The sequence below is a fragment of the Ustilago hordei genome (genome assembly GCF_900519145.1).
Source record: "Ustilago hordei strain Uho2 genome assembly, contig: UHO2_contig_11, whole genome shotgun sequence".
Lineage (NCBI taxonomy): Eukaryota > Fungi > Basidiomycota > Ustilaginomycetes > Ustilaginales > Ustilaginaceae > Ustilago > Ustilago hordei.
In genome coordinates, this window is record NW_024545272.1 from 235,761 (window position 1) to 460,242 (window position 224,482).

The window sequence follows — 224,482 nt, forward strand, 5'->3', positions numbered from 1 at the left end:
GCAGATTCCACGGAGATCGGTAGTAAGGATGTCTGTACAATGATTCACATGCGAGAGGGACCGAGCTCAGTGACAAGCGGTCGGTTACCACTCAGGGGCCCACAGGACAGGAGTAGAAGAGAACTGTCACCGGTCAGAGGAAGGAGAGTGTCAGGGGTCTCGCGCCTGAAACCCAGGTCGGTCTGTCGAGATACTCGGTGACTATCAAACTGTGCGACAGCTATTGTCTCAGTATTGGTGACTATCAAGTTGCACAGTGACAGCAGGTGGCATTTGTTGTATATACTATCGTAGGTTTCGGCTGACCTCTGTGGACACTCCGTTCAGGGGTAGCTCGGCACGATCAATATCAATGTTATGATGACACCAAGGTCTGGTGTGAGTGTTGATGATGATGACGTTGATGACGTTGGTGATAAGGTTGGTGGGTGTTGATGATAATGAGGTTGATGGTGTTGGTGATAAGGTTGGTGGTGTCAACACGAGTGTCCAGTGTGTTGACTTGATGCTTGAAGTGATCCCTGGACTGCAGTGGACTACTGCCTTTGGTTTTTTCTTGATCTGGACTGCTAACCTGCTATGGGTGCCTTCGGACATCAGGTAGTGGTGATACAACACACACACTACAATGAGGAGCAACCTTGATAGATTGCTGCTATGCTGACTGAAACTAATATATACTTATGCTGAAGTGATAACTAGTTATGGTGAGTAGAGTGGATGAGGATCCACTCGACCTATGATGATGAGAAAGCATGGTTATATACCTCTTCATAGCATCGCCAGCGATGCTGCTCCTGCTCTCTCTCCAGAGAGTACCTTCTTCATCGAGTACTGCTCAGGGGCCTCTCCTGCTTGGCACCCCTGTGCCTCTTGAGTGGTGTCGACTCCTTTGACACTGCTCCTCTTCCTCAGGACCTGCCTGCTAGTGTCCTATACACTGCTCCTTCTCCTTTGACCAGTGACAGTTCCTTTGACTCTTGTCTCTCGAGCCCCTGAGTGGTAACCATCTGAGCTTGGTCCTCTTCGTGGCTGTGCCTGCTCCTTGAGCTTGGTCCTCCTCGTGGCTGTGCCTGGCCCTCCTCGCATGTGGCTCGTGTCCTCCTTTGCATGTGAGTCTGTAGGAGTCCATGGTCTCCATGGAGACTGCACTACGACCATGCTCTCTGCTGGTATCGACTAGATCTTCGATACCTGTGCTCCTTCCATATGAACCAGTGACCCTCCTGCTTCTTGAGCATCCAGGCCCATGACAGAGAGCTGTGTAAAGGACACCGGCGAAAGGGACATGAAGAAGAGGAGCAGTGTCAATGAAGTTGACACAGCTCAGGTAAGACAGGAGGGACAAGGTCTGATATGGAGGAGGTGCCTCCTTGGAGACACCTGTACAATACTTGACAAAGAGGGTACTCTCTGGAGAGAGAGAGAGCAGGAGCAGTGTCGCTGGCGATGCTGCGAAGAGATATATAGGCATACCTTCTTGTCATGAATGGTCGAGTGGATCCATCCACTCTACACTCATCAAGCAACTAGTATTACTTCAAGCAATAAGTATTGATTAGTTCACAGTCAGCATAGTAGTAATCAACAGATTGCTCCTCATTGAAGTGCATGTGTTGTATCACCATTTCCTGACATCCGAAGGTGGTTTGTAGCAACCAGCAGTCCAGATAACCATAGAACTGAAGGCAGATGTCCACTGTGGCCTGGGGATCACTTCAAGCATTAGTCGACACACTGGACACTCATGTTGGCATCAACAATCCATACTCACACCAGACCATTGGTGTCAATATCAAGCTCACTTAGAGTCATATTATAGTTTGATTGTGCCGAGCTACCTCTGGATGGAGTGTCCACAGCGGTTAGTCGAAATCTGTCATAATGATAATACAACTACAGATTCTAACAAGAAAGGTGACAGAGAAGGCTCTGTCACATATTTCACTAAGAATCGAAATACCATTAGCACTGTTGCATAATTCAACAGAATCGGTGATAGTACAGATACTACTACTGATCTCAGGTTTCAGGTGCGCGACTGCTGACATTAGAGTGGATCGTTCAAGCAGCACCCCACGATCACGATGACAGACCAAGGCCTCAACGATAAGCTCAACCGGCTTCTAGCACTATTAGAAGCCCAACTCGAGCTCACCAGGCAAGGCCAACAAGAAGAGCGACTTCACTGTGCTCACCTAAGCAGAGAAGAGATGATTGAGTTCTCGCAATCAGAAGATCAAGCAGGAGGAGATGAATCCATGCTAGGAGACCCTCAGACTCCTACACCAGCATCATGACCAAGATGATTGGTCTCGTTTGCTGCCATAGATGAGCAAGACGATGTTAATTACGAAAAGTATGCATTGCCCACTGGGCCAAGGTACTACAAACCCAGGGAGGATCCATATAGTAGGACTAGGATGGAACCTTATGCCCCATACTTGGAGGAGGATACTAGTGTATTGGCGGACCTCTCTCAATCAAAGCCAATCGCCACACCCTTTCCTAAGTTTAACCTGCGAGATGTGGAGATATTCATTCTCGAAGCCGAAGCCTGGTTTAAGTTTAACCAGGTATATGAGCAAACAAGAATGATCAACCACATGGGCTCTCAATTGGAAGGGAATGCATGGGAGTGGTGGACCTCCAAGCTCCAAATTGACAGGGCACGGGAAGGAAGGTTATTCAATGACTGGCACTACTTTACAGAGCGGCTGTCGGAACAATTCAATCCCTGGAACACTAGAATGGAAGCCTACAACAAGCTGTTGGCTCTCAAACTCACTAGCAATGCACCCGGTGCTGCCACATGCCATGTGGAATGTTTCAGAGACCTGGAAGGACAAGTCAATCTGGATGATAACGAACTCATCATTGACTTGTTCAGAGGCAGTCTCACATGTAGTCTGCAAGAAAAGTTTGAGTGTAACCTGCCTGCAAAGAGGTGGGGATGGTACTGAGAGGTCGAAGATATCGACCGACAGAGGATGCTGCTACAGCAGTCCTCTGCTAGGCACCCAAGCACTGCCCCTCCATGATTGAACCCGGGAATCCAACCAATGCCACCTGCTCCGAGTTCACTCCCCATTCAGCAACCAGCACAAAGAAACTTCACTCATATGCCAGCACCAATAATGGCAGGAAGCCCGAGCAGACCAACCAATCAGCTGCTACCTCAGCAGTATGTACCAGGCCCGAAACAAGGAGGCCCCACAATACCAGGCAATAGCACTTGCCATATCTGCAAAGGCATTGGACATTGGGCCAGAGACTGTCCAAGCAAGAAGGCAGATCCTCTGGGACCACGACCTCTGGGCCCAAGAGTCATGGTAACCACAGAAGATCCCTTTGAAGAAGGGGCCACCGACTCAGGGGATGGGCATACAGGCAGCACTGAAATGAGTGACCCTGATGACCTAGACTTCAGTCATTACCAAGTTCCTAATGACACTAATCATGAGGAGCCACAAGATGACGATGACAAGGGAAATGACAGTGGGGCGATGCACTGATGGCATGCATGGCCCTACAAACCTCCTCGCCATCGTTGTGTATATATCAAGATTGCCAAATATGTTTCTCCACCAGCAAAGGAAAAGCAGTATTAGAGCTCACAGGAATGGTCCAAGACCATCCTGCTCATATACTCACTGACACCAGCGCTGGCTTGTCCATAGTTTCAGATTCCTTTATCAGTAAGTACCTAATACCCACTAAACCCTCAAAAACAAGATCGATTCATGGTGTCACCAGACACCAGCTCGTTATCAATAGTGCCACGACCATACAGGTGGTTATTGGTGAGCACAACCTAGGTGTAGTCAAAGTATCGGTAGCTGATACTGCTGACTACAACCTTATATTGGGATTCACCGAGCTCAGAAGGCTCAAGCCCACCATATGATGGGACACAGGCCAACTAGAGTTCAAGTCCCAGGACCAAAAACGACCCCCTGAAGCTGCTGCAACTAGGGGCTTACAATCAAAAGCATCAAAATTGGTCATAGTAGTGGGACTGTCACAGAATTCGATGAAAGCCACCATAACAGGTGAGCAAAAACAGGAACTTGCCATAAGAGTTAGCTTATCACCGATTTCAACGAAATCTGTGGCAACAGGCTCCAACAAAGAAAAAATGGCATGACCAACCATGCATGGAAATGAGTTCGTCTCAGCAAAGCGCTTACTTCAGGCAGCTTTAGAGGACGGACCCATAGGGTTCATGTTATTGGAAGTACCACCCTCATCACTCCTGGCCTTCGGTTTTGTTCCTACTGGTGCCAACAAAGGAGTAGAGATGGAGGTTGAGATCAAGAAGAAGGCGATGGCAGCAGATATACCAAAGCCGTACCAACACCTTTGTGATGTGTTTGACGAGGTGGAGGCAGACAGGCTTCCCCAGCATACTGAACATGATCTCCACCTTGAACTAATAGAAGGAAGTTGACTGCCTCAAGGCCCATTGTATCTCAAGGGGCCTAAAGAAATGTCTGAATTGAGGAAGTATCTGGATGAGAACCTTGCGAAGGGATTCATATGACCATCGAAGAGTCCAGCAAGGTCACCTGTGCTATTCGTACCTAAGAAAGACAGAGGTCTCAGGCTTTGTGTGGACTATCGGGGACTCAATGAGATTACTGTCAAGAACAGGGCTCCATTGCCCCTCATCAAGGAGCAACTGTTCCTGCTCTGGAAGGTGAAGATCTATTCCAAGCTAGATCTCCAAGCAGCATACAACCTCATTCGCATTGCAAAAGGAGATGAATGGAAAACAGCATTTGGTACACAATTGGGACTATATGAGTACCTTGTGATGCCATTCGGGCTAGCAAATGCACCAGCTCATTTCCAATCGTTCATCAATGTCATCTTCCGAGACATTATCGGTGTATATGTTGTTGTATACTTGGACGACTTCCTCATCTTCAGTGACATGGAGGAAGCACACATATGACATGTCACTGAAGTTCTCACCCATTTGAGAAACAATCAGCTGTTTGCTAAACTGTCGAAGTGTGAGTTCCACACCATGACAGTAGAGTTTCTAGGGTATATCATCAAACCCACAGGGGTAGAGATGGATCCTGAGAAAGTACGGACAGCCAAGGAGTGGCCAATGCCAGAATCAATCCATGATATCCAAAGATTCCTTGGCTTTGCCAACTTCTATAGGTGATTCATTGCTCACTTCACTCGAATCGCCAAGCCATTAACATCACTGGTGAAACCAACAGAATGTTTCAAGAAGTTTGAGTTGCCAGAAGAAGCTCAACAAGCTTTCCACAAACTCATCCAAGCGTTCATGACAGCTGGAGTACTACAACACTTCAATTACCACCTTCCTACAAGGCTGGAAACAGATGCAAGCAACTTTGCCATCGCTGGAGTGCTCAAACAAGAGCATGAAGGATGCTGGCACCTGGTAGCATTTTATTCAAGGAAGATGTTGTTGGCTGAGAAAAACTACGAGATCCATGACAAGGAGCTCCTAGCAGTGGTTGCCTGCCTCACTCAGTGGTGACACATGCTAGCAGGACTTCCAAGTCAGTTAGTCATTCTCACAGATCACGAAGTGCTCAAGTACTTCAAGTCGCAACATCATATCACTGGCAGACAAGCATGATGGGTGGTATTGTTAGCAGATTTTGACTTTGTGCTACAATATCGACCAGGAGACAAGGGTGGCGAACCTGATGCTCTCACCAGACGAGCTGATATGCAGCCAGTCAGTAAAGAGCAGGAGCATAACATTTGACAGCTATTGCCCCCCCAGGTGTTTGAACAGGTCGAAAACAAAATTGCAGCAAGAAGCGAGTTGCAGCAGATCCCAGCTGAAAATGTAATAGCAAGCATGGTATTACCGATTTCAGTGGAATTGGTTCTAATTGCATGCTCAGGCAACAATTCCGTATTAGTAGCTCCTGCCCTCATGATGGAGTCTATATCCATGAAAGGAATCAAAGATCTGGCAAGAATCTTCCAGCCTCTGGATCCCAAGCTTCAGGAGATTCATCTAAGGAAGCCATTCGAGATCAGGGATGACTTATGGTATAGTGGCAGACAGTTGGTTATCCCCAAGGTAACAATGCCAGGGAAGACCAATGACTGTCATTCACGAAGCACCAAAGAAGTTGATGGGCAATCATTGTCTGTAGAACATTTGTGATTCATGGTCATGTCTCAATGTCATGATGGCGTCACAGCTGGACATGTGGGATGAGATGCTACCATTAAGTTGGCCCAACGACACTATTGGTGGCCAAACATGTCAGCCTGGATTGCTGATTATGTCGCAAGTTGCCAAGTGTGTGCCAGATATAAGGCTCCTTGCCATTGCCCATATGGCTTGCTGCAGCCACTTGCTACCCCAGACAGGCCATGGGGCTCTATATCCTTGGACTTCATTGAAGGATTACCACCCTCAAAGGGATACGATTCAATCCTGGTCATTGTTGACAGATTGACCAAGTTTGCTATTCTGGCCCCTACATACAAAACAGTCACAGCAAAACAGACTGCTGTGCTGCTATGGGGATATCTGGTTAGACACTTCAGTTATCCAGATCACATGGTCTCGGACTGAGGCAGGCAGTTTATCTCAGGAGCATGGAAAGCATTTGCCAATCAAATGGGTATGAAACATTCGCTCAGCACTGCTTATCATCCTCAAACAGATGGGCAAACAGAAAGGGTCAACCAAGTAGTAGAGCAGTACCTTCGTATGTACTGCAACTATGAACAGAATGACTGGGCTAGCCTGCTCGACACTGCAGCATTTGTGTACAACAATACCATGCACAATAGCATCGGTGTGTCACCGTTTCTCACATGTTATGGATGGAACCTGAAAGCCCATCCTGACATTCCTCAACACCTAGGAGTGAACAACCCTGAAAATTCTGAATACTTGCTTGATGGTAAGGAGCACTGCAAGTATCTTCAGGAACAGATCAGGGAGGCACAGCGTCATACTGTCAATCATTATAACTGGAGACACAAGGACATAGAATTCAAGGTTGGCAACATGGTCTACATCAATCGCAAGAATTGGAAGACCAGGCGACCCACACCAAAGCTGGACACCAGGTTCACAGGACCTTACCTGGTACAAGAAAGGGTGGGCCAACAAGCCTATAGAATCACATTGCCTGCAACCCTCAGAGTTCATGATGTGTTCCATGTGTCCTTGCTCGAACCAGCAAGGAATAGTTCTATTCCTCAACAATCGACACAACCAATTGTACCATTGCTACCAGACGAGGATCTGGACTTCGAAGTTGAAGCCATTGTCAGCAAGCATTCACACAACAGGGCGACAGAATACAAGGTGCTTTGGAGGGGGTACCCAGAGGAGGCTGCCTCTTGGGAACCATTGTTGAATCTCAACTGTCCTGACCTCATCTGGGAGTATGAGGTTTTGGCAGGGGGATGAGGCTAAACAAGCACAAGGAGAAGGAGAAATCGGTAAGAAGGGTGTTAGAACCGATTTGAGTGAAAAATGTGAGAATAGAGGTGCTATTATGAATTACACGGAAATCTGTTGCAGTACTGGTGGTATGGCAGATTTCAGGGAGAGGACCCGAAATACTACTCTCACCATATGAGAAGTGTTTCAAGAGCATGGTACTCAACAGCCAGGCTCATAAGCAACAACACAAGAGTCAGGCCACAGACTCATTTTAGGATCAAGAAGAAGCAACATTGCAGAAGGAGACATGTTGCTACATGTCGACATATGAAGAAGGAGCAGGAGGAGGAGCAAGGGAGGACCAGATCACTAGCTCCTCCTTGGTAGGAGCCACCCACTCGTGAAGGAAGTCTGGAGGACCACCAGACTCCATCACAGACTCGTGAGGCTGATGCTCTGAGTACAGTTGGTCATGATGCTTGACATATAACTGGAGCATGCATAGGATGGAACTTACCAGCTCAGGCCGACGAAAGTGCCAAATGACCTGCATGGCGGTCACCCAGCCATGGGTCATCACTGAATCGGTGGTTCATTCCTCAGAATGAACCAAGCCCAGACCATACCCATCTGCCACGGTCAGATGGGCCCATTCTGCTTGGTGGGAACTGTGGGGCTGGAGCGATGGAGTCCCATCACCAGTGTAATCTATACCCGGATGAGCAGGGATATTGCACTCACAATGTCCCAACCCAGCCAGGTAGCAGTGCACGCAGGCATGAGGAATCCTAGTTTGCTCACCAAATGGATTGGTGAATGCAGAGGTGAAACAACTAAGAAAGAGAGGGCTAGAAAGGTCAGTAGCCATCAAGAATCAAACAGGAAGATCAGGAAATACTACTTACAGTATGCCCAGATTAAAGCAGCGACGACACTGCCAACTCGGCCAAGGCATGCAACCTTCCATGAGGCGAAGCATTACCAGTCGATGGAGACGCTTTGCTGCCAATGACCTGACAGGCACATCCCAGTCACATGGATAGTGTCCATCTGCGACCTGCATCAAGAGGTTGGCCATGACGAACCCTTCAGCCCAACCAGCAATCTCCCGATTAGAAGGGAGATGTCGATCTGGAGGAGGAGGGGGTGGCATTTGATGCCCAACCCAATGAGGAGGAGGAGTTAGAGGTTGGACCTCTGGCTGATAGACTGGGGTTCCAGCTCTAGAAACAGCTAGGACCACATCAATTACTTCGTCGGCAGTAGGAGGAGGAGTTGGGGACCTAGCCAACTCAGCCTCCCAGGTGGCCTGCCATTCAGGAGTGGTCCTATCCACTGCAGCAAGTCTCGCATCCACCTCATAAAGGTCGATAGCAGGAGAAGCGGGGGAATAGTCATTCCCCACGAGGTTGGGAATGATGGGAGCAATGAAAGGGGAGGGAAGGGGGCTGGGGACAATGATGTCATCATCCATCCCCAAGAAAAGGGGCTCCAGTGGCGAACGAACCACTGGAAGAGCAAGGGGGTCAGCCACCTGGGCTGAGACCATGGGAGCAGGAGGATTCGCCTCTGTGGCAGGATCCTCGTGGGGGTGTAGCTGTAATACCACCTGACGACAACGAGAGGATGTCGTCGCCACCTCAGCAGGAGGCACAACGATGGCAGTCTTGGAACGAGTGAGATATGGTGACATGGGGAATGGGATTGGATGGTGAAGAGTTGGTGGTATGCTCCAAACATGGCACAGGATATGCCTCGACAGAGCTCAGCTCTTAAGAGGGGGGTAATGTCATGGGCCTGGGTGTGCAGAATGAGGAAAGACCGAAGTTCATATGAAGGTAGCACAGGAATCGTGGAATCGGGTAGATCGTAGGAGCTGCGACAGAGTTCACTGAGATCAGCAATAGAATCTGCTCTATGGCAGACCACAGTGAAATCGGCACGAGCATCGTCAATATCATGAATCCCACCAGAATCTGCAGCAAGCGAAATCATGTGGCAGATTCTGCAGAGATCAGTAGTAAGGATGTCCATACAATGATTCACACGTGAGAGGGACCAAGCTCAGTGACAAGCAGTTGGTTACCACTCAGGGGCCCACAGGACAGGAGTAGAAGAGAACTGTCACCAGTCAGAGGAAGGAGAGCTGTGTAAAGGACACTGGCGAAAGGGACATGAAGAAGAGGAGCAGTGTCAATGAAGTTGACACAGCTCAGGAAAGACAGGAGGGACAAGGCTTGAAACAGAGAAGGTGCCTCCTTGGAGATCCCTGTGCAGTACTCGATGAGGAGGGTACCCTCTGGAGAGAGGGAGCAGGAGCAGTGTCACTGGCGACGCTGCGAAGAGGTATATAGTCCTACCTCCTCGTCACAAATGGTCGAGTGGATCCTCATCCACTCTACTCTCATCAAACGAACTAGTATTACTTCAAGCAATAAGTATTGATTAGTTCACAGTCAGCATAGTAGTAATCAACAGATTGCTCCTCATTGAAGTGCATGTGTTGTATCACCATTTCCTGACATCCAAAGGTGGTTTGTAGCAACCAGCGGTCCAGATAACCATAGAACTGAAGGCAGATGTCCACTGTGGCCTGGGGATCACTTCAAGCGTTAGTTGACACACTGGACACTCATGTTGGCATCAACAATCCATACTCACACCAGACCATTGGTGTCAATATCAAGCTCACTTAGAGTCATATTATAGTTTGATTGTGCCGAGCTACCTCTGGATGGAGTGTCCACAGCAGTTAGTCAAAATCTGTCATAACGATAATACAACTACAGATTCTAACGAGAAAGGTGACAGAGAAGGCTCTGTCACATATTTCACTAAGAATCGAAATACCATTAGTGCTGTCGCATAATTTGACAGAATCGGTGATAGTACAGATACTACTACTGATCTCAGGTTTCAGGTGCGCGACCGCTGACAAAGGTGTCATGAGAGCAGAATTGGGTCGCCATCATCATCCAAGTTGTCGATGTCAGTGCTGCAGGAGTGCTGCACTCTGTCAGTGTTTTGGATGACCTCTGCAGGTATAGAGAGCTCAAGAGTGCAGACAATGTCATTGAGAATTACTTGCTTGTTGCTGTAGCACACCATGGCTGGAAGGAGGAAGGGAGTTGGAGAGGGAGCATGGAGAGGGGGGATGGAGAGGGGGGATGGCAGCAAGAGCAATGCCAAAAGGTTGCAGAGTGGAGTGGTGGTAGTAATGGAAGAGGTGTGAGAGTGAAATTTTTTGTTTAAATGCTTTTGAGCTCATTATGTGACTGTGCTGCACATCATTTTTATTCACCTCATACTTGCACTCTACAGAAAAACACTCAGAAATGACTTTGCATTGAGACCAGATGATAGTACATGTAATGCTACAAGACAGGAAGATTGAATGAAGAGTCCATGTTGTTGTTGTTGCTGGTGTTCTGATGAGCATCCTGTTCGATGCTGGCCTGAGAAGCAAGGAGGTGCACCATCTCCAACACCATTTCACAATCACATGTGCGAACATGTTCATCATGCTCTTTCTCCTCCCTCTTGTGATGCAGGTGCATCTCCTTGTGCTTGGTATGCTCAGCCTCCAGTATTTTCTCACATCTGGTGCATTCCTGTTCAAGCTGCAGGTGGATCTGAAGGGTATCAATGGAAGAACGATAGAAAGCTTCAGCAAGTGTGTCACACTTGTGATCAAGGGCACCTTGCTTGCACTTGGTGCTGGGAGAGAGCTGGGCTGAAGATTGAGAAGAGGTGGAATCAGAGACATCCAAACCACCAGCAGTGGAGGAAGGTGGTCGAGCCTGCAAAGGTGGAGGTGAAGGTGTGTTAAAGATGTCATCATCACCAGCACCAGCAAAGGATGCACCAGAAGTGGATGCAACAGCAGCTGGGGGGTTGGTGGGTTCGATCAAGTCAAGAATAGGAGGCAAACCATGGCCATGAGCACTGTGATCATACAGCTCGCTGCCACAAATATCCATGGGTATGTCAGCTGAGCCATTTGAAGGCATGTCAGGCTCATCATTGCTGGTGAAGTTGAGACTGAGAGTTGTGATAAGTGCTGTGGGATCAGCATTGAATCGGCCATTCATCATCTCATGCATCCTTTCAAACCAAGCATACTTTGTTGACAGGGCAATGTGAGATACATAGGACTGTTTAAAATCAAAAGTATGAATCAGCATCCAAGCATACTATTGCAAGCAATGAAGATCACCAAAACTTACTGGGTTGGATGCATCCATGTCCTCCAGCAGTGTACCAGCTCCAGTGAGTGAAAGCTTCTTCTTCTCCCTGTAGTATGTCTCTAGCAGCCACCTCAGCTTGGACTTGATGCGATTGGGATTGACAGATGTGCCTGGAAAAATCATCTTGGAGATATCCCAAAAAATGGGATGTTTGCAAAGTTTGAGGGCTGGATTGCTCTCAGCTGATTCTTGAGATGGCAGCAGAGTGTGCTGGTAGGAGTCATTGTTGTAGTGGATCGTGACAAGGTGAAGAACATTGGCACCCGACCATGTCAAGTTCTTCTTGCCTGTGGCAGATCTAGAGGCTCGAGTTGGACAGGAAGTGTGGATGTCAGGAGCACTTGTAGAACCAGATTGAGACAGCACAGGCACACTTTCAGTCTGAGTTGCAGAGCTTGTAGGTGTAGTGGACTGGCATAACAACTCTGCAGAGATGTCATGAGAATCATCAGTGGAGGAGGTCATGTTGAATGAGTGCAAGGAAGAGGGAGTGAGCAAAAGTGCGATGAGAGTGAGGAAAGGAGAGAAGATGTGGAGTGATAAAAAAACCGCATTTTTGCAAATGCGCCTCCTGAGCTGTGTTTTTGAAAATGCGGTTTTTTTTTTCCCCTTTGCAGAGCTTATGTAAGCTTTTGCGTTTTTTTGAAAAATGCGCTCTTGAAAAAACCTGGGTTTTTAAAAACGCAAAAACTTTGATACCCCCTTTTGTTCGATTTCAGCTCCGATCTGTTCTGCCCGATCACCTGTTTTTAGGGTCGTGCTGGATCGTTCTCTTTAGCACTCAATTGGCCTTGTTTTGCTCTTTACTCCTTCTCATCTTCCCATCTTCCCATCTTCCCATCTTCCCATCTTCCCATCTTCCCATCTTCCCACCTTCCCACCATCATCTTCTCTTTTGGCAAGTGTCGCTTCAAGATCGACCTTGTCAATCTTCCTTTCCTCTTCGGGCATGGCAGCTTCACAATCCTGCTCTTCCTGCGGCTTATCATTCCCCCGCAACCACTTCGTAAGCCTGCGCAAGGGGGCGAAGAAAAACTGCAACGCTGGTTAATCATGACAGACATAGGCAGAGTTGCCGCTCCTTGGTGGGAGCGCTCACTCCCACCCTGGGTTGACCGGCCGGACATTTCAAGCTTCTATGAGATGGTCGCCGCCCTCAAGGGTTACAAATACAATCAGCGGGCTGCTGCTGTAGTTTCGCAGCACGACGATGTTCTCGTCCAACTCTGTCTTCTTGTCGACGCCATCGGCCTTGACCGCAAATCTGCCAGCAAGTTTGTCCGCCTTTTCAAGCTGGTTCACAGTATGGATGAGTTTAAGAACCGGGTTGTCGAAGGCGACCGAGAAGTTGCAACATCCATTGCAAACATTCTCGATGTTTATGAGGACTCGGCACGGATTGTGAAGATTCGCAAATCTCTCATCCCTGTTAGGAAACGCACCCTGACTGAAGCCTAGCGAGCTGGCTACCAGCTCCTACAATCTTTTGAGCGGGCCCGCTCATCACAGCTTGACTCGTACGCCGCTGAGGAGAAGTTGCTCATCGAGTAGCTCAAGGCCCTCCGCAGCGAGAGGGATTAGTTCAGTCGACATTAGTCTATCGTTATTGCAGCCTGGGCAAAGGTAAAGAGGGCTCGGGATATTAACCTCTCTCGTATCGAGAGGGCTCTCGTACAAGTGTAAAAAAAAAAAAAAAAAAAAAAAAAAAAAAAAAAAACAACAACATATGACCGCCCACTTACATCCTAATACCTCTGCCAACTTGGCTCACCGTCGTCAGTCATTGTTGAGGAATGCACAAGCGAGGAGCGGTAGAGCAGATATCGTTGTTATTAGCAGACGACTAAGTACAAAGCAATGCCAATGTATGCTTGCGTCTTGTCGCAATAGGGGTAGAGCGGGTTGTTGACGTGGATTTGAGTTAGCCTTGGTGCGTGGTGATGCGTGGTGATGGTGAGCCAAGTTGGCGAATATGTTAGAGTGTGAGTACAAGGTCATGTGATTTCACTTCCTATTCCTATTATGTCACCAGGCAAGATTACACGACTTGATTCCACGCAGGCACGCACCGGTCATCAAGAGAAATATATGCTTCTCATTGCCTTGAACCTTGGTGCTCTTGCTAACATCGCAATTGCTAACATCGCAATTGATATCCGTCTCGCTGTTCTTTGCTTGTATCTGTGCAGGATAGGAATAATCTAACGAATGCGCTTGGATCTCAACCTAGCCAGATGCATTGCCTGTTCCTGAGCCTTTCGTTGAGCGTTTTCGTCAACTTTCTCTACGGCTTCAGTCCAAGGTAGCAGCTGTGCTGGTTGGTCGGTTTGAGTAGTGCTGGGCTTGGAAGCAGTAGGCGAAGTTAGATCGATCAGACTGCGAAGTTTGTTCTTCAATGTATCACCACCGAGGCCAGTAATGAGGTCTCGAATTTTGTGGGCAGAATTTTTGCTCTGCCACTGTGTCCATAACATCTGCTTCTGGTTATTGGTCAAGCCACCAACTTGACCCCTCTCTCCACCTGGGTATTCTCCTGAAGTAGGCCAAGGCAAATGCGAGTCCTCGCTTGCGTTTGCATCCCAGAAGGTCTTACTGCCGTGTCCTGCGCTAGCCCACTTGCCGTTTTGCGGGACCAACAAAGGATGCGCCTCTGTGGTAAATACGTACTCATCCAACGAGATGAGCTCGGGAGGCGAGAAGAGCAGGTAGTAATACTTGAACGTTTCTGCAAACGTAAAGCTTTCCATACTGTCCATCCAAGTAGCCGGAGAAGTGTTGACGTCGTAGATAGCACTGAAACCAGCATCGGTCATGCAGTGGGTTACCCAGGAAGCAAACATCTGCCATCCACGTTCTTGCCATATCGGATCACCGGTGATTCTCCACATGTAAAACACGGATTCGATGGTTTCGGGTCGATTGAGGTAGCTGGTGGCAACACTTCGAACGCCGACGATCGGGTTACCGCGCGGCTTGCCTCGTCTCGAAGTGCCATCAGAGAGATTGACGAGGTCAAAGCGATCATCGTCGTCGTTCTCGTAGAAGATGAGATTCTCGGGGCCAATGCCAGTAGCTGAGCTGTTGTAGGCCCACCAGCAAGTGCCTGTGATCCCCTTGGCGAGATCGATATCTTGTGCACGTTCAGCCATGATGCGCGAGCCCAAAGCGAGCATGCCACCACTGAAGCATGCAAGATGCTCCAACTTGGCCATATATCTCGAATTGGTGATCTCACCAATGGTCATCAAGCTGACGCCTGGCACCGTGTCGATGCGCGTGATGAGCAACTTCTTAGCCCCCTCGATAGCTTCCGAGTACATTCTGCTGTACTGCGAGAGACGTCCACCGAGCAAGTGGTGCTCCTTGATGAGGTACTCGTAGTACGAATCAGCCATGCCGCCAAACGAGACAGTACCGTAAGAAGTGTCGCTTTCAGGATAGATCTGAGTGCGGAAGAGCGACTCCATGCGAGCAGCAGCGGTCATGTTTCGATCGAGCCAGTCGGTGCTACGCTGGACACGGTCAAAGTAGGTTCTGTTGCCGGTCACTTGCCAGAGCCTCGTGAACTCAAGCAGTAGACTGCCGGCTTCGGCGAGAATGACGCTGCTCTGTGACTGTGGCGACTTGTATGGGTGATTGGCAGGCTCGACCATTCGGATCCTTCCTACGGGCACACCAGTGACAGTGTCAAAGGCGGGCAAAATGAGCTGCGCCAACTCTTCTGCTCGGTCACGCATGAGAACATCGCCGCTAAGATCATAAGCCGAGATGAAGCCGCCGAGGTAGCGGATAGCAGTCTCGAAAACGGGAATGCGACCGTCTGCTGTGCCATATGCGCTTCTTCCACCACCAATGAGCCTAAAGTCAATGTCCCGCACATGCTGCCTTGCCAAGTCATACTGCTTTGGCATGCCCATAACCAGGAGAGTGTCGAGCGCATCTACAATGCTTGCACCCCAGCCGTTAAATGGATCTTGTGCAGACTTGGAAACGGGTCGAAGCTCGTCATGTCCCCAGGCATACTTCTTGTATCCTTCCCAGGCGTGGATGAATGCGTTGCGGACCATCTTTTGGCGATGTGCAACGAGTTGATCGCGTGCTGGATCGTTTCGACGCCCCGAATGCTTGGTAGGGTCTTGGAAAGCGTACTGCACTTTGGGCATTGTCTGTGATGGTTTGGCAAGGTCATCGATTGGAGGTTTCCATGCGTTCCATGGTGCATGTCTCCAATCGGATTCCTGAGGTTGCTTCTGTGGTTCTTCAGCATCGCTGGGTTCTGTGGTGGAATGGTCGTTCCAGACACGTGTCTGCCAGATCTCTGGTGTGATGGTGGGTGCCTTGAGTGGCCAGGGTGGTGGTTGATGGAGAGGCTCTCGATTCAACAAAGATTCGAGATAGGTGGGTAGCTCGCCGCGATGAGGGTTGGTGTCCTTGTAAAGAGAAGCTTGGGAGGGCAGACTGCCGATGAAGTTGACTTCGCTCAAAGCTGGTGGGAATGAGTAGGGACCGAGAGGCTCTACGTGGCCAGCTGTTAGTGGGTCGCCGCCTGATGAGGGGAACCAGGAGTCGGGCGATTCAGAGGAAGGACCAAACCATTTGGGTGGTTTGAGCGATGGCCAACCATGGGCTTTGAGTTTCTTGACTGGTTCCATATCCATCAGGATGGGTGCCACGAACAAGATCTGGACTGAAACAACCATGGCGACGAGCAGCAAGATGACAAACATCTTGTGCTTTGCAATCCATGATATCAAGTAGGACGAGGTGGATGGTGCTACCTGCCGTGCGTTGAGAGGCAGGTAGGAAGCGGTGGGAGTGCTGCCGAACATGGTGTGCTGTTTTGGTGTGTGAGCAGGAAGAGAGGTGGCTGATCCTGATTCTGGTTGTTGAGTGCGGCGCTGTATGGCTGCTTTTCGCAGACGAAGTTCGGAAGAAGGGAGGGTGGTGTCGGGACCAGCTAGATTCAAAGAGGCGACTGTATGCAGCCAAGTGTCGAGCGAGGATGTGAGAAGAGACGTTGAGGAGCTAGCGGTGCGATGATCCAGAGGATGGTCCGAAGATGTCGCTGACACGGTCTCATGCAACACTGGTGACGATGAAGATGTTGCGACGACGGAAGTAGACGCTGTGCCTTGCGTGTGGGTCAAGTCGCCACCTGAAGAGATATCTCTTGGCGGTGGGTGGACTCGACCTGTTTGTGTGGAGTCTACGGTGTGGCAAGGCGGGACGGAGGCAACTGGAGGTGGGGATCCGGAGCGAGGACGGGGTGAAGAAGAGGGCGACGAAGAGGCGGGAAGAGAATGGGTATCGAGGAAGGAAAGAGAGGCCTGTTCTTGTCCGTATGCAAGGTTGCTATCTTGCAAGGTCATCAAGGCGAGGTAAAGATGATGGAAGAGAAGAGCCAAGCTTATGAAGAGGTCCGTGTCCAAGGGATGATAGATGCAAAGCAGCCCGAGATTGGCGAGTGCAACATGAAATAAAAGTCTCTTGGCCGCTGGCAGTGTGTGGGAGCGCTCGGAGGTGGTAACTTCCAGGGTCTAACATCCTAACTCGCACTTTTCCCCGACCAGAGCACCGACATCAAGCGCCCTGTTGGCGCGACCGAGAGAGGGGCAAAGTTTGTGGGAAGGTACGCCGCTTAGATATGAGGTATGCCAAGCGGTGCGTTGACATGGAAACGGTTGTGAAAGTGGGTGCCGCTCGACAGACGGTCTAGAACTATGTGGGAAAGGATACACGACTCACCTGGAAACAACACAGCGAGTGTCAGCGGCGGCGTTGGAGTATATATATATATATATATATATATATATACTCATGTTTTGTAGCCTCCATTCTTTCGTTTGTAGCGGTGTTTCTACTTTCAACTGCTGGCTCGCACAAGACGCTCTGCATGTTGGTCGTCATCAAATGTCCTCGCCAACAAACACTGACAGATTCAACGAGAGAGTATATGTCGAGTCAACTGGGATTGAGGAGACACTGAAGCACTAGAATACAAGGGACTGGAGCGACAAGCAAGCTGCTCGACCTGGGTGAAGCCGAGGCTATCAAAGCAAAGATACGCATGAATGAGAAACCGTGGACAAGGTCAAGAAAATAGACCTGAGAAGCAAAGAGAATGGTAGCGACGCTGACCTTTGGTCAACGTACCGTGTGGGTATATGTCGAGTGACAAAAGTCAAACAAGAGAGGCGGCTGCGAGTGTGGATTTAGAACAAGTGCTGCTGTGAGTGGGCGTGATTGTGTGGGTGGGGATGACCGTGGACGTGGTGGTGAACGTGGCCAGCTGCTGCGTAGGCATTGGTGTGCTGCTGCTCGTGACCCTGTTGGGCGCCGGCATTGTTGTTGTTGTTGTGCACATCCCGCTGAGCAAACATGAAGCTGTTGGAAGGCAATGTTTCAGAATGTTTGTACTGCACATTCCACCAGTTGCTTGGGTCAGCAGCTGCTGTGTGCCAGTCCAAGTCGTGTGTAGCTGGCTGGTGCGACTGTGTCGCTGGTCCAGTCGCTGCTGCCTGGCTCAGTGCAGGCTCGGAGGTGTTAAAGATTGTTGAAGCAGCACCGTGCTCATTGTGACGACCAGCAGATTCAGGGTGTGAAGCCTGAAGACCGAACCAATGATCGATCCTCTCACGGTTCAACAACTCGCGGTCAGGCAAGCTGGATGAGCCGTTCTCGGACCATTGCGATGCTGGGGTCGGTCGTGCTGTCGCCGTGGCCCATGCATCGATCGAGCCGGCGAGCGAGGAGCAGTGATCGCCAGTGGGCGATGCGTCAATGCCACGGGCAAAGTCGAAGGCGGCGACCGACATGCCGTCCGAAGAGGCGCTGTCAAGCGACATGGTCAGCGAAGGGTCAGTCGGGTGTGCAACGACACCATGGAAGCTTACTTCGTCTGATGCGTGACTGCTAGCTGCCATGAGGTGAGAAGACCAGACGAGTGGGTCGACCTCTGCTGTCGAGCGTTGAGCAAGGTTGTTGGTTTGAGCCTCGGACATCCATTTGGAAAGTAGCATCGACTGGCAGTTGTCATCGTCCATCGACTCACGCAGCAAGCCGCCAGCCAGTGTCTCGATGGCCTCCTTGCACTTGGCGCCGATTGGGGTGATGTGACCCATATCGACGAGCAAGCGTATACAAGTCTGGAGGAGGTTGACCCACTCGCGGGCCTCTTGGTTGGTAGGCTCATCGAGCAACGAGACGAGCGGCACAAGGGCACTCTGAGTGAGAAAGTAGATCGCATGCCAAGCCATAGCCTGGTTGTGAGGATGCGAGTGCCAGAAGCAAGAGATAGAGCGGATGTTGTTGCTCGCCATCCTTCGGCAGAGTGCGATGGCCTGCTTGACGGCAGGACGCAGTGCGGGTCGTGGCGCACCACGGCTGCCAGCAGCTGCAGCGGCAACAGCGTTGGAGAGCAAAAAGGGTCGGAACATGACCATGCGGAAGTTATTGCACCTCCATCGAAGTCGTGCGGTAGCAACAGAGAACGAGGCTGGGCGTGGGCCAGTGTAGCCATCGTCCATGTAGTTTGGCAGGTGATCGACAAACTCTTCGGTCTTGAGGTCAAAGGCACGCACTTCCTCGATGGAAGGGTTGGGACCCTTGATCAGCCTCGCCTGCAAGGGCATGCTGATCTCCGAGGCGAACTTGGCATGTACAGCAAGCGTCGAGCTCATCGTAGCTTGCGAGACTTGGGCGGGCAGCTGGTCCAAGGTGGGCGACATGGCCGTCTCGTCGACGTTGAGAGGTGGAGCTACATCAGCGTTGATGCTGAGCAAAGCATTAGGACGTGCCATGCTGACGCATGTGTCGGCCTCCATGGTAAAGAGTGTATACCACAAGCGGCGACCAAACTCCTTATCAAAGGCAGGCATATCGCGAGCCTGCAAGGCAGCTTCCGAGTGAAGGCCCATGGAGATGGCCATGCGAAGCGCACTGCCAAGCACCATCCAAGCGCTGGAAAAGTGGTTCTTCTTCTGGCAGTAGTTGGCCATCAAGGTCAATGCCTGGACCGAGATGATCTCGGCCTTGTCAAACAGGACGGCGTTGAAAAGACGGTTGGCACGCGAGTAGAAGAGTGTGTCGACGTCGGCTTCGTCTGCCGATACCCTGCGCTCAAAGGCGCCGAGGGCAAACACCATGTTGACCAGCATAGGCCAGGCGGGAGATTGAGGAGGGCAGACAGTACCCTGAAGCTGGGCACGGAAAGTTGCAGGGTGGATGATGGGGTAGAAGGGAAGATGGAACTCGAAGAAGGACTCGAGGAGCTCGGCAGCGAAGCGCTGGCTCTCCGAGTGCCAGGTAGCAAAGTCGACGTTGTTAGGCAAGGTGGAATTCTGAAGCTGCATGGCGGATGAGGACGAGGCGGAAGCACTGGCAAGAGCCTCGCAAGAGACATGGATGGCGCCAGGCTTGTCAGCGGCGCTTGGACCGGTCTGGTGACCAGCAAGGTTAGCGCTGGCGCCTGCCTTTCTGCCAAGACTCAGCTGAGAGGCGATCTGGAGAGCAGCGTTGCAGCTGGTGAGGCTGACAAAGTTGCCGCCACCAAGCGCATCGCTTTCCTTTTTGGCGTCAGCAAGGGGCATAGCGGCGTGCATTTCATCGGCGTGCATGTCATGGGCGGCGTTGTTGTTGTTGTTGTTGTTGTTGTTGTTGTTGTTGTTGTTGTTGTTGTTGTTGTCGTTGTTGTCGTCGTCGTTGTCGTCGTCGTCGTCAAGAAAGCGATTGGTGGAGGAGCGAGGACGCTTCTTGGATGGCCAAGGGGAAGGTTTGGCAAAACGAGATGGATGAGAGTCGTGCTCGCCTGTCAAGGAACGGTTGTGCATGAGGGGCTGGGCGTGTCGAGGAGAAAGGGAGTTGGGTGCTGCTGGTTTGTCGGAGATGGACTTGTTGTGAGTGGTGTTGGTGACGGGCTTGGCCTCTGTTGTCTCAAGTTGAGCAATCTTGCGCTTGGCATCCTCAAGCTGAGCCTCGAGCGAGCTGACATATTGACGAGTGATGGGGGAGCGTTTGGGAGGGTCGACATAGGCACAGGACTTTGTACGGCTGTGGGTGATGCAACGACCGCAGAAGGGCAAGCCTCCGTCGCAGCGCATCTTACGTGACTTGCACTCTGTACAAGCGCGGGCGACTTTGGAACGACCATCGCTGGTGCCTGGCTTTCCGAGCTCGCTAGGGTGGATGTTGTCAAAGCCAGAGTTGCTGTAGGGAAGGAAGGCGAACTGGCCGGGCTGAGGTTCGTTGGGGTTGATGTGGACGGGGCCGTGGGCGTAGCTGGGCTGATTGTCCCCCTTGATAAAACCCATCTTGGCGAAAGATGCGGGCGGTGGTGGTGGTGAAGAGATAGAGTCAAGATCTGCTGGTTTGAGAGGGATGAGGAGAGAGAGAGAGAGAGAGAGAGAGAGAAACACACGCACACGCTTAGAATTGTCTGCTCGTCGCTATCGTGAGCGTGACGCTTGCTTCTCTCTCTCTCTCTCTCTCTCTCTCTCTAACTGGCAAAAATGACTGCAATCGTGCCTGTCGTCTGTCAGAGAGGGCAAGGAAAGATAGCGAAAGGCACAATTGCGATCGTTCGGGAGCAGTGGAGCAAGAGAAGGCGGGAGGGCGTTAGAGCAAGTGCCTCAGCTATCGAACCGGTCCAGAGAATGCCAACCAGCCCGGCGGAGAAGCGGAGAGGAAAGGGACAGCGGCACAGTCAAGCCGTCACAAGATGAGGAGGCAGAGCAGTGTCCGACGATAACAAAAGGCAACGCTGAGAAACCTTGGCAGTTGAGGGAAGAGCAAAGATAGTGAGATACGAGCGAGAGAGAGAGAGAGCAAGAGAGAGAGAGGGAGAGAGAGAGGGAGAGGGAGAGAGAGGGAGAGGGAGAGAGGGATGAGGGGAAATTGGCCAAGGCAATGGCCAATGAGCGAGTGGAGAGCGAGATAAAGTGAGAGGAACAAGAGAAGCGTCGCCGCAGGGTCTCGTTTGTAGTGCGTTGCTAGTGCAGCTCCCGAAAGGGGCAGAACAAGGAGAGCAACCACCAACACACCGGTTCCTTTTCCTCCTCTATGAGCACCAAGAAAGAAAAAAAAGGAAAAGGGCAAGGCACAACAACAGCAACAGCATTGTATTGCAAACTTGGATAATGGCGGAAGAGCAGAGGAGGAACAGAGGGCAGGCTCATTAAACCGCGAGGAACCGACTATGAGAAACAGAAATGAAATAAAATAAAATAAAATAAAATAGAAAAATAAAATAAAAAATAGAGCTTTTGATACTATAACTTCAACAGTTTATTCAAGTCGAAATACAAAACATTGGACTTCAACAACGCTAACTTATCTCTGGGAGGCAAAGAGGCGAAGCGAAGCAAAGCGAAGCAAAGCGAAGCAAAGCGAAGCAAAGCGAAGCAAAGCGAAGCAAAGCACGCAAGCGGTGCAGCCAAAGCGCCATTTCATTACTAGTCTTTGCAAAATTCCAGCACGGAAAGAAAGCCGATAACAGAGCCCTTCTCGCCTGGAAAAGGACAAGAAAAGCGCAATTGACTCGTCGCCATGTCGTCCGAAGGCCGTATCGCTTGTCATGCTGCACTAAACCAGCCAAGCGTGCGGCCAGTGATAAATTTGCGCAGGAAGCATGCCTTATCTCGAATAGCAACCAACGCCTCACTTGAGCTCCATTTATGCGGGGAAACGATGGATCGATGGTGTGCAATCGGTTTTAATGGACGCCAAGGCCCGAGTTCGAGGCAAACATACCTTTCTTGACAAAGCCGTGCCTATCGCACCCTTGGTCTTGGTCAGCAGAAAAGGTGCAATTTTCTAGCTGCCCTGTGAAATGTTTTTCGCCAAGGTCTAACATCTTTCCATCTAAGACTCGAATCTAACATTTGTAATGTCCATCATCTCCACTCATCTTGCCACACCTGATACTTTTCGCATTTTCTCCCTGCTAGCCTCATCGCTGAAGATGCTCAACCAGACAAAGTGGGCAGTTGACATTCCAGACATGCTCTGTTACAGATGAGATTCTTTGCTTCGATTGCGTGTGCGAATGCTGTGCGGGTAGTGCGGGTATAACTACATGCGTGTGTGTGTGTGTGTGTGTGTGTGTGTGTGTGTGAGAGAGAGAGTGACAAAAGACTCTTCCTATACGACGCTATTTGCACCCCTTAACTTCAGGCGATCTTTGACCACAAAGATCGATGGCAGGCCCACATCTCCTCTTGGCCATACTCAATTCATAGGCTCCCACGCCAAGTGACTTACACAAATCAGCAAAAGCCTCCCATTTTTCCGCATATCCTTCCTCCGCCAACACAATATCTGCATCTTCTGCATCTCTGCCCCCGACACTTCTCGCCTTCTCATGATCAACGAGACCCAATCTGCAAGCTACTTCTTCCAACAACGTTTCGTCAGGCATATGACTTCGTTCTGTGCTGCTAATCAACTCGCGAATCGAATCGGCAGTCGAGGGGTTAGTGATGCAACCGATGCGTTGCAATGCCGTTTGACAACGAGGTGTCTCCAGTGCCTTCTGCAACTCGCGGGCACGCGAAATGGAAGCGTTGGAAGAGATGGGGAACACTATACTTGGTGATCGCGGGCTTCTTTGGCCACTCTTACCGCCAGCGCTGGGTGGAGGGGAGAGATGCGAGGTGCAAGCTTCAAGCGGGCTCAACGGTGTAGCTGGAGAGAGGCGCGTCTCTTTGCCTCGAGCTGCTCCAGCTTCCATCATCTTGACATCCTCTGAGGCTAAAGGTGCAGCAACGCGAGAGAGCAACTTTGGAAATGGGTAGCCCTGCTGCTGATCCCCCCCAGCAAGGTGGCTTGAACAAGATGCAAACGAAGCACGTGGAGTGATACCACCTCCCCATGTAGCTGGGCCAGCTTTGGGTGTAGGATCGCCCTTAACAATGTCCGCAGTAGTTGCTGACTTGCTCATCTTGCCCTCATCGCCATGGCCATGGCCAGCAAGCGACAGCTCGAGTCGAGGCACACGTTCTTCCGAGCTTCGTCTGTGATTGCGACCGCCCGTAGCGCCATCAAAACCAGCAATGTCAGAGCCGGCGATGCTGCTTGAGGGTGAGCTATCCAGCGCATTGCTGTGAATTGAAAAGACGCTCTCGCTAGCCCGACGACCATGTCGAGCCCGTTCGTATTCTTGTGCTAGCGAGACAAAGCCACCAGGTCGACGGTGCACGGCGGGTGGCGAACGATAAGAGTAAGGCTCACCACCGCGTGGGCGAGTGACATCACGTCGAGCAAAGCTTGATCGCCAGACGCTTTGAGTGCAAGGCGTCGAGTCGTGACTCTGGCCTCGGAAGTTGGCGCCCGACTTGGCGAGCGAGAAGCCACCACCAAGAGCCAAGCCACTACCAGAAGCTCCACTAGCCTTGTTGCGACTCTCGAGCTCCTGCATGTGTTTCGGCTGCTCAAACTGAGCCTTCTGCTGCTCTTCGGTGTTGGTGGGCGAAGCCTTGCGTGAGATCTTGGCTTCGGCCGTGTCAGTGGTTTTCCAAGTGGGCTTGGGCAGCTCGGCGCCACTGGACCCCTTGCGCTTACGAGTAGCCGAATCGGTCGACTTGCCTGCGTCAGAGCAACCATCATCAGCGTCAAAGTAATGGCGCTCACTGGGCGAAGGTGAGATCGACAGACCCATGGTGGCACGGAAGGCGGCAATCGACTCGGAAAGATCGCGGGAACCACAGCTTCCAGAAGGGTGACGAGTTCGACCGTCAGGAAGCAGACCAGGGATCGGAGGCGAAGTGGAGCCAGTGCTGCCGAGGCTGCCTACACGGATACGGCCAATGGAGGGTCTTTGAGCCTTGGCATCCATGAGCGAGGCCGAACTTGGGTCAAGCAACGAGGAGCCAGCACAATCTCCGTGTAGACCCAAGCCACCAGTAGTAGGAGCAGCGGGAGCTGAAGCAGCAGTAGTATCCTTCAGGCTGATACGGCGGGTATGCTCAGCGAGTCGATCAGCCTCTACCTTTGCATGCTCAGCGCGAAGCTGCTCGAGATGCTCCGAAGGAGACTTGAGCTCAGCAAAGGAGCGAGCAAAGCTCTCTGCACGTCGACGAGGCTTCGAGTCCGAGCTTCGAGCACAAACACTGTGACCAGCCTCGCTGACACCACGCCGGCGATGCGAGACTAAAGACTTGGGCGAGGCAGAAGCGCCCATGTCAAAGTCAGAGCTGCGTCGGTGGTTGTGGTGATGATGATGTTGCTGCTGCTGATGTTGCTGCTGTTGCTGCTGTTGCTGCTGCTGCTGCTCCTGTTGTGGGTGAGTGATGTTGTTGTGCTTGATCATAGTGCTGAGTCGACGATGCTTGGAGAAGGAGGTCGAAGTATCGGGCGAGGGAGAGACTACAGGACTCATTGGTGCGAGGCTAGCAGGAGACATGGCGCCAGTGGCAAGAGGAGAGCTAGATGACTCCCTTTGTCCTGCAGCGCTGAGAGTATCCGAGGCGGTAGAAGTACGTCGAGAAGCGGCAGGGCTCGACGAGCTGAGTGCCGAGATGCGCAGACCTGCAAACTTGCCCGACTGGGATCGCCTTCTGAGGGCAGAGGGAGGGTTTGCGTCAGTGCTTGAACAAGGCTCCTCCATGATGTCTTCGAGTGAGCCGGTCATGGCCGAATCTTCGCCGCCGCTGGCCGACATGGGGAACAAGTCGCCGTTGAAGGAAGCTTGACTGCCGAGGGGATCGGAAGAACGACGAGCGGCGAAATCGGGTGCAAGGAAGCTGGGAGATGGCGATGGAGAGGCTGCCTCATGTAGCGTCGAGTTTTGCAGCTTGCCCGCTGGCTGCTCCGAGTAGGACTGGGGCAGCTCTTCGAGAGGCTCGACACTGACCGAAAGAGATTCTTGGTCGCGCGCGGCACCTTGGTCGTCTTGACTCGAGACGGCAGACGAGAGGGGGCTGTCATTGTCGCAAGCAGGGTCGGAGTATTGAGATGAAAGTGCCCAGCTGTCGAAACGGGAAGAGCTTGGCTGGCCGAGAGATCGCAATGTGAGACCTTCAGCACCCAAGCATCGTGCAAGCTGAGCCCAGAGTTCGGGAGAACGCTCCATGACCAAGGACTCCAGACGCACCAGCCAGTCCTCATCGTCGAGCAATGGTCGGTCAAGCTCGATCAAGAGCTCGAGCATCTCGTCCCAACGCTCATCCTGACCACGAAGCAGAGGACGATCTGGGTTGCCACCAAAGACACGGCAAAGTCTGTACATGAGAGCCTCGTTGGCCTTGGTGTCGAAAATGAGCTCCTTGACCTCGCTTGGTCGATCCAAGAAAGGAAGCAAGATGCCGTGGTCCGAGAGAGTATGAACGTTGACGCTCGAGTCAAAGCCGGTCGGAAGAGCCTTGGAAGCGGATCGGAGGCTGGTAAAGGAGGCTGCGAAGCGTGATGGGTGTGATGCTGTTGAGGGGTTGTGTTTGTGGTGAATGGGTGCATGTGCGTTGATGGGGTGCTGAGCATGGCCCTTGAGGATGGTGAGCGCACAGCTGTTACCATATTGTGGTGATAACGAGGTGGATGAGGAGAAGGGCGAGTAGAGGCCGTGTTGGGCCGAAGACTTTGGAGAGTGGCCGCTCATGATGGAACGTGGATGATGTTGTGGTGCGGGAACAGGCAAGGGGATGGCCATGGTTGACAAGGTTGTTGTTGTTCAACTCGTACTTCTTTGTTGCTTGTAAGGCGGGGCTCTATCTCTATGGGGCTGGTTTGGTATGGTGGTCTAGACTTTGGTCTTGAGGGAAGGAGGGGGGGGGAAGGGGGATTGGAAAGCAAGACAATAAAGGGCTTTCAGGGTCTTGGCTTTTTGAGTTGAGTTTGACTTTGTTGAAAGCAGCCGCAAAAAGGGCTGTGTAGAAAGGAAGCAGAACAGAGAGAGGAGAAGAAGAAGTAGCCTTTGTTGAGTGAAAACAGTGAGCTGATGCTAGTGCTAGTGTTTTACCGAAGAAAAGCTCTTTGTCTTGTTCTCTCAAGCCGCGTTTGCCGAGCGGGAAAAGGGAAAAGGGAAAAGGGAAAAGGGAAAAGGGAAAGGACGGGAGGGTGCAAAGAGCCCAGAGGAACCGAGTTGAAAGAGATGACTGAGGAAATGCTGAATGGACGATGCTTGGCGGCGTCAATAGGAGGATGCGCCTCTTGTTGCTTTGCTTGCTAGCCAAGATCGGATATAGGGAAACAAGCTCGAAGGACCTTGGCTGGTTTTGTTGATGCGAGCGCAAGGAGCGAACAAAAGGAGAAAGCTGCGGGATGATATCAAGCTCCAGGAGGGGAAATGGACACTGATCAGGAGCGGAAGGAGATAGAGGGTCGGTCGTAAGAGGATCTAAAAGGGTGCCTGCACTGGATAGAGCTGAAGCAGCTGAAGCAGCTGACTGGTAATTGGTTTGGCGCGGGGGTGTGGGATGTAGCAAAAGGAGAGATGAGTGAGGAGGGGGGTTGCTATGATGTTGCCAAGCGTATTGCTGAGTGAGGTTAGTGAGGTTAGTGAGGTAGAAGGAGGAGTAGAAAGAACAAGTGCTGAGCGAGATGAGCTGTAATTATACAAATCATCCGCAAGACTAGCCGAATGTATTCCCGAACACCAGCGAGAATAACACAGAAAGCGGTCACTAACAGGCACAAGTCAAGGCAGAAACACACACTCTCTCTCCCTCTCTCTTTGAGTTAGGTGGGCGCAAAGTGGGATGCAGTGTCCCCCCTTTTCTTGTATCACAGGACGCTATGCCGGCAGAATCGCATGGAAACGGCAGGAAGCTTGGCTGCATTGCTATGGTCACAGTGCAGGAAAAGCTGGGGTGAAGTAGGCCTTGCCTCTTAGTCATCATTGAAACCTTTCTCATTGTCCCAGCTCTTTCCCAGTCAGTCGCTTACTCACTCGCACACAGTCACTTTTGTCCACCACGATCTGCTCCCACATTCTTTGCCTTGAGAGCAGGTGGCCTCACGATCGAGCTTCAAAGCTAACTACACAGTCACCAGACAATAGCCTATCATCATATCCAAGCGAGCGCCTGGCTCCTCTTGCTTCTATGCTCTCTCTCTTGGTGCGGGCCATGATCCTTACCATCGCAACACTCAAGCTCGTCCCAAGACACTGTTAAATTCTGTAAACCCCCCCCCCTTTCACCGCTGCTAAATTCAGCTCTTTCGGACGAGAAGAGCAAAAAGGGTCCCCTACATGCGCGCATATTCTTGTTGAAGAGTCAAGGCGTTTGGCTCCCCATACTGGCGATCGGGGAGAGTGTGAGTACAATGTCACTGCTGCTAAAAGACAGAAAGATATATATACTCCATTGACTAAAGCAATGTGGCGAGAGCCTAGTGCTCTCTGTGAGATATATATACATCTGGATGGTACATGCCAAATGTGCCTGGATCCTCCTTCATGACGATGCTTGACAACGAGCAGGACCATGTTGGATCCGTTCTCTGATCAGATCGGCTTCGCCCGATCCCTCCTGTATCGTCTCATGTTACCTCACATCATCATATTGGCTTGCTAAATTTCAACATTGTTTGGCTCTCAACACAGTGCAGGCTCAAGGTCGTATCAAGCTGCGAATCAGCCCCTACTTATCAACGCTGGAGCTTGGTGGAGAGATGGTTTTGCTAACCAGCGCTGCAATTACAGCAGAGCAGGGCAAAGGGTTATGTGCCTTGTGAGGATCTAAGGCTCGTGTCACTGAGTAAAGTCAAGGCATTGATGCCTTAGAAGGGGCGATGAGATGAGATTGCGACTGTTGTGCCATCGCATTGCAACAATTGTGCCATGAAAAACTGTCACATGTCCTCTCGCTTTCTGCTTTGTTCGAGCAGCTGCTTAGGTAACCTTCTTACGCTCGTCAACCGAGAGTCCGCCTGGACCCATGTTAACAAGCAGCAAGAGTCCTCCTACAATCGAAAGCGTCTGGAAAAAGTCGTATCGCAAAAAGTCGCGCGAAGGGTGGGCCGAGTGCACCGTCCAGAAGTTGTTGACAAACAGGTTGAAGATGCTAAGGATCATAACCAAGAAGCTAGCACTCCAGCGAGCCTTGAAGCCGACAACAACCATGATGCAGGCACCCAAGCCAAGCATCGAGACAACGACACGTGCCAACGTCCACTCGCCCTGAATGATAAAGCCAATGAACAGGAAGATGAGCAGCACACGGCCAGCAAGCTGGAAGTAGATCTTCCGGTCGGTCTCGCTAAGACTCGGAAGTCCAGCAAAGATGTTCTTCTTGGTCGAAAGGCTGTCCGAAAGAACCATCAAGAGACCACCGACGACCGAAAGGTTGCGAAGGAAGAAGTTGAGATCGAAAATCAGGCCGTATCCGAATCCTTGGACGACGACGACAGCGAACAATGCGCCCACCGAGATCTCCGGGTATTTGCGCATAATCACTGCCGCCGAGGCAGCACACATGACCTATTCAAGAGCGAAAAGCACAGGAGAGGTGTCAGCATGATCCAATCTGGTCTTATGAGCTGACTATTCGATCTGATGAGCTGACTATTCGATCTGATGAGCTGACTATTCGATCTGATGAGCTGACTATTCGATCCGATGAGCTGACTCTTGCGACTGGAGCTGTGACAGCGCTTGCTGCTATTAGACCTATTGCGACAACTTACAACAACGTTAGCCAGGAGGAAGATATGGCTGATGCCCCAAGGGAAACCACGATGACGTTGCAAATAGTACTTTTGATCCGTCCACTGCGTCATGATTCGGAGCGCATCTTCGAGGAAAGTGACGACGATCAAGAAGCGACCAAGCGCAGGAAGATGCGGCTTGATGGGCTGCGTGTACTGGTCGATCAGATCTTCGACCTTGGAAGTGTATTCGCGCACCTTGTCCAGCGACGATTCGGCTTGCGAAGCAGAGCTCGTGGACGCGTAGGCAGACGAGCCGTAAGATGCCATCGTTCAATAGTGAGATTTTCTGTGTGAGGATGAGAGGGGGTAACGTAGCAAGACGAGGATGCAGGAGGATAGGAAGCCCAAGTTTTGTGTCTCTTGAATGCCATGTCTGTGTGCGTCAGATTAAGAGCCAAAGACCGTCTTTCCTCTTCTAGCTAGCAGCGCAGAAGAAAAAAGCAACAAAAAAAAAGGGAACAAAAAAGGACAAGGCAGAAGAGCTGACTGACTTGGCTTGCTTGCTCGCTCGCTGTCTGTCTGTCTCTCTGGCAAATCAACCAACGCAAACGACGCCCAAAAACTTGGTCAGTGCCCTTGGCCTTTGCTGTTTGGCCCTGTTTGGCTCTGTTTGGCCCCCTTTTTTGATTTTTTTTGCCACACACTTGGACCACCTTTCGATCTCATCATCAGCACGGATCGATCAGTCCTGACAGAAGAAAACCTCATACAACCAGGAGCTCAATGTCAACTCTGTCATCCGGGATGGTGCGTGCTGGACGCAAGGGAGACAGAATGGCGACGCTTCTGTGTTGAAGATTACGATCCAGTGACGACGCTAAGAGGTGACGCAAAGACGACGAGATCGGAGATCGGGGATAACCGATCCTGTTAAGGATCGGGTACAACCAAGTCCCGCTCGTTGTCAGGCTGGGTCATTAACTATAGAGACTCCCACATTCGGCATGTGCCACACTTTTGTATATATATCGAGCAGGGAGCGCTAGGCTCTCGCCATGTTCCCTGAGTCAATTTAGTATATGTTTCTGCCTTAAAAGAGTAGTGACATCCTACTTAGACTATCCCCGATCACCAGTATCGGGACCCAAACGACGTCAAACTTTTAACATTCTGATGCTTCTGACGCTTCTGACACTTCTGACGCTCTGACGCTGATTTCATTGTGAAAAACATATACATTTGTTTTGAGATGAAGGAGCACCTCCTCTGTCCTTTCCGATGTGTTCTCTCTTTTAGCCGACAGTCTTCTGAATAACGTAGTTCACGTACATGTCAAATTCACGTAGGTCTCGGATTGGAAGTGGCCAGGGGATTTGGGAGTTTCTGGACTCAAAATTGCTGAAACAGCCAAGTCCCCCTCTCAATTTCGAAATTTTGAGGCAGCAGCTCCAGTCAATTTTTGTTCAACACACACACACACACAACAAGCAGGCCAGTCCACCATAGATGTGGTCCTTCACTATATCAAAGCACAACAACAACACTTGAATTGCAATGCAACATAGGATCACATGAAGGGCAGCATGGGTGGAAGGAAGGGTGGCATTGGCTGCCACCTGGGCAGTGGGGGCTTGACAGGTAAGGTACTTGAACTAGCAAAAGGCAGAGGTGGGGGTACCATTGACATAGACTCATAACTCTTGAAAGCAGGCTTGATCAATTGCATGCTGGCCAAAGAGAAGGTCCATGAACTTACCTACCTTCTTCATCCAAATGTGTCCTTGTTGGTGATTGCTTGCCAGACATGCCTGCTGTTCTTCTTGATCCCAATCCATGATGGCATACATCTGTGCTAACATCTTCTTTGCTTCCTCTGGAGTAGAAGGAGTTGTTGGAGTCTCCTCAACTGCAGGAGCTGAAGATGGAGGCATTGATTCTTGATGGTAGCTGGGCATGCACCATAGAACCTTCTCTGGGTGGAGCTTTGAGTTGATCCCAACATCTCTAAAGGCTTGTGATGCTAAGGTGCTTGTAATTGTCATGGGGCTGGATGCGCAAGAAGCAGGAAGATCCATCAACTCATATGAAGGGAGCACAGGAATCAAGGAATCGGGCAGATCATAGGATTTGCAGCAGAGTTCACTGAGATTGGTAGTAGAGACAGCTCTATTACAGATCTCACCTAGATCGGTGCAAGCCAAGTTGATATCACAAATTCTGCCAAAATCTGCAGCAAGCATGATCATATGGCAGATTCCATGGAGATCAGTGGCAAAGACAGTCATACAGCAAACTTCACATGCAAAGGAGGACCAAGCATTGCCAAGAAGGGGACCGAGCTCAGAAGCATGCAGCTGGTTACCACTCAGGGGGTCACAAGACAAAGACCAGGAGAACCATCACTGGTGGGAGGAAGAAGAGCTGTGACAAGGACACCAGCAAACAGGTTATGAGGAGGAAGAGCAGTGTTGAGGGAATCAACACCTAGTTCAAAGAAGGACAGATAGGAGGGATGAGGAGGAGGGGCAGTGTTGCAGGTGATGCTGCAGGCATGGTATATAACCATGCCCCTCATTGCAACAAGTGAGTGGATTGCCATCCACTCTACACCATATCAACTAGTTAATACTTCAAGCATAAGTACATATTAGTTTCAGTCAGCATAGTTGCAATCAAGTAGAATGCCTCTCATTGTAGCATGTGTGTTGTATCACTGCTCACTGATGTCCAAAGGTGGTTCATAGCAACCAGCAGTCCAGATTCAAGATAGAACTGAAGGCAGTAGTCCACTGTGGTCCAGGGATCACCTCAAGCAATAGTCAACACACTGGACACTTGTGTCAATGCCACCAAGCATTCATACTCACACCAGACTTTGGTGTCAGTACAGTTCATATCATTATTGATTGTGCCAAGCTACCTCTGGACAGAGTGTCCACAGTGGTCAGTCGAAATCTGCAATAGCACAACCCCAATCACAGATTCAAGTGAGTAAAGTCATAAGGACATCACTATGGCATAACTCAATGAGAATCGTAATACTACATATACAATCACATATCTCAACAGGATCTGTAATAGAAGTGGTCTTACTACAGATCTCAGGTTTCAGGTGCATGACCTCTGACAGTAATGACCTGTCATGATTTGCTGTACATGTCGATGAAATCCTTCTTACTGATTGAAAGATTTGCTCTAGCAAACTTGTCAACCTCCTTGGTGAAGGCTTGCTGCAAAGGTCCAAATATCACGACATCAAGTGGCTGTAGGAGGTGTGTGTCACAGAATCAGCATATGAAGTGTGCACCAAATTGATCTGTGGCAATCATCAGGAATTGACGATCTAATCAGGTTGGTAGTGCATATTATTTGCAAGATCAACCAAGCTCTGGGATCCTGGTTAATCTCACAAGGATCAATCAGAATCAGCCTGATCAGCATGTCTCAGCAAGTCAGCTGTCATGAGCAAGCATTCAGAGATTCAGGAAGGAGGATACTGGCATTAGAAGGAGAAGCATACAGGAGATAACCACATGCAGGAGCAGGGACCAAGCTCAGCATCATGCAGATGGTTACCACTCAAGGGGTACATGCATACAGCCACATAGGACCAAGCACAGGGGCAACCACATGATCAAGGGGCTTGGCAACAGGGCCCAACATGTGGTTAAGGGATTCACAAGATAAGGTTGAGAAGATGGTCACTGGTGAAGAGAGAAGGAGCTGTGTCAAGAAGACTGGGGATTGTCTATGAGGAGGAGGAGCTGTGTCAAAGGGGTCATCACACATCACCAGGCAAAGAAGAGCATGAAGGTGAAGGGGCAGTGTCACACAAACCAATACACTGTGTGAGCAGTAGAGGTGTGTCAGGGGTCTCACGCCTGAAACCCAGGTCGGTCTGTCGAGATACTCGGTGACTATCAAACTGTGTGACAGCTATTGTCTCGGTATCAGTCTCGATGAGCTTGTCGCTCGGTGACTATCAAGTTGCACAATGGGTGGCGTTTGTGTATATACTATCATAGGTTTCGGCTGACCTCTGTGGACACTCCATTCAGGGGTAGCTTGGCATGATCAATATCAATGCATAGATTATGATGACACCAAGGTCTGGTGTGAGTGTTGATGATGATGAAGTTGATGACATTGGTGATAAGGTTGGTGGGTGTTGATGATAATGAGGTTGGTGGTGTTGGTGATAAGGTTGGTGGCATCAACATGAGTGTCCAGTGTGTTGACTGATGCTTGAGGTGATCCCTGGACCACAGTGGACTACTGCCTTCGGTTCTATCTTGATCTGGACTGCTAACCTGCTATGGGTGCCTTCAGACGTCAGGTAGTGGTGATACAACACACACACTACGATGAGGAGCAACCTTGATAGATTGCTGCTATGCTGACTGAAACTAATATATACTTATGCTGAAGTGATAACTAGTTATGATGGTTGTGTAGAGTGGATGAGGATCCACTCGACCTTTGATGATGAGAAAGCATGGTTATATACCTCTTCACAGCATTGCCAGCGATGCTGCTCCTGCTCTCTCTCCAGAGAGTACCTTCTTCATCAAGTACTGTTCAGGGGGCCTCTCCTGCTTGCTTGGCACCCCTGTGCCTCTTGAGCTGTGTCGACTCCTTTGACACTGCTCCTCCTCCTTGCTATCCTGCTGCTTGTTTGGCACCCCTGTGCCTCTTGAGCTGTGTCGACTCCTTTGACACTGCTCCTCCTCCTTGCTATCCTGCTGCTTGTTTGGCACCCCTGTGCCTCCTGAGTGGTGTCGACTCCTTCGACACTGCTCCTCCTCCTTGTTATCCTGCTTGCTTGGCACCCTGTACACTGCTCCTTCTCCTTTGACTGGTGATGGTTCCTTTGACTCTTGTCTCTCGAGCCCCCTGAGTGGTAACCATCTGCATGCTCCTTGAGCTTGGTCCTCTTCGTGGCTGTGCCTGGCCCTCCTTGCATATGGGCTCAGTCCTCCTTTGCATGTGAGTCCATAGGAGTCCATGGTCTCCATGGAGACTGCACTATGGCCATGCTCTCTACTGGTATCGACTAGATCTTCGATACCTGTGCTCCTTCCATATGAACCAGTGACCCTCCTGCTTCTCGAGCATTCAGGCCCATGACAAGGTGCAGCATCAAAGGGATTGATGCCAGCAAGAGAGAGTGTGTCAAAAGGAGGCAAAGGCCTCTCAGGAGGAGCAGGAGAGGTGTCACAAGTGACACCAAGCGAATGCATAAATACTCTCATTCTACCATAGCATATGAGTGGATCCTTATCCACTCTACTCTATACTTTACTTACTCTTTACTTGACTCATAGTTATGTATCATTGCAATAGCAGAGCTTTGCAATGACACCTCAAACATGTGTGTTGTATCACCATTAGGCATCAACTGTAGGTGGTGTTCCTCAACACCTGCAGTCCAGTTCCTTACTGTAGGCAGTGGTGTTCCTCAACACCTGCAGTCCAGTTCCTTACTGTAGGCAGTGTTGCTTGGCATCTGCAGTCCAGTCAGTTATTGTAGGTGGTGTCCAACACTTGTGGTCCAGTAACTCCCATCCTCTGTAGGTGATAGGCATATCACAGTCCAGACAATGTTAGAGAGCATTAGCAACAGTACTACAAACACTTGTACTGTAAAGGAGAGTGTATCACTCTCTCTCCAGAGAATAACAGACATGCTGTGCAACCTCTGAATGGAGTGTTCAAGGCAGTCAGCCAAGACCTACCAGTACGAAGCTGTCTGGTTACTTTTAGTTGAAACAAACTGAGTAGATCTTACTCAATTGATCTCACCAAAACCAATCAGAAACACCCAACCTGGTTTCAGGTGCGTGACCACTTACAGTGTGTTGCATGGGGAGGAAGGCAGAGACAGACAATGCAGGAGTCCCATGCTTGCTGAATGAACTCAGCTGTGATGTGGGAGCCATGACCATCAAGGATAAGCAGCCAATACTTTCCTTGAGCCCTTTTCTTGGTGTGCTTGTCAAAGCAGTCCTTGAGCCAGTGTAGTGCAAGCTCATTGTTGGTCCAGCCATTCTGGCTTGTTGCAAAGACCCAGTCCTTAGCTGCAGTGTGATTGCAGTACCAGCCCTGCATGTGGTTCTTGCCCTGAAAGATAACCATAGGTGGTGGCTTTGTCCCTCATGCACCAATGCACTCAATCACTGTGATAGTCTCCTGATTGCCTGGCTGTGACCTGAAGTGCTGATTCTTCCCATTCTCCCTGGGTACAATGATGTATCAGCATTGACTTTGTCCAATGAGAAACCCAGTCTCATCCATGTTGAAGATGTTTTTGGGTAGGATCCTATACTTGGCAATAGTCTTCTCCAAGACATCAAAATATGCTTCAACAACTGATGGATCACTAGTGGCCTGTACCCTTGCAGCATCCATCTTGCAAGAGTAGTAGCTTCTGAGTTCTGTATGTCACTGCTTGAAAGCAGACATCCAATTAGGTCCAAGAGTAGCATCATTGTTGTTGGTCCTCTGCCTGAGAAGTTGTTCAGCCAACTGTCTGAGATTCTGTGGTGTTACTGGGAAACCATAGTGAGCCTGCTTCTGTATATGTTGGACTAAGAGATCTTTGGCCTCTGGTGGTATAGCCTGCAGATGTTGAAAGGCAGCAGTGCAGCTCTTGTGCCCTTTGCTGCAATCCCAGAGAGTGTTGTAAGGGACATTGTGATGCTCAGTGGCAGCCTTCAAGTCTTTGAATTGACCCTTCTGGAATGCACTAACAGCTTCCTGGATCTCATGCTCCTTCTGGTCCCTGTCAGTCTGCAGCTGGGCTTTTGCAACCCTCTTCCTAGGTGAGATGTTGACCATTGATGTCAAAGTGGTGTATGTTGAGCAGTGCTGACAAGAAAGGAGTGTATGGAGATGAGATCAAGACAAGTTCAAGATGAGAAAAGAAAAGTGTGAGAATCATAGTGGAGCTGCTGCCTCAAAATTTCAAGATTGAGAGGGGGACTTGGCTGTTTCAGCAATTTTGAGTCCAGAAACTCCCAAGTTCCCCAGCCACTTCCAATCCGAGACCTACGTGAATTTGACATGTACAGTCCCTGTCCAAAGTTTGGGGACAGGGTCCAATAGACAATAAATCAACCATCTGATAGCATACCTTCCATCTGCTTGGAGGAGTGATCTCTCATAAGTGTCAGACTGAGCAAAACACACAGTGAGCAAGCTCAGAAGAAGGGCTTTCGATTGCAGTGAGTCTCAGAGCCAACTAATACTTGAGCAGACCTCCATGCTTAGTAAACACTTGCTCCACATGATGCTCCATCAACTTGATCACAGGTTTGATATGTTCAAGTGTGATCTGGGTGTTCCACACTTCCTCTGCAGCTCTGGCAAGCTCATCCCAGGTTTTTGGAACCAGCAAACACTTACCAAGCAAGTTTTTGAACACATACCATATGTTCTCAATAGGGTTAAGGTCCAGCAAAGCTGGCAGGTGTTCCTGCATCTTAATGTGGTATTTGGCCTGCCATTGCTTGCAGATAGCAGCCTGATGACAGCTGCTGCTGTCTTTGACAACCGACAGGCCATCAGGGTATGCACTAACAGCAGTTATGGTGTCCCAGAGCAGCCTGTCAATGATCCAATCATGATATCTGACAGCTGTGAGGTTCTTGGCAGGATCCCATTGATTAGCCAACCCCAGCCACTTCTTTCTTGGAGCCAATGGGAGCACAATCAACGGGGTTTTAAGGTTGTATGCAATGCCGGCCCATACAATCTGGCAGTTAATACCAGCCCAGTATGCTGCTTTCCGGAGCTGCATAACTGGAATGCTGCCAAGTGATGCAGACAGCTGTCACCATGATAGAAACAGGTTTTTGAGTACCTCACACTGAAGGTATTGGTCCAAGGTAGCTGTCCAGGAGCATGGATGGCTGGATTGTGCTTTTGTTTCAAAGGTACCACACTCCTTAAAGTTATGGATGGTCTTGTGAACTGCTGTTTTGGAAATGCCACTTAGCTCTGTGATTTGTCAAATTGGCAGCCCAGTATCATGCATTGCAATGATTGAAGCATGCTTGCTTGGAGAGAGCTCATTGCCACAGACCATATCAGTGTTTGAAGTGTTCTTGATTAGTATGATGGTGGTGCTATTGCTCCATGATGACAATGACGAGAATGTGGGGTAACTGACTAAATTGGGAAATTACCCGATTGTCCCCAAACTTATGCACAGGGACTGTATGTGAACTACATTACTATACAACTTTCGCACATGTACACCGTAACAGCAAGTGATGGTTGTCAATGAGCAACCATAACCTACAAACTTGAACATGTCACATGTGAGCCACTGCCCCCACTTAGTGGGCACCCAGATCACGTAATGTAATGAAGCTGCAGCTAGGCGATACGATGGCAAAGCATCCAACAACTTGTTGAGCTGCAAGGTATATCTCATCCCACCAACTATCATTTCATGTGTGGTCATTAAGCATGGCCCACCGAGAAGTCAATGTCTGGCTGCCGCGTACACGAACCACCCGCGGGAACAGAGACCGAAGCATGAGAAATGTGAGATTGCCTAACTCGTGGGAGAGTCGCTTGCGAGTTCCCAGACGTGGCCGTAAGGGCCACGGGTGGTCGAACGTCGCGTAATAGCGGGGCGGAGCCTTCGTGAGAGTGAGATGATGGTGAGAAGGGAGTGCTGAAGATAACGATTCAGCAGGACACGAAAAGTGACATGAGTCGATATGACAACAGATCGGGTGGATCGGGTGGAACGGATCTGACAACCAATCGGGCAGAGCCAATATGATCTGAGATCGGTCGGAGCTGATATAGTTGGAATCGGGGACTGCTGAGTCCCACTTGTTGCCGTATCCTGTCATTGAGTAAGATGCTCCCACCTCTGGCATGTGCCGACACCATGTATATATATCAAGTAGAGAGCTCGAGGCTACTACCACGTTCTTCTCTCAGTTCAATATAGTATAGTGTTTCTGCTCAATAGCTTGAACACTGTGCTTAGACCATCGTCGACCACTGAGTGTCGACACCCGTATTCTTTCATTATTTCCAACAGGGAGGAGAGGTGAGATGAGGCAAGTGAGTGGCAATTTTGCTCACCTGCTGCGCAACGCAGGTGCCCCGTGCTCCGATCACTGATATTCGCGTCTGTACCAAACGCGACTCTAGAGTTTTCGAGATCCGAATGCGCCGAGTTGCAGCGATCAGCGTAGAAGTGACCCGAAGATTTCGGCTACAGTCGCCCGGTCAGGTTGAGGTGGCTGCTGGAAGTCTCTCGCTAAGGTTCGGACGGAAAGCATTTCCGAAGGCCAGACTTTCGAGATGCTTCTGAGAGACGATCAAGCTTTTTGAGGAGGAACCTCAAGCGGCTAAAGTGGTCAGAGTGTAAAGATAGCTAGTCTCACACGAATAGAAACACAGCTTCGAAGGGAGACTTAGGCAAGTGTAGATGAGGGGGATGGAACGACTGTACTACAAATGGAAGTTCAGTAGAGACCAGAGTGCCTAATTCTAGGATTGACAGATGGCGACAACACAGTTGTACCACTGCTGGGAAGCATAAGCGAGTTTGGGAAACGATGAGAACAGAACGGCCCGGACAGAACAGAACAAGGCAAGCACAGCACCATGAAGCGTGAACTCGCGAATTCGTGGGGGCCCCAGGAGACTGTAACGACGATGATTCTTCAAAAGAACCAGCCAACTCTGTTCTGCTCTGGAGGAGGCCCATTAAGGTATTCACCGACGGGATAACCATGAACATCGTGAGAGCTTTGTTGAGAAACGACCTCACCAGGCGGACCGTTTAGCCAAGCTGTTGAGTCACAAACCAAAACCAAAACCAGGCAAAGTCGAATCAGCATTTGATGGCCTTGCATCACATGATATCGGAGCTACTTGCTCTTTACTTACCGTGCCCATGAGAGACCTGATTGGGTTGAGGCTGAGAATGGTAGTCATAAGAGGCGTGTTGAGGGGTGTGAGGGGTGTATTGAGGCTGAGAATGGTAGTCATAAGAGGCGTGTTGAGGGGTGTGAGGGGTGTATTGAGGCTGAGAATGGTAGTCATAAGAGGCGTGTTGAGGGGTGTGAGGGGTGTATTGAGGCTGAGAATGGTAGTCATAAGAGGCGTGTTGAGGGGTGTGAGGGGTGTATTGAGGCTGAGAATGGTAGTCATAAGAGGCGTGTTGAGGGGTGTGAGGGGTGTATTGAGGCTGAGAATGGTAGTCATAAGAGGCGTGTTGAGGGGTGTGAGGGGTGTATTGAGGCCGATAATAGTTTTCAGGAGGGCTCAGCTTGACCATTCCGACGAAATTATCATCAGGAGGAGAGGTCCAGTGACCAGACTCGTCTCCGCCGTGGCGAGGGTCGCGTGCAGCAGGCCTGCTGCTATCACCACCGCCGTATGACCTGTGAACAGGGCTGGCCTGAGAAGAGTGCTCCTTCGGGATGTAGGGGTGCGTTGCGTCGCTATACCTCTCGTACTGGGGGACGTAATTGTCGGCGTAGATAGAAAGCTCCTGGGCCGCTGAACTACTCTTGCCTGAGATCTTGCCAACGGCTTTCCTCAAAAAACCCCAACCCTGTGGCATAGGCGTGGGCAAAGGAGCAGCAAAAGTGAGGGCAGTGCTCGAAAGAGCTAGAGCAACGATGGCGATGTTGAGCTTCATGATGAAGGAAAAGCTACTGTTTTCGTGGGAAGGGGAGGGAAGCAGGAGATGTGTTTGGAAGGAAAGTGACGGATTCGCAACGAGGTTGTCTTTATATTTTGGACGATCTCGACGGGAAGAGGGATGAAGACAAGGCTGAGTCTGCATCAGCTGTGCTGGCAGACCTGGTCCGAGTGACATTGTAGCACGAGATTTTGCTGCAACAGTGGCTTTCTGTATCGGAAATGCCTACCTGTGCTAGTGTCACCTCAGAGAGAGAGAGTTGGTTGAGGGTGGGAAGCCTGTTTACCAGCCCACAATCATATTGTATGCTCTGTGATCTCATACTGACTCCCACTCTGCTGAGAAGCTCGTAGAAGAGGTATAGTTGCCCTTGTTTGGTCTCGGAGTTGCTGCAAAACAGGTGCCAAGGTTCGTGGGTGCTCGGAGCATTCTGAGATGGTGTCACTTTCCTGCAACAAGCTTTTCATTCAATATCGAAGCGGTAGTTGAGAAGGAGTACACATCAACGCCAACAATGAGGTGGTGACATTGCGAGGCGCCAACAATAGCAACGCAAATGGGCAGAATTCAGTCACGCCAACTGCCATGAGGACGTCAAAGCGCCTACGTTGCTTTCAATGCACTTAGTCGGACGTGCGGGACGATCGGCTCAACCCGTCAGACTCTCTGTAGGAGGCCTGGGCGGCGTATCGGCTGGCGTCAGGCTGTTTATCGCGATAGGCAACGGCATAACGGCTATCCGATGCCCGTGGAGGAGGAGATAGGGGCCTGAGCCTTACCTCTGCATTGCCTCGGGATGTTTCAGCCTCGTCCACACGCTAGACGCATGAAACTCACAAGGCTTAGTTAGTCCGTTCTTCATTAGTACCACCACATCCATGCACTGTCTCTACATACCGTTGATCGTCGCCACACGTAATGAAACCGCGACCTACCATCCAAGTCTGTGTCGCAAGTGACAAGCGATCACGCTATTCGCTCCCACACTCTCAACGTCCTGTCGCGACTGCAGAAGCCAGGGCGATAACCTGGGTGGAAAAAGCGAGTGAGCATCACATCCTTCCGATGATGAGAACTGATCTGTCAAGTGCTGAAGCTTCATCTGCACAGGCGAAAACATCCCACCTCGGTCACCCCTACATGATGAGGCGAAACAATCGTAATTGAGCAAGCAACCAATACGTGCCGCAGCGAAGGTCAACGTCAAACAAATATGGCAAAGATGAAAAGGGGTCCGCAGGCATCGCCAGGCCTCTCGAGTGGGCAGTATTCGCGCTCACAACTCAACAATGTGGGTCGATCTGACGGTTCGAGCTCACAGGTCAACCTCGGCGATATCACCCTCAGCGATATCAACCCCAGCAATATCAACCCCAGCGATGAACACAAGCGAGCACGGCACACGACATCGCTCCGACACATTCAAGCTTCAACTCGCTGTCTCTTCATGGACCACGAAATTGAGAAAAGGGAAGTGAGAGGGGTAGAAGAGAAGGTCACGGAAAGCGTATCAAATGAGCAAGGTAAAAAAACGCAAGGCCAACAAAGCCAGACGTAGCTTGGTGGTTGGGAAGTGCATATCTATTCGACTAAGGGAGATTGTAGTCGAGGCGGTCGAAGGACACCTTGATTCAGGTTTCATGACATTAGCAATGTGATTGACAGGTGCTTCTGCCCGTGCTGGCACAAGTGTCAATCATTCCAGCAAAGGTCGATAGTACGGGCGTGTAGAAAGCACTTAGGTCTCGTCGTAAGAGCAGGTGCTGTACATGCCACAGCGGTAAGGGCCAGTTACGCTGCTGTCACAATCGCTAATAAGGTCTACCGTGTCAGCTGACGTAGTGGCGACAAGCGCGAGAGCAAGGATGGTGATGATGGTGAAGAGCTTCATGTTTCGCAAGAAGAATACTTAGAATGCAAGGTGTTGATGGATGAGAACAGACCGAATGGGGACTTAAGAAAGGTTTATATTTATACTTTTGTGTCCGGGTCGAAAGGCGTTGGAGCTGCTTATGATATCAGGGCGTGAGACGACCATCAGCCTGTGCACCCATTGGCTTCGAGTCATGACAAAGCACGAAGCTCGGATCGCCTGGCGATGCGTTATTCGACATGAGAGTCATCGTTCGGCAACATGCAACGCCGTGGGGCTCAGTTGCAAAAAAAAAAGGATCATACAGAAGCGCAGCTTCAAACAAAAAGATCTCCCAACGTGGGGCTCAAGAATGCAGACTCGAGGATCCTTGCATCTCAACTTGCTGTCCACAAGATTCCTCGAAAGCTTCCTTCGACTATCTGGCCAAATATGAATGGCAAGGTCTAACAAATTTCTTGCTCGCTCGAGCTGAAGCTGTCTCTAAACAAGGTTCCCCCTCTCACCTGCATATCTGCTCACAGACTCACGAGAACCCCAACTTGAGTCCCTGCGGCGGCCTGCAAAAGCGTCGTTGCGGTCAACTTTCTATAACTACATAGTCGTCACTGCTGGTGCATCGAGCAAGGAGCGACCAGCTTTGAAGTTGGTGTACCACCGCAAATAGCCTTCATTCATCATAAGCGTCAACACAGTGTGCGGTGCGATACGGAAGAGATGCGCTGTGGTGCCCTTGTACCAACCCAACAGACCCTCTGCCTTGGCAGTGAGGTAGAGGCAGTGGAAGGGATTGCGGTAGAGCGTTCCCACACTGCGTCCACGTTGGTCGATGCGTACTGGCTGGTTGTACATGCGTGTCAGCGCTGTATCCGCTGGCTGCATCACTGCACATACGCAGAGTCCGCTGAAGATGGAAGAGGCGAGATAGGTGAAGAAAGAGGTCGGCTTGTTGGCCAGGAACTTGAGCGGGTTGTATGCGTTCGCATCGACATCCATGTTGGTGAGATAGCCCTTGAACCAGTTGTACGCTGGCAATTGCACTGTGCTTCCCATCGCTGTTCGCAGGACTGCAGCATCCATACCTCGTATCAGACCTCGAAGACCTTCGCTCTTGAAGATCTTGGAAATGCCATCGAGAGTGCTTGTGTAGTTGTGCGATGCCCTACCGATCAGGTAATGCGGACTGTAGGCTTGCATACGAGCCTTGATCAGGAAAAGAGGGTTGCCCAGAATCGCACCGACACATCCACTTGAGGCACCTGCTGCGAATGCACCCGCGGCCCATTGCTCGTCAGCTCGCTTGCCTCCTGCACGGTTGATAGCTTTACGGAAGGGCTCGTAGAAGCCGAGACGACTGCCGTTGAGCAAGAGCTGGTAGACGTAAGCAGCTCCGATACCTCGCTGAACACCTCTGATGCCTTCCCACTTGATCGTCTTGGTGAAGCAGTCCAAGGAAGACTTGTACAGACGTGCTCCTGAGCCCTCTTGCCCGCTGACAAGGCGTGGCGCTGACGACATGAGCTCACCCTGAAGCTGCATTCGAGTCTTGCACACTTCCATTGGGTTGGTGATGGTGACTGCTGTCATGGCAGCCAAGGCACCTGTCATGAAACCTTCTACTGTCGAGATCTTGGCTGGCTTGGCTGCTATTTCAGCCGCTGAATCCGAACAAGCCATGTTGGGCTGTGTGTATGTGTATCTGTGTAGACAGAAAGATTGGATCGTGCTATGCTGCAAGGATTCCTTAATCGCCAAGGATCGTCACGATCTAGATGACTTTGTGAGAGTTTGGCGCCTGTGTGATATCGAAGATCTACTCGTACTCTATCGCCGAGGGTGGCAGAGAATGTGGCGCAAGTCGTGGTGGATCAAGGATGCACAAGCCCACAAGGGCAAGTTGTTCGGTCGAGGTGAAACAAGCAGAGAGGCGATGGCGATGGCAATGGCGATGGCGATGGCGATGGCGATGGCGATGGCAGCGGCGACAAGAAGAAAAGCGGCTTCTCTGTGTCTCTCTGACATATTGCCGGCGAGAAGATGCTAATCCGAAAAGACCAAGCTTTCTTAAGATTTTTGTTCGAGTAGAGCAATGTTAGAGCTCCAATTAGATTGACTGGCTCAAAGAGCAGGGTTTGACATCAGCGACCTCGACAGATGAGACTGCTAAAGATAACGATCCAGTGGAGAGCCAAAGTGACGAAGGATCGGGCAAGATCGATCCAGATCGTAATCGGGAAAGGAGTTCTAATCATGAATCAGTTATCGTGCGAATGGATCGATGCGCAATTTACTAATGGTGATGGAAGGGGCACGTGACCAACGCAACGCAGCACACTCGAGGTAGACAAAGTCAAGGGCGACAATTCACTGTTGATCCGAGGAGCAGCAAATGGAGGAGCGCGGGCGTGTGTGCGTGTGTGCGTGTGTGCATGTGTGCATGTGTGTGTAAAATAATCCAACACCGCCTCACCAAGGCAGAAGAGAGAAAGAGAGCAGGCGCCTGCCCTTTTTGCCCACTTTACGCTTGCTATCCGCCTCATCCCGACCAGCCCCTTTTTCTTTTCTTTTTCTTTTTCTGTTTCCTTTTTCTTTTTCTTTTTCCTTTTCCTTTTCTTTTCCTTTTTCTTTTCCTTTTTCTTTTCCTTTTTCTTTTCCTTTTCTTTCTCTTTTTCTTTTCTTTTCTTAGTTGGCAGTGCCGTTCTCTTTCCTCCACAGCGGATGTCGGTGTGTGTCTGTGTCCCCAAGTCTATATTGCTCTCACTTGCGTGCCATCAACCATCACTATCCGCCATCACTATCCGCCATCACTAGTCACCTTCGACGCTGCCTTGCACTCGATCCATTGCCAAATCCCTCGCCTCCTCACATAGCCGCTCCATCTTTATACACCCCCCCCCCCCCCCGGGCATACAACAGGCACTTTGACTCGCCAGCATCATCATTGCATCCCGTGCGATCCAGTTCGCAGCTCGACCGACTCATCACCCGCCAAAACACCATCCCATCTGGCATTCAAACACACACTGTAATTCCATCCGAAAGTGCTACCTCAGCGCATCTCGATACCCAGCTCAGCTCCAATCTTTCACGCGTTCATCCCTAAAGCAGAGCAAACAGCTCGCCTCTGCTTTTGCCATCGCCACACCGAACAGCCCTCTTTGGCACCAATACCCACAGCAAAACTCTAATCACCATCATGGAACCACCTCAGGCAGCTGATCCCGAAGACTACTACGTCAAGCAGGATCGTGTCGGAAAAGGTTCCTTCGGTGAAGTCTACAAAGGTTTCGACAAACGATCTCGCCAGCCTGTTGCGATCAAGATCATCGACCTCGAAAATGCCGAAGATGAGATCGACGACATTCAGCAGGAAATCGCTATCCTCAGCCAGCTCGACAGCGCACATGTTACCAAGTCAGTCTCCTTCGCTTCAACCAAGATGCACATATACTCCTTTGCTGACCGATCATCTGCACACTCTCTCCTTTGTCTATCTTGCAGATACCATGGCTCATGGCTTAAAGGCACCAATCTATGGATCGTGATGGAATACTGCTCCGGAGGAAGTTGCTCGGATTTGGTAAGATTTCGCATTCTCCCCGGAATCTTTTCTCCCCTAGCATTCACCCACATCGCTACGCTTTGGCAGTGAGGCAGTGCTTTTTGAACAATCGCTAATGTCTCGCTTGCCTTGCTCCCATCCTTTTGTCTACAGATGAAACCCGGTCGATTCCGCGAAGACTACATTGCAATTGTCCTTCGCGAGCTTCTCAAAGGTCTCGAGTACCTGCACGGAGAAGGCAAGCTGCATCGAGACATCAAGGCCGCCAACATCCTGCTCTCTGCAACTGGCGACGTCAAGCTTGCCGACTTTGGTGTTTCCGGCCAGCTCACAGCGACCATGACCAAGAAGAACACTTTTGTCGGCACACCTTACTGGATGAGTCCAGAAGTCATCAAGCAGAGCGGCTACGATTTCAAGGCCGACATTTGGAGTTTGGGAATTACAGCCATCGAGCTTGCGATGGGCGAACCGCCTTACGCCGACCTGCATCCAATGAAGGTCCTTTTCCTCATTCCCAAGAACCCACCTCCTCAACTCGAAGGTCCTTTTTCCCGACCATTCAAGGAATTCATTAACCTCTGTCTCCAGCGTGACCCTGGCAACCGCCCCTCCGCAAAGGAGCTCCTCAAGCATCCCTTTATCCGCAAAGCAAAAAAGACCACCTATCTCACTGAGCTTATCGAGAGGCTCGAGCGATGGAGAGCTGAAGGCGGCGATCGACACGAGTCCCAAGAGAGCGAGCAAGCAGATGTGCACTACCCCGAGGGCGAGGAGGACATGTGGGACTTTGGTACCCTTCGCAACACCATCCGTCGTGGAGGCAGAGGCACTGTTGCCATGCGTATGCCAGCAAGTGCCATGACTGCAGCTGCCGCAGCTGCAGCAATCAACGATCACGAGGAAGAAAACAACAACGGAAGGCATCAAGCCAAGGAGCTTCCACAAGTGCCCCGCCACCAATCACGTTCACCACAACCCCAACCTCGATCGCCAACCTACGAACAAGCACCACATCACACTCAGCCACAATCTCCACCTCAACCAGCCCCACAGCAGCAACAAAGACAGCAACAGCAACAGCAACAGCAACAGCAACAGCAACAGCAACAACAACAACAACAACAACAACAACAGCAGCTACCAGATCGCAGATTTCGTACCTCTGGATCTTCTCGCTCGGTTGGCTCTGGCTCTGGATCTGCAGGAGGCACAGTGCGCCTGGCGGCAACCCAGGCTCGACCAGGCATTCCCACAGCTGGTGGAGCCAAGGATCAATCCAGCTACTCTGCAGCCGATGCGTACGACAAGGCCATCTCAGGCGGGTCCAAACATCCATCCTCCAACGGACACGCTGCCTCCGACCCTTACTATGCAGACCAACATCCAGGAGGCTACTCTGACCGCGTCGAAGAGGAGCGTAGAAGAATGCAAGACATGCATCTGCAACAGCAAGGTGGAGGTCAAAGACGTAGCGATCGACATGGCTCGGACGACGCACCTCATCAACACCAGCAGCACCAGCAACAGCACCAGCAACAGCACCAGCAACAACAACAGCAAGCCGCACGTCTCACCGCACTCGACACGGTCTTCTTGCCTGTTATCGAACAGCTCAATATGGCGGTCGCTTCGCGTCGCGATGCAGTGCGCACCTTGGCCAACCTGCGGGCTTGTTTGGAGGAGGCAGAGATCGTGACACCCGGTATCATGAATGCTTTTGCTGTCGAGTTGTTTCACACCATGGCTGAGGTCGAAGGCGATCGCGAGCCGGAGGAGGATCAGTGGGATCCTTGAAAACCCTCCTACCTATTCGAATCAACAAACACATTCACGCACACGAATCATCCCCGCCATGCCGAAACACCCATGCGCCACCGAGACTCCACACACGCAAGCTCTCACTCGTATGTCACCCAGCCACAATGCATCCATACCAGAATCGCTCAATTGCATACCAGCTAGATCATTCATCTACATCAAGTCTAACATCCTCCACACACTTTTTCAATGTTTCTCATAACGGCAACTTTCGCTTGCTCTCTCTCTTTGTTCGCTCGATTCACTTGCAATCTTGGCTCTCGTTTTGATTGCATCTTGATTGCATCTTGATCCGCTATTCTTGCGAGCTTGTTGGTCTTGTTTTGTGTTTTGTGTTTTTTTTTTTTTTTTTTTTTTTGATACTCGGTGGGTTGTAGCTTTTGCAACATGCGTTTATGGTGTATCGACTTGAGCTTCTACAAAGCTCTTGAGTGAGTTCCAGCCTTGCGATTTTTCTAGATCGATTTCGAGCTGTAGGGCTTTGACCTTGTTTTCAAATGTCGATAGGGCCTGTTTGTTGGTCTCGATCATGTTCTTTTCTGCCTCTCGGTCTGTTTTGGGATCGGGAGTGGATTTCAACAGTCCTCCGAGAAGTCCACCGGTTTGACTCTTCTTGAGCCTGAGCAAACTTTGTTGGTTTTTGTTGATAGTTTCGATTGTGTTGGTGTATCTTTGCAAGGTCTCGTTTAGGATTTTCGATATCCAGCTTCGTTTGATTTCCGTGGGGATGGATTGGAGGGGTTCGAGGGAGAGCAAGGTTTCCAGAGGTTGCAAGAGTTGTTCGATGACTTGCACTGATGCTGCTCTACTTCCCGAGGTCGAGGAAGGGCGGTAGGAGGGCGTCGAATACGATCGGAGCAGTCGTAAGGGTGCAGCTGACCTTGGAGTGATGATCTTGTATACCAATCGACCAACAGCCGAGACGAGACCGGGAGAGATAAAGTCCATTGATTCTTCGCGTAACACTGCTGCTAGATCCTCTCGCAACGACGAAAGATCTTGACTATGCGCAGAAATGTCAGATGTGATACGAGGGAAAATAACATGATCCAACATCGCCTCCATTCTTTCCTGCAGTGCAAGCGAATCAGCAAGTAGCTCAATCGCAAGTTGCAGCTGTTCATCTTCATGTTGTTCAGAAGAAAGATCAGGGGCAGATTGAGGAGTTCCCACACGAGAAAGCTCCATCGACCCCACTCTCTGCTGCTGCGATTGATCAAAGCTACTCCTACCCGAGCCTTCACCTGACCCCCCTCCACCAGTAGACCGCAACGCATCAAGGTTGCGATTACTAGCCATACCACCCAACTCAGCAGGAGACTGCTCTTCGATCCAACTCTTGTACCTACTTAGGATCTGAAGTGTCACTCTCCACTCGCGCGCAGAGAGCTCATGAATGTGTACACCCTCAGACCAAAGCTTTTCTATTGCTGCAAGCGTTGCTTGTGTTGCTTTCATCAATTTCCCACCCGCCTGCTCTTCCACTTTAGCTCTCCCTTCAGCAAATGCAGCTTCCAGGGTGCTAATCACCTCCCTAAACCGCATCTGGAAGTAGACAGGTAATTGCCACCTCCGTTTGAATGCTAGCCAATTCGGATGATCCTGCACTGCCAATTTGGCTTCCTGAGTCGGCGCGAGAGAGAGCAACCGCTGAAGAAAGGTGTTAGTCAGTGTGAAATTCGAGTAGAAAGTATCTGTTTGACCGACAAAAAAGATTGTATTGCCCAGGGTGGTGAGGAGATGCCTGGAGAGTTCGTCCCAGATGACGTTGGTGAATATGTCACATTGCGATTCTCTTTCGGCAGGGGAAGTGGTGGTGCCGTCCAGGTCAGTGGTACAGGCAGAAGAAGTTTGGAGCGAGATCTCGCGAGATGCATCGGTAACGTGCCATGCCGCAGAAGCGACAAAGGTGAGGATCGAGTTGTAAACATTCGATAGCTGAATGGAAGGTGTCGAGCTTGATGAGGCGAGAAGAAGGGATTGCACGTGTGTGTGGTGCTCCTGCAGTTGGGACCGAAGTGTCTCTGGCAACCCGCTCCAGAAGGCTTCTGTATCGGTTGTGTCATCTGCTGGTGGCTTATCAATGATGTTCTTCGCAGCCCAATCACTGACCAACAGATCTCGGACAGCTTCTTCAGCCTCATTCCTCCTCTTGCTCTCTCCTTTCTGCTGCTCATCCCTACGTACTAGTGTCAGCGTATTCAACGTAGACAGAGCCATCTCAAGCCACGACCTCTGTTCATCTAACCTTGCTTCCCAATATGCAGCTTCGACCTCTTTCTCCCCTTCTTCAACCACAGGCTCTGCGATCTGACTCCATGCATCCAACTCATCCACTGCACTGTCCACTATCGCTGATGGTGCTGGCTTGGTCGACAGACTCTGCAAGAAGCTCGCTCTCCGTGCACCTCTTGCGCTCGGTCGCGACTTGCGCAATTCTGGCGAAGAAGGGAGAAGCGCGCTGCTACGACCGTAAAGCAAGAGCGAGTGCGGCGAGGTGAGGAGAGCTCGAAGAAGCGTGCGGAGGTCTTGCCGCAGAACAGAGCGGATACTGTCGATGCGGTCGGCAAGGGCGTCTGCGAAGTCTGTGAGGTTCTCTTCGTCGATGCGACGGTGGAGGAAGCGGAGGCGAGAGTATTCGGCGGATGTGCGGGCGATGCGTTGCGGTAAGCCGAGGAGGGAGGAGGATGCTGAGGTGGAAGTGGAGGGACCTGCAAGAGTGCCTGACTGGGTTCGGGTGCGGCTCGGCGAGAGTGACGCGCGATCTGGGGTAGTGTGTGGATGATGTGCGGCTGAAGAGAGTCGGCGTATGATCTTGCGTCTCGATTGTTTTGGCTGAAAGGCATCACCGTTTGTGTGTGCTGGTTGAGCTTCTTCAGAGGAAGAGGCATCGTCGTCGCTCTCGCTGTCCTTGTCGTAATCAGACGACATGGCATAGTCACTCAGGTCCTGATCCGAGCCGGACGCTACAGAGGCCAGACTGTCCCTTCGCCCTCCCACTGAGCCGATACTCATCACCGAAGGCCTTCTTACGGCACGTGAAGACCTCCTCCTCCCACCGCCTTTGCCTTTCTCCGGCTGTATCAACAGCAAATCTTCCAACCTCACAATCGAATCATGCAACTGCAGCATCAGCTCCAACCTTGCCTTGTGGCTCGTCGCATCCTCTTTCCGCCTGATGGAGTCTGCAATATCATCCTGTACGCTCTTGAGCATGCTTCTCGACGCGAGCAGCGTGTCTCGCACTGGTACCATCAGCCCTTGCGGCGGCGGACCATCCTGCTGCTGCTCCTTCTCTTCATCATTGTCCAAAGGTCGAGAAGATCTGCTCCAGCCAAGACGAGCGATACGATGTGCTTCAGCCTTGAGACTGCTGCCGAGGGATACGAAGTCCTTGTAGTCCTCATTGATGATCGAATAGAGCTCATCCTTGAGCTTCTCGCTGTAGCTGCGGAGATCGCCGAGGATAAAGTTGAGATCCGATGCCTTGGTGCGAGATACTAGAAATTCGTCTACGGAGAAGTTAGAGGTGTGGACGGGCGAGAGAAGTTCGAGATGGTGTGAGAGAGGGGTGAGCGAAGGAAACGCTACCGGTTCTCGCGTGGTGCTGTCGTCGAGGCGATGGAGGCCGTCGGAGATGCTGGCCTCGCGGTTGTGAGCTTGCGACGTGGAACCAGTCGCAGCATCGGCAGCGGCCATGGCAGTATTGCGTGGCGGTGTGATTGCTGGGACCTTTTTGAGGTGATGGTGTTGAGGTGCGGAGAGGGGCTTGGTTGAATCTGGAACAAGTTGCTATGGCTTGAGCACACGTGACTGCCAACAGTCCAAATAAATTCGGAATGTTAGGCCGAACCAAAGTATTCGAAACCGAATCGGCGATTTGCTGTGTCCGGCAATCCTGTGTAACAGCTGAAAAGTGACACTTTAAGCTGAGACCAACACTGGATAGTCTTCTCTCCTCTCACTCTCAAGCTTATCGTTGCCACCCCTCATCAATCAAAGCTCAAGACGATCATCGCTCGAGACTCAAACCCTCACATCAAGCTTTCGACGGTCGTTGGCTCCTTCTGCAGCCCGCGCGCGGAAACCGGCTTACGCAAGACGCTTTTACCATTTGTGATGACAGGTTACAGCTGGCTCACAGCTGTTTCAAGTACGCTTCTCGCTGCAGTCCTTCTCTCACTCGCCCTCCCATCAATCATGGGCCTACTGCGCTTAGGCAAAAGATGGAAGCCAGAAGGGAAACACGTGTTTGTCACCGGTGGTTCACAAGGTCTCGGACTCGCTCTCGCCGAGCTTCTCGCTGCCAAGGGCGCGCATGTCACTGTCTGTAGTAGGACCGAACCCAAGCTTCGTCAAGCTGTGGACAAGGTCAAGGTGAGCATTGCCGCCCCCATCTCCCCATCTGAATCTGTAGTGTTTAGCTGACGTGTTGGCATCATGTCCCACCAACCTTTCCAACTTCTGATGGTCTCGGCGTTCTCCGATAACAGGCATCAGCAAAGTCCCCGCAACAGCAGATCCAATGTGTCGCTGCGGACGTATCGACATTTGAAGGCGCCAAAAAGGCGATTGAATCATGTAGCACTGTTCCCGATACAGTCTTCTGCTGCGCTGGTGGAGCGAAGCCGGGTTTCTTCTTGGATCAGACTGAAAGCGATTTTGAAAAGGGCATCAAGACTGACTACTGGACATGTCTCGCTACCTCCCACGTAAGTAAAAATTCCCGCCTCCCTTCTCCGATTACTACAGAGTGCGAGCTAATCCGTCTACTCCGTTGTCGCATGATCAGGCTGCGGCAAATGCAATGGCACGGACCGGCATAAAAGACGGTAAAATTGTCATGGTCAGCTCGATTCTCGGGCTGTTTGGTTTGGTCGGATACTCTCAATACGCGCCGATGAAGTATGCTATTCGAGGCTTGGCCGAATCCCTTCGATCCGAGTTGATCCTCTACGGCATCTCGGTGCATGCCTACTTTCCTGCAACGATCCTGTCACCAGGTCTGGAAGAGGAGAACAAGACAAAGCCAAAGATCACACTCGACATCGAAGGCACGGATGAAGGTTTGACTCCTGCACAGTGCGCAAAGGGCTTACTTAAGGGTAAGTCTACTCGTTACCAATCAATCGACCAAAACTCAGTTAGCCAGCAAGGGCTTGAGCCTATCTGCACTGGAACGCTCTGATCGATGATCGACGCTCGAAAGCAACTCCTGTCCGGCGATATGATGACTGATCTTGCTACTTGTTTGCTCACCTTCTCACTTAAAACAGGCGTCGAGAAGAACCAGTTTTTCATCACAACCGACTTCAACTCTGAGCTCTTCCGAGTGGCAGCACTTGGCACCGCGCCGACAAATCGTGGTCTCCTCGACCGCCTTCTCGCACTGGTCTCATGGATCGCTATTCCGATCTGGCGAACATTTGCTGCCGACAGCGCGATCAAGAAGCATCGCCAAGAGCATCTCAAGACGCTCGCGAAACAGTCCGAGTAGCCACCTCTACGCTCACACACTCACCTGCCTTGCTAATGGAACCTCAAATCACAAAGCTGCACACTGTCGAGGAATGTCTACAGTACAACTGAGAATTGAGATGAGAATGCTAGAAAGTCATGAATAAGGCATGCTGTGCCTCCTTGAAAAGGGGGGCAGTACTATTATTTACAAGTAAAAACCGATCGCAGGTGGACTATTGAGACAGTTGATCCTTTACTCCTCCGTCTTGACCTTCTTGCCAATAGCAGGTGGTGCGCCGTCGTCACGGTTGTCGTTGGACGAGTCGTTGTCGCGCTTCCGCTTGTCGCCACCAGCACGGCCGAATCCACCACCTCGTCCACGGCCGAACTTGCCACCACGTCCACCACCACCGCGTCCACCACCACCACGTCCACCTCGGCCGTAACCGCCATTGCCACGTCGGTCACCACCACGCTGCGAATCCTGCTCGCGCCTGTCGAGCATGAAGGAAGCCCTGAAGTTGGCACGCTCGATGTAGAACTTCTTGGCGATCTCCTCATCAACGCGGGAGAACTGGACGACCTTACCACCAACGGTGATGTTCTTGCTCTTGATCTCGGCGAGCTTTTCGTCAGAGAGAGGCTCCTTGAATCCAACAGCGCCCTCGACGGCACCTGCTGGGAACTCGACGAACGAGGTAGGGTGAACAGTAACGAGGGTATCCTTGAGGTCCTTCCAGCTGCCGCCCTCGCCAGCACCGGTGAACTTGAGCACCGACTTGGGGGGGAACTCAACGGCATCTGGGTCAACAGTGCCGTCAGGACGTGTAGTGAGCTGCTTGCCGTTGTACTCGAACTCGAGCGGGTCGGAACGCTTTGGCTTGTCGTCCTGCTGCTGCTTTCGGTCACCGGCTCGTCCACCTTCGCGCTTGTTGATCTCCTTGAATGCGTTGAACTTCTTGGGTGCGTTGCTGCCACGGTTGATCTTGTTGTTGCTGGGATCGATACCCTTCTCCTCCATCTTCATCTTGACGTAAGCGTCCTTGGACATGACGACGAGCTCCTTGTCTTGGAAGCTGACGCCCTTGCCACCGTCCTGATCGGGATCCTTCTGTGCTGCCTGGGAGAGGAACTTGTTTCGGTCGTCCATATCGGCAAATTCTACAAAGACAGATCCCTTGAATGGCTTGGGCTTGGTAGCCGCCTCCATATCACGACGCATACGGACACTGTTGACCTTGCCGAAAGTGTTGAAGAAGGACTCGAGCTGCTTCTGAAGAGTCTCGGTCTCTTGGCCGAAACCCTTGGCGTAGATGGATCGGTCGAAAGCATCCTTGACAGGTACGAGCTCCTTTCGTCGACGAACGTTGGCACCGTCCTCGCTGACATCAAGAAGCTCCTTGGAGCGGCGAAGTACCTCGGCGATACCGTCAAGACCGAGAAGGTTCTTGATGGCATGCATACGCTTGAACGAGGCAATGGTGGCAATGGAAACCCATCCTTCTGGGTCCTTGCGGGTCAAGGTGAAGAGGAACTTGTCGAAGGGAAGATTGGAGTCGTGAAAGTAGAACTCCACCTGACGAAGAGCCTCCTCCTTGGCCTCCTCGACAGTCATGGTGGTGGAGGTCTCGGTAGCCGAGGTGGAAGCGGCAACGAGCTCCTCCTGCTTTACGAGCTCCTCCTGCTTTACGTCTTCCTGCTTGACTTGCTGTTTTGCAGGCATGTTTGGTATAGGATATGTTGAGATGGGATGCAGTTGCGCTCCGTCCTCTATGATATGGTGTGGAAAGAAGGACAGTGCGGAAGATCAAGCTTGTACGATGCGGAAGCGATGGCCAACAAAAAGCACCTCCTCACCAACAGAAAAATGCGGCCCTTTGACAGGAATCGGGAGAAATTCCACTTTTTTCTCAACTCGAAATCCGAGATTTTTGATTTTTCTTTTTTTTTCTTTTTTTTCTTTTTTTTCTTTTTTTTCTTTTTTTTCTTTTTTTTTCTTTTTTCTTTTTTGGTTTTTTTTTTTTTTTTCTTTTTTTTTTCTTGGACCCTCTTGGAGCAAAGGTCTGACTCGTACGTGTTTGTTCAGTCGATGTTGTGCTGTTAGATCTGGATGCTGGCGTGCACGGGCCTTTTCCCGATGCAAGTTGGGGCGCCTGTGTATGGAGGTCAGGTTGACTCTGTTCGTACTCATCAGCATGTCCTCCTGGTCCTCATTTACGCTCGCTCCGCTCGGTTTCGTTGAACGACACTTTCAACCAGCCAACCGGCCAACGCCCAAACCAAAACCCACACAAAGGGACTCTCTGCTTTGTTGGTTCTGTGCATCGGGCATCTAAAGGCATCCGACATCGTCCATCGCGACCTCATCGTCATCAGCAAACCGTTCCCCTCCCCAGACTTTTATAGCATCGTCCCGTAATGTCAGTGTAGCCATAGCCGGTGCAAGGCGGCATCATTCTCAGCCGAGTTCATCACATCTCACAGACCTCGAGACATCGAAAGGATATCCTTAACCACTTATACGACATTTGAACGCCGAGAACCACAGTGTGCCCCCGCACGGATCTCAGAACGAGAGCATTGGCCATCAGATCTCAACATTCGTCATCATCCTGCACACCGACCGTCGACACACCTCTCACAATGTCTTGGTTCGCAGAAACTGCCCGTTCATGGACGGAGAGTAGACCTGTTGAAATCTTCAAAGGTCTGCTCGAAGCTGCCTTCTTTCGCAACCCCGAACCACAGCCCGTATCTACATGGAGAATGGTCGTCGATCCGCCTATGCCTTATTGGCTCACCGTCTTCTCTCAGACTTGCCGCATCATATCGCTCCTCATCTTGCTACCCATCTTTTTGGTCGGCGTCCTTGACTTTGCCGGCTACGCTGTCTTCCGCACGCTAGGTACGTCTTATCAGTCACACCGCATTGCTCTGCCTCGTCCGATCGAAGAGAAGCATCAAGCTGACAAGTAAAGCTCCCTGCCTTGCACCTTTGTTTTTGTTTTTGTTTTTTTTTTTTTTTCCCCCCAGGCTTGCATCGTCGAAGAGTTCGCATTCAACGCCAGTCCAAAGCAGGTGTCAAATTACCTGTTGGCCGATCCAGCTCTCGCCGCAAAGCTCGTATCTACCAGAACGATCGACATCGTCCGACAGATCGCAGCAACATTCCAAGCATTGTCAAAGCACCGCTGCTCTCACCTGGAACGTACGACGCCGAGACGCTTCTTCGCCAACGTGCTCGCAGCCTCAGCATTGCTTCGGCAGAAGAAGAAGCGGCTTGGATTGCCAGTGGTGGACAACAAGCGCGACTCAGCATTGCTTCTATCAACAAAGACAGTGAGGGTGATGATCGACGCGAGTCCTACTCGCTCACCTCTCCAGATAGTGACGGAGGCGGCTCGTTGGAAACTGATGGCCATGTTGCACAACCAGACTATTTCGGTCGAGCGCCAAGAGTTGGAGTAGATGGAGCGTTGGGCATGGCTGACCCCGATGTTGACGAGAGTGGCACTGAGAGTGGAAGGGAGAGTCCGGTACAGCAGCGCTTCAGCAACAATCGAAGACGAGGTCTTTCAGAAGGACTCAATTTCACCCCAGTCAGTGCTGATAGAGCTACTCCCACATCGCCAAAGAGTCAGGCACCGGACAAGGATGCAGGGGAGCCGAAGCAAAACACAGACTCATACAACGCAAGTGTCGTCAGTCTTTGCAGCGATTCACCCTCGTCTTGCTCACAAAATGGAGAGAGATTGGCTTCAGGCAGCAACGATGGCAAGCACAGCCAGAGTGTCAGTAGTAATGACGATACAGCTAGCTCGAATATGAGCTCTTCTTGGATTGGCATAGAGCCAGCGGATCCTCATACAGGAATTGCGCCTGCAGCTCCCGTCGATCCGGCGGTAGCTGCTGCAGCTGCGGGATTGGAGGCTCATTCGAGTGTTTGGTCTGACAAGGCGATGCGCTGATGCAAGCTGTATGGTGTGGAGAACGTCTGTGTTCAGTTGTAGCTTAGCGTCGTTTTTGTAAATTCATCGACAGGATGCATAGGAAGCCCTCACACTGATATCGACTCATGCCTTTGAGATGAAGTCAGCAAGACCAAGACAGCTAGACATATGAAAAACTTTTCCTTGTCAAAACAGAGAAAGCAAACCCACCAACAACACTTGGCACCATGCACAATCAAATGAACAAAGGAGATGCAAACCAAACACAATTTGGACCTCAAATACTTTTTTTTTTTTTTTTTTTTTTTTTTTTTTTTTACTTGCTACTAAACTACACAGAAGCGAGACGTTTAGCACTCACCGCAGTTGGCGATGGTGATGGTGGACTTGGGCTTGCCCGAGCTGGAACCTTGGGCCTCGATAGCCTTGACAATGTTCATACCCTCGATGACCTCACCGAAGACGACGTGCTTGCCGTCCAACCAGGGGGTGACAACGGTGGTGATGAAGAACTGCGAGCCGTTGGTGTTGGGACCAGCGTTGGCCATCGAAAGAAGACCGGGCTTGTTGTGGGTCAACTTGAAGTTCTCGTCGGGGAACTTTTCGCCGTAGATCGACTTGCCACCGGTACCGTTACCGGCGGTGAAGTCACCACCCTGAAGCATGAACTGGGGGATGACACGGTGGAAGGAAGAGCCCTTGTAACCGAAACCGGGAGCACCAGTGCAGAGCTCGCGGAAGTTCTTGGCGGTCTTGGGAACGACGTCATCGTAGAGCTTGAAGGTGATGCGTCCCGCAGGGGCGCGGTTGTTGGTGATGTCGAAAAAGACGTTGGACATGATTCTGGCAGTCGAAGTGAATTGACGAGCGAAAGTAGCGTGCATGGTAGAGTAAATCGAAAGCAAGCAAGCAAATGCGAATCAAGAAAGACTGTGTGTGAGTGAGCAGGAATGAGACAAGATATGGAAAGTGGCAAGAAAAAGGTGGACAGAGGAATTTGACAGCTAATGTTGCTTCTTCAAGAGCGCACTATAAATGCACTACCAGACAGTGAGATCTACAAGAACTCCTCGTCCGAGCAATTCGAACATGAGCCGCAACAAAACCATGTGAGGAGTGAGAAGGGGGGCCCACTTACGCTAGTGTATGATGGATGTGATTGGAAGATGTTTTCTGGGCGGGCACGTGAACAGATTGCAGGTTCGAGATGGTTTTATATAGTCTTGGACCGGCTGAGCGACGAAACTCGAGCAACCATAGCGGAGCCGGACGGAAGGCGGCAGAAGAATGCTCCAGCCCAGCCAGCGAGCTTCGGCACAGAAGAACACAAACACACAGCACAAACGCAGAGGCGAGCCAACAAAAGCTAGGGTGGCTCAAGCGCTCCCACAGCCGCCAACCCAACGGGAGCAGAGGTTAGGGTATAGCAAGGAGCCCCCCCTTTTTTTTCCCCTTACAGACTGTATGATGATGATGATGCCCCTTGCCGTCATTCTGAGTGTGCAACAAACGCAGACACTCGTTCAAAACGCTCAACCCAAAACCCAAACTAGTTTACCTCTTTGAAGCAACAGATGGCCGAACCCTGTTGGACAGCATGTCACCTTTTGCTCTACGCCACCCAATCAGTCATGCCCAAGTCGAACTTCCCTCCAATCCGGGTTTGAGAACGATCTCATCCTTCTTTGACACGGGGAGGTTTTTTTTTTTCTTTTTTCTTTTTTCTTTTTTCTTTTTTCTTTTTTCTTTTTTCTTTTTTCTTTTTTCTTTTTTCTTTTTTCTCTTTTTTTTTTTTTGGGTTGAAGTTCTCTTTGCCTTTCCGATCACGCACAGTCCATCTCGTCGATATCGGGCCGATTCTACACGGGTGCAGATCATCTCACTATCGCGATTAACTCTGATCGGGAAAGCCTCGTGGCGATCTCACTTGGACCCTGGATGTTGAGGTTGCTTAAACACTAAAGTTTTAGTCCCGATAACTGGTGATCGGGTAGAGTCTCAGTACGATGTCACTGCTAGTTTGTAGACAGAAACAAATATACTCAATTGACTAAGAAGAGAACATGGCTGCCTGACATATATACAAAGTGCTGCTACATCCCATATGTGGCAGTATCACCCTCAATGACAGAGTACAACAACGAGCGGGACCCAATAGCATCCGATCACCGATTAGACCTGCTGGATCGTCATCTTCAGCAAACACTTGCTCAAATGAGCTCCATAGGTTCGAGGCTTTCCTTCTTGTTCTCCGACTGAACCTCATCTCTACGGTGCATATCCGCAAGTTGGCCAAGTTAAACAGGAAGCACAGCTTCCGCATTTCCTTCAGATGGCCGGCTGAACCTCTTAAGCAAGAGTAGCGGCCAGCTTAGCTTGCCGAAAGCTTTCTCAATGTCAAGCCTCTTCCCTGTCGCCGGGAATAGATGGAACAGCAGAACCGTACATCGAGGTCTCTTCCTGTCGACTGAAGCTATCTTCCAATATCATCTCACCGTCGACCGTAGTCGGCAACATCATGATGCCGTCTCAGCATCAGTCTGCCATTCCGAACCCCGCACTACGCGACCGCAAACAGCAAGGCCTCCAGTCCTCCGCATGGCACCGAGAGCAGACCTACCACAAGATCCGTTCAGCAACATCATCGGCACCGCGTCCATCTTCACTCGCGAGAACGACACTCAGTCAACGATTCCGACGAGCCATTCAGCAAGGCGATCTCCCCGCCGCACAACGCATCTCTGCAAGAGCTTTCGAGCTTCAATTCTTGTCAGGTCCAGCCATCCAACAAAATACATATCCATCTTCCGATGACCAGACAAGTCCATACTCTCCTCCAAAAGCAGCTCTCCGCGCAGCCGAAACGCAACGGCCCTCTTCTGCCCATCCTTTCGACGTTCGCAATGTAGAGCCCATCTCTGAACGCATCAACCACACAAAGCATCATCATCATCGTAAATATACACTAGCTATTCACGATGAATCTCTGAACGACTCCAGTAGCAGCAGTGCAGATCCGAGCCTCATCATCGCTATCAAAAGCAATGCTGATGTCGAGCTCCTCCGCTGGCTCATTGAGATGGGTCACGAGCAGAAAGGTCCCAGTGTCGACGCTGATGGTAACACAGTCCTACACCTCGCCACTCTTTACGATCGATCCGACATTATCTATGCCTACTCGACGTATACCAACAGCCACGTCGCTGCGACCTTGGCTGACCTCATTGATGCCGAGACGCTGCATGATCACCGCACAGCTCTGCATTTGGCCTGTATTCGTGGCTACGACGATGTAGCACGACAACTGCTCGATCTTGGTGCTCATGTCGACTTGCAAGACCGAGCAGGTAATACGGCGCTTCACTTTGCTTCTGCTTGGGGACATGTGTCTCTAGTGCAACTCCTAATTGAGAGAGGCTGTTCGCTGGCCGTCAAGAATGTGGAGCGGTCGACTGCATCGGATTACGCCTACTCACATAGCGTCAAGGAGGCCTTAGAGACCATGGGTCGTTTGCGATACGAGAGCCGCAAGAAGTCACGACGTGCACCAGTGGCTACTGTGATGCCCTCTGCCATACGAGCTACCGCTGCAAACGCCGTATCTAGCCAATTGGACGACTCGACCCTGTCGGACAAGCAGAGCCGTACGCGTCCTTTTCCATCCTTTCTCAGCCGCAACGCTTCCAACGGCGGAGGATCAAGGAGCACTGCCACCACACCTGTACGCATGACCTTTGCCGATACCAGCGCTGACCGGACCACGGAGGTCATCAATGATTGGGACCCGGAAAAGACATTCGCCCAACCAGGGCAGAATCTGTTCCCTGGCAGCAGAGCCGCCTTCTCGTCCCCGCCGGTACAAAGAGTAGCAAGCCCGGCCAACTTTTCCACACCAGCTCGACCCTCGATTGATCTCTACAGTGAAATTCTCAATCCATCACCACGTACATCTACAAGCTCCTCGACTGCTCCAACCTCGCAACCCCAAACTTCATCTCAACCACGACAGATGGCTCAATCTCCACCATTCATGCTTCGCTCACCGGACGAGTGCAACTTGCAAGGGCAGAGCTACAAAGGTCTACTACCGCAAAGCAGCTCAGAGGCCGAGATGCGACGTCAGCTTTCGCCCAACTTTGGCGGTTTAGGAAGGACGATAAGACGTACGCCAAGTCCAGGACACATGGGGGTGACGGCGGATAAGGTGAGGATGCAGGACGCGGCGGCAATGTCTTTGTTCCGAAGCACAACTCCTCAGCCTAGCCACGTGCCGGGGAGGATCGAGACTCCGCCGCTCATTCAACAAGGCAGTGAAAGCCCGTTCATGCTTGCCAAGAGGGTCAAGTCGCCGCCGACGGAAACGAGCGCGCTTAGAGCAACGTCTGGATCAAGTTCGGGCGAGAACAGTGGTAGTAATGCCGGTAGTGGTGATGGGCCGCCGTTGCTTGCTCCCGTTGCTACCTTTCCGAGGCCATCACAGGGAGGCGGAGGCGAGGCGAACCAGCAGCATCGAGGCAACTCGCCAGTCGAAGAGATAAGCAGTCCTTACAATCAGATGGACCTAACGAATAGCAGTGGACGTCGCGACTCAAGCCCTTCTACTCCTCGACCTGATGATCGCGAGACGTTCGCTTGATCCTTGCCAGTGTAATGCAATCATGGCATACATGTGCCTTGATCAATTCAGCCGCTTGCGACAAGGCTATACGAAGCTCACGGAATGCAGAGATGAATGGCAGTACTGTACAGAAAATACTGTACTGGTACAGCTCTACTGCATCTCGGATCTTTCCACAGAAGCTATCCGCTGAGACAGGAGTCTGAGTCTATGACCTGCAAGCTACTCGACAAGCCCCACCTCCTGTTTAGAGAGGCGCCAAGGCAAGATAAGACTGGATTGTATCTTGTCACTGAGAGGCTGGAGGCTAGACGCGGCAAAACACGCGCCCAACTGAACGGATATCTGACCGGGCCTTGCTGCTTTTGAACAAGGTCAAACAGAAACGGGCCAAAGACCGGGGCTTTTTCCATTGCCGCTGCTCTGTACTACGCGACCTGCCTAAGCATCAAAGCAACACACATACCGCACCCCGCGATTCGTTATGTGACAGCTCTCTTGACATCCCACTAAGGCGCTGTCTGATAGGCTGGGCCTTTCGCCGGAATCCTTTATATCGGGCCATTTCCTGGGCCTTTTCCATTCTCCCCATCCCCTCTATTGATGGTCTTATTGTCGCAGCGCAAGCACAGTGCAGTGCAATGTCCTTGGCTCGATGCAATCTACCTCCGCACAAGAGCAGATAACGAGTGTCAGCAATGAAAGAATCTGCTATCCCTCTATCTCTCCTTCTCCAAAGAAGAACACGGTACAACTTGCATAGGCCGTCGGCCGCTATACTTTGGTCCTTGCTGACAGCGCCTCGTGGGGATGCTGTGGGCCCCGTGACTTCTGCTCTCCCCTAGTCCAGCGAAATCGCAGACCTTGAGACAGGCATGTGCTTGCCTAGACCTGTCTTCTGACGATCATTTAAATAAGATTCTTCCCCCTTTGAGCTTGCTTGCTTCAGTCCCTCCCACCAACCAGCCTCACTCTTCCATCAGGACTGACTTCCAACCGAGTGACCAACAAAACACCACCCCATTTATCAAGCTAACACTGTATCCAATCAGCAATGCTGCCCGCTCTTCGAAGCCGTACTTTCCGCCAGGCCACTGCTGGAGCTCCCCGCCTCGCCAGTGCCATCAACGGTCGCACCTTTGCCCAAGTCTCAGACGCCGCCTCGGTCCCTGGAAAGACGGTCTCCCCCGTCGATGTCGAACCCTATCTCCTTGAAGAGCTCCCTTCGGTCGTAGCCGGTGACAAAGACGCCATCTCGAAACTTCCCCCCTTCGTCATCTCCCGCGAGCGAGGATTCCTCCCTCGCCAAGATCCCATGGTTAGATTGCCCGAAGCCTTCTCCACGCTCTCCTCGCTTCTTGACCGTATGACCATCCACCAACCCGCCGATGTCCACGGCCACCGCGCAACCGGTCTCCTCGGCAAAGGCGAATTCGGTGACGCCATCCACTCCGAACTTGACGGCAAAGAACTCAAAGCAGTCAACGCGGCCATTGAATCGGGTAACTCTCACCTCCTAGCCGCTCTCTTCCGAGACTACTGTTTCGCTACTTCCGCTTACCTTCTCGAACCTGTCGATCGAGCATTCCGTGAAACGGGATTCTACACTCAAGGTCGTAACTCTCTCCCCGCTCAACTCGCTGTTCCTCTCAAGAAGCTTGCTGACAAGTTGGCTCATTTCCCTTACATGGAGTACGCCTCTTCTTATGCGCTTGTCAACTACATGTGCAAGGATGCCAACTTCAAAGGTAATGCCGGAAAATACTCGTTCGACAACATGGAGCTCATTCGAAGCTTCGAAGACGCTTCCGGCTCCGAACGTGGTTTTATCCTCGTCCACGTCGAAATGGTCAGTTACACTGGAAAGTTAGTCTCTGCTACCGAAGACGCTCTTCGTGCTTGCAACAGTAAGGATGTAGCTGCCTTCGAAGATGCCTTTGAACGCCTACTCTTGACTTATCGAAAGATTAACGAATCAATGGAAACAATGTGGCGAAGAAGTTTGCCCCAAGACTATCTCAAGTATAGGAGTTTCATCTTTGGTACAGGACCGAAAAAGATGAATGCCATGTTCCCTGATGGCGTTGTCTATCAAGGGGTTTCGGATGAACCTCAGTTCTATCGTGGTGAATCGGGTGCCAATGACTCTATCGTTCCTACAGGTGATAACTTGCTCGAGATCACCGCTCACATGCCTAACAACGACCTTACGAAAACCCTGCGCGATTTTAGAAGCTACCGACCAAAGAACCAGCGAGAATTCTTGCAGCAGCTTGAAGCTCGTGCTACTCTTGCTGGTGTAAGAGCTTTCGCAATGTCGTCCAGCCCGCGTACAAAAGCACTTTACCTTCTGCTCGTGGATCAGATTCGAGAGTTTAGAAACAGACACTGGATGTTCACCAAGTCTTACATCATCCAACGTACTTCTTACGACATTGCTACTGGTGGTTCCCCCATTCTTCAGTACCTGCCCAACAACCTCAGCGTCGTGCTAAAGGTGCTGGAGGAGAGCTTTAACGAGTTCACCTCGGCCGATGAACGAGCTTTGGGCGTTGATGCGAGATCCGCAAACCACAGGATCAGCAACATTGACTTGTTGGAGAACGTCAACGCGGCAGGTAAAAGGGCCGGTGCTCAGAGAAGCATGCTGGAGAGAGAAGTAAACGAGTTGTTGGCAGAGAAGGAAAAGAGGATTGAAAAGATGGGTGGTGATGTGGAGAAGGGTAGGGGTATGCTGGGTGAGCAGAAGAGTATGAAGAGAGGTGCCGTTGGTTGCGATGGCGTTGGATGAACAGCACGACTTACACAGCTGCATGCGATAGTGCCAAGAAGCAGCTGATTTAGGTAGCCAGATGCTACCAACCTCTTTCCCATCCCCTCTTCCCCTGTTCGGCTGCAATTCAAGTCCGAAGAAGCATACCAAACAGTCTCGAAAACAGATCCTTCCGCTCATCTTCCTGCTCCCGACCTTCAACACAGTCCTGTCCGCCGTCACTCTTGCTCTCCCGATCAACCGGCCAAGTTGCTTATCTCAGTTCGGTCCAATACAATGTGTCGCTTCATACCTTCTCAGGATGTGACTTGTATCTGCACGTGCGTGCTAGAAGAAAAGATGAGAATATCCACGTTGAGGTGGCTTGGTGTATTACAGTGACAGATGGTACTAATGCAGTCCTAATGAGCAAAATTACAGGTTTGCGAGATTACAGAAGGGAGCAGCAGTGTTGAAGCGACAAACGTGACAGAGTCAAACGACCAGGAAATCTATGTTGAATATGAATGCGTGAAATAGGCCATCTTGCCCTTGGGCTTCTGCTGGTCTATGATTGTGCTAGGGTTAAGATGAGGGTTAGGTATGACTTTTTGAGTCCGTTGAGGACTGGAGCTGAAGAAGAAAGGTATCAGGCGTCGATGGTGGCGAGGGCATTGAGTTTGTCCAACACTTCTTGCCATTCCCTCTTGGCGTCTGAGAGGTAAGTGATAGCGCCACCAGCTCCGATCGAGACTTGATCGCCATCAGCAACCAGCGTTCTAATGACGACAGAAAAGTCTGCAGCGCCATCGCAAGCCAACCATCCGAGTGCGCCAGAGTAGATGCCTCTTGTCGCGAAAAGATTGTCGTCGCGTTCAGCATCAGCCAAGTTGAGCTCTAATCGTTCGAGCAGCTGCACACTGCGACGTTTGGGGGCGCCAGTCATGCTTCCTGGTGGGAAACATCTTCGAATCGCCTCGATTGTGCCAACGGAAGCTTTTAGTCGCCCTCTGACGGTGGTTACGAGCTGATGTACAGTCTCGTACGATTCGACCTGCATCAGCTTGGGAACAGCGACGCTAACCGAGGTACAGAAGGAGAAGAGGTCTGCCCGAATCAGATCGACAATCATGAGATTCTCCGCTCGCTCTTTGACATCTGCCGACAATCTGGCGCGACGAGCTTCGTCTTCTGCCTCCCGCCACTTTTGCTTGACCACTTCTTCTGGCGGTGTCGCATCGCCTGCTCGCATAGACTGTTCGCCAGGTCCAAATCCAGCGCGAGCCAGTGTGCCTTTGATAGGTTTCATCTCGACACGTCCGTCCGAGGTGATGCGCATGAATCGTTCAGGGCTGGTGCTGAGGATGGCTCGCCCACGCTTTCGAGTTCCAGTCTGATCGGCGTCTGTGGCAAACGATGGCAGCTTGATGTATGCCGAGTATGGTGCGGGATTGCGGGCTCGCAACTTGCAGTACAGATCGAAATGGTCCGTGTCGGCGTCGTCAGCAAGGGACGAAAGCGGTGCCAGTCGGCCTTGGAATTGGTTGGTTATGCACAGCTCGTAGCTTTCACCAGCGGCGATGAGTTCTCTCGCAGACTCGATCTGGTCCATGTAGTCTTCTGCAAGCATTCGCGGTCGCAGAACTGGCATCGCCTCTCGGAAAGCCGCCGCCCTCAGCGCCGCGTCCACCTTCGTGGTGCTTGGCAATCCACTCGACAGTGCAGAGACAGTCTTGAGTGTGTCTTCAATCCATGCCTCGGCATCAGACCGTGCTAGGGCCCAGCGCGACCATGATTTGCCGCTGGCCTGCAGATCCTTCAGAGCGCAATCAACTTGCCCCAAACGATGAGGCAAGAAAAAATTGGCTGGCAACGTCTCGACGAGTGTGAACGCGATCCACTGGTTCAAATGATGATCGAGAGCGAGGACCCTTGGGCAATACAGGAATTCGGCATCGAAAGCGTTCGAATTGCTTCCTGTAGGTGCTTGAGTGTCGAGCTCCAGACTTTCATTCTTCATCTCGTAGCCCCAGTAGCCAGTGAATCCGGTTCGGAAGACGTTGCTTTGCTCGCCATCCTTGAACGATTCCGCGCAAGACGCCGTGTCTGTAGATGCCTGCAGTTGGCTCTGCAGATCATTCATGAAGGACCACAAGGTTGATTTGGGGGCAAAGTGTCCAGCGCCTTCGGTCAGCGAGATGCTGGTTGTGAGCTTCCCATCGGCTGACACGAGAATGTCGTCACTTCCGGCCTTGTAGGAGAGGGTGAAAGATGGGATCGCCATGAACGAGTACCGGCTGTGCGGATCCTTGCGTCTTGCGCTATCGAGCCACACTGCTCCGGCGGGGCTACAGAGGCGGAATAGCTGATCAAAGATGCGGGCCATGTCTGGGCAACTGTCCACGGGAAGCGAGGTCGAACGCCGCGTGACAAGGGTGAATGGTGACTGAGTGGCGATGGGTGTTGCTTGAGTTTGGGCTTGAGCATCGCTCGCAAGACAGCGCTCGCTGGCGAGCTTAAGATGTGCGGGGAGTGTCAAATCTGCATCAGCCCAAGCGTCAACTCGTCTGCGGGCGTCAGTAGACAGGCTGCTGACAGCGTCCAGCCCACGTTGAAACCAGTAGCGTCGAACAATGTCGAGGAAGTTGGACATGATCTTGTGTCCCCATGTGGACTCGATGCTTTCAGGATGGAATTGGACACCATGGAAAGGTAGAGTCTTGTGCTGCAAGGCCATGATGGTCAGAGACAATGGTGCACCTGGGGCAGGGACGGAGTCAAGCTCAGTGCTGCCTGCGATGCTCGTGGCCTCGGAGAGTTCGAGCTCTTCTACTTCCGAGAGGTGCTCGGATCCGCGGCGAGAGGAGAAAGGCACGGTGGACGGCGACCGACTCAAAAAGGCGAGATCGCGATGCTTGAGCGGAGCAAGTGGCTCTGTTGGAATGCTGAGAGGTGTTGGAAATGATTGCTGTTTGGTCTTGCCTGGTTTTGGAGGTGGAGCTGTCGAGACTTGGTCATAGCTCCAAGCAGTGACTTGAAGACAGTCAGGCAGGGTGTCTGGATCGACAACCAAGCTGTTATAGCGGACTACAAGCGCGTCTTGAGGAACGCCATCGAGGAGGGAGGAGACTGTCTGCGACTTGGGCTGTGTTGGTGCAGAGATCTTGAGCTTGCTTTGAAGGCCGTGCCGTACGCTGGTGGCACGGGTGACTTGGCCACCGAATGCAGTTGCCAGTCCCTGATGACCGAGGCAAACGCCAAGTATTGGTAGGTTGAGCGATTCGTCCTTGAGCAGTGTCTCTGCTGCACCAAAATCGGCCGCCTTGTCCGGACTTCCAGGTCCTGGCGAAAGAATGATAGCATCGATGTGCGGTCGGACGAGCTGGTGGAAAGCATCGGGAGCTAGCAGTGGATGCGTGTGTGGAAGGACAATGACACGCTCTGAAATCCTTCGAGCGAGCTCGGCTTCATCGTGTTGCAAGCTGAGGTTGTCGCTGCGAGACGGCTGGGTAGGATGCAGTAAGGAGAGTAGGTTGAGGGTATAAGAGTCGAAATGATCGACGATCAGGATGCGTGGCAGGTGTAACGACATCTTGGCTGTGAACTAAAGGCAGAAGGGTGGCTTCTGTCAGCCTAGCGAGGGCGACCTGCCGAGCCGGGGGGTTGATGTGAGAGATGAGACGAACAAACCTTTCAAAGTCTGGAGAGAGACTGCATGATGTCGCTGCAGGAGCTGTCCTGATGATCGTCCTGTGCAGGGTCCGAGGTCATGTGGACTTCCAACTCTGGTCCAGGGAGTTCGCTGCGGTCAGCCAAGAGGATGGCGAGGCATGGTCATGGACCTGGCGCCGTTGGAGGTGTAGAGTTGTCCAACAAGAACGTTGCACATGGGTCATGACAACAATTTCTTGTGTGTGTTCCTTGGAAAGGGTTCAACTCTAAAATTTCTGTACCGTGCGAATGGAAGAAGTGGAAAAGAGAGTCCCGCCTGGACTCAATCGCACGAAACAAAACCGAAATTGTATATACACAACACGAACATGTTGAAGTTTGGGTCCCGATACTGGCGATCGGCGAGAGTCTAAGTACGATGTCACTGCTGCTAAAAGACAGAAACATATATACTCAATTGACTGAAGGAATGTGGCGAGAGCCTAGTGCTCTCGGCTTGAAACATATACATTAGTGTGGCACATGCCTAGTGTGGGAGCATGCTACTTCATGACCTAGCTTGACAACGAGCGGGACTGTGATGTACCCGATCTCTGGTGAGATCGGCTCGGCTCGATCTCTGATCAGATCGGTCATCTAACCCGATCGGTTCTGCTTGAATTGTTCTCCGATCAGATCGGCTCTGCATCATCCTTCAGCGTCTCACTGGATCGTAATCTTCAGCAGAACAAACTAAGTGGATTGCAGGCAAACACCGGTCCCGAACCCGCCGTAACAGAAGGCCAGTCGAGCGCATAAACGAGCGGCAAGGGAGGGTGTACAGAGAGGGCAAATAATCGAAGAACCAGGCTGCTAACCATACGCCTGGCTCGCCTCGCTTTGGTGGAGATGATGGTAGTGAAGAGCGGAGCGGAGAAGCGGAACAATTCGACTGTTAAGTCCAACCGAGACGCGCACGTCTTCATGACTGGTCACGTGATGCAAACCCTTTTTTCGACCGGCTTTTTTCTCTCTCTCTCTCTCTCTTTCTTGACTGAGCTGCATGATGAGCCTTTTCGTATTTCACCGTTCACCCACCAAAAAAGGACGTTGGCTGAGCAGTGTCGGTGTTCAGCATTCCTCTTCAGCATCTCTCTTCAGCATCTCTCTTCAGCATCGCTCTTGAGCATTTATCTCTACCACCCCGCCTTGCTCACACGTCATACATCAACATCGGAAGAAGCGAGGAGGAGGCGGACACTAGAACGAACCCTTGCCCGACAATCACAGCCCGCTCTCCTTTGGCAGATTTGCTGGATCAGCACTCGGGATCATCCGACGCTCTTTGCGATGCGCAGACACAGTCGTCGGCGACGTCAACCCTAAGGAAGCTCGAATCTGTCTGCGAACCATTCAAGGGTGTGGCTTGTGACGTTTCGAAATAGGGCGCCACATTCCCACGCCTCGCTTCGTCACACGCCTCGCTTCGTCCGATGCTTCGACATCTCTCTAGAGGCGCAGCCACATCATCAGCTTTCACCGCTGATGTCGCTCGTTGCTCTTCATACTCGGGCTCGGTCCGACCGCTGACCTTATCAGCATCATCCTCAGCACTGCCTCGGAGGAAGCGACGATTGCTTCTGTCATCAGCCTTGTCTTCAGAACACAACTCAGCCGAGTGTTTGAGAGCACCGTTTCACTCGGACTCGTACTTTAGCTCCTCACCACCAGAGCTTCCCTCCCTTCCTTCCGCCACATCCGTTTCTACAACCGACCCTACAGAGACACTTAGCTCTGAGCGCTATCTCCCGCCTTTGCTCGACGTTCCCCTAGTCGCAAAAGACGAAGCGCAGCATATTCTCTTGAAAGCCATTGCAGATCTCGACGCCGACCGATCATGGAACCTATACAATCAACTAGGCAAAGCTCGTCTCGCTTTATCTAGCCATCTCATCGACCTTATCCTCACTTTGCAATGCCGTAAGCCAGTGAGGAGCAGCCCTGGCAACATTCGTAGCCGGGCTGCCGTTGGCGAGGTTTGCGATAGGCTCCTTCGCCTCTGTCAAGATCGTTTGCGATGCCAAGTTGGAAGCTCTGTCAGCACTTCTTCGTCGAGCGACAAATTCGGGCTTGTTGCGCTCTCACCCGCTCTCTCGCTGAGGCTCCTCTACCTGCTTGTCGTGGAGGAAGAGCAGATCGCAGCTGCAAGGTCAGCCCAACCGCCTCCCAAGCGAAAACACCTGTCTTGCATCCTCGAAACGCTCTCAGCCAAGATCGACTCGCATCAGCGCGGCACGGTACAACTCTTAGAAATTCAGCTCAGAGGTCGTCTTGCAGCTACTTTGTCTCGACTTGGATCTACAGATGCCGCCTACCACCATTTGTCAACTTTGGTCGATCAGGCATTCCGGTCCGAAGAGGACTTGCTCATCGACCCACGTCCCTTTGATCAGCTTCTATCGGCACTCACAAGACAGAGGACGAGCAGAATGCAACCAAGGCCACAGCATCTGCCCTCGCCCCTCGACTCTGCATCAATCACCATTGATCAAGACGATCCTATCCTCCGTGCCCTTCACCTCACTCTGCTATCTCAAGTTGAGGCCTCCAAGGCTAGCATTCACAGATGTCTACAGGCACTCGACACGTCCACATTGTGGTGGCTATTGCCCTTCGAGCTGCAAGGGAGCAGCCGAGATGAAGGCCGCTCCAAACCTTCACCCGATGACCGATTCGCCCTGACATCCAAGTGGCATCCATGGCAGACTTCTCCGGACGGCCGATGCCTATCTGCAGACCTCCTCGAGTCGCTTGCAGAACGAGTTGCCCTTGTCCTCGCGCAGCGCGGCATCTTACAGCCGGCTCTGCACATCATAGATGGCTTGCAAACCTTGACCGGCAGCAGCAATGGCGCAAACGTCAGTAGTAGCAACAGCAACAGCGATGGAAGATCCCAGGTCACATCCAAAGTTCCCGACCACGACCTTTTCACCGTTGTTCTGGAACAGCTCGCCGGTCGAATGTACTCGAACCTCGATGAGAGCGCCCGCAAGTCTCTGGATGCACACAGAGGACTTTCTCTGGACATGCATCTGGCCATGAAGGTGTACAGCATTGCTCATACAGTCGGCGTAGACCTGGACCTACGCATTAACGAAGCCGTCATCAAGGCCTTTTCTGCTTGTCTTCCCACTTCCGTTCTCGACCTTGGTCCAGCTCGAGCACAATTTAGCACCGTCAAGCCCAACATTGCGCAGAGAAATGAAGCTCGTGGCAGTCGTCACGCTTTGCAAGTGTATCTGCAACACTTCACCGACATGATTCTGGCCAAGGATCCCGATCTGAGCAAAGGCAGCTTGAGCTTTCCTGCCCAGGCCACCCTGCTCGGTCTTCACATGCGCACACGCGACTTTGCCTCCACCAAGCGTCTCTACGAATTGATTCGTCTGCGCGAGCCAGATCGAGAGTTCTGGTTGCAATCTCCTGGTGCTGGATCTTTGGAACTGTCGGCCTTACATCCTTTGGCCGGTCCAGATAACGACACTTTTAGGTGGCTCTTTGTCGAGAGTCTTCGCTCCCTTCCGAACCCGTACTTTGCCGTTCGCCTCTACCTAGACTGGCTCGCTAGTGGCAATACGCTGCCATCTCGTATCACAGCCATCTTTGTCAAGGTTCTTTTGCGCGCTGGCCTCACCAGTACCGTTCAACGCGTCTTGCAAGAGCTCCATCAAGACCATGCCTTCTTGCCCGCTCGCCTTGCTCGCAGCCTTGTCGCCTCCTTCGCCGAGGCTGGCTTCCCCGACATTGCAGTCGAGTTGGCTACTAACGTTTCGCAGATAACGGCGTCCACCACCTCGTTCAAGCCAGTCCAGGAAGCAAGTCCTCATGCCGACGAAACTTCTATTCAGCGCGATTCATGGTTGCTAGGATCCACTTTGAACCTCATCAGCATCGCGTTAGACCGCTCCAGCAAGGCCATCGGTCCGACAGACGTTGACTTGCATCGCAAAGTGTTCCGCTTGTTCGACGAGTTCAGGATCGGTCTCACTCACCAACTGCTTCGCGCAATGACCGCCACGGATCCCAAGGCTGGAACGCAGCTGCACAGCTTGTCTCTTGCTGACGTTCGCAACGCCTACAATGCTATCATGAAGGTGCGCTTGCTCACAGTGTCCGAACATCGAGGCGGTGACGCAAGTGTGGCTGGACAGCAGTTAGAAGTGGATTGGAAGATGATCAAATCCACCTGCGGTCACGTTGCAGCCCTCTTCGACGAGCTGAAAGACCTCGGAGCCGAGCCCGACAAGGTTTCGTGGGATTTGCGGCTGAAAGCTGGCGTACACGCGTGCCTGCATGCACCTACACTCGAGGAGCGAACGCATTGGCTGCAGCAGACGATCAAGTCGTTCAAGCAAAGTTGTAACAGTGAATCCAGAATGCATGACGCTCTCCCAGGCATCGAAAGCAAGGTCTCCGCTGTCAACTTCAGACCGGCAGCCGCTTCGAGATCACAAAAGGTCAAAGTCCTACCGGCTGTTGTCTCGTCCCTCATCGATGCCTGTCGTCGGTGCAACGATTTTACGTCCGGCATTCAAGTCTACGAGACTCATTTGCGACAAAACGGCTTCAACGCGTCGGTTGAGAAGGAAAAGCATCAATTGCTTGCAGCTTGGGCCGAGCCTGGCAAATGAGGTGAGCTCGAGCTTGAGCTTCTGACGATACGCCGCTTCCTAGTCGAGATCGATGAAAGCTTTCTCAAGCAATTCCACGACTTGGCACAGCGCGGCAGAGCAGCGATTCCTTCCGGCGCTAGGCCTTAGCCGCAATTGCGTTGCACAAATGTAGGTCAGTATTTTGCCCCAGGCTGGATTACAGTGTCTGCTTCGTGTCTCATCCATGTACATTATGAAGACTATCTCGTCCTTGCAACGAGTCTTTAGGTGTGGGTGGCGCTCTTGAATTAATCGTACTCCTCTCATTCTTCGTATCGATGACAATTTCGGTCGGAAGCCATGCGAAAAAGCCCAGATTGTGCAACTCAGGCCCCTCTTCCAACGAAAAATAGGTCCAGCTTGTCAGGGCATGACATCGCATAGGACGACTTCGGACAACACCGAGGTCGAAAGATGACCTTTGATGACAACAATGTATGCTTCATTCCGTCTCCACCACCTTCAGGCGTGCGCCAGTCTCAAACGATGGGAGCAGCGCAAACGTCTCCGGCATCCGAGTCGACAATACAGCCCGAGAAGCGCCATGACGACAGACAAAGGAGGCCGGCTTGTGTTGACATGGCGCAGAATACCATGCAGAGCGGCCTTGTCTTCACTCCGACCTGCTGTCACCCCGCCGCAACGAGATGACGCCGAGGCACGCCCGAAGCAGAGCTATTCTGTACCTTTACGAGCCTTCCATTCGGAGACTGCAAGATGAGCGCAGACAGCGTTTCGACGAGCTACTATAGCGATTCTTGGGCCTGTATTGTTTCATCATGTCTTTACAGTGCCTCACACAGACATGCGTTGCCCTAACGGACCATCGCACCTTCCACACTGAAAGGTAGCTCCGACTGATGTTGCCGAAACATATCGCTGCAATATCAACTCGCTTGCCCAGACGTCTACTGGCTAGCATCTTCCCATACGTCTCACAGCTGTCCCTGTTGTGGCCCTCCCAACCACTTTGTGGACGCGATTCCTCCTAGAAATTCCATCGCGTCAACAATGGTAAGAAGCTCATCGGTCCGCCTCTTGGCTCACTTCATAATGCGAGACTGGATAAACTTGTCCACCTGCGTGCCGGCACTTGCCAAGCCTTCATTGCCTTTCTTGCCAAGCCTTCATCACCTTACTTGCCTGCACCAACCTTAACCTTATTGCTGACACAAGCCTCGTCCGTTGTCATCTGGCCACTGTGCATCAAGCGTAACTATGGCTTCGCTGCGCATTACGAGTTGGAGTATCGTCGCGACCTTCCCTGCGCGTGCAGCAGACAAGGCGGCTATGCGGTATCGCTAAGCATCGCAAAAATAGGACGATTCGTTGCTGTTCCTTAATTGACACCCACCTTGGTCCACGAGTCTCACACGAAGATTGCGAGAATACAGTATACAATTTTTCCACTTTCCCCACGGTCAGTGGGCTTGCTGCAGCTTGAGAAAAGCCTTGTAGGTCGCCGACATCCTGGCTGTACGGCGGCTGCCATTCAGAACAAGAACGAAGGAGGAGACTGCCACACTCAGTGGACGAAGTCGTATCACTGTGCTAGTCACTTCATTCATGTCGATATGATTCAATGACCCTGCATTAATGGCGATCTGCCTACCCAATCGCAGGGACTGCAACATCGTGCGCTGCCGAGTGGGGACTTTCTTTGGCCTGTGTTCACAACGGACAGGAGATGTGGTAGCACAAAAGCCCTTCGGGATCGGGTTGCTTGACCTCTGACCTTGTTCCTGCCATATCATGCACCCTTCGGGAAGGTGTGCGGGAAAACAACGTCAGAACAAGGGCGCAAGATCGTGTCAAGGAACAAGATCACAGTAACATGGGCGAGCTGCGAACATGCACGAGCAGTCCGAGGGCAAAAAGGGGTTTCCACCTCATCCGTCCCTTTTCTCTCCTCGACACTTCCTTCCGAACAGCTTGTCATTGTTGCTGTAGCATTTCATTTCGTCGAGCATCGAAATGCACACGAGGTGCAGCAAGTGTCATCGTAGAATGGATGGGGCAAATGAAGCCGGCTTTCGCGGTCAAGAAAGAAGCGATCTGCGACAAGCGACCTCCGGCGTAGCTTCAGTGCTGAGTCTGCAAGATGCTCCCGAAAGGTGATGCATCGTGATGCACGCATGCGAGAAGCTCATCCACATCTGTGCTCGTGCGAGCTGCAAGGGCACATGGGCACAATGTCGGAAATGAGTTGTACGAGCAATCCATGTGGCCAGGACATCCAGAAATGCCGCTTCGACGTGCCAAAAAGCCGGCCAAAGGGGCGAGCTCAGGATTCTGCGATTCTGAGTCGTCTTGGAGAAGTGGGAGTCTTGATCTCCCCTTGACCTGCATTGTTCCAGCTGCACCTGAGTGGGAAGGCCAGCGATACTGGAGGAGGATCGTCGCGGCGTCTTGAAATCGGTCATGCATTGGTGGACGGGTCTATTTATAAAGACTCAGTCAAGTGATGCTCTAGATGATGCGGACTCTGGCCAATAAGACGTGACACCGCACAAAAGGCTCTCTCTCTCTCTCTCTCTCTCTCTCTCTCAGCGTCAAGCGATACCCGCATTGACAGCCTATCCGTTACATTCATCTGGTTCACCGTTCGGCTCGGATCACTTGCGGAAGCCGCCGCTTTCACTTGCCCAACTTCCTCCTCTTCATTGTCGACCAAATCAGACTGTCTCTCGGAAACGTTTATGCTTCCTCACGATGTTCCCGGTGCTGATGAGGGCCAGCAAGCTTGTCAAGGTAACAGCCATCATGCAAACGTCTCCTCAACTCAAGAGGGCTTTTCGCCAGCGATCTCGCCCAGAGCTCATTCGTTTGACGAGATCGTTCCGCATCGACATTACCCGCCCTTGCCATCGTCAACCGTCGACTTGCAACGTCGAAGTCATTCCTCGCCAACTTGGTCATCAGCTCGTGTCGCTTCACCATCATCGAACAAGCCTCAGGTCATATTGGATATGAGCCTGATTCAGGCGAGGGCCGAGATGCTCGAAATGCAGACAAGGCGCGACCTGGATGAGGCCCATAGGACGACAGAGCGCCACTTTGAGGAGATGCTTGATAGCAAGGGCTTTCGCGTGACGCATGCGTGCGAGCATTGTCGACAACGCAAGGCAAAGGTAAGTCTTGAGAAGCCCCACACCAAATTGGAGACAGTGCAGATCGTGCTGACAGGAACCATCGCACCTTGATCTGTGGAACGCGCAGTGCTCGGGACAGCAACCTTGCCAGCGATGCGCCCAACAAGGCATTCTGTGCGTCTACTCCAGACACGAACGGAGGGGAAAGCTCGTTGAGCCGATGCGCAACTTCATCGATGTACCATCCCAATCTTCAAGACATACGCTGATGAGCCCAATGATAGCTGTACCATCGTTTGCAGCAGGTATGCTGGGAGGTGGACCGATGCGAATGGAAAGGAGTCGCGAGGTAAGGTATTCCAACATGTCTGTGCCATACGGACTGCGACGAAACACTGCGCCGTCCGTACCATTGCAACACGTGCCGATGACAAGGGATGGTGCTACGTCATCAACACCTCTACCACTACCGCCACTGCCCCCACAGCAGCAGCATCAGCATCAGCATCAGCAGTCCGCCGAGACAAGCTCGTGGCCCTTGCTCCCTCCGACCACACGTGAGCTCAGGGGGTCGAACCAGTACATTCCCGGGCAGCAAAGCATGCCGCCGCAGTTGCCTAGACCCACACCGCTGCGATACAGTAGCACTGCTGCCGTTCAAGGACGTTCAGAAGCTCAAGCCCTTGATGTGTCGCGAGAACAGCAGCCAAACGTCGCTGCGCGTCCTTGGACCTCGGCAACAGTCTTGTATTCGAGTGACGGCCACCTGATAACTCACAGCACGCATTCCCCACCACAAGCTCAGCTTCCATCACGCTTCGACTTGGTAACACTCAGATCGCCAATGCAGCTTCCAAGCGGCTTTCCACGACCGACAGTTCCACCGTCATCGTCTCCACATCCTAGCGGTTCAACTGAAGGCATGGTCGCTCCCGAGAACTCATCCCTGCTGCTTACTGCTCCTCCTTCTCCGGTTTACGCATCAGCTTATCAACACACGAATCTTAAACATCCAGCACAAGGCTCGTCGCTTCATCCAGCACCGATCGATACCGCCAGCAATCCGCATGGAGAATGGTCGACAGACACAGGACTATCTCAAGAAGTTCGGAGAGGAAGCTTGTCGACCGAAGGAGAACGATCTCACGGTAGCGACCTGGTGAAAACACGCACTAGAATCGCACCTTTCATGGATCCAGGGCTAGAGCCGTCTGTTACACGGAAAGATGACAGCTACCCCGCTGATCAATCGCCCAAGTCGCACAACGCACAGAACCTGAATGAAGATGCGAACGAGTCTTAGATTTCATCCCCCATCCCTTTCCGTGTCACTTGTCACTTGTTGCAGTTCCATCTACAAATATTTCACCGTCCTAAATCCAGTGTCGCAATCGTCTGAAACAGACGCTTCGCATGCTTGCGTTTGTTGCTTGCTTTGAAGTCGTCTCAACGACACACATATGTGTCAAGCGAGGCTTCTCGGTGTTGGAAGAGTGACAGACTTGGATGGTAGGATGTACAGACAGCGGAAGGATATGATACTAATGAAGACCGAAACAACTAAGTCTTGCGCTTTATGTATCTACCCTGCGAAGCATGACGGGGAAACTATCTTTTCCTCCTCGGGCATCTAATAGCCGGTATGCCGGCGCTTATCAGATAATCGGCCTGACGCGAGCCGATATACTCACAGCCCTGTAACATTGGGGAGTGTATCGGGTGGGGTTTCACAGTATATATATATATATTTAGTTCCCGCTTTTAGTTTACAAAGGGGTCTTTAGCTCAGCAGTAGAGCGGCAGACTTCGGATTCTTCGAAGATTCTTCAGGGTATTCTGCAGGTCGCGGGTTCAATCCCCGTAGGACTCTTTTTTTTATTTTAGTGAAACCCAGGTCGGTCTGTCGAGATACTCGGTGACTATCAAACTGTGTGACAGCTATTGTCTCAGTATCGGTCTCGATGAGCTAGTCATTCAGTGACTATCAAGTTGCGCAATGACAGTGGGTGGTGTTTGTTGTATATACTATCATAGGTTTTGGCTGACCTCTGTGGACACTCCATTCAGGGGTAGCTCAGCATGATCAATATCAATGTGTAGGTTATGATGACACCAAGGTCTGGTGTGAGTGTTGATGATGATGAGGTTGATGGTGTTGGTGATAAGGTTGGTGGTGTCAACACAAGTGTCCAGTGTGTTGACTGAGGCTTGAGGTGATCCCCAGACTGCAGTGGACTACTGCCTTTGGTTCTAACTATATCCAGACTGCTGACCTGCTATGGGTCACCTTCAGATGTCAGGTAGTGGTGATACAACACACACACTACAATGAAGAGCAACCTTGATGGATTGCTGCTATGCTGACTGAAACTAATATATACTTATGCTGAAGTGATAACTAGTTATGATGTGTGTAGAGTGGATGAGGATCCACTTGACCTTTGATGATGAGAAAGCATGGTTATATACCTCTTCACAGCATTGCCAGCGATGCTGCTCCTGCTCTCTCTCCAGAGAGTACCTTCTTCATCGAGTACTGTTCAGGGGGCCTCTCCTGCTTGCTGTCATGGGCCTGGATGCTCAAGAAGCAGGAGGGTCACGGGTTCAACAGGTATTGAAGATCTAGTCGAGATCAGTAGAGAGCATGGTCGTAGTGCAGTCTCCATGGAGACCATGGACTCCTACGGACCCACATGCAAAGGAGGGCCAAGCACAGCCATGAGGAGGACCAAGCTCAAGGAGCAGGCACAGCCACGAAGAGGACCAAGCTCAAGGAGCATGCAGATGGTTACCACTCAGGGGCTCGAGAGACAAGAGCCGAAGGAACTGTCACTGATCAAAGGAGAAGGAGCAGTGTCGAAGGAGTCGACACCAGGTCATGAGGAGGAGGAGCAGTGTCGAAGGAGTTGACACCAGGTCATGAGGAGGAGGAGCAGTGTCGAAGGAGTCGACACAGCTCAAGAGGCACAGGGGTGCCAAGCAGGAGAGGCCCCTGAGCAGTACTTGATGAAGAAGGTACTCTCTGGAGAGAGAGCAGGAGCAGCATCGCTGGCGATGCTGAGAAGAGGTATATAACCATGCTTTCTCATCACCATAGGTCGAGTGGATCCTCATCCACTCTACTCACCATATAACTAGTTATCACTTCAGCATAAGTATACATTAGTTTCAGTCAGCATAGCAGCAATCTATCAAGGTTGCTCCTCATCGTAGTGTGTGTGTTGTATCACCACTACCTGACATCCGAAGGCACCCATAGCAGGTTAGCAGTCCGGATCAAGATAGAACCGAAGGCAGTAGTCCACTGCGGTCCAGGGATCACTTCAAGCATCAAGTCAACACACTGGACACTCGTGTTGACGCCACCAACCTTATCACCAACACCATCAACCTCATTATCATCAACATCACCAATCTCATCACCAACACCATCAACCTCATCATCATCAACACTCACACCAGACCTTGGTGTCATCATAACATTGATATTGATCGTGCCGAGCTACCCCTGAACAGAGTGTCCACAGAGGTCAGCCGAAACCTACGATAGTATATACAACGAACACCACCTGCTGTCACTGCACAACTTGATAGTCACCGATACCGAGACAATAGCTGTCGCACAGTTTGATAGTCACCGAGTATCTCGACAGACCAACCTGGGTTTCAGGCGCGAGACCCCTGACACTTGCTTGGCACCCCTTTGCCTCTTGAGCTGTGTCGACTCCTTCGACACTGCTCCTCCTCCTTGCTATCCTGCTTGTTTGGCACCCTTGTGCCTCCTGAGTGGTGTCGACTCCTTTGACACTGCTCCTCCTCCTCAGGACCTGGTGTCAACTCCTTCAACACTGCTCCTCCTCCTCAGGACCTGCTTGCTGGTTCCCTATACACTGCTCCTTCTCCTTTGACCAGTGATGGTTCCTTTGACTCTTGTCTCTCAAGCCCCCTGAGTGGTAACCATCTGCATGCTCCTTGAGCTTGATCCTCTTCGTGGCTGTGCCTGGCCCTCCTCGCATATGGGCTTGGTCCTCCTTTGCATGTGAGTCCATAGGAGTCCATGGTCTCCATGGAGACTGCACTATGACCATGCTCTCTAATGGTATTGACTAGATCTTCGATACCTGTGCTCCTTCCATATGAACCAGTGACCCTCCTGCTTCTTGAGCATTCAGGCCCATGACAAATACATAGGTTATGATGACACCAAGGTCTGGTGTGAGTGTTGATGATGATGAGGTTGATGGTGTTGGTGATAAGGTTGGTGGCGTCAACACGAGTGTCCAGTGTGTTGACTGAGGCTTGAGGTGATCCCCAGACTGCAGTGGACTACTGCCTTTGGTTCTAACTATATCCAGACTGCTGACCTGCTATGGGTCACCTTCGGATGTCAGGTAGTGGTGATACAACACATGCACTACAATGAGGAGCAACCTTGATAGATTGCTGCTATGCTGACTGAAACTAATATATACTTATGCTGAAGTGATAACTAGTTATGATCGGTGTAGAGTGGATGAGGATCCACTCGACCTTTGATGATGAGAAAGTATGGTTATATACTGTCAGGGGTCTCGCGCCTGAAACCCAGGTCGGTCTGTCGAGATACTCGGTGACTATCAAACTGTGTGACAGCTATTGTCTCAGTATCTGTCTCGATGAGCTAGTCATTCAGTGACTATCAAGTTGCACAATGACAGCGGGTGGCATTTGTTGTATTTACTATCGTAGGTTTTGGCTGACCTCTGTGGACACTCTGTTCAGGGGTAGCTCAGCACAATCAATATCAATGCATAGGTTATGATGACACCAAGGTCTGGTGTGAGTGTTGATGATGATGAGGTTGATGGTGTTGGTGATAAGGTTGGTGGTGTCAACACAAGTGTCCAGTGTGTTGACTGAGGCTTGAGGTGATCCCCAGACTGCAGTGGACTACTGCCTTTGGTTCTATCTATATCCGGACTGCTAACCTGCTATGGGGCACTTTCAGATGTCAGGTAGTGGTGATACAACACACACACTATGATGAGGAGCAACCTTGATAGATTGCTGCTATGCTGACTGAAAACTAATGAGTACTTATGTTTCTAAAGTATTGACTAGTTGTATGGTGAGTAGAGTGGATGAGGATCCACTCGACCTTTGATGATGAGAAAGCATGGTTATATACCTCTTCACAGCATTGCCAGCGATGCTGCTCCTGCTCTCTCTCCAGAGAGTACCTTCTTCATCAAGTACTGTTCAGGGGGCCTCTCCTGCTTGCTTGGCCCCCTGTGCCTCTTGAGCTGTTTCGACTCCTTCGACACTGCTCCTCCTCCTTGCTATCCTGCTTGTTTGGCACCCTTGTGCCTCCTGTCGACTCCTTCGACACTGCTCCTCCTCCTCAGGACCTGCTTGCCAGTTCCCTATACACTGCTCCTTCTCCTTTGACCAGTGACGGTTCCTTTGACTCTTGTCTCTCAAGCCCCCTGAGTGGTAACCATCTGCATGCTCCTTGAGCTTGGTCCTCTTTGTGGCTGTGCCTGCTCCTCCTCACATATGGCTCCATGCTCCTTTGCATGTGAGTCTGTAGGAGTCCATGGTCTCCATGGAAACTGCACTATGACCATGCTTTCTACTGGTATTGACTAGATCTCCGATACCTGTGCTCCTTCCATATGAACCAGTGACCCTCCTGCTTCTCGAGCATCCAGGCCCATGACACCTCTCTCGAACTGATTCCTGTGAGGTCTGTCATACTTAGCATGGTATTACGATTCCCACTGAGCTCTGTAGTAACAACTTCATTCCTACTGATCTGGATGAGTTATGCCATAGAATCATTTCTACTACAGATCTCAGTGGACTCTGCCTTAAGCTCTCGCTTAGCCTGATTCCATGATTTCTGCACTCCTCTTCATATGACTTCAACCCTTCTTGCCTCTTGTGCATCCGGTCCCATGACACGCCTTTGGTGTTGATCGTTATCCGGACCGCTTATAATGAACCGCCTTCGGGCTGTCAATGAGCAGTGATATGACACACATGCTATGTTAGGAGCCATGTCTTATGATTGCTACTGCTTGACGAGATACTAATGTATACTTTATGTGAAAGCTATAACTAGTACTGTATGGTGTAGAGTGGATAGGGATCCACTTGACCACTTATGACAAGAAGGTATGGTTATATACATCTTTGCAGTGTTGCCTGCGACTCTGCTCTGGCTCTCTCTCCAGAGAGTACCCTCTTTGTTGAGCACTGTGGTAGGGGTCTCTACCAAGGCAACTCCTCCTTGTCAGGGCTCACTTGTCCTGTGACTTCACTCTTTGGCACTGTTTCCCATCTGTCCAGTGGATGGAAAAGGTCCTTGTATTGCTTCATCATTGATAGAGGCCTTTCCCACTTCATCTGAGTGGTGACTCACACCCCCTTCCTCTCATCTACCTCCTGACTCCAGTGCCCATCTTCTTACACCAGTTTCATCATCATGTAAGGCCCCTACTTCATCCAATGGTGTCCTCTCCTTGTTCAGTAACCTCTTCTTGCCATATCAGTGATAGAGGTGCCTTCTCAAACCAATCCTCATAATATCTGTTGTACTTAGCATGGTATTACCTTTCCCACTGCACTCTGTAATAATGACCTCATTCCTGCTGATCCTGACAAGTTATGCCATAGAGTCATTTCTACTACCAATCTCAGTGAACTCTGCCTTAAGCTCTCACTTAGCCCAATCCTGCAATTTCTGTGCTCCTCTTCATATGACTTCAATCTTCTTGCTTCCTGCGCCTCCGGTCCCATGACACCCGACACTGCCCATCCTCCTCATGGTACCAGTGTCAGTCCCCTCTGCCCTGCTCCCTCTCCTCTCAACCCATGGCCATTCCCTTGGCCCCTATCTGATGGCCCTCCCTGACCATGTGACCATCCTTATTGTCCACTCCTGTCCATGCTACCTTGTGACTGGTCCTGTGCAATCAATAGCACATCCCCCTGTGTGGTAACTGGCTGCTTTCACTTGAGCTTGGTCCTCTTCTTGGCTGAACTTGGGCCCCCTCTTTGCATGTGAAACCTTTCTTGTCATCCTAACCTTGCCCCTTGATGATGGAGACCTTCCCTACCAAGTTTCCCATTGTTTCCCTGTAGCCCCTCTGCTTGTTCCATCCCGAGGGGAGCTTCTTGCAGTGCATTTTGGTGAAATCAACTAGGTAGTCGTAATCTGGTTGATTTCAGCAGAATCAACCAGACAGATGTGATGTGGTTGTTGTTGGTGAAGTCAACTGGAAACCTGTGATCTGGTTGATTTCACAATTTCGAGTGCACAAAGCTCCTCATATCTCATTTCGGATCTTCCTGCGCAGCTTCTATGACATTTGGCGGCCCACATGCTGTCATGACTACGATCTAATGCCATCAAGGTAGGATTGCAAAATGAACATCGACCACAGCTGACCCTGATAAACTTTATGTCAGATCACGCAGCCCTGGTTGCCAAAACAATCACCAATGCATACTATAAGCAACCTCAACCTAAAAGGCCTGTCTTCTCAAGGAAATGGATCATCGGCAGAACATTCCTTCAAGTGGTTAACAACATAATCCGTTTCCACCTCATGTCCAATCCCACTCCCAATACGAGCATAAACCCGACCTCCGAACTAATCTCGAGAACGACATAATCTAACTCTCAGGGCCATGATCTCAATACATCCTCTGAATCTCCTCCTTTCGCTCTCCTCCCCTCTCTATCTCCTGACCATTGGTCTACTCATCAGAGGTCATGATCTGTTGCTCTGGCCTACGACTCTCTCACCCAAACACCGGGAAGTCACCTCTCTACGGGGACCCACTGTTGATGGCTTGTGCACTCTCTGGGAGTTCACCCTTAGCCAAGGAGACACCCCCTTTCTCTTCAATTTTGTATGTACTTTTTCATTCCTTTTCTTCTCGATGCAATTGAACTTAGGCCGTACGGCCTAATATATATATATATAATCCTCCTCTCTTTTTTTGCATTGATTACCTCGTCCTATCTTTGGGCATCCTCGCGCCTGATCAGGAAGACTTGTCTCAGGATCAATGGCCAGCATTGGGACGAGCTCACAAAAGAGGCCTGGGTACCTTTCATCACACGAAAACAGCGTTCAACGCAGCATTGACATGAGAGAGAATGCAGTTGAGAAGGTCACAATTCCAGGCTATTGGTATCTTTCCGCTGATGCAAGCTTAGACACGAGCGCTACACTGACTCTTGAGCCACTTCAACGCACGTTCATCCCCTACCTTTTCGATCAAGGGCCCAACCTTCTGCAGCACCTCATCATGATAGCTGTTCAACCATTCCTTATCCTCCTTTGTCAACAGACTCGCATCTACCAGCGACACCTGGATCGGGCACATGGTCAAATGTTCGAAAGTCAAATAGCCCTTGTTGCCAAAGTTGTTAGGCGTCTTTGCAGGACGAAGGATGACCAAGTTCTCGATTCGAATACCCCATTTCCCATCCTGGTAGTAACCAGGTTCGTTCGAAACGACCATGTTCTCCTTGAGACTAGTCTCGTTGAATACAGCCCTGGTTCCAATTCCCTGGGGACCTTCGTGAACGTTGAGGAAATGACCAACACCGTGACCGGTTCCGTGACGGTAGTCGAGACCGTCCTCCCACAACGCACGACGAGCTAGAACATCGAGCAAGTACCCTGTGGTACCTTTGGGGAAAACGGCACGATCGATAGCGATGTGACCTTGAAGAACCCGTGTAAAAGCACGGATGTGTTCGGGTGCAGGTGTTCCGAAATGCCACGTTCGGGTGACGTCGGTGGTTCCATCCGTGAATTGGGCTCCCGAGTCACAGAGATAGATCTCGTCAACATCGATAGCAGGGCAACTGGCGGGATCGGGACTATAGTGAATGATAGCACCATTAGGACCAGTCGAAGAGATGGTAGTGAAACTCTCCCCCCTGAAGTGTTCGAGCGATTGACGGTAAGAACTGAGCTTATCAGCACCTTCTGACTCCGTAACCTTCTTCCCGGCATGCAATTGCTCCTCCAACCAAGCAAAGTACTGGCACAACGCAACACCATCCCTGATATGACTCTGTCTGAACCCTTGCAATTCAACCTCATTCTTGATGGATTTCTGATCACCTACAATCGACCTTACAATCTCCACCTTACCCGCCCCACCCAAAGCTTCCTGCACCGCCAAAGAAGCACTCTTACCAATCAAAATCTTACCTCCTTCACCCAACTCCCCACCGATCTTGTGCAGGTCATTGTAGAACTCCGAGTAAGGTCTCAGCGTAACGTCAGCCCCCAAAGCTGCTTTAACATCCTCCGTCAGCTGATGCTCATTGACGTACAACAGCACCTTGTCCAACAGTACCAAGGCAAACGAGAAAAAGACGGGATTGTAAGGAACATCCGTTCCACGCAGGTTGAACAACCAAGCGACTTCGTCCAACATATTAGCCACAAAGCCCTGGGCGTTTTTCTTGTTGATCTCATCGCGCAACTCTCGGATCTTGTCCGAGGAGGAACGACCGGCAATTTCATCCTTGAGCACGAAAATAGGCTGAGCGGGTCTCGAGGGTCGTTGGTCAGCCCAAACCTGATCCACAAGGTTCTCCTTGATGGGCACGAGACTAGAACCGATCTTTTTCAGCTCTGCAGTAATATCCTTAGCATCGTTGGCAGAGATGAGCGAAGCGTCCATGCCGATCTTCGACTTAGCAGGTAAATTCTTAGACAGATACTCTTGCCAAGTAGGCACATTGGGTTCTCCTTGCTTCATCAGAGTCCAAACAGAAGGTTCGAGTTGTTGGCCAGCTTGAAGGAAGTACCTTCCGTCGGTAAAGAGGAGAGCTTTGTTGGTGGTAACGACAGCGGAACCAGCGGAACCGGTGAAACCGGTAATATAACCTCTACGAAGGTCAGATTCAGCAGGATACTCGGAAGCGTGTTCATCACCAGATGGGATGACGTAAGCTTCAACGCCGTGTCTGGCCATGAGCTCACGAAGAGCTTGGACGCGTTGGGTTGTGTCAACCCTTCCTGTTGCAATAGCGCCCATGTTGGTGGAAGTGGAGGCGGCACGGGATTTGTGAAGATGTTGAAGACCGAAGGATCGCTGTTGAGGTCCAGAAAAACCAAGTGCCACTGAGTTTCGGGAAGCTTGAAGCAAAGTTCCTCTTGAGGAGATGCTGGAGGAGAAGGAAGTGGGCGACACTTTGAAAGCGACGCCAGGGGCAGATGTGTGGAGGGGAGTCACTCGAAGTGTTTGTCGAGATGAAAGTGAAGAAGTGAAAGGTTTGGAAGTGATAGCAAGCAACCTAGTGGATCCAGCTATCATCTACTTAGGAGTGAAAGGGAACAGGAATGAGTGAAAATGCAGTCTCTGTGCAAGTGATGCATGGAAGGATGATGAAGGGTGGAAGGAGCTGCGGAAAGCGTCGTTCCACGATCCGATCAAAATCAGCGCATTTGGTCGGTGCATTTTTCGGGACACGGGCGCTCAGATCACCCCGTCTCTGCCACGGCTCGACTGTAAATTTGGGACTGTCCAAAAATCGAACTTGCGCTTGTCGGCACGTGACTTCCGATATTCGTGCATTCTCATCATTGCATCAAGCCGGAGAAGCGTCTCTTTCGCTGAGTTCCAGCACATCGTTCGCACAACATCGTTCGCACACACACGCTTGACAAGTAGATTGTATGTGACCTTGTTGAGAAGGTCGGGGGAATAAGATGCATTGCTAACACGACAAAGTGGAAATGTATTTTGTATGCGGGGAACCAACGAATACGGGAAGCAGAATTGTGTAGGGATGGTGGTCCTTTGCTGGACTGCGCACACCAACCTCTTCATCAAAAGAGAAGCGTGCGAGTCAAGAAGCTTTTGGGAGGGTAGGAGAAAGCTTAGGGCCTAAAATGAAGAAATGTAAGATATATGTGCGAGTGTGTGTGTGGATGTATTAGCCCGTTGAGTACTGTTACAGTGAGTCTTGGTGACTCTTGCAGAGAGAGAGAGAGAGAGAGATAGAAGATTTGCATGGAAAGAAAACCTCGGAAGCTGAACAGAAGTGTGGCAAAAGAAGAAGAAAAAGACGATCAAAGGCAAGGTACCAACATCCCTAAGCCTCCCTTTTCGTAGCGACAAAAATGGGAGATGCTGCGACGCAAAGCGAAACGCTTAGTATCGGTAGGTGTCGCGCTTGAAAGGACCCTCGACGGGAAGGTCGAGGTAGTCGGCCTGGACCTTGGTAAGCTTGGTGAGCTTGGCGTTGAGACGGCCAAGGTGGGCAACAGCGACCTCCTCGTCGAGCTCCTTGGGCAGCATGTAGACCTCACCACGCTTGTACTGACCAAGCTTGTCGTTCCAGAGAGCGATCTGGGCAAGGGTCTGGTTGCAGAACGAAGCCGACATGATGAAAGAAGGGTGACCAGTGGCACAGCCAAGGTTGACCAGACGACCCTCGGCAAGGAGGAGGATGCGCTTGCCGTTCTTCAGGGTGTATCGGTCGACCTGAGGCTTGATGTTGCTAACGCTCTGAGCGTTGGCCTTGAGCCAAGCGACGTCGATCTCAATGTCGAAGTGACCAATGTTGCAAACGATGGCGTCGTCCTTCATAGCCTCAAAGTGCTTGCCGGTGATGATGTCACGGCAACCGGTGGTGGTGACAAAGATGTCGGCCTGCGGGGCAACGTCGTCCATAAGATCGACCTGGTAACCGGCCATGGAAGCCTGGAGAGCGTTGATGGGGTCGATCTCGGTAACGATGACACGGCAACCGTAGCCACGGAGCGACTCGGCGCAACCCTTTCCGACATCACCGAAACCGGCAACAATGGCGACCTTACCGCCAAGCATGACATCGGTGGCACGCTTGATACCGTCGACAAGCGACTCACGGCATCCGTAGTAGTTGTCGAACTTGGACTTGGTAACCGAGTCGTTGACGTTGATGGCGGCAAGCTTGAGGGTACCCTTCTTCATGGCAGAGTAAAGGATGTGAACACCGGTGGTGGTCTCCTCGGAAACACCCTTGATCTGGTCAAGAAGCTGGGGGAACCTGTTGTGAACCAACCAGGTCAAGTCTCCACCGTCGTCGAGGATCATGTTGGGGCCCTCGGGGTGAGCGGTGAGGGTCTGCTCGAGACACCAGTCGTACTCCTCCTCGGTCTCACCCTTCCAGGCGAAGACGGGGACGCCGGTAGCAGCGATGGCGGCAGCGGCGTGGTCCTGGGTGGAGAAGATGTTGCAGGAAGCCCAGGTGACCTGAGCACCGAGAGCAACGAGGGTCTCGATAAGGACGGCAGTCTGGATGGTCATGTGGAGCGAACCAGCGATGCGGGCACCCTTGAGAGGCTGCTCGGCACTGTACTTGGTTCGGAGGGCCATGAGACCGGGCATCTCGCCCTCGGCGATCTCAATCTCCTTGCGGCCGAAAGCGGCGAGCGAGATGTCGGCGACCTGTTGTATCACAGAGGCGAAAAAAAGAAGCATGTCAGTGGACTGCCACAATGCGGAAGAGGGCGCACGGGCGAGGGTGAGCCTTCAACGTACCTTGTAGTTAGGCATTGTGAATATACGTAATGGAATGGAAGGAGGGGGAGAAGGTGTGTGTGGTGGTGAGAAGGGAAAGGTGTGTGTGTGGTTGGTCTATGATCGAGCCTTTCAGGAAGAAATCAGATGTGAGCGAAATTTGACAGGCGCCTGCGCTGGTGCCAAACAGACACGCCCAAGACCAACTGAACAAAGATGAACACGTTCGCCACATTGTGTTGAGCTGCTGTCAAGGGCAAGCTGGTTGAATCCTCCGTTTTGGCCATCCGAGAAGGTTCGCGCCAATCTGCCTGTCTCTCTCACAATGAAAGGCAAAAGGATGCTCTGTGCTTTTGACAGGAGCCTCTTCTCTCCTCTCCTGTTCTTCTCGCTCAATACCAAAAAAATTCTGCCCCTTTTTTTTTTTTCTTTTTCTTTTTTCTTTTTCTTTTTTCTTTTTCTTTTTTTCGTGCACTCACACACAAGACCCTTCGCGCTAGAGAGGGTGAGACGTCGATCATGGCTGTCGGCCGTGTCTGAAGCGGTTTTACTTGCTGTCCAATCTCTGTTGGAGATTACGATCCAGCGCGACGCTAAAGGATGACGCGGAGCCGATCCGGTTAGATGACCGATCTGATCAGAGATCGAGCCGAGCCGATCTAACCAGAGATCGGGTGCAACACAGTCCCGCTCGTTGTCGTGGTAGATCATTAAGTAGGAGTACTCCCACCATCGGCATGTGCCGCTCACATGTATATATATCTCACAGAGAGCACTAAGCTCTCGCCACATTCCTTTAGTCAATTTAGTATATGTTTCCGCCTTAAAAGAGTAGTGACATCGTACTTGGACTATCCCCGATCGCCAGTATCGGGACCCAAACGACGTCAAACTTCAACATTTTCAGGCCGTACATGCGCCCTCGTTGAAGCCTTAAAACTCTTCTGAGGTCCGTTGCAGCTCGCAGTGCGGGCCAGATGAGCGGGTCTTTGCTTGAGCTCAAATGTAGAATCAGACAAGGTGATGATTGTCAAGACTACTCACTGTATGAGGAAAGAAGGAATCTCGGTTCACAAGTTTGTAACTACTGACGGCGTTCGGCACTTGAACTTTGAAATCGCGCTTATACTCTCTCCAGCGGGAATTGTATTCCTCGCGCTTGAATATCTCGCTGTCCAAGTTCAATTCAAGAAATGAGACACACAGTTTTAGGCTGGCGACTGTGCCCCTTCTTGTTCTTCTGAGTCCAAGCGAGCCAAACAGATGCGATGCGTGTGGTGCGTGTGGTGCGTGTGGTGCGTGTTGGCCTGTCGCCCTTTCTACGCCTAGAGACTAGAATGCGTGTGGCACCAAGACACTCTCTCACACAGAGTGCTGTGCGCACGCACACACCAGCCAGAACAACGAGCTGCTTCACTTCGATTCTGAGAGTGCAAGCAACTCACCAACACCTGCATCCAACCTTCCGATCTTTGCACAATACCTGTTCGATCCTACCCTACGCTTCTGGCAGCTCGTCGACACATCCCACACCTCGGCTTTCTGAGGTGATCGACAGCCTCCCATTCTCGACCCCTCCCTTTTTACGACCCTCACGGACGCTTTGTGCTCACGTTTGAACAACGACAGCTCGTGTCAACCTCGTCATCAGCGCTCTTTCGCTTCCAATCGATCTCGCAGCGCAGCGCTGTGCTTTTGTCTGGATCTGCGCATCGCTCCTATCTCGACGTCATCATTCGCAGTACCAAACTCGAAAGCAGTTCCTTTACACATAAAGCATCATGAACGGTCACGACGTTGACACTTCAGCAAACGCTGGCGCCATTGCCGCTGGACGAAAGAAGTTGATGGGCTACGTCGGCTTTGCCAACTTGCCCAACCAGGTTCACCGCAAGAGTGTTCGCAAAGGTTTCACCTTCACCGCCATGGTTGTCGGAGAGTCGGGTCTCGGCAAGTCAACACTGATCAACACGCTTTTCAACACCACCCTCTACCCTCGCAAAGAGGTCCCACCTCCTCATCAGGAGCGACCAAAGACAGTTGCGATCGAATCGATCAGCTCTGGTAGGTATCAAACACTGCAGCATGGATCGTGCTCTCGCATGCTACCAACTCGAATACTGACATCCTTAACTTTTGCTGCAATCCTACTTGCTGCAATCACAGACATCGAGGAGAACGGTGTTCGCTTGAGACTCAACGTCGTCGACACTCCAGGTTTCGGTGATTACATCAACAACGATGAAAGGTAGGTAGTCTCGCCTCAATTCCGCTCACCACTGTAACAATCATGCTGACCTTTGCTCTTCCCGCTCGCGTACTGCCATCTACCTTGTTTGTTCTCCGCAGCTGGAAGCCCATCGTTGACAACATCGAGTCTCGTTTCGACAACTACCTCGAACAGGAGAACCGCGTCAACCGCAACAAGCTCCAAGACAACCGTGTCCACGCCTGCATCTACTTTGTTCAGCCTACCGGTCACAGGTAAGTGTCCACATGAATAGAAGCCTATCCTATCCTTGTCAGCTTCCAGCACAGATCTACTGACGCCATTGCCTTGAGGCTATCATGCCCTCATCATCACGCTCGCCTCGCTCCGCCTTGTCATGCAACACCACAGCTTGCGACCTATCGACATTGAGTTCATGCGCCGACTGCATCAGAAGGTCAACCTCATCCCCGTCATTGCCAAGTCGGACACGCTCACCGACGAAGAGATTGCAGCATTCAAGCAGCGCATCCTCAACGACATTGCACACCACCAGATCGAGATCTTCCACGCACCCATGTACGAGAATGAGGACGAAGAGACGATGCTCGAGATTCAGGAGATTCAGGGCAAGGTGCCTTTCGCCGTCGTCGGATCCAACACGGAAATCGACACACCCGATGGTCGACGCGTTCGCGGACGAGCGTACCCATGGGGTGTCATCGAGGTGGACAACGAGGAGCACTGCGACTTTGTCAAGCTGCGACAAATGCTCATTCACACGCACATGGAGGAGCTCAAGGAGCACACCAACAACGTCCTCTACGAAAAGTACCGAAGCGAGAAGCTGGCTGCTATGGGCGTCACACAGGATCAGTCGGTATTCAAGGAGGTCAACCCAGCAGCCAAGATGGCCGAGGAGCGTGCTATTCACGAGGCAAGATTGAGGAAGATGGAGAACGAGATGAAGGCTGTCTTCCAGCAGAAAGTTGCCGAAAAGGAGGCCAAGCTCAAGCAGAGCGAGGAGGAGTTGTATGCCCGTCACCGCGAGATGCGCGATGCATTGGAGAAGCAGAGGCTAGAGTTGGAAGACAAGCGTCGACGACTTGAAAGCGGCCGCCCACTTACGCCTGAAAAGGTCTCACAGGCAACCAAGAAGAAAGGCTTCTCTCTACGAAACTAAGAACCAAAAAGGTCAAACGGAGGGCCGATTGAGAGAAGAGGTGGCATGATGGTGACTACTACTACTACTGCTGCTATTGCTGCTATTGCTGCTATTGCTGCTGTTGCTCTGGCGCTCGTCATCGATCGAGCCCGAACAAATATCCATTCTTGAGCGCTGGGGGGGTGGGTTTCAAAAGGGGAGATGGTTTGACTCAAGATCGCTTCCAGGCAGGTGTCAAACACCTCATCACTCGATCCCTGCGGTTAACTTGCCTCTCATCTTTTCTCGATTCGGCTCTTCCGGCATTTTTAGCCACTCTATGCTTCGGCTCCAAGTTGTCTTCTCGTCTTGTTCTTTTCCCTGCAATACCAGCGATGATTTCTCGATTTGAAAACTTTAACCATATTTGCTTGAACAGCGAGTTGGTTTCGATCAACGCGGTCACTCATATCGGCCTTTCCGTTCCTGAAAGAAGGCGCTATGACCGAGTCTGTAGTGGCAGAAGCCGGCATCACGTCTAGCGTCACAGCCAGGATGACAGCCGACTCAGCTTTTTCGGATGGTCCGATTCCGCGAAACGGCCTATTTTGACAGCTGAAGTGCATCTGATCCGATGCAGGACGACAGTCTGCTCTTGACTAAAGCTATTCAGTCATGAGCCGCTTCGAGTGCGTTCAGACCATCAAGGAGCTGCTCATCGCTGGTTCTGCAAGAGACAGTGGTGAGGCGCGGCTTTGGATTGATAAATCGCCCTAACCCTAAGCCCGTCCTGGCCTACGTTTCTCCTCTTTCCTCTTTGCCACGCCACGCCATGCCCTCCTTCCATCCTCGCTCAGAGAGACCGAGGTAGCCTCATCACGTCGATCTCATCTTCACAATGCGCTTCTCGATGCTGGTTGCTCTCTTGTCCACTTGGACCAGCATCTTGGCTTTCCCAGGATTGAACCGGTTGAGAAGCACTGACCTTCCAGCGCAGCCACCTTCGCTCTCCAACCTCGATGCCTTGGGCCTCTCGTCAACACAGCGACAAGCACTGTTCAGCATTACAGGTAAGCACCCTCCCTGGGCCCCTTCACATCCTAGCCTCTTGCTGACATTCAAGCTCAACCGCGCCAGATTCGCCCACGACCGACTACTCCGGCCAGCAATGTTACTCTCACATCTACGACCAAGTCAAACAAGGATGTGCTCGAGAAGCCGATATGGAGCCTAGAGAACGCATGCTTGGTGAGCCTTCCACCATTACTAACCCCCCTCCTCACCCCTTCTCCTCGGAAGCAATTCAGCTGACCCTCATCGGTTCTATTTCAGCCTCGGTCTTATTAACAATATGCGATCTACGAGCATCCAACCAAAGTGTACCTCTCGAATGCAGCACCACTGTCGAAGATAGTTCCCTAGCCACATGTGTCGAGTAAGTTCCCCACCACACACTGCCCAAGTTTGTGTCGATGTGCCTAGTCCTCACTCATCACACACCCTCTTGCTTTGTCTTAGAGCTTTGTCGAGGAGCACAAGACACTGGTCTAGCTATGCCGGTTACCTCAGAGAGATCCCGCAAATATGCTCTAGTTTGCAGCGATGGAGAGATACCGGTAAGTGAACTCTCCAACACACCGATGTCGATGGGTGGTATGAAATTGACTTGACTTGGTGGTTTGGGATAATACTGTAGATAGAGCCAGAGAGCTGTATCAAGCAGCAACAAGGGAGAAGGTCAAGTTGATCAAGATGTGGAGGGAGAAGTTGGAGGATGTGGGGATGGCGAATGAGGCTGAGAGAGGGGAGAGGGGGCGATGGTTGGGCGAGATGAGTGGGTTAGCGGTTCGGTTGAGGGAAGATTTGCAGGTAAGTGGCGCTGACACGATTGGGAGGGTGGTGTTGTGGTGCGATGAGAAACTGATTCTAGAATTGTACCTTTGTGTTTCCAGAGCCTACTCGACCAGCTTAGGGGATCGTTGGAGAAATATGGGGAGCAAGAGAAGGGCTTGGTGGAATCGATGCAGAATCTTGAGGTAAGAAAGCCGATGAAGGCCTTGAAAAATTAAACGTTTCAAATGCTGACTGTCATGAACGCACCCTTTTGTATTTGGACAGCCTCACCTCAGGGAGACCACTCTATCGCTGATGGGAGAATTAGCAGATGCTTCCCGATTGCATTCGGAGGAGATGTCGCTACAGGTAAGCTCACGATTGAACCTACAGTAGATCCTCAGTAACACGACCCTGAGCTGCATCTGTTTCCCGGCTACTGCACAGCTTCAGCAAGTCTCAACTCGACACGGCGACCTCTTGGGACAAGCCATGAATCAACACCTCAGCAAAGCCACAGAGGCGATCGAAAACGGCTTGGTAGCTCCAATGCAAGCCGCACAAGGTCTTGTTGCTCACCTCGACGCTCATACAGATGCTCTCCAGCTCGCGCTGCATGATCAGCACGATCTGGTCGGCACGCTGGCATCGGCTTCTGAAGCAATGGTTGACCGACAACAGCTGCACGAGCAGCAGCTTGTCAACGAGCTCAACGCCTTGAGACAGGTTCAGGAGGGGCTAAGCAGCATTGGAAACGAGATGAACGACACACACGCTCAGCTTGGGTTGCTGTTGCGATCACATCATTTTGCTCCGTCGTTCTTGTACAACACTGTCTTCGTTGTTGAACGAGTGGTGTTTTGGGCTTTGGGCGAGGTTGGACATAGGTCTGGGCTAGATGATCTCAATTGTAAGTGTCGGTGGGACAGTGGAACATGTGGAGGGGTCAAACGCTGATTTTGTTCCTCTTACTGTCTATTAGTGTCGGCGTGGCGATGTTTCCGCTGGCTTGTATTGTTCTGGCCTCTCTCGCTCAAATTGAGAGCCGTGGCAATGGCTACCGTGTCCATCGTGAAAAGCTTGCTGGCGGGAATGGTGCTGCTGTTTATGCTTCTCAGAGGGTGTTTACGACCTCTCTACATGCTCCTGGTAAGTCATCTCGCCCGACTCTCGACTGTGTACCTGTTCGTCAGCTGACATCTTGGCACCTTTTTCCGCTTTTCAGTCACAGCTTGGACTTGGAACAAAACAGCCCCTCACACGAAAAGAAGGAGTCGAAGATGGAGCGGAAGTCCGAATGGACCTCGAAGGTCAACTTTCATCCTCTTGGTATGTTGTTTCCCCTCGATCGATTGCTTCTCGTAGCATTCAACCTTTTGAGCATCGCCATCAACACGATTCGTCACGAAGGTCGCGAGTTCACTGTCCATCCGCTGTCTAATGCAATGCATAGGTTTGCTAATTGCGAAAGGATACTATTACAGTGTGACTATGTTGAGCTAATTCGATGGTATGCAGGTGAAGCAGCCTCGTATTCCCTCACGAACAAGCGATGCTTCTCTTTTGCGATATACGTCAAAAACTCGCCAAGATGTTCTTTTAACAATCCTATACTTTCCCCATCCATACTTGTGTGAAGGATGATCATAGGCAAGTTGACGAAGAGCCTTAAGAGATGTTCTGCACCATATACGTCGCTTGGTTCCATATCTCCCCCCATACTTGCCGTCCCGCTTCGGGCGTTGGATCGGATATCGCCATCTCCCATCTTAGGACCGTTTTTCTTGCGGTATTCGACATATTGGGCTCGTTCGAATCGGTATAGTAAGTTTTGGCCAAGCGAACGATCAAAGTATAGTTTCAACCCCTTCAGCACCTCGTCCACTACCGCGGGGGATCTAGTTTTGGAAGAGGAAGGAGTTTTTAGGGATAGGTAATGCTTGCGGTAATCTTGGAGTATATCCCTGACGCAGGGTCTGCGGGGAAGCGGTACGAGAAGACCATTCTTGGTGATGTTTTCCCAATCATCAACGAGTTGCAACTTTAGTTGGTCTGGCAAAGAAATTTTCACTTCTGGTCGCTTTAGGAAGTCTTCTTCTGTTTCTACAGTGTCCCTGCTCCTTTTAGTTGCTCTTGCACCAGCAGAAGATTTTCGTTCGTTTGCGTCAGATTCCCTTGGCCTCTTTGCTCCACTGCTCGAACTTTCTTTAGCAGCAGAAGAGGAAGAGGAGGAGATTAGGGAACCAGATTTCGCAGCTTCCTCAAGCGTTGATTTGCGAGCAAGATTCTCATCGTTGTTTTTGAGAAGGCGAATTTCAGGAACCCATTCGTCCCAAGTTTTCTTCCACCCGTCGTAGTGGACGAAGTAATGCGGACCAATTGCACCAGTGCGGTTATCCTCTCCGGTCCATTTTTCAGCTTTGAGGATTTTGGCGGAATAGATTAGGGGCCCATGGAAACATAGCACTTTTTCGTTTTCGGTGTAGAGCATTGCGTGTCTCTCGAGGTTGGGCGTGGGAGATAGTGAAGACCGCTGCGCAAGTTTTGACGGGGTCGAGAAATGTGATGGAAGTGTACAGTGCGGAGATAGGGAGGAGAGTGATGGGATAAGGTGTTAGTGTTGTGCGTCGCGACAAGCTTCGGTTCTCGACGCTTGGCACCGTGGAGGTTGTTCAATTTTTCGTGCGACAATTACCGATTCTGATTGAATAGCTGTTAGATCGTGAATTTAACAAATGTTGGGAAAAGGTGTCCAACATTTTCTAAGGCGTTTGAGTGTGAAAACGCTGATAAAAAACGAAAGACAGGAACACAAGAGGCGCCACCTCAGTGAAATCACATGACCGCGTGTTCATGCTCTAACACAACCGAAAACTTCACTCGGCGTCGCCACCCGTCAACTCCCACCAACGCTCAACATCACCCACCAACGCCCCTATCTCATTCGACAACAGCACGCAGTCATACGTGTCACCTCATCTACATAGGCACACATCGACTGACAGTAGAGGCATATATACTCCTGATATTGCTTTGTACTATTGCTTTGTACTTAGTTCTCTCTGAATGCTAACGATTCGCCACTTGCTTTACCGCCCCTGGTTGTGCTTTCCTCAACACATACATGATCCGGCGTTTGGGGGCCGTATGCGAGCCTCTATCAATCGTCACATAAGCATCATTGCTTCTTGCCTGTCGAATCATGTATTGGCTCCGCTTCCCGCTTCCAACCGCCGCTTTCAATGGTGATGCTGCTGAAAGTGGAAAGCCGAACAAAAAGATGATCAACGTTGTTTGTGCAAGCGATACCGCAGGTTTTTGTCTCACAAGGATAACATCAGTGTGCGCAAGCCTAGATGCACTTAGCTGTGTTTCGAACTTGATTGAGGGACCATGCAGTTGCGACCCAGACCTACAGAAGCAAAGAGAACCTTGCAAGTATATTGAAGCTGAGCCGATGAGGAAAGAAGGAACTTATTTAGCCACGTTGTGAAACCCAGACGAGCTCGGCTAAACGAGGCAGAAGCGGGGCAGAAGCGGGGGGTCAAAACACTGTTGCGCTCTCCAGAAGCTTTCTCTTGCACTACTTGCTTCTCTCTCTGTAGAGTTGAGTCGGGGAAAGGCTTGGATGAGGTGTGTGTGATAGTGATGAGATCAGAGCAAGTATCAGCTCGGGCAGCAACTTGTGTAGCCAAGTTGAAATATAGAGAGGTCCAGTGCGCAAGGAAATGTGAAATCGGTGGAGCAAACAGAGCCGATTGAGCGGGTTGCGACGCGCGTGTTGGTCCAGCTGAAATGTGCACGCCATGTCACGTGCAGCCCTCTGTTCTCCTGGTGCAGCCCTCTGTTCTCCTGTTCTCTGTTGTTCTGCTGCGGGGGTTCGAGCGACGGAGCGCGCGAATTCAATGCTTTTTCTCTCTCCCCACACACACGCACACGGAAATCGGCCGGTTGGAATTCACAAAGAGTTGAACGTCACTTTCTGTGCACGGCCCATGACCAGAGCAGCGCGGCACCAAAGAGAGAGAGTGAGAGAGAGAGAGAGAAATTCAAGGTCGAGTTTGAAAATCCGGCCTGGCAGGCAACCCCTCGCGAACCCCACGCAATCTGACAAAAACGGCAGCACATTGACGGCCAGAACACAGATTGGCTGCTTGGGCCTCGTCTTTTTCCAAGCTTGTGTGTGTGTGTATCAACTCAACTCAACTCAGCTCAGCCAAGAGAGAGCTGTGAGTCGGCTGTATTCGCGCTCGTGCCTGCACTTGCCTGCACTTGCCTGCACTTGCCTCATCCCTTTTAGACGAGCGTAAACCACCTTGGTCACTCACCGCCGCCACCCCCTCCTCCTTCACATCGGTGCACGCCCTTCCCACACCAGCGCGCGCGATATACCTCCTTCTCTCTCTCTTCTGGTCACCATCCGCGCCAACTGCAACCATGCCTAACCTTGCCAGTGTCGAGATCGACACTCCCGCCAACAAGGGCGAGACCAAGATCAGGCGTTCCTACAGAGCGCCTGATCGTCTTCTTGAACGTCCTGCCGAGGGGATCAACACTATGGCCGACGTTTTCCTCAAGGCACGAGAACGTAAGTAGCATCTCTATCCTCTCTGCCCACAACTCTCCTCTCCGATAGATGTCTGACTAGTAATATAGTATCCTGATTCCTCACTCTTGCTCCCCCCCCCCCCCGCCTCTCTTACGATACGACAGGCTTCCCCAAACGTGCCATCATGGGTTGGCGAGACGTTGTCCGAACGCACGACGAGAACAAGGAAATCACCAAAAAGGTCGAAGGCAAGGAGGTCAAGCAGACCAAAACTTGGCAATACTACGAGCTCTCCAACTACAAGTACCTCACCTACGACGAGTTCGAAGAGCGCATTCAGCATGCCTCGAGCGGTCTTGTAAACCTCGGCTTGTCCAAAGACACTCGCTTCAACATTTACGCTACCACCGCCATCAACTGGCAAAACATGGCCCACGCCTGTTTCCGTCAGAGCATCCCTTTCTGTACCGCCTACGAGACTCTCGGTGAAGAAGGCCTCCAGCACTCGCTCATTGAGCCCCAAGTCGTTGGCGTCTTCACCAACGCAGAACTTCTCCCTACTCTCGCAAACGTCATCCGCAAGGCCGACACGGTCAAGTACGTCATCTACGACGGCAAGCCTGAGGACAAGCACCTCGACACTATCCGCAAAGTGCTCGATGAGCGCCAGGGTAAGCTCCTTACCATCGAGCATCTTTGGGCTGAGGGTAAGTCCAACCCTGCTGAAAGCCACCTCCCCACCCGCGACGATGTTGCCTGCATCATGTACACTTCCGGTTCCACCGGTGCACCCAAGGGTGTCATTCTCACACACGGCAACCTCGTTGCTTCCATCGCTGCCGTCGTACTTCACGTCGGTGATCTCTTGAGTCCTACCGACACATTCCTCGCCTACTTGCCTTTGGCCCACATTCTCGAGTTCATCGTCGAATGCACCATGACCTACATGGGTATCACCATGGGTTACGGTAAGGTCAAGACTTTGACCCAGGCTTCTGTCCGAAACTGCGACGGTGATATCAAGGCCTTCAAGCCCAGTATCATGATTGGTGTTCCTGCCGTTTGGGAGTTGATCCGCAAAGGTATTCTCTCCAAAGTCAATGCCAGTGGTTCGTTCAAGCAAAAACTCTTCAACGGTGCTCTCACCATCAAGAAGAACAAGATTCCCTTGCTTACCTCGGTTGTCGACAATGTCGTTTTCAAAGCTGTTAGGGAGCAGACCGGTGGTCGTCTCCGCTTTGCCCTTTGCGGTGGTGCTGCTCTGTCCAGGGAAACTCAGGAGTTCCTCAACAATGCTCTTGTGCTCTTGCTTCAGGGTTACGGCCTCACCGAATCGTGCGGTATGACTGCCATTCTTCACCCCGAGTTCTACTCCTACGGTCCTTCCGGCGGATGTGTACCCGCTATCGAGATCAAGCTTCGTGACGTCCCCGACGCAGGCTATTTCGCCACTAACAACCCTCCTCAAGGTGAAGTTCTCATTCGAGGCCCTTCCGTCACCAAAGGCTACTTCAATCGCGACGACGTCAACAAGGAATCCTTCCAAGACGGTTGGTTCCTCACCGGTGACGTAGGTCAATGGAACCCCGACGGAACCCTTTCCATCATCGACCGCAAGAAGAACTTGGTCAAACTCTCCGGTGGCGAATACATCGCTATTGAACGTTTGGAGTCGGTTTACAAGTCTTCCAACCTCGTTTCCAACATCTGCGTTCATGCTCACAGCGATGCAAAGCAACCAATGGCTATCATCTTCCCCCGAGAGGATAACCTGGTTGCAGCCGCACAGAAGATCGGAGCAAGCGGTGATTTGGAAGAGCTATGCAAGAATAGGGACGTGGCCAAGATGGTCATGGATGATGTCAACATGGTTGGTAAGAAAGCAGGGTTTAAGAATCTGGAAATGTTACAGACGGTGCTGTTGGTTCATGAAGAATTGGCAATGACCGCTGCACAGAAGTTGAGTAGGAAGGATATCGTCAAAAAATATGAAGGCGAGATTAAGAAGCTTTACATGTAGGACCATCAACCTCAGCCCTTGGCACAGTTCCATTTGGATGCTGAGAATACCCCTTTTCTCTGACCTCAATCTTGTACGCTTTCATGCCAATCCTCGCTCTCTTGGCTTCGCTTCTTTCCATCGCTTCCACTCATGTAACCCGTGCCGGTTTGGACGGAGATACCACAGGTCTCTCATTCTCTTTGCTTTTTATCTGTTGTGTTCCAAATTCCAAGATAGTCGATTGTCGTACTCTGCCATCTGTCCGTGCTTGTGATATCTGATCCGAGTTTTGGCTCACAGAGCCAAATCTTGACTCGAAGGAAGCCACGACCACAGTAGGTGGAGACGTTGAAGCTCCTCACCTGCTGCTCCTGCATCGCTGGCCCTTTTGTCATCACAGTCACCTCACGCGAACAGCATATACAAGACAAAGCATAATTTCCCGAGCACAAGTACAAGATGCAATGGGCTCTTACTCCTCCCCATCCGCACTCACCTCTTCACTCTCTTCCTCATCCTCTTCTTCATAATCGCTCTCTCTCCCCTCTTGTACATCAATAGCTTCCATCGTCACCTCCCGATCCGCACCAGCATAACTATCACAAACTAACCATATCTTCAACCTATCCCATCTACCCTTTGGCAGCGTCACTTGCAATTCCAAATCCAACGTTTTCCTCACTGTAACCTTCTTGATCGCCAGCAAATTTCGCGTTGCAGGATCGCCTATCACCACCCACCACTGCACCAGCTTCTTTTGGGGATACAATGCCGACTGGACTACCAGACTTTCGTCTCCTTCTTCGTCGTCTTCGTCCTTTTCGAGGTGAACCCTAACAGTGATAGGGTCCGAAGCATTGATTTCTTCCGGAGGGGTAAGGATGGTATGTGAGAGTTCGATGTATGGGAACGAGTTGACGAATTGCGCTACCTGCGCTAATTGTTTCTTGTCTAGTTGCAATAACTCGTCTCGTTCCGCCTCGGACAAGTCGGCTACGAGGTCGGATAGGGAGAAAACGTCTTCTACCCCTCTAGCTCGGCATCGATCGATAATGGTCGGGGTAAAATAGGGTACTTGACGAAGAACAGAATCTTTATCCCAAACCGCTTGAACTACCATCTGCGATAACTCCATTGCTACAATCGCATTAAGGTAGGCGTTGCTAGACATGACATCAACGCATGCCGAAAGCAATGTCAGAACCTTTGACAGGATGATCCTCTGATCCGATTCCAAATCGACCGGTAGTGACAACCTCGCAAAGTGCGCTTGAAGCAAGATAAACACTTTGTGGTAGGGGGAGAGCAGGTTCAACTTGTCCAGTTTCAGCGGGAGCCGATCGTAAATCCGCCGTAAGAGCACATCCTCATGCTGTCTAATCTCCAAATCCTCAAACTCGGCCGCACTAGCTACAATCTCCAGCACCCCCCTCAACTTTGTCTTCCCACTCAACGACATATTAAACACATCTACACTAACATAACTAACATTGTAAAAACTCCCCACCATACCTAAATTCAATGGACTTACATCCATCTCATCCTCCACCGCAATACATTTCGCTCCTTCCAACTCCGCCAAAGTATTTTCCACCAATTCGCTTAGATAGTCTCCAATATGCGTCATACTCTTCCCCTGACAATTGTACGCCTGGGGATTCTGCGGGAGTCGACGATACATTAGAGTCCAAGTTAAGATGTCTACTGCTGCTTGCTTGTCGTCGATTGTACGAGAGACGATTTCCGAGTTGAAGAAATCGTGGATGGAAAGCGGTAGTTGGGATTCGATGGGGAGCGATTCGGAAAGGAATTTTTTGAAATAGTCTTTCCGGGTGTTTTGGCAAAGAAGGATGCAGCGAGAGGAGCCAAAGTCTGGGTGAGGGACGGTGCAGTGTCCGACCATTTGCAGGACTAAGGGGAGTGGGTAGTCGATGTATCGATGTTCTTGGCCTGAGTAGGTTTGGAGGGACATGATCAGGACTAGATGAGCTTTGAGTGGCATGCACCAGGCTACTTCTTTGGAAGCGATGATTACTCGGATCGCATCTGCATTGAAGAGCCGCTCGACAATCCGACGATCGTTTTTGGTGAGTCCTTCGTGGTAATACGCTATTCCCATCGCGAGCAGTTCCCGCAATTCCCGATCTTGTACCCTCTGTAAATGCGGCTCCAAATCCTCCATCTCAATATTCAAAAACCTACTCTCACCTTCATCTCCACTCCCCTCCCCATCCCTATCACTATCCGCAATCACATACGCCAAAATATCATTCGCCGTAAGTTTCGCCTGCTTTCGACTCGGAACAAACGCAATCACCGATTGGTCATCCGCATACTCCACCATCGCCAAATACGCCGGTTTCGCCATAGCCAACATCAAACTCGGGAAATGGGGAACATTGAATCCTTGCAAATGGACTTCCATCGGAACCTCCCTTGCGCTCGGAGCGAAATTGAATACGTTTCCACCACTTGCTCCTAACCAATCGCCCACATCTCTCGCATTTGCAAGAGGAACACTGAGTGCGATCATGCGGGTTGGGTTTTGTGTTTGTGCGGCGATAAATCGGGCTCGGGAAGCGACAATTTCGTAGGTTGGTCCGATGCGAACGTCACCGATCATGTGGATCTCGTCCAAGATGTAGAGGGAGACGGATTGAACGTTTTTGCGTTGTCTCCAACGACGGGAGAGGACATCCCAGTGGGTTGGAATGGCAATGACTAGGTCCGACATCTCTAACAACCGCAGATCTGCAGAAGTCTCGCCGGTGAGTCCTGTAATCGACTTTCCATCTTTATAGTTGCCGAACTTGGAAGTCCACTCTGCGACTCGAGGTGCGATCATCGATTCGTACGGAACAAGGCAAACCGCTCTCCCCGCATCCTCATCTTTCCAAAGCCGCAAAAGCGCAAGCTCAGCACAAATCGTCTTGCCATTGCCTGTGGGAGCACCGATGAAGACGCTATCGTCACTCCCATACAGCGCGTGGAAGGTTTGGGTTTGGATCTTGTTGAAACGCTCGAACTGTTTCCCGTAGATCTCCTCGGCCTCTGCATCGTTGAGCGCGGAAACTGGCTGTGGCTGCAACTCGAGCAACGGCGTAGGAGGAGGGAACTTTTCCGGCAAGATCAAGTTCTTAAACGAAATCGGCAACCTCACCTCGCTGTGCAACCACCGATCACTAACCACGCTGATGTAGTAATTCGGTGGAACAGGTTCCGTCATCGGAATCGTAAACGTCACCGTGTGTTCCTCCTCTGCGTACTTCCTCAACAGCAAGAATTGATCGTGGTAATGCAGGATCTCCGCATCCACATCCTCTACCAAAATCCAAAAGCTTTGGGCTCCACCATGCACCTTCTCATCCCACTGGAAATCGGGCGTGATCGTCAGCGTGACATGCAACAACGATCGCGTGAGAGGCTGGAAAAACGCCTGCAGCTCCAACTTCGGGAATTGGTGAACCAAGCGATGGACGAGTCTGCCAGCTTTGGGGATGCCGATCAGCTCTCCGATCTCGTTTGGCTCTAAATCGTGCAACCTGTTCCACGGATACTCCTTCCTTTCCAGTCGGCGGATAAGATCGGCGGGGACACCTCGGAACTGTCGCAGTGGAGTCATGGAACCCCATTGACGCGATTCGACCATTTTGCAAAGATCCAATGCCATTCTGCTTAGACGTGCGTATCCGCGCTTGAGGCAAATCTCAAAGATGGCCCTCAGAATACGACCGGCAGATTGAGTAACGTAGACCATGTCCGCTGCAAGCACGTATCCGTCGAGTCGGAGTTGTGAGATCCAGGATTGAAGCAAGACGTTGACTTTGGCGATGGGGTCATCCGCAGACTCCTTGACAGGCACAGGAACGCGTTCGAGCAGCTTAGCGACTTCCAGCTTCTCATCCTGCCTCACGACTTGATGTCGGAATTCGTTGGAGAGGGCAAAGATGCGGAAGAGCTCGATGAGCCCCAACTGAGGCTTGATCTGCTGATGATACGTCGCCATACTATCATGCGTAATATAGTAATGCGATGCGATCCTACCCAGCTCGTTCGACGTAAAATTGCCCGTCTTCCTCTCGTACCGCAACAATCCACACTTCTCCAACAGTGCAGCGGCAGTGTGAACAACATCCGCCCGTTTCTGCTCCAAGAAAGGATCATCCTCCGCATAATCGGCCGTAACACTGTAGAGCGTTGGCGACCTCAACATCCTCACATACAGATACGTATATCCTAACCAAGCCACCGCTTCGTCACGGTTCCTAATCGTACCCAACACGATCTCGGCATTCAGATTATCTGCGAGCTTCGAAACCAACTGTGACTCAATCGGCAATTGCTGGTTGAGCAAGCTGAGATAATACTGCAGTTCGCTGTGGTTGGTGATGATGATACCTTCACCAAAAGTGTCGTATTGCGGTCGACCGGCTCGTCCGAGCATCTGAAGCATGTCTTGCGGGGTGATCTCGCACCAACGTCCCTTTTCCGGGTTGTAGATCTGAGTACCTTTAATGATGACGGTGTGCGCCGGTAGATTGACACCCCAAGCCAAGGTTGCTGTTGAGACAAGAACTTGTAAGTGTCCATCCGCAAAGAGCGCTTCAACGAGCTCTCGATCGAGTCGAGACATTCCGGCGTGGTGAATACCAAATCCATAAGGCATGACATCCTTGAGATCGCCTTCAGTCACATTCTCCAGCTCAGATCGCAAGACCTCTTGACTAGCAGGCGAAGGCGGAAGGAACCGGTTAAGTGTCTCTTGCTCCATAGCCTTGTCGCGGATGAACTTGGCGGTTTTGGCAGCCTCTTTGCGCGAGTGGACAAAGATGAGCACCTGATTCTTGCCCGCCTGATCGAGCGTCTTTTCGTAGGTGACCTCGTTCATGACCAACAGACGCTTGATGGCCTTCTTCTCTGTGATGCCAACATACTGCTGCTTGAGTGGACAGGGACGGTAGTTGGCTTCAAAGTAGAAAAGACCCGTCTTGGGGTTGACTCGAAGGAAAGTCGCCACATCCTGGTAGTTAGGAAGTGTGGCTGAAAGACCGACAAGACGCACCGGATCGCTCATCTGCTCCATACGTCGAATGGTGCGCGAGATGATCGCTTCCAGCACGGGACCACGGTCGTCATGTAACAAGTGGATCTCGTCGACGATGAGAAGGCGGACCAGGTTGGTGTAAGAAGCGTCGGTGCTCTTGCGGCTGATGACATCCCATTTCTCGGGTGTGGTGACGATGATCTGTGTCTCTGCGATCTGCGCCTTAGTCAGCTGACTGTCACCTGTAAGCTCGTTGACAGTGATGTTGTACGACTGAAGGCGGTCGCGGAAGTTGGCCGCTTGTTCGGAGACGAGCGCCTTCATGGGAGCCACGTAGACGATCTTGAAGGCATTGAGGTCAAGTTCTCCCGTCTCTTGATCTCGCCACTTGCTGATCTCGTTGAGGATGGTGAGCATTGCTACGTTGGTCTTACCAGCACCGGTGGGTGCACAGAGCAACATGGGCTCATCGGATCCGAATGCGACAGGGTAACAACGAGACTGCACCGGGTTGAGCGATGTAGCACCAGGGAATGCACCCTGTGCCCAAGCAGGAAGACCTGCGATCGGCACAAGCTCACTCTCGCCAACAGTCCTCTTGGCAGGAGCAGGAATGTGAATCTCCTCGTAACCTTTCTTGGTTCGCTTGAAGCTTCCTTCCGGTAGTCGGACCTTTGCGTTTGTGTTGAGATGACCACCTTGTGTGAATGCCATTGCTTCGAGATCGACGCCTTGTCTGGGCTGAGCAGTTGAACCAGGCGCGATGGTAGCACGTGATGTGAGACGTTTCGTTCTGCGCTGTGCGTCCTCAAGATCGATAGGTGTGAGACCGTTTGCTGGTTTGCCATTGGCTGATGTGGTGCTTTTGGCAGCATCGCCGTGCAAAGCCTTAAGAATCCAAGCGAGACCCTTCTCGCGCATGGCAACTTGAACATTGACCTTCTCGTCGTCATCGGCTCGAGCTAAACGCGTACACCAGACAACAGCATCTCTGTTCTTTGTGAGGATCTGGACCAGCTCGAACTTGTCGTAGTCGAACAGTTCCATGAGACTGTTCTCGCAATCACGGAGGTCGGATTGGGCAGAGAGGATATCGAAAGCGCTGTCTGCCTTTTCGTTGGCCTGGTGGGCATCCGGATAATGTTGGGACACCTGACGTTGGATCCAAAAAGCGTCGATGTCGCGTGGGCTGAGGTGGTTGGGATCGGGTTGCTTGGCGTCGCCGTTGGCAGCTGCTGATGCGCTTGAGCCGATGAGAAGGTCGTCATGCTCGTCGCCAGATGCTTCAGCATCCGAGCGATCATCGCCTTCGGCTTTCTGGTTCGGTGGCGCATCTTGATCGTCTGAGGCATCAGAGTCGTCGCTGCCATCACGAACAACATAGCCTACACCATCCTGGTCACTCTCCTCTTGGTCTTGGTCGAAGAGAAGGGCTACACCAGTCTCCTGATCGATCTCGCGCATCTTGGCATCAACATCAAGATTGTCATCCTTCTGCTCTGGCTCATCGTAGTCGGTGATCTTCTTGCTGAGGTTGGTGAGTTGACCGAAAGTCTCTGTGCTGAGCTGACCCAAGATCTGTTCGATCTCGCTCTTCTTGTCCAAGTGCTTGAGATCGTCATCTTTGAGGATCTCGAGTGTTGTATCGGCAGCTGAGCGAATCACATCCTGTGCCTGATCGCCGAGTGCTGTGTGAACGATGCTGAGTATAAGCTCGTAGATGTCTCTTGTCTCGGGTGACCTTGGATGGTAGCGAAGGCCTTCGAGCTCGGCAGTAGCTTGGAGAATGTCGGTGTAGTTGCTCTGGTCAGAGAAGGAAGCAGTGGCGAATGTGGATGCAGCTTGTCGCTTTGGTTGGTGTTGATGGAGTTGGTCATCTGCTTGCGCCTTCTTGCGCTTCTTTTCGAGATCCTTGACGCCTTGCGACTTGACTGCTGTTCCCATATCGCGGACATTGATGCGACCTGTCAGCGACTCAGCCTCTCGGTTTGATTCATCTGGGCGACGATGGGATCGGTCGGCATGGATGACGAGGGATGAAAGCGCCGAGTACTGGTAACCAGAAAGATCTGGCTTTTTGGGCGGCATAGTGGCTGCTAGTGTGATACGGTGCTGAGCCCAAGACCAACTGATGAGATGGAAGGATGCGAGCTGAGCTAAACCAAGCCGATGGTTGTGATCGAGTCGTTGGCAAAGAAGCCAAGAAATCGCAGCCGAGGATGCCGAAGTATCTGAGTCAGCCAGTCACGGCCCTTCCGAAAGCGTAGTCAACAGCGTCGAGATGAGGCGAACAGTCGTTGGCAAAAGAAAAGAAAAAAAAGCCAAGCAATTGGAGCGGAGGATGCCAAAGTGTCTGAGTGAGCTAGTGTCGGCCCTTCCGAAAGTGTAGTCAACAGCGTCGAGATGAGGTGAACAGTGGCTGGCAAAGAAGCCGAGCAAATCGAATCGGAGGATGCCGAAGTGTCTGAGTGAGCCAGTGTCGGCCCTTCCGAAAGCGCAGTCAGCAGCGTCGAGATGAGAGGTGAACAGTTGGATCGCCTGATGGCTGAGCAGGTGAGGTTGATGGGAACAAGCTGCTGGACTGCGCTATGCTTTACAGATGTATTTTCCTCTCCTTGCTGTCGGAATCGCCGCTGTTGTCTGGGATGTGAAGATGTGAAGATGTGAAGATCGGAAAGAAACAATTTGCGTGGAGAGATCTCTCGCTTGCAAAACTGACGCACTCAGCCCTTGAAAAACTGCTAGGAGAACCATCTTGCTACCTCGACTTTTCCTGCCAAAAATGCTGCTCAGTCGTCGGGGCCGAAAAAAAGGGAAGGATTCCGAATTTTTTCCCTGGTTTTGGACGCGTCTGGCTAAGCAGCTCGCTCGCTCGCAAGACCACGTTTGTTTGCCTTTCCTGACGCTCTCCATGGAAGGCAAAGCCCCGAGTTCCACGTCCACGAAAGAGCCAGAGCGAGCAAAGAAAGCGGCGGTGGCGGCGGCGGCGGCAGCAGCAGCTGGACTGGGCTATACTATCATCCACCACCCTCACCGTCCTATTGTTTCATCTGGAAGCGCTCCTTTTCCCTTTCCTCGCATCCTACCATCATCATCACCAACAGTCCCTTCACATTCCTTCGATCAAATCAACATTCAGGCGCTCTTGCCTTCAGCCTCGCCGTGTATACTCGCATTCCACTTCGGTTCCAACGCAGACAATGCTTCAGCTTTGATACTGCCAGGCAACATCTCATTCTCTTGTATCGCTCCCTATCTTGCACTTTTAGCCAGGGCGTCCAACAGATTTGCGGAACAGAGACACAGTCACGTCTTCCTACCCATCCCTCTCGCCATTCACTTCCCGCTAGCAGCATGATACCCATAGCGAGGCGCAGCATACCTTCTTGAATCCACAACTTTCTATCCTCACATTCTCTTGGAACGCCTTCTGCTCATGTAGGGCTTTCCTGAGGAGGGTCCTATCATTCCAGCATGATCAAGCCTCCTGCTATGGGCGTCTTCGCCCGCGACCCACCACCACAGGGTAGAGGCCCGTCTTCATCATCCACACCATCTTCGTCCACGTCACAACTACAGTCACAGTCAACCAACCATGCTGTCTCGCCGCATGATGCTGCCTCTGCCAATCCCTCACGGACCATCACACATCCCGATTCCCTTGCAGCTGATGAGCTTGCCTCAAATCCCACCAACCAGGATGACGAGACAATACAGGACGACGACGATCAAGGCACTGTCGACGAAGAAGCAGGCATCATCCGCTGTATCTGTGCATGCGACGATGACGATGGCTTCACGATTCAGTGCGACAGATGTCTTGTCTGGCAGCATTGTGCATGCTTTGGCATGTCGCAAGCTTCCGTACCTGACGAGTACCTTTGCGAGCAGTGCGAGCCACGACCTGTCGATGTCGCCTTTGCTCAAGCCCATCAGCAGAAGCGAAAGAACAACGAAGCTCGCAAAGCGCTTATGGACCGCAACTTGAGACGACAAGCCCAGGCACTTTCGTCGACTGCCTACAATCAGACCTTTCAAGAACCTCTTTCGTCTCCCACTTCCAGCATACATCTTTCCACCAGCACAGTCTCTGTCGACGACCCTTTTTCAGCCGCCACACAGCCGAACACCAACCTTGCAGCATCTTCTTCAACTTCGGCAGCAGCAGCAGCAGCTCGCTCCCGCAAGCCAAGTCAGGCTCTCGACCTCAGCAATACCCAGTTTGTCGTTCCCGAGGTCCCTGCCAGTGCCGGTGCGGCACAGCGAGGTGGAAAGCAGCGCAAAGGTCAAAAGGCTTCACGTCGAGGCTACGAGACACCTTCCTCCGTATCAACACCAGTTCGGGGCGTGTTCACACCGGCTAGCTCTCATGAACGCTTAGATGATCCCTTTGATGCAGCAGAACAGCTCGAAGCATGGCAAGTCGAATTTACTCCCATCAACAAGAATGTCGTGCCAGACCCATCCATCATTGAGAATTTAGCCGCAGCTATCCTTGACTGGGAGGATGGCAGTCCACTCAAAGGTGCTCCTGGGCCAGCAGCTCGTGTTGTCGTCCCAACAGCTTCGATGCATACTCGCCATGCAGCTGCTTCCAAACTTGCTTCTGCCGACGGCTACCCAGCTTCCTCGTCCGCATCATCCCCATCATCACCCTCACCACGTAATCCAAGCTCACCGACCGCACCCGACTTCCCCGCTGGCATCTCGGCTGTAGGAGAAGAGTGCGTTCCTATCGAATTGACAGGACCTTCATTAGCAGACCTCGCATGCCGCACATACGTCAAGCAAATCTCAGAGTCGGCCTCAGCAGGTGTCTTCAGCAATGTGCTTTACGCCAACAGTTCTGCCGAAGAGCCACAGCGAGGATGGTCTGCTTCTCGCGCCTTCTCAAGACCTGTCATGCATGGCCTCTTTGCCGATGGTTCCATCCCTGCCGGCGCGTTCATCTCAGAGTTCCGAGGTGAGCTCTACAGCGCTAATGCCTACCGTAACGATCCTATCAATCAGTACGCTGCACTGGGTGCAACCAAGCCACATGTCCATCTTCTGCCGCCACCACTGAACCTCGCCATCGACGCGCGAAGATACGGTAACGAATCCCGTTTCGCCCGCTTCAGCTGTCACCCCAACGCCGTGCTTCGTCCAATCTTGTTCCGTGCCAACGGTCAGCCATCCGCACGATCACGCACCAGCTCACGAGCACAGTCACCTGCCACTGCCGTAGCATCATCCGCCTTGTCCATGAGACAACTTCGATATGCCGATACCCCTCCTGCTGAGAGTAGGTCTGAAGAGCTACAACTCGTCTTCGGCTTGTTTGCGCTGACTGACATTCCTCGCACGCACGAGATCACTTTGGGTTGGGAGTGGGACGATGCTCACATTGTTCACTTCTTGCCCGAGTTGGTGCAGAACCCTTACCTCGAGTCTCGCCAAGGCCATGTTGACGCCGACAAGCATACAGCCAACATGGTAGCATTAGCTGAGAAGGGCGAATTCCCCTACGCCGACACCGAGTTCTCGGTCAAGATGAGCACTGTAGCTGCAGCTCTTCTCGGTTGTGTTCTTTGCGCTTGTATCGGCTCGGCAGCTCCTCCCGGAGGCGGCGGAGGCGCTAGTGCCAACAATGGACGCAAGCAGGACTGTGCAGTTGCGCAGATGCTGCGTGTGGGAAACGGCATGTCTCTGCTCAACGTCACTATGCCTGGTAAGACGAATCGCAGAGCAAAGCTGCCGGACTTCTCGCCGCTCGTAGGCATTCAAAGACACTGGAGATCCATCAGCCTTCCACCAACGCCCGAAACCTCAGTCAAGGAGGAAGACTCTCCTCTCGATTCTTGCATGCTTGAAGCACTTGCAGCACATGGCGAAGCAGAGACAATGCAGTTGCTAGACAGCATGGATGTCGACGGCGAGGCTGGATGTGGCGGCAATGAAGCCATCGCAAGGTCAAATAAAGGTCGACGCCGGGCGAAAGGCAAGCAAGATCGCATGGATGTCGATGGTGAAGACACCGACTCGGCCGCGACAGAGTCCGATGATGGAGACGACACTCGATCCATCGCATCCTCTCTCACAGATCCACTCTCAGGGCTCAGCGAGAATGAGACGCTCAGTGACGACCAAGATGAGGACCTCATGAACGCTTTGCAGGCAGCCGATGGCGTCCGACCACGTCGACAATCTGCCAAACACCGTGATGCCAGCGCTGTAGATGTGGAGCTGTCTGGACTCTTCTTGCTTCCTCCCAAGAAGCGATCCATGCGAACCCGCATTAAGGCGAGCATGGCATCAGATGACGAAAATCAGACAGAACGCGACGACGCCGACCATGACGATGAGCACGGCCAGGCTTGTACTGTTAAGAGCAGGAAAGCAACCGACGCTTCAAGCAAGGTCAAGGCCGGTGCGAAGCGCAAAGGCAAGGCGGATGCAGGGCGCACAGCTCTCGACTTTTCATCGGATAAAGACAAGGGCTACGACGGCTATTCTATGGAAACCTCAGTCAAGAAGCGAAGAAAGTTTGGCAATATTGCCGACCCGAGCTCGCCCCTCTCCTCTGTGCCTTCGCCTGAATCAGTCGACTCGAATCTCAGTCCGCCTCCACCAGTACCGCGTCTCTCGGCCAAGCATCGTCTCGAGAATCAAAAACGCACGTCTGACATCGAGCTGTCCAAGAAGAAGCGTGAGGCTAAGCGCGCTCGTGACCGCAAAGCCAGAACGCCAGAGTCAAGAACCAAGGAATCGGCCTCAAAGCGTCGCAAGAGGGAAGAGGCACGCATCCATCGCAACGCTATCCTCGATCTTGGCGACACCGAGTCGAGCGAGGAGGACCTGTCGGAAGACGACGAAGAGGGCGATGACACGGCTGAGCATTTTCAGAGTGGGGCATCTACTCCACGCGCAACAAAGGCAGCGCCAGTTTCCCAAAGCCTGGAAACGGCTGCAGCCACCGTCGGGAAGGAGCCAGCCACCGTCGGGAAGGAGCCAGCTACCGCAGACGTGGGTGCAGACAAGAAGGCGAAGAAGCGGGCAACGCCGACTGCAGTCGAGGATCGCACATCTGCAGCAAAGAAAGATAACCCGACCAAGACTAAGAAGGCCCGCCGCATTCTGTCTGATTCCGAACCGAGCAGCGATGAAGAGGAGGGCTCTGTCGCTCCAACCTCAACTGCTCGTCTCGAAGCAGCATCGTCGCCGAAGGTCGCCAAACAGGAAGACGTCTCGCAGCCTGGGAAGGATGAGTCCCAGCCTGCCTCAGCCGATGTAGCACCTAAGGACGACACGGAGACAAAGGTCGCTCCAGAAGTGGAGAGCAAACCTTCGACGGAGACTCCTGCAACCACAGCAGAGCCTGCTCCTGTTGCTGCCCCTGCACCTGCACCAGAGGTTAAGAAAGAGGAACCTACAAGAGTCAAGCTTTCTTTGGCTGAGTACAAGCGCCGACTTGCAGAACGACGCGTTTCGGGGCAGCAAGGTGCCAACTCGACCACACCAGCTCCTTTGACTCCTTCGCTCGCTACTCCTACCTCAGAAGTTGCGCCATCGCCATCACCTGCCGTGGGAAAAAGTGACCCTTTGCCCTCCAGCCTGGTGCGACCATCTGAGCCACGTCTGGCATCCACTCCCTCGGAAGCCACCGCGTCTACACCAGCTGGACAAACAGCCACAGCTGAGACCTCAGAACCTGGCAAAGCAACAAGTGCAGCGCCACGCGGTATGCTGTTTACTTCCATCTCTGCGCCGACAGCCATTCGCTCAGTCGAGATTCCCAAGTCGCCTTCTCCTGAGCCTGTCACTGCTTCCTCTGCCACCCAGCAGCAAGGAGCAGCGGTACAATTTACAGAGGGGACAAGCGCGGCATCGGTACCTGCACAAACTGGCACAGGAGATGCTTCATCACCTGCTTCTGCAATCAGCAACCTGCCTTGGTCTGTTGGGGCTGGTGGTGATGCAAGCTCGTTGCTTTATCGACTCGAGACGCGACATGCTCGAGCTTCGTCGCTTGTTGGAGGCGAGAAGGATGGTCAGCAGACCAGTGCTGCAGCAGATGGATCCGCCAAGCCACAGAGCACCAACGCGGGAGCTGCGAGAACTCCAGCTGTTAGCGCATTGGGAGCTCAATCCCCCTCATCTGCTCAGTCTGTATCGACACCTTTGCGATCGCCTTCACTTGGTCCGACAAGGGTGCAGGCAGGTCGCATGCCTCCTTCACCCTCGTCATCCTCGTCATCCCCGACTTTCAACCCTCCAAGAGCACCAAGAGCGTTTATGTCTTCGCCCAGCAGCACTTTGCCGACGCCGACCACTGTACCAGTGGCGTCATCAGCCCCAGCAGCAGTGTCCAGCAGTGCGCCTGCGGCGGCTGTTACTGCCGGCACCACAAGCGCTGCTCCTTCTACAGCAGCTATCGCTCCTTCGACTCCAGCACGTATCGGCATAGCAGGTGTCGCCAACACCCCTTCAACAGGCAGCTCTGCCAGCTCAGCTTCTTCCACGACCGCACGCTATCCTCCACCTGGTGCCGCATTGACTTCACCAACACCCGCCACCTCCGCCCTCCCCGCCTACCCACCACGCAACTTTGCAGGAGTACCCAAAGGTCCAGCTAGCATGCGTGATTCCGACCCCCGCGCGGACGCCTGGGCAGAAGCACGGGAAGCACGGGAAGCACGGGAAGCGCGGGAAGCACGGGAAGTAAGAGAAGCGAGAGAAGTTCGCGATCCTCGAGGGGACTACCCACCACCGCGACATCTGGAGAGAGATATGGGTTGGGGTGAGCGTTCGCGTGATCCTTCCTTACCTGATCGCGAGGTAGTACGTGGTGGTGGTGGGTGGGGTAGAGACCGACGTGAGCAGCCGCATCCACGTGATTCCTACCCCGCGGCAAGAGAGGGCAGGTTCTTTGGTCGAGATGATCCCTCATCCACCATCCCTCTCTCTGCTGGTGCCGACACTTCAGGTGCGGGAGGGGGGTTGGCTTCTCGACTAGACTCACACCATTATGCAGGCTACCGTCGTCCCTCAGCTACAGAATACGACGATCTCCCACCGATCTCGCCTTATGATCGTCCTTCGGATCCGTACAATAGAGGAATTGTCGTTAGGGGGAGGGCAAATGCTTCGGGTGCTGGTGCGGGGGTTAGTGCAGGAGGTGCGGTGATTAGGGATGGAAGGGAAGGTGGGTATAGGGAATACGATGATCCGACACCACCAGGGGTAGGAGGTAGGGGTGGGTTTAGGAGTGGTTGGGGTGGTAGAGGTAGACCTAGAGGAGGAGGAGGAGGAGGAGGAGGAGGAGGAGGGAGGGATGGAGAAGGGGGCAGAGGTGGAAGAGGGAGGGGTTGGGGGATGAGGTAATTGAGTTGGGTGAGACGGAACGATATCTTTATACTTTTGTTATACTTTGTTGTACTTGTGTCGATTGGTTCTGGGTTGAAACATGTACTTTTTGAAACATCTCTCATCAATGTCCTTGCTGGTCACTTGGCCGATACACAAATGTCAGAGATCATGGGAAGAGAGTTGATTGCCTAACTCGGGTGAGTCGCTTGAAAGCTCCCAGCCGTGGCCGTAAGGGCCACAGATGGTTGAGCGTCGTGTGAGAGCGAGGCGGAATGCGCGTGAGACCTAAGTAACAAAGAAAGTGGGTGGGTGTGGTGGGTGAGACAAAAAGCGCTGCCTGTGGCCAGCGCCAAGAGAGATGATGGTCGTAAAGGAAGAGAGATGTTGAGCGAGCGTGCGCTAAAGTTGCGCTTACGCTGGGTGACACATGTACCGGTCAGGTGCCTGATCGCGAATGCATTCAAGTCAGTGTCCGAGATGCGACACTATATCACTACTAGAATCGTGGATTTGTGTGATTCGCTCGAATGGGTACACAGGATGATGAGGGACGAAGCTCTACTTTTGGGTCTTTGCAAGTTAGGATACTGATCAGAATCATTGCATAGAACATGGAAAAGGGATAGTTTTACATGTCAACCAAACAGAAACGCCATCGTTCGAAGCAGGGAGAGATAGATGAAGTGACGAGGTCTCTAGTCTTCGACCTCACTCAAATCACTACTCTGGTTCCCATCTTTCTCCTCCTCTTCATCTTCTTCACTCCATTCACTCTCCTCCTCCACTTCATCCTCGTCGTCGCTGCTCTTCCTCTTCTTACTCTTGCCCGCCTTTTTCTTCCCTCTCGCCGCCGCTGTAGTAGTCGCCTTCCTCTTCTTCCCCCCACCGCTAGTAATATTTGCCATACTCCATTTCCCCGCTCCATTCACCCCTTTACCCCCCGCCTTAACCTTCACATCACTAAGTTGCCTAACCAGATCCGCTGGAAGGTACTGCCTAGCATAGATCTCCTTCTGAACCTCTCTACTCGGCAACGGTTTAAAAATGTCCCCCGGCAGCGTAACTTTCCCTGGGTAACTTTCAATCGTCCATCCCTTTTCCGTTGCTCTTTTCCTAATCACCAATTGAGCTAACTCGGACAAAGCGTATAGATTCTCGCTTGCTCCCTGGGTTTCTGCATCTCGAACTCCCCTCACCCGCGATGCTAGATAGTAGAACAAACTGACGTTTGTCGGCGTGCAAAGCGAATCGAGGAAGAATTCGAGGTATCGAATGAACTGAATCAAATCTTCTTTTGTCTCGCTCGAAAAATCCGGATGATGCGCCAAAAGATGGATAAGACGGGGGAATGAAACGTCGAGCAACTTCAGCCGTTGTTCTGCGGGAAGAGAGCAGCTGTTAGAAGTGCAATAACGAATCACCATATTCCTATTCTCGTCCTCGGGATCATAAGCTGCGAGGAAAGCCATCGCTAGGAACCTTCCATCTATCCTTCTCGCCTGCAAATACGTCAGCAGCTTATGCAGAATTCTTGACCTAACGTTGAAAGATTCATCCTGAATCGTGAATGCGAGATCCAAGTACTCTCTTCCAATACAAGCATCGTAACTCGAATGCCGAGCAAGCTTGAGAACGCAAATCGCAGCCTGTAACCTCATTCGCGATTTAGCCCCTCCTGGAGTGTTGAGCGCTTTTGCTTCTCCTGCTGAAATAACCGCCCAAAGAAGCCGGAAGATCGGTTTGGCCATGTCTGAGGCGGAAGTTGTTTCTGCGAATGCTTCACATCGCCGAGTAAGGACGGTTAGGGAGAGAAGTTTGGTTTGAAGTTCGTGGTCGACGTTGCTATCCTCCACCCAAGAGTTGTCGGTGGAATAAAGCTTGGCTTTGGAGGGAGAGAGCGGTTTAAGCAAGATATCGGATAGGATGGTGCGCACAACAGTGCTAGAAACATTCTCCGAAGCGTCAGGAGCATGCTTGAAAAGCTGTGCTAGCGAGTATAGAACCCCAACCTGTCCGTCAGGCTTTGCACTCGCAAGATGTTTCGCTAATGAATCCAACACTTCCTCCAACACCCCAAATGCTGCACTAGAGGAAACAGAGGTACCAGGGGTCCCAGGTTTCTGCCCGGCAGCTTTACGTCCACCCTTCGCCCCACCCGTTGCAACAATCGCCAGCAACTTAGAAGCAAATTTAGCCTGCAGTGCCGTTCCCTTCAGCACCAACTTCGCCAACCTTTCCACCGCTTTCTTATCCAACTGAACCTTTGCCGTGTTCCACTGGGCGATCGACGCAAGCGCCTGCAAACAAGTCTGGGTAAGCGTGGGGTTGGATTCTTCGAACAACGCTTTGCACAACTCTGGCACCTGCAATGCCAACATCGCTGGACATCGTTTTGCAATGAATTCCAACAACTCCTTAGCTGAATCTCGGTTCGTTTCTGCATCGCTTCCCTCGCCCCCCTGTGACTGGGATTGGGAGGAAGAAGCTTTACCCCGCGCAGCAGGAGTGTACGAAAGTTTCTTAATCAGCGTCGGCACCGCACTTCGGTTTAAGATGAAGTAAGAACTGCTACGAATGAAGACCGTCATAGTATCCAAGATGCTTGCATTTGCATTTTCGATTCTCCTTAGAGCATCGTTTCTAGCCTTCACTGCGGTCTTAAGATCGGTTTGGGGATCGAAGCAGGTTCGAATCAGACGGTAAATGCGTGTATCGTTGAGTTTGGCGAGAGCGTGAAGGTCGGTTTTAGCTCGTTCGGGGTCAGCGAACATGTTTGCTGCTCTTCGAATTCGGTCTGCCATCGCAATCTTGACTACAGTTGAGTCTTTGTCAGGAGAAACGTCTCCGCCGTTATACTCTTGGCAACAATCGAGGAAACGATCCGGAAGTGAGGGACGGGTGTAGATGAGATTGCTCAGTCGCAACAGTGCTTTTGTTGCTTCTGGTTGCAAATACTTGATCACCAACAAGAGACGGTTGGTCCATGCCGCTTCATCTTCCTCCAAGTTGCTAGGGATGGGAAGGATGTACTTTTCGACGGTAGTAGCTACAAGGATCTGCAGATCGATCTGTGCAGCATACAAACACTTGAACACCTCCTGTGGAATCCAGGCAAACTGTTGGATCGCAGCAGGATCATTGTTCTCGATCTCCGAATACGCCATATCGAACAACTTGCCCACTGCCTCTAACGATTCCCTCCTCACCAAATTCCTCTTGTCCTTACAGCGATCCGCCAACTTCAACAGCACCGATTTCTGCACATGATGCAAGGCCGTCTCGTAATCCAACGAACCCAACATCTTCGCGGTTGCTGCACGAACACGCTCGTCCGGTTCCAAGAGTTTGTTCTCGATGATCGGCGTCAAATCATGACGCAACTCCGGATGGTGTACAAGAAGAGGTTTTGTGCATTCAGCCCAAACGACACGCAAGCTGGAAGACTTGTCCTTGGAACGTCCTAGCCACGCCCGCCACGTACCTGCGTATCGACGTGCGAGATCGCTGCTCTCGCCGGCAGTGGAGGAAGGTTTTTCGGCAAACATCTGACCAAGCACTTTGGTCGCGAGGACACGAAGTTGGACGTCTTCTGCTCGAAGTTCTTCCTCCAGCTGCGGAATCACATTGAGCAGAAGCGAAGGGACAACGCGGTTGATCTGGACAATGAGCGAATGTGCGGCCTGCAGACTCTCGAGTCGTTGGTCTTGATCGTCTTCCTGCGTTGCGGAGATCATGACTTCGTTAAAGTACTGTGCGACGTTCTTTTGCAGGCGATCCTTGGTGTTGGAACAGACTTGGACTGTTAGACGATGTGCTGAAGGGTTGTGCTTGATGGCCTTTGGCGTGAAATTGGCGAGCAACAACTCGAGAACCTCGGATGGAAGAGCAACGCACTCGTCAATCAACTGAACAAGCACATCAGCCATACAGATCTCGACGTTCTTGGACATATCCGGTCTCGCTAGATCCAAAAAGGCCTTGAAGTAATCCGTCATGATCTCATCTGCGTTCTGCAGATCGCAGACAAGCACAACCGACTTGACGTTACTGAGCGACTCGAGCAGGTAGAAGTACTCTGCATATTGTGGTCCATTCGGCTTTGACAACCCGGCTTGCGGCATGGTGAGTTGGTGAACGAAGAACTGGAAGATATCCCTCAACTCGGCCGGTGTGAATGGCGCGTTGGGCGCAAAGAGTCGAAGCATGTCGGCTAAACAGCAGGCAACGTTGGCTTTGACAGCTTTATCCTTGTGAAGCATCAGTGCTGGGGTGACGAGTTCCTTGCAAATGTCTTTGAGAGAGTTGACGTCGACGGTGTCCTGTTCCATCTCGCTCAATTCTGTGCGGACCTGTTTGACGCGCTTGAGGAGTGCATCTGTCGAGCTTCCCTTTTGGTAGAGCTTGCCTTTGAGCGAGAGACGGGCAAGGGCTTGTCGCCGCGTCGCCGGCACTGCGGAAGAGGTGCTGGCGGTGGTGGTTGCTGTCGCCATGATTGAGTGTAAGAGGTCTATTGGTGGCGTCGAGCTGAAGCGTGGTGGGTGGCGTGGTGGTGATGGTGGTGGTAGTGGTAGATTCTCGACAGGACGTGCGCAAAGCGAAAGCGTGCCAAGTGTTGGATTTGAACGCGCTTTGACTTTCCAACTGCGCTCTTCTCCCTTTCAGCCTTTCAAAGGTCGCGCGCGTGTTAAGCAGGGACGCGTCTTCACTTTACTGTAGCTCACTCAGACATAGACAAGACAGACCCTCGATAAGAAAAGGAAAAAAACAAAAAAACAAAAAAAAAACAAAAAAAAACAAAAATGTAGCGTGTTAGTTGCATTCGTCCTGACACCCCAAAGATCGAGCAACAACGACAACAACGACACTGACGAGGACGAGGATGAGAGCATCAAGATACCGACATCGAGCTAGTTTGCTTGAGCAATGCAATCTCTTGTTCCATCTCGCTTAGTGCCTTGCGCATCTCTCGCCCCGTACGTCCGCCCTGATTCGATCTACCGAAAGCAATATCGAGCTCCTCGATAGCCTGAGTGAGCATCTGTTGGGCCAACTCAACCCGCATCTCCTCAGGAACGCTAGGCGCGTTCTTGAGTATGGAAAGTGTTCTTTGATCAGCTTGTGCAGCCGTCTGTTGGACTGCTGCACGACATACCGCAGCATTTGGCACTCCACCCATCTGCAATGCTGCACCGCCTGCAAAGTCGCCAGCTTCACGCTGTCGCATACGATGCGTGTTGTCCAACTGTGCCAACACCAACTTGGCCAACGTTGCAATAGCAATCGCTCTGGCTGGGTGACCTTTGGGGTAAACTGGTGTGTTGGAGGCTTGCGTACCTGCCACAACCAGCATCTGCATTCTGACCGCCTCGTCCAAGCAGTACGCTGCTGCTTGTTCCTTTGATGCATCTGCTGGATCAAGAGATAGCAAAGTGGAGCCGACTTCAATGAGGCATGTTGTCGCCAATCTGAGCAGCTGGAAAAGAGGTTGCCAAGAAGGTGGGTATCGCTCCACCAAGCCTGGTAGTATCGCAGCGCACTGGTTCCATGCCAGTTCCGACTCGCCTCGGTCCAGCAATCGCGACGCTTGCTTGAGTACATCTATTGCCAGTCGAGTGTCTTCTGCCACATCTGTTGATGTCACTTGAGACGCCGAGTGGCACTTGCTGCACTTGGCGACCAGTGTTGAAGACAGCGCTGATGCTTGCGCTGCACTGCTGTCCGACAAGTTCATTGCTGAACCGTCGATCCAAGCACCACATCGTTTTGGGCACCACACCGCGTGTCGAGGATCGATCCAGTTGTTGGGTCGAGGCGGCCGTACTCCGAATCCGTCCTGTGGCGCATGCTGCATTGGTGACGAAGAAGGAGAAGCAAAAGGCTGTCCGCTCGCAGAAGCCAGCTTGGCCTGACTCTTGCGACACAGCTCGCAACGGCAGTCGAAGCAATATCGCTTCTTGAGGTAGTTACGTCGATCCTGATATGTATCCGCAATGTCGACATACGAGATGAGCAGCTCTTCACCCGGTTCGATCGCCCTCAACGCCACAAGCTGCATGATCCTATCCTCTCCATCATTCCACTTTTGTTGCCCGTTCTTAGCAGCGCCGCCAAAGGGAAACACGACAGCTGCATTGGGTGTGCAGGCATGATTGATCATTGCCATGCTCGGATGCATGCAGACACCGAGTGGGTTGAGATCACTGTCGGTGAGTGTGAACGAGTTGCTGGCGAATTGACAGACGAGGTCGAGCAGTTCTTTCGCCGAGTCGATGCCGACCGCACGCAATGCGTCTCCTTGCGACAAAGTAGATTCGGGTTGCAGCATCTCGTCCAAGTGAGCTTCGCCTCGAGTGACAGGTCCAAGTGTAGCACTGGCACGTGCTGCCGCGGTGAGGTACTGGGCAAGGTGCAGCGCAAGTTGTGCCTGTTGCTGCAGCTCTTCCGGTGCGAAACGTTCTCGATGCGAACAAAGTTCAAGCAGATCACCTCGCTCGCCGCGAGCTTTATCCTTACCACTGCCACCACCGATACGACTTCGTGCCCAGATCCAGCGAGCCAAGGCACGCATCATCGAACTTGGAAGTCGAATGCGATCCTTGCTGCTATTCGAGCTTCTGCTACTAGCTCCTGCTCCACCACGCCCTCGGTCAAGACCGCTGTCATCATCGCTCTCGTTACCCTGCAGTTGACCAGCAGCAGCAGCCGCAACCACCTCATCATTGTCCTGAAACGAGCCAATGTTGAAAGGTGCACTACCACCTTGAGATTGGGCAAAACGATTTGCCAGAGGCTGATCGAGCTGTCGCAAAGCAGATCGGTAGGTGTGAAGCTGCTGCATAGCTTTGAGCGCCTTGCATTCGTCGCGATGGGTAGGCCAATCACGTCGTTGGCATGCAGACGAACAGTATCGCACCACTTTGCATCCAGAGCATCGTTGTAGCTTGCCTGCCGTTGATGCAGCAGCCTGTTGGGCGATCGGCTCGGAAACTGAACGAGGCGAGTAACAGGCCGAGCAGCGTTGTTCGAGCAAAGCAGTGGAAAGCACAGCTACCTCGGGTCGAACACGAAGGAGCACATCGCCAGGACGACAGCTGGTAATGCCAGCAGCTGCCCATCCACCGGGAGCCGAATAGGAGCTGGACAGAAGCTGAGAATAGGAATAGGACATCGAGCCAGAGAAGGAGCGCGAGCGATTGGCTGGAGAGAAGGCGGAAGAGGAGCTCGAGATGGAAAAGTGGGCAGGTGAGAGGCCATTTTTCGGCAATGGCGCATAGAAGAGGGCACGCTCGCTCGAGAAAGGATCGAAGCGGAGCTCGAGGTCCTGAACGTCGGGCAGCCTGACTCGACTACCTGCAGCACCTGGCTCTTTTTTGGCGTTGGCGCTGGCATTGGCATTGGAAGGAGCTGGTCGTTGTGGAACAGGTGATGGTTGTTGGCCGTGCTCCATATCAGTATCGGGCGTCGGCCTCGAGCTCATTGCGAATGCATTTGATGGTGCTGATCTATTCGAAGGACCCGGCATGGCAACCGGAGTGGCAGGTGGACCCATATTTCCTGTTGCTGAAGCTGATCCGAAGCCGTAATGCTGATGTTGATCCGATGAGCCTTGAATGGCTTGAGCAGCAGATGATAGCGTGGAGAGGGGATTGCGTCTAGCTTCCCTTTGCGCTTTAAGCGCGGCAAAGGAGGATGCTGACGAGATCATGTGTCGAGACGAGGCGAGGTGAGTTGAAGTGATGATGGTGTGACAAGGTGTCGTGTCGCACAAAACTGAGCATCGTATCAAATCATGATTCTGGCAGAAATCAAGATGCTTGCCACCACTAAAATGCCAAATTGCCGGTGGATAAGGTTGTGCGTGCCATCATTAAGCCCAGGCACAGGTCGGAATGGGATTTCATTTTGTGATGCCGAATCTCACTGTGTGATCGCTGCTGGCTGCTGAGATTGCGCATTCTCCTGCACTCTGCTCACGATTAAATCGGCACAGAATCGCAATCTCGGCTTGGCTAGCCCGATTGCGTTTCTCACTTCACAATTCGCGGTTCCGATCGACTGCAGCTTGCACATCATTTACGCGACACGTCTGCTTAGAACAGCATTTCCTACACGACGCGTCGACATCATCCTTTCTCGTCAATTTACGCGAAAAGCAAGCGTGACTGAGACCCGAACGCGTTTGATGAAATTCCACACTTTCTCTGAGCCTGTCACAATTTCAACGCACAAGCCCACTTGCACGTCGCGCTCTCTTCTCTTGTAAACACGCCGTCGACAGAACTCGAGACAGAGCCTAAGCAGAGAAGGAAAAAGTGAAGAGGTGGAGCACGATCCGCCTGTCAGTGGCGTAAAGGAGCCCAGCGTGAGTGGTGGAGCTAGGCTAGAGCGAACACAGTTCAAGGAGGAAAGGGTCTTGCTCGTCCTTTTTTTACAAAAGCATAGCTGGGCTGAGCATGCCAAAGTGCTCGTCACAAGTCTTGCATAGCTTCCTTCTCGATTTCTCTTTCACTGTCTTCCGCAACCATCTTCCGCATCTCTTCGGCATCATCCCTCCATCCATACCTTCTTCCAATGCAACATCATACCCCTTGCCCCACTGCTCTATCTCCAGCCAACTAGCTTTTATTGCTCATCACATCCAAATCGTATTCTCTCTATCACACCACTAGCATCCTTCCGACTCAACCCATTTACCTGCTTCAATCTAGACCGGATCATCCTCACGCCCACCCTATTCCTGGACTACTTCCCTCTGCGCCCTTCGTCGTACACACACTCGGCATACCACTATTCCGCTCCACAACATACCCCTGTCCATGAAGCCACCTTTTCTGGCATCGCAACCTCGCAGCTGAGCTTTACGACTCGTGCTCAATCACGCATGCTCGCAAGGTCGAGTGACCTGACAGTGATTCCATCCGTTCCGCTTCGCTCGAACAGCGTCTCGCTTCACCATGTCGATCCAGCAAGCTCTCATCTCTCCCCCGCTGTCCGGCAGGACAGACAAGGCAGATCATCCTCACAAGGTCACCGACGCAGTGGATGTTTTCGGCTCAACAGGCCAACAACGTGAGCCCTCGCACTTTGATCGCAGTCATCACCCCTCCATCGCAAGCCCCGTCAAGAAGCATCATGACTCTCTCTCAGAGGCAGAACACGCCGCGCCTCCTCTCACTCCACCCATGAGCAAGGATGTCCGTCACGATGCTCAGACTCGTCAACGGGAAGAACTCGCCAACCGTCATCGCACCAGCTCAGAAGCTGACCTATTCGATCTGGACGCACCATCCGCATCAGCTTGCGCAGCGCACCTAGCCGCACCGGTCCAAGTGCGCACCGCATCATCTGCATCCACTTCCAGACCGGGCCTGCTCGAAGCTGCCCACCTCGACAACCCTTTCGACACCCTTAACGACGGAGTTGACTTTGCATGCGATGGCGACCACAACCCGTTTCTCAATCGCAAACGACCCACTTCCTCTTCCTCCTACTCTGAAGCATTCAAATTTGCCTGTCCGGCTTCCGCTACCTCTCAACCCCCGTATCCTCAGTACGACGCTTTCGACAGCGACCAAGACGCTGATGGATCTGTCCACGAAGATGACTTTGCCTCCGACTTGCACGGTAATGCTACACGAAGAGCATCCTCATCATCCAACGCTACCACCACTCCGGCACGCATCGGCAACGCGCCCGTCTACCGCCCAGCGCGATCATTCTCAACGCACGTCAGAGTGAGCAATGAGCCGGTTACATCCACCATCCCTATCCGCGATACACCCAAGAACCCATTCCTCGCAGGCGGACCGGCAGACATCGGTTTCGAAGGACCCAACCGACACTTGGCCTACCGACGTGCTAGACAGATCCCAGGCAAAGAGCGAGGCAAGATCACCTATGTTTTCCGTGGTCAAAGGGTCACGTATGCTGATCCAGAGTACGATTCCGAAGATGACCATTCCGAGCTCGAAGATGAGCGGGCGAGAGTGAATGCGTTCAACCCGCATCACAAGCAGGATCACCCACCGAGATTGCAGCCCAAGCTGTTGTTCCCGCCTTCAATCCCAAGCTCGGCTTATGCGACTGCAGGTAGCAGCTCGAGTATGAAGAGTGGGCATTTGCATGCGCCTGCCTCGGTTGCTAGTCGACGCAGCTACACGAGCCAGGCGTACCTGCCGCGTGCGGAACTGGCTGATGACGAGTTCGGCGGTGCGGGGAGCAGAAGTGGGTCTGAGGAGAGAGGTCGTGTTTCAAGCAATGGAGCTGGTTTGTTTGCGGCTCAGATTGCGGCAGAGCAGCAGCAGGAAAGGCAAGCAACTGCAGCGCCTAAGATCGCACCTTGGTACGCTTCGAGGTCGACTTTTCACGACGGCACTCGTAGCCAAGAAGAGCAGGAGTACTCAGGAGATCCGCTACCATCCAAGCAGCACCACTACACTGCACCTTCCAGCTCAGCAAGGCTGCAGAACATTGTGCACGACAGCTATTCTGCCAGCGAAGAGACTGCAGCTATCGAGCCAAGAAGGTGCGCAGGTGACGAAGAGAGACGGACAGCAAGGGCAGCACTCTTGGCTCGTCTAGATCAGACCAACTGGAGCGATGACGAGGGAGATGATGATGAGGGCGGAGACAACAGATTCGGCCGTCGTCGTGCACGCGCAGGCAGCGAAGGAACCCTGGATGAAGACGAGGAACAGTACCCAGTGCAAAGCTACGCGTTGCCATGTTCGCAGAGCCAGAGGAAGCGTTTATCGGACGAGTTGCAACTGCAACCAGGACATGCTGAAGAGATGGATGTGGTGGGGAGGCCTATGAAGCGGTCTCGTGCTTCATACGCTTACTGAAGCAGAATCAATTGCTACAGAGGATACACAGACCACACACTTGCTCCATCATCATTGCGATCGTTTCAAGTTCGGGTCAAACACTATACATTCAAACATACACATGCATTTCATCTTCTCGCAATCACCTAGCATCTCTGTCCTCATCATCATCATTGCCTGATCGCGATTGCAAGTAGGAGCTCGTGTTGAGGAATGCACAATCAGGGGCGGTAAAGCAAGTGGCGAATCGTTAGCATTCAGAGAGAACTAAGTACAAAGCAATAGTACAAAGCAATATCAGGAGTATATATGCCTATACTGTCAGTCGATGTGTGCCTATGTAGATGAGGTGACACGTATGACTGCGTGCTGTTGTCGAATGAGATAGGGGCGTTGGTGGGTGATGTTGAGCGTTGGTGGGAGTTGACGGGTGGCGACGCTGAGCCAAGTTTGCGGTCATGTTAGAGCATGAGTACGCGGTCATGTGATTTCACTGCTCGAAATGGCCGTCAAAAGAGCGAGCAAAGCCTAACAGAACAAGATGGTCGATGAAGCAGAGAAATACGAATTTTTTTCGCCTTGTTTTCCAGCTCTCTGATATGATCATTCAGAAAGGCTATATTTGACGCCGGTTTGAAGCCCGCTTCCCTTTCTTGCCGCCTCTCTCTCTCTCCTGACCTTGCGTCACTCTTCCACGCGTTCTCCTTTCGTAACCGGTTCAGCCCGGAATCTTCGCCCCCTCTTCTCGCTTTCAGCTCTCTGACTCTTTCTCTCTCTCTCTCTCTCTCTCTCTCTCTCTCTCTCTCTCTTTCCCCAAGTTAGTGTAACTACCCGACGCCTGGTTGCTCTTGCCCTGTGCCCCCACCCCCGCATTTGTCGTTGCCCTTGTGCCCATCCTCTCCTCCTCGGCCACCTCGCCCCCTTCCTCCCGAGCCGGTCACTGTAGCTGCGACTATTGTTGCTCATAATCAACGTCATGTCTCTCCTTCGTCTCGCCCTTCCTCGGGCCATCTCTTCCTCCTCCACCACCATCACGGCCTCCCTCTCCTCCTCGTCATCATCATCCCATCGAGAGCTCTCTACCTTCGCCATGATGTCCGCTAGAGACCGCTCCCTCTCCCGATCCTCGGCCTCCTCCGGCTCCTCCTCAAGCATGGCCCTCGACTCTGCCTACGGATCCTCCTATACTACCCAGGCTTCGACCTCGCGTCATTTCGCCTCCTCCTCCAAACCCCAGGCCGGCGGTTACAAACCGGTGTTGACCATCGAGACGATCAACCCGCACGTCCTCGAAGCCGAGTATGCCGTTCGTGGTGAGATCTCCAACCGTGCCAACAAGTACGCTGCCCAGATCGCCCAAGGTAACGCCTCCAATCTCCCCTTCTCCTCCGTCGTCACCGCCAACATCGGCAACCCTCAACAGCAGCCCTACCTCGCACAGAAACCTTTGACCTTCTGGCGTCAGGTTGCCGCGCTCACCGAATACCCCGAACTCATGGAGCAAGCCGGTATCGACAAGATCTTCCCCAAAGATACGCAGGAACGTGCCAAGTTGTTATTGCAAGATATCGGAAGTGTCGGTGCTTACTCGCATTCGAAAGGTGCTCCTATCGTTCGCAAGCATGTTGCAGAGTTTATTCAACAGCGTGATGGCTACCCTTCCGATCCGGAGTTAATCTATCTCACTACAGGTGCTAGTGGTGGTGTTCAGCTGTTGTTGCAGGTGCTTATTGCAGGGCCTAAATCAGGAGTTATGATTCCCATCCCTCAGTATCCTTTGTACAGTGCTGCCTTGGCATTGTACAACGCTCAACCGGTCAAGTACGATCTAAACCCATCCGATTATTGGGCCTTAGACGTAGAGGCTATGTCGCGTAGCATCGATGAAGCGCGTTCCAACGGCGTCGATGTTCGTGCCTGTGCAGTGATCAACCCTGGTAACCCTACCGGTCAGTGTCTTTCCTACAAGAACGTTCAAGATTTGATTCGAATGGCATACAACAAACGCCTCGTTCTACTCGCTGATGAGGTGTATCAGGCCAACATCTATCAGCCTCAGGAGAGACCTTTCCATTCGTTTAAGAAGGTTCTTATGGATTTCGCTGGCTCGAGCAACGCCGAAGAGCACAACATTGCTAAAAGCGTCGAACTCGTTTCGTTCCATTCCATCTCCAAAGGTGTTTCGGGAGAGTGCGGTAGAAGGGGCGGATACTTCGAGTTGACCAACATGGATCCAGATGTGGAAGCACAGATTTACAAACTCGCCTCTATCTCCCTCTGCCCTTCCCTCCAGGGTCAAATTGGAGTGGATATGCTTGTTAAACCCCCCACCCCGGGCTCTCCTTCTTACGACCTATACAAGCAGGAAACCCAAGGCATTCACGCAACTCTCAAGTCTCGTTCCGACAAGATGGCTGAAAAGTTCGCTCAGCTTCCCGGTGTTCAAGTCGAATCAGCTCAAGGTGCTCTGTATCTGTTCCCGAGAGTAACACTGCCGAAGAAAGCACACGAGGCAGCAAAGCAGAAGGGAAAGAAGGTAGATGAGTTCTACTGTTTGGAAATGCTAGATGCTACAGGTATCTGCGTTGTGCCGGGTAGCGGATTCGGTAAGATGCCAGAAAAGGACACTGGAGCTTGCTTCTTCAGGACGACAGTGTTGGCAAAGGAGACCGACGAGTTCATTGAGAGATATGGAAAGTTCCATACCCAGTTTGTTGAGAAGTATGCCTAAGCCACTAGCGATCGGTCAGGATATAGAGTTTCGTTCATCTGTACCATTCCCTCCATAGTCATGCTTCCGGCTTTTGTCCAATTCAGCCATTGATCTAGAAAACTCATATGCGAGAGTGAGAACTGTGTTTGAAGACGTTGGGCAGGTGTCAAATGGATTTCGAGTTTGCTTTTCGCTGGCACAACGATCTGAGATTGATTTTCGTCTTGTCCAACTTTCCACATACACATGTACAGACGACCACTACACTTGGTATCACCCTGTTGGTGTCCAGAAATCCGTTGGTATGAGTTTCAATCGAGCTATGTGGACCGCTAAACCAGTCTCCCACCACCGCTCCCCCCATGACTATCACCAGCATAACTACCAGTTTGTTTGCTCGCATGACCTTTCGAGTGTCTTTCCCCCGCACCCGGACCTCTATTTACCTCATCCACTGCACTGCCTGACCCCGCCTTTGAACTGGGTAAATTACCTTCACCACCATGAGTATCACCAGCATAACTCGGCTTATTCCCGCTAGTTGCACCTCTACCCTGGCTCGCAGCTCTATTCGCCGCTGCATTTGTTGATGTGTTTGGTGGTTCTACTACATCTTTGAAGCCCAAGTTGTCCATGTCGTCGTTGTCCATGAGTCCTTTATCCATACGACATTGGAGATAGGCGCGGGAGAGGTGTCGACATTTACCGTTGTCGTTGCCGTTGTATTTGATACAGTTCATGTATTCTTGCATGACTTGCTTGCATTCCCCTATCACAAGCGCAGAGTGGCATGATGAGGTTGAAAAGATTAGTAAGGGTAAAGTTAAAGTGGAAGAAGGGAGTAAGAATTTACCTTGATGATCAAGAGGAAAAGAACCCCTTTCGGGAGGAGACACTTTGAAGTCGGAGAATGTGGGTGGTCGACCAAATGACATCTTGGACTATCGATTGGCGGTTGGTTGTGATGGTGGTGTGTTGGGAAGCAAGAACAGCCCCTCGAGCTCTCAAGCGTGTTTGTCAAGTGAGCAAGAGGACTTGAGTTGTGCTTAGAAGGCGTCTAGAAGATGAGTAATGGACCTGCTGAGAAGGCCTGTCACAAGAAGGATTGCTTACCGAGACAGCCCTTCAGGGTTTGCCTTCAGAAGTGGAGGTTGGGCAGTGACGGAATTCGGACATGCTTACTCAGCTCAGCATTTTTCTACCCATTGTTACATCGGCAGTTTCCTGACATAGTCCAAAAAAGCGCCAAGAGTGGAGCTGGAATTCAGGGTGCAACCTCAGATGAGCTTCTTCGGAACACGGCCCACATGCTGCTTCTTCTTTCGACCACACAACACCATCACCTACAACGAAGCCACGCTTAGGCGGTAGGAGGGCATGGGCAAGGATGCCAGCATCAACACGAGAAGCAGCAGCAACTTCTCCCTCATTAGAGAACTCCACCGCTGACCCCCTATCCGGAGTCGACACAATCATTGTAATCGATAATGGAGCACACAATATTCGCATAGCCTCCATACCCTACCCCCTTCCCACCTCCCTCTTCCCCTCTTCCTCTTGGTCCAGCATCGACACTCGCACGCTCCTCTCTTCCATCCCTATCGAAGTATACCCCAATGCCATCGCCCGTACACGCATGCCTCACACCATTCCCTCTCACTCCTTTCCAACCGCAACCGCACCAGCCCCAGGAACAAAGACATCGATCTTCGTCTCATCCCACATTCATTCTCTCCTCGACGACTATGCGGCTTTGCATCTTCGACTACCGCATCAGAGTGGAGTGATTGTAGATTGGGCTGCGCAAAAACGGATTTGGGATCATGTTCTGACGAATCATCTCGTAAAGACTGAGGGCGGGAGTGGAAGTGGAAAGAAAGGCAAAGGCAAGTTGTTGGCCGGCAAAGCAGTGGTGATTACGGAAGCGTATCTAAACCCAGAACCAGTACAGTCTGCGATAGACTTGATGCTGTTTGAACAGTATGGTACACAAGCTGTTTGGCGGACGACTAGCGCTGATTTGATTGGGGTCGGAAGTGACGTTTTCTCGCCTTCAATACCACCCCGTCCTATCACACCGCCGGAGGAGGTAAAAATAGAGTCAACCGCAACCTCGTCTTCTTCCAAACCACCTCTCCGCCCAGCCCGAAGTTCGGACGCGACAGAGCCCTCCCTATCCCGCATAAGCTTTCCCTCTCGTCCGCAGTCGCTGCTAGTAGTAGATTTAGGCTACTCCTTCTGCCACGCTATCCCCATCATCAACTCCCAACCTCACACCGCTTCCATCCGCCGTCTGGAACTGGGCGGAAAGATGTTAACCAATCTGTTGAAAGAGACGCTTTCGTTCGGACAGCTGGATATGATGGATGAAAGTTGGCTCATGTCTCATATCTTTGCACGCACTTCTTTTGTGGCTGCCGAGGTCGGCAGGAGGGTCTACGGGGGGAGAGAGAGGGTGGAGAGCGAATTGGAGAGGATAGGGGCAATGAGTGCCGGTGAGTGGAGTTATGAAGATTTGTTACTGTTGGAGAAATACCGTGGGAGGTATAAAGAGAAGGGAGGTGGCAAGCAGGTGCGGTTGGAGTGGAGGTTGCCTGATTACGGAGGAAATAGTAGGAGAGGGGAAAGGGAGAGGGAGAGAGCAAGATATGGGTTCATTGTAGATGGGCCTAATCCTGCGAAAGCTGGCGAGAGGCAAGCGAAGAGACAGAAGCTGGATAAGGAGGAGGTTGATTGGGATTCGGCCTTCATCGCTTCTTCTTCCTCATCTTCTCACACAATCCCGAAGAAGGATGGAGAGGAAGAAGAAGAGGAGGAGGAGAGAGAGGACCTTCAATCACTGACCCTATCATCCGAACGTTTCAGCATCCTGGAAAACCTGTTCAACCCTTCCGCCCTCTCTCTGGATCAAAAGCCCCTCCCTGAACTCATTCTCGACTCCATCACCTCCCTGCCCGCCTCTATGGCTAGTGCAGGGGATATGATGTGGAGCAACATAGTTCTCACCGGCGGTCTATCGAACGCAGTAGGCATGAAAACAAGGTTAGAGAAGGAACTTCGACCGCTAGCACCGAGTGATGTGCCCGTGCGCATCCTTCCAGATCCTAGAGAGGATAGAAGTTTGTTACCGATCCAAGCTGGGGTGCTGTGGGCGGTGGAACTAAGCGCAAGAGAGGCGTTGAGGCGAGATAGGAGAGGAGAACAGAAGGAATCGGCGGGGAAGAAAGGAGCGAGGAAAGGAAAAGGTAGAGGTGGCGGGAGGAAGAGTGTAAGTCTTGCCCCTGCCGACCGAGAGGATGAGGAGGAGGAAAGAGGGGAGAAGGGGAGATGGATGACATATGCTCAATGGTCTAATCCTCCGACCGTCGGAGGCGCTGCGGCAGGCGAGGTTGATATTGTTAAGGCTGCTAACTCTGTGTTCTACCCTGCAACACCCGCATTTGCACTCGGCACAAAGAACAGTAGAGCATAAGTACGAAAGGGAATGTAGTTGTATCGATACCAAATTCATTAACGAAAGTGGACGTTCTAGAAGAAACGAAAGTGTACAGCGACGAAAAGAAAGAAAGATGTTCAACGTCGAATAGGCCTCGCAACTTCCCTAGCACTACTAACAGCAGCTGAAGGATTACCTCCCTTAAACAACCCCCTCACATTTTCTCCAATGTTGCTGCCAGCAATTTTCATCCTACCCCAAGCATTTCCAATCCTATCACCCAATCTATTCCATTTACCAGCTACAGGTTGCTGATCCATCCGCTGCTGGTTAGGGCCTACAGGCCTCGCCAACGCCTTCAACCGGTTAACCTCCGTCCTTACCCTCGTCGGCCACTGCTTAACCTCCGTCCTTACCTTCGTCGGCCACTGCTTAACCTCCGTCCTTACCCTCGTCGGCCACTGCTTAACCTCCGTCCTTACCTTCGTCGGCCACTGCTTAACCTCCGTCCTTACCCTCGTCGGCCACTGCTTAACCTCCGTCCTTACCCTCGTCGGCAACTGGTTAACCTTCGTCCTCAGCCTCGTCGGCCACCTTTCCGGAACTCTGTACAAGAAAGTGCCTTCATGAGCAACTCCAAACGTCGACATCGTATCCCGCACTCCCTCCGGCCTCCAAGCTTTCGGCCACGGCAGAGCTTTATTCTCGGGAACCACGGACGTTCCGAACATCTCTGGTGGAGCAAGGCCTCCACCAGGGGATTGACCGGTATACACCACCCGCACTTGATTCTTGTAATTCTTTGGATCGTAAAATACCCTTGCTTCTCCAAAAGTCTGCGCTGCATCCCGAGCTTGGTATGGGATTGTTCTATCTGATGCGGTCTCACCGAATTCGTGGACGGCTGGTTTGCCACCGGTGGTGTAGTAGTTTACTATTCTGGGGTTTTTGGCTATTGCGATATGGTCTTTAAGGTCCGCCAGATGAATTCTCATCTTTTCCTGGACAGGAGCGAAGCGTGACGAGATGCTATCTTTCACCTTTGCGAGTCTCGACGAAAACGTAATTGCAGAAGGTTTTAAATTCGACCACCTAACCTTTTGCCTCGATATCGGCGCCAAGTTTTGATCGGAGGGATACGTCTCTTTAATCTCGGCCTCTGCCTTCTTCGCATCGTGCAATATGGGTGGAACATAGCCAACACTTTCCCTGTACACATCATGATTGGGTTTGTTGTAGAACCGGTAAACTTGTGCTCCGCCGGGTGCGGTTGGGTCGGAGTATGAGACGAGTTGATATGCGTCTGTCGTTTGGGGTAGTTGGGAGATGGCTTCTTTTATGTGTGAGTTGGCGGGGTTGGTGAGATATTTGTCGAGGGCTCCGCTGGGAAGAGGCTCGGCGGCAAGAGCGATGTTTTTCCCTTTCCCTGCCTCTTGCCTAGCATCACTAACAGCAGCTGAAGGATTACCTCCCTTAAACAACCCCCTCACATTTTCTCCAATGTTGCTGCTAGCAGTTTTCATCCTACCCCAAGCACTTCCAACCCTATCACCCAATCTATTCCGTCTACCAGCTACAGGATTCTGATCCATCTGCTGCTGGTTAGGGCCTACAGGCCTCGCCATCGCCGTCCACCAGTTAAGCTTCGTCCTTAGCCTCGTCGGCCACCTTTCCGGAACATTTTTGAAGAAACTGTCTGGATTACCATTTTCCGATTTCACCTTTGCGAGTCTCGACGAAAACGTAATTGCAGAAGGTTTTAAATTCGACCACCTAACCTTTTGCCTCGATATCGGCGCCAAGTTTTGATCGGAGGGATACGTCTCTTTAATCTCGGCCTCAGGCACATCAGCCGGAAGAGATTGTTCATCTCTAGCGTTAGGACTTAGGAGATCAGCTAACTTAGGCTTCCCCGACCTCGTCCTCGGGCGGTCAGAAGGAGTTGTGGAAACGGAAGGATAGCTAGACGGTCCAAACGCACCATCACTTCCATGTGAACTAGGTGCTGGAGAGCCAGCTGACCAATCTGCGGTGTCAAGGGCGGATTTGTAGCTTGACAATGGGGAGAAATTGTTCGGCAAGCTAGAAGATCGACGAAAACCGGTGGACAGATCGGGACGGCTGGAGAAATCGGTGAAAGATGGAGTGGAGGATGTTGTTTGCTGTTCTGTGGCAGATAATGGGAATGGCTCGGGGCTTCTTCGGTTGAGATGGCCCCGCTTGGAGCCCGGGTTGAAGGCCAGGGAAAGAGTGGCGAGGAAGAAAGAGATGAGGAGAACGCGAGGGAAAGGATTGGGTATCATCTTGATGACGTTTCTACCAGAGAAACGAACGAAGGACTGACTGAATGAATGTGATGGTTCGAAAAGAGAAGGCAGACAATCGAAAAAAGGGGGGAGGGAGGGAAAGATGTGCTTCATCGAAAAATCACTCTTTTTTATAAGTAGGAGGGATGAGAGTGTTTATCGCAGTCATGTGGGTCAATGAAGATGAAGTGAGGAGGTTGCCACATTGATGTTGTGATTAGTAGCTGGCAGTGGTTGCGAACAATGATCGGTACCTTGGTGGGCGGATACAACGAGCAATGGTAAGCTCCCGACGTTTCGGTTCCTTACAACAAGGGGGTGTTGAGAGTGTTGTGGACTCTCCAATCACCAGTGTCGTTCAATGGAGGGGTGTGGCAACGGTTGAGTGGGTCGTTTGATGCCAAATGAGGCCGCCATCGCGCGACGAGTGGCTCGACCAGCATGTTCAGCAACCGCAGGGAAATCGGTCAAGCTCGGCAAGACCTTGCGAACGTTTGTCAACACGTGTCGCCGGGCCGGAAGTGCCTCAAGATTGTTGATGTTGACTCAACACAAGCGGAGAGATCATCGAGGGTGGGACAATGGCGAGCTCAGTGGTGGAATTGAAGTCTTACGTCATCGTTCTGTGCTCAGATCAGTCACAAACTCTTCACAGCCTCAACTCATAGCGCACTTGAGAGGGAGAAGGAACGATGCGATTGCCAGCAAAAATAGCATCAACTCGATACAAACAAGGGAGGAAATAAAGCAGGAAGAAAGGGGGACGCAAAACGGGAAGAAAGGAACATTAGCTGCGATACCAAATCGCTGCTTCAAGGTCCACGAAAGTACTTGAACCCGCCCGCAACTCTACCAAACAATTCTCTGGCTCCTTTGGTGGGTCTCTGAGTCAAAGAAAGTTCCGATCTTGCCTCCGTAGCTGCTGGTCTGATAGCAAATGATGGCATTTCCACCGTGTCAACCTTTTGCTCCCTGATAGCTCTTCGAACCTCTTTGTCAAATCTATTCTTAGTCCTAACAAATCTCGTTGGCTGATTTTTAGGGTTATGGTACCAAACCTTACCATCAGCTCCTTCAACGAAGAAAGGCATATTTGTTTTCCTCATTCGATTGATTGTAGCAGCGTCCCATCCGTAGCCGGGCAGCTTGACTGCGAGGAATTGCTTTCGAAATGTAGCTGGCCACACCTTAAGTGAGCCGGCTGATGGTCTGAGTTTTGAAGTTTCAAGCAATTGATTGACCTGCTTCGTGCTCAAGGAAGGCGAAAGACTACGGTCACCATACCAAGGGAACTTCCAGCCGGAGAACCAGGAGCCTTTGGTCCCTTCTCGGATGGGCACGGATCTTGGAGCGGGCAAAAGTTCCTCACGCTGCAGAGCTCCTGTGTCCAGAAGACTGTTTTGGTCTGCCTTGTGCAGGAGTACTTCATCTTCGTCGATCGGAGGGAGTATGTCTCCAACGGAAGTTTTACCTTTAGTCTCAAGGGGTGACCTCTTCCAAATCTTTCTCAAGGAAGAGAGGCCCGATCTGGCATTCCGGCTCGTCTCGGCAACTTCACCGGCAAGATTGCTTTTAGGTAGGATGACGGTGCGAGAGCCTTCTCGGCTGAGAACCTCTCTGACACCTGCAGCTTGAGTTTCTTCGACCTGTTCCTCTTCGAACCCTTTCCCACGTGTTCTTTCGCTATAGAAGTACACATCTCCGTCTGGGTGTTCGGCAAAGAAAGGTTGGCCCCGTTCCATCATGTGATTGAGGAGACATTCCTTCAAGGTTTCCGATGGGACTTTGATGGCATGGTAATAGCCGATGTGGGCAGGACTGATGTATGCAGGTGCACTGTGACCAGGGATTTGCATCGTAAAGCCGCGATTGGCACAAATAGTTGCCCGAGTTTCTTCAGGATATTGATTGAGGAACCCTTCATGGGCTCGTTGTTGTTCCCCATTGCTGGGGACGCGTTGAGGCCCTAAACGTTGTGCGAAAAGAATCGGAGCAAGAGTCGCCAGGACTACCAGCTGGAGCAGGATGAAAGCTTTGAGCGTCTTGCCGAGCATCTTGACAAGCTAAAGACGAGAAAGAAGAACGATGCAGAGTCAAGAAGGGAGTGTTCGAGGCTAGAGATTTCTACCTATGATTCGAAAGAACATTTGTGATGAAAGGAGAGAAGGGAGGACAGGCAAAGGTAGAGCTAGCTACGCCCCGTGACTCCTGAGTCGAGTGGGCGAATGATGTGATTTGGATCAAGGGCGGATGAAAAAGTGACGAGACTTGGCGAAGCCTGACATTGTTTAAGTATATCATGCTTGCGTGTCACCAATCCCATCGCTGGACGATACTGTTGTAAGCAAGAACTGCAACAATATCAGGCAACTCTTCCCCTTCAACGTGCTTTGTTTTGATGGGCGCAGTCAACATTGAATGTTGCGGCTAAACACAGAGTCAGGAAGCATCCTCTGATGGATGTGCCTCCATGCTATCCACCAGAATCGTGGCGTCGCCTGATTTGACGAGCGAAAGATGATAGTGGTGGGTTCTTTCCTTGTAGGTGAGGGTCGATGTGGAAGAGCAACCATGACCATAGCGAATTGGGCGTTACCAACCAAATGAAGAGCATGTGGGCAACACGAAACTTCACAGAGCGGCGGCCGACAAGGGTGGTGACCACCCCACTCATCTCATCACTCGGAAGTTCCAGCACAGATTCGACCCACAACACGCACATCAGACTCAGCAGAACAGAGTATTCTAGCGCTCCTTGTAGGTGAGGGTCGATGTGGAAGAGCAACCATGACCATAGCGAATTGGGCGTTACCAACCAAATGAAGAGCATGTGGGCAACACGAAACTTCACAGAGCGGCGGCCGACAAGGGTGGTGACCACCCCACTCATCTCATCACTCAGAAGTTCCAGCACAGATTCGACCCACAACACGCACATCAGACTCAGCAGAACAGAGTATTCTAGCGCTCGCCAGCTTCAGACCTCAGCCGAAGTACCTCGATGGTGACGACTCGCTGACGTTACTGTACAGTACTTGTATTCATCATTGGGCCTGATCGGCTTCACTTCTTCGCTAGACTTGCCTGACTCGAGTTTTGACAAAGGCGAAAGGTTTCTTGAAGAAGGACTTTGCCCCCTTTGCGAGCTTTTGAAACCAGGGGATTCTGGGCTGAGATTGCTTTACCACCGCCCGTTCCACCACAGGTGGAACCTTAGCCGCAGCCAGACTCGCAGACGACGCACTATCCGAAGTCTCCGAGTCTGTGAAATCAGAAATCTCTAACTCTGCGCCATCCGATGTCTCTGCTTCTGGACCATTCGATGTCCTTGCTTCTGCAGTCGAGACTGGTTCAAAGTAGCGGGAAACATGCTCTCGGTCCGAAGCTAAGACTTTATCCGTGTACGAGAAGTGCTTCTCATCTCTGGTATCGAAGAACCAGGCCTTTCCTCTAGTACTCAACGCATAGAATGGCACACCTTCCTTCTTCTTGAGCTCCAACACCTGTCCATCGAGGCCGTTTCCCAGGAGACGGATGGCGTGATACTGTTTGCCGATTTCAGATGAGCTCGGTGTTCCTGCTTCATAGGTGATCCTGGCAGAAGGGTCAACGACATGACGTTCCAATGGGTCGGGAAACTTCTGAGCGGCATCGGGATCCGGAAAGAAGCTGAGAGGATGTTTGATATGAAACGGCACGAGTTTGCCCTTCTGCCCTCGCACGAGACCGGTCGTTGGGACACGTTGCGGGCGAACATAACTTCGGCGAGTCTCGGCCGAGGAAGTTTCGGCGATTTGCGCGGCAGGTGCGGTAAGTGGGTTTGGCGATGTGATGGGACTCGGTGGGTGCAAGTCGCTAAGTGCGGCACCAGAACCTTTGTTGTCATTGCTTTCAGCCCCTTTGACTGGCAATGTAGAATCCTCGGGTATGACGAGCAGAGCTCTTCCTGCCAGTGCAAGCAAGATAGGTGGGAAAAACGCCATGATACACAACGCCCGCCTCACTAAGCAAGCTGCTTTCTTTTGTCTGAGCATGGTGTTTGAGTTGAGATCGGCTGGTGCTCGGACGATCAAAAGGAGTCCTCAGTGGAGGCCTTTGGAACCTTGAGACGACGGATTGTTGGTCTCGTTTCTAGGAATCAGGGGAGTCAGCTCCTCGGCGAGTCAGGGGAGGCAAGCTGGTTCCAGAGCACCAGTGAAGATATATGCAACAGTTTCATTGCCGGAAAGGACTTCTACGTTCGTCCCTAACGTCACCGGTCTCGCAACTCGCACACTGTTCCAAGCTTGACAAATAATTCTTAGGCGCTTAACGGTGACAGTCAAGGATGACAGAATCAGAGGTCCCACCTGAGAGCTCCAGCACTTCTGGCGGCCTGAGAGTCCGAACGTAGCACCCACTCCTTTCCCCACAAGGAAGGGACCAGCTCCTGCACATCTGCATCGAGAATCTCTATGATCGGTTCTGCCCTCACAGGGGCATATCGTCAGTATGGAACCACTTTGCCCACCTGGGCTGCAAAAGCCCAAGGTTCTGAACCACGGACCAGCTCCGGTCAAAGGTGGATCGTAATCTGAGCATATTTTGCTCATCCTTTATCACCGTTACCTTGCAGAAAGTTGTGGAACTCGAAATCAAACTAGCTTCATCTGAGTGGCTGGTCTGAGACATGCGCATATATACAGGTCATTCGTTCGATCCAATGCCGGAAAGAAGGTTGGTGTAAGACCAAGGTTTGGTAATCTAAGGTTTGATCAGAATCAATGCGATGTGACAAGAACGGAAGCTTCATCAAATATCAACGGGCACGAGAGGACGTTAGAGTGGAAGTGACACGTTCGAGGACGCTCTTAACGCCTTCTGTCAGCTTCCTACTAAGCGAACGACTCGAGGCGACGGCTGCATCCTCTGCAGGCCCAACTTGCCTAGCCAGAATTGAAACGGTCGGCTCTGGAGCACCGTGGGCAGCTTTGACCGCCTCCAGAACCTTGGGCTCCAGTTTATCTGCCCAAGTGTAAGAATTGCTTTCCGGCTTCCTATCGAAGTCCCGAACCTTCCCGTTCCCACCAATCACAAAGAAAGACGAGTATCTATACGTCATGATGGAGATAAGATCTCGATCGAGTGGCCCTCCGACGGATTTCGCAACTTCAACACCGTCCACCTTTGGTAAGCGCTGAACGAGTGCTCTGGGTTCGAGCGTGTAGAGCCTCACACGACGACGCTTCTTAAGTAGTTCCTTCATTTCGTAATTTAAAGTGGGTGGATCGGATCTGAAACAGATCTAGGAAGCTCTTCTTCGATTTCTGCAATTGAGCCATGGAGCGGCAGCTTCGGTCCTTCTTCCACGGTTTCGATTTCGCTCGGTGAGGGATTTACCGGTAATGGTGAGGCAATGATAGGCAGAATGATCTGCATCAGCAAAAGCGCCTGAGGCACGATGAGCTTCATCCTTGCTACTCCTTCAGGTTTTTCTCATTTTTTCTCGGTTGTTAGCCAGGCGGCGTCACTTCTCTCAATCGGGTCCATGCGCGGGCGCTGGAGCTCATGGAAGGAGTATTGGATGCGTGTTCGAAGAGTGCAGTTGGCAAGTACAAGCCTGATGTGATGAGGCGGTGTGCAACAAGAGGGGCTTTCTCAGAGATGGGCAGCAAGGACGGGGACGACTGTGAAGGGCAACTCTTCAAGCAACGCTCCGTCGAGCTATGAATCTTCTGCACTGAACCGGAGTTTTTCATGCTCCTGTTCGATTCAGTAACAGGCTTGCGCAGGCCTTTCGAATGCGAGCGCAGGTTGCCAGCCCTCATCTATCTTCCCGGCAACTGTCTCATGACCGCTGTGGGATCGACTTCGAGCACATACAGTACTGTACATGCATTTGCTTAGCAGTTCCACTGATACCGTACTCTCACACTCTACAACCAAAAGGCTGCCGCTTCACTCAACTATGAGAATTTGATATAGTGCTCATAGTAGACATTCTCATGACCTTTCGGTTCCAAATGAAAAGCAGATGAACTCAAGGCTATGGCAGACGCTTGGCGATTTTCCAAGCTCATCACTACAGGACCACTTGAATGACACAATTGATAAAAGGGGTGGATTTCAAAGGATTTTGCGAGGATAGGTTTAGGAGTGACTGAGACAAATGGTGCGGAAAGAAAGATGGGACTGACGTTCATCCTGAAGGAGGAGGGTATCGACTCACACCGGGAGTCTGATGATCGGCGCATCCATCGGCGTATCCAACGGGATGGCCGACGGCGTTTTCCCACGCCCGATAAGAGTTGTCGGAAAAACTGTCGGGCGGTCCCCGACGATCAGATCGGTACACCCGACGAGGCAGAAGGCGACCCTCCATCTGATAGTAAGCCTCTGTCGGGACTCCCCTTGAGGGCTCTAATGCCTCTCATGCTCCAGACCTCTCTCCTACCTCTTGTCAGTGTCGAGACGTGTATATAAGGTGTCCGAAGTCGGCCAGTTCGTTTGTATCATCTTATCCCTCTTGTACTTACTCATCAACGTCGATTGCTCAATATCAAACCGTGTCCTGCCACAGTTCACTAGCCTTCCAACACATCCGGTGCAGCGATCTCTCGATGAGGAGATAGCTCCTGCAGACCCACGCCAAGCGTTTAATGCAGATGCCTGACTGCGTTCAACGCTTTGATCACCTCGAAATTATTGCCGCCCGTAAACCTGTTATGGTAGGTAAAGTCAACCCCGCCCTTGGCATTCTCCTTTGCCTGGAAGAGCCAAACTCGGAGATTGTTGTCCTTATTGTTATCCATCACGTAGAAGGACTTTCCTTTGCGCGTCATCGCGGCAAGAGCTTGACTAGCCAGCTTTTCGTCCTGAGGAAGTTTTATAGCTTCGAGATCGTAAACGACGGTGGGTTGTAGAGTGAGCTGTTTTACTAAGGAATCATAATCTTCATGACCCGGACGATTCTTGATCCTGCGATACATTGACCATTTTGACTGAGCAGGCTTAATGGCAGCTAGCATGGCTGGGATTGGTCGACCATGCTTGACAAACCAGGAACGCACATTTACATGCTTAAAGAGAACGACTTTGGGAAGCGGTACCGAGGGGCCCGAGTTCCGGGTGACTATACCGCCCGACTGGGGCATCAGTGGCAGAAGCGAAGCCATCGCCGCGGCGATAATCGTCGAAGCTACGAAGGTCCGGATCAGGAAGGTTTTCATCTTGATGAGTCTTTGAGAGGTAAAAAGAGTGAGATGTTGAGAGGCTTCAAAGAAGGAGATTACAAAACTTATGAAGGTATGGAAAGAAACGCGAGGGCTGATGGGAACCTCTTAAGGATTGCGTGGAGTTTGAGGCCACGACCCTAGTGAAGTGAAGTCAATGGCATGTTGTCAAGTTGCTTGTGAGATTGCACTCATTTCTCAGAAAACTAGGCCCGCAATATGGACCAGTGTCCCTGAGGAACAATCAACTTTCATACTCAAGCACGCCGAAGGTGGGAGCTGATCAGCTCTATAATGACAACACAAGACAACACGGCGTCACATTGGTGGCCACTTTCGTTTGAGACTTGCATTCTTGCCAACACTGTGACGCTGGGCTTCTTCTTTTTTGATGAGCGAGGGTGCAGACTTCTCAAGGCCGATAGATTGTATGGCCTGCCTGGTTTGGCTCGTACCGATGCTGTTGAACACGAACGCACTTGAGTAAAAGCCATTTGGCATGCATCATTCATGTACCCCCACTGATTTCCACCACTTGTCGCACAACCAGTTCTTGTTCTTCAGGCTTCGATGCTGTACAGCCAATTTGCCAAAACTCGGACGCATGGGCTCTCAAGGAGGTCTCACTTGGATGCAGTCAAAACACACGTTCAAAATCTCGTCAAGGCTTGCGTAAGAGCTACACGAGCATGATTAGAATTGACATATTGGAAAAGAAGCGAAAAGAAGCAAAAAGAAGCAAAGCAAGCCTCGCGCGTGGTCGTGGTGCCTTGCTGGCGGTGTCGGTGGTCGACGCACGACAGACGCAGGGACTGTCTACCGTATAATGAGCGCTCCTCAGCGTTGAGGAAAGGTGGGAGATAAGATCAGAGGATGTAAAAGCTACAAGCGGAGATTCGTGATCTCTTTCTTATTGACGAGGTCCCAGAATTGACGCTCGATACTGCCATCTGGGTTAGCTCGGATATTTAAGCTCTTAGTGCCCAGTGAGTCCTCGAACCGCAAGTGTCGCTGATGGTCGAGCTGTTCCTTCAAGGTAAGGAAGTCGCCTCGAGGGTTGGCCTCTCCAGTCAGTACAACTTTCCATTTAGGAGCTTGTTGCGACTTTTCAAAAAAGCCAATTCGTCGAGGAGGCAAAGCATATACGCTTGAAGTATAGGCTAATTTTGCAGCATCCTGACCGAAGTTCCTATGTGTATGATAAACATTGCGAACGCCCTGTTTCACACCATCATTTGCTGCAGCCACTCCCTGTGGCTTTACCGTCATGACTTCTTGCGAATTGGTTTCAAGCGCGTGAAATCCGTTAAAATTGGCGAAAGCGTGCTGTGCGAGTCCGTCAGGAAGGACTTCCTCGGACTTCCCATTGAAGAAAATTACAGGCTGGCCGCCGTAGAAAATGGTTTCGTGGAAGATCGAGGACACAGCGCCTAGAGTCGAAGTTCGATAATTCCTGTTATGTATGCTGCCTTGCTGAATCTCTTCCCAAGTCCATTTCTTTGTTTGCCTGCGGACGAGCTTAGCACCACGGTCACTGTTGTGAATATCGTTGGTGGAGTTAGGCAGGACCAAGGCGCTAGCCGCAGCAGCAAAAGCCATGAGCAGGAGGACCAGCTTGGTTGCATGGCGTGAGAACCGCATGTTTGATGTAGTTCCCTTGAGCATGGAATGAGAAAGCCGGCAAGGGGATTCGGTTTGTTGTCTTGAAGGTGGATGAGAAGGAGACTTGCATTCTTGCCAACACTGTGACACTGGGCTTCTTCTTTTTTGATGAGCGAGGGTGCAGACTTCTCAAGGCCGATAGATTGTATGGCCTGCCTGGTTTGGCTCGTACCGATGCTGTTGAACACGAACGCACTTGAGTAAAAGCCATTTGGCATGCATCATTCATGTACCCCCACTGATTTCCACCACTTGTCGCACAACCAGTTCTTGTTCTTCAGGCTTCGATGCTGTACAGCCAATTTGCCAAAACTCGGATGCATGGGCTCTCAAGGAGGTCTCACTTGGATGCAGTCAAAACACACGTTCAAAATCTCGTCAAGGCTTGCGTAAGAGCTACACGAGCATGATTAGAATTGACATATTGGAAAAGAAGCGAAAAGAAGCAAAAAGAAGCAAAGCAAGCCTCGCGCGTGGTCGTGGTGCCTTGCTGGCGGTGTCGGTGGTCGACGCACGACAGACGCAGGGACTGTCTACTGTATAATGAGCGCTCCTCAGCGTTGAGGAAAGGTGGGAGATAAGATCAGAGGATGTAAAAGCTACAAGCGGAGATTCGTGATCTCTTTCTTATTGACGAGGTCCCAGAATTGACGCTCGATACTGCCATCTGGGTTAGCTCGGATATTTAAGCTCTTAGTGCCCAGTGAGTCCTCGAACCGCAAGTGTCGCTGATGGTCGAGCTGTTCCTTCAAGGTAAGGAAGTCGCCTCGAGGGTTGGCCTCTCCAGTCAGTACAACTTTCCATTTAGGAGCTTGTTGCGGCTTTTCAAAAAAGCCAATTCGTCGAGGAGGCAAAGCATATACGCTTGAAGTATAGGCTAATTTTGCAGCATCCCGACCGAAGTTCCTATGTGTATGATAAACATTGCGAACGCCCTGTTTCACACCATCATTTGCTGCAGCCACTCCCTGTGGCTTTACCGTCATGACTTCTTGCGAATTGGTTTCAAGCGCGTGAAATCCGTTAAAATTGGCGAAAGCGTGCTGTGCGAGTCCGTCAGGAAGGACTTCCTCGGACTTCCCATTGAAGAAAATTACAGGCTGGCCGCCGTAGAAAATGGTTTCGTGGAAGATCGAGGACACGGCGCCTAGAGTCGAAGTTCGATAATTCCTGTTATGTATGCTGCCTTGCTGAATCTCTTCCCAAGTCCATTTCTTTGTTTGCCTGCGGACGAGCTTAGCACCACGGTCACTGTTGTGAATATCGTTGGCGGAGTTAGGCAGGACCAAGGCGCTAGCCGCAGCAGCAAAAGCCACGAGCAGGAGGACCAGCTTGGTTGCATGGCGTGAGAACCGCATGTTTGACGTAGTTCCCTTGAGCATGGAATGAGAAAGCCGGCAAGGGGATTCGGTTTGTTGTCTTGAAGGTGGATGAGAAGGAGAAGCAAAGTGGTCCACATTCTCGCTATTTATACTGCTGAACCACTCGAAACAGTTGTCTCTCTTCAACCTCCATCGATCTTAGCTGACGGTAGCATCGAGGTGGGAGGCCAACAAGAGAGTGAGGAAAAGAGGACATGTGCTTTCACTGTTGCGGACCGTTTGACAACTTTATCTGCAGCCTACTCACTTGAAAATGCAGTATGGGAATGGGAGAGCACGACCAAGATAAGGACACATCTGGTGGGATGGGATCTCGCTCCATTTCAAAGGCGTCGCGATCAACTGCAGCGTATATGATCTGAAGGACTTGGGAGTCGTGTTGAGGACTACGCGCAAGCTCTTGCACGCATTACTTGTTCGTCATCGTCGATGACTGGCACGAAGCTTTGCCACCCAAGGCAATTCGATCTTGCCAGCTAAAGCCAGAAGTCGCTCCTGATTACGTTCTAGGCGGGAGAGTGGCTTAACATAGACTTCCAGATATTCGCCTTCATTGGCTCCAGGATTTTTCACCTTTACCTTGTATGCATATTTCTTTCTATCGATCTTTCTGTATATGCGGAAGCGTCCGTTCTGCTGCAGTTTCAGCATCATATTATCTCTCGTATCTCCATACGTAAGCCGCGGATATTCTGTCAGTGGAATATGCGACGTTCGTCCGCCTTTGTGATAAGCCATGGCTTTGATAGGCCTGCCCCAGATCACAGATGCGATTGTTTTGCCGTAATCCTGCTTGGCGGCCGAATACTCGGTCAGAGCGTGTTGAATTTTTTCCCTCTCACTAACCTCGAGGTCGCTAATCACCTCGTTTGTGCGGGGGTCGACCAATATGGCATCTTGTCCTGGTCGGACGTAGTAAAATTTGCGCGAGTCGGTATAGGAGGCATGTAGCATGTGGTGGAAATCTTCAGAGCCTTGGGTGAGGATGGGCTTGTCATTGACATGTGGTATGGATTCCATGCTTTCCTCACGAGGCGGTTTCATGTTGGTATCTGAAGCTCGGATTCTATTCCGAAGGCGATGCAGATTATCATCAAGTTGGAAGAGCTTAATCGGCTCCGATGCACTATTTGGAAACCAGCGCTGTTCGAGGCGGCTTCCGTAGGGGTCCTTGTGGACTTGGATCAGTATCGCGCGGCGCTTGAGGACATCGACAATTCCAACAGATTGATGGTCTCGGAGGGCTCGTTCGACCGTCGCAGTGGGAGTGTTAATGGAGTACAAGGGAGTTTTGAAGTGGGGCCTCTCTGAGTAGAAAAAGGGGACATCGCGATAAGTACGAGCTTTTTCGTCCAACGTTCTGTCATCCACTATATTGTTTCCATCGAATTTGAGGTACTCTATGTAATTGTAGGCATTAGATGGGGGCCAGGGCGAAGTTTTAGGCACGGTATGGCGACTTGGCTGTGAAGTCGAGGTACTCGCCTTGCCGCTGCTGCCGGAAGCGATGCAGCTTGGAAGCAGGATGAGCGCAGTGACGATAGCTGCGACAAAGCCGATTCGGAACATGCCGGATAGCTTCATTGCGATCAAATTCCCTTGCGACCTCGATGGGAAGAGACAGAAGGTTTGAGTGATGAAGGAAAGCTTCGAAAAGAGGCGTGAGAGGAAGTGCGAATGTCTATTATATGTACTCTATTGGAGGCTGTGAGAACCGACACTTTGACCTGCGGGGGTTCGGCTCAAGGAGGCAAAGTAACAAGCAGACAAGCCTGCTTCTTGGTTCCTAGGCTGTCAAGCAATAAGGGTCGTTGACCCACCTTCATCTGAAGCACGCATGACGAGCCTGCGAACGTCGGCTTTACCTCGGTACCCACGCGGTTGGTGGCAACAAGATACCTCATCTTGCTGCTCAATGAATTTGCATCTCCCACCGCAGCGTCGGAAGAGGCAGTCGCGCTGCTCGAAGGCTGCGTTGATGCAGTCTGAGGATTGAAGAAGGGCAAGCATCGCATCACCCAGTAATTGATTGTGGAAAGACTTGGCAAAGAGTCTACTCTTGGCTCTTGGTGTTTGGGGAGAAGCCAAGCCATGGGCATGACGAGCAAGTCGACGTCGCGTTGAACGCAAAAGGACGCAAGCTCGCAGTAATCAAAGGGAGTGCGGAATTGAAATAGGTTGAGATCCATACAGATGGCAACGCAGACATTGCCGAGGTCCGGTATATGAAGTGATTCGAACCCACTGCCTGCTGAAGCCCACTTTTCGTCGGTTTCAAAGAAAAAGTGCTTGCGAAAGACATGCTGAAGGGAGCCGTCAGGGGCGAAAAGAGCGGCCGAGTTGGAGGCGCGGTAGTTGACAGTCTGGTCCGGGCTAGCCTCGACTGTTTCGTTCGACGAGATGCGGACATCTTTGGGTCTGGCATCGAAGGGAGGGGTGAGGGTGACACTCTGATAGGCCCCTATAGATGGCGCACGACTAGAAGACTCTTGATGTGATATCCGTTCAGGGAATCCTATTACAGCGTGACAACGAAGCTGCTGTGCTAGGTGAGCTCCAAGCGTAAGACTTGGACTGCTTGAGCTTGCGCACGAGCTGCGACAAGCTGTGGTGAAAGTGGACGGTGATGAAGACGTTGAGGTGAACAAGGATGAAGGCGGTAGGAAACTGGTCGCATCTTCAAGGAATGGGTTGATCTCTTCTCTGGTTTCAAAGACGTAGCCGGTGAGAGCAAGTTCTGGAAGAACAAGAAGATCGATCGAGTTTGTATTCGAGTTTGAGCCACTGTCCAAGATGAGGTTGGAGACGAGATCAAGAACGGTGTCAATGTTTCGGGACACGTCGGCGTGTTTTGAGTCAAGCTGGACGCAGGCGATGCGCCTCTCTCGTGATGAGGCTGTGCCTAGGCTTGCCATGCTTTTCACAGTGAAAGCTGCTGGGTTCAGTGGCGCTCCAGTGATGATAGAGAGACGGGGAACCGGCCAAGATGTGATAGAGGGCCGGCAGGTTGGAAGAGCAAATCGAGCCAGCCCTCGTCCAGCTTGCGGTCGGAGTAGCCGAAGAATGGTGTTGTAAAGAGCCGCAGTTGATCGCAGCGCCGCCTGTGGCTGTTACAAAGAGAGCACGGATGAGCGCAAGACGAGAGGATCGTGAGCCGAAGCCGACGATGTGACTTGAGGATAGCGAATTGCTGAGGATCTCAATGCGTGGGAAAATCCGATTCACGGTCCGACAACAAGAGGCATTTGTCTTTTCTTCGGCCACGCCGACGCCTTACGACGGCTTCAATTCCACACTCTGCAAAGTTAATCCAACTATGACTTTGAGCGGATCGTATCGGATGCTCTCCGAAGGTCTAAGCTTGGCGTGAGAAGCTATCCACACGGCCTTTCCGAACAGATGATTGATAGCAAGACGTCAACTTAACTTGCTTAGCTCCTCTGTAACTACAAATGTCTCACAGACCTTGGCGAGACACGCAGCACTTGCCTGAAAGGTCGGCGCGCTCTCCTCGCTGCTCAGCACAGGCCAGTCCAAATGCGACTCTTGGGCGCATTCCAAATGCAAATGCAAATGCAAATGCTAATATATATATATATATATGGTTGGTTGGCTTTGGGAACAACGCGCCTAAATTTCCCTTTTGGAATCCCGCGCCTTTGCAGCAACACTTTTGACAGGGCTGTGCGTTGATGCAGGTATCTCACCACCAGATCGCGATATTAGGACTTGCTTCCCACCACCAACCACAGCGCGACACAATCTTGACAGCTTTCCAATTCAAGAGCAAAGAAAGCACAAGTGACTGAAGCAGTATACAGGCAGTCGAACATGGTCTCATCACAACAACTCGAGTCGGCCATCCGACAAAAAGTTGCCAACGTCTCAACTCTCGTCGTCTCCGATGTCTCCGGTGGTTGCGGACAAGCCTACGACGTGGTCATTGTTTCTGACGCATTCGAAGGTCTCAACACGCTCAAGCGTCATCGAATGGTCAATGAGCTTCTCAAAGACGAAATCGCTCAGCTCCATGCCTTCTCTCAGAAAACTTACACCGTCGCGCAATACGGAGAGATGTCCTCGTCCCCCAACAACAACAACGCCTCCTCATCCGCACCTGCACCATCATCCACAAAGCTAACCAGCGCAGACTTGCAAGCTCCAGCACCCATCCTCACCAACCCCGCCTCTTCTCGCCCTTCGCACAACCGCACAGCATCCGGAGTCTCTATTCCGGAACTAACCCTCACTACCGACGACGAAACACTCTCGGGCCTATCCAGTAGGAATGCAAGTAAATCCCTCACTCCAGGCGCACAACCAGGTGGCTCTTCAACTCAGTACCCTGGTACAGCAGTTCCTCCTCCTCTAAGCCCAAGCATTTCGAGGTTGCACGAAAACAGGATTAGATCTACCGAGTTTTGGACTGGGCTCCGATCCTACCTGGAACTGCAGTTCAGTGGTCCAAGCGTAGAGGCAGGTGCCGCAAGCCCAGGTCCAAGTGGGAGAAACCCGGGTGATGCAGAGATCGAAAGGATCTTTGAAGATTTCTTCTTGAGTCAGAAACATCATTTGACCGCCAGCGATATTGCCAAAGTGAGGGACGCTACCGGGATGCTTGGTATGGCTGGTGTCTAAGTCATTGGTGCTGTGGATGGATGGTCGTAGTTCACAGCAAACCTCGTTCCTACATGTCACTGCATCTATTACTGCAATTTTGGTATAATGGCTTTCGCTCGTGACTGTGACGCGCCTGCTTGAGTGTGTGAGTGCAGATGGTGCTCGTGAATGATTACCGATACAAGTGCAATAGTAAAACGGTCATGATCCTTTCCTTCTCCTCCTTCCCTTGTGCCCCCTTCTCCTTCCTCAACCCTAAACAGATGAGCTCACTACTCGCAAAACCACCCCCCAACAGCCCTCTTGTACTCATGATGCATGATAGCCCATTTCATACTTCTATGGTCTGGTTTCAACAACGGATGTTTCGCTGAATCCACTCTGAACTTTCCTGCCCCTGCTGCATCTCCATTTGTCACCTTTGGTTTCTTTTCCTCCTGTCCCTCCACCGCCGCTTCGGATTGCGCTTGTTTGGGAGGGTGAGGACGTTGACGAGAGATCTTTGGAGCGGTTTGAACGAACGTAGCTAGATCTGGATCCGCGCTGATATCGACAAAGATAGCCGAATCCGAGTCTGTGAGACACCCTGTACAGCCCAACACTTGCTTCAGTGGGCTTGGATCGGGTTCTCTCGCCTTCACCTCTTCGGAAGTGTTGAATGGGTTAAGAAAGTCCAGCACAGCTACGCGGTATTCTTTGACGACAAGCCCGTGTTTGCTTGCTTTGCAGCACGGACAGATTCCTTCTTTATCTCCTCCTGTTACGAAGCGGTATCTGAACAGCCCTCTGAGAGCGGCAATCCATTGCAAGACCACCTTCGACACCACCAGCCTCTTCTTCGCTCTCGTCAGTGCAACGTAGAGGTGGTTGAGTTCGTTTTGATGCCAGTACCCCGCAACCTCGACTCGCTGCGTCTTGTCATTCCCAAACACAGGTCTGAAATCATCGTCAACAACCACATTGTCCCATTCTAAGCCTTTTGCTTGGTGTACTGTTGTGAGTACCACCGTTGCCTCCTCTTCCAAAGGCGCAAAACGGGTCTCGAGCTGCTTCACTTGATCCAAAAAGTCGTTGCTGGCTAAGAAAGGTCCTAACGCCACGGCAAGGGAGAGTTTGCTTTCCCCTCCACCCTCTGCTTCCACTCGCTGAACCAGATCTTTCCAGCTTGCAAAGTCTCGAAGGAGCGAGTTGCGGGACATGGATCGACTGTCGTTATGATACAGAATGTGTGCGTCGCGGAGGAGAGTGACGATGGCGTCTGGTTGTAGGGACTGCGAAGTCTTGAGGAAGATCTTGTGTGGTTGATGCAGTGACGCGGAGAGAGCGAGGGCTGTGAGGCATAGCTTTCGGTTGGAACGGAAGATACGTGTGTGACACATGAGCGAAGAAGTGTGACCCATTCGAGAGATCGACACTTGTGCTGCGACTGCCTGTTGGCCTTCGCCCAATCCGTTCGCTAGCGTGATTGCTGCTGCTGCTTCGTCTGCTGCCTGTGTTGGTGCCGGTCCCTGCTGCTGTGTTGCTGGAGCCTGCTCTGAGGAGGGCGCCTCGATCAAGCTGCGAAACACACTTGCATCTGCAAAAACTCTGTCCGCCTCACCCAAAGCACCACTCAGCTTTGGCTTAGCCATAGCCTTCTCCCACGCCGCAGGCTTTCTGAGCCCCAGCATCTCTGTGGCAATCTTTGCCACTGAGTCTCCGAACCTGAAACTCTTGGTCAATTGGAAGTGCGCCGATGACGGATACAGTCGTTCATTGAAGGCTTTCGCTGTACCACCACGGAATCCATAGATCTTCTGGAAGACATCACCCACAATCAGGATGCCACAGTGCTTCTTCGCCCGGAGCAAGATGGAGACCTGAGCAGCCGATAAATCTTGCGCTTCGTCTAACAGTAGCACATCGAAAGCCTTGAAGAAGTTCTCAGAGTGATGTGGGGCTTGTAGCTGCAGGAGTTTGACGTAGGCATCATGAGGGCATTTGACTGATTTGCCATTCCGGTCCGGTGAGCCTTGTCGGATGAAGTCCCAGAGATCTTGTGCGCAGCGTGCCACCGCGCGGATCTTGAGGTCAGTGTCGGTAGCGACCTTTGTTGGTACGTGGCGGTCGGGTATGATAGTTGTATCGTCAGAGTAGAAGAATCGCTGGAGTGTTGTTAGGACGTAAGTTGCGACCGCTGTTGGGGTGAGTCGATGATCTCGTCCTGTTTGTGTGGCGATCGCCTGTGCGCGGATGAGTTGGCCTTCGGGTAGGCTCTCTCCCAGCAATCGGACAACGTCGCGCGCTCGCAAGTCGCCGATGTCCTGCCCTGCAGTGCGAACGACTTGACACAATGCGACTGAATGCATAGTGCGACACTGGACGTGGTCTGGGAAGCGACGTCGCGCTTCATCAGCAGCTGCTTTGTTGAAGGCAATGTAGAGAAAGCGCTTGTTCGGGCGTCGCTCAGCATAGGCGAGGAGCGATCTAGTCTTACCGGTGCCTGCAAAGGCTTGCACTTTGATGAGCTCGCCTGGACGTACATCTCTGCGGACAAACCTTTCTTGCTCGTGCGTGAGCTGGAAGCCAAGGTTAGAAATGGAACCGGATTCCGGTAGGATGCGGTCGGGCTCGAAGAAAGAGTTGATGGCAGTATGGCAGTCGTAGTCCAAGATGCGAACAGACTGGATGGGGGGCAGGTTATGCGAAAAGGCACGCGAAAGGCGGACAATAGCGAGGTAGAGACGGACGCTGCAGAGCGTTTCCACGGCAGTGACATGATCGACAGCAGCAAAGATGTGATCAGAAGTGACGCGACCGATAAGGAAGTCTCTGCTCCATTTGCGTATCAGCGGAAACGAGGGATGTTCATGCCATAGACGTGTGAGGCAGGGCACAAGCTCGAGGAGGCCAGTGGGTGCCGCTTTGAGCTGGAGCTGAGTGACGACGTCTGTGTATGCTTGTAGGAAGTTCTGTTCGATCTGTTCTTGATCCGCATTGACCGGTCTCGGTGGGACATTGCTGTCTTGGCCATTCTGAGGGGCGTGCTGTCCAGCGGCCTGTGGTGCATCTTGATCATCATCGCTGTCATGATCGTCACCGCAATCTGAGGTGTTGAAGATGGACTCTTCCTCAAGAGCTATTGTCTCGTCGTACTGTCGTTCATAATGTAAGAATGAGGCGAGAAGCTTACGCCAAGGGCAGAAGGTCTTGGCATGGATCAAGGGTCGTATCCTCTTATCCGCTCTCAAAAGGCTTTGAATGTCGCGGAAGGAAAGGAGGTGTAAGACCATGAAGACGACCTCGCGTGGAAGCCATTCGAGAACGGTGCGCTTCGTGGGTCCGCTAAGGTCGACGTGCTGATATGACTTTGTCCGACGCCATGAGGTCTGAGAGAGCTTGGGTTGCAAGCGGGCAGCAACACTGTCGTCGTTCGCTGACGCAATCTTCTTCTTCAGATGTTTGGTCGATGCCGAGGCAGCCGCTGCGGCTGCCACACCTGCTGCACTAGTTGATGCTTCCGGCCTAGCGAAGGTGGAGGAAGAGGGCGGCTGACATCGCTTGGCGGGGACGATGGCTGGATGCATGCTGGATGCTTTTGGCGGGTCCATGGCTTCTGCTTTGCAGGTGGCGGCGTGTGTACGCCGAGCGTTGAGGAAAGGATCAAACATTGTGAGTGGCCGCATAATGACAGGAGGAGCAGGCGAAATCCACTACGGCTATGAAGATGAGTGTCCCGTGACAGCGCTTGGACCTCCTCATGCAATGAGGGACGACGCAATTAATGTTCCGAGCATGAGTCAAGGCCAGCGACAGAGTTTGACGTTCCGAACCAAGTCGTTGCGAGATTATTATACTGGTGCTTGCTTCAACCCCGTGTGTACAGCAATGGACACGAAAGAGCAAGAAGCGTTCATGCGGAATAAGCAGCAGGAGGTAGCAAAGAAGTTGTCGTCGTTGGTCCGCGAGACTGACTTTCCGTGACTGAGGGACGAGACTGGTCGGGTGGAGTTGATGACGAAGGAACCAATGGAGGCCCGAAGTGCGGAGATGGCGATCAGTATGATGGAAGCCGGAAGTGTGGAAGGCTATCACGGCTTAGGCGTGAGTGTGTGTGGAGAACACGGGCGGATAATAATAATAAAAATGCACTTTCTCGGAATGCGGAGAAACACTTGGAAAGAGAGCATCGGCGAGGGCTGAAGAGAATCGGGACGGCGTAATGTGACCAATGCGAAGGAGCGAAGAGAGACTGTGGTGTTGAATGCCCCGCTGTGAATCGGGTATCTGTGATTGGAAAGGTGTTGGTTCGGAACGCGCCGCGGTCGATGAATCATTTTAAGCGCGAATCTACTCAACGCGAGCGAGCGTGTTCCAAGAAGCGTCTTCTCATGAAAGCAGCAGAAGAGCAGCAGTCCAAGGCTCAGACAAGAGGCAGTAACAAATGACGCACAAACAGACGTACATCGCCCACCTCTCTCATCTTGCCCACCCACACAGTCAGCCGTCGCCCACGTCGCGCTGGCCTGGTAGTTACTGGGAGAGGGTGCCGTTTACAAATCCTCTGCCCATTGCTTTTCTGGTTACAGTCTCTACTACTGTCCTCAGGCTAGTATAAGCAGTATGAGGCCACTCAAGGCTCAAGGTGTGAGGGCGGACAGCCTTGCCAGAAAAACGTCGTTGCGGCACGTGATAGGCGATCCGCGTAACGCGTGAAACGGATGTGGAGTTTTCCCTGTTTTTCGAAGCCAGTTTTCTTCTTGTGTCATTTCGTGTAGCCGCAATTGCCGTTCAACGGTCAAATTTGAAGCCTCCTTTTTGTTGTTTTTTTTTGGACCGAGTTGGTTGGACACATTTTTCATTTTGGCTTTTTCTTGACGTCGACTTCTTTTGCCGGCATTGAAGTTGAGGCATAGATCGACATCATAGCTGTTCTGAGCAGGACGACGAATGCCGAGAGACTGGTTCTGGAAGGTTCAAGAGGTAAGCGCACGCATTGCATGCCATTTGCAGCGTCAGTAGTGCGACAGCAAACTGCGAATCGCCAGTGCGAGCAAACAAGTCCGAGTCTGTCGACGAGACGCTCAAGAAGGCTTTCAAGCGTCAGTGCAACCTTTCAGAAGTGCAGAGAGAGGCTCTTCGGTCTCTTCTGTAGGCCACGGTCAATTGCATCCACACCACTTGATCGAGCGTAGACTCAGTAGCCTGATCCAACTCCAACTCATGAGAATGTATTCTCGGTCTCCAAGCTCAAGATGTGACCAAGACAAAGGGAAACGTTGATGGCACGAGTTGCCATTCATTGCGTACGCCTTCTCCTAGCTCTTTCGATCTCGGATGCTTGCGTGCGAATAGACGACTGGAAGCGCCATGTGCACCTTGGATAAAGTGACAAATACGACACGAACCACGTCCACGTCCACGTCCCACGTCCCACGTCCCACGTCCACGTCCACGCTCAGAGCGCGCTGCTGCCTCGATTTTACCTGCTTGTCAATTCGCAATGTAGAGTTGATCGCGCTTTCTCTCAAAGTCACAACAGCCGCTGAGAGTCCGCCGTGTCTCAGACAGTCAAGCTTGCTCTCTTCTAGATTCACCATCGTTGCTTCTTAACCCTAACCGCCAATCTTTTCTCTACACCATCACTTGCCCTTTGTTCCTCACTCCTCTTCTCTTATCCTTCCCCTTCAAAATCGCCAAGAGCACGTTCAGCGCTGCTTTCAAGTTCATCACCGTGCGATCCAGCCGACGACATCCCGACGTGCTTCTTCGTGCCCAGAGCTTAGGCCTGCTGCTTTCTTCTCTCCGAACCATTCTTCCTTCCAACGCTTCAAGGCTATATTATCGCCCCTATAACCGCCAACATCGCCAATTTTAGCAACTTCAGCAAGATTATAGACTCACCACTTACTCCACCAGCCAGCCATCTCATCCGGAACTTAACCCCCGTCAGCCAGCCAACTAAGCAAGCTCAACTGAAAGAGCTTCTATTACATAGGTAAGTCTCTTTGTCACCGCTCGCTCCCAGCATCGGTTCGTCTCGTGTGGTCTCGGCCCGTTCTGTCGACTGCATAGGCCCCATTGCCTCAGCCTAGTCTTTCACCGACTCTCTTCAACATCTCTGCTTGAGCTTGCTATTATATGCACGCAGCAATGATGTATCAAGGTGCGCTGTTGCGGTCCCATCTTGAGGTGGTGTAGACCTCGCTGCGAGCGATGGCCTGCGTTCGTAGCACACCTCTCCGTCAGGCATTTCGAACGCAGCTTGATTCAGCCACCAATTGAACGGCGGCGGCAGCAACCCATATCCTCAGCACTTCTACTGCCCTTCTTATTGCCATTGCTAGCGCCCTTCTCATTGCCATTGCTATTCTTCCCATCTACTACCCGATGACGAGAGCAATGATGTTGAGAGGGAGGCGCAGCATAATCGGCGCCGATGCGGGATCTAACAAAATTGCAATTTGCCAGCGTAAAGGTGAATTGGAAGTTGAATCGTTTCTTGAAGGTCGCCAGCTGCTGCCTTGGAAGATTAATTCAAGGAAAAATAGGGAAATTCCAGCCATTTTCTCCTTGAATTTCTTTTTGTTCCGGTTGCAGATGGCGATGGTCAGCTTCGATGCTCGCGACTTTGGATTTGCGACACGCATCCTTGCTGAATATTGGCTTTTCGCGATTTCAGCACACGAACGCCAGTCGCCAGTCGCGAACGCCCTTTTTTGTTTTTTGTTTTTTGTTTTTTGTTTTTTGTTTTTTGTTTTTTTTGTTTTTTTGTTTTGTTTTTTGTTTTGTTTTTGTTTGAAGTGGAATTGGATGGACCTGTCGTGGCTCGTTAGTGGAGAACTACAAACCGAGCGCAGGCGTGTTCAATTCAATTTTCCAAGTTCTGCCTCTCTGCTGCCTCTTTTTTTTTTTCTTTTTTTTTTTCTTCTTTTTTTTCTTTTTTTTTCTGTATCGAGTCCCACACTGCGCTCTGCTGTACCAATTTTCTTGTCATTCTTCGACCCGTCAGACGAGCAAGCCTTGACTCTGTTCTTGCTCGAGCTTGTCCTTCTTCCTCTCTCATCCTTTCCTCGTCTCATCCCATCTCCACTCCCATCTTCACTCCCATCTTCACACATCTTTCCATCCTCGCCCCTGCTACTACACCTCACTGCATCGCGTTCGACTTCGTCTCTTTTGGCATCGTCTGCTCTGGCTCCATCACTGGCATCTACCTTGCTCGCGTCTGCTTTGCTTCGCCTCAACGCTACCTTCTTCAGCAATATTTCTTCCTTGGTTTCGTCTTCCGTCGCGTCGAATCACCTTTCAGCACCTATACCCCTATGACATCCAACTGACTCGCTTTGCAACCTTTGCATCGTCTCTCTACCGCCATTGTCGCGACATCTGGCTTTTCCTCGTGCACCTACGCTACTGCCAGTCCGACACCAAGACGACACCGAGATCATCCAACAATAAACATATACAACAAGCATCTACATCATGTCTCAGAACATCGTAAGTGCCATTCTCTCTTCACATCATCTCTCACTTGATTGCAGCTGCTGACCAGCGTGGTCGTCGTCGCACCAATCTTCGCCGCCTCTATCCGCAGGCATCCCGTCGCATCCCATTGCGGACACGTAGCACCGCCTCTTCCATCGGTGCTCAGGCAAAAGAGAATGCTGGCGTCACCTCAAGAAGCACTCGATATGATCCCGCCGACGCTGGTCCGTCCAAGCCTTCCTCTACCGTGACTGCGGCCACCAAGGCATCCGCTGCTTCTGGTGTTCTCGGAACTCGGAAGAGGGCTGCTCTCGGTGATCTGACCAATGCCAACCGCACGAGACCCACCATGACTGGTAATGGTGACAAGGGCAAAGCTGCTTTGAAGGATGCTATCAAGCCTCGTGCCACCACATCTGCTACCACCTCATCACGATCAGCTGCCGTCGCTGCCACCACCTCCACTACCACCACCACTGGCGTTGGCGCTGCTCGTCGCGTTGTTCGTACCCGACCCACCACTACTACCTCCACTACTACCTCCACCACTGCCGGAGATGCCGCTGCTGCTGCTGCTGCCGATCAGCCCTTCCGCGCCTCCAGGCGCCTTGCCGGCACCACCACCACCGCTTCGAAAACGTCAGGTATTCCTTCAGCGTCATCACGGTCCAACTCCACCACTGCCGCCTTTGCCGCCGTTGCTGCTCGCAAGGGCACAATGTCTCGCACCGCCTCTGGCAACTCGCAGACTGGTCTTCGACGCGAAGCTAGCACCACGTCCGTCGCCTCCACCACTGCTCCCATCGCCTCATCGCGATCCACCAAACTCAACGAAGCGATCGTCGACACCGGTGACAAGATGGAAGCTCCTCAAGCCAAGCGTCTCAAGACCGAACAGAAGCCTCCCAAAGATGAAGGATGGGAGGACTTGGACGCCGAAGATGCCGAAGACCCTCTCATGGTCGCAGAGTATGTCAACGACATCTTCGAATACATGAAGGAGCTCGAGATCATCAACATGCCCAACGGTGATTACATGTCTCTTCAGGAGGAGATCAACTGGGATGTACGAGCTATCCTTATCGACTGGCTTGTTGACGTCCATACCAAGTTCCGTTTGCTCCCCGAGACTCTCTACCTTGCCGTCAACATCATCGACCGCTTCTTATCAAGACGAACCATATCCTTGAGCAAGCTGCAATTGGTGGGAGTCACCGCTATGTTCATTGCCAGCAAGTACGAAGAGGTGATGTGCCCTTCTATCAAGAACTTCTACCACATTGCTGATGGCGGTTATACCGATGTCGAGATTCTTCGGGCAGAGAGGTATGTTCTGAAGGTCCTTGACTTCAGCATGTCCTATGCCAATCCTATGAATTTCTTGCGAAGGATTAGTAAGGCGGACAACTACGACATTCAGACCCGAACTGTTGCCAAGTACTTCATGGAGATCTCGTTGCTCGATTACAGGCTGATGGAGCATCCACCTTCGCTAATTGCTGCTGCTGCTGCTTGGCTGGCACGAGAGGTCTTGGAGAGGGGAGAATGGACTCCTACCCTCGTACACTACTCTACTTACTCAGAGCAAGAGTTGTTGGGTACTGCCGAGATCATGTTGGACTACTGCTTGAGGCCTATCACCCATCAGTTCTTCCACAAGAAGTATGCGCATAAGAAGTTCATGCGCGCTTCTACCTACGTCGTTGATTGGGCACGCAAGTCGTTCCCCGAAGGCGTTGTGGGTGTTGACGAGCAGCAGGATCTCAATGTTCTCCGTGTCGACCTTTACGATCGTAAAGGAGTTGAGCGTCCAGAACAGTCGGTGGTCAGCACTTCATCCGGAGCCAACACCCCCGCTCCCGCCGCTGCAGGGTTCGACGCCAAGCCAAGCCAAAACGAAGACGTCGACGCCGACGAGACCTACGACTATCCTCAAGAAGATGATGAGGAGCAGGAGGAGGATGAAGGCGAAACAGAGGAGCTCGACGAGGAGGAACTTTTGGATGAGGTCAAGGCAGGCGCAGCACAGAGGAGACAAGATACCCGACAGGTGTTGAGGGATGTTACCAACGCCTATGAAGCCACAGAGACTTTTTAGATGACGACAACGTCTTTTCTATAGCATGCATTTCATCATCACCTTATTACTTGATTGTTTCAGGATTACAACTTTAGCATTTCACATTCCTCTACAAAATTCTTATACATCTCTTCTCTCGCCGCTGTCTCGTTATAGGTTTGCAGAAATTGATCAGACTTATATCTCTCTCATTGAGTGTGTATCCAGAGTAGAGGTAGCGATCGTATAGGGTGTAGTTGTTCAGGAGACACGAGGCGTTCTGATGCTTCTGGTGCGTGGAATTTGGCTTGAATGTTAGAACTCAAGACGCAACATACGCGAAAAAAAGCTGAGTGGAGGCTTTGCTGCGCAGCAACTTTGCTCGAGCCACATCTCATTTCGAGAAGATCGAATCGACACTTCCTTTCACACCTCCGTCTTCTCACTCTCAAGCTCTTTGAACGCTATACCGCTCTTCTGCACTCAGAACTTCTCCATCTGCTGCTTATCTACAGGTCAGCCTCAGCGACGACCTGAAAAAGCGACAAGTGACTCGATCTCGAACAGTTCTGCCCCTTCACTCAGCATCGTTCCGACGACTCCATCGCCTTCGGGTCCAACTTGCCCGCCATGGCATCCTCATCCTCAAACTCGGCCTCAATGGCACGCACCAACTTCGACCTGAGCAACTCCATTATCCCCTTGGACCCATCAACCCTCGACTCGATCTTCCGCTATGACTCTGAAGAACAACGTTCAATTCTCCGCAGCCAGCGCTGGAAGACGGATCCGCATTTCTTCACCAAAGTTCGAATCTCTGCCGTAGCGCTCATCAAAATGGTGATGCACGCCCGCAGTGGTGGTATTTACGAGATTATGGGCTTGATGCAAGGCAAGATTGATCCCGTCAACCGCACCCTTTATGTCATGGACTCGTTCGCGCTTCCAGTGGAGGGGACAGAGACGAGGGTTAATGCCCAGAACGAGGCGTATGAATATATGGTCCAATACCTGGATCACAGTAAGGAGGTGGGAAGAATGGAAAATGTCGTCGGGTGGTATCATAGTCATCCAGGCTACGGATGTTGGTTGAGTGGGATAGATGTTAACACCCAGCGGACTAATCAGCAGTTTCAGGATCCGTTTGTGGCACTGGTTATTGATCCTAATCGTACCATCTCGAGTGGGAAAGTAGACATTGGTGCGTTTAGGACCTATCCTGAGGGGTATACGCCACCGAACAACACAGCGGGAGGAGGAGGAGGAGGAGATGGGGAGTATCAAAGTATCCCGTTGAATAAGATCGAGGATTTCGGTGTGCATGCGAGCCAATACTACCAATTGGAGATCGAACATTTTAAGTCCAGTTTGGATGGAAAGTTGTTGGATCTACTCTGGAACAAGTATTGGCAGAATACACTTTCTCAATCCCCGTTAGTGACAAATAGGGGGTATACGACGGAGCAGATTAGGGATTTAGGGGAGAAGTTGGCTCAGACAAATGCGGCGGTGGTTAATAGACAGAGTAGTGGGACGATGCCCTTCACGCCCGCTGCTGTTGGGGCCAAGGCTGGGGCTGAGGAGGGAAGTAAGAAAGCTGGAGAGGGGGGAATGGGGGAGGGTGAGAGCGGAGGAAAGGAAAAGGAAGGAGAGGATGCTTCAGGGTTGGTGGATGACTTGGTGAAAAGGAGTAAAACTTCTGCTTTGGCAAGAGCCAGTAATGATGCGAAGAAACTGGCGATTGAGGCTAATCATGGATTGTTGGCGAATCAGTTGAAGAATACCTTATTCAATTATCATAAGGGTGCAGTGTCGACAGCGGAGGAGGTCGGGAAGAGTGCGGCATGAGAGAGGGTTGGGTGCATCTCACCACTTGGACAACTGTACCAGTGGCATCTGCATTCAATGTCTTTTCATGCATGTCTATCGCACATCCTTTATACTGCTTTCGCACGTTCGAAGCGAGACTTTGCCAGACTCTCTGCTGACACACGTTCACACAAACACTGAAAGCATATCGAAAGGCAGGGAAACATCTATGAATTGCAACTCCAAACTTAGTAATGCTCATCATCACTCGCATCGTCATCATGAGCATTCTCGTCAACACCGACACTAATCCACTCCCATTCGATCTCAATCGCGATCAATCCTAGAGGTTGTTTTCTGAAATCGATCTCATCCTTTTCAAATCGGATTTGAGTCTTTGCTCCGACTCGAGCCATGCCTGCCACTCCAGCGTCAGGATCTTCGAATGAAGGGATCAACCAACACCATCCGGCTGAGGCTATGTCAGGGAGTTTGGAGTGTTTCGAACCGGTGCGACCGACGAGGACTTTGATGCAAATTTCTCTGTCTGCGTCCAATACTTGGCCGACTGAGAGGGGGGTGGAGGAAGGGAAGGAAGAGGTGGGATGGTGGGCGAGGTAAGATGTGGATGACGGGGGTGTGATCTCGTCGCAGGGAGAGGGGCGGGTGAAGATTGAGGATGCTTTCCGGGTCATTTTCCTCAGCGGACCTCCTGGGCTTGGGTCAGAGGGAGGGGCAAGGCGAGAAGGTCCTGCTGGAGCAGCTTCACCCGGCGAAACCGCGTTAGTAGAGGAAGAGTAATACCCCGAATCAGCGCTGGATGCCGACGAGTGTCTCCCATTGCCACTCTCCTCTTTCGGCTCGAAAGTGTACTTCCACACCTTGTCCCCCTTTTTCCCTTTCCCATCCACCACTGCCTCCTCTAGCACTTGTCTCGGCTGACTCTCAGCTAACAAACTGAAATACTGTAGTTGAGGTTGATCATCTCTCCAATCGAAAGCTCTAGCTCTTTCCGCCTCCGCCGCTACCTGGATCCCCCAATTGCCAATCTTTGTCTCGTGTTCCGAACTGAACTTGTTTCCATCCCAACATTGTAAAGCAGAAGCCTTACGTCTCAAAGACTTGAGGTACTGCCGTTGCTGTTGTTGTTCAGCATTGAGATCGCCTGCTAGGCCGGAAGGGTCGTGTTGACCGAAAGCTTTGGCTCTGCGTCGTGCCTGTCGCTCCCACGATTCGAGACGGTCAACGAGGGAATCGTCATAGCGGACGAGTTGGACGCTGAGTGAGTCAGAGTGTGGAACGAGTTTCTCGAATAGAGATTGGACGCCTTTGGAGTTGGATGAGGGGGAGGAACGACGTTCGACAGAAATGCGAGTGATGCGGATTTGTCGACGAGGTTGACGGATGGTTGAAGTCATGGATAGGCGTGCGTCGCGACCGGAGAGAATGCGGGTCCAGTATCCAACCCATCGACGTTGGGAGGGGATGGAAACGCCCATTTTGGGTTTCTTGGTGTCGCTGTGATCTTCCGTGTTCTGGTTGACTGCGATGGATTCTTGGTCGTCTTCCGATCCCCGGACGTGGCTGCCTTGGCGGTAAGGGTTGTTGCTGTAAGCATCGACGATGGACGTGCTCATGCTAGTATCAGCTGGTTGGTAGCAGGGCATGCTGGTGCTGGCTCTGCTGTGCGTGGGGAAACGAGAGTGCATACTGAGACTGAGATCGTTGGTGCTCTGGCCTGACATGTGGAGCGCATCACAGCTGCGGCCTGCTGGACCAGCACCCAGTGCACGAAGCGAAAGAGTGGAAGTGGCAGCAGAAGGCATCGCACCCGTGGAGTGAGCAGAGGGTCGCAACCCTGCTGCGTTGGACCTTGCACGCTGACGACCACTAGGTTTGCTATGGGATTGAGGCTTCATACGACGTTCGGTGTGGAGGTCAAAGATGGTTTGGAGTCGTTGTGAGATCTGTTGGATTTCCATTTCTGGGTTGTGGTCGTCGTTGCGGATGATGCTTTGCTCCGGTGCAAGAGAGGGTCGTCGTCGCAAAGTGCCGCTGGTTGGAAAAGGCATGGTGTAGCCAGCACTGAAAGAGACGGTGGAAGAAGCGGCATTGGTCCATGCTGCCGAACGAGAGATTTGCCAAGTCATACTGCTGCTTCGTAGAGGAGTCTGAGGCTGCGTTGTCTGTGTTGAGCCCGACTGTTGCTCATCTGTTGCACCGTTGGCATAGGCGATAGGTGCGAGGGCAGGCGGTGGAGTGACAGACTGCTGTGGCGGACGCTGCATCTTGCTGTAGTTCCTGATGCTGGTAGGAGCAGTCGGCAAGTAAGGCAACGAGACAAGATAGCAGCATGTCATGGTTCCTGATCTTCCCTTTCCGGCTTTGCAGTGAATGACAGCGGTCGCATCGGGATCCGATTCTAGATAATCGGTAATGTCGGCCACGAAGAGCGGGATCAAGCTGAGCGGTGGAACGTGGTGGTCTGGGAAGGGGAACCGCGAGACCCTTCCGTAGAACTCGTCGGCATCGTAAGAGTTTTCAGTGACAGGGCAGAAGTTGTAGACGCGGTAGAGGTCGTCGTGACGCTTGTCGAGGAAGCGACGGACGTCGGAACGTTTGTTGCGGTAAAGCGATTGAAGACCGGAGGCAGGGAAGCCCATGATGATGATGTGATCGGTGACATAGGTGAGATCGAGGTCGAGATCGAGCAGAGGGTCCTTGAAGCGGGCCTTCTGGCCGCTGACGATTCGGCGTGCGATTGTTGCCATATTGGGAGTAGAAGCCAAGGTAAAGGCAGGCTAGGCTAGAGGTCCTTTCGGGGGTATGTAGCAGCCAGATGCCGTTGAGTCAGATTCGTCTTGGAGCAGGGTGATGCAAGGTATGCCGTATTGGCTATGCTATCGAATAATAGGTGGACCTTGAGAATTGATGAGGAAGATGCCTATAAGGTCGAGTTGAGATCGCTCATGTTCTTGCTAAAGACAGAGACCTCGAGATCTAGATGATGGTGGAGTGGAAGTGGTTCTGATCATCCGCAGAGTTGAGGTCGTGGGGAGGAGTAAGTTGGGGTGGATATAGTGGGACGGAAAGAGAGGAGGCCTTCATCTGTAGAAGGGCGGGCTGGTTGAGTGGGGTGAGGAGGAGGAGGAGGAGGACGAGGAGGAGGAGGACGAGGAGGAGGGGGCTTGACAATGTGCAAATTGTGGTGGGAGGGAGCGTCAGCGTGGGCAGTGCCAAGAACTTGGTTGGCAGAAGCGAGGTCTACAATACAATAAAAAAAGGCGGCCGGCCATCAAGCTCAAATTGGTCAGAGCCATGAGACGTAGGCGAGGTTGGGAGGTGGATAAGCGACCCGTAGGCGACGCCTCGTGCTCGCCGCTGTGGTATGGTAAGCCACCCCTTCGGTATCCTCCGCCGAGGAAGGGGTTCGATGCCAAATGCGAAGGCTATTGCTTCGTCGAAGCTGGTCCACAACGGAAAGGGCCGTTGCTGAGGACCTAAAGCGACACATTCCATACAAAGGCTTGGCTTTCAAGTTCTATCCATCGAGCTTCGCTCAAGTTGTCTAAAACAAGCAGGCTCTTGTCTTGACACATTGTCTTTTACTGCATGCATGCCTTTGCGTGTGCAGTTGTAGCAGTTTGCAAAGAACTGGCACAAGCGGCTCTGCTCAACTCTGCGAACCATCTATCTGGACTGCCTGACGACAGCGAGTTGAATCTGTTGTTCTCCGTGTGACAGCGGGAGGTTTAAGCTGGATCAGGCACAGGCACAAACTTTGACGCCTCTTCAAGGTGCCTGTGCTCTTAAGGTGCCTGTGCCCTCAAGGTGCCTGTGCCCTCAAGGAAAGAAGACGGAACTCAGCGAGAAGAGCGAGTGACGTAGGATGGATCGGAAAATCTTGTGCAACTCGCCAACCAAGCGAGCGTTGCTTTGTTTGACACGACGCCGTCGACCGTCATCGCGCTGCTTTTCCACTTGATATCCACTCATTTCAGCTTGACAACCAACCACAGCAGATACCGGCATAGCGAACCACATGCGCCTCGGTGACTTGCTCGCAGTCATACACTTTCTCTCTCGTCCGAATCTATCACCCAGAAGCAACCTCAATTGGAGCAATCGTTGCTTTGCTTTGACCTCGTTGATGAATCCAATACTACCAAAGCTTAGTGGAATGCCAAGAAATGGCAGGGGTCAAAGCGCCGCCCACCGCGACGTAGAATGCTGGGCGACGAGGTCCCCACGTACAGACATTCCGTCTAGTCGCAATAGCAAGGAGGATGGGGAAAAGGAAAGATCCGTACTGCGATCGGACGTGCTGGTGAGTAGCGCCGCCGTTTAGACTGCCAAGACCTCATCATCAGCAAAAACGCACGTGCAGCATGCTTTCCAACATGAGGGCCCCTTCCTTTCCATAATCAACTTCTCACACTCGAGCCTCGAATCGAATAGTCTTTCCCTCAGAAGATCTTGCAGATGTTGAAAAGTGAAGAAGTTTTGGTCGCGATAACTGGCGATCGGCGAGAGTCTAAGTACGATGTCACTGCTGGTTTAGACAGAAACATATATACTCAATTGACTCAAGAACGTGGGGGGAGCCTAGTGCTCTCGGCTTGATATATACGTATATACATTTGCGTGGTACCTGCCAAAGGTGGGAGTGCTTCTACTTAATCATCTACCTTGACAACGAGCGGGACTGTGTTGTACCCGATCTCTTGTCAGATCGCTTCCACCAAATCTCCGATTAGATTGACCTATCCCGATCTCTTCCGCTTCGGCTTACGTCAGCTTTCATCATCATATTGGATCGTTTCCTTCAGCAGCAGAATGCCGTTCGGGATGCAGAATCGAAGCAGACAATCCGACCCGAACGCATCGGGCTGCAATTGAGCGATCTAGCAACGATCCCTCTATGTTTTTGTGGTTCCAAGTAATAATGTTAGTACCTGCTCCTAACAATCTCAGAAAATCGGTTGCTCCTTCCCCCCACGCGCTGCTCGTACGATTCTTGCCGCGAAGCACAGACCACAGACGTGAAGAAGAAGCACTTTCAGGCACTTTCAGTTCTTCTCGTTCCTCTCAAAGACCCTTTTTGCTGTTGTTGGGCGCGCGAAGATAAGGCTTGAGTGTTGGTCTGTTCTATTCCTGCTCTTCGTTCCAACCATATCACCTCAAGATTGCAAGCAGTACCGTCCACTCTCGTCGGCAAACGATTGCTTTGGATTAACGAAATGACGGCTACCAGCCCCTTCCCGAATAGCATGGCCGCAGCCTCGGTGTGGGTCGAGCGTCTCCAACTCCAACTCCAGCTCTTTGTCCTTCAAACAGATCTTTACCTCTTCCAATTCATCCCATCTCTCCCTTCCACCGCTATCCGTTCTCCCACCAGCCTAATCTTCACCGGTCTCATCGTATACATCATCTCTCGCATCGCCTCCGCCCTCTCTGCCTACGTCGCCGAGCAAGGCGTGTCTATCTCCATTCCTGCTCCACCTCAAGCTCGCGCAGGATGGTCCGGAACAGTTCTCACTAATCCGACAGTTCGCGATACGAAAAAGCCAGATACAATCTTCTGCTATGACCCAGCCACAGCCTACCTCATTGCCGAAATCACAGCCGATACCCCCACTACCATTGCCCAGAAGATCGCCAAAGCCAAAACCGCACAGCTCAAATGGCGCAAATCTTCCTTTGCCCTTCGCAGAAAAGCATTGCGCACGATGCAGAAATGGGTGGTGAGGGATGCAGAGACCATTGCACGTGTCGCTTCGCGCGATACGGGCAAGACTGCTGTCGATGCTGCTTTCGGCGAACTTCTTACCACGTGCAGTAAGCTAGCTTGGACCATCTCTAACGGCGAGAAGATCTTGCGCACAGAAACGAGACCCAACAATCTTCTACTGATGCACAAGGTATGCCAAGTTCGCCATGAGCCGATGGGTGTTGTTGCCGCATGTGTCAGCTGGAACTATTCAGCGCACAATGTTATGGGTCCGATCATTGCTTCGCTCTTTGCCGGCAATGCGATTGTGGTCAAGGCGAGCGAGCTTGTTGCTTGGTCTGCAGGATGGTTTGTTGATGCGATTAGGCAGTGTTTGAGCGTGTCGGGGTGCGATCCGGAATTGGTGCAGCTGGTGACATGCTTCCCTGAAGCAGCTGAAGCTTTGACGCAGAGTCCGGATATTGCGCACATTACATTCATCGGTTCAGAGCCAGTAGGGAGACTAGTAGCTCAGGCTGCGACCAAGGAACTTACTCCTCTTACCCTCGAACTTGGTGGTAAAGATCCTGCGATTCTGCTGAAGGATGCGGATCTGAAGTACTTTGCTTCTACTTTCATGAGGAGTTGCTTCCAAGGTGCAGGACAGAACTGTATTGGTATTGAACGGTTTATTGCTGATGAAACGATCGCCGAAAAGTTGGTGGCGATTGTTGGGCCGAGAATTAAGGCATTAAAGCTTGGTAGTTTCATGGACGATGCTCCCTTTGGCACCTCCTCTTCTTCCACTAAAGGAGGAAAGGCGGAGAGAGTGGATATGGGAGCAATGATCACCGATGCCCGCTTCTCACACCTCGAATCTCTCATCTCTGACGCTGTCTCCCAAGGAGCCCGTCTTGTTGTCGGAGGCAAACGTCACAACCACCCGACCTACAAACATGGCCACTACTTTACCCCTACCCTCCTCACCAACATTAAACCCTCTATGGCTATCGCAAACGAAGAACTCTTCGCGCCTATCTTCCTCATCATTCCCTTCGCCACCACCTCTCTCGATTCTGCTATCTCCATCGCCAACTCCACACGCTATGGCTTGGGATCTTCGATCTTTGGCTCTACTCTGTCACAGTGCCAGTACATTGCAGATCGACTCGAAGCAGGAATGGTCAACATTAACGATTTCGGCGTCTCTTACCTCAATCAAGGTTTGCCCTTCGGAGGTGTCAAGAAGAGCGGTTATGGTCGATTCGGTGGTCCTGAAGGCTTGCTAGCATTGACGCAAGCAAAGGCGGTGACAAGAGATAGAGCATTTACTTGGATCAGGACTGGTATTCCACCCAGACTTGACTATCCGCTGGAACAGCCAGGGAAGAGTTGGGCTTTCGTACAAGGGTTGGTCAGGTTTGCTTATGGCGATGGTCTGTTGGCCAGAGCGAGGGGGATTTTGGATCTGATTGTCAACGGGGCCTGAACTCACACTCTGTAGTAGCACCACAGTCTCATCGCAATCAAGAATCAAGCATTGATACGCTTTCTCTCATCGAGGCTTGACACTCACACGAAACTGAAACAAGCAAAGAATACAACTTATGATTGCAACACCTGCACTGCCCATGAGCAACGGGGCTTTTAGGCCTTAGGAGGCCTCTTCTTCACATCCTCATAATTCACTGGTTGAATCCAAACTTTCGGCTCCACCCCACCAGCTCCTTGATATCCCTTATGCCAATCGTATCCAACTGCGTAGGCAAAGATAGTTGCATCTCTATTGAACGCGATTGCGGTAATCGGCTGTTTTGCCGGATTGGTCTTCAACAATTCCTTTGGCGCATTAGCCGGTCCTTTCGTTTCCATCGTCTTCAATCTTGTCCTACTCTGTTTGCACCAAAAGTTGATACTTCCATCAGCACCACCAGTTGCAAAAGTACCGTGCACGTTAAACGCGATGCAGTTAACGGGGTAGAGGTGAGACTCGTTACGAGGAACTTCCGGATGATCGGCGTTAGCACGACGATGACATTTGAAAGCAAATTTCTTGACCTTGTTGTCTTTGTCTGGAGGGTCATGGAAGTATTGGACTCCCACTCGACCTTCGACACCGCCCAGTGTGTAGCCGTCTCCATCGGGTAAGACTGCCATTGATCGAGTTTGGTATTTGAGTGGAGACTGTTGCTCTACCAATGGTGTGATGCTTCCAGTTTCTTCCAATCTGAAACCCAACACCATACGCTCCGCCATCGCCACCACTACCACATTCTGCACGTTATCCATCGCATAGCATTTCTCTGGCAAGTTCAAGCTATGAACCATGTTAGGTCCCGCTGCAGGATTATCCACCTTCCAAATCTTCAACACCTTGTCCCATCCCGCTGTCAACAATACACCCCCTGCTACATTCAACCACCTTACACTTCTAATCGTGTCATTGTGCTGCGCCACAACGGTAGGCTGGTTCGTATTCATATCAAACATCCTGCATACTTTATCCGCGCCCACACTGAAGATTTTTGCCCCATCACTGCTCCAGCATAGATCCAAGACGGGACCTTCGTGGGAGTACTGCTGCCAAGGAGTGACGGGTGTGGGGGAGGTTTTGTTGATTTGGTAGATGCGGATGTTGTTATCCCATGAAGAGGCGGCGAGGAAGTCGGCGGTGGGAGAAAAGGAGAGGCACGAGACAGTATCGGAGGGGGCAGGAGCTACTTCTTGGTCTTGATCGCCGGTGGTTTTGGAGGCGGCTGAGGTGTTGATTTGGCCGATGGAGGTTGGGGTTGCAGCTGGGCGAGCGCCAAAGGTGGATGGGGTGGAGGCGGAGGAGAAGAATGCCATTGTGACAGATGTTCCTCTTCCTAGAGCGGTTATGCGGGTGTGGGATTGTGCGGATATCGATGGTGGCTATGCTGTTCGGGATCCTTGACGCTGAGGCAAAAGCTACTGACTCGTGCGTATCGGTAAAAACTGAAGCTCAGTAGCTCGCTTTCCCGATGTTCGATGCCAAGAACTGGACCAGACGCTTCAGATGTCTGCTGAATGTCGCGTGCGGGATCAGCTGCTGATTGCGGCGCGGATGAAAGGTGCGCAGGCGTGCCGAAACCGGTGGGAAGATCAACCTTCGATGCGGAAGCCCGTGTCTTTTGACAGTCCTTGTTGTGAGCTTCAGCGGCTGTCTTCTGCGCCTGTAATTGGTGATTTTGCTCTGTAACAAGAACAGAATTGAAGAGCCTGCTGCGAGTGATGATGGTGGTGGTCAGGAGGAGAAGCGTAGTCGTGTTCGGAGGTAAGCAAAGAGATAGCGGTCAAGCCAGGCGGAAACGATATGAAATCTGCGTTAGAAAATCTGACCTGCGGATAGATCTTCTCAAAAAAAGCGGAAGACGGAAAAGGCAAGACGGAAAGGCCAATCTCTGGCCTCGACGCGTCACGTGATCCCCACTTGGAGGCAATGTCGCATTCAACTCGACAATCAAAGACCTCACTCGACAGAGGCATTGAATGCTTCTCGAGAACTTTTGCACAGTCACTTGACATGTTTGGTTGCTCACAGTTGGATCGAGAGCTTGATCGGGATGGGTTCATACAAGCATAAAAGCGATGAACAAGAATGATCGAAGAACAATAATATTACGAGTGATCATAAAAGATGCCAGAAACGAGGGAGGAAGGTGTGATGCTACTGATGACTACTTGACGACCGCACAATTACTCCTTGTCAGTGCCGGTGTAGTGGTTGGCAGCAGCGGCATCGACAGGGTCAAGAATCTCCTCCTCAGCCAGCAGACGCTCAGCCTCGAGCGCAGCAATGCATCCAGTACCTGCCGAAGTGATAGCCTGTCGGTACTTCTTGTCAGCAACGTCACCAGCAGCAAAAACACCCTTGACCGAAGTCTGAGCAGTGCCTGGTGTGGTGATGATGTATCCGTCGCTGTCGAGCTCGACCTGACTCTTGACGAGCGAAGTGGCAGGCAAGTGACCGATAGCATAGAAAAGACCGTTGGCGTCCATGTCACGCTCCTCGCCAGTCTTGGTGTCCTTGACACGAACAGCTTTGAGCAGCTCACCATCACCCTTGCACTCGGCGGGCTGAGTGTTGAAGTGAACAGTCACCTTGGGATGCGCCAAGAGTCGCTTAGCCATGATCTTGGATGCTCGGAGCTCGTCTCTTCGGACAAGGACGTGAACATGCGAAGCGTACTTGGTGAGGTACATGGCCTCCTCAGCGGCACTGTCACCACCACCGACAACTACGAGAGGCTTGTTGCGGAAGATGGGGACGGCACCGTCACAAACGGCACATGCCGAGATACCGCTCTGCCAGTAGGTCTCCTCACCGGGCAAGTGCATGCGCTTAGCACTGGCACCAGTAGCAATGATGAGGGTCTCGGTGAGCTCGGGAGGCTGGTCCTCATTGAACTCACGCCAGAACTTGAATGGACGGGAGGAAAGGTCGACCCTGGAGATGGTCTCGGTGTGAATCTCGGTACCGAAGCGAACCGACTGGGCACGGAACTTATCCATGATCTCAGGACCACGGATGCCATCGGGGAAACCAGGGAAGTTCTCGACATCGGTTGTGGTGGTAAGCTGCCCTCCTGGTGCAAGACCGTTGGCAAGCATCCCCTCGAAAAGAACGGGCTCGAGGTTGGCTCGCGCCAAGTAGATGGCAGCAGTGTGACCAGCGGGACCAGAGCCGATAATAACGACCTTGTGAACCTTCTGGCCCGAGGACGAAGAGGCACCGTTGACGTGTTCAGTCATGTTGTCTGAAGATGCAGATGTGTCTGCCGAAGTGGAAGAGTGGCGAATGGATACGGCAGAAAGTGCTGCAAGAGGAGCTGTAGCTCGGAATGCACGAGACGAGTAATTGCTAGAACTAGAGTGCGTAGAGAAGCGAGATCGAAGCAGGGGAACTGCAAGCTGTTGCGCGGTTGTAACTCTGGTGTTGGTTGCAAGGAGGTGAGGAAGGTTGACGCGGTTGAACGAGGTCGAACGCAACGACGATCGGGCAAAGCTCATATAAGTACGACGAAGCGTGTTCTTGCTATTGAGGATGCTGTAGGTAGCAACAACGATAGATGCGATAGGAGGGTAAAGTCCGAAGATGATTGGTGTATGTGGTGAAGAAGAAACGATGATGTCGAGTTGAGGCGAGGAAGAAGGACAAGATGCAAATTGCGTGACAGGTGTTGGGCTTTCTCGGGCTAGGCAACCGAACGAATCATAGAAGCAAATGGATCTTCTGAGCTTTCTTTGCTTTCCTATGCCTTTTGCCGGCAACTCAAAAGAGCCTTGGTCGGCAACAGCGCCACGCCGCCGCGCCACCCTAACTTTGGCTGTGAGGCAATACAAAAAATCATCTCGCCTTTTCGCTGTGAAATCGGGATCCGATCGTGAAAACTAACAGAGCCAAAATAAATCAAAAAATAAATAAATAAATCAATCGCTCCTCTCTCTGCCAGCTCGTATTTCCGCACATGTCTGCTTCTGCTGATTCTGCTGTACACAGTATCAGGATTTGAAGCCGTAGCAAGCTGTACGAGGTGCTGGAAGCATCCCGAATCCCTTCATTGGTCGATACGAGGCTTTACTCCTTCACGCAAATAGGTGTATGACGCCAGTAGTTGAAGAAAGAGTGTCTGTGAGCGCAAGTCCGGACAGTCGCCGCGCTCCACAAAGCACACTCGCAACGATGGACCCTTGATCTTACCAGGAGCCTGCAAGCCTCTATACTGCGTCAGTACCCCCGCACAGTAAAGCTTTTCATGCCTCAAAGGTAGCGTATTACAGCAAGTGCCTCATCAGATCTTGAATGGGTATGTTGATTGCTTTTTGCTACAAGTGTAATGAGATCAGAGTCGGCGAAGGATGCACTTCCGAGTACACTATGAGCTCACTTGCCGATCTGCTTGAGCGCCTCCTTGATCGTGTACTCCATCTCCTCTAGATCATTGGTGGCCACACGCGTGATCTGGCACTTGAGCGCCTTCTCGATCTGGTCCATGTAAGTCCAACTCTGCTGATCGTGCACAAAGTTGATCGAAACCCCCTTGCGACCGAAACGACCCGTTCGTCCAATACGGTGCAAGTAGGTCTCGGCATCCGCCTCACCCGCCTGTGTTAATGGCATGTCGTAGTTGATGACCAACGTCACCTGCTGAATGTCGATACCACGTGCGATGACATTGGTCGAGATGAGCACCTTGCTCTTACCGTCACGGAAGGCGTCGATGGTTCGGTCACGGTCTGCTGTCTCGAGTCGGCCGTGCAGCGAGTCAACCTTGTGACCCTCAGCGGTCATCTTTTGTGCGATGTGGTCGGCTGTTTCGCGCTTGGCGCAGAAGATGATACTCTGGCCAATGGTGAGCAAGTTGTACAGCTCGACAAGCACTTCGTACTTGTGGTCTTCATCCCTGCAGTCCATGTAGAACTGCTTGATGCCCTCTACTGACAGCTCTTCCTGCTTCAATCGGATCTCGTTGGCGCCTGGTGCGATGCGGACGGCAAAGTCGTACACGTTAGTGGGGAAGGTGGCCGAGAACAGAACAAGCTGACATGACTTGGGCATGGTGTTCTTGACACGGATCGACTGTTCACCCAAGGACTGCTGGTCTAGCATGTTGTCGGCCTCGTCGAGCACAAAAACCTTGATAGCAGCAGTCTCGATACCTTTGCTCTTGATCATGTCGAATGTCTTTCCTGGTGTACCAACAATGAGCTGTGCAGAGATCTTTTCACCTCGCTTGACCTCGTCTGGCAAGCAAAGGCATGTGGTGACGTCGGTGAACTTGGACATGGTAAGCACCACATCCATGATCTGTCGTGCCAGCTCACGCGATGGTGCCAAGACGACGGCCTGTGGCTTCTTGAGGTCGTAGTTGATTCGCGAGAGCATGGTGAGAATGAAAGCGGCGGTTTTACCGGTACCGGATTGTGACTGGCCGATCATGTTCTTGGGTGGGTTCTGGAGAAGCAATGGCAATGCCTTTTCTTGGATTTTGGATGGCTTCTGGTACTTCATGGCGTAGATGCCCTTGAGCAGGTTCTCGTGCAAACCGAGCGCTTCGAAGCTCTTGGCCGAGTACAGCGGAGAGTTGGGATCCGCCTGCTGGTCTGCCAATGTGACCTGAACCTCGTGCGAAGACTCGCGCAGATTTGACTCAACACCTTCCTCCTTGCTAGCTTCCGCTGGTGCTGCTGGCTTACCAGCGCCATCCTTGCTGGACATGAGACCAGAGATGCCAGCTGCGATATCGTTGACCTTGCTGTCAGCAGCGGGTGCTGCCGGCCTGTCCTTGTTGTCGCCCATCTTTCGAGCTGTATGAATCGAAGTAGATGTTCCGTGTGCCTTCCGGGTGATCAAAGTGTAAGGCTCAGAGGTCGTTAGAGGGGGAAGGTGGTCGATGTCGTTGTGGTGTTGCACCGAGGCAGGGATGATACTGAAAAGCAATGGTTGAGACCTTCAATTTTTCTTCGTGTTGGTGTGGAGTTTGGTGCGAGTTTCACTGCGCCTGCCCTTTCCACATTTGAACTTCTGCAGGTGTGATCGATTTGAGCGCACAGGCAGTGATTGTCTGTTAGGCGCGATCTGACATCCCTGAAAATGTGGGCGTAACTTGAACAAGTGTTGGTCTGACGCGCTGCAGTGAGCGTCAGAGGCCAACGCGTAAAAGAGCGCGAATCCAGAAGGCTGACTGAAGTGACAGCTTCAGCTTCGTACCAGCTCCATCGACATCTGATGGCACAAACTTCGAGACGAACCTTCACATCCTCCGTACAATCCCCGAAGTCATCCGCGCAGCACACAAATAGCTGGATCCGATAGTATAGCCTGTCACTTCCAGGATTGAACAGCTATCCAGGCACGAGGGTTGGAGCTCAAGGCTCACAAGACAAGATTCGATCGAACAGGCAACGCTACCTAACTCTGCTGGTTTGACGTCGCAGCCATGCCGTCGTCATCAGATCCTACCTCTTTGCTCAATACATGTTTGCAGCGCGACAAGAAGCTCGTCACGTATCGCCTTCTCAGTCGAGAGCTGCGCATCCATGTCGATGAAGCCAAGAGGGCACTAGCGAGCTTCTTCGACTCGCACAAGGAAAAGTCAGAACTCGACGCTACGTACATCCTCATCGGCCGATCCACAGCATTGCAATCTCAAGCTGACAGGTCGAGCAAGCCAGAAGGAGATGATGACGGCAAACTAGAAGGTCCCTCCTCGACCGCCTCTTCCTCTGCCGGACCATCTCGCAGCTACCTCGAAGCCCGTCTTGCAGATCGCCAGACCGACATGGATGTCTCCCGTCAAGTGGTCCGCTTAGTCGCTGCCGACCAGCTCGAAGAAGCCAAGTCCACCTTTGAGGAGATCACGTCGTGTCACATCTATTCAATATCGCCAGGTCGTCTCCGTGATGCAGCACAACTCACAGCAGTGCAACACGACTTGCATACACAGCAGAAGTACATCGATGCCTGGCAAGAGACCAACCGTGGCGCAGATCTCGGCATCATCATTAACACCAGCATCAAGGACAACTACGATCCCTCCAAAGCCATTCCGAGTCTGGGTGCACCCAGCGCGCCTGCCGTCCCTGCGGCGAAAGACGCAAAGCAGACCAAGGTAAGCTCGGTCAAGACGGAGGTCAAGGAGGATCCCGACTCCAAGTCATCTTCGGCAGCAGCAGCAAACAGGTCCACTGGCAGCGGCGGTAATAAGAGTGGTCTTGACTGGAGCAGGGCTAAGCCAAAGGAACACGAAAAGAAAGCTGCAGCGGTCAAGAAGGAGGCTCCCAGCAGCAACAGCACTAGCAAACGATCGTCAGCAAGAAAAGCACTTCTCGGCAGCGATGACGAGGACGATGACGAGGACGATGACGAGGACGTGGAAGACGATCGCAATGGTCGCAAGCCTATCGTGTTGGACGACGATGATGATGACGAGGACGACAATAAGCCAGCAAAGCTCGGCTATGCCGACGACGAGAGCGACGAGGGCGACATCAAGATGATCGATCCTGTCCGAGGAGCAGCACCGCGAGGGACAGGGAAGCGTGCCGACGCTCGATCGCAGACTAAAGCACAGGAAGCAGCACAACGTAAAGAACTGGAAGCCATGATGGACGATGATGATGACGACGGAATTCAAATTGTCGAGCCTAGCGGCATTTCTGGCACTAAGAAGACAGGCCAAGGCAAAGACTTAGATCCGGAGGTAGAAATGGCTGATTCAACTGTCACCGACACCATGAATGGCACCGCGGATGCACCTGCAAAGCGTCGCGTGCGTAAGAAGCGCAAGATCGGCAGCAAAAAGGTGCGCACCAAAGATGAGCGAGGTTATACAGTTACAAAGACGGTCGATGAGTACGAGTCGTATTCATCAGAAGAGTCCGATACAGCCGTTGTCGTTGGATCCAAGCGTGGAGGTGGAGCAACAGCGAAGCCAAAGCCAGCGGCAGAGTCACGATCCAACTTAACATCGGCTTCAGCAAGCCCAGCTCCGAGTGCACCAGCCAAATCGACACCGGCAAATAGTTCGGCTGCTAAGAGCAAGCCAAGCAGTGGAGCGACGCCCGCAAAGAAAGGCCAACAGAGCCTGAACAGCTTCTTCACCCGCAAGCCCAAGTGAGACCTTCAGTACACACACACTCTTTTCCACACACATAGTACAGGGATATATGCAATTCATCTAGTCTTGCATAGACCCACCTTGATCTTTGTGATATTACATTATGGTCGTGAAATTTAGCTTGCCAAAGACGACTCTGAATGTGTAGCAGCAGCAATAGAGTCCGGCTCTGTCGGTGCCACAGTCTGAGTACTCGGTTCGGGGAGCTCGACCGGCGGTACATCTACCTTTTCCCACGGCTTCAATGGCCGACTCATCGTAGCTTGTGTTGGTTCCTCTTCGTTGATCTTCAATGGGATATCTCTGATACCCGGAATCTGATCTGTCTTGCCTGTCGTGATTAACTCGACAATTGCATCGAAGGATGCCGGATATGGCTCTTTGTCCTCTTTCTTCTCTGCCTCCTCTGCTTGCGTCGAGGCCTTTGTCCCTGAGGCGGCTAGGACATCGTTACTTGTGTCGTTCGCTGTCAATGTAGAGGATGCAGGATTGCTCGCCAGCCACGCCTTGTAATCAGCATAGTCGACCTGATTCCCCGTCTTTTGTGACCAGAAGAAGACTTTCGCCCGCTTTTTGGTCTCTTCAATCTGTTCTTGTGGGACGCCAGAGGTTTGCATGGGCCCAATGATGGTCTGTATGCCAGCTTGGAACTCGGGATCCGACTCTTCGAAAGCTGTGAGAGCTGCGTAGATTGCTTCGCGGTTGTATGGGACCGAGGGAAGTGATGAGTCGACTTCCATCGTGATTTGTCTGATGATAGATGTGAACGGATAAGTTTGAAGTTCAAGCCAAAGTCAAGGTGACTGTTTGTGAGCTGAAAGTGTGCAAAGCCCAAGGATTCAGGCGTGTTATTGTGAGTGAAGATGATGGCAGTGTTGAAGAACCGGCCCGTGCTGCGAGCGAGAAGCCGGCAAGCAACTCGGAACGCGGGGTTGAGTGGAGGTTCTTCGCACGTGATCTGGAATTTTTGGCGCAGGAAGAAATGCGCATTTCTTCGTTCATACAGGTTCACACTTTCCGTCCTCCCAATACCCTCCATTGATCTTCTACTCAACTCACGCATTCGCTCGAGCGACGACCGATAGATACAAGATGTCGTCCGAGGTAGCAAACATAGAGACTGCCGAGTCAGAAGCTGGCCCCAGCAACTTCTCACCGAAGCCGACCACAGGAAAGCAGCAACAGCCTCGCCAGAACAACCAGCAAAAGCCTCGCAACTCCCACATGCCTCGCCTCACTTCCGAGCAGCTCCGCAGACGCTTGCACTACATCGCCTCTGGATCCACTGTCATCCTCAAGATGCCTTCGGGAAGAACAAAAGCTGCCGAAATCATGCCGGGCAAGCAGGTCAGTCTGGGCAAGTTCGGCAGCTTCAAAGCGGATGACCTCATCGGCATGCCTTACGGGTTCACCTACGAGATCCAACCTGAAATTGTCTCGGCTTCGACATCTGAGGAGGCATCGAAGCAAAATGGAAAAGGAGCCAAGAAAGGCGGAGCGGGCAACAGCAATGCAGCAGCAGGAGGATTGCTTAAACTCGTCATCAATCATACACTCAACGATCTCGAAACTGAAGCCAGCGAAACAGTCGAAACCACAGCCACAAACGAACACATCAACGACGACGGCTCGGCACAAAAGCTCACCTACGTCGACATTCAAGAACTCAAGAATAGGGGTATCTCGGGTCGAGAGATCATCGAACAGCAGCTCGCCAGCTCCGAGTCTTTTGCCAACCGCACCGTCTACTCTCAAGCCAAGTACGTTGCGCGAAAAGAGCAGAAGCATCTCAAGCTCTTTACTCCTCTGCAACCTGACTTTGGCAACGTGTGCGACTTTTGGTTCGACAAATCACCCGAAAAGATTCGTTGGATTCGTAAAGATGCTCTCAGTCAAGTGCTCAGCTTCGGAAGCGTGAGAACAGGTGGACGCTATTTGGTAGTCGATGGCGTGTCAGGACTGCTAGTAGGCTCAGTACTAGAACGGCTCGGCGGAGACGGAACGGTGATAGCAATCAACGACGCCGAATCTCCACCTGCATTCGACATCATCCCTTACTTCAACTTGCCAGCCCAAGTGACCAAGCCCGTTCTCAAGATCCTCAACTGGGCCGCCACCGAACCCGACTACGCACCTGTCTTCTCCAATCAAGACATCTCCACCGTCACCTCCACCACCTCGGAAAACCGATCAGCAAAAGACAAACCACGCGATCGCAAACGTCAAGCCAACTTCCGTGAAGTCGATCGTGTCCGATCCGAGTACTTCGCTGGTGACTTTGACGCAGTTCTCATCGCATGTCACTACGATCCGATGAGTATCTTGCGCAGATTGAAACCGCACTTGGGGGGGTCAGCAAGTGTGGTTGTTCACAGCCCATATCTGCAGCCGCTGGTGGAGGCACATGCGAAATTGAGAGGAGATGAGGAGTTTATCAATGTTAGTGTGACGGAGCCTTGGTTGAGAAAGTATCAGGTGTTGCCGGGTAGGACGCATCCGGAGATGACCACGAGTAGTACTGCGGGTTACATCTTGCATGCTATGAGAGTGTTTGGCGACAAGCAGGCGCTGGAGATGCGGAAGGAGTACTTCACAAGCTGGGAGGAGGAGAAGGAGCAAGCTAGGGAGGCGGTAGAGGAGACAAAGAGTGAAGAGCACACAGATACTCAGGAAGAGAGTGCGGCTGATGAGGAAGGGCGCGATACGAAACGGGTCAAGACCGATGAGACGACAGAGGCTCAAACCGCAGCAGCAGAGCCACAAGCTTAAATGCTGGGCACACCATACCAATCTTCTAGGCGCATCACCTTACTTTGGCGATTCCGCTGTGCTGAGTGTGCTGTGCTGAGTGTGCTGTGCTGAGTGTGCTGTGCTGAGTGTGATGAAGAGCAGTCTGAGTGCTGTGATTCTTTGCGACATCACAAGAGAGGTCATTCCGCAAACGATGAGTGCTTCGTCAAAAAGAAATGTTAGGGCAAGTGAATCAAACACAATCACATTTTCGACGACTGCTTTTTCTGGCTCTTTCTCCACTTCGGAAGCCGAGATTGGACCCTCAAAGACATCTTCGCATCGCTCTTCTTCGTCACGGACCACCATATAGACATCTGCAATCTTGCAACACCTTCCCAGAGACGGAACAAAGTGTCACGCTTGCATCCAAACAGCAACACGACTGAGTCATAGGTCTATAGGCAACTAGCCTGTACCATCCGCAAACACTGATCGCAGACAGCTTGGACAAACAACAGACTGAACGATAGGACCCAACTAGGCACGGACTTGATCAGACGACCTTCCTCATCCTTCTAAATCTTCACAGCCGCAGCAATGTCGACAATACAGAAGCCATACTCAGGACATCCTTCATCATCCCACTCCTCCACCACACCGCCCTATCTACCTTCCTCCTCCTCAACAGTACCCTCTTCCTCCACCCCAACGATCGACGCAGCGGCAATCAACGGCATCGTCCCCGGCGCAAAGCCCGATTCCTCCATCATGTTCTGCGTCGTCTGCGCATCCAATCAGAACCGATCTATGGCAGCCCACTCACTCCTAGCGCAATCTGGATTCAACGTCACCTCAGCCGGCACCGGATCCGCCGTTCGACTTCCAGGGCCCAAAATCAACCTTCCTAACATCTACCCCTTCGGCACAGCCTACACTGACATCATTGAAGATCTTAACAACAAAGATCCCCGTCTATATTGGGCAAATGGACTAATGACAATGTTGAATAGGAACAAAGATGTCAAACGAGCACCTGAAAGATGGCAGGAAACAAAGTACACAGCAGATATCGTCATCACGTGCGAGGAAAGATGCTTCGATGCGGTTTGTGAGGACCTGTTTAACAGGGGAGGAGAGCTGAATAGGCCAGTTCATGTGATCAACGTGGAGATCAAGGATAATCATGAGGAAGCTGTGGCCGCGGGCAAGGCAATTCTGGATTTGGCGAATGCTGTAAGTACATCGACCGAAGAGGTTTGAAGTTTGGCTTTGTGTGGGATTCTTTTACTGATACATTTTTGCTCTTGCATTGCTTTGATTGCCCCTGAAACAGATTGCAGGTTCACAAGATATCGATACGGAAATGGACCAGATCTTGGAACAACATCAACAGGCATATCCACATGCGATTCTTCATACTGTGGCGTATTACTAACAACACAACAGCCACACTTGCTCGCAATACATTATCGAAAGACCTTTCGATTTGGTCCGACATTCGGCGCTATCGAACCGGATCTGTCTTTCCTCAGATGTAGAGTTGAGGGCGGCGAAATCAAAAAAATAAAATTGTACGAGCTGTGATGCGATTGAGGATGCTAAGACAAGATATGTATGTACACGTGGTCACGAATGATGGGCCTGAGAACAGAGACTGAGCGTTCCGAAGAGAGACGAACGCAGATGCGGGGGCTACGAGTGATGTTCGAAGTGTGACTGGGCGGCATTGCAGTAGTAAGGTGGTCTGGAGGTGCGTGGACAGTCTCGAGATCCGACTCAGTCCGCTATCTTGCGGCCCTTGATGTCGATCTCGAATGTGTTCCACGAGGTTCGAATGCCTTGGTGCGAAGAGTAGACGAAGAGATGCTGGAGATGGATGCCATGCTAGAGCAGAACGCACTTCTTCTTTCCGCCTGCAGATCCACCACCACCGGCCCTTCTGCCCCAGCCCTTTTTCCTACATGCCTCCCTGATCGCGGTATCAAACACATTCTGCACTCCATCCTTTGTCTTTGCCGAACACTCGACATACTTTTCCGCCCCAATCTCATCCGCCACCTGCTGGCCCTGTGTCTGCGAAACCGGCTTGATCCCTTGTGCCTGCAACATGGCCAAACTATTGGGATCCTTCCGCAAATCCGTCTTCAACCCGACCAGCAGGATTGGTACACCCTCGCAAAAGTGATTGATCTCTGGGAACCATTTATCCTGTACATTCGCCAGACTTGTTGGGAAATCAATAGCGAAGCAAATCAAGATAACATCTGATTCGGGATACGAGAGAGGCCGGAGTCGGTCGTATTCCTCTTGGCCTGCTGTGTCCCAGAGTGCAAGCTCGATAGTTTTGCCTTCGAACTGGATGATGGGGACGTAGTTTTCGAATACGGTGGGGATGTATTCTTCTGGAAAGCGGTTTTGGGAGTAGACTATGAGGAGACAGGTTTTACCGCATCCACCGTCACCGACGACGACAAGCTTCTTTTTGAGATCGATGACGGGTCGACCAGGCATTTGTTGGATTTGACCTTGGCCGGGCGGCGCATCGGAGAGGGTGGAGCCACTGTTGCAGCCGTTCATGGTGGTGATGTCGGTAGATCTGTGATCGTGTACAGAAAGGCAAAGGTTGGGTTGCGCGGTAACGAGCTGAAGACTGAGTCACGAGAAGAGTCAGCTCAAGGGTTCAGCGACTATGATGTGGTATCGATGTGCGATGACGAGAGGTTTCGCTGGGGAACCGAATGCAGGGAAGCGAGCTGGATGCTGGGTACGAAGAGAAGTAATGCTGGACAAAGACGCTCGAAGGAAGGTTGATACTGATGAGGAAGGTTGATGCTGATGAAGAAGGTTGAGGAAAATGGAAGATGAAGATGAGAAGAGCAAAATGCGAGACACACTCAGCTGTTCGGTGTTGTACGTACGCTCAACTGTCAGTGGACAAGGCTACGAACGAGTGTGAACCCCCGGCTGCAGCAGATGAGCTGCAGTTGACTCGCTTCAGTATGCTACGACTGCATTTCACTCTTCGTTGTGTTGCACAAAAAGGTGTTGCTCTCAGTTGAAGATGCGTCGGCATCTCAAGCAAGGTGCACGTGTTACGGCCGAGACATCGAGATACGGGAGGCTCACATAAGCGAGGAGCACAATGAGGTACGCAATTGTTGTCATGGTGACAGCACAGTGGCACCCGGTATCATAGCAACACAGGGGTACAAATGAAGGAACACACCCTGCCTCGGATGGGATCAGAGCAGTGAATGGAGTATATATATGTGTTTGTCATTTAGTCTCACACTAAGAAAACCAAGCATTACATAGAACATACGGCTGTGGCAAAGGGAGTCTGATCGTGACCCCGATAACGCCGTATATTAATTGTTATCTTCAATTGATTAAGAGTCTGAAGAAGCTATCACCGAGCTAACCGAAAACTCGCCGACAACCATGGTAGAAGACACCGAAACGAGGACTAAAGGAAGCAGAAAAGGCAAGAACACCCAGGTTCGGGTCGACAATAATGCCACGAGCGAGAACGAGCCGGAGGCCATCAACGATGAAGCCGACGGAGACACCGATTCCGACTCCGACTTTGATGATGGCGACAAGCGATATAACTTTCGCACCCTAGCAAAGCTCCTTGAACCTGTGCCAAAGCTCACGTCACGAAACTACCATAGCTGGAGCGCTCACGTGAAATCTTTCCTCCGATCCGTGCCTCATGCGATGAAACATCTCGAGGGAACGTACGACAAGAAACACCCGAAATGGAGCCGCTCCCTTGACGATGCTTTAATTAACGCCCTGCGTGGAACAATCGATACTACCGGAGAACACAATGTAAACTACCTCGTTCTAGATGTAATCAAGGAGTACCTTACTTTCAACCAAGTATGGAGAAAGATCGAAAACGGTCTCACGAATGAAGCCACCAAGACGTCCCACAGACTTGCGCTTATCTCGCAACTCAACGATGCAAAGATGTTTCACTCGGATGCCAGAAAGCTAATCCAAGAGATCCGGTCCATACAAACTGAAAGCAGTCTCCTCGGAAAACCATTCGCCGATGATACATTGTTCTCGGCCCTGCAGAAATGCACGATCCGGCATCCGGTGTACAAGGAGACGGTTGCCACCGTCCATCAAATCGACTTCAACGCCCTTGCCACCGCATTAAGCATCCGGCAGACTGCTGTCGAGAGTGTCCCCGCACAAAGGATCGACCCCCGACAAGCCAGCGCTAGAACCGCCGGCAACGACGATCAAAATGAACGGGCCGGAGAGACCGAAGCCGAAGCCGACAACAGCCACGCGAGCCCGAGGAACGCAAGCAAACCACGCCGAATCCGATGCTGGATCTGCAAGCGACCGGGACATGGTATCAGCCAATGCGACGCCTTGGTTACCATTCCCAAGGACTCTCCCCTCGCTGAACCCAAATAGGAAGCGTGGTGCTCCCTCACCCTCCCAATGAAATGGCAGGACCCCTCGAACCCAAAAGAAACAGCTCATTGGATCTTGGACTCGGGGGCGAGTTATCATATGGTGAACGACTACAGCATGCTCATTCACCCGAGAACTTGCCGAAAGCGGATAATTACCGCCGGAAGCGAGGTCTTGGAAGCGGCAGCTATAGGAGATGCGAGCATATCAACAGATTACGGGGAAATCTCTCTGCAAAATGTATTGTATGTAAAGCACCTTAATGTTAATCTTCTGTCAACAAATTCATTAACGGATGAAGGAGCACGAGTGATATTGGACACAACCGGCGGCCAAATTTTCCTAACAAATGGCATGACACTTAAGATTGCAAAGAATCGCGAGCGAGGACTTCTGGAGTTCCGAGGCGACACATGGCAAGAAAGCGCGATGGCCACATCAGCACCATTGTTTGAAGGTGTTGATGAGGAGTTCGAGCATATTAAGAATGAGCCGAAAGTTTCAAAGCAACAACTATGGCATGAGCGTCTCGGGCACCCAGGAAGAGATAAAGCTAAGGCGATCACAAACAAGTTAAAGGATAAGCATACCATGAAATTGGATCCAAACACCGCTCTGACATGTGAGCAGTGCGTACGATCCAAGAGCACAAGCGCTCGGATGGGGAAAGGTAGCGGCGAGAGAGCCGTAGGGCCCCTGGATCTTATCCACGTCGATCTAATAATAGACTCGTCCCACGTGACGGAGTACACATGCACGTTGGTGCTGGTCGACGATCATAGCAAGTATGTGTATGCACAGCCATTGACACGAAAGAGTCATGCCTTTATGCAACTTAAAAGGATTGTTTCGTTCCTGGAGACACAGACGGATCGGAAGCTAAAAGCGATCCAATCCGATCAAGGAACAGAATGGAAAAGCAATGATGCATTAGAATGGTCGCTAGAAAAGGGCATAGAGTGGCAAACCACCGTAGGGTACAACAGCAAACAAAATGGACGGGTAGAGAGAATGAACAGGACCCTTGGAGAGAAGATGAGAACGTTGCTAATGCAGAGGAAACTACCGAAGAAGTTCTGGCCATACGCGATCAGAGCTGCAGCGTTCAAAATAAACCTCACTCCGAGCGTTGATAATGAATTCCCTTATCAAGCGATGTTTGGCAAGTCGCCGGAACGAGCTTTAAAGCTCCTACGAGTGTTTGGTTGTCTGGCATGGGTAAACATACCCAAAGTTAAACGGGACAACAAGAAACTGGACCAGCGAGCCGTCGCATCCATTTTCTTAGGGTACAGTCTAGAGAGGAAGGGCTGGCTTTTCTACAGCCCGGACTACAATCCGAACATCTTCTGGAGCAATTCAGCAAAATTCATGGAATCAAAGTGCTGGTCAGACAGAACAGAGTGGCGACCGGTTGATACAAAGGCACCCCCAATGACGATGACAGAAGAAAATCTCGAAGATCTAGGATATAACAAAGAAAATATATTCGACGAAACAGATGAAGAGCCACTACGAGAATACATGGATATGGAGTCAGACTCGGAAGAAAGATTACGCGAAGGAATAGCAGAGGTGATGGAACAAGGACCAATCGCCGAAACTCAAATTGACAGCGAATTCTATGGACTCGTAGCGACGCGACCGGAACGGAGAAAGAACCTGGACCCAACCATACATGAAGCAATGAATGGAGAGGACAGAAAGCACTGGGAGGAGGCCATGCGAAAGGAGCTGGATGGATTAGAGGCGATGGGCACATGGGAGATAGTCGACCTTCCAAAGGGTGCAAACACCGTCGACACACGTTGGGTACTCAAGATCAAAACCGATGCAAACCTCGTGCCAACAAAGTTCAAAGCCCGGCTCGTGGCACGAGGTTTCACTCAACGCGAGGGCATCGACTATACAGAGGTCTTCGCACCAGTAGCACCTATCCAATCCATTCGAGGGGTGATCGCGGTCGCAGCAGTACGAGATTGGGAAATGGATTCTATTGACGTAAAGCAAGCGTACCTGAACTCCACTATACACCATGATGTATACCTCAAGCCCCCAGTAGGAATCGAAATACCACCCGGAAAAGTGTTGAAGGTAGTGAAAGGACTGTACGGTTTGAAACAGTCGGGCCGAGAATGGAACATTGAGTTAGACTCACACCTCCGGACGATCGGATTTCATTGCATGCAGAGCGCTCCATGCCTATACTCAAGAGGGACAGGCGACAAGATCACGATCATCACAGCATACGTGGACGACATGCTGATAACATCACCCAGTCGTGAGGAAATAGACCGCGCAAAGCGGGAGATCATGGACAAATGGGAGACGCAAGACAATGGAAGGATCAAAGAATTTCTGGGTATCAAGATTATACGTGATAGAAGACGGAGGAGGATATCCCTGAGTCTAACGGCATACATCAAGGAAATGGTGAACAAATGGTTAGGAGGAGCAAACGAGAAATCCTGGATACCCATGCTGAGTGTAGCGAACACCGCCGGAGGCGAGCGATGTGAACCTAAGCGAGCAAAGAGGTATCAAGAATTGGTCGGCCAACTATTATGGGTCTCCAACACAGCCCGACCAGATATTGCCTTTGCTGTCGGCGTATTGGCGCGATATATGTCGATCCCGATCGACAGTGCATGGAAGGCAGCTGTCCACGTGGTAAAGTACCTGAACCAAACGAACGAATATCAGTTGCACCTAGGAGGAGAGACAAACGAGCACTCGGATACACCGGTAACGACGTATACCGACGCAAACTGGGCATCCGACCCCACAAATGGACGAAGAAGTACCTCGGGGTCGATAACATATGTGTATGGATGTCCGGTGAGTTGGAAATCACACGTTCAGAAGTGTGTGGCACTGTCGGCAGTCGAAGCAGAGTTTGTCGCTGCTTCCGAAGCGGTACGAGAAACCTTATTCTTCTCATATTTGCTCCGGGATTTGGAGGCCACGGGCGTTCGGCCCGTACTATACACAGACAGCCAGGGGTGCATACAGGTGAGTAAAGACCCAGCCAAACATTGGAAGTTAAAGCACATCGACACACGGTATCATTTCGTACGCGATCACGTACAAGAGGGCGATGTGGAGATCAAATATGTCGGAACGGCAAACAACGTTGCAGATGTCTTGACAAAACCCTTACAGGGTCTTAACACCTCACGATTGGCTAGGATGATAGGACTGGAGATCCCGCCGAAGGGGGGAGTTGAAGATGCGTCGGCATCTCAAGCAAGGTGCACGTGTTACGGCCGAGACATCGAGATACGGGAGGCTCACATAAGCGAGGAGCACAATGAGGTACGCAATTGTTGTCATGGTGACAGCACAGTGGCACCCGGTATCATAGCAACACAGGGGTACAAATGAAGGAACACACCCTGCCTCGGATGGGATCAGAGCAGTGAATGGAGTATATATATGTGTTTGTCATTTAGTCTCACACTAAGAAAACCAAGCATTACATAGAACATACGGCTGTGGCAAAGGGAGTCTGATCGTGACCCCGATAACGCCGTATATTAATTGTTATCTTCAATTCTCTCTCTTTCTCGCTCCCTGAGCCTCCAGTGTTGCAGTTCACGCGCTGTAGAGGTTCACCGCGACTTTTTTTTTTTTTGTTTTTTTTTTTTTGTTTTTTTGTTTTTTTTTTTTTTTTTTTGGCTGACTTGGATGAAGCCCATCACGTGATCTTTCTTCGAGGCGATCTAACAACGTTAGTGGTTGAAAATCAGGTTGACCTGCAACAGACCAAGACTTGCGTGTGTTGGTGCGGCGGAAAAGTGGGCGTGAAAGTGTCAAGTGACAATGCGCAGCTCCATACTCTTAACTTCGCCTTGAACGACAACCTGTCAAAGAGCTCAACAACTCGTTTCATCTCACCTCGACACGCAACAAAGTGAACGCAGAGCCTGCAACCCTGTGGAGGCACTCTTGCAGTCCCCAACAAGCTTCGGCAGGAGCTTGTCGGGTCAACACGGCTTTCTTCTTCCGCAGGACCGTCGCACTACACGACTCGCAGCAGACCACAATGGCGCAACAGGAGATCTCAACCGTTTCATATGAAACAGTTGTATTTCTTTAAGCCATCACTTGCTTTCTTGCTACCACCGCACAGCTCGCACCTCCTTGTGCGAAAACGTCAAATCTAACCGAACCCTTCACAATGGACACTGTCTTTGGCAAGTGCGCCAAGCCCGCCGTCTACGCAGAGCTCGAGCAAGGCCTCCAGCCCTTCGTCTACTGGCATGTCACCGAATCAGTTCAGGAGGGTTACACTCCCGAAGCCATCGCTGAACTGCAGGAAGAGGAGGAGGTCGAAGCTCTCGTCCTCGAACGCAAGTCTGCTGCACGTGATCGGGCCCTTGGTCGTTTCGTCTCGCTCTTGCACCACTACCTCGCCCGCAACATCGACACGAATGACATCCAAGCTGCTGTCAAGGCCATCGAGCTTGATCTCGATAGGGAGGGACCACCCTCTCCACTCGCCAAGTTCCACCTCGACACGACCGACATCTACAAGTACGTCGAGGAACAAAAAGGCAACAATGGCCTCATTGGCGACGACCCTGATTGGCACCAGCGCCCCAAAACGAGCGCCAAGCAGCAATGGGGCGAACTTTTCAAGATGTCGCTTGAAAAGACGCGCATGGCCTACGTAGAGGCTTGCAGTCGCTTTGAGCATCAGTTCGTGCTCGGTGCCCAAGCCGACGTTGCCCTCCTCAAGTTGCTCTCGAACGAAGACCTTGCCCGCCTCGTATCTCAACATCACGCTAAGCCTCGCCATAAACCCGCGCCTCCCCCCAATATCGATGCACCGAGTTCCAGCTTTTGGGGTCACCGAACCGGCAGCACCCGCTCTGCCGTACCCAAGGCTGTACCCGATTTCGACCCTGTTCACCTCATTCAGACCAGTCAGAACATCAGGGCAGCTTGCATCGATCACGTTCAAAAGCAACGAGCTTTCACTTCACGAATTTCTGAGGCTGAACGCGACCTTGACGTCGCTCTGTCTCAAGCGCTCAATCCCGAATCGAATCCGGAACGCCTCTTTAAGCGCGCCATCGAACGGTACAATTCGGCGGCCTCCTCTACCGACGAGGAGGCGATCATTCAAAGCACAAAGGATTTGCTATCCTCGGCTTTGCGTATCCTAAAAACGCGCGTTGGCCAGCGTAACATCGATCTTCGCATCGATGCTCACAATCTTCGGGGCAAGACCAATCTCCGCCTTGCTGCACTCAGACCGCGATCCGAATCAAACTATCTCAACCGCGCCGTGGCTGACTGGTCCGCCAGTCTGTATCTCGATGAGGACCAGCCCGACATCACCAAGGAGCTGACGGGCGCCAAAGCTCGACTGGATGCTTTCATTAAAGAGACTGGACAGACCAACTCCACCGACAGCAATCTCTCAAGGAACTCTGCTGGCTCAGGGTCGCCGCCTCAAGCTCCAACCGACACTGCCGTTCCCGCTGTTTTCGCCACTCCAGGACCGTCTACGTCTAAGAGCAAAGTCAAGATTACGGAAGCAACTCCTGCCACAGCAAACGGCTCTCATCAGCCCAAAGCAGAGGGAGGCAACAAGCCTCGCGAGAAGACCATCCTCGAGTCGCCCTTCTTCCGCTCGGATCTCGTAACTGGACTAATGGTCGATTCGTTGCTCGCGCTTCCCTTTCCTCATCGAGCTCTACGCGAAACACTCCGCCTACCACCTGCTGCTGCAGTCGCCTCCGCTAGCCAAGACCACGTCCCCACTCTCGACCGCCTCGCCAAGTCGCACCAGCAAACTACCAAGGCGCTGAGCGCCAAGAACAAGGCTCAGCTCAAAGACGCTGTCAAGGCGCTGAGCGCCGTATTGGCTCTACCTGACTTGCAGCAAGTGACGCGCGACGATGCGCCCGAAAAGGCGTTACGCAGGACCAGTCTTCGTCTCGTACTTGGTACGCTGCATCTGCTACTCAACGACCTGGTGAAGGCTCAGACTGAGCTGAATCTCGTATCAAACGCGCTCAAGCCCAACACCCGCGCCGCTCAGCCCAAGAAGGGTGGCTGCAAGAAGTCCGGTACGGGCGAGAACCCGAGGCCGCCAGCTGAGGAACAGTCAGTCAACACGCAAGCAGTCGAAACAGGCCAAGCTGATGCACCTGACGACAAGGCAACCTTCTCGGACGATGAGGCCATCGCACACGAAGTAGTTCTGCGGATGCAGACGCGAGTGCAGGGTGAAGCGCTATTTCTCCTCGCAAAGACATGTTGGATGGCGAACAAGGTGCAGGAGTCGGTCAAGTTCTTCCGTTGGTTTGTCAAATGGTACTCGGAGCAGCAGGCCAACGTTGCTGCCGAAAAGTCGGCAGAGATAGCAGAAGGAGACAACAAAGAAATCGATCTACCCGAGCTGGATATGGGCTGGTGGGACAAGTTGCTAGTCGTGCAGAAGAAGTGACTATCAGAAGCTTTCAAAGAAGTGGTAGAGCACACAACCGTCACACGTCGTACAGATTTCACAATGCAAATGCTACGTCATTGATTCGATATAGCTGTGAGCCTAATTCGCATTCGCCACCCTAAGCTTGGAGTTTACGTCAGCATCAACCCTCGTCCTCTCTCTCCCGTTTTCTCTTTCCCCCCGCATCCTTCACCGGTCTATGCTGAGCAGCAGGATGTCTCGCTAACTGTTGTGGCACAGTACTCAATTTACTCTTTGTCAATTCCTGCTTTAAATCCCAAAACAAGTCCGAATCCGTCTGATCCAAGAACGTTATTGCAGTACCCTTCTTTCCTGCTCTACCCGTCCTGCCAATCCTGTGGACATACGCTTCGATATTGTTTGGCATAGCAAAGTTAACTACCAACCCAACATTGGGAACGTCGATGCCACGACCTGCCAGATCGGTTGCAACAAGGATTTGGGTTGTGCCATCGCGGAGGTGTGCTAGGGCTTCTTCACGAAGTTCTTGAGTTTTGCCTGAATGGAGGGTTGAGATGTAGAAGCCTTGGCGGGTTAGGTAGGAGGAGAGTTGGTCTGCGGCTTTCTTTTGGTTTACGAACACAATGATAGGGACGAGATGGGAGGAGCGTTGGAGGATAGAGATGAGGCGAGATCGACGTGCTTCTTCGGATGGAACGAATTCGACGATCTGTTCTACACTGCCTACTGCTTGACCCGCGTCACCAACCGTGATAGTTGCTGGTCTACGAAGGTATACTCTAGCCATCCTCTCTACGGAAGGTGGCATAGTTGCAGAGTAAAGCATGGTCACTCTGTATCGCCCAACTACATCGTCTCCTTTTGGATCCTCTGCCACTTCAGAATCGGGTTTGAGGTTTGACACTGGCAAAGAGTCCAAAATGAAGTTGACCTGCGGTTCGAATCCCATATCAACCATCTTATCCGCTTCGTCCATGACAACATATGTACACTGACTTAACACCAACACATGCCTCTCTATACAGTCTTTCAACCGACCAGGGGTAGCGATAATGATCTCTGCTCCATCCCTCAGAGCGTACGCTTGATCGTTCATATCTCTTCCACCGACGATCGAAACGCAGCCTAAGCCTAGTCGACCTGCAAACTTGTTCGTTTCTGTTTCGATCTGTTGTGCCAACTCACGAGTTGGTACTAGAATGAGTGCTTGTGGTCCGAGCGCTTTCGTGTGTTCGTTTAGCTTTGGCAGCTTAGAGATATACGCAAGGAGAGGGATTAAGAACGATGCCGTCTTACCCGAACCAGTTTCTGCAATACCAATCAGGTCTCTGTTCTGCAACCCAATAGGAATGGCCTGCCGCTGAATGGGCGATGGCTCTTTGTAGCCAATTTCTTCGATAGTGCTAAGGATCGTAGCAGGGATGGAGGACTCCCGCCAAGATCGAAGAGGTTTAGGAATGTTCCCTCCTCGGGCCGAGATACCAAAGTCTTCGCGGAAGATACGCCAGTCACGTTCTTTCATCTCGGAAAGAGACTTTCCGCTCCAATGCTTCTCGTCGAATCGTTTGTCTAGTGGGTCGTAGCGTGCGGGTGATGCAGATGAGGTACCATTGCGTTGTGGAATCGCGGACTGGATCTGGACAGCGAGAGATTCGGTGGCTGTGTCGTCTTCCTCGCCCCAGTCGAAGAGGAACTTTTTGTCCATGGGCTTGCGTTTCGGTTTCTTTTTGTCATCTTTGAAACCAAGGTATCGGCGTCGGATGGAGGCTTGTTCGGATTCTGTTAAGGGGACGTTGCTGTCCGCTTCTGTGCCATTTGATGTGGTAGCATCTTGATGATGTCCATTTGCTGTACCGCTACCATTCGTGCTCCGATAGCCGTTGCGCCTGTCTCCATCATCCCTAGCTCTTCTGCCGTTGTAGCGGTCATCGGCAGCACTACCATAATCGAGCTCGCCGTTGTCTTGATTGTGGTACCGATCCGCACCTCTCCCGGTCGGTCGTCTTGATGAAGAAGAAGACGACGAGGAAGAGGCTACAGAGCGAGCTTGCTTCTCGAACTCAAGCCGCCGCTTTCGCTCTTCTTCCAGCTTGAGCTTTTGTTGTTGTTCTTCCTGCTCCTTCTGGCGTTGTGCTTTGGCCAAGCGTTCAGCTTTGGAGAGGAAACGAGGTTTGAGTGCTGACTCGTGCTTCTGCTTCTCGAGAATTTCGGCTACTGAAAGCGGTTGCTTCGACATGGTGCCGTGGAGAGAATGGCAGCTGGGCCTCAAACAGATTGATGATTGCGAGGATTCAAGATGCTGACCAGCCTGTGTCAAGATGAAAGCAAGGCTGCATGTGGAGCTGCAGTTGAAGATACGTCGATATTTCCAGGATCTAACATGTTAGGTCGGAGTATTCGGGACCAGAGGACCGAAATTAAGCGCGGTGTTGGCAGGACCGAGATAAGGGCCAAGTTCGTGGGAACGTATATGCAGCTTACTCTCGATGGTTGACACTGAGATATGAGGTATGCCGAGCGGTGCGTTCACACGGCAACGGTTATGAACGGGCTTGCCGCTGGACAGATGGTCTAGAATTTTGTGGGAAAGGATACTCGACTCACCTGAAACAACACAGCGAGTGTCAGGAGCGGTGGTAAGGTATATATACTTATGTTTTGTAGCCTCCATACTTTCGTAATAACTAAGACTTGTAGCAGCTACACACCTGTCCGAAGGAAGCCTGATTGTGGCCCAACGAAGTGGTGTTTCTACTTTCAACTGCTGCAGGAAGTATCTAGTTGTCCGACTTCCGCGGGCCTCATTCCAATTGTTAGGCCCCAAAAAGCTACACAGGAGACGGTTTATTCTTGCAAGCGAGATCAGGGTCCCATCGGCTTTCGGTTGCATACCTCGACCGGAACCACCTTTGAAACCAAGCTACATCGCGCTCAGGCCCCCGCAAAGCAGCAAGCGGCTGTGGCTTTCTAAACGTCTGTGCGAACCTGACCGTGCTCTTCCCTTCCCGACAATCCTTCATCTTGACTACCGCCTCTGTCCCTCGACACTGTTTTCTCCTCCATCACCTAGACAACACTGTCGCAACCGAACCCTACTGCGGGCTAACGCAGCAAAAGACGTAGATTTTCAGTGACCGCTTGACCTAGCCAAACAAGAGTTGCAGCATACACCGCCACCATGTCTTCCACCAAACTCACGAAGCCTACAGTCCCTTTCTCCGAGGCACCATGGATCCAAGGTCTTCCCTCCTCTATCTTTGGCTCCCCTTCCTACGTTCACCTCCGCGAATGGTCCCGAAACTGGTGTGAAGAAGTTCTCATCAAGCTTGGCGCCAAATACGAAGAAGCTGGTGTCATCTTCGACGATGATGCCTATAAGCGAGCTGCCAAGGACGGTGTCCTGTTTGCTTTCGCCATTGGTGTTCATGTCAATCCTGAAATCGCCAAGATCGCTCAGAGCGTCGGTGTAGGATTGCCTGCCGGAATCAAGATGGAGGAGTGGAACAACATCCACGACTACATTATCTGGGATGAATTCAACAGATGTGCTTCTCCCGTCCTGATGGGCCTTGTGGGTGGGCTTACATATGGGTCGGGGCCTCTCATGCACTTTGCGTCGGATGAACAGAAGCAGAAATGGCTTCCGGAGATCTTTTCAGGCCGTAAAAAGATTTGCCTTGCTATCACCGAACCTCTTGCTGGTAGCAATGTCGCCAATCTCAGCACTGAAGCCAAGCTCATCGAGGAGAATGGCAACAAGTTTTATCTGGTCAACGGTAGCAAAAAGTGGATCACCAACGGTATCTACTCTGACTGGTTCACCACTGCAGTCCGCACTTCAGGCAACGCAGGTGACTCGTCAGGCATCTCCCTCCTTCTCATCCCCAAGGGTCCCGGTGTCACGACGAAACAGATGAAAATGCTTCCCGGCGGAGCATCTGGCACGACCATCGTCGAGTTCGACGATGTCAAAGTTCCAGTCGAAAATCTTATCGGCAAAGAAGGCGAGGGGCTCAAACTTGTCTTCTTCAACTTCAACCACGAACGAATGACGATCGCCTTCACTGCTCTGCGCTACGCCCGAGTTTGCATGGAAGACGCCATTGGCCACTGTCGTCGTCGTGAAGTGTTCGGTAAGAAGCTCATCGAACAACCCGTCGTTCGACACAAGATTGGTCACATGGCGAGGGAGGTGGAAGCACTGCAGGCTTGGACCGAATCGATCGTTTTCCAGCAACTCAACATGACCATTCCACAGTCGAACATGTTGACAGGTGGTACGTGTGCGTTGTTGAAGGCTCATGCCGGTATTGTGTTGGAGAAAGTTGTGAGGGAGGCAGTGCAATTGTTGGGTGGTATGGGTCTGACAAAGGGCGGAACTGGTGAGAGGATCGAGAGGATTTGGCGTGAGGTCAAGGGTAAGTTTAATCAACATCACAAGTTTGGACTCGTAAGTGAATGTGTCGACATACTCACAAAGCTCCTTCCTCCTCTTCTTCTGCCGCGCTTGTGTTGAAACAGCTCTCACTGTGCCCGGTGGCAGTGAAGATGTCATGATCGACTTGGGTGTTCGACAGCAGCTCAAGCTCGTTGGTCCTCAGAGCAAGTTCTGATCAGCACAACACGTCTACTTGTTGCTCGATGATGTCTACATGTTATGCCTGAATCCATTAAACAGATCTGCTTCGATTGTTCGCATTTGATGGCTGTTACGGCTCTGATATGTCTTGTCGTGGCACGGAGCATGAAATGATATGGATACCGTTCAAGTCGAAAAGCGAGGCAAAAAAAAGAAGGTTGAGTTTGTGGATGCAGAAGGATTAAATACAACGTCGGCTCATTTATGCAAAACGCGCAACAACATCTATAGATGGCCTCCTTAGCTCAGCGGTAGAGCACTTCACTAGTAATGAAGAGGTCAGTCGTTCGAGTCGGCTAGGAGGCATTTTTTTATTTTTATTTTTGTTGAGGAACGCACAAGTGAGAGGTAAGTAGATAGCAATTGTTATTCTAGGAGATGACAAAGCAATGCCAGGTATATATGCTTCCACTGATGGTCTGTATGTGCGTATGTGGAATGAGGAGTGTTGATGGGTGATGATGAGTGGCGGCGATGAGCGAGGTTGGCGGACATGTTAGAGCGATGAAAGGAGGTCATGTGATTTCAGCTTTTTTTTTTTTTTTTTTTTTTTTTTGGCAAGCCTCGCCAACCTCAATAGACTTCATAGCTGTCACACATGCTCATATAGTCGCTTCTATCCCATCGAGCTGCTATGCAATCATCGCTCAAAGCGCTGCTGGAAGCAAAAACGAGACTTCCTAATGCTCGCTGTCACGTTGCTGTTCCCGGCGGAGCCTTGTTCGAAGTGCCGGGGCTGAACTTTTGCTATTCTTGGCGAGTGGTGCCGGAGTCCGTGGATGATATTCGGGACAAATTTCAGAGTTGAAATTAGATACACCACTTCCGAGGCCACTGTCAGGCGCTCTTTACAGTCGCGTGTGTCTGAACAAAAGGTCTTGTCATTTCGAGGGAAGAGCTACAAAACGCAAGTATATACACCTTCACAGCTGCCTATGCTCGCTCCTCGAGTCACATCTTCGAACCGTGCGTCCAGTGGGGCCACCCTTCATAACCGTTGCCTTGCCAATATCTCATAACCGTTGCCTTGCCAATACCTCATAACCATTGCCTTGTCAACGTACCCCTGCATATCTGGGTATCAAGCCTCGAGAGTAGGCTGCATGTGCTCCCATGAGCTTTGCATCTATCTTCATCTCCGTTGGCACCCTGTTTTATCTAACCGGGCCCCGAATACTCTCGATCTAACATGTCATCCCCTAGAAATATCGACGTATCTTCAACTTTCAGGAAATCTCTTGAGAAATCCAAGATGAACAGCAACTTGACAGGCAAGGAGCGAAGAGATGGAGGTGCATTCGTGCAGCGGAAGATCAGCAGAGCGTGTGTCCGATCTGTGTGGCTGCAAGCTATCCTCACCTGAGACCCTGCGAAAGGAAACCATGATGCATCCTCGACTTACTTGCCTTGTTTAACCGCGGAGAGAGAGACATAAGACACCTCTTCCTTCTCCCGACTTCTTCCCGCCTTTCTCAACCACCCATTTTGCTTGTATGATTCTATCTTCTCTCGTCGTTCCACCACCACCACCACCAACTTCATCCGCAGCAACAACGGGAAAGACTATACACGATGTCGATCGATGAAGAATCCGCCCTTTCCACACCTTCGTGTGCTTGGGCAACCTTGCTCACTTCCGAATACCTTCTGCCCGGTCTGGTGGTATTCGCTCATTCCTTACTCGTAGAACATGCTTCCGAATATCCATTGGTCATTATGGCTACTTCGAAACTCTCTGTTCGGGCACGAACCATCCTCAAGACCATGCTTCCGGAAGGCAAGGCGATCATTCGGGATGTTGAACCCTTCTATCCTGCCTCAACAGCTACTGGCTTGGCTTATGCGAGGTTCAACGAAGTTTGGACCAAGTTGCGAGCATTCGAACTCACCGAGTTCTCACGAGTTGCATTGGTGGATTCAGATATGTTGGTGCGGAGCAACATGGACGAACTCTTCTCTGACCCCTACGTGTTCGGCAATAAGGGACAGGAGGAGGGGGAAACAGAATGGATCGGAGCCAGCTGGGCTTGCACATGTAACCCTAACCGAATCCCCACTTATCCTCCTGAATGGATCCCTGCCAATTGCGGATATACAGACCAAACTCTCCCCTCCGCATCCTCGTCCTCTACTGTCACACAGCCAACTCATACCTGCCCCCGACCGAAAAGGTTAATCAACTCTGGTCTCGTAATCCTCAGCCCCTCCTCCAGCACAATGAAGGAAATGATCCAAGTGATCAACACGGATCCTCGCATTCCCGAATACCGTTTCCCAGACCAAGACTTCCTAGCAGACTTCTTCACCTCTTCCTCCCCATCCCGAAAGATTAGATATTTGCCATACAAATACAACGCACTCAAGAAACTCCGTATCATTCATCCAAACATTTGGTCAGATGAAGAGGCGATGAATGTTCACTATATCCTAGACAAGCCTTGGACTCTGGGCAGACCTGGTGGAAAGAAGAATGTAGAGGGGATCGATCCAGATGCTGAGATCCACTCCTGGTGGTGGAGTGCCTTTGATCGGCTCAAGGCTCAACAGACTTTTGTGCATCTCAATGGGAAAGCCAACGGGCACGCCAACAGCAATGCGGTGAGTGCCAATCTCAATGGACACACCAACGCTTACACGAATGGCCACACGAACGGAAAGAAGAAGGACCATCTTGTGATCAGATTAAGCGAACAAGATTGGCGAGAATGCGTAGAGAAGTATATGACTTTGAACTGAAGGATTGCTCTATCGCTGTGTCTCAAGAATTGGACCACACAAACAATGCTACATCACAACGCTGCACCTATGCACTGCTATAGCACAGAATACAACGCAACGGGAAGAAATTTTTGATAAAACCATGTACTAATGTTGACCTACGAGAATGCTAATGAATGCTTTTTGTAATCCTCTTTATCGAGGAGCAAGCCAAGTTGGTCTAGCAGGCAAGCTCGGATGTGATAATGCTGGTGCTGGTGACCCTACCTTGCCACCACCGCTCCCGTTCCCATGCGTCAGCCCTTGATTGGTAGAGGAACCTGCCACACTCCCACTGAAACTAGCAGACCTGCTGGAAGCAGCTGAAGAAATAGAGCTTACGCTTACTGCGTCATCTCTGGTCTGCCCTCTGCCTTGATGCGTGTTGCGTTGCGAACTGGCCCTACTGCTGTTTGCGCTTCTTGGGCCTGCGTAGGGTTGTTGCGGGGTGGTATAATGCGGTGTGAGAGATGAACGGGGCATTTGATACGGCTGCTGCGGGTAGAATGGTGGTGGTTGGGATTGTTGTGCAAGTCGCCCTCCCTGTACGTAGTTGGACGTCTGTTGTGCCCAAAGGTTTACGCCTTTCATGAGGTGCTCTTGGCCTGTTTGCGATCGGTTCCATGCACCGCCGCTTGTGTTTCGCTGCTGTTGGTTGCCATGAACACCATTCATATTTGGGCCTGCTGTTGTGCTGGACAGCGCTGGGAAGGCATCCATCTCCGCTTGTGCTGGCTGAACGCCCATGTCGGGATACCTGAGTGCCCCACCCTGAGCATAAGATGTTGTGGTGCTGCCTTGAGGGTGGAAAACTGGTGCTCTCGACCGCAGATTCGGATTGGAATGCGATTGCTGCAATTGCGATGCCGGGAAGTAACCTTGCATCATATGTCCTGGCAGAGCGAGCGGGCTGGACTGTTGCACTCCACCGAATGCATTCGCTACCGGCAGTGCACGAGAGAACTCGAGGTCATCATTGAGACCGTCACCAGCCTGACTGGCTCCTCCTTTGCGGCTCCCACTTGCTCGCGTGCGTTGTGTCGATCCATCCTGACTCGCTACCGAGGAGCCAGACGATGGTACCTTCTTGTTTTTGCCTGAGCGTCCACCTCCTGCTATAGATGCGACGGGGCTAGAAGCCGCAGAACTTGATGGTGATGCCTTTGCTACATCCTTGACCGAGTCAGGCTCCTTGGTCTGATCAAGCTGAGTCGAAGAGTCGGTTGGTGAGGTTGATCCGCTGGTAGCAGCAAGATCACCAAAGATACGAGCACGTGCAGCTTTGTAGGACGCTTCCCTCTCCTCCAACGTCATGTCCTTGCGAGCCTTTGCAGCTGCCTTTTCCGAGTCGCTCATGTCGTTGTCTGCCGATCGGAATCGTGAGGGGCGACTATTCGAAGGATCTCTGCGCATTATCTTGAAGGCTCCCTTGGGTGTACCGGCAGCTGATGATGCAAACGAAGCCGGCGTCATAGCTGGAGAGGATGGTGAAGAGGCTGAAGCGGAGGGACTTGGTGAGCTAGCGCCGGACTGGGCCGAGTCTGTACTGGCTAAGGAAGCGATGGCGGGATGCACGTTGACAGGGTCAATACCGTCTCGCTGAACTATTTGCTCCCTTGCGCGAATGGAGAGAAGTGCAGAGGGGTGCAAAGTGGCCGGCGTCTTCGAGAGTGTGATGCAATGTGTTGCCCGGTCAAGGTGGTGCTCGAGCTGGAATTGATCGGCACATCGATGGATGAGAAGACGCTGGTAAGCGTTCATGGAGCCGAGTTCGAGGCTGGTGCGTGTTTGTTCGCGAACGAAAGCAGACATTTGGTTCTCGTACTGGCTAAAGAAAATGCGATCGTCTCGCTTGCGCATGGCCTGCAAGATAGTATCGTCCACCTGGACCAGCGGTGCAGCTGATGTGGAAGGCTCGGGCAATGGGGTGGGCGGTGGTGATGCGGTTGAAGGTATCACGACTTTTGGAACCACGGAGGGTGTGGCATTCTGGCCGGCTCGCAATGCAGATGCAAAGGACGCCTTTGCAAGGTTGGCTGTTGTTGGCTCGCTGGAAGCATCTGGAGCGTTGTCGCCTCTGAGCGAGGTAGCCGCTAGGGCATCTGCAAGAGGTTCAAGCTGTGTCATGGTGTGATCGAAACGGAGCTGATTTGCTAAACGTCCTATGTTATGATTCGAGGTGGGGCTGGTTTCGACACCGTCTGACGTAGTGATCGAAGAAGCGGTATGAGCCAGGAGCTGATGCTGTAGTTGTCGACGTCAACGTTGTTGGCACATCTCTGCGTTGCTATTGTTGGTGGAGTGATCGAGCGCGTTGAGGGACTTCTGGCTTGGTTCAGGCTTTCGATCAGAAGCGAGGAGCTACAGGCGGCACTTGGCAGAGGTGCTCGGATCCTTTCGTGGAGAGTCCACCAGAAAGATTGCGGTCGATAGCTAGAGTGAGCGAGCAAGCTCTGTAGGAAAGAAGAGCGAAGGAAGAGTGAGATGAAATGTGAAGGCAGAAGATGAGGTTGAGAAGGATGGAAGAGATCCACTCGGTGTGGAAGTGAGTAGTGTTTTGTGCAATGCCCTGACTAACTTTTTCTCCGCACTTTGCTTGTCACGCTGATCTGTCAACCGCAAAGCAAAAATTACGACACAAAAAAAAACTCAAATCCAAGAAGAATATTATTGACAACAAGAAGCTCTGAGGCCTTTGAGCAGCCGAGTCGAGCTCATCTGCCTTCATTGTCACTCACACACACACTCTCGATCCTGGACCAACCCAGGCTGGAAGCTGTAACTTGCATGAAGAACAGCCGATGCCCTACGTCGTGCTGGATCTGAAGGGTGGGTTCGAAAGTGCGGTTCGGCTTTTCTGTGTTAGGCCGTGAAGTATAACAGCGATCAGTCCCGGCGAAAATTGACAGCCTCACATGATCTTCTTGGTTGCAATGCTGAAGGAAACGATCCAATATGATGATGCGAGTTGACGTAAGCGGATACGAAAGAGATCGGGCCGAGCCGATCTCACTAGAGATCGGGTACAACCTGGTCCCGCTCGTTGTCAGACATCGTCATTAAGTAGGAAGCATCCACATTCGGTATGAGCCTCATAGATGTATATATATATCAAGCTGAGAACACTAGGTTCTCACCACGTTCACTTAGTCAATTGAGTATATATGTTTCTGTCTAAAACAGCAGTGACATCGGACTCAGACTCTCCCCGATCGCCAGTTATCGGGACCGAACTTCTTCACAGTTTCTCAGAGAAGTGAGAATTTGCGCAGTTCAAGCCAGAGTCTAGGCTGTGTCGTCAGTCAAGTTCGTGTGAGCAGCAACAACACAGATCATCGAATCCCATCTCTCGGTAATAACCTTCCCTTTCATCCATCTTACCCTCACCGAATTGGCAACGGCACCTACGATCCTTCTCTTTCTCTAACTACCTTGTTCCTAACTGGTCCAGTCACCGACCACCGCCGCCTCGATTTCAGCCGCATACAGTCCAGCAACCACGGCTCTTTTGTCTCTACTCGACAAGCCGTCACTCGGCTCATCACATCTCACTCGGGCCTTCTCGAGCCAGCACATCGCTCCTTACCGGGTCCCTGAATATCCTCAGCATCGCCAACACACAAAGTCGTGTTGCCTTGCTCTACGATTCGCGCCTCGGTCCTTCATCAGTAGGAACTCCTGACTGGCATCTCGGCGTTCATTCCTTGTTCCTGGCTGCTGCCATCGACCCCTTGTCTGTAAGCTGCAACTCTATTGCACGCTACAGTAACGGCTCATACCCAGGCTACCCCAGCCATCATCATATTAACAATGGCACCTCCGATATCAATGGCTGGCTCCTCCACAATGACGGCTGTCGAACTTCCATCGGCTTCTACATTAAAATCACCTCAAAACGCTTTAGCATCTACCACAGCGATTTCAAGCGAATCACATACATCAACATCAGCATCGGAAACAGGATCCTTCAACTTCCCAAAGCAGGCATCTTTGAGCAACTCGGCTCCTTCCTTTGTTTCTGACTCGGCTGTCGACGGTGCTGATGCAAGCGCAAACGCTTCGGCATCTTCACAAGCACAATCAGAGAGTCTGCGAACAGAAGGCGTAATAGTCCGTCAGACAGGCCAGATCTCGCCACTCGCAAAGCAAATGAGAGCAGCAACAGCTTCATCATCACAACGAGATCCACAAGCACCGCAACAAAGATCTTACCAGATCGACGCGCATTTGCAAACCTTGCAAGAAGCCGGTCTTAGTCTTGGTGCTGCATTCCGCCCACCTTCACCTTCATCAGCTCCTCCGCTCACTCTTTCATATCGCTCTAGGCCCGAACCCGCTCACTTCCCAAGCTTTGCCGCACTACTTGAATCGCTACCCAAACCATCGCGTCATGTACCATCTCAATCTCATACCCTAGCATCAAGAACATCGGAAAGCACACCAGCACCTTCGTCCATTTCCACTCACCCATCGTCTCCGTTAGATTCCGAACATCCCGATCTCTCTGCATCTACCCTCACCGAAGCCACTAGCATCGCAGCCAACGATACTCGAGCTGCTTCCGATGACGCCTCAGTGGCATCCACATCCACCAGCACACCTCAAACGCCTGCTCCCAAAGTCAATGCCTGGGGCGCTCCCAAGTCGTGGGCCGATACCCTTGGACGTGGTGGCCTCAGCGCCAAAGGTCCTATCGGCATTAGCGTCAATGTGGGCAACGAAGCTTCATCGGCTGCTTCTCAAGTCGGCTCTCCCACAATCTCTCGATCTCCGAAGGCAACAAATGGCAAGAAGTCTGCACGCAAGTCTGGCGCCGCCCAAAGCAAACCCACCGTTCAGAGCCTTGAGCGCATGCTCTCGGACGCACATACTCGCTTCGATGCTCCCGTCACTCACCCTCGAGGCCTCGTCAACAAGGGAAACTTCTGTTTCGCCAACGCCATCTTGCAGACTCTCGTCTACTGTGCGCCCTTCTACAACCTCTTCAACTTGATTGCAAGGCAAGTGCCTGCTGACTTTGGCAATGCTACTCCGCTCATGGAAGCCGTCATCCACTTCCTTCGCGAGTTCCTCCCTGCTGATGCAGCCAATGCCATCGATTCGCCTTTTCCAGGTCACGGCGGCTCTGCTGCTGCTGCTTCCGAACCTATCCTTCCCGAATACGTCTACGATGCTATGCGACTCAACAAGCGTTTTGACCAGATGCGTCGAGGCCACCAGGAGGACGCAGAAGAGTTCCTCGGCTTTTTCCTCGACACCTTGCATGAGGAGCTCATCGCAGCACAGCGTAAGTCTGCCATCAAGCTTGCTCAGTCCGCGGGTGGTCCAAATGGTCTTTTGGCAAAGATGTCTGAGGAGGAGAAGAAGCTCAACGGTGTCTCCGACGACGATCTGAGGCGTCTTGGTGTTCGTGTCGGCAAGCAGGGCGCAGCAGGAGATGCGCTCGGCTTGGATCTCGAAGCGGTACTTGACGAGAATGAGATCATTGAGCGTGAAGTCATGCGTCCTGTCAGTCCATCCGAAGAGGGATGGATGGAAGTCGGTCAAAAGGGCAAGACTGCCTACACTCGAACCACTTCAACCTCGGAATCCCCCATCACTCGCATCTTTGGCGGAAAGCTTCGTAGTGTGCTCAAAACGCCTGGTGCTAAAGACAGTGTTACCCTCGAGCCGTATCAGCCTCTCCAGCTTGATATCCAGCCCGCTCACGTGCAGTCGATCGAGGATGCGCTGTTCCACCTCAACGAGCCTGAGACAATTCCTGGTGTCTGGTCGCCTTCGCGTGGTGCAGAGGTAGATGCCACCAAGCAGGTGTTTATCGAGTCGCTCCCTCCCGTGCTTGTATTGCACTTGAAGAGGTTCATCTACGATGAGATTGGAGGCGTGCAGAAGAGTCAAAAGCCGCTCAGCTATGGAACTACGCTCGAGATTGCACCTGAGGTGTTGAGCCCTGCAATGCGGGCTCAAGGTCGGCCGAGGTACAGGCTGTTCGGCATTGTTTATCATCACGGTCGTTACGCTTCGGGTGGTCACTACACGGTGGATGTCTTGCGACAGGACGGTCACTCGTGGTTGCACATTGATGATACGCTGTATCACACCGTGCCCACCGAGCATGTTGTTAGGAATGCTGCATCACCTGTCAAGGACTACGGTCACGACGGATTGGCATACTTGCTTTTCTACCGACGAGAGTCGGCAGCGGAGGCAGAGGCGGCGGCTAACAAGCAGGCTGTCGGCGCACCAGCAGCTGCAACAAAGGCAAACACTGGTGCTTTGGTCAACGGTATTCACGCGGCACCCTTCACGGCAGCGACCGCAGCCAAGGTCACACCAGCAGCACCAGTAAAGGTCAAACAACAGCAGCAGAAGAGAGCGGCTGGCACAAAAACTCCTAACGGAGCAGCAAATTCGACAGCTTCATCCCCTCGTATTGCTCACGCCTCGCCAAAGGTCGCTTCTGCTGCCAAGGCCGCTCAGCCTGCAAAGAGGGTCGTCCCTGGCTGGGACAAGTAAGCACCAAAAGTGAAGCGCATCAGCGCATGTCTTCAACCACACAATCATGTATTCAGTATCATTCCGTTCATTTCATCGCAATCTTTCAGCATCGCATCACACAATTACACACAGACTTTGCACTTCCGTTCGTTCGCACGATCCTGAGCTATGAGAAGGAATTTTAGTATTACTCGAAAATGTATCAAACAAGAAAAACGTGTCGGGAGCAGGTCATAAGGCAATGTTCGTAACAACAAATCATGCCCGGGATCATTACGACTCAGCGTCGATGGGAACCTGGTTTGCGGGCGCAGGAGTGTTTCCCATAGAAGCAGAGGTTGTGGGATCGCCACCGCGACCTCTGGCATCACCTGGGTATGTGGCGTTGGAAGTGTCATTAGCGGGAGGTGGGGTCAAGTCTAAGCTGATTTGGGATGGGTTTGCTGGTGGCAGGGTTGCTCCGGGGGCTGGGACGGGGTTTGTGATGATAGGGATAGGAGTGTTTTCTGGATCGGTGGTGTCGTAGGCTCGGTACCGTTGATAGCGTTGGGGAGTGATTGGCATGCCGCTGCCGGAGGTGCCAGTGCTGGGGGCTGTGTCGGTGGGGGCGCTGGGAGGGGCGGATGTAGTGGGAGTGGTAGGGTTTGGGTTGGCAGTGACAGGTGTGGTAGGAATCGAACCGGGGGAGGCGGGAGCATCCCAAGCACGAGGGATAAGTGCGACGGACAAGATCCAGGTTGCGGAAAGAATAACGCCCTGGCCCTTGTTGAAGCTCTTGATAGTGTCCCAACTCCATCCGATGAAGGTGCTAATGTAACCGGTGGTAGGTGCGATCGCTTTGAGAATTGTTACCACGGCAAAGAACGCAGGAGGCAACCCTGCGGGAACGTTGTTGAGGATGAAAGTCAAGCACTTGTTGATAAGGTTGGCGATCTTCTCAGCCTCATCAACATCTCCATCGAGCGAATCGAGCACCGACTGGGGCAGGTAAAGGTTGTAACCCCACCAAGAAGCGTGAATCGAAACCTTGGTCGAGCTCGGAACCCAAACACGCTTCTGTCCCCCTGCATGCTCGCCAGCTTCAGGAGTGGTAGGCGTAGCAGGAGTGTGCTTCTTGCCCCAAGGCATCCAACTGGGCCACTTGAGCTCGAAAGCATTAGCACCAAATGCAGCGTTGGGATCGGTGTATGCAGAAAGGGAAAGGTAGTTAGGAGCGATCTTGGATCCACTCGAGCCAGCAGCGCCACCAAGAGCGCTGGAGGAAGCTTTATGTCTCAACCCTCCCGTAGCTTTTCCGACCAGGTTATCGAACTTGTACTTGACACCAGCTCCGATATCGTGGAACAATGACTGAGCGTTACCGTTGTAGAAATGGTTGTTCTGCAAAACTTGCGTGGGAACAACCACACTCTTAGCAAGCTCGACAGTGGTACAGTCAATATCAACGCTGAGCGTAATAGCGTTCCACAATCCATCATCTTCCATCCCTCCACTTCCTGACTTGGTCGAGAATCCGCTTCCACCCTGAACAGTAGCGGGAGCACCGGGAATCTTACCCCATCCAGCACCGGCAGGTAGTCCGTCAAGGGAAGACCAGACAGTACCCACTCCTGTCCATCTCTCTTCCTCTGCTCTACGACGAACAACGGTTCCGGAGGGAACGAATGCGGTGTTTGCCCTACTAGCTTGCTTTTTAGCCTCGAGCTGTTCAGCTTGAGCGCGAAGCTTGTCGCAATTCATGATGGAGCCATCGGAGATGAAATCGATGAGATCAGCGTTGCTGACGCGAGAGAAGAAGGGAGGACCGGGTTTGAGCATAGATGCGATCTTCTGGGCTACTTCGTCAGGGGTGAGTTGCTTGCCTGAGATGGCGAAGGCATCAGATGTGACGGAGGTGGCAGAGAATGCGCCTGGTCCATGATTGCCCTTGGATGGATTGGGGTGTCCGGGGTATCCATGACCACCGGCGTAGATGCGGGACTTGGGAGAAAGAAAAGCGGAGACGTGAGGGTTCTCGGCAAGACGAACCGTCTTGTTGTTGGGCGAGCCGGGGGTGCTGCCGGGGTTGGAGGAGAAGGAAGGTTTCTTGCTGATGCCTGGCATCTTGGCAATCGATGGAGAAGGTTATGAGAGTGCTGTTCCTTGTTTGAGCTGTGTGCAAGAAAGTTGACCCGCGTAGGATGTATATGATGTGGCTGCAATACTACGCTGAGCTAAAGTGAATGAGTATCAGGTGTGTATGTGTGGTGAGAACACGTTTTCCTGTGATGGCTAGAAGCGCAGTGGAGTGGAATGGAGGGAGATGGTGGTAGTGGAAACGAGACCAAGAGGTAAGAAGCTGGTCAAGTGATGATGGAGTGGAGAGGAGAGGCTAGTCTGAATCGGAGCTGGATGAATGCATCTCAGTGTATATATTGAGCAGGAGCAGTCACAGACATTTGCTCTGACTCCGCTCGAGGTAGAGGCAGCACACTGCTGAGACAGGAGGATGGGCTACACACAGATCCGTGGAGTGACACAAAGTCTACACCTGCAGAACGGCAGGGAAGAGAGCAGGCTGGAGGATCGACGTTGCATCCTCTCATCTCATGGCAGGGGTTTGGGCGGACGGGAGAGGCGGCAGAGGCTGACAGGCATGTAGGCATGCACACACGGTCTCTTGAATGTCCACCAACTCTACATGCTGCTTGGCAGCGGCCGACTGCCCCTGTATGTCTACACTCTGCTGCTTCTACTGGCGGCTAAGCTTTAGCAAGCGAGGACCCTGTCCATGCTACTTCCAAGCGAGAGCTTTGCTTCTTTCCTTTTGTGGCTGCCACTTTCTTCCATTCTCTTGGTCAGCAAAATGCACCCAACCCCTCTTTAGCTGTGATAGTCTCACACGAAGAAGCCTAACTTTCATGCTAGGAGAGCAAGCCATCGTGACCAACACTCAAGCTCGAGTTGTTGGCGGCAATGAAACGGATTGAGCGTTTCATCTGGCGTTGTGCACAGTGCTTGGGCCGAGGAGGAACAGGGGCTCAGCTTCAGTCTTGGCGAAAGCACAGCACAAACTCTACTTGAGCGTCTCAACGCATCATCGCTCATCCAAGCCTGTTCGTATGGACAATGATGCATTCAAAAGAGGCAGCAAGCGCTGGAAGGAGAATTTGCATTGAACTTGATTCTACCTCGCAGCGCGATATTGGATCTCCGAACATACTCCACCGCACCGCACACCACGCCACACCACACCACCCTGTTATTCTCCCCTCTCCGTTTTAGGATTCTTTTCTTTCAGTCTCAGTTTATCACATGCGGTAGAATGACTCTTACTTCACCCATGTCAAGCTCAGTAGCATGAATGCGATATGCTTCGAGAAGGTACAAAGGTTTCGAGAGCAGAATTGGCAGGGGGACTTGCCTGTTTGAGTAAATTCACCACCATAAACTGCCGAAGGAAGCGATCCAATATGATGATACACGCTGACATAAACATAATCGGGATCTGAAGGAGCAGATCAGTACAGAGATCGGGTACAACACAGTCCCGCTCGTTGTCAAGCTGGATCATGAAGTAGGATACAGTTAAAGATGCGACGGAATTACCAGGAGTTTAACCGACATGCGAGAAAGCCAAGTCGCCGAGAGGCCAAGGACGTGCATGCATAGTCGATGTGTGGCGACCATTCAGAAAATGTGCATGGAAAACAAAGCCGAGGCCAAAGGAAGACAACGCCGAGGAAACACATGGTACATCGAGTTAGTGGAGAGACGATAGGCCCTCTCACGGACAGATCGAAGGTATATAAACAAGCAATCCTGTAGTGCTAGTTAAACAGAAATCTCAAGCATTGCATCTACTATACACCTGTGCGAAAGGAGCTAGAACATAGCCCGGACGAAGCGGTGTCTTGCATAACTTCAACTGATACTCCCACATTCTGCATGTACCTCATAGATATATATATATATGAAGCTGAGAACACTAGGTTCTCACCACGTTCACTTAGTCAATTGAGTATATGTGTTTCTGTCTTAAACAGCAGTGACATCGTGCTCCGACTCTCACCGATCGTCGACTATCGGGACAAATGCTCGTACCGAAAGGGCTACCAATCGAGAACCCGATGTTTACCCTTTCTGGGATGTCAACTTGAACAATCTCTACAGCAGGCTGATCCCTCCTGCAGACTCCAATCTCATCAACACCTCATATGTTCCACCTCAAGGCACAGCCTTGCACAACGGTTGGATTAAGCTTATCAAGGCTATCTGTAGGACTCCTTTATCTTCGATGTAGCATGGCATATCATTATCTGTTGAAGGTTGACAGGCTTGGATGGTAGGAAGCGGTTTGATTACGTATGGTGATGACGATGAACATAGGTACAGATGGAGGGTCCTCTCTACAGGGGCTATTGACTAAGTACCACTTCTTACATATCTACAACAGTGGAGCGGAGCATGACGGGGAAACTTGGCAGGGAAACTACCTCCTCCCTCCTCACACATCTACTTAGCTGGTTTGCCAGTGCAATACTGGGTGATTGGTCTGGATCAAGCCGATATACCTGCTACCCACTAACATTATCATGGGGCCCTGGGCATGGGGTCCTGCGCCCCTTGGGGGTTAAGCGCGGGGCAGACACGTTTGGCGTGTCTGATCTGAATCTCTGCGAAAATGCCGTAGCTTTGGCCAGATTTGTCCTCTGTGAGATCGATCTAGAGACACAAATGTGACGAAATTCTCAGATCTGGTACCGACACTTCGTCCGATCAATGATTCATGTCTTCACAGACCTCGCACCTCCGGTCTGAACCACGAGGGGAACTGTCGAACCTCAAAAGCTAATGTTTGAAGAGCATCGAAATTCATCCGGACCGCTCTCGTGAAGAAGTTAAGACCGTCTAGATTGTTCAGAGTTGCCTAGCAATACAAGTTGACGCATTTGACGAAGCTAAAGGCGTCAAAATGCGGCTGCAGGAAGCTACAAAAGGAAACTGGAGTGGCGTGGTCTGCATCTAGAACTTGTAGACCTGGTCGGCCTCGTATCCCATCTTAGCAAGCAAGCCCTTGAGCTCACCCTGGCTACCCTTGGGGCCCTTTCTACCGCTGATGGCTTCAACCTGAGGAGGAGGACCGCAGACAAAGAGCTTGGTCTTGCTGCCCAACTCGGGCTTAGGCAAGTACTTGGTGATCAACTCGGGAGTAACGTAACCTTCGAAGCCGCTGAAGCCCTTAGGGAGCTTGTCGAGACCGTAGACGATGGTGAATCGGTCGTCCTTCTTTGCGAGCTCGTCGAACTTCTCACGGAGCAAGATGTCCTGCTCGGTCCTGTTGGTGTAAATGAGAGTAACCTTGGTCTTGTCGGAGGGGTCCTTGGCGATGTCCTGCATGACCTGCCACATGGGAGTGATACCGGAACCACCAGCGATCATGCCGATGGATTCGAACTCGTTGGCCTTGTAAGGGAACTTGGCGATGGGACCCTTGATGCCGAGCTTGTCACCGGGCTTCATCGAGTGCATGTGGGTAGCCATAAGACCGCCTGGGTACTTCTTGATGAGGAAGTCCATATGGCCCGGAGTGTCAGGAGAAGTGATGGGAGTGTAAGGGCGAATGACATCTTTGCCCTTGTCATCCTTGAGACCGTCACCGACAGCCTTGACGACAACGGCGGAAGCGGTGCTCATACCGGGCTTCTTGTTGTCTGGGAGCTCGAAGACGAAGGTGGCCGAGTCATGGTTGTAAGGCTTGATCTCTTTGAGGGTGAACTCGACGAATTGGTCCTTGTTGAGTGCAGTGCTCTGAGCAGCACCCTTGGCCTGGTCAACAACCTCCTTGCCCTTTTCCTGGATCTTGTTCGAGGCCTTTTTGGGGTCGTTGAAGCCACCGAGCGAGTACCATGCACCGAGACCAGCGATACCTCCGAGACCGAGGATGAGAGGAAGGTTGGATTCGCCGGAAGACTTTCCAGCCTCGGTAGCGTATTGACGCACAGCGGGTGCCTGAGATCGGAGGCTCGAGCGAGCGGCCTGCCCGAGGGAAGAGGAGAGGACGGGCCGGATGAACATGACGGGCTACGAAGCAGGTGCTATATAGGGAAAGGATGATGGGAAAGGATGATGGTGTGGGAGGTGGTTTAGACTCTTGCCTTGGTGTGACCTCTATGTGCTGCTTCTTGGCTTGAGCATCAACGTTGACCTTTCGCAGAAAATATCAAGATGACATCCGCATTGGCTTTCCTAACAGTTCCGTTTGGCTTCATCGCTGCTGCTTCTTCTGAGTTGAGAGAGTGGAGGATTTTCCTGCCGAAGGAAGCGATCCAATATGATGATATATGCTGACATAAACCTAATCGGGGATCGGGCGCAACCGATCTGTCCAGAGATCGGGTACAACACAGTCCCGCTCGTTGTCAAGCTAGATCATGAAGAAGGACACTCCCACATTTGGCATGTACCTCATAGATGTATATATATGAAGCTGAGAACACTAGGTTCTCACCATGTTCACTTTGTCAATTGAGTATACAGCATGCATGTAAACTGTCCCAAGATTTTACATGTCACCATACATCACTCTAATGCTCAATAGCTATAAGTTGTATTGCCACACTGTCTGATATCATCTGAAAGTGCTGCTTCTTCTCTCCAAGACTGTGGAATTGATATTGGCATTGACTAAAAAAAAATTGTGCTATGAAGAAGAGCCGATTTATTTATTTATTGTGGGACAGTTTATGGAGCACTCCTTGAGAACACCTTAGTACTTTGTATTCCCTCCTTTGGCCTTCAGAACCACCTTGATGTGGTCTGGCATGCTCTCTATTAGTGTCCTACATGTCTCTGGAGTGATCACTGTCCATTCAGCTTCACATCTCTTGAGCAGTTCATCCCTGGACTTTGCAATCATACTATACTGTGAAAGTCACATTTTGAGATGGTGCCAGAGGTGTTCAATCAGGTTTAAGTCTGGCAACTGCACTGGCCATTGCATAACCTTAATGCTATTGCTTTCCAACCATGTTATTGTCTTCTTTGACATGTGTTTCAGGTCATTGTCTTGCTGAAACATGATGTCAGTGTATGCATGCTGAAGCTGCAAATCTGAGATTGTTTTCAAAAGCTTGTCATTCAAGATATCAATGTATTGGTCTGAATTCATTGAACCCAGCACCAAGTGCATACCTCCCACCCCTTCCCATGTCATACAGCCCCAGATCATGATGGAGCTGCTGCCAAACTTGACTGTCAGCCTGACAAGCTTGCTGTTGAAGCTGGCATTCTTAATCCAACAGAACTGCTTCCCATCCAGTCCAAAGAAGTTGATCTTCATCTCATCAGACCATACCACCTTCTTCCAATCCTCAACAGTCATGTCCTTGTGCTCATTAGCAAATTTGAAATGGGCTTTGTAATGTCTCTTGAGTCTCTGTGGTTTTTTCACTAACCTTCATGCTTTGTAACAACAGTAATGAAGTGCTTTTCTTACTGTGGTTGGGCATACTTTGATTTGAAATGTCTCCTGCAGTGCATGACATGCTTTCCTGACCATGGAGGTTGAATTGAGCTCAAAATAGTGATCCAGGAAGCAAACATGACGAGGCTGGAGTTTTCCCAGCTGGCCCCCCTTTGACTTTGGAACATCAGCAGAGGTGCTTTTGCTGATGTGATTCACAGTAGACTTGCTCATACCAAGTTGCTCAGCAACTGAATGGGTAGATTCCCCATTTTGGATGTGAAAGAGTGCCAATTGGCACCTCTCTGGGGTGGTTTTTGGCATGATGGTATAGATATGATGGTGTCAGACTGGAAGTGCTGCCAGATCACTCACAGTCATCTGATTGAGCTGAAACTTTCCACATCACTACTTTCAATGTGTATGAAGGTGCCCACCAAATTACATTGCAAGTTTCATTGTAGTCAAAAGCCCACAAGGTCAGGAATGGAGTGGTGTCACTATTTGGGAGCATGCTCCATAAACTGTCCCACAATAAAAAAAAATTCAGCTCTTCTTCATAGCACAATTTTTTTAGTCAATGTCAATATCAATTCCACAGTCTTGGAGAGAAGAAGCAGGGCTTTCAGATGATATCAGACAGTGTGGCAATACAACTTATAGCTATTGAGCATTAGAGTGATATATGGTGACATGTAAAATTATGGGACAGTTTATGTGCGTGCTGTATGTATTTCTGTCTTAAACAGCAGTGACATCGTGCTCCGACTCTCACCGATCGTCGACTATCGGGACAAATCTTCTTTACATATCAACATTTCCTTCCTAAAAAAATGATTCACGTCATCCTTGCCTTCCAGCCTGCTGTTCCCTGTCGCTGTTTCTTCATCAGTGTGAGTGCAGGCCCGTGCTTCGATTGCGAATTTAACATTCCAGCCCCCGAACTTAGTCATCGCAAGTCAGCTTGGGACGAAAAAACTCTAACAGAGAGAAGCGAAGGAAAAGAATTTAGTTGCTGCGCGGAGTTCAAGTCCTCTTGGCTCAGTTCCAGTTGTGCTGAGCAGGGTCCTTGGACGTCGGTCAAAGCGGTCAAACCTTCTCAACCTCTCCCACAACTCACTGAAGAAGCAAATTTGCCATCGCATCTCGTATATCGACACAAGATGGCTGCAGCAACTCTTATACGCAAGGCGCTGCCTCATCTCGACAATCCTGTGGTCGACTACCTCGACGGATATATCGAAGATGCCGCCGACGATCCAACCGAAGATCTCTTCGAGACTGTAGTCAAGCCCATGCTTGAATCAGCTTGCATTTCCGATCCTTCCTCGTCGAAGCAGGTGCATGCTCTCCTACCCAAGCTGCTGGAGCTCATCCAATCCAAGCTTCCGGATGATGCCGATGCTATCAACGCTAACGGACTCACTCGTCTCGACAAGGTCGTCGACATGCGCAACACCGAGATGTCGCGTACGCAGGGCTTCGACCAGGCCGGAGGTGTCGACATCGCCCTCGGTACCACCAAGCAGAACCGTTCCACTGTCGATGTCAAAAAGCTCGAAAAGCAAGAAGCCAAGACTCGTGCCAAACTCGCCAAGCGTGCCCAGCGCGATCTTTATGAATCCAGCAAGCTTGTCGAACAGTCCAGACAGCAGGCTAGCTACGAAGAACTCTTCCTCAAGGTCAACCCGCTCGAAAGTATCGGAAACAAAGGCAAGAACAAGGACATTCACCTGCCCAATATCGACGTCAACTTTGGCAGCAACCGTATCCTCTCCAACGCTACGCTCACCATCAAGGCCGGTCGCAGAGCAGGTCTCATTGGTCGCAACGGTGTGGGTAAGTCTACACTATTGCGCAACATGGCGCTTCGAGAGATCCCCATCCCGATGTCGATCTCGATTCTGTATGTCGAGCAAGAGATTGTGGGAGACGACACATCCGCTATCGAGAGTGTGCTCAAGGCCGACGTTTGGCGTGCCAAGCTCTTGCAGGAGGAAGCCGAGATCAATGCAGAGCTGCAAAAGCTCGAAGACTCTGCTGCTGCTGCTGTTGCCGCTGCCAATGCTGCCGCCGCTGCGCAGAACGACGCCGCCAACGGTGATGATGCCGCTGCTGCCGGCCTCTCGCGAGGCTCTGCAGTCGACATGCCCACACGACAGCGTGAGATCAAGCGAGAAGAGCTCTCTACGCGTCTCGGTGAAGTGCAAGCCAAGCTTGTCGACATGGAAGCCGAGACCGGTCCTGCACGAGCTGCCTCGCTTCTCAATGGTCTTGGTTTCAAGACCGAAGACCAGATTCGTCCCACCAAGACCTTCTCGGGTGGTTGGAGAATGCGTCTCGCACTTGCACGTGCGCTCTTCTGCAAGCCCGACTTGCTCATGCTCGATGAACCGTCGAACCACTTGGACCTTAATGCGCTTGCCTGGCTTGAGGATTACTTCGTCAACGACTACGAAGGTACTTTGCTCGTCGTATCGCACGACCGAGCGTTCCTCAACCGTGTTGCTACCGATATCATCCACATGCACAGCGAGAGGCTCGACTACTACAAGGGTAACTTCGACCAATTCTACCAGACACGAGAGGAACGCAGGCGCAACCAGCAGCGAGAGTACGAAGCCGTTCAGCTGCAGCGTGCTCAACTGCAAGCGTTCATTGATCGTTGGAGAGTCAATGCCAACAGGGCCGCACAGGCGCAGAGTAAGATCAAGCAGCTCGAGAAGTTGCCCAATATCGAACCACCGGAGGATGACGATGTGGTGCACTTCCGTCTCCCCGATACCGATAAGTTGCCATTGCCACTGCTGCAGATTAGCAATGTTACTTTCGGATACCGCCCCGAACGTTTGCTGTTGAAGAACGTCGATTTCGACATCACCCAACAATCGCGTGTTGCAGTGGTCGGACCCAACGGTGCTGGTAAATCTACCCTGATGAAGCTTCTTATGGGCGAAATCACTCCACTTCAAGGTGACCAGAAACGAAACTCGCGCCTGCGTGTCGGTTTCTTCTCCCAGCACCACATCGATCAACTCGACCTCAATGCAAACCCTGTCACCTTCCTTCAGTCCAAATACCCTGGCAAGACCGAACAGGAGTACCGTTCGCATCTCGGCGCATTTGGTATTAAAGGTATGACAGGTCTACAGAAGATTGCTACTTTGTCAGGAGGTCAGAAATCCCGTGTTGCGTTCGCGCACATCTCGATGATGCGTCCACACGTATTGTTGTTGGACGAACCGACTAACCACTTGGATACGGAAGGTTTGGATGCACTGTGTGAGGCGATCAAGAAGTTTAATGGTGGTGTGATCTGCATTTCGCACGACGAGACTTTCATCAATAACTGTATGGAGGAATTGTGGGTGGTGGATGATGGAAAGGTAGAGAAATTCAAGGGTGATGTGGCTGAGTATAAGAGGATTATTCTGAGTAAGAACAAGGCTGGTGCCAAGCCCTAACTCGGCTCGAACTCTTGATACTGTACTGTACTCTACTTCACGCTCACTACACTTCAACGTAGAGCACTCTTCACACCCAACTCTCGCTTCAGAACGACATCGATTGCAACAGCATGTCAAGGACGAGAGACAAATGATGAGCCTAAAACGTCGCGCTAGCATTCGCAGTACTAGCCACACCACCAAACAGATTCAACGGCCAACTTGAAAAGTAAAAAGTCCACCTTCCCTGCTCCCTACACGTTTTTGCCAAACCTTCCAAATCGAACAGCTCACCGATGGGCATTCCCCACATAGCCAAAAACGTTTCATGCAGCATACATTCTCCTCGCTTTGTCGGCCTAGCTTCAAACGCAGGTGAATCACCAGCAACAGCTGCGAAATGGTTGTCCCACATGAACTCTTTCATCTCCTCGCACTGCTCTACTCCAGCGAACTCCATTCCTTCTTTTCCGTTCTTCGGTGTGGGGTCGGACCAAGCAGCACGTTCGGCGGAAGTGAGAGAGTAGTATCGCGCAGTGAAGCCTGAACGGATTAGGAGGATGTCTCCTCGTCGGAAGGTTACGTTTTGGTGCTTAGCTGTGGCGATGAGGTCGGCGACGGTGATGCGGAATCCTGTTCGCGGGTCGTATCCTTTTCCTCCGCCGTATTGTGGCCAGGAGGACCAAGGGTAGTCATCGCGCTTCACGTGATCCGTGCCATGGTGAGAAAGGTATTCGAACACGTCAAGCAAGACGCCTCGCCCACAAATTCCATGTTGAGCAAGATGGTGAATACCCAAAGCGTTACGTTTCTTCGCTTCTTCCGTGTTCCACGCTTTGGGGTCACCCGGTTGAGGCGAAGCGTCTTCGAAGCTGTTCTGAATACTAGCACGCTCAGCACCACCGTAAAAGACGTTGAGTGGCATATGACCAAAGTGTCGGAATCCATCCCACTGAGATCCACTCTGAGTGTTGAGCTCGAGAATCTCGTCACTGATGGGAACATTCGTGTCTTCTCGAACTAGAACATCAGGCTGTGTGGAGCGGACATGGGCAATGTAATCATCACGTGGCTTGGTGTAACCAGGTCCGCCTTTGCCGAATGGTTTGTGTGTGACCGCTTTGCGACGGAAGAAAGGCTCGGCGGGGAGATGGACTGGCCAGTTGAGAGAGACGGTGCGACCGACTTTGATTTGTTCCTTGGCAGCGCGGAGGACAAGTGACTCGGTGAGAAGGTTGATGGTTCCCAGCTGGTCGCCCGGCCCCCATACATCCCAGGCACAGCCGGGCCAGCCGCCTTGCGAGGGCAGATTTTTGTAGGCAGGTAGCGATAAGGTAGCCCATCTCTCGGATGATTGAGAAGACAACCAAGACGAATGCGACGAGGATGAGGAAGGCGCTGAGGAGAGTGCTGCTAGCAGGCTCGGCGCTTGCTTCGCCGACGAGGTAGCGAGACCGAGCTGAGAAGCAATTGCTGCCAACCTGCGTCGTGCATGTAATGGGGACTCATACTCAGCAATACGACGTCGTGCGTGAAGAGGCGATTCGTATTCATACCAAGACTTTCCAGAAGAACTGTCGCTATCCTTCTCTTTGTCAGGTTTGGGGAATGCATTTTTGGTCGTCAGTGCCATGGCCTGAAGCAGACCGGCGCTTTGGGATGCGGCTGCGTTGCGAGTAGCCACGGTAGTCTTTGCGACCTGCTGACCAGCATCAGCGACAGCTTCGGTGCCCTTTTGAGCAGTTGATGCTGCTTGTGAAGAGGCTTGGGCTGCTAGACCACCAAAGCGACTAGCAATGGAAGCAATGCGCTGCCGAGTGGTCACATCATCCCGGTCATTATCGTTACTAGAAGGGTGACCACCTTCGTGAGCAGGCCTGGTGGGGTCGTGAGGGGAGATAGCGTTCGCAGGAGGTTTGTCCTTCGTGTCGACCATCTTGCTTTCGATCTTGTTGAGCGACTGAGGTAGTTCGCGTCTTTTATTTGGTGGACAGAGGACGTGAGTCGTGGCGAGCGCCTTCGGGGAACCTTGTTGTGATGGACAGAGGTTTCACTTCTGATGAGGGGAAGGCAGACTGAGTCGAGTTGGTGGTCAGCAAGGAGGATGACTCTTTCAAATGGTCCGATCACTCTTCGCCAAATGACTAACAGGCGTGGGACACTACTTTCAAGGAACAGCCGACCGTCATGGGCACCACAGCGGACGGGCCAATTCTTACTCCAAAGAAAAAGGGAAAAAAAAAAAAAAAAAAAAAAAAAAAAAAACAGAAGAAGTTGTGGTAACCTCGCTGTAGAGGCTAAGCTACCGTCGCAGCCACCAACAACGCCGGGACGTTGCTTTTGCGTTGTTAGCCGGAAATGGATGCCTGAAGAACTTTGAATAGCTGTCCATCTACAGCCTGTTTGATGTCCAGCTCGAACTAACGATCAACTAACGATCAGATGCATCAAAGGGAATCGTGATGGGCAGGAGACTTCTATGGTCATGCATCTAATTGCGAACCGACCGTGCTGCAAGCTGAACTGCAGGTTCGGGGCCCCGCAATCAAAAATTTCTAGAAGAGAAAGTGTTACGCCGGCATAGCTTACAAACAAACGCCGCTACAAGAGCTAGCGTTGACCTCGCCCAGCAACGAGTCAGAAGAAGATCTTTTTGCAGGCTTCATTTTCAGAATTTAAGGCTCTTCCGGCAATTACAATCTCCTCATCGATTGGTCAGGCCAAGGTTCTTGCATGGAGAGAGAGAGAGAGACGTCGTGCAGCTTACTCGCTATCCCAAGCAGGGCTCTGCACTGGACTACCACCATCGCTAGCGTGTAGCTCTCAGCAACATCCCCGGGACGACTCACGAGGTATATGAAGGGCATCTCGCGCTCATTCTTATCGCGTCCAAGTCGATCCTCCTCCCTCCGCTTCCGCTGCAGGCCTGCAATTTCGATTCTTCCTTCCCGAACTGCGTCTCCCCGACTGGTGTCATCACCGCCCATAGCCAAGCTACCATCCCGCCCACCGATTCAAACTCTGACCGCCATGTCTCAGGCACAAGGCAGTCAGCCAGAGAGCAGCAGCGCTGCCGCTTCTCGCACCTACGACGACGCCATCGGTGCGCTCAATTCGTTGCAGAGCAATGCCGCTACCATTGAAGCGCTTCGAAAGTCTGGCGGTCGCTTGCTCGACTTTGCCATCCCTGAGATGGTCGAGTATCTCGAACGTATCGGATACAACACGTCAGACTTGGATCGTCTCAACGTCATCCACATCACCGGCACTAAGGGCAAGGGCAGCACATCCGCGTTCGTGGATTCGCTTCTTCGTCAGCTCACTCACGTGCAAGCATCGTCGCCGCCAAAAGTGGGACTATACACATCGCCTCACATGACCAGTGTACGCGAACGCATTCGCATTAATGGCCAACCCGTCTCACACGAGCTCTTTACTAAGTACTTCTGGCAGGTCTGGGATAGGTTGGAGGAGAACCCAACACGCAAATTCGACTTGACACCACTGCGACCCGTCTACTTTCGTTTCCTGACGCTGCTCGCATTCCACATCTTCCTGTCAGAAGGTGTGCAACCGGTCATCCTGGAAGTAGGTATTGGTGGAAAGTACGACTCGACCAACATTGTGCCGAAGTGCGTTGTAGCCGGCATCACACAACTTGGGCTGGATCACACCGCCGTTCTGGGAAACACGGTAGAAGAGATCGCAGTACAGAAGGCAGGAATCTTCAAACCTCAAGCTCCTGCAGTGTGCTGGGCACAACAACCAGGGAAGGCTTTGGACGAGGTCAAGAGAATAGCAAAGGAAGTCGATGTCAGCGATCTCACAATAGTGGACATACACCCTGGTCTTCTTCGATCCGAAGCGACGGCGCTAGGCACAGAAGATGCCAAGACAGTCAGCCTGGGTCTGCCAGGAGTACATCAGCGAACCAATGCGAGTGTTGCGCTTGAGCTTGTTAACGTTTATCTGGAGTCGGAAGCTGGACGTGCAATGTTCAAGGGTTCGGCAAGTCGTGCAGATGCGCTGGCCGATTGGCAGAAGAAGGGTCTGGAGGATGCAAGGTGGCCAGGAAGGTGTCAGACGGTGCCCACTGCTCGAAAAGATCTGGTTTTGACATGGTACTTGGACGGAGCGCACACCACGGACTCGCTCAGCGTATGCTTGGGCTGGTTCACAGCGATACAGCAGAAGCACGCAGCTGAGAAGCGAAACAAGCGCATCTTCGTGTTCAACTGCACCAATGGTCGAAGTGTTCACGAACTCCTTTCTGCCGTTTTGGATGCTGTTGAAAAGGGCCTTGGTGGCGACTCAGCATCAACGTCAGATGGCTCAAAATATGCACTTGCCAAGGACTACTTTGACGTAGCTATCTTCACCACAAACATCACGTTCGAAGGCGGCGGATGGTCTTCCGAACTCACATCCAAGCTGCTGGATGATTCGGACCTGGTCAATCTGACAGTGCAAAAGCAACTCGCCGAGACATGGAAGGAGCTCGTACCCGGTTCATCGACTGAAGTCAAGATCACACCGAGTATTCAAGCAATGCACAACCACGTGGTCAAAATAGGAGGGGAGCAAGTCAAGGCTGGAGCGGGTGTCGACTGTTTGGTTTCTGGATCGCTTCACCTGGTAGGTGGCGTGATGGCGCATCTGCAGCAGAGCGGATGTTTGGACGACTCGCTTGTTTCGACTGTTCGTTCTTGATAGTCTTGGATCACAATGTTACACATCGACAAATCGTCCTTCAGTATCGCTCAGAACCATTGAAAACGATGCCATACACGACATTTTCGCAGAGATACAGGTCAGACACGTCTGGCGTGTCTGCCCCGCGCTTAACCCCCAGAGGGGAGGACCCATTGCCCAGGGCCCTGATAATGCTATGCAATACTACATTGAAGATAAGGGAGTCCTCCAGATAGCCTTGATAAGCATATTGAAAGTGCCATTGTGGTCACAATCTGCCAAGTAGAAGCAGGTTGGACATTGTAAATGTTTACTCACACCTAGTCTTTGGTTGAGATTGCCACACTGAGAGCAGGTCTTTGATGTAAATGCTTCTGGTTGTATAAGAAGCACTGTTGGCCACCCATGTTTATGTGGATAGTGTGGATTGTGAGCAACATCATGGCATTTGACCAGCAAATGGTTGATGAAGTTGCAGTGTCCCCAGCCCAGCAGCATCTGACAGGTGTTTTGATGCAAGTTTCCATCCTTCCATTGTACCATCTTGCAAACCTCCATCCTTGGCATGACCACAATGTTGGATGAGGTTGTTAGATAATTTGCCATGCAACAATGTAGATCATTGATAAGCTGCTGCAGCTTTTTGTGAACCTTCTTCAAGCACTTTTGAAGCTTGCAGCATTGCACAGATGACAAGACAAATGGCAGGGCTGGACAGTGTTGGTGAGCTTCCTGGGGCTGAGCTTGAGCTTGCTGAGACAAGTGAGAACTGGAAGTGGATCACAGCAGTTGCAGCAAGTGTTGATGATGCAGTTGATGTCTCCAACGACAACAGCTCTTGATCTTGTCATTACAGCAGCTGAGTGTCACAGGGCCAGCGCAGAGATCATAAGCAGCCTGTCAGAGGTCGCATGCCCAAAACCTGATATCTGTGACAGGGATGCATCTATTACGAATCCTGTCAAGATATGTGGTAACGTCTTGTGTATTATGATTCTTGATGAGATATGCAATAGAGACACCTCTATTACTTTTCTTGCCCAAAGAGGTAGTAATGGTTTTGCTATTGCAGGTTTCGACTGACCACTGTGGACACTCCATCCAGAGGTAGCTTGGCACAATCAATAACATTGAATGTATTGAGAGACACCAAGGTCTGGTGTGATTGAGATGGTTGATGTCATTGACACAAGTGTCCAGTGTGCCAACTGAATGCTTGAGGTGATCCCCAGACTGCAGTGGATGACTGCCTTTGGTTCTATCTTTATCCAGACCACTGGTTTGCTAAGAACTGCCATTGGATGTCAGTGAGTGGTGATACAACACATGTGCTACAATGGAAGCAATCTACTTGATTGTGACTATGCTGACTGAAACTAATATATACTTATGCTGAAGTGATAACTAGTTATGTATGGTGTAGAGTGGATGGCAATCCACTCTCTTGCTAGGACAGAGAACATGGTTATATAATCAAGAATGGTCGGACAAAGAGCTGGGGGCGAAACCTCATAGAGAATGGTCGAGACAGTGGGTTGCAGGAAGTTTCACCAAGACTGGCCCAAGATGAAGTGGATCAATTGGTCTCATGACAAGATGAAGATGCTCCAGTAAGACTGTAAGGCCAGCCACTGGGGATAGGGGACAAGAAGACCTCACCACCCAATGAGGTGGGAGAGTAACCCCTGAGTATGATGAAGGTAGCATAGGAGGATTGCCACCTCAGCCAGAGGAGTAGGAGTGTCAGGGGTCTCGCGCCTGAAACCCAGGTCGGTCTGTCGAGATACTCGGTGACTATCAAGTTGCGCAGTGACAGCAGGTGGCGTTCGTTGTATATACTATCGTAGGTTTCGGCTGACCTCTGTGGACACTCCGTTCAGGGGTAGCTCGGCATGATCAATATCAATGTCTCGGTTATGATGACACCAAGGTCTGGTGTGAGTGTTGATGATGATGAGGTTGATGATGTTGGTGATAAGGTTGGTGTTGATGATAATGAGGTTGATGGTGTTGGTGATAAGGTTGGTGGCATCAACACAAGTGTCCAGTGTGTTGACTTTGATGCTTGAAGTGATCCCTGGACCGCAGTGGACTACTGCCTTCAGTTCTATCTTGATCCAGACTGCTAACCTGCTATGGGCACCTTTGGATGTCAGGTAGTGGTGATACAACACACACACTACAATGAGGAGCAACCTTGATAGATTGCTGCTATGCTGACTGAAACTAATATATACTTATGCTGAAGTGATAACTAGTTATGGTGAGTAGAGTGGATGAGGATCCACTCAGCCTATGACAATGAGAAAGCATGGTTATATACCTCTTCACAGCTTCGCCAGCGATGCTGCTCCTGCTCTCTCTCCAGAAAGTACCTTCTTCATCGAGTACTGCTCAGGGGCCTCTCCTGCTTGGCACCCCTGTGCCTCTTGAGTGGTGTCGACTCCTTCAACACTGCTCCTCCTCCTCATGACCTGGTGTTGACTCCTTTGACACTGCTCCTCTTCCTCAGGACCTGCTTGCCAGTGTCCTATGACTCTTGTCTCTCAAGCCCCTGAGTGATAACCATCTGAGCTTGGTCCTCTTCGTGGCTGTGCCTGCTCCTTGAGCTTGGTCCTCCTCGTGGCTGTGCCTGGCCCTCCTCGCATGTGGCTCGGTTCTCCTTTGCATGTGGCTCGGTTCTCCTTTGCATGTGAGTCCATAGGAGTCCATGGTCTCCATGGAGACTGCACTACGACCATGCTCTCTACTGGTATCGACTAGGTCTTCGATACCTGTGCTCCTTCCATATGAACCAGTGACCCTCCTGCTTCTTGAGCATCCAGGCCCATGACAAGGAGCAGGAAGGACTGGGATGCCAAAGGAGCCAGATAGACAAGGGTGGATGGAGAGGCCACACCCCTGCAAGGAGGGGGGCCATGGTGGAGTCGACACCATGGCACAAACATATATATACACCCCCCCATCATAGTGAATGAGTGGATCTGGCATCCACTCTATTATTAACTAAAATATACTCAACTGTAACATATACTTAGTTGTTCCATCACATAGTGCAATTGCAGGCCATTGCTACTAATCCAAGCAGGTGTGTCATATCACCCCTCACTGATGTCCTCTGTAGGCAGTAGTTACTGTGGTCCAGATAATCGCCTCTCTGAAGGCAGTACTCATACTGCGGTCTGGGCTTCTCTCACCGATTTGCTGTTTGCTCATTGACATCTCGAACACTCATGTCGAGTCGACAGATTACTGTCACAGGGTCAGCGGGTCAGCATATGAAGTGTGCGCCAAATTTGATCAGTGGCAATCATTGGGAGTCGACAAGTTAATTGGGTTGGTAGTGCATATGATTTGTGTCAGGGGTCTCGCGCCTGAAACCCAGGTCGGTCTGTCGAGATACTCGGTGACTATCAAACTGTGCAACAGCTATTGTCTCAGTATCGGTGACTATCAAGTTGCGCAGTGACAGCAGGTGGCATTTGTTGTATATACTATTGTAGGTTTCGGCTGACCTCTGTGGACACTCCATTCAGGGGTAGCTCGGCATGATCAATATCAATGCTTCGGTTATGATGACACCAAGGTCTGGTGTGAGTGTTGATGATGATGAGGTTGATGACATTGGTGATAAGGTTGGTGGGTGTTGATGAGAATGAGGTTGATGGTGTTGGTGATAAGGTTGGTGGCATCAACACGAGTGTCCAGTGTGTTGACTTTGACGCTTGAAGTGATCCCCGGACCGCAGTGGACTACTGCCTTCGGTTCTATCTATATCCGTGTCATGGGAATGGATGCGCAGAGGCCAGAAGATCCGTCAAATTCATATGAAGGGAGCGCAGGGATCAAGGGATCGAGCAGATCGTGGGATTTGAGATGGACTTCACTGAGATCAGTAGTAGTGCCAGTCCTATGACAGATCTCACTGAGATTGGCAAAAGGAAGGATAGTACTATGATGACAAGATTGGCACGAGAGATGATGGTACTATGGATTACACTGAGATCGGTGATAGAAGAAAGGGTATGGCGGATCCCGCCAGGATCAGTAGTAGGAAAGATCCTATCACGGATTCTGCGGAGATCAGTGGTAAGGATGATAGTGCAGTGAAGCTTCACATGCAAGTAGTGGGACCAAGCGCTGCCAAGAGGGGACCTAGCTCAGGAGCATGCAGCTGGTTACCACTCGGGGGCACACAAGATAGGAATAAAGGGGGTCCGTCGCTGGTCCCAGGGAGGAGAGCAGTGTAAGAGAAACCGGTGAGGAAGACATAAAGAGGAGAAGCAGTGTCGATGGAGTCGGCACAGCTCAGGAAAGACAGATGGATGGCACAACGAGGAGGAGGAGCCTCATTGGAGACTCCTGTGAGGTACTCAATGCAGAAGGTACTCTCTGGAGAGAGAGCAGAAGCAGTGACGCGGGCAACACTGCGAAGAGGTATAAAAGCCACACCTTCTCGTCACTAATGGTGAAGTGGATTCTCATCCACTCTACTCACCATACAACTAGTCAATACTTTAGAAACATAAGTACTCATTAGTTTTCAAGTCAGCATAAGTTGCAATCAATAGATTGCTCCTCACTGAAGCACATGTGTTGTATCACCATTTCCTGACATCTGAAGGTGGTTCGTAGCAACCAGCAGTCCGGATAACAATAGAACCGAAGGCAGTTGTCCACTGCGGTCCGGGGATCACCTCAAGCATAGTCGACACACTGGACACTTGTGTCGACACCACCAATCCATATTCACACCAGACCTTTGGTGTCATCAGTGAGTTCGCATAAGTTATTGATCGTGCCGAGCTACCTCTGAACAGAGTGTCTGACAGTGGTCAGTCGAAATCTGCAATAGCCTCATCACAACTACAAATTTGAGCGAGGGAAGTAATAGAGACGGCTCTACTACATATCTTGTGAAGAATCGCAATACCACAAGCGCTGTCGCATAACTCAACAGAATCGGTAATAGTATTGATACAACTACCGATCTCAGGTTTCAGGTGTGCGACCCCTGACATTAGAGTGGATCGTTCAAGCAGCACCTCACGATCAACATGACAGACGAAAGCCTCAATGATAAGCTCGAGAGGCTACTCTCCTTAATGGAAGCCCAGTTGGAGCTTACCAGGCAAGGGCAACACGAAGAGCATCTACGCCACACTCATCGGAGTGGAGAGGAGGCGATCGAGCCCTCCCACCCAGAAGATCAAGAGGCTAGGGAAGGGATGATGGGAGACCCTCCCACACCGTCCCCAGCATCGCGTCCAAGGCAGGTGGTATCATTCGAGGAACTGAGCGAACTGCCAGTCAACAACTATGACAAGTACACCTCACCCACCGGGCCCAGATACTTCAGGCCCCGTGTGGAACTGTACAACTGGCCAAGGGCAGAATCTCATGGCTTTGACCAAGAGGATGATGCGAGTGCCTCTGGAGACCCCAGTCTCTCACGCTCCAAGCCGGTCGCCACTCCATTCCCCAAGTTCAATCCTAGAGACATTGAGATTTTCATTCTTGAGGCTGAGGCATGGTTCAAATTCAACCAAGTCTATGAGCAGGCAAGGATGATCAATCATATGGGTGCTCAATTGGAAGGGAGTGCTCGTGAATGGTGGACTTCCAAGCTTCACATCGACAGAGGCCGAGAAGGAAGACTGTTCAATGATTGGCATTACTTCACTGAGCGCCTGATGGAACAGTTCAATCCTCAGAACGCCAGAATGGAGGCCTACAACAAACTGTTGGCTCTCTGGCTCATGAGTGATGCACCAGGTGCTGCCACACGCCATGTCGAGCAGTTCAGAGACTTAGAAGGACAGGTTAACCTAGATGACAATGAATTGGTCATAGACTTGTTCAGAGGCAGTCTCACATGGAGCCTCCAGGAGAAGTTTGAGTGGAACCCACCCGTGAAGAGGTGGGAATGGTATCGAGAGGTCGAAGAGATCAACCAGCAAAGGATGCTGCTACAGCAGTCCTCTGCCCAGCACCCAAGTGCCGCTCCATCGCAACCAAACCCCGGAGCTCGACCTATGCCACCGGCTCAAGGTTCATACCCCGCTCGACAACTGGCACAGACCATTCCAACTCGACCACCGACACAGACATTGTCAGGGAACATTAATCAACCAACCAATCGCCTCCCCCCCCACCAGCTTGTTCAGGGTCTGAAACAAGGAAGCCCCGCATTAAGCAGCAGCACTTGCCATGTGTGCAAAGGTATTGGTCATTGGGCCAGAGACTGCCCAAGCAAGAAGGTGTCATGGGCCTGGGTGCGCAGAGCGAGGATAGACCGAAGTTCATATGAAGGTAGTGCAGGAATCGTGGAATCGGGTAGAATGTAAGAGTTGCAGCAGAGGTCACCGAGATCGGCAGTAGAATCAGTTCTATGGCAGATCACAGCGAAATCGGCACGAGCATCGTCGATATCACGAATCCCACCGGAATCTATGACAAGCGAGACCTTGTGGCAGATTCCGCAGAGA

The 224,482-nt window shown here is 51.6% G+C and overlaps 72 protein-coding genes and 2 non-coding genes across 74 annotated transcripts; 32 read left to right on the forward strand and 42 right to left on the reverse strand.

Annotated features, from left to right (window-relative positions):
• Positions 1-7,724: 7,724 nt before the first annotated feature.
• Positions 7,725-9,104, reverse strand: UHO2_04905 (uncharacterized protein; the record flags this gene model as incomplete). The annotated part of the gene is made up of 5 exons (XM_041557436.1): positions 7,725-7,901; positions 7,929-7,958; positions 8,038-8,087; positions 8,153-8,259; positions 8,317-9,104. 5 exons carry the CDS (start codon positions 9,102-9,104, stop codon positions 7,725-7,727), a joined length of 1,152 nt encoding a protein of 383 aa, XP_041413370.1.
• Positions 9,105-10,785: 1,681 nt separating this feature from the next.
• Positions 10,786-12,123, reverse strand: UHO2_04906 (uncharacterized protein; the record flags this gene model as incomplete). Its single annotated transcript, XM_041557437.1, has 2 exons — positions 10,786-11,532; positions 11,638-12,123. 2 exons carry the CDS (start codon positions 12,121-12,123, stop codon positions 10,786-10,788), a joined length of 1,233 nt encoding a protein of 410 aa, XP_041413371.1.
• Positions 12,124-12,711: 588 nt separating this feature from the next.
• UHO2_04907 (uncharacterized protein) lies at positions 12,712-13,116 on the forward strand (the record flags this gene model as incomplete). The annotated part of the gene is made up of 1 exon (XM_041557438.1): positions 12,712-13,116. The coding sequence occupies one exon, from the start codon at positions 12,712-12,714 to the stop codon at positions 13,114-13,116; it is 405 nt and encodes a 134-aa protein (XP_041413372.1).
• A 743-nt stretch (positions 13,117-13,859) lies between these two features.
• Positions 13,860-17,027, reverse strand: UHO2_04908 (uncharacterized protein; the record flags this gene model as incomplete). Its single annotated transcript, XM_041557439.1, has 1 exon — positions 13,860-17,027. The coding sequence occupies one exon, from the start codon at positions 17,025-17,027 to the stop codon at positions 13,860-13,862; it is 3,168 nt and encodes a 1,055-aa protein (XP_041413373.1).
• An 843-nt stretch (positions 17,028-17,870) lies between these two features.
• UHO2_04909 (uncharacterized protein) lies at positions 17,871-20,966 on the reverse strand (the record flags this gene model as incomplete). The annotated part of the gene is made up of 1 exon (XM_041557440.1): positions 17,871-20,966. One exon carries the CDS (start codon positions 20,964-20,966, stop codon positions 17,871-17,873), a length of 3,096 nt encoding a protein of 1,031 aa, XP_041413374.1.
• Positions 20,967-22,804: 1,838 nt separating this feature from the next.
• UHO2_04910 (uncharacterized protein) lies at positions 22,805-26,296 on the reverse strand (the record flags this gene model as incomplete). The annotated part of the gene is made up of 1 exon (XM_041557441.1): positions 22,805-26,296. One exon carries the CDS (start codon positions 26,294-26,296, stop codon positions 22,805-22,807), a length of 3,492 nt encoding a protein of 1,163 aa, XP_041413375.1.
• A 2,184-nt stretch (positions 26,297-28,480) lies between these two features.
• UHO2_04911 (uncharacterized protein) lies at positions 28,481-29,565 on the reverse strand (the record flags this gene model as incomplete). Its single annotated transcript, XM_041557442.1, has 2 exons — positions 28,481-29,068; positions 29,275-29,565. 2 exons carry the CDS (start codon positions 29,563-29,565, stop codon positions 28,481-28,483), a joined length of 879 nt encoding a protein of 292 aa, XP_041413376.1.
• Positions 29,566-38,930: 9,365 nt separating this feature from the next.
• UHO2_04912 (uncharacterized protein) lies at positions 38,931-39,913 on the reverse strand (the record flags this gene model as incomplete). Its single annotated transcript, XM_041557443.1, has 2 exons — positions 38,931-39,058; positions 39,157-39,913. 2 exons carry the CDS (start codon positions 39,911-39,913, stop codon positions 38,931-38,933), a joined length of 885 nt encoding a protein of 294 aa, XP_041413377.1.
• Positions 39,914-42,383: 2,470 nt separating this feature from the next.
• UHO2_04913 (uncharacterized protein) lies at positions 42,384-43,466 on the reverse strand (the record flags this gene model as incomplete). Its single annotated transcript, XM_041557444.1, has 1 exon — positions 42,384-43,466. One exon carries the CDS (start codon positions 43,464-43,466, stop codon positions 42,384-42,386), a length of 1,083 nt encoding a protein of 360 aa, XP_041413378.1.
• A 1,519-nt stretch (positions 43,467-44,985) lies between these two features.
• On the forward strand, positions 44,986-47,148 carry UHO2_04914 (uncharacterized protein; the record flags this gene model as incomplete). Its single annotated transcript, XM_041557445.1, has 3 exons — positions 44,986-45,203; positions 45,291-45,369; positions 45,505-47,148. 3 exons carry the CDS (start codon positions 44,986-44,988, stop codon positions 47,146-47,148), a joined length of 1,941 nt encoding a protein of 646 aa, XP_041413379.1.
• Positions 47,149-47,565: 417 nt separating this feature from the next.
• UHO2_04915 (uncharacterized protein) lies at positions 47,566-50,871 on the reverse strand (the record flags this gene model as incomplete). Its single annotated transcript, XM_041557446.1, has 1 exon — positions 47,566-50,871. One exon carries the CDS (start codon positions 50,869-50,871, stop codon positions 47,566-47,568), a length of 3,306 nt encoding a protein of 1,101 aa, XP_041413380.1.
• Positions 50,872-51,372: 501 nt separating this feature from the next.
• Positions 51,373-52,669, forward strand: UHO2_04916 (uncharacterized protein; the record flags this gene model as incomplete). The annotated part of the gene is made up of 4 exons (XM_041557447.1): positions 51,373-51,549; positions 51,666-51,884; positions 51,965-52,277; positions 52,449-52,669. The coding sequence occupies 4 exons, from the start codon at positions 51,373-51,375 to the stop codon at positions 52,667-52,669; spliced, it is 930 nt and encodes a 309-aa protein (XP_041413381.1).
• A 216-nt stretch (positions 52,670-52,885) lies between these two features.
• On the reverse strand, positions 52,886-54,247 carry UHO2_04917 (uncharacterized protein; the record flags this gene model as incomplete). The annotated part of the gene is made up of 1 exon (XM_041557448.1): positions 52,886-54,247. One exon carries the CDS (start codon positions 54,245-54,247, stop codon positions 52,886-52,888), a length of 1,362 nt encoding a protein of 453 aa, XP_041413382.1.
• A 1,028-nt stretch (positions 54,248-55,275) lies between these two features.
• On the forward strand, positions 55,276-56,600 carry UHO2_04918 (uncharacterized protein; the record flags this gene model as incomplete). Its single annotated transcript, XM_041557449.1, has 2 exons — positions 55,276-55,537; positions 55,666-56,600. 2 exons carry the CDS (start codon positions 55,276-55,278, stop codon positions 56,598-56,600), a joined length of 1,197 nt encoding a protein of 398 aa, XP_041413383.1.
• Positions 56,601-56,932: 332 nt separating this feature from the next.
• UHO2_04919 (putative CPR1 - cyclophilin (peptidylprolyl isomerase)) lies at positions 56,933-57,466 on the reverse strand (the record flags this gene model as incomplete). The annotated part of the gene is made up of 1 exon (XM_041557450.1): positions 56,933-57,466. The coding sequence occupies one exon, from the start codon at positions 57,464-57,466 to the stop codon at positions 56,933-56,935; it is 534 nt and encodes a 177-aa protein (XP_041413384.1).
• A 1,637-nt stretch (positions 57,467-59,103) lies between these two features.
• UHO2_04920 (uncharacterized protein) lies at positions 59,104-61,218 on the forward strand (the record flags this gene model as incomplete). Its single annotated transcript, XM_041557451.1, has 1 exon — positions 59,104-61,218. One exon carries the CDS (start codon positions 59,104-59,106, stop codon positions 61,216-61,218), a length of 2,115 nt encoding a protein of 704 aa, XP_041413385.1.
• Positions 61,219-62,254: 1,036 nt separating this feature from the next.
• Positions 62,255-63,991, forward strand: UHO2_04921 (uncharacterized protein; the record flags this gene model as incomplete). Its single annotated transcript, XM_041557452.1, has 1 exon — positions 62,255-63,991. One exon carries the CDS (start codon positions 62,255-62,257, stop codon positions 63,989-63,991), a length of 1,737 nt encoding a protein of 578 aa, XP_041413386.1.
• A 610-nt stretch (positions 63,992-64,601) lies between these two features.
• On the reverse strand, positions 64,602-67,544 carry UHO2_04922 (uncharacterized protein; the record flags this gene model as incomplete). Its single annotated transcript, XM_041557453.1, has 1 exon — positions 64,602-67,544. The coding sequence occupies one exon, from the start codon at positions 67,542-67,544 to the stop codon at positions 64,602-64,604; it is 2,943 nt and encodes a 980-aa protein (XP_041413387.1).
• Positions 67,545-69,096: 1,552 nt separating this feature from the next.
• On the forward strand, positions 69,097-72,294 carry UHO2_04923 (uncharacterized protein; the record flags this gene model as incomplete). The annotated part of the gene is made up of 1 exon (XM_041557454.1): positions 69,097-72,294. The coding sequence occupies one exon, from the start codon at positions 69,097-69,099 to the stop codon at positions 72,292-72,294; it is 3,198 nt and encodes a 1,065-aa protein (XP_041413388.1).
• Positions 72,295-75,014: 2,720 nt separating this feature from the next.
• UHO2_04924 (uncharacterized protein) lies at positions 75,015-76,710 on the forward strand (the record flags this gene model as incomplete). Its single annotated transcript, XM_041557455.1, has 2 exons — positions 75,015-75,446; positions 75,535-76,710. The coding sequence occupies 2 exons, from the start codon at positions 75,015-75,017 to the stop codon at positions 76,708-76,710; spliced, it is 1,608 nt and encodes a 535-aa protein (XP_041413389.1).
• Positions 76,711-77,181: 471 nt separating this feature from the next.
• tRNA-Arg(TCG) lies at positions 77,182-77,277 on the forward strand. The gene has a single exon. It is a non-coding gene; the product is annotated as a tRNA-Arg (tRNA).
• Positions 77,278-83,612: 6,335 nt separating this feature from the next.
• On the reverse strand, positions 83,613-85,460 carry UHO2_04925 (putative aminopeptidase P, cytoplasmic; the record flags this gene model as incomplete). The annotated part of the gene is made up of 1 exon (XM_041557456.1): positions 83,613-85,460. The coding sequence occupies one exon, from the start codon at positions 85,458-85,460 to the stop codon at positions 83,613-83,615; it is 1,848 nt and encodes a 615-aa protein (XP_041413390.1).
• Positions 85,461-86,579: 1,119 nt separating this feature from the next.
• Positions 86,580-87,968, reverse strand: UHO2_04926 (putative adenosylhomocysteinase; the record flags this gene model as incomplete). The annotated part of the gene is made up of 2 exons (XM_041557457.1): positions 86,580-87,860; positions 87,954-87,968. 2 exons carry the CDS (start codon positions 87,966-87,968, stop codon positions 86,580-86,582), a joined length of 1,296 nt encoding a protein of 431 aa, XP_041413391.1.
• A 1,745-nt stretch (positions 87,969-89,713) lies between these two features.
• Positions 89,714-91,324, forward strand: UHO2_04927 (putative cell division control protein CDC3; the record flags this gene model as incomplete). Its single annotated transcript, XM_041557458.1, has 4 exons — positions 89,714-89,996; positions 90,099-90,180; positions 90,282-90,416; positions 90,553-91,324. 4 exons carry the CDS (start codon positions 89,714-89,716, stop codon positions 91,322-91,324), a joined length of 1,272 nt encoding a protein of 423 aa, XP_041413392.1.
• Positions 91,325-92,183: 859 nt separating this feature from the next.
• Positions 92,184-94,559, forward strand: UHO2_04928 (uncharacterized protein; the record flags this gene model as incomplete). The annotated part of the gene is made up of 10 exons (XM_041557459.1): positions 92,184-92,355; positions 92,423-92,533; positions 92,618-92,720; positions 92,804-92,901; positions 92,994-93,154; positions 93,238-93,321; positions 93,404-93,487; positions 93,566-94,028; positions 94,101-94,267; positions 94,350-94,559. 10 exons carry the CDS (start codon positions 92,184-92,186, stop codon positions 94,557-94,559), a joined length of 1,653 nt encoding a protein of 550 aa, XP_041413393.1.
• Positions 94,560-94,607: 48 nt separating this feature from the next.
• Positions 94,608-95,609, reverse strand: UHO2_04929 (uncharacterized protein; the record flags this gene model as incomplete). Its single annotated transcript, XM_041557460.1, has 1 exon — positions 94,608-95,609. One exon carries the CDS (start codon positions 95,607-95,609, stop codon positions 94,608-94,610), a length of 1,002 nt encoding a protein of 333 aa, XP_041413394.1.
• Positions 95,610-97,555: 1,946 nt separating this feature from the next.
• UHO2_04930 (uncharacterized protein) lies at positions 97,556-99,687 on the forward strand (the record flags this gene model as incomplete). Its single annotated transcript, XM_041557461.1, has 2 exons — positions 97,556-97,706; positions 97,832-99,687. The coding sequence occupies 2 exons, from the start codon at positions 97,556-97,558 to the stop codon at positions 99,685-99,687; spliced, it is 2,007 nt and encodes a 668-aa protein (XP_041413395.1).
• A 454-nt stretch (positions 99,688-100,141) lies between these two features.
• On the reverse strand, positions 100,142-106,801 carry UHO2_04931 (putative ATP dependent RNA helicase; the record flags this gene model as incomplete). The annotated part of the gene is made up of 1 exon (XM_041557462.1): positions 100,142-106,801. The coding sequence occupies one exon, from the start codon at positions 106,799-106,801 to the stop codon at positions 100,142-100,144; it is 6,660 nt and encodes a 2,219-aa protein (XP_041413396.1).
• A 1,386-nt stretch (positions 106,802-108,187) lies between these two features.
• Positions 108,188-114,076, forward strand: UHO2_04932 (uncharacterized protein; the record flags this gene model as incomplete). Its single annotated transcript, XM_041557463.1, has 1 exon — positions 108,188-114,076. The coding sequence occupies one exon, from the start codon at positions 108,188-108,190 to the stop codon at positions 114,074-114,076; it is 5,889 nt and encodes a 1,962-aa protein (XP_041413397.1).
• A 680-nt stretch (positions 114,077-114,756) lies between these two features.
• On the reverse strand, positions 114,757-118,551 carry UHO2_04933 (related to PDS5 - precocious dissociation of sister chromatids; the record flags this gene model as incomplete). The annotated part of the gene is made up of 1 exon (XM_041557464.1): positions 114,757-118,551. One exon carries the CDS (start codon positions 118,549-118,551, stop codon positions 114,757-114,759), a length of 3,795 nt encoding a protein of 1,264 aa, XP_041413398.1.
• A 398-nt stretch (positions 118,552-118,949) lies between these two features.
• On the reverse strand, positions 118,950-121,766 carry UHO2_04934 (uncharacterized protein; the record flags this gene model as incomplete). Its single annotated transcript, XM_041557465.1, has 1 exon — positions 118,950-121,766. One exon carries the CDS (start codon positions 121,764-121,766, stop codon positions 118,950-118,952), a length of 2,817 nt encoding a protein of 938 aa, XP_041413399.1.
• A 1,249-nt stretch (positions 121,767-123,015) lies between these two features.
• On the forward strand, positions 123,016-124,905 carry UHO2_04935 (uncharacterized protein; the record flags this gene model as incomplete). The annotated part of the gene is made up of 1 exon (XM_041557466.1): positions 123,016-124,905. One exon carries the CDS (start codon positions 123,016-123,018, stop codon positions 124,903-124,905), a length of 1,890 nt encoding a protein of 629 aa, XP_041413400.1.
• A 958-nt stretch (positions 124,906-125,863) lies between these two features.
• Positions 125,864-127,618, forward strand: UHO2_04936 (putative alt1 - alanine aminotransferase; the record flags this gene model as incomplete). The annotated part of the gene is made up of 1 exon (XM_041557467.1): positions 125,864-127,618. The coding sequence occupies one exon, from the start codon at positions 125,864-125,866 to the stop codon at positions 127,616-127,618; it is 1,755 nt and encodes a 584-aa protein (XP_041413401.1).
• A 314-nt stretch (positions 127,619-127,932) lies between these two features.
• UHO2_04937 (uncharacterized protein) lies at positions 127,933-128,535 on the reverse strand (the record flags this gene model as incomplete). Its single annotated transcript, XM_041557468.1, has 2 exons — positions 127,933-128,369; positions 128,454-128,535. 2 exons carry the CDS (start codon positions 128,533-128,535, stop codon positions 127,933-127,935), a joined length of 519 nt encoding a protein of 172 aa, XP_041413402.1.
• A 452-nt stretch (positions 128,536-128,987) lies between these two features.
• On the forward strand, positions 128,988-131,072 carry UHO2_04938 (uncharacterized protein; the record flags this gene model as incomplete). The annotated part of the gene is made up of 1 exon (XM_041557469.1): positions 128,988-131,072. The coding sequence occupies one exon, from the start codon at positions 128,988-128,990 to the stop codon at positions 131,070-131,072; it is 2,085 nt and encodes a 694-aa protein (XP_041413403.1).
• Positions 131,073-131,173: 101 nt separating this feature from the next.
• On the reverse strand, positions 131,174-133,339 carry UHO2_04939 (uncharacterized protein; the record flags this gene model as incomplete). Its single annotated transcript, XM_041557470.1, has 1 exon — positions 131,174-133,339. The coding sequence occupies one exon, from the start codon at positions 133,337-133,339 to the stop codon at positions 131,174-131,176; it is 2,166 nt and encodes a 721-aa protein (XP_041413404.1).
• An 815-nt stretch (positions 133,340-134,154) lies between these two features.
• On the reverse strand, positions 134,155-135,396 carry UHO2_04940 (uncharacterized protein; the record flags this gene model as incomplete). The annotated part of the gene is made up of 1 exon (XM_041557471.1): positions 134,155-135,396. One exon carries the CDS (start codon positions 135,394-135,396, stop codon positions 134,155-134,157), a length of 1,242 nt encoding a protein of 413 aa, XP_041413405.1.
• Positions 135,397-136,416: 1,020 nt separating this feature from the next.
• UHO2_04941 (uncharacterized protein) lies at positions 136,417-137,376 on the reverse strand (the record flags this gene model as incomplete). Its single annotated transcript, XM_041557472.1, has 1 exon — positions 136,417-137,376. The coding sequence occupies one exon, from the start codon at positions 137,374-137,376 to the stop codon at positions 136,417-136,419; it is 960 nt and encodes a 319-aa protein (XP_041413406.1).
• A 764-nt stretch (positions 137,377-138,140) lies between these two features.
• Positions 138,141-138,587, reverse strand: UHO2_04942 (uncharacterized protein; the record flags this gene model as incomplete). Its single annotated transcript, XM_041557473.1, has 1 exon — positions 138,141-138,587. The coding sequence occupies one exon, from the start codon at positions 138,585-138,587 to the stop codon at positions 138,141-138,143; it is 447 nt and encodes a 148-aa protein (XP_041413407.1).
• Positions 138,588-139,977: 1,390 nt separating this feature from the next.
• On the reverse strand, positions 139,978-140,550 carry UHO2_04943 (uncharacterized protein; the record flags this gene model as incomplete). Its single annotated transcript, XM_041557474.1, has 1 exon — positions 139,978-140,550. The coding sequence occupies one exon, from the start codon at positions 140,548-140,550 to the stop codon at positions 139,978-139,980; it is 573 nt and encodes a 190-aa protein (XP_041413408.1).
• An 885-nt stretch (positions 140,551-141,435) lies between these two features.
• UHO2_04944 (uncharacterized protein) lies at positions 141,436-142,194 on the reverse strand (the record flags this gene model as incomplete). The annotated part of the gene is made up of 1 exon (XM_041557475.1): positions 141,436-142,194. The coding sequence occupies one exon, from the start codon at positions 142,192-142,194 to the stop codon at positions 141,436-141,438; it is 759 nt and encodes a 252-aa protein (XP_041413409.1).
• Positions 142,195-142,814: 620 nt separating this feature from the next.
• UHO2_04945 (uncharacterized protein) lies at positions 142,815-143,573 on the reverse strand (the record flags this gene model as incomplete). The annotated part of the gene is made up of 1 exon (XM_041557476.1): positions 142,815-143,573. The coding sequence occupies one exon, from the start codon at positions 143,571-143,573 to the stop codon at positions 142,815-142,817; it is 759 nt and encodes a 252-aa protein (XP_041413410.1).
• A 444-nt stretch (positions 143,574-144,017) lies between these two features.
• On the reverse strand, positions 144,018-145,181 carry UHO2_04946 (uncharacterized protein; the record flags this gene model as incomplete). The annotated part of the gene is made up of 1 exon (XM_041557477.1): positions 144,018-145,181. One exon carries the CDS (start codon positions 145,179-145,181, stop codon positions 144,018-144,020), a length of 1,164 nt encoding a protein of 387 aa, XP_041413411.1.
• A 158-nt stretch (positions 145,182-145,339) lies between these two features.
• Positions 145,340-146,512, reverse strand: UHO2_04947 (uncharacterized protein; the record flags this gene model as incomplete). Its single annotated transcript, XM_041557478.1, has 1 exon — positions 145,340-146,512. The coding sequence occupies one exon, from the start codon at positions 146,510-146,512 to the stop codon at positions 145,340-145,342; it is 1,173 nt and encodes a 390-aa protein (XP_041413412.1).
• Positions 146,513-147,428: 916 nt separating this feature from the next.
• Positions 147,429-148,235, forward strand: UHO2_04948 (uncharacterized protein; the record flags this gene model as incomplete). Its single annotated transcript, XM_041557479.1, has 1 exon — positions 147,429-148,235. The coding sequence occupies one exon, from the start codon at positions 147,429-147,431 to the stop codon at positions 148,233-148,235; it is 807 nt and encodes a 268-aa protein (XP_041413413.1).
• Positions 148,236-148,489: 254 nt separating this feature from the next.
• On the reverse strand, positions 148,490-151,867 carry UHO2_04949 (uncharacterized protein; the record flags this gene model as incomplete). The annotated part of the gene is made up of 1 exon (XM_041557480.1): positions 148,490-151,867. One exon carries the CDS (start codon positions 151,865-151,867, stop codon positions 148,490-148,492), a length of 3,378 nt encoding a protein of 1,125 aa, XP_041413414.1.
• A 1,647-nt stretch (positions 151,868-153,514) lies between these two features.
• UHO2_04950 (uncharacterized protein) lies at positions 153,515-153,796 on the reverse strand (the record flags this gene model as incomplete). The annotated part of the gene is made up of 1 exon (XM_041557481.1): positions 153,515-153,796. One exon carries the CDS (start codon positions 153,794-153,796, stop codon positions 153,515-153,517), a length of 282 nt encoding a protein of 93 aa, XP_041413415.1.
• A 1,885-nt stretch (positions 153,797-155,681) lies between these two features.
• Positions 155,682-157,782, forward strand: UHO2_04951 (putative b-type cyclin 1; the record flags this gene model as incomplete). The annotated part of the gene is made up of 2 exons (XM_041557482.1): positions 155,682-155,696; positions 155,794-157,782. 2 exons carry the CDS (start codon positions 155,682-155,684, stop codon positions 157,780-157,782), a joined length of 2,004 nt encoding a protein of 667 aa, XP_041413416.1.
• Positions 157,783-158,373: 591 nt separating this feature from the next.
• Positions 158,374-159,591, forward strand: UHO2_04952 (putative COP9 signalosome subunit 5 CSN5; the record flags this gene model as incomplete). The annotated part of the gene is made up of 1 exon (XM_041557483.1): positions 158,374-159,591. One exon carries the CDS (start codon positions 158,374-158,376, stop codon positions 159,589-159,591), a length of 1,218 nt encoding a protein of 405 aa, XP_041413417.1.
• Positions 159,592-159,800: 209 nt separating this feature from the next.
• UHO2_04953 (uncharacterized protein) lies at positions 159,801-162,323 on the reverse strand (the record flags this gene model as incomplete). Its single annotated transcript, XM_041557484.1, has 1 exon — positions 159,801-162,323. The coding sequence occupies one exon, from the start codon at positions 162,321-162,323 to the stop codon at positions 159,801-159,803; it is 2,523 nt and encodes an 840-aa protein (XP_041413418.1).
• Positions 162,324-164,792: 2,469 nt separating this feature from the next.
• On the forward strand, positions 164,793-166,751 carry UHO2_04954 (uncharacterized protein; the record flags this gene model as incomplete). Its single annotated transcript, XM_041557485.1, has 1 exon — positions 164,793-166,751. The coding sequence occupies one exon, from the start codon at positions 164,793-164,795 to the stop codon at positions 166,749-166,751; it is 1,959 nt and encodes a 652-aa protein (XP_041413419.1).
• Positions 166,752-166,909: 158 nt separating this feature from the next.
• On the reverse strand, positions 166,910-168,109 carry UHO2_04955 (uncharacterized protein; the record flags this gene model as incomplete). The annotated part of the gene is made up of 1 exon (XM_041557486.1): positions 166,910-168,109. One exon carries the CDS (start codon positions 168,107-168,109, stop codon positions 166,910-166,912), a length of 1,200 nt encoding a protein of 399 aa, XP_041413420.1.
• Positions 168,110-168,979: 870 nt separating this feature from the next.
• Positions 168,980-170,035, reverse strand: UHO2_04956 (putative TRR2 - thioredoxin-disulfide reductase (mitochondrial); the record flags this gene model as incomplete). Its single annotated transcript, XM_041557487.1, has 1 exon — positions 168,980-170,035. One exon carries the CDS (start codon positions 170,033-170,035, stop codon positions 168,980-168,982), a length of 1,056 nt encoding a protein of 351 aa, XP_041413421.1.
• Positions 170,036-171,167: 1,132 nt separating this feature from the next.
• Positions 171,168-172,583, reverse strand: UHO2_04957 (putative DBP5 - RNA helicase; the record flags this gene model as incomplete). Its single annotated transcript, XM_041557488.1, has 1 exon — positions 171,168-172,583. One exon carries the CDS (start codon positions 172,581-172,583, stop codon positions 171,168-171,170), a length of 1,416 nt encoding a protein of 471 aa, XP_041413422.1.
• Positions 172,584-173,223: 640 nt separating this feature from the next.
• Positions 173,224-174,903, forward strand: UHO2_04958 (uncharacterized protein; the record flags this gene model as incomplete). Its single annotated transcript, XM_041557489.1, has 1 exon — positions 173,224-174,903. One exon carries the CDS (start codon positions 173,224-173,226, stop codon positions 174,901-174,903), a length of 1,680 nt encoding a protein of 559 aa, XP_041413423.1.
• Positions 174,904-175,019: 116 nt separating this feature from the next.
• On the reverse strand, positions 175,020-175,643 carry UHO2_04959 (uncharacterized protein; the record flags this gene model as incomplete). Its single annotated transcript, XM_041557490.1, has 1 exon — positions 175,020-175,643. The coding sequence occupies one exon, from the start codon at positions 175,641-175,643 to the stop codon at positions 175,020-175,022; it is 624 nt and encodes a 207-aa protein (XP_041413424.1).
• A 352-nt stretch (positions 175,644-175,995) lies between these two features.
• Positions 175,996-177,672, forward strand: UHO2_04960 (uncharacterized protein; the record flags this gene model as incomplete). Its single annotated transcript, XM_041557491.1, has 1 exon — positions 175,996-177,672. The coding sequence occupies one exon, from the start codon at positions 175,996-175,998 to the stop codon at positions 177,670-177,672; it is 1,677 nt and encodes a 558-aa protein (XP_041413425.1).
• Positions 177,673-178,233: 561 nt separating this feature from the next.
• UHO2_04961 (putative SSU72 - Nuclear zinc-finger motif containing protein) lies at positions 178,234-179,071 on the forward strand (the record flags this gene model as incomplete). Its single annotated transcript, XM_041557492.1, has 2 exons — positions 178,234-178,869; positions 178,970-179,071. The coding sequence occupies 2 exons, from the start codon at positions 178,234-178,236 to the stop codon at positions 179,069-179,071; spliced, it is 738 nt and encodes a 245-aa protein (XP_041413426.1).
• Positions 179,072-179,520: 449 nt separating this feature from the next.
• On the reverse strand, positions 179,521-180,213 carry UHO2_04962 (putative RHO1 - GTP-binding protein of the rho subfamily of ras-like proteins; the record flags this gene model as incomplete). The annotated part of the gene is made up of 1 exon (XM_041557493.1): positions 179,521-180,213. One exon carries the CDS (start codon positions 180,211-180,213, stop codon positions 179,521-179,523), a length of 693 nt encoding a protein of 230 aa, XP_041413427.1.
• An 864-nt stretch (positions 180,214-181,077) lies between these two features.
• On the forward strand, positions 181,078-182,073 carry UHO2_04963 (uncharacterized protein; the record flags this gene model as incomplete). Its single annotated transcript, XM_041557494.1, has 1 exon — positions 181,078-182,073. The coding sequence occupies one exon, from the start codon at positions 181,078-181,080 to the stop codon at positions 182,071-182,073; it is 996 nt and encodes a 331-aa protein (XP_041413428.1).
• Positions 182,074-182,427: 354 nt separating this feature from the next.
• On the forward strand, positions 182,428-185,457 carry UHO2_04964 (uncharacterized protein; the record flags this gene model as incomplete). Its single annotated transcript, XM_041557495.1, has 1 exon — positions 182,428-185,457. One exon carries the CDS (start codon positions 182,428-182,430, stop codon positions 185,455-185,457), a length of 3,030 nt encoding a protein of 1,009 aa, XP_041413429.1.
• A 796-nt stretch (positions 185,458-186,253) lies between these two features.
• On the forward strand, positions 186,254-188,533 carry UHO2_04965 (uncharacterized protein; the record flags this gene model as incomplete). Its single annotated transcript, XM_041557496.1, has 1 exon — positions 186,254-188,533. The coding sequence occupies one exon, from the start codon at positions 186,254-186,256 to the stop codon at positions 188,531-188,533; it is 2,280 nt and encodes a 759-aa protein (XP_041413430.1).
• A 145-nt stretch (positions 188,534-188,678) lies between these two features.
• UHO2_04966 (putative U5 snRNP 100 kD protein) lies at positions 188,679-190,754 on the reverse strand (the record flags this gene model as incomplete). Its single annotated transcript, XM_041557497.1, has 1 exon — positions 188,679-190,754. The coding sequence occupies one exon, from the start codon at positions 190,752-190,754 to the stop codon at positions 188,679-188,681; it is 2,076 nt and encodes a 691-aa protein (XP_041413431.1).
• Positions 190,755-191,696: 942 nt separating this feature from the next.
• UHO2_04967 (uncharacterized protein) lies at positions 191,697-193,131 on the forward strand (the record flags this gene model as incomplete). The annotated part of the gene is made up of 2 exons (XM_041557498.1): positions 191,697-192,936; positions 193,040-193,131. The coding sequence occupies 2 exons, from the start codon at positions 191,697-191,699 to the stop codon at positions 193,129-193,131; spliced, it is 1,332 nt and encodes a 443-aa protein (XP_041413432.1).
• A 260-nt stretch (positions 193,132-193,391) lies between these two features.
• Positions 193,392-193,463, forward strand: tRNA-Thr(AGT). Its single transcript has one exon. It is a non-coding gene; the product is annotated as a tRNA-Thr (tRNA).
• A 1,266-nt stretch (positions 193,464-194,729) lies between these two features.
• Positions 194,730-195,893, forward strand: UHO2_04968 (uncharacterized protein; the record flags this gene model as incomplete). The annotated part of the gene is made up of 1 exon (XM_041557499.1): positions 194,730-195,893. The coding sequence occupies one exon, from the start codon at positions 194,730-194,732 to the stop codon at positions 195,891-195,893; it is 1,164 nt and encodes a 387-aa protein (XP_041413433.1).
• A 177-nt stretch (positions 195,894-196,070) lies between these two features.
• On the reverse strand, positions 196,071-198,041 carry UHO2_04969 (uncharacterized protein; the record flags this gene model as incomplete). Its single annotated transcript, XM_041557500.1, has 1 exon — positions 196,071-198,041. The coding sequence occupies one exon, from the start codon at positions 198,039-198,041 to the stop codon at positions 196,071-196,073; it is 1,971 nt and encodes a 656-aa protein (XP_041413434.1).
• A 1,683-nt stretch (positions 198,042-199,724) lies between these two features.
• UHO2_04970 (uncharacterized protein) lies at positions 199,725-202,430 on the forward strand (the record flags this gene model as incomplete). Its single annotated transcript, XM_041557501.1, has 1 exon — positions 199,725-202,430. One exon carries the CDS (start codon positions 199,725-199,727, stop codon positions 202,428-202,430), a length of 2,706 nt encoding a protein of 901 aa, XP_041413435.1.
• A 255-nt stretch (positions 202,431-202,685) lies between these two features.
• Positions 202,686-204,515, reverse strand: UHO2_04971 (uncharacterized protein; the record flags this gene model as incomplete). The annotated part of the gene is made up of 1 exon (XM_041557502.1): positions 202,686-204,515. One exon carries the CDS (start codon positions 204,513-204,515, stop codon positions 202,686-202,688), a length of 1,830 nt encoding a protein of 609 aa, XP_041413436.1.
• A 2,901-nt stretch (positions 204,516-207,416) lies between these two features.
• On the reverse strand, positions 207,417-208,469 carry UHO2_04972 (uncharacterized protein; the record flags this gene model as incomplete). Its single annotated transcript, XM_041557503.1, has 1 exon — positions 207,417-208,469. One exon carries the CDS (start codon positions 208,467-208,469, stop codon positions 207,417-207,419), a length of 1,053 nt encoding a protein of 350 aa, XP_041413437.1.
• A 691-nt stretch (positions 208,470-209,160) lies between these two features.
• Positions 209,161-210,180, reverse strand: UHO2_04973 (putative transposase; the record flags this gene model as incomplete). The annotated part of the gene is made up of 4 exons (XM_041557504.1): positions 209,161-209,316; positions 209,398-209,848; positions 209,890-210,061; positions 210,093-210,180. 4 exons carry the CDS (start codon positions 210,178-210,180, stop codon positions 209,161-209,163), a joined length of 867 nt encoding a protein of 288 aa, XP_041413438.1.
• Positions 210,181-211,019: 839 nt separating this feature from the next.
• UHO2_04974 (putative positive effector protein GCN20) lies at positions 211,020-213,320 on the forward strand (the record flags this gene model as incomplete). Its single annotated transcript, XM_041557505.1, has 1 exon — positions 211,020-213,320. The coding sequence occupies one exon, from the start codon at positions 211,020-211,022 to the stop codon at positions 213,318-213,320; it is 2,301 nt and encodes a 766-aa protein (XP_041413439.1).
• A 142-nt stretch (positions 213,321-213,462) lies between these two features.
• UHO2_04975 (uncharacterized protein) lies at positions 213,463-215,238 on the reverse strand (the record flags this gene model as incomplete). Its single annotated transcript, XM_041557506.1, has 1 exon — positions 213,463-215,238. The coding sequence occupies one exon, from the start codon at positions 215,236-215,238 to the stop codon at positions 213,463-213,465; it is 1,776 nt and encodes a 591-aa protein (XP_041413440.1).
• A 1,094-nt stretch (positions 215,239-216,332) lies between these two features.
• UHO2_04976 (uncharacterized protein) lies at positions 216,333-218,012 on the forward strand (the record flags this gene model as incomplete). The annotated part of the gene is made up of 1 exon (XM_041557507.1): positions 216,333-218,012. The coding sequence occupies one exon, from the start codon at positions 216,333-216,335 to the stop codon at positions 218,010-218,012; it is 1,680 nt and encodes a 559-aa protein (XP_041413441.1).
• Between the last annotated feature and the right edge of the window lie 6,470 nt (positions 218,013-224,482).